The 288,358-nt window shown below is 50.3% G+C and overlaps 1 protein-coding gene across 1 annotated transcript; it reads left to right on the plus strand.

Moving 5' to 3' along the window:
• The first annotated feature begins 32,019 nt into the window (after positions 1–32,019).
• KIF18B (kinesin family member 18B) lies at positions 32,020–225,674 on the plus strand. The gene is made up of 16 exons (XM_075328348.1): positions 32,020–32,095; positions 33,031–33,381; positions 53,330–53,487; positions 55,014–55,118; positions 55,863–55,973; positions 77,188–77,385; positions 104,940–105,116; positions 107,201–107,275; positions 107,370–107,479; positions 152,853–152,979; positions 177,582–177,667; positions 192,430–192,641; positions 207,719–208,304; positions 209,580–209,675; positions 216,675–216,778; positions 224,518–225,674. Exons 2-16 carry the CDS (start codon positions 33,060–33,062, stop codon positions 224,643–224,645), a joined length of 2,595 nt encoding a protein of 864 aa, XP_075184463.1. The 5' UTR covers positions 32,020–32,095; positions 33,031–33,059; the 3' UTR covers positions 224,646–225,674.
• Positions 225,675–288,358: the final 62,684 nt, after the last annotated feature.

Consider the following 288,358-nt stretch of genomic DNA (forward strand, 5'->3'; position numbering starts at 1 on the left):
CACCAATAATAGATCACCTCCATCCAATATTCTCAAGGTTTGTGATGTATTAGAAAGGTTGAATAATTCAAGGAATACCTAGCTTTCACTCATCAACCTTCAAACTCCCAACATACGTAGACTCTTTGAATACGTCAAGTTCTTGCATTGGATAATGCTGACGTAATGCTCAACCTTCAAGCTTAGCAAAAAACATATCAGGGCTTATAAGGAAAACTCAATAATTCAATCATATACCAGGGGCTGCTGATAAGTCTTTGGCTTTACCCAGAAAGAAACAAGATAGGATGATGAAACGTTACAATTATTCCACATACTCTCCACTGAAGTCAACACACTTCTTACATCGGTACTCCAAGTTCTGTAGGCCTAGCAAAAAGAAGGATTTCGGTTGTGCCACAAACCAGGCATCCGTAGCAGCCATGGCATCAGAAATGGTGTGAAAGTTGGTACCCTTGAGGTGTTTCTTCAGGTTTGGAAACAGATGATAGTCGGAGGGAGCTAGATCTGGTGAATAAGGTGGGTGATCAACCAGCTGGAAGCCCAGCTCTGCCAGTTTTGCCGTGGTCGCTTGTGCAGTGTAAGCGGAGGAGTTGTCTTGCAGGAACAAGATTCTTTTGTACAGCTTGCTGTGCCTTTTTGCCTTCAGAGCTGCCTTCAATTGGTCCAAAAGTTCAATGTAATATCTTGCATTGATGGTGGAACCCTTTTGAAGGTAGTTCACTAGCAGCACACCCTCCTTATCCCAGAACACAGACGCCATCACCTTAGTGGCTGATTCTTGCACCCTGAACTTTTTTGGACGAGGAGAACCACTGTGCCTCCATTCTTTTGACTGCTCCTTGTTTTCAGGGTCATACTAATAAACCCAGGTCTCATTCATAGTGACCAGTCAATACAGGAAGTTCTTATCAGTCCGGAAATGCTGACAAATGAACCGGGAAGTTTTCACTAGCATGCTTCTCTGATCTGTTGTCAGACATTTGGGGACCCACTTTGCAGATCACTTCTTCATGTCCAAATGTTCATGGATAATGACACAAACACGTTCACGAGAAATCCCCATGATGTCTGCTATTGCTTTAGCTGAAATTCGTGGATTCTCCAGTATGAGGTTGTGCACAGCATCGACGATCGCCGGAACAACAACCACTCTCGGTCGTCCATGACGTTCCTCATCATTGGTGCTAAAGTGGCCTGTTTTAAATTTGGCAACCCAGTTCTTACCTGTAGAATATGAAGGTCATTGATCCCCCAATGTCTGCGACATATCACGATGAATATCCTTCGCGGACGTTTCTTGCAGAAACAAGAATTTTTTCGAACACTTAGCCAAGTTAAAGATAAACAAGTCCCCAGGTCCAGATGATTTACACCCTAGAGTCTTGAAAGAGATAGCTGAGGAAATATTAGTACCGCTGTCATGCACCGACCTGCGGGATCGCCCCCTACTGGGCAAGGTAGGCAGGTTCCGTACGGTCTTCCCATGCCGCTGTTGTTCCTTCCATACAGGGTACTCACTCGGATTGCAGTCCTGGATCTTCCTCCAGCTCTCTGTGGCCTGCTCATTCAGAAACATGAATGCACTGAACAGGTCTTCGATGACCTTCTTTAGGCAATGCCCGCCGCATCCTGTTGTGATTTAAAGGGCCAGTACTCCTTAACCTGGAAGTGCTTCTCAGCCTATCACAGAGAGGCACTGGATATATAAGGCATCCTCCCCTCTGAGAGGTGCCTGAGCAACGCCTTCCTGTCCCTTAGTGTGACGTTGCTTCCGTCAGGTCCCTGTCCCCTGCTTTGTTTTTTAACCTTGCTCCTGTTCCAAATCTCTTTACCTTGCCTCCACTCAGAGCTGCCAGCTGTACCTGTCTCCTGCTCCAGCCTATGCCTGGGTTCCTGCGCTCCACAGAGTCCATACCTGTCCGGCTGTGACTTCTCTGCTTCAGCCCGCTGGATCTGATCAAGCACCACCAGAGGAGGTTCTAACCGAGTCACCTGTGTCATCATCCTTCCTTCTACTGGATTAAGGCCTGGCTTTGTCATACTATCTACCTCCAACTGGACCGGACTTCCCTGGTGCTCAGGTCGCACCTGCTGTGCAGGTACTCAGCCATATCTATGGGTATTCTGACTAGTCCTGTACAGTCTGTATATGCACTTTGGACTCGACCATAGAACCCTGTGTTGTTTGGCGCTGGTCGCGCTCTAGTCATTAACGTCCTTTCCTTAATGCAAGCTTTGCCCGAGTCCATCTCTGGGGTCAGCTGCCACAGTCCTCTGTAGTCCTGTAGGTTCACTACCGCGCTCCCCTGTGGGTAGTGCAACAACCGCTTGCCATAATCTTTAATAAGTCATGGAAAGCAGAAGTGGTCCCTCTAGATCAGAAAAGGGCAAATGTGTTCCTATCTACAAAAAGGGGAAAAGGAGGATCCCGGGAATTACAGGCCGGTAAGCCTGACCTCCATATCAGGAAAAAGGAGGATCCAGGGGATTACAGGCCAGTAAACCTGACCTCCATAGCAGAAAAAATCGTCAAGCAAATTGTCAAAGAACATTTACTTACGAACCTGGATGGGAAGGCATTAATTAACCAGAGCCATCACGGCTTTATGGCCAATAAATCTTGTCAAACCAACCTGACCAAAAAAGTGTTTGCCAGGTCCGGACCTAAGTGTGAATGACTATGTGTGGTTGTCTACCAGGAACACAAAGTTGAAGATTCCTACCTGGAAGCTGGGACCTAGGTTTATTGGTCCCTATAAAATAGCCACCATCCTTAACCCAGAAGCATTTTGTTTGAAGTTACCTCAGGTCCCTTTGGAGCCATCCCCCTTGCCGCCAGCCCCAGTCATGGTTTTTGGTAATCTGGAGTCTCAAATAGCCAAGATTGCTGATTCTCGTTTTTTACGTAATTCTTTTCCATACTTCAATAGAGGATGTGGGACCCAGCATCGGATGTGAATGTCAAAAGATTGGTTCATTTATTTCTTGCTACCCATCGAGACAGACCTGATCCTGAGTGTACGGAGACCACTCATAGAAGGGGGGGTACTGTCACGGGTGTGTCACGGGTGACAGACAGTCCTGTGGTATCCAGCAATAGAAAGTCACAGCATTTGGCTGTGCAAAATGCTCTTTGACTTTATACTATTCCTGCTGTGAGTATTCAGTGTACTAGGTAGCTTTCCTGCTGGGTTTTCTTTACTTTCCCACTAGTACCCTGCAGCGCTCCTCTTCCCTTCAGCTGCTAGTCATCTGTAGTTCACCTTGGGTTTAAATACACTCATTCTTGTGCAGGTGATATTCAGTTCCTTCACAAGCTCTGGATGCAAGCAGGCATCTTGCACTCATCTGTAGGATCGTTGCTGATCTTTGCTGAGCGTCTTCCTGAGGCATCTGGAGATAGGTTGTTCATGCTCTTTCCTTATGTGTGTGCTCCCTGTGTCTACTTTAGTGTTTACTGGGGTTGACTAAGAGCTCATCCCACCTGTTCCCTACCTAGGACCCAGCTCTAGGGTCATCCTAGGGTCAGGTATCTGGCTTGGCACACAGGTGCGGAGCCTATCTTGGGTGATGACGAAACCCTGGGGCCAGCGGTAGGTTTGGTCAGGGGTCACCATCTGCCATTTACTAGAAGCAAGGTTTGCCTTCCCTTTCACTATTTGCTTGTTATTCCCCCATACCTAGCGTGACACCCTAAAACCAAGACAAATAATTGTATTTCTAAGGGAAGGGGTTAGGGGTTCTGTCACTATGGCTCAAGAAGAGCCTTTTGCTTCCAGATGCTTTGGAATCCACATCTCTTTTCCCCAGAAGGGGTAAGAGGGTAGCCAGTAGTGCCAGAGTCGAGCCTTGTTCTCCAAGACGCTCCCATATCCATGTCTCTTCTCCTCGTAGAGATTTCCTATCATTGGTTTACTTCCTATCATTGGTCTAATGGTAGGCTTCTTGCTTGGGATATGAGATGTTGTGGGATCGAATCCTGGTGAATACCCAAGGACTGTGTATGGCTGTATCCAATGGCCCATGATGACTATCTTACTATGTAGAGGAGGGTGGTGGGCAGTTTGCCACCAGTGCCCGAGTAGAGCCTTGTGCTCTCACATGCTTGAAGAGACTCAGCTGGGGAAAAGTCAACTCAGTTAACGTAATCGTCCATCTCAGCTCATTACCTTTGAGGCTTGGGGCCTTGCTGCTAGAGTCCAGTCACCTGAACCCTCCTGTCTGAGGTCACTCTATTATAAGGTCGGTCTCTACGTTCAATGTTGTCCTCTATTCATAATCTCGATCATAACCCCAGGATCTCACTTCGTACTCCTTTCTCTTTTTCTCTTTCCACAGGTCACCTTCTATATACTTCCTTGACGACCTACAGACTATACATCCATTTCTGCTCTACACTGGGTCTTCACTAAATTTCCAAAAGGAAACTGTCTCTTTCCCTATCAGCTAACCCCTCCCACTGTGGGCTAGTCCCAACACTTAACTATTTCTTGGCCTACACTCTGGCAACATTATTTACAAAGACACAGGACACAAGTCACATAACGCTACATGACAATACCGTGTATGATTGGTGTCTTCAGGAAATGGAAGACAACAGTAAAGGGGGCTTTACACGCTACGATATCGTTAATGTTTTATCATCGGGGTCACATTGTTAGTGACGCACATCCGGCGTCATTAACAATATCGCAGCGTGTAATACTTACCAGCGACCTTAAAAATGGTGAAAATCGTTCACCATGGAGAGGTCGTCCCAAACTCAAAAATCGGTAAGGGTTGTTTAGCGTTGTAGTTCATCGATCATGCGGCAGCACACATCGCTATGTGTGACACCGCATGAGCGAGGAACGTCTCCTTACCTGCCGCCGGCCGCAATGCAGAAGGAAGAGGTGGGCGGGATGTTTACATCACGCTCAGCTCCGCCCCTCCGCTTTCATTGGCCGGCCGCTTAGTGACGTTGCGGTGACGTCGCTGTGATGCCGAATGTCCCTCCCCCTTGAAGGAGGGATTGTTCGACAGTCACAGCGACGACGCCGACCAGGTATGTGTGACGCTGCGTAGCGATAATGTTCGCTACGGCAGCGATCACAAATAATCGCATGCGCGACGGGGGCGGGTACTTACACGCTCGCTATCGCTAGAAATTGCTAGCGATATCGCTACCGTGTAAAGCCCCCTTAACAGTCCACCTACTTACCCCACTGATCTCTGCACCAAACCATGGATAGTGCTTGTTGCTGGATCATGAAGCTTAGGAATTGAGTGGCAGAACAGTTGTGAAGGGGTCTGGATGTAAATCGGCACAAACACCTCGACATCTTGGCACGACGGTATGCATTACCAAGTTTCCACTGTAGCACCTCTGCCAAGAAATTGCAGTTTCCCTAAAAACAAAATATTATAAAGATCTTTTCCACTTTTTTGGTAACTGTGTTAAAGCTGTAGTTCTCTAAAGCAACGCTACATTGATAATGATCTACTCATGACATGGTAATGTATGCTGATTTAATGTGCGGGTCAATAAATATGTCAGGAGTCCATTCTCCAGGCATTACACACGTTCTTATGGAAAATATTCATGAGACGGTTACGCCGTTTGGGTTTTCTGGAAACAATTTACCGTTACATTTTCTCGTTTTAATTCGGGGGCATTCAGATGGACAATTAAACTCACATTGGAGGATGGGTGATATATAGGAAGAAAGGATTCAGGGGGGAAAAAAGCCTTCTGTAATCGAGACCCTGTAGATGTAAACTAATCACTAACATGTTTTTCTTGTATTAATGATAGAACAGGAATAAATTAGGATAAATGTATATTCAATGAAACTCATTAAAAGATTGTTTGGTCCTTCAAAGAGATACTGATTACCTATTCTATGGAAAGGTCATAAATATCAGTTGGTATCCGACACCCGATCGATCACCTATTAACAATTCCCAAGGCTGCCGGAAGTACACAGTATGTGGGGTTCGGAACACCACATCTCTATACACTCCATAGTGGCTGTTATTGGGTGCCGCAGCTCACTTCCCATTAAAGTAAATATCATAGTTCTGGTCAAATTAATTCCCCCATGACAGATATATATGCCATTGAGCAAGTCAAGGTTTTTGGACCTGGCTCAGAAGCTGATCCTGCTCTACATGTGGCAGATGCCAGCTAAGTTATATAACAGGCAACTGTGTCTAACAGCCACAGCCAGAGATCCGTCCGCTGCTGTTAGACATTTAGATGCCTCTCTCCGAGATTTAAATGGCATGATGGAGGGTGTTAGTGGCTTCCATTGGTTTTCTGTGACGCAATCACCAATGGGTTACCATGAAAGGTAAAGGCCCCTGTTCCTGCAATCTTGGTACTCTTCTACATGGAAGACTGAGATTTACACTATATACCAGTACTTCTATACTATGCTACTGCAGAATATATTATTATTATTTATTATTATAGCGCCATTTATTCCATGGCACTTTACAAGTGAAAAGGGTATACACAAAAACAAGTACAACAATTATTAACAGTACAAAACAGACTGGTACAGGAGGAGAGAGGACCGTGCCCACGTGGAGGAGAGAGAACCCTGCCCACGAGGTGGAGAGATTACCCTGCCCACAAGGAGGAGAGCGGACCCTGCCCACGAGGAGGAGAAAGGACCCTGCCCACGAGGAGAGAGGACCCTGCCCACAAGGAGGAGAGAGGACCCTGCCCACGAGGAGGAGAAAGGACCCTGCCCACGAGGAGAGAGGACCCTGCTCACAAGGAGGAGAGAGGACCCTGCCCACGAGGAGGAGAGAGGACCCTGCCCATGAGGAGGAGAGAGGACCATGTTCACGAGGAGGAGAAAGGACCCTGCCCACGAGGTGGAGAGATTACCCTGCCCACAAGGAGGAGAGCGGACCCTGCCCACGAGGAGGAGAAAGGACCCTGCCCACGAGGAGAGAGGACCCTGCCCACAAGGAGGAGAGAGGACCCTGCCCACGAGGAGGAGAAAGGACCCTGCCCACGAGGAGAGAGGACCCTGCCCACAAGGAGGAGAGAGGACCCTGCCCACGAGGAGGAGAGAGGACCCTGCCCATGAGGAGGAGAGAGGACCATGTCCACGAGGAGGAGAAAGGACCCTGCCCACGAGGAGGAGAGAAGACCCTGCCCACAAGGAGGAGAAAGGACCCTGCCCGCAAGGAGGAGAGAAGACCCTGCCCACGAGGAGGAAAGAGGACCCTGCCCACGAGGGATCACAGTATACAGGGAACGGGTGAGGGTATAGTAGGTGAGGACAAAGCTGGTTGTGCAGTGGTATACTGGTCTGAGGGTTATTGTAGGTTGTAGGCTTGTCAGAAGACGTGGGTCTTCAGGTTCCTTTTGAAGGTTTCCACGGTAGGAGAGAGTCTGATATGCTGGGGTAGAGCATTCCAGAATATGGGGGAGGCATGGGAGAAATCTTATATGCGATTGTGGGAAGAGGGGATAAGAGAGGAGTAGAGAAGGAGATCTTGTGAGGATCTGAGGTTACGTGAAGGAAGGTACCGGACTATAGGGAGTAACAATTGAAAAGAGAACATCCAGCTCCACAGAAGGAGAAAAATATTTGAAAAAGCCATAGCTTATTGAATAATCATATCCTACTCATTTTTTTACTTTATGTATATGCTCGATAATGTATACATACAGTCATATGAAAAAGTTTGGGCACCCCTATTAATGTTAACCTTTTTTCTTTATAACAATTTGGGTTTTTGCAGCAGCTATTTCAGTTTCATATATCTAATAACTGATGGACTGAGTAATATTTCTGGATTGAAATGAGTTTTATTGTACAGAAAATGTGCAATCCGCATTTAAACAAAATTTGACTCGTGCAAAAGTATGGGCACCTCAACATAAAAGTGACATTAATATTTTGTAGATCCTCCTTTTGCAAAAATCACAGCCTCTAGTCGCTTCCTGTAGCTTTTAACGAGATCCTGGATGAAGGTATATTTGACCATTCCTGTTTACAAAACAATTCCAGTTCAGTTAAGTTTGATGGTCGCCGAGCATGGACAGCCGCTTCACATCATCCCACAGATGTTCAATGATATTCAGGTCTGGGGACTGGGATGGCCATTCCAGAACATTGTAATTGTTCCTCTGCATGAATGCCTGAGTAGATTTGGAGCGGTGTTTTGGATCATTGTCTTGCTGAAATATCCATCCCCTGCGTAACTTCAACTTCGTCACTGATTCTTGCACATTATTGTCAAGAATCTGCTGATACTGCGTTGAATCCATGCGACCCTCAACTTTTACAAGATTCCCGGTGCCGGCATTGGCCACACAGCCCCAAAGCATGATGGAACCTCCACCGAATTTTACTGTGGGCAGCAAGTGCTTTTCTTGGAATGCCGTGTTTTTTTGCCTCCATGCATAACGCCTTTTTGTATGACCAAACAACTCAATCTTTGTTTCATCAGTCCACAGGAGCTTCTTCCAAAATGTAACTGGCTTGTCCAAATGTGCTTTTGCATACCTCAGGCGACTGTTTGTGGCGTGCTTGCAGAAACGGCTTCTTTCGCATCACTCTCCCATACAGCTTCTCCTTGTGCAACGTGCGCTGTGTTGTTGACCGATGCACAGTGACACCATCTGCAGCAAGATGATGCTGCAGGTCTTTGGAGGTGGTCTGTGGATTGTCCTTGACTGTTCTCACCATTCTTCTTCTCTGCCTTTCTGATATTTTTCTTGGCCTGCCACTTCTGGGCTTAACAAGAACTGTACCTGTGTTCTTCCATTTCCTTACTATGTTCCTCACAGTGGAAACTGACAGTGTAAATCTCTGAGACAACTTTTTGTATCCTTCCCCTGAACAACTATGTTGAATAATCTTTGTTTTCAGATCATTTGAGAGTTGTTTTGAGGAGCCCATGATGCCACTCTTCATAGGAGATTCAAATAGGAGAACAACTTGCAAGTGGCCACCTTAAATACCTTTTCTCATGATTGGATACACCTGCCTATGAAGTTCAAAGCTCAACGAAGTTACAAAACCAATTTAGTGCTTTAGTAAGTCAGTAAAAAGTAGTTAGGAGTATTCAAATCAAGAAATTGATAAAGGTGCCCATACTTTTGCACCGGTCAAATTTTGTCTAAATGCGGATTGCACATTTTCTGTTAGTACAATAAACCTCATTTCAATCCAGAAATATTACTCAGTCCATCAGTTATTAGATATATGAAACTGAAATAGCTGCTGCAAAAACCCAAATTGTTATAAAGAAAAAAGGTTAACATTAATAGGGGTGCCCAAACTTTTTCATATGACTGTAAGATTAAAAAAAGTGCAGCAGCAAAAAGCAATGCAAAAGACACCAAAAAAACGCTTCAGGTTTCCGGAGAATGCCTAAAACGTCTTTCTCTACCAAAACTCGGTATGATATATTTCTTCCAAATACCATGGAATGGTCCATATTTTTGTTAATAATGAATTAAATTGTATGTCGGAAATAATAAAAATGAAATTGGATATAAGTAAATTCTGATCCATGCAAAAGAAAGTAAAAAAACAAACACCAATGTTTAAAAAAACAAACAAACAACAATCAGATAAATGATGAAAAGGTTAACGTGGTCGGGATTTAACCGAGTATAACCCTGATGAATCTGATGCCCCAGATTTTCACAGGTAGACTAATAAAATCCTATCTGTGTCCTTTGGCTGGGAGAGCTGCCCTTTTAGTCGTATTCATCTCTTTTTTGTTCCTGTCCTTTTTTCTGTGTTACTGTCTATGAGAGGAGACTTCTTATCGAGATCATCATAGCTCTCATCACAGCTACTTAAGGGTAAACTAAATCCTGGCGCTGGAGATACAAATTGTCATCAGCGGAGCGGCCATTAACATTAATGAGCAAATTCCCAGGTAACAGAGACGGCATCTTATCTGCTGCTCTCTACAAACCTCCAGACCAAGATTGAAATCAAATCTCGTGGCCAAGAATGCGATCAGACATCATTCAGCGCTCACTGATATCGCTAGCAGACAATTTGATGTTAGATCTTTTGGCTAGCAGGTTTGGGAAAAGTTAAACTTTGCTTTGAGTGTAGAGTATAAATTTTGATACAATATAACTATAAAAAACAGGACTTAAAGGTTTTTTTTCAATTTTTACAAATGCATATTCTCAGATAGTGCTTGTAAAAACAAGCAACTTTTCAATTTACTCCCTGTTAAAATTTTCGACCGTTTGTGAGATATCAACATTTTTCTTTTGTTTACAGTTGGTTGCCTTGGAGACCGATCACTGCTGCTAAACATAATTGTAGACATAGTGCTTACAAGCTCTTTTCTAAAACTTGCAAGTATCGTTTTGAAGTTGAGCAAGATCACTGGAGCGCTCTGCTACCTCCTAATATCTCCTAGTCCTGAACGCAGAGTTCACAAGGTAGACAACAGCAGCGGTCGGTCTCCATGACAATAATCTGGAAACAAAAGAAAAGTGTTAATATCTCATGAACGGTTTGAAATTTTAACAAGGAGTAAATTGCAAAATTGTTTGTTTTTAGAAGATCTATCTAACAATACCCATTTTTGAAAATGGGATTAACCCTTTAAAAGGGGTATTATAACATACCAAAATATATGATATGAATATATGATAGGAAGAGTCCTGTAAGTGGAACTTGGATTAGGAGAATGGACACGCCCTTCTTCCCTAATCAGGGCTTCATAGTGGTGATCATCTTAGGTCTCTATAAATTACAATGGAGGCAGTAAGACTCATATGGTGTGCATCTTTTTACCTACCAACCTAAATAGAAGGGGCCAAGGTGGTCAGTAAGTAAACCCACAACCTCTTTGTTACAGGGGTGGTTTCAAAAGAACCTATTACCACTTTTGATCCCTATAAACTATTCCCAATATAATGTACAGTACAAGGGCGGACATATCATTTGTGCAGCCTGGGCAGCCAAACAGGGGCCCAAGGGGTAAGGGGCCCAAGGGGTAAGTGGCCCAGTTTCCCTTTCAAATCAGCAAACAGGTCCTCTCACGGACACATAGAGGGGCCCCTATGCTGTTCTTGCACAGGGGACCTCTTTCATCTGTGTCCACCAGTGCACAGTATGTCAGGAAAAGACTTTTAAATGCATACGACCACATGCAGACTAGACGTGCACAGTCTAGCTCAATACAGGAGACTTGAGCAAGACAGGACATGTCTAGCTAGAATGTGGCTACACATATGCTTATTGCATAATAGGGGTCACTTGATCACCCATTCCTGGGGAATCCTGAGAGCGAGCACTGTGTGCACTGTAAGGATTTACAAATCACATAGAGTGACTGAACACTTTAACTCCAAGCCTGGACAACCCTTTTTACAACTTTAGCCTAATTCATGCGTTTATGGGCTGGACAAGTGACTATACCTATAAAACATGACCTGTTCTAACCAGTCACCTATTGGATCAATGATGTCAAGGATAAGCAGGGGATTAAAGGGGTATTCTCAAATTTGAAAGTTATCCCCTATACATGACTCAGATCACCCCTGTTCCCAAGAGTGATGGATGATCATACGTACTGTCTATCCATTCATTCTTTTGGGAGTGACGAAAACCAGCCAAAAGCAGCTGTCGGCTATTTCTGGGGATCACATTAAGATTGAATTCAGCAGCAATGCGCATAATTGACCTCCAATCTTCAGAGCCCCAGTTCTCAGGAACGATGGGCGTGCTAAGGACAGGAAATAACTTTCAAACCTGAGATAACCCCTTTAAAATTTTGCTTTAAACATGGACTAAATGAAATCCTCACAGCAGGGAGTTCGGAGACCAGAACACCTTCACTGTTCCAAGATATCGTCACGGGTGTCTCTAGGGTGACATACAGTCATGTCTTGTGCTGCTGATCATCAGTATTCTATTGGTGGTTAAATACTCTCTTCTTCCCTGGTCTGGTGCTGCTGGTGATATTATTCAGTTCATTCTAGCTCTGGTTGCAAGCAGGTGGCTTGTACTCCTCTGTGGTGTTGTTGCTGAAAATCTTGCTGAACTTCTACCTTTGTCATCTGTAGATAAGTAGTTCATGCTTTTCCCCATGTGTGTCCTCCTTGTGTCTTCCTTTAGTGTTTAGTGAGGTTGATGGAGAGCTCATCCCATCCATTCCATATTTAGAGCCCAGCTGTCATGATTCACTTATGGCTCTCTTCTATGCGGAGCCATTGTGTCCTAGGTGTTTTCTTGTTGTCTCTTTTCCCCGGGTTTAGGCTCGGTGAGAGGGGCTTATTCAGTCCTGGCTCGTTCTAGGTGATCGCTTTGCCTTAACTTGGAGCTGTCTCACCCGGAACGCCGCCAGTAATAGTTCCTGCTCTTTAGTGTACACTTCTGGTTTTTGTGAGTTGTTCTGCGTCCCATTCCCTGACCTCCATCCCGTCCGTATTGGCTGTACTCCCTGTCTCACTGATCCTCAACCTGTTTTGTGATCCCGCTCTCTTCTCTGTACCTTGTGTCCTCTCGGCTTCCGACCCCGCCTTGTTCTCTAACCACGGCTCTGCTTCCCTTTTGTACTTGATGCTACTTCCTGGCTAACTGATCACTGGATTGCACATGACCTTGGCTTCTCTTGCTCCTTTGTACTGACATGACCTCCCGGCTTCTGACACTCGGCTTGATTGACTTCTCTGCAGACCGTCCCCACCTTGGTACTAGTGACCCCTAGCGGGCAAGCGCCTCACTACACCTACGAATGCTACATCATTACAGTGTACCTGCGCCCCCTGGTGGTGAGCGTTACACCAGCACTAGGGATACCTAGGGTCAGGTATCCAGCTCGGCGCATAGGTGCAGAACCTATCTAGGGTGGTGATGGACCCCAAGGACCAGCACTAGGGATACCTAGGGTCAGGTATCCAGCTCAGCGCATAGGTGTGGAACCTATCTAGGGTGGTGCGGGACCCCAGGGACCAGCACTAGGGATACCTAGGGTCAGGTATCCTGCTTGGCGCATAGGTGTGGAACCTATCTAGGGTGGTGAGGGACCCCAGGGACCAGCACTAGGGATACCTAGGGTCAGGTATCCGGCTCAGCGTATAGGTGTGGAACCTATCTAGTGTGGTGAGGGACCCCAGGGACCAGCACTAGGGATGCCTAGGGTCAGGTATCCGGCTCGGCGCATAGGTGTGGAACCTATCTAGGGTGGTGAGGGACTCCAGGTACCAGCAGTAGGGATGCCTAGGGTCAGGTATCCGGCTCAACGTATAGGTGTGGAACCTATCTAGGGTGGTGAGGGACCCCAGGGACCAGCACTAGGGATGCCTAGGGTCAGGTATCCTGCTTGGCGCATAGGTGTGGAACCTATCTAGGGTGGTGAGGGACCCCAAGGACCAGCACTAGGGAAGCCTAGGGTCAGGTATCCGGCTCGGCGCATAGGTGTGGAACCTATCTAGGGTGGTGAGGGACTCCAGGTACCAGCAGTAGGGATGCCTAGGGTCAGGTATCCGGCTCAACGTATAGGGGTGGAACCTATCTAGGGTGGTGAGGGACCCCAGGGACCAGCACTAGGGATACCTAGGGTCAGGTATCCGGCTCAGCGTATAGGTGTGGAACCTATCTAGTGTGGTGAGGGACCCCAGGGACCAGCACTAGGGATGCCTAGGGTCAGGTATCCGGCTCGGCGCATAGGTGTGGAACCTATCTAGGGTGGTGAGGGACTCCAGGTACCAGCAGTAGGGATGCCTAGGGTCAGGTATCCGGCTCAACGTATAGGTGTGGAACCTATCTAGGGTGGTGAGGGACCCCAGGGACCAGCACTAGGGATGCCTAGGGTCAGGTATCCTGCTTGGCGCATAGGTGTGGAACCTATCTAGGGTGGTGAGGGACCCCAAGGACCAGCACTAGGGAAGCCTAGGGTCAGGTATCCGGCTCGGCGCATAGGTGTGGAACCTATCTAGGGTGGTGAGGGACTCCAGGTACCAGCAGTAGGGATGCCTAGGGTCAGGTATCCGGCTCAACGTATAGGTGTGGAACCTATCTAGGGTGGTGAGGGACCCCAGGGACCAGCACTAGGGATGCCTAGGGTCAGGTATCCTGCTTGGCGCATAGGTGTGGAACCTATCTAGGGTGGTGAGGGACCCCAGGAACCAGCACTAGGGATGCCTAGGGTCAGGTATCCTGCTTGGCGCATAGGTGTGGAACTTATCTAGGGTGGTGAGGGACCCCAGGAACCAGCACTAGGGATGCCTAGGGTCAGGTATCCTGCTTGGCGCATAGGTGTGGAAGGAACCTATCTAGGGTGGTGAGGGACACCAGTCACCAGCAGTAGGTTTGGTCAGGGGTCACCATCTTCCCCTTCCCTAGACGCAGGGGTCCCCTTCCCTCACCTTTCGCTGCTCGCTTGGTTCTTCCCCGTTCCTAGTGTGACAGATTATATGATGCATTTTCTTTCCAAACACCCAACGGAATAGGAACGTTGAGGATGATTCAGACATTGTGATGAACATTTGACTTCCAGGGAGTCCTGGAAAACATTATGAGCTGTGTTGTACTGTGATGACACCGGCAGCTTTATTTATTAAGAGGGAATGCAAATGTGTCTAAAACTGTGTTCTGTGGGAGACGAGGAATAGATTAGGCAGGTTACAAGCCAAAATCTAACATGAGGACACCATAACCTGCTCGTCTACTTGGGAATCTTCCATGAGATTCTCTGTAAAAATTAGGAATTGGCAAAATTAACTGTTCATCAAAGGGGAAACTTCATGGTTCACTTCTTAGCAAAGTCCACATCACAATACCTCCCGAGTGTCTCTCCCTACTTTGGTGGGACATTCCCATTTTTGACATGTCCCATCTGATATATTGTTTCAAAACCAATTCAGAAAACTAATAGAAAATATACATTTTACTCTTCTTTTTACCACTGAAATTGCTGTATAAAGGCTCTAAAGATGGCCATACACATCAACCTTTTTTTATCGTGGGCCAATTTGCCATACTGAACTACTTCCTAGTGCTGTAAAAAAATTAAAAGGGTTATTTTCATTTTTATAGATGGATATTTTTGCATAGTGCTCGTAAAAACAAGCGCATTTGCAATTTACTGCTTATTAAAATTTGCATCCGTTCTTCAGATATTAACATATTTGTTTTCAGCACGTTGCCTAGGAGACCGACCACTGCTGCTGTGTAGCTTGTCAGCACTGCGCTGTTTGTTTACAGCAAGTTGCCTAGGAGACGGATCACTGCTGCTGTGTAGCTTGTCAGCATTGCGCTGAAGCTGCTAGAGTAAGGAGGTAACCGCTCATTCCAGCGATCCCGCTTCAAAACCATGCTTACAAGCTCAATTGAAAAGAGTTTGTAAGCACTGTGCATGTTCTGCTGTCTAGCAGCAGAGGTCGGTCTCCGAGGCAACGAGCGGTAAACAAAAGAAAAATGTTAATATCTCAAGCATGGATGAATATTTTTAAAAGCAGTAAATTGCAAAATTACTTGTATGTACAAGCACAATCTGAATATAGCCATTTATGAATTTGGAATTAACCCCTTTAAGAGGTATTAGAGCACATCAAAGGTACATGCCATAAATATCTGGTAGGTAGAAACCTGAAAGTATTATTATTAATATTTATTTGTAGAGCACTAGTGATTCCATGGTGTGGTATATGAGAAGAGGTTACATACAAAATACAGATATAAACTACAGTAGACAAACTATCAGTCTTTGGTGGTCACCGGAAATGGTTCTCACTTCCCAGGTGTGCCCTGTCAGGTTTAATAAGTGGGATTTCTTGCCTTATAAATGGGGTTGTGACCATCAGTTGTGTTGTGCAGAAGTCTGGTGGATACACGGCTGATAGTCCTACTGAATAGACTGTGAGAATTTGTATTATGGCAAGAAAAAAACAGCTAAGTAAAGAAAAACGAGTGGCCATCATTACTTTAAGAAATGAAGGTCAGTCAAGTCAGAAAAATTGGGAAAACTTTGAAAGTGTGCCCAAGTGCAGTGTCAAAAACCATCAAATGCTACAAAGAAAGGGGACCGCCCCAGGAAAGGAAGACCAAGAGTCATCTCTGCTGCGGAGGATAAGTTTATCTGAGTCACCAGCCTTGGAAATCGCAGGTTAACAGCAGCTCAGATTAGAGACCAAGTCAATGCCACACAGAGTTCTAGCAGCAGACACATCTCTAGAACAACTGTTAAGAGGAGACTTTGTGCAGCAGGCCTTCATGGTAAAATAGCTGATAGGAAACCACTGCTAAGGACAGGCAACAAGCAGAAGAGACTTGTTTGGGCTAAAGAACACAAGGAATGGACATTATACCAGTGGAAATCTGTGCTTTGGTCTGATGAGTCCAAATTTGAGATCTTTGGATCCAAGCCCTGTGTCTTTGTGCGACGCAGAAAAGGTGAACGGGTGGACTCTACATGGCTGGTTCCCACCGTGAAGCATGGAGGAGGAGGTGTGATGGTGTGGGGGTGCTTGTGCTTTGCTGGTGACACTGTTGGGGATTTATTCAAAATCGAAGGCATACTGAACCAGCATGGCTACCACAGCATCTTGCAGTGGCGTGCTATTCCATCCGGTTTGCATTTAGTTGGACCATCATATATTTTTCAACAGGACAATGATCCCAAACACACCTCCAGGCTGTGTAAGGGCTATGTGACTAAGAAGGAGAGTGATGGGGTGCTACGCTAGATGACCTGGTCTCCACAGTCACCAGACCTGAACCCAATCGAGATGGTTTGGGGTGAGCTGGACCGCAGAGTGAAAGCAAAAGGGCCAACAAGTGCTAAGCATCTCTGGGAACTCCTTCAAGACTGTTGGAAAACCATTTCCGGTGACTACCTCTTGAAGCTCATCAAGAGAATGCCAAGAGTGTGTAAAGCAGTAATCAAAGCAAAAGATGGCTACTTTGAAGAACCTAGAATATAAGACATATTTTCAGTTGTTTCACACTTTTTTAAGTATTTCATTCCACATGTGTTAATTCATGGTTTTGATGCCTTCAATGTGAATCTACAATTTTCAGAGTCATGAAAATAAAGAAAACTATTTGAATTAGAAGGTGTGTCCAAACTTTTGGTCTGTACTGTATATATACAGTACGTATATATTTATATATAAAAATAAATATATATAGTATTTATTACAAAATTAACAGAAAACAGATGTGAACGGTTCTCATTATTTCTCTTAATGCAGCATTACAAACATCCGCAGATCTGGACGGGACATGCCAATATCTTCCTCCGTCTTTGACAGCCGAGACTCACATCAAAGCTGAGCTCCACCTATTAATTTGGCAATCATCAGGGTGCCGTTGGCAAAACATGAGTCCGATTGTTCTAATATAAAGAGAGCCTTCCAGGTGATAGAAATCAAGCAGCTTAATAAATACCGCCATCATGTAATAGGTCGCAATACTAATAAAAGTCAATAAAAATCAGGATAATTGAATACATAACAAATCTTAAAAATTCCCATATGGATCATCAGTCTGTTTGTTTGTGAAGTGATACACGTGCTGGGGATGTGTTTGGGTCACTTCAAAAGTGCAATAAATAAGATGTTAAAAGGAGGATTTTGAAAGCATTGCTGTCTGTCATGGCGGCGACAGTCTGTCGAAACTCCAGATTCTTGTACTCTCTGTCTTGTCTTCTAACTCTCTGAAGTCTGTGGCCAGTGCAGGGAGGCCCGAGCATTGACTAGCAGACTTGTAGTTCCTAGGGAGTCTAGCAAGAGTTAATCTCTGCTAGTCTGGTTGTTAATCTCCTTTAGTCACATGCTATGAGAGAACCAGTCAGATTCACTCCTCCTATGTATCCTGGCTGGACTGTTCTTATAGTGCCAGCTATAGCTTGTCTATCCTGGTTTGGAGAGATGGATTTATCCAGGCTTACTGGTCATTGTGGGTTATATTGTTGTAGGCAGTTTTGGTGTTAACCCTTTTTGTATTTGTGTTGCTGTCTTGCTTAGATTTCTTTTCACTTTAGTTTCTTAGTGTTAATTCCTAAGAGTGACTGAGCTCCTGTTATCCTGGTCTGTTTATATGTGTTTTCCCTTACACTCCTACTCGATCCATCCCTGGGGGGGGGAGGGGACGGATTAGCTTTATTTCTGAGTACAGAAAGCCACGAGTCTCAGGCATCTCCACCATTAGGGGTAACCCTGAGGGCAGGGGTAGCTTAGGGTCCCCTAGTGTGAGGGACATTATAGGAGCCCCTTGACCCTAGTCACATCGTGACAATATTCAAAAGTTTGAAAAGTTGGAGAAAACGTTTGTGGAGGACGGCTTCAGTCAGTCAATTTGACTTTGCCAATATTAACTACCCTTCGAAACACAAAAAAAGGTTTTGGGGTTGCTGTTAAGAAATATTTATTGTGTCGTGCATTGTTTAAGAACTGGCAAACAGTTGCCTGCAGCGGAGTCGTCATCTCCTGTCACCAAAACTTACGATCCGATGCAAACGTACAGTGTCCCACTATATCCATTAGTCCCATAGACAATGAACAGAACGGAGATCAAGCATGTGCACCCCTGCTCCTTTCTATAGGGGACTGTGGTTCCCAGGATTCAGAGCCCTGATAACGGTAGATCCAGAGGTCGGACTCCCAGCGATCAGTAAGTTCCGTATCTCCTACCCCTCAGAGAAGGGATTACTTAAAAGTTTGCAAAATACAGTAAGCCTTTAATACAAATTTGACTAAGCAGCCTTTATGCCTTATTAAGATAAATGAATATACAGTAGATAATAGACAAGGGATAAATGTAATATTTGTACATTCGGTTAATCAAGACTATAGATAACAGGTATCACCAATGTTACCTTAACCTCGGTCTCTCTGTTCAGTGTCACCCTCGCTCTTGTCACAGTACACCTTATATAAAAAGTTCAATATGTCCACACATGGCTTAGGCTACTTTCACACATCAGTTTTTTGCCATCAGGTTCAATCCGGAAAAAAACGGGTAAAACGGATCCGGTACCGCATCCGTTTTTTCCCCATAGACTTGCATTGTTACCGGATTGTACCGGATGGCTTTGCGTTGCATCCGTTTTTTTCCGGATGCGGCAAAATTAGTTAAAGCGGCGGCCGGAGGCAACGTAGCTTGCAACGTTTTTTTGTCCGGCAAAAAAACCGCATCGCGCCGGATCCGGCGCGATACGGCGTGTTTTACAATAGAAGCCTATGGACGCCGGATCCGGCGTAATGCGGTAAAAAACGGATGCGGCCGCCGGATCCGTTTTTCTAAACTGAGCATGCTCCAATGTAATTAACAAAACGGATCCAGCCAAAAAACGGACGAAAAGGATGCAAAAACGGATGCAAACCGTATCCACCGGATCCGTTTTTTAACGGATCCGGCATAACGGATCCGTTAAAAAACGGATCCGGTGGATACGGTTTTCACTTTTTTTTCAGGATCCGTTGGATCAGGAAAAAAAAGGACTGTGCCTGAATACAGAAAACTGATGTGTGAAAGTAACCTTAACGGAACTGACCCAACCCGTGACGCCATACGTCATGGCAGGAAGCAACGGTCCACAGGAGTGGTCCTCCGTTACAATCAGATTGTCTACTGGGCCTGGTTCAGATCTGGTCAAAGTCTTCTACTGGCATTGATCACGGTCTTCTACTGGCATTGATCACGGTCTTCTACTGGCATTGATCACGGTCTTCTACTGGCATTGAACACGGTCTTCCACTGGCATTGATTACGGTCTTCTACTGGCATTGATCGCGGTCTTTTACATGGATTGATCACGGTCTTCTACTGGCATTGAACACGGTCTTCTACTGGCATTGACTACGGTCTTCTACTGGCATTGAACACGGTCTTCTACTGGCATTGATTACGGTCTTCTACTGGCATTGATCGCGGTCTTTTACATGCATTGATCACGGTCTTCTATTGGCATTGATCATGGTCTTCTACTGGCATTGATCATGGTCTTCTACTGGCATTGATCACGGTCTTTTACTGGCATTGATCATGGTCTTCTACTGGCATTAATCACGGTCTTCTACTGGCATTGATCACGGTCTTCTATTGGCATTGATCACGGTTTTCTACTGGCATTAATCACGGTCTTCTACTGGCATTAATCACGGTCTTCTACTGGCATTGATCACGGTCTTCTATTGGCATTGATCACGGTTTTCTACTGGCATTGATCACGGTCTTTTACTGGCATTGATCACGGTCTTCTACTGGCATTGATCACGGTCTCTTACTGGCATTGATCACGGTCTTCTATTGGCATTGATCACGGTCTCTTACTGGCATTGATCACGGTCTTCTACTGGCATTGATCACGGTCTCTTACTGGCATTGATCACGGTCTCTTACTGGCATTGATCACGGTCTTCTACTGGCATTGATCACGGTCTTCTACTGGCATTGATCACGGTCTCTTACTGGCATTGATCACGGTCTTCTACTGGCATTGATAACGGTCTTCTACTGGCATTGATCACGGTCTTCTACTGGCATTGATCACGGTCTTCTACTGGCATTGATCACGGTCTCTTACTGGCATTGATCACGGTCTCTTACTGGCATTGATCACGGTCTTCTACTGGCATTGATCACGGTCTTCTACTGGCATTGATCACGGTCTCTTACTGGCATTGATCACGGTCTTCTACTGGCATTGATAACGGTCTTCTACTGGCATTGATTACAATCTTCTACTGGCATTGATCACGGTCTTCTACTGGCATTGATCACGGTCTTTTACTGGCATTGATCACGGTCTTTTACTGGCATTGATCACGGTCTTCTATTGGCATTGATCACGGTCTTCTACTGGCATTGATCACGGTCTTCTACTGGCATTGATTACAATCTTCTACTGGCATTGATCACGGTCTTCTACTGGCATTGATCACGGTCTTTTACTGGCATTGATCACGGTCTTTTACTGGCATTGATCACGGTCTTTTACTGGCATTGATCACGGTCTTCTACTGGCATTGATCACGGTCTTCTACTGGCATTGATCACGGTCTTCTACTGGCATTGATCACGGTCTTCTATTGGCATTGATCACGGTCTTCTACTGGCATTGATCACGGTCTTCTACTGGCATTGATTACAATCTTCTACTGGCATTGATCACAGTCTTCTATTGGCATTGATCATGTTTTTTTACTGGCATTGATCACGATTTTCTACTGGCATTGATCATGGTCCTCTACTGACATTGATCACAGTCTTCTACTGGCATTCATCACAGTGAAGAAAAAACTAAAAAGCCAACAAGACTCAAAAATGGCATGTATTATAAGATGTGCACTGCACTAAAAATTCTACTATTTTAAAATTTAAGATTTTTGCCAAAGAAATTTGCAATTTTTTGAGCTATCCCGCCACGTCACGGCAAATATATTTGGAGAGAGTAGGACTGCCCCAAAGAGATTTGCCATAACATGGCGGGGTAGCTCAACAAATTGCAATTTTTTTGCCAAAAATCTCAAATTTTTAAAATAACACAGCTTGAATTTTAGTGCAGTGCACATTTTGTAATACATACCATTTTGAGTCGAGCTGGTTCTCTTGTTTTTCTTTGTTGAATTGGTTGGTGGCTGACCCCCACCATGTACCGCAATTCGGTTCGTTTTCCACCTGTCTTGATTTTGGCAATTGGTGGCTGTTCACATTTAGCTATCAAGCCTTGTCCACAGGCTATTTATTTCATGCAGCATTTGCTTGGGCCTGTCCCGCCCACAGCCATGATTCAGTCATGGGTACGGGATTGAAAAGCACCAGGTAAGTGCTGCTATAAACAGTTCTACTTTTTCATATGTGAGGCCGTATAGCACATTTTAAATATATTTTAGAGTAGGACTGCCCCAAAGAGATTTGCCGTGATGTGGCGGGGTAGCTCAACAAATTGCAATTTGTTTGCCACAAATCTCAAATTTTTAAAATAGCACAGCTTGGAATTTTAGCGCAGTGCACATTTTGTAATACATGCCATTTTGAGTCGAGATGTCATTCTTTTTTTCTTCGTTGATCACAGTCTTTTTCTGGCATTGATCACAGTCTTCTACTGGCGTCGATCACGGTCTTCTACTGGCGTTGATTACAGTCTTCTACTGGTGTCGATCACGGTCTTCTACTGGCGTCGATCACGGTCTTCTACTGGCGTTGATTACAGTCTTCTACTGGTGTCGATCACGGTCTTCTACTGGCGTAGATCACGGTCTTCTACTGGCGTAGATCACAGTCTCCTACTGGCGTTGATCACAGTCTCCTACTGGCGTTGATCACGGTCTTTTACTGGTGCAGTTCATGTTCTTCTACTGATGTTCATCATGGTCTTCTAATGGCACTGGTGACAGTGTTCTCCTTGCTCAGATCACTTACAGGTACTTATACTACAGTGGGGGACCACAAACTTTCTCCACTGTTCACATGTCCACTTCCCTTTAAGTCTTGGCACTAACTCCTCCCCTCCTTTACCGTCTCAGGGTTTTATATTTAGTGACTGCGCCACAGCTGTCACCTGAATCGGCGTCCCCTTCAAACTCTTCCCTTGAGGAAACACATTTTTCATTCTTTAATTCCTGATTGGCCTATCTGACCAGCAGATGGCGATATTCACTCCCAAATAATAATTAATAATAATTTTATTCATTTATATACTGTGAGATGTTGGCTTTGTGCAACTTCTGTTCACCATCACCTTATATCCGTGACTGGTGTGCAGAGCCAAACCAATAGGATGAAATTAATTCTGCTCAATATTAATATTAAAAAATTATCATTATTATTTTATATAAATATTACTTGTATCACTAAATATAGGGCAGAATTAAGTATGCTGACATCCCCCTATATAGAGTGTGAGCACACACACACCTACATATATATATATATCATGAGCCCTCACACATCCCCTACATACAGTATGATCCTCCACATAGCCCCTTATATACAGTAGGAGCCCCCACATAGCCTCCTATATACATACTATAAACTCCCATATAGTCTCCTATGTACAGTATGAACCCCCCACATAGCCTCTTATATACAGTATGAGCCCCCATATAGCCCCTATATACAGTATAAGCCCGCACATACAGTATAAGCCCACACATAGTCTCCTATATACAGTATGAGCACCCCACATAGCCTCCCATATACAGTATGAGCCCCCCACATATACTGTCAATAGAAAGGCTAAGCCCCCACATAGTCCCTATATACAGTATGAGCCCCCACATAGCCCCTACATACAGTATGAGCCCCCACATTTTCCCTATATATAGTATGAGTCCCCACATAGCTCATATATACAATATGAGCCCTCACATAGCCTATTATATACTGTATGAGCCTCCACATAGCCCCTATGTACAGTATAAGCCCCCACAAAGCCCCTATGTATAGTTTGAGCCTCCACATAGCCCCTATGTACAGTATGAGCCCTCACATAGCCCCTATATACAGTATAGGTCCCCATAGAGCCCCTAAATATAAAATGTGCTTTAATGTTAAATGGGTTTCAAAATTGTATCGCTTAATATTGAGCAAAATTTCACAATTCTATGAAAAATTAAGTATGCTGACATTCCCTTATATACAGTATGACCCTTCACACAGCCCCCTATATAATAATAAAAATAATATTAGGTCGTATGAGACCCATGTAGTCCTTCTATATACAGTGTGAGCCCCATCTAGCCCCTTTATATACACTGTGAACCCCAACATAGCCTCCAATATACTTTTTGAGCATCCACAAAGCCCCTAAATAGAATATGAGCCTCCTATATAAAGTGTGAGACCCACATAGCCTCCTATATACCGCATGAACCACCACATAACCTCATATATACATTTCTAAGCCTAGCATAGCCCTATATATACAGTATGAGCCCCCACATAGCCTCCTACATACATACAAACATCGCATACACATGAAAAAAAACCACCCCCATTCCCTGACCTCGGGTGCACTGACGGTCCGCACAGTACACGGGTCCACTATTTTCAGCCCTTCGGCTGTCTCGGTCAGACAAGTGCTGTCTGAATCAATTGGTGTCATTGCGACTCTCATCGCTGGCTCCTGTCTGCGGCCACCACGCAGTATTGTCCTGCAGACAGGAGCCAAAGATGTGAGACTGCAATGATACTATGTAAAGGCGGCAGCCATGAGTGGAGGTGCAGAGCCGCTGATTGAGTTTGTGGCGCCCCTGAGGTTTCAGTCGCCACAGGGTACTGCACCTCTTTTAAGGTGCAGTATTCATCTCTGTTAAGGAGGGGGTTAATCACTAGTGTCTCCACATTTCACCTTACATACAGTCTAGGTGCCTTCTCACTGGGAACTGGAATAGGGTAGATAGGGGGTGGGCATCACGATGCATGGGACTTTCCCGGTCACTAGCACAACCACCTGGGGGGTAGCACCACTTGGGTTAGAAGTAGGAGCAACCTGGACACATTCTTCAGTCAAGTCAAGTTGGGACTACACTTCTGGCGACACGACACCACTCTTCTTTTTTTTCTTCTCGGGGCCTGAGGCTTGGAGCGGGACGCTGAGCCCGGGTTCCTCACTTCTGGAGAGGCATCCCTTAGGAAAGGACACTTTCAAGCACCAGTGGCTACCTCTAACTTATCCGGGATCAGCTGGGGCCCATCATGGCAGAGACCGGTACCCTGAGGCTGCATTGGAACTGTGAGTAAAGTACCTGGAACCGCAGCAGCTGACTCAACCTCTTATGACCGGCGCCACGCGCTTGGGCGCCAAAGGCCGTTCAGTCCCTCGTCATCTTCCCCGGGGCCCATTCCACCTGTGGGGAGCAGGACTATCTGTGCTGCGACACCATCCGCCCCGGAGGACATCACCCACAGCGGTGGCTAATCCCTGGCCGCATACCACAGGTGGCGTCACGAGACAAACTACCCCCATCATCCCATCCACCATCCTCCATTCCCCTTTTATTGTACACCTCGGGGCCTCCTGTGACATCCCAGACCCGACATCACCGGCCCTGTGATGAGTAAAGTTAAACCCTTGCCCTGTGGGTGCTACAAGTTCCTTGCCATCAATCAAAATATGAAAATCAATAGCTCCGCATAGGCAGTGCAGTCACGCTCACAGCGTCATGGCCATCTGTTATCACTGGCTCCTGTCTGCAGCAAAGTACCGAGCGGCAGCCGCAGACAGGAGCCAATTTTGCACCACAAACTCAACAGTAGAGCATTCATGGCCATTTTGATGGCATCAATCTAATATATAAAGCTGAGTGTGTGTATGTGTGTATGTCCGCTAAAGGAATCTGCACCGTCGCATTTACAATCATGAAATTTTGTACAGATACTCCATGTGACTCAGGGAACGTCATACACTATGTTTTGATGGGAAAATTTAACCCCATGCTTTACAGTTACTCTCCAAAAAACCTCCATTAAAGTCAATAGATCTGCGAGCTAAAGGTTATTAATAGGAGCTGTGACTGGTTTCTATAGGAACAAAATAAACTGTTAGTATAAGAAACTTATGTGTGAGGTAATAAGATGTCGGTGGAGAGACGGATAGAGAGAGACAGACAATATTATGGGGAGATAAGGTATGCACACCAGTGACTATGTAAGGGGAATACATGAAATAGCAGAAACTGCTGTGTGAATACTGACATGAAAAATCCAATAGCTATATGTAAGAGTGAAAATGTGAAAAATGGAATCTGCATTACTGCCATGAACATATGAATCAAGAGAAATTTAGCTACTGAATTGATCAATGCAATAGAGCCCCAACACTACGCCAAAGTATTTCTCTACGTTGGGGTCCCTAGCTTGTGTGTGTCCTCTCATGCAGTTAAAAAACTTACCGTGTATGGAAAGCTGAGACCCAGGCTATTTACGCGTATGATATGGATTGGCAATAGGTGTGGTTGGGGAGGGTTCACAAACGAAAAACTACTAACAATAAGGAATAACGTTTGGAACTCCATTCTAAGTCTGAACTGGGTGCAAAAACCTAAAAAAAACTGCATGAGAGGACACACACAAGCTAGGGACCCCAACGTAGAGAAATACTTTGGCGTAGTGTTGGGGCTCTATTGCATTGATCAATTCAGTAGCTACATTTCTCTTGATTCATATGTTCATGGCAGTAATGCAGATTCCATTTTTCACATTTTCACTCTTACATATAGCTATTGGATTTTTCAAGTCAGTATTCACACAGCAGTTTCTGCTATTTCATGTATTCCCCTTCCATAGTCACTGGTGTGCATACCTTATCTCCCCATAGTGATGTTTTTTTAGGTTTTTGCACCCAGTTCGGACTTAGAATGGTGTTCCAAACGTTATTCCTTATTGTTTATAGAGACAGACAGACAGACAGACACGGGGAAAGAGACAGACAGACAGACAGACAGACACGGGGAAAGAGACAGACAGACAGACAGACAGACACGGGGAAAGAGACAGACAGACAGACAGACAGACACGGGGAAAGAGACAGACAGACAGACAGACAGACACGGGGAAAGAGACAGACAGACAGACAGACAGACACGGGGAAAGAGACAGACAGACAGACAGACACGGGGAAAGAGACAGACAGACAGACAGACACGGGGAAAGAGACAGACAGACAGACAGACACGGGGAAAGAGACAGACAGACAGACAGACAGACACGGGGAAAGAGACAGACAGACAGACAGACAGACACGGGGAAAGAGACAGACAGACAGACAGACAGACACGGGGAAAGAGACAGACAGACAGACAGACAGACACGGGGAAAGAGACAGACAGACAGACAGACAGACACGGGGAAAGAGACAGACAGACAGACAGACAGACACGGGGAAAGAGACAGACAGACAGACAGACACGGGGAAAGAGACAGACAGACAGACAGACAGACACGGGGAAAGAGACAGACAGACAGACAGACAGACACGGGGAAAGAGACAGACAGACAGACAGACAGACACGGGGAAAGAGACAGACAGACAGACAGACAGACACGGGGAAAGAGACAGACAGACAGACAGACAGACACGGGGAAAGAGACAGACAGACAGACAGACAGACAGAGGGAAAGAGACAGACAGACAGACAGACAGACACGGGGAAAGAGACAGACAGACAGACAGACAGACACGGGGAAAGAGACAGACAGACAGACAGACAGACAGACACGGGGAAAGAGACAGACAGACAGACAGACAGACAGACACGGGGAAAGAGACAGACAGACAGACAGACAGACACGGGGAAAGAGACAGACAGACAGACAGACACGGGGAAAGAGACAGACAGACAGACAGACACGGGGAAAGAGACAGACAGACAGACAGACAGACACGGGGAAAGAGACAGACAGACAGACAGAGGGAAAGAGACAGACAGACAGACAGACAGACACGGGGAAAGAGACAGACAGACAGACAGAGGGAAAGAGACAGACAGACAGACAGACAGACACGGGGAAAGAGACAGACAGACAGACAGAGGGAAAGAGACAGACAGACAGACAGACAGACACGGGGAAAGAGACAGACAGACAGACAGACAGACACGGGGAAAGAGACAGACAGACAGACAGACAGACAGACACGGGGAAAGAGACAGACAGACAGACAGACAGACAGACACGGGGAAAGAGACAGACAGACAGACAGACAGACAGACACGGGGAAAGAGACAGACAGACAGACAGACAGACAGACACGGGGAAAGAGACAGACAGACAGACAGACACGGGGAAAGAGACAGACAGACAGACAGACAGACACGGGGAAAGAGACAGACAGACAGACAGACAGACACGGGGAAAGAGACAGACAGACAGACAGACAGACACGGGGAAAGAGACAGACAGACAGACAGACAGACACGGGGAAAGAGACAGACAGACAGACAGACAGACACGGGGAAAGAGACAGACAGACAGACAGACAGACACGGGGAAAGAGACAGACAGACAGACAGACAGACACGGGGAAAGAGACAGACAGACAGACAGACAGACACGGGGAAAGAGACAGACAGACAGACAGACAGACACGGGGAAAGAGACAGACAGACAGACAGACAGACACGGGGAAAGAGACAGACAGACAGACAGACAGACACGGGGAAAGAGACAGACAGACAGACAGACAGACACGGGGAAAGAGACAGACAGACAGACAGACAGACACGGGGAAAGAGACAGACAGACAGACAGACAGACAGAGGGAAAGAGACAGACAGACAGACAGACAGACACGGGGAAAGAGACAGAGACAGACACGGGGAAAGAGACAGACAGACAGACAGACAGACACGGGGAAAGAGACAGACAGACAGACAGACAGACAGACACGGGGAAAGAGACAGACAGACAGACAGACAGACACGGGGAAAGAGACAGACAGACAGACAGACAGACACGGGGAAAGAGACAGACAGACAGACAGACACGGGGAAAGAGACAGACAGACAGACAGAGGGAAAGAGACAGACAGACAGACAGACAGACACGGGGAAAGAGACAGACAGACAGACAGACAGACAGACACGGGGAAAGAGACAGACAGACAGACAGACAGACACGGGGAAAGAGACAGACAGACAGACAGACAGACAGACACGGGGAAAGAGACAGACAGACAGACAGACAGACAGACACGGGGAAAGAGACAGACAGACAGACAGACAGACAGACACGGGGAAAGAGACAGACAGACAGACAGACAGACAGACACGGGGAAAGAGACAGACAGACAGACAGACAGACACGGGGAAAGAGACAGACAGACAGACAGACAGACAGACACGGGGAAAGAGACAGACAGACAGACAGACAGACACGGGGAAAGAGACAGACAGACAGACAGACAGACACGGGGAAAGAGACAGACAGACAGACAGACAGACACGGGGAAAGAGACAGACAGACAGACAGACAGACACGGGGAAAGAGACAGACAGACAGACAGACAGACACGGGGAAAGAGACAGACAGACAGACAGACAGACACGGGGAAAGAGACAGACAGACAGACAGACAGACACGGGGAAAGAGACAGACAGACAGACAGACAGACAGACACGGGGAAAGAGACAGACAGACAGACAGACAGACAGACACGGGGAAAGAGACAGACAGACAGACAGACAGACAGACACGGGGAAAGAGACAGACAGACAGACAGACAGACAGACACGGGGAAAGAGACAGACAGACAGACAGACAGACACGGGGAAAGAGACAGACAGACAGACAGACAGACAGACACGGGGAAAGAGACAGACAGACAGACAGACACGGGGAAAGAGACAGACAGACAGACAGACAGACACGGGGAAAGAGACAGACAGCTTTTTACCTTTTTGCAAAAATGTATACACTAAGTACCCTGTTATTAAGCACTTGCAATTTATTTATTTATATTCAGGGTATTTTTCATACAATTTTTCTCCTTGGTTTTTTCTAGTCTTAAGGCTGCAATTCACATGCTTAATGTTGCATGTTTACTGAACATTGTTTCAGCTCAGGTTTTTGTGTTTTTTGTATGTTTTCTTGCTTGGTTGCAAGTTGGGGGCGCAGCCCTCCTAGTACTGAGACTGAACAGCTGATTGCGTCTCACTTTGCTGTGTATTTTATCTGGGACACAGCTAACCACTTGCCACCATCCATATTGGAGTTCTGACATGACACAAGTCAGGTATTGATAATGTTTTTAACTTCAGTAGGTTAGGGACTGTCTCAGATGGGTACACCGTGACGAGGTGAGACAGCTTTTTACCTTTTTGCAAAAATGTATACACTAAGTACCCTGTTATTAAGCACTTGCAATTTATTTATTTATATTCAGGGTATTTTTCATACAATTTTTCTCCTTGGTTTTTTCTAGTCTTAAGGCTGCAATTCACATGCTTAATGTTGCATGTTTACTGAACATTGTTTCAGCTCAGGTTTTTGTGTTTTTTGTATGTTTTCTTGCTTGGTTGCAAGTTGGGGGCGCAGCCCTCCTAGTACTGAGACTGAACAGCTGATTGCGTCTCACTTTGCTGTGTATTTTATCTGGGACACAGCTAACCACTTGCCACCATCCATATTGGAGTTCTGACATGACACAAGTCAGGTATTGATAATGTTTTTAACTTCAGTAGGTTAGGGACTGTCTCAGATGGGTACACCGTGACGAGGTGAGACAGCTTTTTACCTTTTTGCAAAAATGTATACACTAAGTACCCTGTTATTAAGCACTTGCAATTTATTTATTTATATTCAGGGTATTTTTCATACAATTTTTCTCCTTGGTTTTTTCTAGTCTTAAGGCTGCAATTCACATGCTTAATGTTGCATGTTTACTGAACATTGTTTCAGCTCAGGTTTTTGTGTTTTTTGTATGTTTTCTTGCTTGGTTGCAAGTTGGGGGCGCAGCCCTCCTAGTACTGAGACTGAACAGCTGATTGCGTCTCACTTTGCTGTGTATTTTATCTGGGACACAGCTAACCACTTGCCACCATCCATATTGGAGTTCTGACATGACACAAGTCAGGTATTGATAATGTTTTTAACTTCAGTAGGTTAGGGACTGTCTCAGATGGGTACACCGTGACGAGGTGAGACAGCTTTTTACCTTTTTGCAAAAATGTATACACTAAGTACCCTGTTATTAAGCACTTGCAATTTATTTATTTATATTCAGGGTATTTTTCATACAATTTTTCTCCTTGGTTTTTTCTAGACAGACACGGGGAAAGAGACAGACAGACAGACACGGGGAAAGAGACAGACAGACACGGGAAAAGAGACAGACAGACACGGGAAAAGAGACAGACACGGGGAAAGAGATTGAAAGACACAGAGATAAAGAGAGACAGACACATAGATAGAGACAGACACAGACAGACACAGAGTGTAATACTTATATATGTTCTGAGGATTTCGATAGCGTAGGGCAATGACAATCAGAGACGAGTTCCGGGTACAAGATGTTTTATAATATGTAACCACGGTAGATACACAACGGAAAACACAGCAGTACAAATACACAAAATACCTTTCCGAAACGGAGCGAAGGGAATTCCCGGGGCCACGCACCGGACTCCCCCAGGGAGACCACCAGAGCGAACCCCTATACAGGGACTGTCCGGCAATCACCCCGGAAGGCCTAAATGCGTTGCAGCCGGGACACAAGGGGCAAGCGGTAAAAGTCCAGGAGTGTCCGTACGGAATGATTGTCCAGAGTGGTTACGAACCAGAGAGAACCGGGCAGAGTGCTGACCGAAGATGGCAGACGGAATCCGGGCACAGCTTGAGAAACCGGGTAAGGTCCAGAGTCGGTCGGTCGGTAGTCTTTAGGAGGATCCAAAGGCAAACAGGATTAGCAGCAGCAAAGCAGGAGCACACAGCAAGCAGTATACTCAGGCACTGGACTAGGCTTAGAGGCGGCCTTTTAAGCAGCTGGACAGGAAGTAGGGCAACAGAACAGTAAACTCCATGTTAACTGAGGGCAAGCTCATTCAAAAGAGAACTGGAAAACCTGGAAACCTGACACAGAGATACTAGACAGACATGGATAGAGACAGACACACAGAGACAGACAGAGACAGACGGGGAGACAGACAGAGATGGGAGAGACAGTTACTATCCCGGGCAACGCTTGTACTACAGCTAGTGACTTATAAAGGAGGGTGGAGGTGGGGGAAGGGCAGTATTGAAGGGGAAATACTTATTTTTTTGTTTCTAAAGTTCTTAAATGTAAATTAACCAGAACCCTATCAGGTTTTCCAACTATTTAAATAACATCTGCATTGATTCTTCTTTAACATATTGCAACCACATGAGCGGCAAACAAATGACAGAGATAAGAAATGCTAGTTTGACGCAACAAGACTACAACTCCCAGTTCGCACCGCGAGTCTCCATGACGTCATATCCTCACCAATCATAGCGGAGGACTGATCGTCCAATGGGAGTTCGCGGAAGGAAGAGCCCGCTTGATTTGAACTTTAATGTGCCGGAAGCGTGGAGGATGGGGGCGTGGCCGGCGCTGCTGCTTGGAAACCATTCTGGGCTGGCCGTGCTACGGAGGATTTGATGGGGAGCGGAGCCGTTATCACCCGCTGTATTTAGACCAGGTGAGCAGTCACGTGGGCACTGCAGGTGGTCACATGATGCTGGGGTCTGTGGTCACTCAGCGGCGCAGCCGGACAGCAGTGAGTGCGCCCTCCAAGACTATGGCGCCTGTGCCCGGCGGTGCCAGCTGATTCCACCTATGGCTCTGCTCTCTATACAAGTCAGTGGTCACCTCAAGACTCTCCAGAGGCGTCTATTGACTTCTATGGAGCACCGCCTTTAAGAGCTCAATATTGGTATATGACCATTGCTTTCTATGGAGGAGAGTGTGTGTCCTCCTGGCCTATCTGGAAACCTCCCATAGGGGTCAATGGTGCCTGAAAACACAAGGATCCTTATACCAAATGGCTATTGTTCATTACTGGTAAAAGAAATCAATGTAAGAATACCAATAAAAGGGACCTGTCCACCTTTGTTTTGGCTCCTAAAGATTCCTCTTACTATTAGACCCACCCCCCACAAATTAGATCAGACCCTGTACAGCAGAATCACCCCTCTGTTTTACATAAGCTTTAAAATTTGGCACCTAGCCCCAGATACCAAGCACCCCTCGTTTAGACCGGGGCTACGCAGTGACTTTGGGTGTTTAGGATGTAGACATCCCCTTTAATGAATGGTGACATGGCTGCTTGTCATCGGTAAATGAGCACTAGCCGCCAACTTTAGGGTTTTATGATCTTATACGGTCAAGGCGCCTTTCAGAAATAAAATGCCACTCGTAGTGCATCACATTCAAATGTATTTGGTCACCTTAAAGGGGTTGTCTGAAAATGTTCACCATTTCTCCGCTTTCCGCAAGTGGCTCTTGAAGGTTGACAGTCCGGCCCTCCGCTGTGTGCACATAGCCTCTGTGTGATGTCATCCAGGGTCCTGGATGTGAGTTAGAGGGCAGTATAATATGGAGGACAACTTGTGACCCTTTCTGTCATCCCCTCAGGACCATCTGACTCCAGTTCCTGTATCACCATGGGCGCTCCTGTGGCCGCTGAAGAAGGGAACGTCTCAGTGGTGGTCCGAGTCCGCCCCCCAAACTCAAGGGAGCAAGACGGAAACCAGAATTCCGTGGTGCAAGTCGTGGATCACAACATCCTGATATTCGACCCCGATGAGCCGGATACGTCGGGCGTCTTCTCCAACCTCCGAGGGCACGATGGAGCGAAGCGCAAAGGAAAGGACCTGAAATTCATATTCGACCGGGTCTTCGATGAGCAAAGCCGCCAACAAGACGTGTTTGAGCACACGACCAAGCAGGTCCTGGACGGAGTCCTGAACGGCTACAACTGCTCGGGTGAGAAATCACATGACTATTTATTTATTTACCCCTTTGCATCTTAATAATAATAATAATAATCTTTATTTCTATAGCGCCAACATATTCCGCAGCGCTTTACAAATCAGGAGGATCATATACAAACAAATAACAGTTATTGTATTTCTATATTTAGAGGAAAAAGAAAAAACACAACCCTGCTCGTGAGAGCTTACAATCTACAATGAGATGGGGGGAGGGGCAAGGTTCAAGTGTTTATTTACAATGACAATCCAGCCATCTCACAGACATGGGGGATAGATAATGGTTTCCTCGACCAGTGGGCCAGAGCCTTGAGATGCCTTTGGGTGCCATGGAGTTTGATGTGGAGTTATGTTGTGAGAAGTTGTAGAGGGACTATGTAAATCGAATCTGATTAGGGATAGGCCGCCCTAAAAAGATGCGTCTTTAGGGTGCGTCTGAAGCTGAGTAAGTTGGGAATTGTCCTAACTTCTTGGGGTAGAGCGTTCCAGAGGGTTGGTGCAGCTCGGAAGAAGTCTTGGATCCGGGAGTGGGAGGTTCGAATTAGTGTGGATGTTAGTCGAAAGTCGCTTGCAGAGCGTAGAGAACGGGTGGGGTGATAGACAGAGAGGAGGGCGGAGATGTAGGGGGGTGCTGCACTGTGGAGAGCTTTGTGGGTGAGAACAAGCAGTTTGAATTGGATCCTGTGATATATGGGCAGCCAGTGTAATGACTGGCACAGAGCAGAGGCATCCGAGTAGCGGTTAGCCAGATAGGTGACCCTGGCTGCTGCATTAAGGATGGACAGTAGAGGAGAGAGTCTAGTTGGGGGGGAGACCAATTAATGGAGAGTTACAGTAGTCAAGGCGAGAGTGGATCAGGGCCACGGTGAGGGTTTTTGTCGTTTCCATAGTGAGAAAGGGGCGGATTCTAGAGATGTTCTTGAGGTGCAAGTGGCAGGAGCGGGTAAGAGATTGTATGTGGGAGGTGAAGGAGAGATCGGTGTCAAGTATAACCCCCAGGCAGCGGGCTTTCGGCCTAGGACTTATCGTTGTGCCACACACAGAGAGGGAGATGTCAGGTTTAGGAAGGTTGGGAGATGGAGGGCAAAGAAGAAGTTCAGTTTTGGAAAGGTTAAGTTTCAGATAGAGAGCAGACATGACATTGCAAACTGCGGTCAGGCAGTCACTGGTGTTCTGTAGTTACAGCGGGGGTGAGCTCAGGGGATGAGGTGTATAGCTGTGTGTCATCAGCATAAAGATGGTACTGGAAGCCAAATCTGCTGATGGTCATTCCAATTGGGCAGTGTAGAGGGAGAAAAGAAGAGGGCCAAGGACTGAACCTTGAGGGACCCCAACAGTGAGAGGAAGAGGAGAAGATGTGGAGCCAGCAAATGATACACTGAATGAGCGGCCAGAAAGAAAGGAAGAGAACCAGGAGAGCACAGTGTCCTTTAGGCCGATAGAATGGAGCATAGAGAGAAGGAGATGGTGGTCAACAGTGTCGAAGGCGGCAGAGAGGTCAAGAAGGATAAGCAGAGAGCGGTCACCGTTACGTTTTGCTGTCAATAGGTCATTGGTCACTTTGACAAGGGCAGTTTCTGTTGAGTGTAAGGGGTGGAAGCCAGACTGTAAAGGATCTAGAAGCGAGTGATTGGAAAGGTAGCAGGTAAGGCGGGAGTAGACCAGGCGCTCCAAGAGTTTAGAGAAGAAGGGGAGATTGGAGACTGGTCTGTTTGAGGGAGCAGGGGAAGATACCCGAAGAGAGAGAGTGAAGATTTTAGTTAGGTGAGTGGTGACAACCGGAGAGAGGGACTGGAGTAGAGGTGTGAGGGAAAGGGATCAGTAGGGCAAGTGGTAGGACGAGAGGAGGATAGGAGCCTGGACACTTCCTCCTCTGTGACTGGGTCAAATGTGGAAAGTGAGCTGGATGGGATATGGGGAGGGATGGGATTCACAGGGCTTGGTGGCTGGGAGCTGATCTCTTGGCGGATGTTTTCTATTTTCTCTGTAAAATACGAGGCCAGGTCGTCAGCATGAAGGGCTGTGACAGGGGTCTGTGCTTTGGGACTGAGGAGGGAGTGAAAGGTGTCAAAGAGCTTTTTTGGATTGTCGGCTAGTGAGGAGATAAGGGTGGTGAAGTAGGTCTGTTTGGCGAGGTGAAGGGAATAGTTGTAGGTCCTTAACATGAATTTGTAGTGGATGAAGTTTTCTGGTGTGCGGGTTTTCCTCCATAGGCGTTCGGCGCTCCTGGAGCATCGCTGAAGAAGAGTTTGGGATGTGAGCCAGGGCTGTTTTACTCTGTGTTTGGCCTTTCTGAAGGTGAGGGGCGCTACTTGGTCTAGTGTAGTCCTGAGTGTGTCATTGTAGTGCTGTACAGCCAGATCAGGACAGGAAAGTGAGGAGATAGGGGACAGTGATGCGTGGAAAGAGTCTGAAAGTGAGAGTCTATGGCCTGTAGGTTTCTGAATGTGTGATAGGTGGGAGTGTGCTGGGGCGGACGAGGGTTTGTGAGCTTGAAGGAGAGGATGTTGTGGTCAGAGAGGGGAAGAGGTGAGTTGTCAAAGTCAGAGATTGAGCAGAGGCGGATAAAGACCAGGTCAAGAGTGTTACCATCTTCATGTGTCTCAGAGGATGAGAGTTGTGAGAGGCCAAGGGAGGTGGTGAGAGATAGAAGCTGGGATGCAGATGGGGAGGAGGGGCTGTTTATGGGGATGTTAAAGTCTCCTAGGATGAGGGTTGGTAATTCTGAGGACATGAAGTGCGGCAGCCAGGCTGAAAAGTGGTCAAGGAACTGGGTGGGTGAGCCTGGTGGACGGTATAGGACAGCTACTCTGAGGGAGAGGGGATGGAAGAGCCTGATGGTGTGGACCTCAAAGGATGGGAATGAGAGTATATCTCTAGAGCAGGGGTGGGGAACCTCCGGCCCGCGGGCCGCATGCGGCCCGCCGTGACCTTTTATGTGGCCCCCGTGCAGATTCCCGGGGGAGGCAGTGCTCGTGCTGTCACCGCGGTCTTGCTGCCGCCGGCCCTTTAAATCCCCACATTGCTGTTTGTGCTGCAATGTGTTCTCCCGTAGGCCAGTGCCAATTGTGGGCGGGTCCACAGCAGCCTCACAGCTTCCAGCCTTGTGTGTCCGCCCCCTGCCCTCCGGAGATCAGTGCCTGCCTTCTCCTTCTGATGCAGTGTGTCCGGCTCCTGCACTCCGGTGATGTGAATGCAATGCTGCTGTGAGTCCAGCGCCGACCCTCTGCTGCTATGTGCCCTGCCCAATGCTTTGTGCCTCCCCACACCAGTTCTGTAAACCTTCTCCCCCAGAGTTGCATGAAACTCAGCGCAGTGTGCCCCCCAATGTCCTGTGTGCACCCCTCCCCCAGTCCTGTGTGCAGCCCATCACCCAGTAGTCCTGTTTGCACCCCCCCAATCCTGTGTGCACCACTCCCCCAGTCCTGTGTGCAGCCTCCCAATGTCCTGTATGCACCCCCACACAATCCTATGTGCAGCCCATCACCCAGTCCTGTGTGCACCCCCCCAGTCCTGTGTGCACCCCCCCAGTCCTGTGTGCAGCCCCCCCAGCCCCCCCCCCAGTGATGTCTGTGCCTCCCCCCCCAGTGATGTCTGTGCCTCCCCCCCCCAGTGATGTCTGTGCCTCCCCCCCCCAGTGATGTCTGTGCCTCCCCCCCCCAGTGATGTCTGTGCCTCCCCCCCCAGTGATGTCTGTGCCGCCTCCCCCCCCCAGTGATGTCTGTGCCTCCCCCCCCAGTGATGTCTGTGCCGCCTCCCCCCCCCCAGTGATGTCTGTGCCTCCCCCCCCCCCCCCCCAGTGATGTCTGTGCCGCCTCCCCCCCCCCCCAGTGATGTCTGTGCCTCCCCCCCCAGTGATCAGTGATGTCTGTGCCTCCCACCCCCCCAGTGATGTCTGTGCCTCCCCCCCCCCCCCCAGTGATGTCTGTGCCTCCCCCCCCCCCCAGTGATGTCTGTGCCTCCCCCCCCCCAGTGATGTCTGTGCCTCCCCCCCCCCAGTGATGTCTGTGCCTCCCCCCCCAGTGATGTCTGTGCCTCCCCCCCAGTGATGTCTGTGCCGCCTCCCCCCCCCCAGTGATGTCTGTGCCTCCCCCCCCAGTGATGTCTGTGCCTCCCACCCCCCCAGTGATGTCTGTGCCTCCCACCCCCCCAGTGATGTCTGTGCCTCCCCCCCCCCCCCCCAGTGATGTCTGTGCCTGACCCCCCCCCCCCCCCCAGTGATGTCTGTGCCTTCCCCCCCCCCCCCCCAGTGATGTCTGTGCCCCCAGCCCCACGTGTGGTGTCTGTGCCCCCAGCCCCCAGTTAATCAATTGCTTCACCCAATATAGCAGGGTCATTTAAACATTAATAATTTTGTGCGGCCCCTGAAGATTGGTAGAAATTTCCAAATGGCCCCCGACAGAAAAAAGGTTCCCCACCCCTGCTCTAGAGGGATCTTAAAAACATAAAGGAAGACACTGTACAGGCAGCATTGTTTACCGTTTCCGGACTCTGCTCGGCGCCCCCTCCTTGTTTGTAATGCCGCCCCTCCACCTATGGATGACGTCTTCTACGTCATCCACCACAACGGAGGGGCCATGTTACAAGGCAGAGAGGGGGCGCTGAGGTTCGGAGACGCCCTCTGGTCCCCATTAGAATGCAGTGCAAGTCGACGTGAATGCTTTTATTTATTTTATTTACAGTATTTGGCGCTATTTGGACTTGTTAAAAATGTATTAAAAGGCCAGAGAATGTGGTGTGGTGGCAACGGCTTTGATATGGAAATCCTGAGGATAGATCCCATTCTCCGACTTAAAGGGGTTGTCCAACATCTTATCAATAACTGGTCCCCTCCCGGTAAAATATTAAAAGCTCTATTCCCCGCCAGTGCTGTACCAGTGCCAGCTACATTCTCCGACTTAAAGGGAACCTGTCATCAGAAATTTAGCTTTAAACCTAAAAGTTTCCCCCTCTGCAGCTCGTGGGCTGCATTCTAACAAGGTTCCTGTACTTTTTGTGCCCCCTTTGAAACCAAATGAAACACTTTATAAAGTTGTACCTTTTTGTCTGCCATTCTTGTAAATTATCCATGGGGGCGGGCTCTCTTGCGTCCGTTGCTGTCCCTCCTGCAGATGCCGTCCCCCATTGCTCCATTTCATATCTCAAGATGCCGCCCACTGCACCCGAGGTCCCGTGCACGCGAGGACCGCTGGTGACGTGGTCGCAGGCACGAGATTATAGACGGCGCTGTGATTGCATCGCAAGTGCCCGCCCATAATCTCGTGACCGCGATCTCCCCTCTGCCTCCAGTGTTCTGCGCTGGAAGATGGCCCGACGTCGCCTCCTTCCCATCCTGCCCTGCAGCAGGAAATAGATGGGAGGAGCGGAGCAGCACAGCACAGGTTACAAAAAACAAAAAAAAAACAAAACGTTTAGTGCTTTTCACTTTTCAGAAGACAATGTGTGTCTTTGTTTGATTTTACATGTTTTTTTACTGTGTATGTGGCTCAGATCCTCTCCGCGTCTCCTCGTAACCCGTGCTGTGCTGCTCCGCTCCTCCCATCTATTTTCTGCTGCAGGGCAGGATGGGAAGGAGGTGACGTCAGGCCATCTTCCAGCGCTTGCACAGAACGCTGGAGGCAGAGGGGAGATCGCGGTCACGAGATTATGGGCGGGCACTTGCGATGCAATCACAGCTCTGCCCATAATCTCGTGCCTGTGACCACGTCACCAGCGGTCCTTGCGTGCACGGGACCTCGGGCGCAGTGGGCGGCGTCTTGAGATATGAAATGGAGCATTGGGGGACGGCATCAATCTGCAGGAGGGACAGCAACGGACACCAGACAGCCCGCTCCCATGGATAATTTACAAGAATGGCAGACAAAAAGGTACAACTTTATAAAGTGTTTAATTTGGTTTCATAGGGGGCACAAAAAGTACAGGAACCTTGCTAGAATGCAGCCCAGGAGCTGCAGAGGGGGAAACTTTTAGGTTTAAAGCTAAATTTCTGATGACAGGTTCCCTTTAAAGGGGTTATCCAATGTCTTCTCAATCACTGGTTCCACCCTAGTAAAATAACAGCTCTACTCGCCTCCGATGAGGGTGAGTCACCAAGGCCTCTCCTCACATAACAATCCGTGCGGCCAATCAGCGCTCTTCCCTCCGATACCAGTGCCGTTCAAGCATTTTCTGACTTAAATCCAACATCTTTTCAATCCCTGTTTTACCCCAAGTATAATCACAACACCTCTACTCCCCTCTGATGCTGGCGGGTCCCCAAGGGCTCTCATGACGTAACTATTCCTGCTGCCAAACAGCGCTCTTTCCTCTTGCAGACAAATTAGACATCGATAGGAAGTGAGAGGACATCCGCACCTTCATTTCCTCTGTATGTCAGCAATGTTTGAAGGAGAGCAAAGCCAGCGCTGATTGGTTGGAAGGATTGCTATGTCATGTGAGCCCTTGGAGACCCACTGGATCAGTGGCGGTATCGTAGGTGGGTAGATGTTGGGGTTTTTTTTTTTTACGTGGGGGGAGAAACAGTGATTGAGAAGTGGATGTCTGAGTAGTGGACAGCCCCTTTTTAAAGAGGTGGTTCACTACTCTGCAATAGTGACCACATCTCTGCCCAACTGATAGGGGAGGCTTTTTCTAAATACCTTGTTCAGCCAATTCTGCCACTGAGCGGGGCGCTATTGCGGTCCACTCATCCCCATGAAGTGACCCCTGGGCTCCGAGACCTTTGCGATCTGGTGATGTCACAACAACGTCCAGTTGACCCGACATCACTGAGCTTGGCCCCAGTCCTCCTGAGTGACTGAGCTGTGGTCGGTGTTTCGCTGCTTGTTACATCCCAGCATCGCTCCTGGGCTGTGACGCTAGGATGTGATCAGCAGTGAAACACCGCCCACAGCCCAGTCACTCAGGAACATTTGGTTAGGGACCTCATAAATAAGAGATTACCGTGAAGTGGTTATGGGGCAGTAATGAATTGAACAATACATTAGCTAAATATCTTTTTTTTTTTCCAAATAATCCTCAGCAGTTATACAATGTCACATTTCAATTTTTCATAAAGCTAATTGTATTTTCTTTGTCGCTCCATTGGGAGACCCAGACAATTGGGTGTATAGCTTCTGCCTCCGGAGGCCACACAAAGTATTACACTTTAAAAAGTGTAACCCCTCCCCTCTGCCTATACACCCTCCCGTGGATCACGGGCTCCTCAGTTTTATGCTTTGTGTGGAAGGAGGCACACATCCACTCATGCATTCTCAACCCTTCACAGGCCCCGGCCCCTGTTGGCTCGTCGCCTCCAGGCCCCTCTCGGTCCGCGCCACAGCGCGCTCATAGGTTGGCCCCACAGTCTCAGGCGGAGGACTCCTGCCCGGACCACAGTCCCCGACCGGCTAAGCGGTCTCGCTGGGACTCTTCCCCGGCTTCCTCTCCCAGCTTGAGGACTCTCGGGAGGACGAGGCGGATGTCGCAGCTCAGGGCTCTGACCCTGACTTTGCCCTTAACCTTGATACACCTGAGGGGGACGCCTTAGTAAATGATCTTATCTCGTCCATCAACCAGGTGTTAGATCTCTCTCCCCCGCCTCCTCCTGTAGAGGAGTCGGCGTCTCAGCAGGAGAAACACCAGGTTCCCCAAACGTACACGCAATACGTTTTTTGATCACTCTAACTTCAGGGTTGCTGTCCAGAAGCCCAGAGCGGTCCCGGACAAGTGCTTTACTAAGCGCCTCAACTGACACGCGTTACCCCTTCCCATCGGAAGTTGTTAAGGGTTGGGCTCACTGTCCCAAGGTGGATCCTCCAGTCTCAAGATTGGCGGCTAGATCCGTGGTGTCGGTTGCAGATGGCTCATCGCTAAAAGATGCCACTGACAGACAGATTGAGCTCCTGGTGAAGTCCATCTATGAGGCCACGGGCGCCTCTTTTGCCCCGGCCTTTGCAGCCGTGTGGGCACTACAAGCTATCTCGGCTTGTCTGGCTGCGATTAATGCAGTCACACGTAATTCTGCTCCGCAAGTTGCGTCTTTGACCTCTCAGGCGTCAGCCTTTTCATCCTACGCCATGAACGCCGTCCTGGACTCTGCTAGCCGTACAGCTGTAGCATTCGCTAACTCTGTTGCAGTCCGCAGGGCCATGTGGCTGCGCGAATGGAAGGCAGATTCGGCTTCCAAGAGGTTCTTAACCGGTTTGTTTCTGGCGACCGTTTATTTGGCGAACGATTGGATGAGATTATTAAGGAATCCAAAGGAAAGGATTCCTCCTTACCCCAGGCCAAACCTAAGAGACCTCAACAGAGAAAGGTTCAATCGAGATTTCGGTCCTTTCGTCCCTCCGCCAAGTCCCAATCCTCTTCGTCCAACAGGCCGGAGAAAGGCCAGAGGAACTCCTATGCGTGGCGATCCAAGTCTCGCCCACAAAAGGCCGCAGGAGGCACTACCTCCAAGACGGCTTCCTCATGACTCTCGGCCTCCCCTGACCGCATCCTCGGTCGGTGGCAGGCTCTCCCGCTTTGGAGACGCCTGGTGGCCACATGTTCAAGACCGATGGGTGAGAGACATTCTGTCTCATGGTTACAGGATAGAGTTCAGCTCTCGTCCTGCGGCTCGCTTCTTCAGAACCTCCCCACCCCCCGCACAGGCCGACGCACTTTTTCAGGCAGTAGCCGCTCTAAAGATGGAAGGAGTTGTTATCCCCGTTCCCCTTCAGGAACGTGGTCGCGGATTTTACTCCAACTTGTTCGTGGTGCCAAAAAAGGACGGGTCATTCCGTCCTGTTCTGGACCTCAAGCTGCTCAACAGATATGTGAGAACCAGACGGTTCCGTATGGAATCTCTCCGCTCGGTCATCGCCTTAATGTCACAAGGAGACTTCCTAGCATCGATCGACATCAAGGATGCTTATCTCCATGTACCGATCGCACCCGAGCATCAACGTTTCCTGCGTTTCGCCATCGGGGACGAACACCTTCAGTTCGTGGCATTGCCTTTCGGCTTGGCGACAGCACCATGGGTTTTCACCAAAGTCATGGCATCCGTTGTGGCAGTCCTGCATTCTCAGGGCCACTCGGTGATTCCCTACTTGGACGATCTCCTAGTCAGGGCCCCGTCTCGGGTGGCGTGTCAACAAAGTCTATCTGTCGCTCTGGCGACTCTCCAGCGGTTCTGGTGGATCATCAACTTCCCGAAATCCAAGTTGACACCGACCCAATCACTGACGTACCTTGGGATGGAGTTTCATACCCAGCAAGCGTTAGTCAAGCTACCGCGGGACAAACAGCTTTCTCTGCAGGCGGGGGTGCAATCTCTTCTTCGGAGTCAGTCACACCCCTTAAGGCGCCTCATGCACTTCCTGGGGAAGATGGTGGCAGCTATAGAGGCAGTCCCGTTCGCGCAATTCCATCTTCGGCCACTCCAATGGGACATTCTCCGCAAATGGGACAGGAGTTCGGCTTCCCTCGACAGGAACGTCTCTCTTTCCCTTGCAACCAAGACGTCACTTCAGTGGTGGCTCCTTCCCAACTCTCTGTCGCAGGGAAAATCCTTCCTACCCCCAACCTGGGCTGTAGTCACCACGGACGCGAGCCTGTCAGGGTGGGGAGCGGTTTTTCTCCACCACAGGGCTCAGGGAACCTGAACTCCGATAGAGTCATCCCTTCAGATCAATATTCTGAAAATAAGGGCAGTGTATCTAGCCCTATTGGCTTTTCATCGATGGCTGGAGGGCAGGCAGATCCGTATCCAGTCGGACAACGCCACTGCCGTCGCATACATCAACCACCAAGGCGGCACTCGCAGTCGTCAAGCCTTCCAGGAAGTCCGACGGATTCTGCAGTGGGTGGAAGCCACAGCTTCCACCATCTCCGCAGTTCACATCCCGGGCGTAGAGAACTGGGAAGCAGATTTTCTCAGTTGTCAGGGCATGGACGCGGGGGAATGGTCTCTGCACCCAGACGTGTTTCGAGAGATCTGTCGCCGCTGGGGAACGCCGGACGTCGATCTCATGGCGTCTCGGCACAACAACAAAGTCCCGGCATTCATGGCACGGTCTCAGGATCACAAAGCTCTGGCGGCGGACGCGTTAGTTCAGGATTGGTCGCAGTTTCGACTGCCTTATGTGTTTCCTCCTCTGGCGATGCTGCCCAGAGTGTTACGCAAGATCAGGTCCGACTGCCGTCGCGCTATTCTCGTCGCTCCAGACTGGCCGAGGCGGTCGTGGTATCCGGATCTGTGGCATCTCACGGTGGGTCAACCGTGGGCGCTTCCAGACCGCCCAGACTTGCTGTCACAAGGCCCGTTTTTCCATCTGAATTCTGTGGCCCTCAACCTGACTGTGTGGCCATTGAGTCCTGGCTCCTAGCGTCTTCAGGGTTATCTCAGGATGTCATTGCCACCATGAGACAAGCCAGGAAGCCAACGTCCGCCAAGATCTATTACAGGTCTTGGCAAATCTTCTTATCTTGGTGCTCTGATAACGGTTTTTCTCCCTGGCCGTTTGCCTTACCCACTTTTCTTTCATTCCTTCAATCCGGAATGGACAAGGGTTTGTCACTTGGCTCTCTCAAGGGCCAAGTATCGGCGCTCTCCGTGTTTTTTCAAAAGCGCCTAGCCAGGCTTCCGCAGGTCCGCACGTTCCTGCAGGGAGTTTGCCACATAGTCCCACTTTACAAGCGTCCGCTGGAACCCTGGGATCTTAACAGGGTGCTAACGGCTCTTCAGAAACCACCTTTCGAGCCGCTGCGGGATGTCTCTCTATCACGTCTTTCGCAGAAGGTGGCATTTCTAGTGGCAGTTACATCGCTCCGTAGAGTGTCGGAGCTGGCAGCGCTGTCATGCAAAGCCCCCTTCCTGGTGTTTCACCAGGATAAGGTGGTTCTGCGTCCGGTCCCGGAATTTCTCCCTAAGGTGGTATCCCCTTTTCATCTCAATCAGGATATCTCCTTGCCTTCATTTTGCCCTAATCCAATTCACCAGTGTGAAAAGGATTTACACTCTTTGGATCTTGTGAGAGCACTCCGGCTCTACGTGTCTCGCACGGCGCCCCTGCGTCGTTCAGATGCGCTCTTTGTCCTTGTCGCTGGCCAGCGTAAGGGCTCTCAGGCCTCCAAGTCAACCTTGGCTCGGTGGATCAAGGAACCAATTCTCGAAGCCTACCGTTCTTCTGGGCTTCCGCTTCCTTCAGGGCTAAAAGCCCATTCTACCAGAGCCGTGGGTGCGTCCTGGGCATTGCGGCACCGGGCTACGGCTCAGCAGGTGTGTCAGGCGGCTACCTGGTCTAGTCTGCACACTTTCACGAAACACTATCAGGTGCATACCTATGCTTCGGCAGACGCCAGTCTAGGTAGGCGAGTCCTTCAGGCGGCGGTTGCCCACCTGTAAGAGGGGGCCGTTTTTTCGGCTCTTTGTTATTGAGGTATTCTTCTACCCACCCAGGGACTGCTCTTGGACGTCCCAATTGTCTGGGTCTCCCAATGGAGCGACAAAGAAGAAGGGAATTTTGTTTACTTAGCGTAAATTCCTTTTCTTCTAGCTCCTATTGGGAGGACCCAGCACCCGCCCCTGTACCCTTCGGGCTGTTTGTTCTTTTGTGTACACATGTTGTTCATGTTGAATTGTTCTTTTGGTTCATGGTTTTCAGTTCTCCGAACATCCTTCGGATTGAATTTACCCTAGACCAATTATAAGTTTTCTCCTTCCTGCTTTTGCACCAAAACTGAGGAGCCCGTGGTCCACGGGAGGGTGTATAGGCAGAGGGGAGGGGTTACACTTTTTAAAGTGTAATACTTTGTGCGGCCTCCGGAGGCAGAAGCTATACACCCAATTGTCTGGGTCTCCCAATAGGAGCTAGAAGAAAAGGAATTTACGGTAAGTAAGCAAAATTCCCTTCTTTCATTCCTTATGTATCATAGAGCAGTTATGCTTGTTCATATTTCTCTGAATTTGGTGTGCAGCTTTCACTTCCTATAGACAGTCACTCAGGACTGTGGCCGGCCTTGGTGTTGTCGGGTCAATTGGAAGTTGACGTGACATCACCGCATCTCGTCACAGAGCCCGGGGGGAGGTCACTTTATGGGGATGAGCGGACTGCAGTAGCGCCGCTCAGAGGCAGAATTGGCTGAACAAGGTATTTAGAAAAAGCCTTCCCTATCAGTTTTACAAAGATGTGGTCACTATTGCAGAGTAGTGAACCACCCCTTTAACATAAAGGCAAATGGATGGAGATGCAAGATGAAATAATGCACCATCTTCTGCTAAAAGTTGCATTCACTTTGTGACTGCAGACTTCTGAGTCCTTACAGCGCGTGCACCGCACACTGTCAGGATTCTCATGTATTGCTGACGAGACAAAGAGGTCATGCAGCTATGACATTTGCATACTTTCTTCGGCGCTCTATTGGGAGACCCAGACGATTGGGTGTATAGCTACTGCCTCCGGAGGCCACACAAAGCATTACACTAAAAAGTGTAAGGCCCCTCCCCTTCTGGCTATACACCCCCAGTGGGATCACTGGCTCACCAGTTTTCTGCTTTGTGCGAAGGAGGTCAGACATCCACGCATAGCTCCACTGTTTAGTCAGCAGTAGCTGCTGACTATATCGGATGGAAGAAAAGAGGGCCCATATAGGGCCCCCAGCATGCTCCCTTCTCACCCCGCTTGTGGTTTGTAAGGTTGAGGTACCTATTGCTGGTACGGCGGCTGGAGCCCACATGCTGTTTTCCTTCCACATCCCCCTGAGGGGCTCTGAGGAAGTGGGATCTTACCGGCCCCAAAGCCCTGAGGCCGGGCTCCATCCACAGACCCATTGAACCTGCTGGATACGGAGCTGGGTACCGTTCAGGGACATGGCCCTGCACCATTCAGGTACTCTGTGTCCCCGTACACACAGGCACAGCACACTCCAGACTTGCTGGGTGTGCTAGTGCGCCGGGGACAGTAAAGGGTTACAGTCACTGCAGCCTAGCTGAGTGACTTTATGTATGGGGAACTACCGCGCCGGACGCTCCGAGAGCGGCGGCGCGGCTGGGACTTGTAGTGCGCCGGGGACTTAGCGCCGACCGCGCTTTTACGGCGGCGGCGCTTATAAATCCAGTCCCCGGCTTTTGCGGCCTAGCTCCGCTTCGTTCCCGCCCCCACCCTGTCAATCAGCAGCGCCGAGGGCTGGAGCCTTATTTACATGTTCCAGCCCTCTCACTGGACACTGTGGGACGCCGGTTTCCCGCTCTGACTTGGGGGCACGCCCACGGCCCGCCCCTACTCACACGAGCTGGAGAAGGACGCCGGCAGCCATTCCTGCAGTCCGAGCTGAGAGATCGGACTCTGGGCAACCAGGCACAGGACTAGGGCGACCACACACCCGCTTATAGGCGGGCGGTAAGCGGCACCTGAAGTGCTGACCCCACTAAATACCGCAGTTGTCCATTTGTATTTTTATGCTTATACTGCATAGGTCGCTATTTTTGGCTATATGCCCTCTTAGATGGCGACACATCAGCAGCAGGAAAGCGGGGGGTGCTAAGGCACAGGCTTTCTATGCTGCTTGTATTGCATGTACTGAAGTGTTCATGTGTATTTATGCTTGTATGCTATACACTGCACTGTACGGTCGCTAGTCTGGGCTATTTTCGCCTAGAATGACTAGACTACAGCAGCAGAAAAGCAGGGGTGCTGAGGCACAGGTTTTTTCTATGCTGCTTGTATTGCAGGGGTTGCAGTGTTCATTTGTACTTATGCTTGTATGCTATACATTGCACTGTATGGTCGATATTCTGGCCTATATTCCCCTAGATGGCTAGTCTACAGCAGCAGAAAAGCAGGGGTGCCAAGGCACAGGCTTTCTATGCTGCTTGTATTGCATGTGCTGCAGTGTTCATTGTACTTTATGCTTGTATGCTATACATTGCATTGTACGGTCGCCATTCTTGGCTCTATGTCTTAGATGGCTAGTCGGCAGCAGCATATAAGCAACACAGGCTTTCGATGCTGTTTTTACTGCATGTGACACTGTTCCACGGCACTGAACCCCATTGTGTGCAATGCTCCCCTGGAGCACTTGGTCAGCCGGGGTCTCTACTAGACGTGGCCAAAGGAACCACCTGTCAACCCTGTCCAAGGACAGGGATGGAGTTGCATTGGGATAGAGACTTGCAGTCCGGACAGGCCATGGGCAAATCATTGCTCCCTGGCCACCCTCATTGGGAATAAAATCGGTTCCCCGGGGGGGGTCCCAGGAGGCTCTCTGTATGATGAGGCAGACGTAGCTCATCAGGACTTTGATCCTGACGACGCTCTCAATCCGGATACACCGGATGGTGACGCCATAAGGAATGATCCTATAGCGTCCATCAATGGAATGTTGGATCTTTCTCCCTCAGCTCCCCCAGCGGAGGAGTCAGCTTCACAGCAGGAGAAGTCCCATTTCAGTAGCTCAAACGTATTTTGAGTTTTTTTCTGGCCACGCTGACTTCAGAGAAGCAGTCCAGGAACACCACGCTTACCAGATAAGCGTTTTCTCCAAACGTATTAAGGATACACGTTATCCTTTTCCCCCTGACGTGGTCAAGCGCGGGACCCAGGGTCCAAAGGTGGATTCTCCAATCTCCAGGCTTGCGGCTAGAGCTATAGTTGCAGTGGAGATGGGACTTCACTTAAAGATGCCAGACAGATGGACTCTGGTTGAAATCTGTCTATGAGGCTATCGGCGTGTCGGTTGCTCCGGCATTTACAGCCGTATGGGCACCCTAAGCTTTTCAGCTGTCCTTGCACAGCTGGTCTTGAGCATATGTACATTTGTGCCGCAGGGGCGTCCGTATCCTCGCAATGTCTGCATTGCGACTTACCCTATTAATGCTGTCCTGGAAGGACAGTCGAGGTTTCGGTCCTTCCCAAGCTCGGGCAGGTCCCAATTGTCCTCGTCCAAAAGAGCTGAAAATCCTCAGAGGGGCTCAGTTTCCGGGGGCTCAATCACGCCCAAGGAAGGCAGCCGGAGGAACCGCTCCAAGGCGGTCTCCTCATGGCTCTCATCTCTCCGCATCCGCGGTTGATGGCAGACTCGCTCGCCTTTGGCGACATTTAGCTGCCACAGGTCACAGACCGGTGGGTGAGGGACATTGTGCCCACGTGCACAGGACAGAGTTCTGTTCTCGTCCTCCGACTCGATTCTTCAGAACGTCCCCACCTCCCCACCGAGCCGATGCTCTTCTGCAGGCAGAAGGAGTGGTAATCCCTGTTCCTCTTCAGGAACAAGACACGGTTTTCCTCCAATCTGGTTGTGGTGCCAAAAAAGGATGGCTCTTTCCGTTCCGTTCTGGACCTGAAACTGCTCAACAATCACGTGGAGGCCAGGCGGTTCGGATGAAACCCTCCGCTCCGTCATTGCCTCAATGTCTCAAGGATATTTCCTAGCATCAATAGACATCAAAGATGCTTATCTCCACGTGCCGATTGCTACAGAGCACCAATGTTTTCTACGTTTCGTGATGGGAGACGACCATCTTCAGTTCGTAGCTCTGCCATTCGGTCTGGCGACAACCCCACGGGTGTTCACCAAGGTCATGGCGGCAGTGGTAGCAGTCTTGCACTCACAGGGACACTCTGTGATCCCTTACTTGGACGATCTACTTGTCAAGGCACCCTCTCAAGAGGCATGCCAATTCAGCCTGAATGTTGCGCTGGAGACTCTCCAGACATTCGGGTGGATCATCGACTTCTCAAAGTCAAACCTGTCACCGACCCAATCACTAACGTCTCTTGGTATGGAGTTTCATACTCTCTCAGCGATAGTGAAGCTTCCGCTGGACAAGCAGCGGTCACTACAGACTGGGGTGCAGACTCTCCGTCAAGGTCAGTCGCACTCCTTAAGACGCCTCATGCACTTCCTCGGGAAGATGATGGCGGCAATGGAGGCGGTTCCGTTTGCGCAGTTTCATCTGCGTCCTCTTATTGGGACATTCTCCGCCAATGGGACGGGAAGTCAACATCCCTGAACAGGAAAGTCTCCTTTTCACAGAAGGACTCTCTGCAATGGTGGCTTCTGCCCACCTCATTATCACAGGGAAGATCCTTCCTACCACCGTCTTGGGCGGTAGTCACGACAGGCGCGAGTCTGTCAGGGTGGGGAGCAGTTTTTTCTCCACCACAGGGCTCAGGGTACGTGGACTCAGCAGGAGTCCACCCTTCAGATCCATGTTCTGGAAATCAGAGCAGTGTATCTTGCCCTACTAGCCTTCCAGCAGTGGCTGGAAGGAAAGCAGATCCGAATTCAGTCGGACAACTCCACAGCGGTGGCATACATCAATCACCAAGGAGGGACACGCAGTCGGCAAGCCTTCCAGGAAGTCCGGCGGATTCTGACGTGGGTGGAAGCCACGGCCTCCACCGTATCCGCAGTTCACGTCCCCGGCGTAGAAAACTGGGAAGCAGACTTCCTCAGCCGCCAGGGCATGGACGCAGGGGAATGGTCCCTTCGCCCGGACGTGTTTCAGGAAATCTGCAGCCGCTGGGGAAGGCCGGACGTCGACCTAATGGCGTCCAGGCACAACAACAAGGTCCCAACCTTCATAGCACGGTCTCGCGATCACAGAACTCTGGCGGCAGACGCCTTAGTGCAAGATCGGTCGCAGTTCCGGCTCCCTTATGTGTTTCCACCTCTGGCACTCTTGCCCAGAGTGCTACGCAAGATCAGATCCGACTGCAGCCGCGTCATACTCGTCGCCCCAGACTGGCCAAGGAGGGCGTGGTATCCGGATCTGTGGCATCTCACGGTCGGCCAACCGTCGGCACTACCAGACCGACCAGACTTACTGTCCCAAGGGCCGTTTTTCCATCGGAATTCTGCGGCCCTGAACCTGACTGTGTGGCCATTGAGTCCTGGATCCTAGGGTCTTCAGGATTATCACAAGGGGTCGTTGCCACCATGAGACAGGCTAGGAAGCCCCACGTCCGCTAAGATCTACCACAGAACGTGGAGGATATTCTTATCCTGGTGCTCTGCTCAGGGAGTGTCTCCCTGGCCTTTTGCATTGCCTACCTTTTTTTCTTTCCTGCAATCTGGGTTAGAAAAAGGTTTGTCGCTCGGCTCCCTTAAAGGGCAAGTCTCGGCGCTATCCGTCTTTTTTTTTCAAAAGCGTCTAGCACGACTTCCTAAGGTGCGCACGTTCCTGCAGGGGGTTTGTCATATTGTACCCCCGTACAAGCGGCCGTTAGATCCATGGGATCTGAACAGGGTACTAGTTGCCCTCCAGAAGCCGCCCTTCGAGCCTCTGAGGGAGGTTTCACTTTCTAGACTATCACAGAAAGTGGCTTTTCTGGTAGCGATCACATCTCTTCGGAGAGTGTCTGAGCTAGCAGCGCTGTCATCCAAGGCTCCTTTCCTGGTCTTCCACCAGGACAAGGTAGTGCTGCGCCCCATTCAGGAGTTTCTCCCGAAGGTGGTATCCTCTTTTCATCTTAATCAGGATATCTCTTTGCCTTCGTTTTATCCTCATGCAGTTCATCGGTATGAGAAGGATTTACATTTGTTAGATCTGGTGAGAGCACTCAGAATCTACATTTCCCGCACGGCGCCCTTGCGCCGTTCGGATGCACTCTTTGTCCTTGTCGCTGGTAAGCGCAAAGGGTCGCAGGCTTCTAAGGCCACCCTGGCTCGATGGATCAAAGAACCAATTCTTGAAGCCTACCGTTCTGCTGGGCTTCCGGTTCCATCAGGGCTGAAGGCCCATTCTACCAGAGCCGTGGGTGCATCCTGGGCATTACGACACCAGGCTACGGCTCAACAGGTGTGCCAGGCAGCTACCTGGTCGAGTCTGCACACTTTCACCAAACATTATCAGGTGCATACCTATGCTTCGGCGGACGCCAGCCTAGGTAGAAGAGTCCTGCAGGCGGCAGTTGCCTCCATATAGGGGAGGGCTGTCTTGCAGCTCTGACATGAGGTATTTCTTTACCCACCCAGGGACAGCTTTTGGACGTCCCAATCGTCTGGGTCTCCCAATAGAGCGCCGAAGAAGAAGGGAATTTTGTTACTTACCGTAAATTCCTTTTCTTCTAGCTCTTATTGGGAGACCCAGCACCCGCCCTGTTGTCCTTCGGGATTTTTGGTTTTTTTTCGGGTACACATGTTGTTCATGTTGAACGGTTTTTCAGTTCTCCGATGTTACTCGGAGTGAATTTGTTTAACCAAGTTATTGGCTTTCCTCCTTCTTGCTTTTGCACTAAAACTGGTGAGCCAGTGATCCCACTGGGGGTGTATAGCCAGAAGGGGAGGGGCCTTACACTTTTTAGTGTAATGCTTTGTGTGGCCTCCGGAGGCAGTAGCTATACACCCAATCGTCTGGGTCTCCCAATAAGAGCTAGAAGAAAAGGAATTTACGGTAAGTAACAAAATTCCCTTCTTTTCCCAAGTTCCCACCTAACATGCACTGCCTTGCTCCATACAAGTAAATTAAGTGAGGAAGAGAATGCAGATTTTTAGCAGAAGACCAGACAGCCCCTTAAAAAAAACCCCAAAACACCAGGCCCGTCTTTAATCCGTTATACCGTAACGGACACTTTTTGCACCACTTCATATTATTCGTGCACAGGGATGCACAAGCCAGTTGTCGCCTTTAGAGTGAACTCCAATTTTGTCTCTAGCTTTTCCAACGCCGCGGTCCACACTGATGACTCTTTGTAAGTGGCTTTATATTTGGCACTTGGACTACTACAAAACAAAAATCACTCATGCTAAAATAAAACAGCAATAAATGTGAAAAAAAGGGCAAGTTCTCAAGGTTCTCCTCCCGATGCCAACATTGGGTGCATGGTAAGGTGGATTATTGGTGCCCGCAGCACCCCTCTCCTGCCAGACACCAGCCTCATGTGTTTGCTAATCTTGTGTACATCGGGGAGCCGCCTCGCCCCTGTTATTAGGCCATTTACTGCGACTCGGCGTGCAGGAACGGGTATTGAATTCATGTAAGCAATAATCCACAACAATGGATTTATTTTGAGCCGCCGGCCGTATAACGATCGCGCCTGCTTGTTCTCAGCTACGCTTCATTAGCGCCAGAGTCGGTAATCCCAGCCGTCTGTTATTCATTGCGTCTCGTCTGTTTGTACGTGGCGGCGTCTGCTGCGCACGAGATGCTTTTGTAATCGCTTGTAGACAAGGTGGCCGGAGACTGGAAGAGGACACCATTGTTTATAGCCTTGTCAGGAGAGGTGTTTAAAGAGTCACGGTCGTCAGTGTCGGGTTATCGGATCCCACCATTGTGTGGCCTTCATGAGATGTTCCCAAATTTAGTCATCGGTATTGATATGATTGCAGCGTGTAAGAGATTATTTTACCGTAATCTCCATGAAAAGGGTTAATTCAGGCAGAAAGTCTACAAAGGTGAGTTCTGACTCCATTGGGTTCAACTGTTTTAAAGGGTTAGTTCTATCTTCATATTTGGATAGTTTACGTAAAAAAAAAGCACGTTTGCAATTTACTGCTTATTAAAATTTGCAGCCGTTCTTGAGATATTAACACTTTTTGTTTTGTTTACAACTTGTTGCCTTGGAAACCGACCACCGCCGCAGTCTTGTTTATAAACACTGCACTGTAGCGTGACGCACTCCAGTAATCCCTGGCCAGCTTCAGGCCTGTGCTTACAAGCTCAGCTGAAAAGAGATTGTAAACACGGCGCATATTCCACTGCATAGCAGCGGTGGTCGGTCTCCAAGGCAACGGACTGTAAACAGAAGTGTTAATATCTCAAGAACGGCTGACAATTTTAATCAGCTATAAATTGCAAAATGACTTGTGTTTACATGCACCATCCGAAAACACACAGTACTGCTTTCTTCTTTTCCCCCTCCTTTTCTTGCAGTCCATAATGGGGCATTCATCCAAATCACAATAAAATGTCAATGACTCCATTACCTACCTGCAGGTGATCAATTTATTTCATGCCTCATCTTTTTCTATTTTAGTTTTTGCTTATGGAGCCACAGGAGCAGGGAAGACTCATACGATGCTGGGAAGTGAAGCCGACCCCGGAGTCATGTATCTCACCATGATCGAACTGTATCAGCGGATAGAAGCCATCAAGGAGGAGAAGTCGTGTGAGGTGCTGATCTCCTACCTGGAGGTAATGGACCCTGCGGGCGCAAGGAAATGGTCTGCAAAACTGTTTAACACATTCTTTCCTCCCCCCCCACACCCCCAGCTAATTTCTGTTTCCTCACATTCCTTTTATCCTTCCTTTCTCCCAAATGTTATAGCTTTATTTATTTATTTATTTTCTGGGCCAAGTTGTAGTTTTTAATAACCCTATTTATTTTACCATATAATGTAATTTCAAGACGCCTCCTGTGTGGAGACACTAGTCGCCTGCATTGCTCAGGTGGGATTTTGGCCATTCTTCTTCACAAACACTCCTCACATCCTGCAGGTCCCGGATTCTTCTATGAACTCTGAGCTTTAGTTTCTTCCATACATTTTCTATTGGATTCAGCTCCGGTGATCGGCTCGGCCATTCTAGAAGCTTTGTTTTCTTTAGGGCCCCATCACACACCGAGATAAATCTTTGGCAGATCTGTGGTTGCAGTGAAATCATGGACATATTGTTCCATTTGTACACAGCCACAAACCTGGCACTGATTGTCCACAATTTCACTGCAACCACAGATCTGCCGCTGATTTATCTCTGTGTGTGACAGGGCCTTTTCTCAGAAACCAATTGAGACTTTCCTTGGCTGTGTGTTTGGGATCATTGTCTTGCCGAAATGTCCACCCTCGTTTCATCTTCATCATCCGGGTAGATGACAGCCGATTTTATCAAGAATGTCTACGTACATTGGTCCATTCATCCTTCCTTCAAACATAGGAAGTTTGCAACTGCCAGATGCTGAAAAATAGCCCCACACCATGATGTTCCCACCACCACACTTCACTGTTGCTGGTGTTTTTTGGGTGATTTTGCCTTTTGACCTCCAACAGGATGTGTATTATGGCATCCAAAGAGTTCAATGTTGATCTCCTCTGACCAGACTATATTCTCCATTATTTCACAGACTTGCCTAAATGCTCTTGAACCTGCTTTTTGTTCAGCAATGGAGTCTTGCCTTGTGAGCATTCATACAGGCCATGGAGGGGGTGTGCATTACTTATTGTGTTAGTTGTGGTTTTTTTTTATAACAAGACAATGACCAAGTGCTGTATTTACAGCAGTGGCCCTGCGCGTTAACCACTTACTATTGTACAGTTACGGCTCAGGATCTCCTTTTGAAATCTAGCAGGAGCAGGTCCTGTCCTCGGCTGTCGGATACAGTTAGGGATCCTGGTGATAAGACAGAAGCAGTTTATTACCGCTTCTGTCTTCTATTTCGCCAGCTATAGAGCACTGGATAATGGTTCTGTGGCATGTGCTGGTCACTGGCCGGTACATAGCAGTCCTAGCAGGTCAGATCCGCTCTGCTAGTGGTGTGTGAGGGATGATGAGCCTATGGATGTCGGGAAAGAGGTTAAAGGGATTGTCCGGGATTCATAAACAAAACACATTAAGGCATAATTTAGTTAGTCTTTAGGATTCTGAACCCGCATATACTTCCTTAAATGTCTTGTCACCCTTACTATTCCAGAACTGAGCTTTATTTTTTCTCTCTGGTTTTTCAGGTCTACAATGAACAGATCCAAGACCTGCTGGAACCCAAAGGGTTTTTGGCAATCAGAGAGGATCCTCAGAAAGGCGTTGTAGTTCATGGTCTCTCCTTTCATCAGGTAAGTGATCATGCGTCCATCTCCAAAGTTCAAGCCTGGCACAGTTCCCCTCCCCCCCCTGAACTAATAAATTACAGATTTAGTCTACGGCAACTAAAGAAAATATGTAAAAAGTAGTTGAAAAAAATTCACTGCACTTTTGTCCCAATCCCAAACAGAAAAAAAGTCTATCTGGTATTGCTGCATCCACAAAAGTTTGCCTTATCATTTGTATAAAATCACTTAAAGGGATTGTCCACTACTTGGACAACCCCCTTTGTTATTCCACGTTTTCCCCCGGTAAAATCATAAAGACTATACTCTCCTCCCATACCGGTGCCATTTCAGCGGTGCGGTGGCTCTCGTGGGGTTATGACATCACGCTAGTCCCACATCCAATCAGCGCCCACTTCTGTGTCCCCGCCTTTGGACCAATGAACAATCAGCAGGAAGTGAGCTCAGCGGCTGTGCGCACTTCCTGTTGCTTCACTCATTTGGTCCATAGGTGGGAGAGATTCACTCATTTACGGCACTCTCCCCCTCCCCAAAAAAATGCGATAAAACACCCCTGGTCATTATATTACTGGACCAAAATCCTTTTATCTAATATTGCCCAGAGCAAACTGTGATCCATCCCTTTGTCTGTTGGAGGTGATATTTGGCACATCTTGGATTCCTGCCAATTAAGTAGACTGTAATGTCCCCCAACATCTTTCCAAATATAAACAGATCCTTTAATAGGTTTGTTTCCTTTTATATCCAAAGCCCAAATCTGCAGAGCAGCTACTGCAAATGTTGGCTAACGGGAACCTGAACCGGACGCAGCATCCGACAGACGCGAACGCAACATCATCCCGGTCACACGCTGTTTTCCAGGTAAGATCACCTTTAAATTCACCTCACCTCTGTTATTTGCTCCATTCATTCTTTATGGGGCTGATGAGAACTGCGTTTGGCCTTTTCCGGCCGGCCTTTAGAGAATGACTGGCATCCGACCTGCTGTTCCAGATCGTAACGAGAATAAAAGTGCCCTGTCGGGGATGACCACTCCCTCCCTCCCCCCATTCTGCTGATCATTGCAGGTCCCAGCGGTCGGACCACAACTGATTAATAAGCTTTCACCTGTCACCTTGTTTGCACTGGACAACACCTTTTTAAGGAAATGGAAACTGTGCAGCGTAAAGTACATTTATCACTTATCCCTGCCCTATAGGACTTGATTGACATTCTCGAGGACAGGACTTAAAATGACAATCCCTGTCCTCCGTGCTGTCAATCCAGCCTGCTAGGGATTTAAAGGGAACCTGTCACCAGATTTGGCGACTATAAGCTGCGGCCACCACCACTGAGCTCTTATATACAGCATTCCAGAATACTGTATATAAGAGCCCATGCCGCGCTGTATAACGTAAAAAAACACTTAAGGGGTGGTCTGGTCCAATGAATGTCGCTGCTCTTCGGTCCGGCACCTCCTCTCTGCTTCGATCTCCGTCCTCCTTCTATCCAGCTCAGGCCGATATTGAGCTCCTGCGTCGCAGGCGCACTTTGATCTGCCCTACTCAGGGCAGATCAAAGTCCTGTAATGCGCAGGCGTGAGGAAAGGGTAAAGACCGCCTGCACATGTGCACTACAATACTTTAATGTGCCCTCCGCTGGGCAGATCAAAGTGTGCTTGCACAGGACCTCAAAGCCGGTCAGTGTGGATGACGTAGGACACGTCATGCACACCCTGTTCATTCAGAAGCGCGGTCACAGCGCACACAAGTACGTGCATCATCGCTGGTGAGGCTGAATTGACTAGCATGTTAGTACGCCCCGATCTTTAGAAATACTTTTGCTAAAGATCTCTTTATCTATGCTAGTGTATACAAGGACAGTTAGGCAGGGATTAGCAATATGTACCCAGAACTGCTCGTGGTTCTGGGTGCATATTGCACCTGACAGGTTCCCTTTAAGACAAACAGCTTGTAAGAGCTAACGGGGAGAAGCATTTCACAAGCAGGAGACAGGGTAGATGGTCAGATATTGCGTCTCATAGAATCCACTGATAGGCTGCAATAAATAGTATACATTGTGTCACAGAAGCAGTGAACACACAGTGGTATAGGTACATTTTTTAGACTTAAGGCTACATTCACATGTTGTGGCCACAGTCCGTTTTTGTTTTCCTATGACCTACAGGATGACATAAGCTATCACAACATGCTCGAAACAGCTGTCAAAGCTCTTCCCACGTAGTATATGTTCTCCATGCAATGCAGCTAAGAATATAATTTTGCCTAAGTACAAGAACAGTCTGCTTTCTGTCTATTATCTGTGAGTTTTGTATGCAGAATCCCCAGTATATCTTGTGAGTTACAGCTTTGGTCAGTCTCCACTGCCTTTTGCTTGTAAGAGCTGACCGGGAGAAACCTTTCACAAGCAGATGGCAAGGGAGAAGGTCAAAAGCTGCATCTCATAGGATCAACTGATATACTGCATCAAATTCCATGCCATGAGGCACAGAAGCAGTGAACACAAAGGTATATGTACTTTGTAAGGATATAATTTCATACAAGAGCAGGTTTTTAGCAGATATACTGGTGATTCTGCACATAACACTCACAAATTATATATTTCTTTGTCGCTCCATTGGGAGACCCAGACAATTGGGTGTATAGCTTCTGCCTCCGGAGGCCACACAAAGTATTACACTTAAAAGTGTAACCCCTCCCCTCTGCCTATACACCCTCCCGTGCCTCACGGGCTCCTCAGTTTTATGCTTTGTGTTGAAGGAGGCACACATGCACGCAAGCTCCACATTTTAGTCAGCAGCAGCTGCTGACTTTATCGGATGGAAGAAAAGAGGGCCCATATAACAGGGCTCCCGGCATGCTCCCTTCTCACCCCACTCTGGTCGGCGGTGCTGTTAAGGTTGAGGTACCCATTGCGGGTACAAAGGCTGGAGCCACATGCTGTTATCCTTCCCCATCCTTTCGGGGCTCTGGGTGAAGTGGGATCCTAACCGGTCACCATGCACTGGGACCGTGCTCCCTCCGCAGCCCCTGGGGGAATCTGCTGGACAGGAGACCGGGTATCGTCAGGGACAGGCCCTGCTCCTCTGAGGTACTCTGTGTCCCCTTGTGGACGGCGCATAGAGCGCCTGTGTAACGGACGCTGCAGCAGCTGCTGGGTGTTTTGTGTCGCTGGACTACCGCGCCGACCGCGCTTGTTTGCCGGCCGCGCTAATAAATTTAGTCCCCGGCTTTTGCGGCCTAGTACCGCAAACTCCCGCCCCCGGGCCTGCCAGTCAGGGGTAAGGGCGGGACGCTAGACTAGACGTCAGCGGTGAGGGCTGGAGCATACTGAGGTATCCTCCTCCCCCCTCACTATGCACTGCAGGGCACCAGATTCCCGCACTTTCTGAGGCATGCCCACGGCTCCCTCCTCCTCTCAGAACGCTGGCAGCCATTCCTATCAGCACTTCTGACTCTGGAGAACTTCAGAGGGGAGACAACAGCCGAGCTCCATAGCTCTGGGAGGCCCAGGCAGGGAATCTGGTGGTCACACAACCGCTGAGGGCGGTCGGTAAGCCGCACCTGTTACTAGGTGCTGGCCCCCCTGGGTGCCGAAGTGTATATTTATATACTTATATTGTATACATTTACTCTGTTCGGCCGCACTATTTGCTTTTGGCTATATACCCTCACTGATTGCTCTAAGAGGAGACAACAGCATGTCGTCCGCAAAAAGCAAGGGTGCCAAGGCACAGGCTTATTTTGCAACCTGTACCTCTTGTGCGGCTATGCTACCTGCAGGTTCCACCTACCCTCATTGTGTGCAATGCTCGGCCCCTGTGACACTCACTCAGCCGGAGCCTCAGCCACTAGTGGGACCCTCGGCCCAGGTAGAAACACCGGCTGCCACTGTCCAGGTGGCAGGGACAGAGTTTGCAGTGTTGGCTGACAAACTTTCTGAGTCAATTTCTCAATCCATGGCCCAGTCTATGGATAGATGGTCTGCTAAGATACTAGAAGCCTTGCAGTCCAGACCGGTAACACAGGCCCCGGGCACTGTTGAATCATTGCCCTCAGACCCCCCTCGGTCGGCGCAGCAAAGTGCTCCTGGGGCGACTCATAGGTCCCACGGTGAGGACTCCGACACGGACCGCAGTCCCAGACCGGCTAAGCGGGCTCGCTGGGAGCTTCCCTCGACTTCATCACACTGCTCAGGGTCTCAGCATGAGGACTCTCTGGAGGATGAAGCGGAGGTGGCAGATCAGGACTCTGATCATGACGCCGCTCTCAATCTTGATACACCTGAAGGGGACGCCATAGTAAACGACCTTATAGCGTCCATCAATCAGGTGTTAGAACTCCCTTCTCCAACTCCTCCGATTGAGGAGTCAGCTTCTCAGCAGGAGAAATTCCAATTTAGGTTTCCCAAACGTACACGGAGTGCGTTTCTCTATCACTCCAACTTCAGAGATACAGTCCAGAAACACCGAGCTTTTCCGGACAAGCGCTTTACCAAGCGCCTTAATGACACACGTTACCCCTTCCCCCTGACGTAGTTAAGGGTTGGGCTCAGTGTCCCAAGGTGGATCCTGCAATCTCTAGACTGGCGGCTAGATCCATAGTTGCAGTGGCAGATGGTTCATCACTCAAGGATGCCACTGACAGGCAGATAGAGCTCCTGATGAAATCCATCTATGAAGCTATAGGCGCGTCTTTTGCTCCGGCATTTGCAGCCGTCTGGGCACTCCAAGCTATATCAGCTTGTCAGGCTGAGATTAATGCAGTCACACGTGCCTCTACTCCACAGGTTGTGTCTTTAACCTCTCAGGCGTCGGCTTTTGCGTCCTACGCCATGAATGCTGTCCTGGACTCTGCGAGCCGTACGGCGGTAGCATCCGCCAATTCAGTGGCAGTCCGCAAGGCCATGTGGCTACGCGAATGGAAAGCAGACTGCTTCCAAGAAGTTCTTAACCGGTTTGCCATTTTCTGGCGACCGTCTGTTTGGCGAGCAATTGGATGAAATCATTAAACAATCCAAGGGAAAGGACTCGTCCTTACCCCAGTCCAAACCAAACAGACCTCAACAACGGAAGATACAATCGAGGTTTCGGTCCTTTCGGCCCTCAGCCAGGTCTCAATTCTCCTCGTCCAACAGGCCACAGAAGGGCCAGAGGAGCTCTGATTCATGGCGGTCTAAGTCACGTCCTAAAAAGACCGCCGGAGGAACCGCTCCCAAAGCGGCCTCCTCATGACTTTCGGCCTCCCCAAACCGCATCCTCGGTCGGTGGCAGGCTCTCCCGCTTTTGCGACGCCTGGTTGCCACATGTCCAAGACCGATGGGTGAGAGACATTCTGTCTCACGGTTACAGGATAGAGCTCAGCTCTCGTCCTCCGACTCGTTTCTTCAGAACATCTCCGCCCCCCGAGCGAGCCGATGCTCTTCTTCAGGCGGTGAGCACTCTGAAGGCAGAAGGAGTGGTGATCCCTGTTCCCCTTCAGGAATGGGGGCACGGTTTTTACTCCAACTTGTTTGTGGTGCCAAAAAAGGACGGATCTTTCCGTCCCGTTCTGGACCTCAAACTGCTCAACAGACATGTGAAAACCAGGCGGTTCCGGATGGAATCTCTCCGCTCCGTCATCGCCTCGATGTCCCAAGGAGACTTCCTAGCATCAATCGACATCAAGGATGCTTATCTCCACGTGCCGATCGCACCAGAGCATCAGCGCTTCCTGCGTTTCGCCATCGGGGACGAACACCTTCAGTTCGTAGCACTGCCTTTCGGCCTGGCGACAGCCCCACGGGTCTTCACCAAGATCATGGCAACAGTGGTAGCAGTCCTACACTCTCAGGGACACTCGGTGATCCCTTACTTAGACGATTTTCTTGTCAAGGCCCCCTCCCGGGTGGCATGCCAACACAGCCTGAACATTGCTCTGGAGACTCTCCAGAGATTCGGGTGGATCATCAACTTCCCAAAGTCAAAATTGACACCGACCCAATCACTTACATATCTCGGGATGGAGTTTCATACTCTCTCAGCGATAGTGAAACTTCCGCTGGACAAACAGCGTTCACTACAGACAGGGGTGCAAGCTCTCCTTCGAGCCCAGTCACACCCCTTGAGGCGCCTCATGCACTTCCTAGGGAAGATGGTGGCAGCAATGGAGGCAGTTCCATTTGCGCAGTTTCATCTGCGTCCACTCAAATGGGACATTCTCCGCAAATGGGACAGGAGGTCGACGTCCCTCGACAGGAACGTCTCTCTTTCACTGGCAGCCAAAACCTCTCTTCAGTGGTGGCTTCTTCCCACTTCTTTGTCGAAGGGGAAATCCTTCCTGCCCCCATCCTGGGCTGTGGTCACGATGGACGCGAGTCTGTCAGGGTGGGGAGCGGTCTTCCTCCACCACAGGGCTCAGGGTACCTGGACTCAGACAGAGTCCTCCCTTCAGATCAATGTTCTGGAAATAAGGGCAGTGTATCTAGCCCTAAAGGCGTTCCAGCCGTGGCTGGAAGGCAGACAGATCCGAATTCAGTCGGACAACGCCACGGCGGTGGCATACATCAACCACCAAGGCGGCACACGCAGTCGTCAAGCCTTCCAAGAGGTTCGGCGGATTCTGCTGTGGGTGGAAGCCACAGCCTCCACCATCTCCGCAGTTCACATCCCGGGCGTAGAAAACTGGGAAGCAGATTTCCTCAGTCGCCAGGGCATGGACGCAGGGGAATGGTCTCTTCACCCGGACGTGTTTCAAGAGATCTGTTGCCGCTGGGGAATGCCAGACGTCGACCTAATGGCGTCCCGGCACAACAACAAGGTCCCGGCATTCATGGCACGGTCTCAAGATCACAGAGCTCTGGCGGCGGACGCATTAGTTCAGGATTGGTCACAGTTTCGACTGCCTTATGTATTTCCTCCTCTGGCACTACTGCCCAGAGTGTTACGCAAGATCAGGTCCGACTGCCGCCGCGCCATCCTCATCGCCCCAGACTGGCCGAGGAGGTCGTGGTACCCGGATCTGTGGCATCTCACGGTGGGTCAACCGTGGGCACTACCAGACCGACCAGACTTGCTGTCTCAAGGGCCATTTTTCCATCTGAATTCTGCGGCCCTCAACCTGACTGTGTGGCCATTGAGTCCTGGATCCTAGCGTCTTCAGGGTTATCTCAAGAGGTCATTACCACTATGAGACAGGCCAGGAAACCAACGTCCGCCAAGATCTACCACAGGACGTGGAGGATCTTCCTATCCTGGTGCTCTGATCAGGGTTTTACTCCCTGGCCATTTGCCTTGCCCACTTTTCTGTCCTTCCTCCAATCCGGAATGGAAAAGGGTTTGTCTCTCGGCTCTCTTAAGGGACAAGTCTCGGCGCTCTCCGTGTTTTTTCAAAAGCGTCTAGCCAGGCTTCCGCAGGTACGCACGATCCTGCAGGGGGTTTGCCACATTGTCCCTCCTTACAAGCGTCCGCTAGAACCCTGGGATCTGAACAGGGTGCTAACGGCTCTTCAGAGACCACCTTTCGAGCCAATGAGGGATGTTCCTCTTTTACGCCTTTCGCAGAAGGTGGTCTTCCTAGTGGCAGTCACATCACTTCGGAGAGTGTCTGAGCTAGCTGCACTGTCATGCAAAGCCCCCTTCCTGGTGTTTCACCAGGATAAGGTGGTCCTGCGTCCGGTTCCGGAATTTCTCCCTAAGGTGGTATCCCCTTTTCATCTCAATCAGGATATCTCCTTACCTTCTTTTTGCCCTCATCCAGTTCACCAATGTGAAAAGGATTTGCACTTGTTAGATCTTGTGAGAGCACTCAGACTCTACATTTCTCGTACGGCGCCCCTGCGCCGTTCGGATGCGCTCTTTGTCCTTGTCGCTGGCCAGCGTAAAGGGTCGCAGGCTTCCAAGTCAACCTTGGCTCGGTGGATCAAGGAACCGATTCTTGAAGCCTACCGTTCTTCTGGGCTTCCGGTTCCTTCAGGGCTGAAAGCCCATTCTACCAGAGCCGTGGGTGCGTCCTGGGCATTGCGGCACCAGGCTACGGCTCAGCAGGTGTGTCAGGCGGCTACCTGGTCGAGTCTGCACACTTTCACGAAACACGATCAGGTGCATACCTACGCTTCGGCAGATGCCAGCCTAGGTAGGCGAATCCTTCAGGCGGCGGTTGCCCACCTGTAGGAAGGGGCCGTTTTACGGCTCTTTTATCGAGGTATTCTTTTACCCACCCAGGGACTGCTTTTGGACGTCCCAATTGTCTGGGTCTCCCAATGGAGCGACAAAGAAGAAGGGAATTTTGTTTACTTACCGTAAATTCCTTTTCTTCTAGCTCCTATTGGGAGACCCAGCACCCGCCCCTGTTCCCTTCGGGCTGTTGTTTTTTTTTGTGTACACATGTTGTTCATGTTCATTGTTCTTTGGTTCATGGTTTTCAGTTCTCCGAACATCCTTCGGATTGAATTTACCTTAGACCAATTTATAAGTTTCCTCCTTCCTGCTTTGGCACCAAAACTGATGGGCCCGTGATGCACGGGAGGGTGTATAGCAGAGGGGAGGGGTTACACTTTTTAAAGTGTAATACTTTGTGTGGCCTCCGGAGGCAGAAGCTATACACCCAATTGTCTGGGTCTCCCAATAGGAGCTAGAAGAAAAGGAATTTACGGTAAGTAAACAAAATTCCCTTCATTTGTGAGTGTTATGTGCAGAATCCGCAGTGTGTCTTAGTTTCAGCCCCTCTCCCTTGCCTTTTGCTTGCAAGAGCTGACAGGGAGAAACCTTTCTTTATCGTTCCTATGGGAGACCCAGACCATGGGTGTTTAGCTTCTGCCTCCGGAGGACACACAAAGTACTACACTAAAAAGTGTAGCTCCTCCCTCTGAGCTTATACACCCCCTGGAGAACCAGTCCTAGCCAGTTTATCGCTTTGTGTTCAGGAGGCATACATCCACACATGCATTCTCATCTGATTTGTTTGATTTTTGGAAAGAGTTTGAAGAAAAGTGGGTCCAAGTCTGGACTCCCGGCATGTCCCTTCTCACCCCACTGTGTCGGCGGTGTTGTTAAGGTTGATTTCCAAGGCTGGAGCCTTACATGCCGCGCTCCTTCACCATCCCTCCTGGGCTCTGGCTTGAAGTGGGAGCCAGCACGGTCTCCATGCCTGGCAGGAGTCCGGTCTCCATCCACAGCCCCTTGAGGATCCTGTTGGACCGGAGCACTCATCCCCAGGGACCTGGCCCTGCGTCTCAGCAGCTAAGTACTTGAGACGTTTATGTGTTGGGGGTCCCGGTTCTTTATTGTATGGGGAGAGTATGCTGTATATGATTATTTTGCCTTTTCCGGCGGGTTCTCTAGCTTTTGCCTGAGAACCGCGCCGATGGTGCCTGCTTGTCGGCCTCGCCGCTTAAATTTAGGCCCCGGCTTCGCCGGAGACCTTGTTTCGTTTTCCTGCACTCGCATGTCACTCATGCAGAGGGACAGGCTCGGCTCCTCCCGGCGGCCGTTCTACACAGGGGAGGGACACTCCCCACTGCTGGGGCGTCCCTCCTCCCCTGCAGGTCTCTATAGCCCTCCAGTTCCCGCTCTCCTATAGGAACGCCCCCTAGTCCCGCCCCCTCTCTTCGCTCCGGCGGCCATTTCTCACGCAGAGTTCACTCTGCTCTGGGACATTCTGCACTCTGCATCCCTGCTGTGGTGCTGTGCACTGGGGGACCGGGCTTCGGGATCTGGAGGGCACACAACACCGCGCCCAGCGGTCTGGTAAGCCACAGCCGGTCTCCGGTTGTGGACCTCTGTATATTCTCCCTGGGGTTCATTCTCTGCAAAGCCCCCACTCCAGCAGCATGTCTCACACAAGGAGCAAGGCTCCAAAGCTTTATTCTGCATGCACTGCATGTAAGCTCCTGCTGCCTGAGCCGAGCACCTGTCCACATTGTGATGTTTGCTCTAACTTGGCGGTGCCTCAGCCTGGAGTCTCACCCCCAGTGGTCTCTCAGGCTGCTTCTGCACCTGTGGCTGAACCCCCGGCCTGGGTAGAGTCCTTTTCTAGGTCCATATCCCAGTCATTTGCTGAGTCCATGGGACTTTTGTCCAGGACTTTGATGAATATGCATCAGCCCTCCTCACAGGGTGCCTCTAATACTCTTGACAGAGAACTCCTATCCTCTGACCTCCGTCCATCAGAGCTCACAGAGGATTCATCATCAGGTCCCAGACCCCGTCCTAAGAGAAGGCGCAGGGTTTCCTCCCCCCTCCTCATCCCACGGCTCTGTCTCAAGAGCTGACTCTCAAGATGAGGAGGATGCCCTCACTGGGGGCTCGGAGGCTATGTATCCCATCAATTTCTCTGAGGGTGACTCAGATCTTAGTGACTTGATTGCTTCTATTAATTCTGTGCCGGATCTCAGTCCGCCAGTCTCAGAGGAGCAACCCTCTTTGGCAGAAAAACATCAGTTTACCTCGCCTAAGAGAGTGAAGAGTGTGTTCTTTAACCACTCCAGTTTTCAGACCGCTGTGACCAAGCCCAGGGCCTGTCCTGACAAACGCTTTCCAAAGCGTGGTTCTGATGACCGGTTTCCATTTCCACCTGAGGTGGTCAAGGAGTGGTCTCACTCCCCAAAGGTAGACCCTCCGGTGTCTAGGCTCTCAGCCCGGACCGTTGTGTCGGTGGCTGACGGCACCTCACTTAAGGATTCCACTGACCGTCAGATTGACCTTCTGGCCAAATCTGTGTATGAAGCGGCGGGGGCCGCGTTTTCCCCGACTTTTGCAGCAGTGTGGGCTCTCAAAGCCATCTCTGCTTCTCTAGAGGAGATGCATTCCCTCACCAAGGAATCTATGCCCGAGATGGTTACCTTAACCTCTCAGGCTTCAGCTTTTTCATCTTATGCCATGTCTGCCATGCTGGTGACTGCTCACCGCACTGCGGTGGCTTCAGCTAATTCCCTTGTTATCCGCAGGATCTTGTGGCTTCGAGAGTGGAAGGCAGATTCTTCTTCCAAGAAGTTTCTTGCTGGGCTCCCTTTTGCTGGTTCTCGGCTGTTTGGTGAACAGCTGGATGAAATCATTAAGGAAGCTACTGGCGGGAAGAGTACTTCCATGCCACAAACCAAGACCAGGAAACCCGCCCAGGGTAGGAATCAATCGAGGTTTCGTTCCTTTCGTTCCTCCAACTGGTCATCCTCTAAGCCTTCCGCCTCTTCCGCTAACTCAGCTAAGGATCAAAAATCCAACTGGCGCACAAAAGCGCGTCCACAGAAGACCGCAGGAGGTCCTGCCACTAAGGCAGCCTCCTCATGACTCTCTGCCCGCTCCAGCCACGTCCTTAGTCGGCAGTGGCAGGCTGTCCCACTTTGGCGACGCTTGGTTAAAGCAAATCTCCGATCAGTGGGTGAGAGACATCATATCTCACGGCTACAGGATAGAATTCTCTTCCAGCCCGCCAAACAGATTTTTTCTCCCAACTCCCCCCTGCTCCAAGGCCGCCGCCTTCTCACAGGCCGTGGCATCCTTGCAGGCCAACGGTGTGACTGTACCAGTTCCTGCTCGAGAACGGTTCAGAGGTTTTTACTTAAACCTCTTCCTAGTTCCAAAAAAGGACGGTACCTTCCGGCCCATCCTGGATCTCAAGCTTCTCAACAAGCATGTCCGAGTGCGGCATTTTCGCATGGAATCTCTGCGATCAGTCATTGCCTCTATGACCCAAGGGGATTTCCTGGCGTCCTTCGACATCAGAGATGCCTATCTACATGTGCCAATCGCAGTGTCACACCAGCGTTGGTTACGTTTTGCGATAGGAGAGGATCATTTCCAATTCGTGGCTCTCCCCTTCGGGTTGGTCATGGCGGCAGTGATTGCGGTCCTGCACCTCCAGGGGTTGGCAGTGCTTCCTTATCTGGACGACCTTCTGGTCAAGGCTCCATCCAGCGCAGACTGTCAGCAGAGTGTCTCACTCACTCTCGCCACTCTAGCCCAATTAGGGTGGCTTGTCAATCTTCCCAAGTCCACCCTGACTCCGACCCAGAGTCTCACGTACCTAGGGATGCAGTTCGAGACTTTGCCGGCACTTGTGAAGCTGCCCTTAGTCAAACAGCAGTCTCTCCGGCTAGCGGTGCGCTCTCTGCTGCGGCCCCGCCATTATACCCTCAGGCGCCTGATGCAGGTGCTGGGTCAAATGGTGGCGTCCATGGAGGCGGTTCCCTTTGCCCAGTTCCATCTGCGCCCCCTGCAGCTGGACATTCTCCGCTGTTGGGGCAAGCGGCCTTCCTCCTTACACAGGTTAGTGACTCTGTCGCCACGGACCAGGAGCTCTCTTCAGTGGTGGCTTCGACCCCTCTCCCTGTCCCAAGGGCGCTCCTTTCTGACTCCGTCCTGGGTGATTCTCACCACGGATGCCAGCCTATCCGGCTGGGGAGCGGTATGCCTCCACCACCGAGCGCAGGGCACTTTGACTCCGTCCGAGTCAGCCTTTTCAATCAATGTGCTGGAAACCAGAGCTGTGCTTCTAGCTCTCCTAGCCTTTCACCACCTGTTGGCGGGCAGGCACATTCGAGTCCAGTCAGACAACGCGACAGCAGTTGCCTACATCAATCACCAAGGCGGGACACGCAGCCGCCTGGCAATGTTGGAGGTCCAACGCATTCTTCAATGGGCGGAGGACTCCAAGTCCACCATATCCGCAGTCCACATCCCAGGCGTAGAAAACTGGGAGGCAGATTATCTCAGCCGTCAATCCGTGGACGGTGGCGAGTGGTCCCTGCACCCGGCAGTGTTTCAGTCAATCTGCCGCAAGTGGGGCACTCCGGACGTGGACCTAATGGCATCCCGTCACAACAACAAGGTTCCGGTTTACGTGGCTCGCTCCCACGATCCTCAGGCCTTCGCCGCGGACGCTCTGGTTCAGGATTGGTCCCAGTTTCGTCTGTCCTACGTGTTTCCCCCTCTAGCTCTCTTGCCCAGAGTCCTGCGCAAGATCAGAATGGAGGGCCGTCGAGTCATCCTCATTGCACCGGACTGGCCCAGGCGAGCTTGGTATCCGGACCTGCTCCAACTGTCCGTAGAGATGCCGTGGCATCTTCCGGATCGCCCAGACCTACTCTCGCAAAGGTCCGTTTTTCCGCCAGAATTCTGCGGCACTCAATTTGACGGCGTGGCTCTTGAGTCCTGGATTTTGACGGCTTCTAGTATTCCTCCTGAAGTCAGCTCCACTATGACTCTGGCCCGTAAGTCTTCCTCCGTCAAGATCTATCACAGGACTTGGAAAATTTTCCTGTCCTGGTGTCGCTCTTCCGGCCATCCTCCTTGGCCATTTTCGTTGCCGACCCTTCTGTCTTTTTTACAGTCCGGTCTGCAGCTAGGACTGTCCCTCAACTCTCTCAAGGGACAATTCTCATCTCTATCAGTGCTGTTCCAGCGGCGTCTCGCCCGGCTGGCTCAGGTCCGCACCTTCATGCAGGGCGCGTCTCACATCATTCCGCCTTACCGGCGGCCCTTGGATCCCTGGGACCTGAACTTGGTCCTCACGGTATTGCAGAAACCTCCTTTTGAGCCCCTTAGGGAGGTTTCTTTGTATCGTCTTTCTCAAAGGATGGCCTTTCTAGTTGCCATAACTTCTCTCAGGAGAGTCTCTGATTTGGCTGCGCTCTCCTCGGAGTCACCTTTTTTGGTTTTTCACCAGGACAAGGTAGTTCTCCGTCCGACTCCGGACTTTCTTCCTAAGGTGGTCTCTTCCTTCCACCTTAACCAGGACATTTCCTTGCCTTCCTTCTGTCCGGCCCCTGTTCATCGCTTTGAGAAAGCGCTGCATTCTCTGGATCTGGTGCGTGCTCTCCGGATTTATGTGTCTCGCACCGCTGCGCTTAGGCGGTGCACCTCTCAAGCTTTTCAAAGCACACTCGACCAGAGCTGTCGGTGCCTTTTGGGCTTTCAGGCACCAGGCTACGGCTCAACAAGTCTGTCAGGCTGCCACTTGGACTAGCCTGCATACCTTTTCAAAGCACTACCAAGTGCATGCTCATGCTTCGGCAGATGCGAGCTTGGGCAGACGCATCCTTCAGGCGGCTGTCGCCCACTTGTGAAGTTAGGCTCCGCCTACTTCTTAGTTTTTCTGTTTATTCCCACCCAGGGACAGCTTTGGAACGTCCCATGGTCTGGGTCTCCCATAGGAACAATAAAGAAAAAGAGAATTTTGTTTACTTACCGTAAATTCTTTTTCTTATAGTTCCGTATTGGGAGACCCAGCTCCCTCCCTGTTGCCTGTTGGCAATTTTCTTGTTCCGTGTGTTATCATCACCGGCTGTTGTCGTGGACAGTCTCCCCGGTTGTTCCGGTTTTTGCTCGGTTCTACTTGTGGGTGGCTATTCTCCTTCAGCTTTTGCACTAAACTGGCTAGATCTGGTTCTCCAGGGGGTGTATAAGCTCAGAGGGAGGAGCTACACTTTTAAGTGTAGTACTTTGTGTGTCCTCTGGAGGCAGAAGCTAAACACCCATGGTCTGGGTCTCCCAATACGGAACTATAAGAAAAAGAATTTACGGTAAGTAACAAAATTCTCTTTTCTTTGTCGCTCCATTGGGAGACCCAGACAATTGGGTGTATAGCTTCTGCCTCCGGAGGCCACACAAAGTATTACACTCAAAAGTGTAACCCCTCCCCTCTGCCTATACACCCTCCCGTGCCTCACGGGCTCCTCAGTTTTATGCTTTGTGTGGAAGGAGGCACACATCCACTCACACATCTCCATTTTAGTCAGCAGCAGCTGCTGATTGTATCGGTTGGAAGAAAAGAGGGCCCCCACGGGGCCCCCGGCATGCTCCCTTCTCACCCCACTAAGTCGGCGGTGCTGTTAAGCTTGAGGTACCCATTGCGGGTACGACGGCCGGAGCCTCATGCCGTGTTTCCTTCTCCATCCCTTAGGGCTCTGGTAGAAGTGGGATCCGAAGCGGTCATCCAGGTTCTGGGAACGTGCTCCCTCCGCAGCCCCTGAGGGAATCTGCTGGACAGGAGCTTATCTATCATCAGGGACAGGGCCCTGCATCCACGAGGTACTCTGTGTCCCCATGGGGAATGTGTATGGAGCGCCTGGTTCCCGGACGCCGCAACTGGCTGCTGAATTGTGAAGACCGGGGACTACCGCGCCGACCGCGCCTGCTTGTCGGCCGCGGTATTAAATTTAGTCCCCGGCTTCATCGCGGCCTAGTGGCAAAACTCCCGCCCCCGGGCCTGTCTATCAGAGATAGGGGCGGGACAGCCGACCTGACGTCGGATGTGAGGACCGGGGCATCCTGTATGCTCCCTCCCCCCTCACTGATCACTGTGGGGACCCCAGATTCCCGCACTTTTCCTAACGCCGCCCACGGCTTCACTCCTCCCCTGAGAGCTCCGGCAGCCATTTTTCGGACATTCTGCCGGTGGAGAATCACAGAGAACAGCTCTGCAGCTCTGGGAGACCTAGGCAGGGAATTTGGAGCACACACACCCCGCTTTTTAGCGGTCGGTAAGCCGAACCGGTCACTCGGTGTTGGTCCACCTGGGCGCCGGTATAGATACGTGTATATATATACTTATTTCTGTTCGGCCGGGCTGTATACCCTTTTCTCTATATACCCTCAGTGATCACGCTCCTAGGACACTACAGCATGTCGTCCACACGGAGCAAGGGCACTAAAGCACAGGGTTTTTTTGCGACATGTACCTCTTGTAGGGCTATGTTACCTGCGGGTTCCACCTACCCTCATTGTGAGCAATGCTCAGCCCCTGTTACGCTTGCTCAGCCGGAGCCTCGGTCACTAGTGGGCCCCTCGGCTCAGGCAGACCCCCCTGCTTCCACTTTACAGGTGGCAGCGACAGAGTTTGCAGTTTTTGCTGAAAAGCTCTCAGAGTCACTCTCACAATCCATGGCTCAGTCTATGGACAAATGGTCTGCCAAGTTGCTGGAAGCCCTGCAGTCCAGACCGGTCCTTACACAGGCCCCGGACCCTGTTAGATCGGCGCCTCCAGGTCCCTCTCGGTCCACCCCGGCAGGGGTGGGCCCTAGGTCTCACGTGGAGGACTCCTCCACGGACCACAGTCCCAGACCAGCTAAGCGGGCTCGCTTGGAATCTTCCCCGACTTCCTCACGCTGCTCGGGTTCCCAGCTGGAGGACTCTCTGGAGGACGAGGCGGAGGTTGCAGCTCGGGGCTCGGACCCTGATGTTGCTCTCAATCTTGATACACCTGAAGGGGACGCCTTAGTAGATGATCTTATCTCGTCCATCAATCAGGTGTTGGATCTATCTCCCCCGCCTCCACCTATAGAGGAGTCGGCCTCTCAGCAGGAGAAACACCAGTTTCGGTTTCCCAAACGTACACGGAGTGCATTTTTTGATCACTCTAACTTCAGGGATGCCATCCAGAAGCCCAGAACTGTTCCGGACAAGCGCTTTACTAAGCGCCTTACTGACACACGTTACTCCTTCCCCGCTGACGTAGTTAAGGGTTGGGCTCACTGTCCCAAGGTGGATCCCCCAGTCTCCAGATTGGCGGCTAGATCTGTGGTTGCGGTTGCAGATGGCTCATCACTAAAAGATGCCACTGACAGGCAGATAGAGCTCCTGGTGAACTCCATCTATGAGGCCACGGGAGCGTCCTTTGCCCCGGCTTTTGCAGCCGTGTGGGCACTTCAAGCTATCTCAGCTTGTCTGGCTGAGATTAATGCGGTCACACGTACGTCTGCCCCGCAGGTTGCATCTTTAACCTCGCAGGCGTCGGCGTTTTCTTCCTACGCCATGAACGCAGTTCTAGACTCAACTAGCGGTACAGCGGTGGCATCCGCTAATTCTGTTGCAGTCCGCAGGGCCATGTGGCTGCGAGAATGGAAGGCAGACTCGGCTTCCAAAAGGTTCTTAACCGGTTTGCCGTTTTCTGGCGAGAGATTGTTTGGCGAACGATTGGACGAGATTATTAAGGAATCCAAGGGAAAGGACTCCTCCTTACCCCAGTCAAAACCCAAGAGACCTCAGCAACGAAAAATACAATCGAGGTTTCGGTCCTTTCGTCCCTCCGCCAAGCCACAGTCCTCTTCGTCCAATAGACAGGACAAAGGCCAGAGGAACTCCTATGCGTGGCGGTCTAAGTCACGCCCCCAAAAGACCGCCGGAGGCACTGCCCCCAAGGCGGCCTCCTCATGACTCATGGCATCCCCGAACCACATCCTCGGTCGGTGGCAGGCTCTCCCGCTTTCGCGACGCCTGGTGGCCACATGTTCAAGACCGATGGGTGAGAGACATTCTGTCTCACGGTTACAGGATAGAGTTCAGCTCTCGTCCCCCGACTCGTTTCTTCCGAACCTCTCCGCCCCCCGCGCGGGCCGATGCACTTTTTCAGGCGGTGGACGCTCTGAAGACAGAAGGAGTTGTGATCCCTGTTCCCCCCAGGAACATGGTCGCGGCTTTTACTCCAACTTGTTCGTGGTGCCAAAGAAGGACTGTTCATTCCGTCCTGTTCTGGACCTCAAACTACTCAACAGACATGTGAGCACCAGACGGTTTCGGATGGAATCTCTCCGCTCGGTCATCGCATCGATGTCACAAGGAGACTTCCTAGCATCGATCGACATCAAGGATGCTTATCTCCATGTGGGTGAGAGACATCCTGTCTCACGGTTACAGGATAGAGTTCAGCTCTCGTCCTCCGACTCGTTTCTTCAGAACCTCCCCGCCCCCCGCGCGAGCAGACGCACTTTTTCAAGCGGTGGACGCTCTGAAAAAAGAAGGCGTTGTGACCCCCGTTCCCACTCAGGAACAGGGTCGCGGTTTTTACTCCAACTTATTCGTGGTGCCAAAGAAAGACGGATCATTCCGTCCCGTTCTGGACCTCAAATTGCTCAACAAACACGTGAGCACCAGACGATTCCGGATGGAATCTCTCGAGGAGACTTCCTCGCATCGATCGACATCAAGGATGCTTATCTCCATGTGCCGATCGCACCAGAACATCAACGCTTTTTGCGTTTCGCCATCGGGGACGAACACCTTCAGTTCGTGGCATTGCCCTTCGGCCTGGCGACAGCCCCACGGGTTTTCACCAAAGTCATGGCATCCGTTGTGGCGGTCCTGCATTCTCAGGGCCACTCGGTGATTCCCTACTTAGACGATCTCCTAGTCAGGGCACCGTCTCGGGTGGCGTGTCAACAAAGTCTATCCGTCGCTCTGGCGACTCTCCAGCGGTTCGGGTGGATCATCAACTTCCCGAAATCCAAGTTGATACCGACCCAATCACTGACTTACCTCGGGATGGAGTTTCATACCCAGTCAGCGGTAGTCAAGCTACCACTGGACAAACAGCTTTCTCTGCAAGCAGGGGTGCAATCTCTTCTTCAGAGTCAGTCACACCCATTGAGGCGCCTCATGCACTTCCTAGGGAAGATGGTGGCAGCGATGGAGGCAGTGCCCTTCGCGCAATTTCATCTACGCCCACTCCAATGGGACATTCTCCACAAGTGGGACAAGAGATCGACTTCCCTCGACAAGAATGTCTCTCTTTCCCTGGCAACCAAGACGTCTCTTCAGTGGTGGCTTCTTCCCACTTCTCTATCGCAGGAAAAATCCTTCCTGCCCCCAACCTGGGCTGTGGTCACCACGGACGCGAGCCTGTCAGGGTGGGGAGTAGTGTTTCTCCACCACAGGGCTCAGGGGACCTGGACTCCGAAGGAGTCTTCCCTTCAGATCAATATTCTGGAGATAAGGGCAGTGTATCTAGCCCTATTGGCGTTCCATCAGTGGCTGGAGGGCAGGCAGATCCGTATCCAGTCGGACAACGCCACTGCAGTCGCCTACATCAATCACCAGGGCGGCACTCGCAGTCGTCAAGCCTTCCAGGAAGTACGGCGAATTCTGCAGTGGGTGGAAGCCACAGCATCCACCATCTCCGCAGTTCACATACCGGGAGTAGAAAACTGGGAAGCAGATTTTCTCAGTCGTCAGGGCATGGACGCGGGGGAATGGTCTCTGCACCCAGAAGTGTTTCGAGAGATCTGTCGCCGCTGGGGAACGCCGGACGTCGATCTCATGGCGTCACGGCACAACAACAAGGTCCCAGCATTCATGGCACGATCTCAAGATCACAGAGCTCTGGCGGCGGACGCATTAGTACAGGATTGGTCGCAGTTTCAACTGCCTTATGTGTTTCCTCCTCTGGCGATGCTACCCAGAGTATTACGCAAGATCAGGTCCGACTGCCGCCGCGCCATTCTCGTCGCTCCAGACTGGCCGAGAAGGTCGTGGTACCCGGATCTGTGGCATCTCACGGTGGGTCAACCGTGGGCCCTTCCAGAACGCACAGACTTGCTGTCACAAGGGCCGTTTTTCCATCTGAATTCTGCGGCCCTCAACCTGACGGTGTGGCCATTGAGTCCTGGCTCCTAGCATCGTCAGGGTTATCTCAGGATGTCATTGCCACTATGAGACAGGCCAGGAAACCGACGTCCGCCAAGATCTATTACAGGACTTGGCGGATATTCTTGTCCTGGTGCTCTGTGAATGGGTTTACTCCCTGGCCTTTTGCCTTACCCATTTTTCTTTCCTTCCTTCAATCTGGAATGGACAAAGGTTTGTCACTAAGCTCTCTCAAGGGACAAGTATCGGCGCTCTCCGTATTTTTTCAAAGGCACCTGGCCAGGCTCCCGCAGGTCCGCACGTTCCTGCAAGGAGTATGCCACATAGTCCCACCTTACAAGCGCCCACTAGAGCCCTGGGACCTTAACAGGGTGCTAACGGCTCTTCAGAAACCACCTTTCGAGCCGCTGCGAGATGTCTCCTTATCACGTCTTTCGCAGAAGGTAGCATTTCTAGTGGCAGTCACATCACTCCGAAGAGTGTCGGATCTTGCAGCGCTGTCATGCAAAGCCCCCTGCCTGGTTTTTCACCAGGATAAGGTGGTTCTGCGTCCTGTTCCGGAATTTCTCCCTAAGGTGGTATCTCCTTTTCATCTCAATCAGGATATCACCTTACCTTCCTTTTGCCCTAATCCAGTTCACCGATGTGAAAAGGATTTGCACTCATTAGATCTAGTGAGAGCACTCCGGTACTACGTGTCTCTCACAGCGCCCCTGCGCCGTTCAGATACACTCTTTGTCCTTGTCGCTGGCCAGCGTAAGGGCTCGCAGGCTTCCAAGTCAACCTTGGCTCGGTGGATCAAGGAACCGATTCTTGAAGCTTACCGTTCTTCAGGGCTTCCGCTTCCTTCGGGGCTGAAAGCCCATTCTACCAGAGCCGTGGGTGCGTCCTGGGCATTGCGGCACCGGGCGACGGCTCAGCAGGTGTGTCAGGCAGCTACCTGGTCTAGCCTGCACACTTTCACGAAACACTATCAGGTGCATACCTATGCTTCGGCAGATGCCAGTCTAGGTAGGCGAGTCCTTCAGGCGGCGGTTGCCCACCTGTAAGAGGGAGCCGTGTCGGCTCTATTTATCGATGTATTCTTTTTCCCACCCAGGGACTGCTTTTGGACGTCCCAATTGTCTGGGTCTCCCAATGGAGCGACAAAGAAGAAGGGAATTTTGTTTACTTACCGTAAATTCCTTTTCTTCTAGCTCCTATTGGGAGACCCAGCACCCGCCCCTGTTCCTTTCGGGCTGGTTGTTCTTTTGTGTACACATGTTGTTCATGTTGAATTGTTCTTTTGGTTCATGGTTTTCAGTTCTCCGAACATCCTTCGGATTGAATTTACCCTAGACCAATTTATAAGTTTCCTCCTTCCTGCTTTTGCACCAAAACTGAGGAGCCCGTGATGCACGGGAGGGTGTATAGGCAGAGGGGAGGGGTTACACTTTTTAAAGTGTAATACTTTGTGTGGCCTCCGGAGGCAGAAGCTATACACCCAATTGTCTGGGTCTCCCAATAGGAGCTAGAAGAAAAGGAATTTACGGTAAGTAAACAAAATTCCCTTCTTTGTTTTCCTATGACCTACAGGATGACATAAGCTATCACAACATGCTCGAAACAGCTGTCAAAGCTCTTCCCACGTAATATATGTTCTCCATGCAATGCAGCTAAGAATATAATTTTGCCTAAGTACAAGAACAGTCGGTTTTCTGTCTATTATCTGTGAGTTTTGTATGCAGAATCCCCAGTATATCTTGTGAGTTACAGCTTTGGTCAGTCTCCACTGCCTTTTGCTTGTAAGAGCTGACCGGGAGAAACCTTGTAAGAGCTGACAGGGAGAAACCTTTCACAAGCAGATGGCAAGGGAGAAGGTCAAAAGCTGCATCTCATAGGATCAACTGATATACTGCATCAAATCCCATGCCATGAGGCATAGAAGCAGTGAACACCAAGGTATATGTATTTTGTAAGGATATAATTTCATACAAGAGCAGGTTTTTAGCAGATATACTGGTGATTCTGCACATAACACTCACAAATTCTATATATTTGTGAGTGTTCTGTGCAGAATCCGCAGTGTGCCTTAGTTTCAGCCACTCTCCCTTGCCTTCTGCTTGCAAGAGCTGACAGGGAGAAACCTTTTGCAAGCAGAAGGCAGGGGAGAAGGTCAGAAGCTGCATCTCATAGGATCCACTGATATCCTGGAATAACAGTATACAATGTTGTGTGTTGAGACATCAGCTCCTTTTCACTGATTCATCACTAGCTGATATTGGATAGGTATTTGCAAAGCCAAAAATATCTTGAAAACCATAATTTGCATTAGGGGAACCACATCAGTGGGGAAAAATTAACTAACATGCCAGATAACTAAGAATTGGAACTGGTAACTGAGAAATAGTTCTGCATGTTTAAAGGGGTTTTTTACTATGAGGTTGGTGATCTATACTAAGGAGCTGATCTCCAGTACCGGGTGATGGACGGACTGGTGGTCCACATTGTACACTGGTTACATAACTGTCCCCAGCTGGTAACTGGTACTGGTGGGGGTGTTGGCTGTAAGACCCCCGTCAATATGATATTGATGACCTGTGTAGGATTGGTCATCAATATCGGTGTAGCGGAAAACCCCTTTAACTCTTCTGATGCGTTTTTGGCAGATAAATGCTCAACAGCTGTAAAAGGTATCAACCAACATTTCCAGTTTACACAATGCCTAACCAGTGACCCCTCATCTTGTCTGTTCTCTTATAGATTTATGTCAAGCAGCAAAACCGTACAGCCAGTATCAACCAGGACATTCGCGTGGCAAAAATGAGCCTAATTGATTTAGCCGGGTCCGAGCGAGCATCGTCCACGAACGCCAAAGGCGAGCGTCAGAGGGAGGGCGCCAACATCAATCGTTCCCTGTTGGCGCTCATAAATGTTATTAACGCGTTGGCCGATGCCAAGGTACCCGCCGTCCTTTGATCTCGCCTGCCTTTGGTGCTCGGCACTGATCGTTTTCATATGAGCGCGATGCCTGATTAGTATCTTGTTGTGTTCAGAGCCTCATGACAAAGCCCCCAGCGTCTGCTGTGTATTAATATAATCTGCAGTTCCTGGGCACAAAGCATACACAGAGTAATCTGTTCCTTGCACAGACCGATCGGACACTTGGCGCAGATTCACTGTGTTTATGTTGAGATGTTCCACGACTAAAGGGACGTCGTCACATCTGTAACACATGGTTCTTGTTTGTCACTTTGTATTTCCTTCAGGACTGTAGAACTCCCAGGAACTGTGTCTGATAACAGAAAGTAGTAGATAGGGATGTTAAACCGCGCCACTGACTCAGCCGATCCAGGAGATTAATGGATAGGTGTTGCTTTAATTCATTACACAGATCAGGTCAACGCGTTTCGGGAGTCGCAGCTCCCTTCATCAGGACAGTCTGGCAAGCAAAACACATCTCAGTTGAGATCTTGAGATGTGTTTTGCTTGCCAGACTGTCCTGATGAAGGGAGCTGCGACTCCCGAAACGCGTTGACCTGATCTGTGTAATGAATTAAAGCAACACCTATCCATTAATCTCCTGGATCGGCTGAGTCAGTGGCGCGGTTTAACATCCCTATCTACTACTTTCTGTTATCTGCTACTCCTGGGTCCGCTGCCGTGGCTTGGATACTTTTATATGCTGTTATAGGCGTTGTGACTTTCACAACCCCTATAGGTGAGTAAGACCACCCTCCTTGATTTTCCCCAATTGTCTGGGGTAAGACCCTATTGCGCTTTCTTTCCACAGTGTTTTTCAGGAACTGTGTCTGGAGATTCCCCATATTGACTGATTCTATAAATACGTCTTGTTTCTTCTTTCTCCAAATTTTTTCGATGATTATAGGGGTTCTGCTACCAATAATGTTAGATAAATCTATAATTGGTGGAGAACGAACACTGGGATCCCCACCAGTCTTAACAATGAGGGTCACGTGTTCTCCATTTGAATGGAGTAGTATTGACCACCATTATCACTCCCACAGACCCATAAAAAAAATAATGGAGGGGTGGTCAGGCATGTGCATTCACTTGGGATTTTACGACCCCCAACAATCATACATTTTATCACTAGGATTGGTGCAAATCCATCAGCTATGACCGGAGCCATTAGAGCCACCTCTTAGCTGACAGCATCCGTGGCTCTTCTGTTGATTAGCCGGATTGGCGCACAGGCCGGCTAATGAAAAGAGCCGTGGATACCACAGGACACAGATTATTGTCATTAGTCGATGGACTGTGTCTTGCAAATCGTTTGCTGCCAACTATATCACCTAATCAGTGGGTGAGTATTATATGTTGCTCATGTACCCTTTTAAAGGGAACCTGTCAAGTCCTGTATGCACCCACAACCAAGAGCAGTTCTGGGTGCATATTGATAATCCCTGTATCTAGTAGCATATATAAAGAGATCTTTAGAAAAAGTATTTCTAAAGATCCTTTATGATATGCTAATGAGGCCAGGAACGAGTCGCAAGGGCGTTTAGTTCCCTTGGCTAGTGGGCCCCCATAGCATGTAAGCACGTCCCTGTGGGCTAATGAATGCACAGCGTCAGAGGCTTGATCGCATTCACTGTTCTACTGCTACTGCACCTGACGCTGGATTTCGGCTCAGTTAACATGATCTTGGACATTTGGTCATGCGCACTACACCTGGCTTCACAGTGCGCATGACCGAAAGTCCGGGATCATGCGCACTGAGCTGAAATCCAGCGTCGGGCGAGGTGGCAGCAGAGGTGAGAGTGACCATGTCTCTGATGCTGCACATTCATTAGCATGTTAGCACGCCCACAGGGGAGTGTTTACATGCTAAGGGGGCCAACTAGCCAAGGGAACTAACGCCCTTGTGACTAGTCCCTTCGCTTATTTTCTTATAAAGGATCTTTAGAAATACTTTTTCTATGAATCTCTTTATTTATGCTAGTGTATACAGGGACGATTAGGCAGGGATTAGCAATATACATCCAGAACTGCTTGTGGTCCAGGATGCAAATTGCACCTGACAGGTTCCCTTTAAACACATTTTCGCACCACATTGGTAATGCCATATTGCTAAGATATGCGATCACTTATGATGCCTTCAGATGTGTCGATTTCGGCTCATCAATTTAATGAGCACCGATCAATTATATAAACGTCGTTTGGTGCTCGTTTACATAGGCTGATAATTATATGGACAGAATGATCGCTAGCACAATTGATCTGTCTGTATACAGCATCATATTGTCATAAGCATGTACGTTGTTCACACCAGGCACAAATCGATGCTTTTCTATGTCATGCCCAGTGTGTGGTGTGTCTGTGTGCGGTATTGTAGAAAATTCCTTGCATCAAGAGAGGTGGGACACTCCCCCTAGTTAGGAATCTATTGTAGCATTTCTTCGGCGCTCCATTGGGAGACCCAGACGATTGGGTGTATAGCTACTGCCTCCGGAGGCCACACAAAGCATTACACTAAAAAGTGTAAGGCCCCTCCCCTTCTGGCTATACACCCCCCGTGGGATCACGGGCTGCTCAGTTTTCAAGCTTTGTGCGAAGGAGGTCAGACATCCACGCATAGCTCCACTGTTTAGTCAGCAGTAGCTGCTGACTATATCGGATGGAAGAAAAGAGGGCCCATACTAGGGCCCCCAGCATGCTCCCTTCTCACCCCACTCTTGGCGGTGTTTGTTAAGGTTGAGGTACCCATTGCGGGTACGGAGGCTGAGGCCCACATGCTGCTTTCCTTCCCCATCCCCATGAAGGGCTCTGGGTGAAGTGGGATCCTACCGGCCTCCAGGCTCTGAGGCCGGGCTCCATCCACAGACCCGGAGATCCGGCTGGAATGGAGCTGAGTATCGTCAGGGACAAGGCCCTGCAACATTCAGGTACTCTGTGTCCCCGTACAGACAGGCACAGACACACTCCAGCGTTGCTGGGTGTGCTAGTGCGCCGGGGACAGTAGCGCTGCGCGCTTGGGCTATACTCACTGCAGCTTAGCTGAGTGAGTTTATGTGTGGGTAACTACCGCGCCGGCCGCTGCTGGAAACAGCGGCGCGGCTGAGACTTGTGGTGCGCCGGGGACTTCCGCGCCGACCGTGCTTTTACGACGGCAGCGCTTATAAATCTAGTCCCCGGCTTGTGCGGCCTAGTTACGTTTCGTTCCCGCCCCCAGCCCTGTCAGTCAGGGAAGGGGCGAGACGCTGTACGATGTTCAGCGCCGAGGGCTGGAGTCTTATTTACATACTCCAGCCCTCTCACTGGGCACAGTGGGACGCCAGTTTCCCGCACTTTGTCTGTACATGCCCACGGCCCGCCCCTCTTCACAGGACGCTGGCAGCCATTCCTGCATGCAGTCTGGGCTGGAGAACGGACATAGCCTCTGGGAGACCCAGACAGGGGATTCTGGCGACCACACACCCGCTTTTAAGCGGGCGGTAAGCGGCACCTAGGTGCTGACCCCACTAGTGCCACAGTGTTTTTTTGTGTACTTTTGTTTGTACCTATATTGCACTGTACGGTCGCTTCTTGGCTAATACCCCTATATTGCTCTGAGGAGACAACAGCATGTCATCCGCAAAACGCAAGGGTGCCAAGGCACAGGCTTTATATGATGCTTGTACCGCATGTGGGGCTGATCTACCGGCAGGTTCCACTGACCCCCATTGTGTGCAGTGTTCGGTCCCTGTGCCACTTCGTCAGCCGGAGTCTATGCTAGTAGTGGCCCAGGCAGAGACGCCTGTGAACCCTGTCCCGGTGACGGGGACAGAGTTTGCAGTTTTTGCTGATAAGATGTCTGTGACTATGACAAAAATTCTAGAAACTTTGCAGTCCAGGCCGGTCACTCAGACCATGGGCACTGTTGATTCAATGCTTCCCGGTCCCCCTCAGTTGGAACTAATCAGTGCTCCAAGGGGGTCCCAGGCATCCCAGGCTGAAGGCTCTGACACGGACGACAGTCCCAGGCAGCCTAAGCGGGCTCGCTGGGAGAGACCCTCGACGTCATCACGCTGGTCAGGGTCTCAGCGAGAGGATTCTCTGTATGATGAGGCAGAGGTAGATGATCAGGAGTCTAATCCTGAGACTACTCTCAATCTGGATACTCCTGATGGTGACGCCATGGTAAATGATCTTATAGCGGCCATCAATAGACTGCTGGATATTTCTCCCCCAGCCCCTTCAGCGGAGGAGGCAGATGCACAGCAGGAGAAATTCCATTTTAGGTATCCCAAGCGTAAATTGAGTACCTTTTTGGACCACTCTGACTTCAGAGAAGCAGTCCAGAAACACCATGCTTATCCAGATAAGCGTTTCTCCAAACGTCTTAAGGATACACGTTATCCTTTTCCCCCTGACGTAGTCAAACGCTGGACCCAGTGCCCAAAGGTGGACCCCCCAATCTCCAGACTTGCGGCTAGATCCATAGTTGCAGTGGAAGATGGGGCTTCACTTAAAGATGCCACTGACAGACAGATGGACCTTTGGTTGAAATCTGTCTATGAAGCTATCGGCGCGTCGTTTGCTCCAGCATTCGCAGCCGTGTGGGCACTCCAAGCTATTTCAGCTGGTCTTGCGCAGGTGGACTCTGTCATACGTCCATCAGTGCCGCAAGTGGCGTCCTTAACCTCGCAAATGTCTGCATTTGCGACTTACGCTATCAATGCTGTCCTGGACTCTACGAGCCGTACGTCAGTGGCGTCCGCCAACTCTGTGGTTTTACGCAGAGCCTTGTGGTTAAAGGAATGGAAAGCAGATTCTGCTTCCAAAAAATGCTTAACCAGTTTGCCATTATCTGGAGACAGACTGTTTGGTGAGCAATTGGCTGAAATCATTAAACAGTCCAAGGGTAAGGATTCTTCCTTACCCCAGCCCAGATCAAGCAAACCTCAACAGAGGAGGGGACAGTCGAGGTTTCGGTCCTTTCGAGGCTCGGGCAGGTCCCAATTCTCCTCGTCCAAAAGGACTCAGAAGGAACAGAGGAGCTCAGATTCCTGGCGGGCTCAATCACGCCCAAAGAAGGCAGCCGGAGGAACCGCTACCAAGGCGGCTGCCTCATGACTTTCGGCCTTCTCTCTCCACCTCCTCGGTCGGTGGCAGGCTCTCCCGCTTTCGCGACATTTGGCTGCCACAGGTCAAGGACCGGTGGGTAACAGACCTTTTGTCTCACGGGTACAGGATAGAGTTCACTTCTCGTCCTCCGCCTCGATTCTTCAGAACTTCCCCACATCCCGACCGAGCCGATGCTCTGCTGCACGCGGTGTGCTCTCTAAGAGCAGAAGGAGTGGTGATCCCTGTTCCTCTTCAGGAACAAGGTCAAGGTTTTTACTCCAATCTGTTTGTGGTGCCAAAAAAGGACGGCTCTTTCCGTCCCGTTCTGGACCTAAAACTGCTCAACAAGCACGTGAAAACCAGGCGGTTCCGGATGGAATCCCTCCGCTCCGTCATTGCCTCGATGTCTCAAGGAGATTTCCTAGCATCAATAGACATCAAAGATGCTTATCTCCACGTACCGATTGCTCCAGAGCACCAGCGTTATCTACGCTTCGTTATAGAAGACGACCATCTTCAGTTCGTAGCCCTGCCATTTGGTCTGGCGACAGCCCCTCGGGTCTTCACCAAGGTCATGGCAGCAGTGGTAGCAGTCTTGCACTCTCAGGGACACTCGGTGATCCCTTACTTGGACGATCTACTTGTCAAGGCACCCTCTCAAGAGGCATGCCAACACAGCCTGAAAGTTGCGCTGGAGACCCTCCAGAATTTCGGGTGGATCATCAACTTTTCAAAGTCATATCTGACACCGACCCAATCACTAACATATCTTGGCATGGAGTTTCATACTCTCTCAGCAGTAGTGAAGCTTCCGCTGGACAAGCAGCGTTCACTACGGACAGGGGTACAATCTCTCCTTCAAGGCCAGTCGCACCCCTTAAGAAGCCTCATGCACTTCCTGGGGAAGATGGTGGCAGCAATGGAAGCAGTCCCGTTTGCGCAGTTTCATCTGCGTCCACTTCAATGGGACATTCTCCGCCAATGGGACGGGAAGTCGACGTCCTTAGACAGGGACGTCTCCCTTTCCCAGACGACCAAGGACTCTCTTCAGTGGTGGCTTCTTCCCACCTCATTGTCAAAGGGGAAGTCCTTCCTACCCCCATCCTGGGCGGTGGTCACGACGGACGCGAGTCTGTCAGGGTGGGGAGCAGTCTTTCTCCGCCACAGGGCTCAGGGTACGTGGACTCAGCAGGAGTCCACCCTTCAGATCAATGTTCTGGAAATCAGGGCAGTGTATCTTGCCCTACAAGCCTTCCAGCAGTGGCTGGAAGGAAAGCAGATCCGAATTCAATCGGACAACTCCACAGCGGTGGCATACATCAATCACCAAGGCGGGACACGCAGTCGGCAAGCCTTCCAGGAAGTCCGGCGGATTCTGATGTGGGTGGATGACAGAGCATCCACCATATCCGCAGTTCACATCCCGGGCGTAGAAAACTGGGAGGCAGACTTCCTCAGTCGCCAGGGTATGGACGCAGGGGAATGGTCCCTTCACCCGGACGTGTTTCAGGAAATCTGTCGCCGCTGGGGAATACCGGACGTCGACCTAATGGCGTCTCGGCACAACAACAAGGTCCCGGCCTTCATGGCGCGGTCTCGCGATCAAAGAGCTCTGGCGGCAGACGCCTTAGTGCAGGATTGGTCGCAGTTCCAGCTCCCTTATGTGTTTCCTCCTCTGGCACTGTTGCCCAGAGTGCTACGCAAGATCAGGTCCGATTGCCGCCGCGTCATACTCGTCGCCCCAGACTGGCCGAGGAGGTCGTGGTACCCGGATCTGTGGCATCTCACGGTCGGCCAACCGTGGGCGCTACCAGACCGGCCAGACTTACTGTCACAAGGGCCGTTTTCTTCGGCGCTCTATTGGGAGACCCAGACGATTGGGTGTATAGCACTGCCTCCGGAGGCCACACAAAGCAATTACACTTAAAAGTGTAAGGCCCCTCCCCTTCTGGCTATACACCCCCAGTGGGATCACTGGCTCACCAGTTTTCGGCTTTGTGCGAAGGAGGTCAGACATCCACGCATAGCTCCACTGTTTAGTCAGCAGTAGCTGCTGACTATATCGGATGGAAGAAAAGAGGGCCCATATGGGGCCCCCAGCATGCTCCCTTCTCACCCCACTGGTGGTTTGTAAGGTTGAGGTACCTATTGCTGGTACGGCGGCTGGAGCCCACATGCTGTTTTCCTTCCCCATCCCCCTGAGGGGCTCTGAGGAAGTGGGATCTTACCGGCCCCAAAGCCCTGAGGCCGGGCTCCATCCACAGACCCATTGAACCTGCTGGATGTGGAGCGGGAGTGCCGTTCAGGGACATGGCCCTGCACCATTCAGGTACTCTGTGTCCCCGTACACACAGGCACAGCACACTCCAGACTTGCTGGGTGTGCTAGTGCGCCGGGGACAGTAAAGGGTTACAGTCACTGCAGCCTAGCTGAGTGACTTTATTTATTGGGAACTACCGCGCCGGACGCTCCGTGAGCGGCGGCGCGGCTGGGACTTGTAGTGCGCCGGGGACTTAGCGCCGACCGCGCTTTTACGGCGGCGGCGCTCATAAATCCAGTCCCCGGCTTTTGCGGCCTAACTCAGCTTCGTTCCCGCCCCCACCCTGTCAATCAGGGTAGGGGAGAGACGCTGTACACTCAGCAGCGCCGAGGGCTGGAGCCTTATTTACATGCTCCAGCCCTCTCACTAGACACTGTGGGACGCCAGGTTTCCCGCTCTGACTCGGGGCACGCCCACGGCCCGCCCCTACTCACACGAGCTGGGGAAGGACGCCGGCAGCCATTCCTGCAGCCCGAGCTGGGAGAACGGACTCTGGGCAACCAACAGGAATGGGGCGACCACACACCCGCTTATAGGCGGGCGGTAAGCGGCACCTGGGGTGCTGACACTAAATACCGCAGTTTTGTCTATTTGTATTTAAGTACACTGCATAGGTCGCTATTTCGGGCTATATGCCCTCTTAGATGGCGACACATCAGCAGCAGGAAAGCATGGGTGCTACGGCACAGGCTTTCTATGCTGCTTGTATTGCACGTACTGAAGTGTTCAGGTGTATTTATGCTTGTATGCTGTACACTGCACTGTACGGTCACTAGTCTTGGCTATATTCGCCATAGAATGGCTAGACTACAGCAGCAGAAAAGCAAGGGTGCTGAGGCACAGGTTTTTTTCTATGCTGCTTGTATTGCAGGGGTTGCAGTGTTCATTTGTACTTATGCTTGTATGCTATACATTGCACTGTATGGTCGCTATTCTGGGCTCTATTCCCCTAGATGGCTAGTCTACAGCAGCAGAAAAGCAGGCTTTCTATGCTGCTTGTATTGCATGTGCTGCAGTGTTCATTTGTACTTTATGCTTGTATGATATACATTGCACTGTACGGTCGCCATTCTTGGCTCTATAAGTCGGCAGCAGCATATAAGCAACACAGGCTTTCGATGCTGTTTTTGCTGCATGTGATACTGTTCCACGGCACTGCTCCCCATTGGGTGCAATGCTCCCCTGTAGCACTTGGTCAGCCGGGGTCTCTACTTGACGTGGCCAAAAGAACCACCTCTCAACCCTGTCCAAGGACAGGGACGGAGTTGCAATGGGATAGAGACTTGCAGTCCGGACAGGCCATGGGCAATCTGGATCATTGCTCCCTGGCCACCCTCACTTGGATTAAAAATCGGTGCTCCGGGGGGGTCCCAGGAGGCTCTCTGTATGATGAGGTAGACGTAGCTCATCAGGACTTTGATCCTGACACCGCTCTCACTCCGGATACACCGGATGGTGACGCCATAAGGAATGATCCTATAGCGTCCATCAATGGAATGTTGGATCTTTTCTCCCTCAGCTCCCCCAGCGGAGGAGTCAGCTTCACAGCAGGAGAAGTCCCATTTCAAACTCAAACGTATATTGAGTAGTGTTCTGGCCACGCTGACTTCAGAGAAGCAGTCCAGAAACACCACGCTTACCAGATAAGCGTTTTCTCCAAACGTATTAAGGATACACGTTATCACTTTCCCCCTGACGTGGTCAGGCGTTGGACCCAGGGTCCAAAGGTGGATTCTCCAATCTCCAGGCTTGCGGCTAGAGCCACAGTTGCAGTGGAGATGGGACTTCACTTACAGATGCCATTGACAGACAGATGGACTCTGGTTGAAATCTGTCTGTGAGGCTATCGGCGTGTCGGTTGCTCCGGCATTCACAGCCGTATGGGCACCCTAAGCTTTTCAGCTGTTCTTGTGCAGCTGGTCTTGAGCACAAGTACATCTGTGCCGCAGGGGCGTCCGTAACCTCGCAATGTCTGCATTGCGACTTACCCTATTAATGCTGTCCTGGAAGGACAGCCGAGGTTTCGGTCCTTCCCAGGCTCGGGCAGGTCCCAATTGTCCTCGTCCAAAAGGGCTGAAAAGCCTCAGAGGGGCTCAGCTGCCGGCCGGGCTCAATCACGCCCAAGGAAGGCAGCCGGAGGAACCGCTACCAAGGCGGTCTCCTCATGACTCTCAGCTCTCTCATCTTTCCGCATCCGCGGTTGATGGCAGACTCGCTCGCCTTTGGCGACATTTAGCTGCCACAGGTCACAGACCGGTGGGTGAGGGACAGTGTGCCCACGTGCACAGGACAGAGTTCTGTTCTCGTCCTCCGACTCGATTCTTCAGAACGTCCCCACATCCCCACCGAGCAGATGCTCTTCTGCAGGCAGAAGGAGTGGTAATCCCGGTTCCTCTTCAGGAACAAGACACGGTTTTCCTCCAATCTGGTTGTGGTGCCAAACAAGGATGGCTCTTTCCTTTCCGTTCTGGACCTAAAACTGCTCAACAAGCACGTGGAGGCCAGGCGGTTCCGGATGATACCCTCCGCTCCGTCATTGCCTCAATGTCTCAAGGAAAGTTCCTAGCATCAATAGACATCTAAGATGCTTATCTCCACGTGCCGATTGCTACAGAGCACCAATGTTTTTCTACATTTCGTGATAGGAAACGACCAGCTTCAGTTCGTAGCTCTGCCATTCGGGCTGGCGACAGCCCCACGGGGGTTCGCCAAGGTCATGACGGCAATGGTAGCAGTCTTGCACTCACAGGGACACTCTGTGATCCCTTACTTGGACGATATACTTGTCAAGGCACCCTCGCAACAGGCATGCCAACTCAGCCTGAATGTTGCGCTGGAGACTCTCCAGACATTCGGGTGGATCATCAACTTCTCAAAGTCAAACCTGTCACGACCCAATCACTAACGTATCTTGGCATGGAGTTTCATACCCTCTCAGCGGTAGTGAAGCTTCCGCTGGACAAGCAGCGGTCACTACAGACTGGGGTGCAGACTCTCCTTAAAGGTCAGTCGCACTTCTTAAGACGCCTCATGCACTTCCTCGGGAAGATAGTGGCGGCAATGGAGGCGGTTCCCTTTGCGCAGTTTCATCTGCGTTCACTTCAATGGGACATTCTCCGCCAATGAGACGGGAAGTCAACATCCCTGTACAGGAAAGTATCCCTTTCACAGACGGCAAGGACTCCCTGCAATGGTGGCTTCTTCCCACCTCATTATCACAGGGAAGATCCTTCCTACCACCGTCTTGGGCGGTGGTCACGACAGACGCGAGTCTGTCAGGGTGGGGAGCAGTTTTTCTCCACCACAGGGCTCAGGGTCCGTGGACTCAGCAGGAGTCCACCCTTCAGATCAATGTTCTGGTAATCAGAGCAGTGTATCTTGCCCTACTAGCCTTCCAGCAGTGGCTGGAAAGAAAGCAGATCCGAATTCAATCGGACAAGTCCACAGCGGTGGCATACATCAATCACCAAGGGGGGACACGCAGTCGGCAAGCCTTCCAGGAAGTCCGGCGGATTCTGATGTGGGTGGATGCCACGGCCTCCACCATATCCGCAGTTCACATCCCCGGCGTAAAAAACTGGGAAGCAGACTTCCTCAGTCGCCAGGGCATGGACGCAGGGGAATGGTCCCTTCACCCGGACGTGTTTCAGGAAATCTGTCGCCGCTGGGGAAGGCCGGACGTCGACCTAATGGCGCCCCGGCACAACAACAAGGTCCCAACCTTCATGGCACGGTCTCGCGATCAAAGAGCGCTGGCGGCAGACGCCCTAGCGCAAGATTGGTCGCAGTTCCGGCTCCCTTATGTGTTTCCACCTCTGGCACCCTTGCCTAGAGTGCTACGCAAGATCAGATCCGATTGCAGCCGCGTCATACTCGTCGCCCCAGACTGGCCGAGGAGGGCGTGGTATCCGGATCTGTGGCAGCTCACGGTCGGCCAACCGTGGGCACTACCAGACCGACCAGACTTGCTGTCCCAAGGGCCGTTTTTTCCATCGGAATTCCGCGGCCCTGAATCTGACTGTGTGGCCATTGAGTCCTGGATCCTAGCGTCTTCAGGATTATTCCACGGGGTCGTTGCCACCATGAGACAGGCTAGGAAGCCCACGTCCGCTAAGAACCACAGAACGTGGAGGATATTCTTATCCTGGTGCTCTGCTCAGGGAGTGTCTCCCTGGCCATTTGCATTGCCTACCTTTCTTTCTTTCCTGCTATCTGGGTTAGAAAAAGGTTTGGCGCTCGGCTCCCTTAAAGGTCAGGTATCGGCGCTATTCGTCTTTTTTCAAGAGGCGTTTGGCACGCCTTCCTATGGTGCGCACGTTCCTACAGGGGGTTTGCCATATCGTTCCCCCGTGCAAGCGGCCGTTAGATCCATGGGATCTGAACAGGGTACTATGCCCTCCAGAAGCCGCCCTTCGAGCCTCTGAGGGAGGTTTCACTTTCTAGACTATCCCAGAACGGGGCTTTTCTGGTAGCGATCACATCTCTTCGGAGAGTGTCTGAGCTGGCAGCGCTGTCATCCAAGACTTCCTTCCTGGTCTTCCACCAGGACAAGGTAGTGCTGCGCCCCATTCAGGAGTTTCTCCCGAAGGTGGTATCCTCTTTTCATCTTAATCAGGATATCTCTTTGCCTTCGTTTTGTCCTCATGCAGTTCATCGGTATGAGAAGGATTTACATTTGTTAGATCTGGTGAGAGCACTCAGAATCTACATTTCCCGCACGGCGCCCTTGCGCCGTTCGGATGCACTTTTTGTCCTTGTCGCTGGTAAGCGCAAAGGGTCGCAGGCTTCTAAGGCCACCCTGGCTCGATGGATCAAGGAACCAATTCTTGAAGCCTACCGTTCTGCTGGGCTTCCGGTTCCATCAGGGCTGAAGGCCCATTCTACCAGAGCCGTGGGTGCATCCTGGGCATTACGACACCAGGCTACGGCTCAACAGGTGTGCCAGGCAGCTACCTGGTCGAGTCTGCACACTTTCACCAAACATTATCAGGTGCATACCTATGCTTCGGCGGACGCCAGCCTAGGTAGAAGAGTCCTACAGGCGGCGGTTGCCTCCTCGTAGGGAAGGGCTGTTTTTGCAGCTCTAACATGAGGTATTAATTTACCCACCCAGGGACTGCTTTTGGACGTCCCAATCGTCTGGGTCTCCTTTTCTTCTAGCTCTTATTGGGAGACCCAGCACCCGCCCCGTTGTCCTTCGGGATTTTTGGTTTGTTTGCGGGTACACATGTTGTTCATGTTGAACGGTTTTCAGTTCTCCGATGTTACTCGGAGTGAATTTGTTTAAACCAGTTATTGGCTTTCCTCCTTCTTGCTTTTGCACTAAAACTGGTGAGCCAGTGATCCCACTGGGGGTGTATAGCCAGAAGGGGAGGGGCCTTACACTTTTTAGTGTAATTGCTTTGTGTGGCCTCCGGAGGCAGTGCTATACACCCAATCGTCTGGGTCTCCCAATAAGAGCTAGAAGAAAAGGAATTTACGGTAAGTAACAAAATTCCCTTCTTTCCATCTGAATTCTACGGCCCTGAACCTGACTGTGTGGCCATTGAGTCCTGGATCTTAGCGTCTTCAGGATTATCTCAAGGGGTCGTTGCCACCATGAGACAGGCCAGGAAACCCACGTCTGCTAAGATCTACCACAGGACGTGGAAGATTTTCTTATCCTGGTGCTCTGCTCAGGGAGTGTCTCCCTGGCCATTTGCATTGCCTACTTTTCTTTCCTTCCTGCAATCTGGGTTGGAAAAAGGCTTGTCGCTCGGCTCCCTTAAAGGGCAAGTCTCAGCGCTATCTGTATTTTTTCAGAAGCGTCTAGCACGGCTTCCTTAGGTACGCACGTTCCTGCAGGGGGTTTGTCACATCGTCCCTCCGTACAAACGGCCGTTAGACCCATGGGATCTGAACAAGGTTCTAGTTGCTCTCCAGAAGCCGCCCTTCGAGCCACTCAGGGAGGTGTCACTTTCTCGACTCTCACAGAAAGTGGCCTTTCTGGTAGCGGTCACGTCTCTTCGGAGGGTGTCCGAGCTGGCAGCACTGTCATCCAAAGCTCCCTTCCTGGTGTTTCACCAGGACAAGGTAGTGCTGCGCCCGATTCAGGAGTTTCTCCCTAAGGTGGTATCCCCCTTTCATCTCAATCAGGATATCTCCTTACCTTCCTTTTATCCTCATCCAGTTCATCGGTATGAAAAGGATTTGCATTTGTTAGATCTGGTGAGAGCACTCAGAATCTACATTTCCCGCACGGCGCCCCTGCGCCGCTCGGATGCACTCTTTGTCCTTGTCGCTGGTCAGCGCAAAGGGTCGCAGGCTTCCAAATCCACCCTGGCTCGATGGATCAAGGAACCAATACTTGAAGCCTACCGTTCTGCCGGGCTTCCGGTTCCCTCGGGGCTGAAGGCCCATTCTACCAGAGCCGTGGGTGCGTCCTGGGCATTACGGCACCAGGCTACGGCTCAACAGGTGTGCCGGGCAGCTACCTGGTCGAGTCTGCACACTTTCACCAAACATTATCAGGTGCATACCTACGCTTCGGCGGACGCCAGCCTAGGTAGAAGAGTCCTGCAGGCGGCGGTTGCCTCCTCGTAGGGAAGGGCTGTTTTGCAGCTCTAACATGAGGTATTAATTTACCCACCCAGGGACTGCTTTTGGACGTCCCAATCGTCTGGGTCTCCCAATGGAGCGCCGAAGAAGAAGGGAATTTTGTTACTTACCGTAAATTCCTTTTCTTCTAGCTCCAATTGGGAGACCCAGCACCCGCCCTGTTTCCTTCGGGATTTTTGGTTTTTCGGGTACACATGTTGTTCATGTTGAACGGTTTCAGTTCTCCGATGTTACTTCGGGTTGAATGTGTTTAAACCAGTTATTGGCTTTCCTCCTTCTTGCTTTAGCACTAAAACTGAGCAGCCCGTGATCCCACGGGGGGTGTATAGCCAGAAGGGGAGGGGCCTTACACTTTTTAGTGTAATGCTTTGTGTGGCCTCCGGAGGCAGTAGCTATACACCCAATCGTCTGGGTCTCCCAATTGGAGCTAGAAGAAAAGGAATTTACGGTAAGTAACAAAATTCCCTTCTTTATGATTAAAATGCCCCTTGGAAACTAAATGTCTGGGTGGTCCACACTATACTCTGCAGTGACATTTTGAAATGTCACTGCAGAGTATAGCAGATACACAAGATTGGGGAGACAGCTGCCAGACACAGCCAGACTCCACAAAGAAAACATAGAGCGCGTATATTACATTCTGTCTTTTCCAATCAATGTATATGCAGTGCATGAGAAGTGTTCTGTATATGGTATAGGAAGTGCTAATGGAATTTTTTCCTCCAGGCACAAAGAAAACATCACTGCATAATGTAGCAGATACATGACATTGAGGAGACAGCTGCCAGACACAGCTAGACTCCCCATAGAAAATATAGAGCGGGTATATTACAATCTGCCTTTCCAATCAATGTATACACAGTGCTTAAGAAGTGTGGTGTATACGGAATAGGAAGTGCTAATGGGATTTTCTCCTCCGGGCACAGAGATCATGTAATTGCTGGGTGTAGGGAGAGGGCTCAAGTTCTAGTAGACCCGGTCATCTCTGCTATACAGTAAAGAGGTTGAATTTTTCCCTGTAACTAGGTCCAATATATCAGCCCTAGTTACAGGGGGAAATCGGATACATTTCCTTTTATTTTCTCATCAATATTGGCAAAATAAAATAGGAGAGTATGAAAATAACAACAATTGGGCCCCAATTATCAAGTATACAATAATATATTTCTTCATCGTTCCTTATGGGAGACCCAGACCATGGGTGTATAGCTTCTGCCTCCGGAGGACACACAAAGTACTGCACTAAAAAGTGTAGCTCCTCCCTCCTAGCATATACACCCCCTGGATAACCAAATATAGCCAGTTCAATGCTTTGTGTTCAGGAGGCATACATCCACACATGCATTCTCATCTGATTTTGATTTTAAAGAGTTTGAAGAAAAGCGGGTCCAAGCCTGGACCCCCGGCATGTCCCTTCTCACCCCACTGTGTCGGCGGTGTTGTTAAGGTTGATTTCAAGGCTGGAGCCTTACATGCCGCGCTCCTTCACCATCCCTCGGGCTCTGGCTTGAAGTGGGAGCCAGCACGGTTCTCACTGCTTTGCAGGAGACCGGTCTCCATCAGCAGCCCTTTCAGGACCCTGCCGGACGGAGCACTCATCCCTCAGGGACCTGGCCCTGCGTCTCACAAGCTAAGTATTGAGACGTTATTGTCAGGGGGGTCCCTTGCACTTTAATGTTGGGGAGAGTGTGTTATGTAACCTTTGTGACATTTCCGGCCGGTTCACCGGTTTTCACCAGAGAACCGCGCCGAGGGTGCCTGCGCGCCGGCCGCATTGTAAAATTTAGGCCCCGGCTTCGGCTGCGGCCTACTTTCGTTTCTTTTTCGCTCCATTGGGAGACCCAGACAATTGGGTGTATAGCTTCTGCCTCCGGAGGCCACACAAAGTATTACACTTAAAAGTGTAAAGCCCCTCCCCTTCTGCCTATACACCCCCCGTGCATCACGGGCTCCTCAGTTTTTATGCTTTGTGCGAAGGAGGCACACATGGACGCATAGCTCCACATCTTAGTCAGCAGCAGCTGCTGACTATGTCGGATGGAAGAAAAGAGGGCCCATAACAGGGCCCCCAGCATGCTCCCTTCTCACCCCACTCTTTGTCGGCGGTGTTGTTAAGGTTGAGGTACCCATTGCGGGTACAGAGGCTGGAGCCCACATGCTGTTTTCCTTCCCCATCCCTTAATGGGCTCTGGGTGAAGTGGGATCCTAATCGGTCTCCAGGCACATGAGACCGTGCTCCCTCCGCAGCCCCTGGGGAATCTGCTGACAGGAGCCGAGTATCGACAGGGACAAGGCCCTGCTACTGTGAGGTACTCGGTGTCCCCGTGGGGACCGCGCATAGAGCGCTGATGCCACACACACTGCAGCTCTGCTGGGTGTGTTAGTGCGCCGGGGACTACCGCGCCGGCCGCGCTGTGAGGTACTCTGTGTCCCCGGGGGAACCGCGCATGGAGCGCTGGTGGCCATATACACTTCAGCACTGCTGGGTGTGTTTGTGCGCCGGGGACTACCGCGCCAACCGCGCTTATATGCCGGCCGCGCTTATTACTTTAGTCCCCGGCTTTTGCGGCCTAGTATCGCATATTCCCGCCCCCAGGCCTGCCAGTCAGGGGAAGGGCGGGACGCTGCACAGGACGTTAGTGCTGAGGGTTGGAGCATACTTTGTATCCTCCTCCCCCCTCATACAGCACACTGGGGCTCCAGATTCCCGCACTTTCTAGGGCACGCCCACGGCCCCCTCCTCTCCACAGAACGCCGGCAGCCATTCCTGTCAGCACTTCTAACGCTGGAGAGGAGAGACAACACGGCTCTGGGAGGCCCATGCAGGGATTCTGGTGATCACACAACCGCTTTGAGCGGTCGGTAAGCAGCACCTGAGGTGCTGGCCCCACTGAGTGCAGAAGTGTACATATATATATATATGCTTATATGCTATACATTTACACTGTACTGTCGCACTGTTGATTTTTGGCTATATACCCTCCTGGATTGTACTCAGAGGAGACAACAGCATGTCGTCTGCAAATAGCAAGGGTGCCAAAGCACAGGCTTACTTTGCAACCTGTACCTCATGTGCGGCCATACTACCGGCAGGTTCCACGGACCCTCATTGTGTGCAATGCTCGGCCCCTGTGGCACTTACTCAGCCAGAGCCTCTGCTACTGGTGGCCCAGGTGAAACCACCTGCTACCACTGTCCAGGTGACAGGGACGGAGTTTGCAGTATTTGCTGACAAACTGTCTGAGACTATGGATAAATGGTCTGCTAGGATACTAGAAGCCTTACAGTCCAGACCGGTGACTCAGGTCCCGGGCACTGTTCAATCATTGACCCCAGGCCCCCCTCAATTGGAGCTGCATAGTGCTCCTGGGGTGACCCATGGGTCCCAGGGTGAGGTCTCTGACATGGACCGCAGTCCCAGGCCGCCTAAACGGTCTCGCTGGGAAATTCCCTCGACTTCATCACACTGCTCAGGGTCTCAGCAGGAGGACTCTCCGGATGATGAAGCGGAGGTAGCAGATAAGGATTCTGATCCTGAGACCGCGCTCAACCTGGATACACCTGATGGTGACGCCATAGTGAATGACCTTATAGCAACCATCAATCAGGTGTTGGATATTTCTCCACCAGCTCCTACAATTGAGGAGTCAGCTTCTCAGCAGGAGAAATTCCGTTTTAGGTTTCCCAAGCGTACAATGAGTATGTTCCTGGATCACTCCGATTTCAGAGAGGCAGTCCAGAAACACCGAGCTTGTCCAGATAAGCGTTTTTCCAAGCGCCTTAAGGATACACGTTATCCCTTCCCCCCTGACGTTGTCAAGGGCTGGGCTCAGTGTCCCAAGGTGGATCCTCCAGTCTCCAGACTGGCGGCTAGATCCATAGTTGCAGTGGAAGATGGGGCTTCACTCAAAGATGCCACTGACAGACAGATGGAGCTATGGTTGAAATCCATCTATGAGGCTATCGGCGCGTCCTTTGCTCCGGCATTCGCAGCCGTATGGGCGCTCCAAGCTATCTCAGCTTGTCACTCGCAGATTAATGCAGTCACACGTGCCTCTGCTCCGCAGGTGGTGTCATTAACCTCTCAGGCGTCGGCGTTTGCGTCCTACGCCATTAACGCTGTCCTGGACTCTACGAGCCGTATGGCGGTAGCATCCGCCAATTCGGTGGCAGTCTGCAGGGCCATGTGGCTACGTGAATGGAAGGCAGACTCTGCTTCCAAAAAGTTCCTGACCGGGTTGCCATTTTCAGGCGACCGCCTGTTTGGTGAGCGATTGGATGAAATCATTAAACAATCCAAGGGAAAGGATTCATCCTTACCCCAGTCCAAACCAAACAGACCTCAACCACGGAAGGTACAATCCAGGTTTCGGTCCTTTCGGCCCGCGGGCAGGTCTCAGTTCGCCTCGTCCAAAAGGCCTCAAAAGGATCAGAGGAACTCCGATTCATGGCGGTCCAAGTCACGTCCTAAAAAGACCGCCGGAGGAACCGCTCCCAAGGCGGCCTCCTCATGACTTTCGGCCTCCTCACTCCGCATCCTCGGTCGGTGGCAGGCTTTCCGGCTTTTGCGACGCCTGGCTGCCACAGGTAAAAGACCGATGGGTGAGAGACATTCTATCCCACGGTTACAGGATAGAGCTCAGCTCTCGTCCTCCGACTCGTTTTTTCAGAACATCCCCGCCCCCTGAGAGAGCCGATGCTCTTCTTCAGGCGGTGTGCACTCTGAAGGCGGAAGGGGTGGTGATCCCTGTGCCTCTTCAGCAACAGGGTCACGGTTTTTACTCCAACTTGTTTGTGGTACCGAAAAAGGACGGATCCTTCCCTCCTGTTCTGGACCTAAAACTGCTCAACAAACACGTAAAAACCAGGCGGTTCCGGATGGAATCTCTCCGCTCCGTCATCGCCTCAATGTCCCAAGGAGATTTCCTAGCATCAATCGACATCAAAGATGCTTATCTCCACGTACCAATTGCACCAGAGCATCAGCGCTTCCTGCGTTTCGCCATAGGAGACGAACATCTTCAGTTCGTGGCACTACCTTTCGGCCTGGCGACAGCCCCACGGGTCTTCACCAAGGTCATGGCAGCAGTGGTAGCAGTCCTACACTCTCAGGGACACTCGGTGATCCCTTACTTAGACGATCTGCTTGTCAAGGCACCCACTCAAGTGGCATGCCAACACAGCCTGAACATTGCTCTGGAGACTCTCCAGAGTTTCGGGTGGATCATCAATTTTCCACAAATCTGACACCGGCCCAATCTCTGACATATCTTGGCATGGAGTTTCATACTCTTCCAGCGATAGTGAAGCTTCCGCTGGACAAACAGCGTTCACTACAGACAGGGGTGCGATCTCTCCTTCAAGGCCAGTCACACCCCCTGAGGCGCCTCATGCACTTCCTAGGGAAGATGGTAGCAGCAATGGAGGCAGTTCCTTTTGCGCAGTTTCATCTGCGTCCTCTTCAATGGGACATTCTCCGAAAATGGGACAGGAAGTCGACGTCCCTCGACAGGAATGTCTCCCTTTCACGGGCAGCCAAGGCTTCCCTTCAGTGGTGGCTTCTCCCCACTTCTCTGTCGGGGGGGAAATCCTTCCTTCCCCCATCATGGGCTGTGGTCACGACGGACGCGAGCCTGTCAGGGTGGGGAGCGGTTTTTCTCCACCACAGGGCTCAGGGAACCTGGACTCCGACAGAGTCTTCCCTTCAGATCAATGTTCTGGAGATAAGGGCAGTGTATCTTGCCCTAAAGGCGTTCCAGCCGTGGCTGGAAGGCCAGTAAATCCGAATTCAGTCGGACAACTCCACAGCGGTGGCATACATCAACCACCAAGGGGGAACACGCAGTCGGCAAGCCTTCCAGGAAGTCCGGCGGATTCTTATGTGGGTGGAAGCCACGGCCTCCACCATATCCGCAGTTCACATCCCGGGCGTAGAAAACTGGGAAGCAGACTTTCTCAGTCGCCAGGGCATGGACGCAGGGGAATGGTCCCTTCACCCGGACGTGTTTCAGGAGATCTGTTGCCGCTGGGGGATGCCGGACGTCGACCTAATGGCGTCACGGCACAACAACAAGGTCCCAACATTCATGGCACGGTCTCAAGATCACAGAGCTCTGGCGGCAGACGCCTTAGTTCAGGATTGGTCGCAGTTTCAGCTCCCTTATGTGTTTCCTCCTCTGGCACTGTTGCCCAGAGTGTTACGCAAGATCAGGTCCGACTGTCGCCGCGCCATCCTCGTCGCTCCAGACTGGCCAAGGAGGTCGTGGTACCCAGATCTGTGGCATCTCACGGTGGGTCAACCGTGGCCACTACCAGACCGACCAGACTTGCTGTCTCAAGGGCCGTTTTTCCATCTGAATTCTGCGGCCCTCAACCTGACTGTGTGGCCATTGAGTCCTGGATCCTAGCGTCTTCAGGGTTATCTCAAGAGGTCATTGCCACTATGAGACAGGCTAGGAAACCAACGTCCGCCAAGATCTACCACAGGACGTGGAGGATATTCCTATCTTGGTGCTCTGATCAGGGTTTTTCTCCCTGGCCATTTGCCTTGCCCACTTTTCTTTCCTTCCTTCAATCAGGATTGGAAAAAGGGTTGTCGCTCGGCTCTCTTAAGGGACAAGTCTCAGCGCTCTCTGTGTTTTTTCAGAAGCGCCTGGCCAGACTTCCACAGGTACGCACGTTCCTGCAGGGGGTTTGTCACATAGTCCCTCCTTACAAGCGGCCGTTAGAACCCTGGGATCTGAACAGGGTACTGATGGCTCTTCAGAAACCACCTTTCGAGCCAATGAAGGATATTTCTCTTTCACGCCTTTCACAGAAAGTGGTTTTCCTAGTAGCAGTCACATCACTTCGGAGAGTGTCTGAGCTAGCTGCACTGTCATGCAAAGCCCCTTTCCTGGTGTTTCACCAGGACAAGGTGGTTCTGCGTCCGGTTCCGGAATTTCTACCTAAGGTGGTATCCCCCTTTCATCTCAATCAGGATATCTCCTTACCCTCTTTTTGTCCTCATCCAGTTCACCAGTGTGAAAAGGATCTGCACTTGTTAGATCTGGTGAGAGCACTCAGACTCTACATTTCTCGTACGGCGCCCCTGCGCCGTTCGGATGCACTCTTTGTCCTTGTCGCTGGCCAGCGTAAAGTGTCACAGGCTTCGAAATCAACCCTGGCTCGGTGGATCAAGGAACCAATTCTCGAAGCTTATCGATCTTCTGGGCTTCCGGTTCCCTCTGGGCTGAAAGCCCATTCTACCAGAGCCGTGGGTGCGTCCTGGGCTTTGCGGCACCAGGCTACGGCTCAGCAGGTGTGTCAGGCGGCTACCTGGTCGAGCCTGCACACTTTCACGAAACACTATCAGGTGCATACCTATGCTTCGGCGGATGCCAGCCTAGGTAGGCAAGTCCTTCAGGCGGCGGTTGCCCACCTGTAGGAAAGGGCCGTGGTACGGCTCTATTACGAGGTATTATTTTACCCACCCAGGGACTGCTTTTGGACGTCCCAATTGTCTGGGTCTCCCAATGGAGCGAAAAAGAAGAAGGGAATTTTGTTTACTTACCGTAAATTCCTTTTCTTCTAGCTCCAATTGGGAGACCCAGCACCCGCCCCTGTTCCCTTCGGGCTGTTGTTCTTTGTCTACACATGTTGTTCATGTTGAATGGTTTCAGTTCTCCGAAATTCCTTCGGATTGAATTTACTTTAAACCAATTTATAACTTTTACTCCTTCTTGCTTTTGCACCAAAACTGAGGAGCCCGTGATGCACGGGGGGGTGTATAGGCAGAAGGGGAGGGGCTTTACACTTTTAAGTGTAATACTTTGTGTGGCCTCCGGAGGCAGAAGCTATACACCCAATTGTCTGGGTCTCCCAATTGGAGCTAGAAGAAAAGGAATTTACGGTAAGTAAACAAAATTCCCTTCTTTTCACTGCCCCTGCATGTCAGTCATGCAGAGGGACAGTGCGGCGCCGCCCACCGGCCGTTCAGCACAGGGGAGGACACTCCTCTCTGAGGAGATGTTTCCCTCCCCTGTATATCTCCTTGGCCCTCCGGTTCCCGCTCTTGGACTAGGCCCCGCCCCCCCTCCTCACTCCGGCGCCTTTTTATCAGCGTTCTCACACTGATCGGCGCTGGCTGCTGTATCTCTGCAACCTGTCTGGGGGTCCGAGCTGTGGGATCAGGAGGGCACACAAAACGGTCTGGTAAGCCACAACCTCTGGTTGTGGACCTTCTTATACACTCTCTGGGGGTCATTCTGAAGGAGTGTGTTCTTTACTGCAGAGCCTCCACCTCAGCAGCATGTCTCACACTAGGAGCAAGGCTGCAAGGCTGTACTCAATATGCACTGCATGTAAGCTCGTACTGCCTGAACCGAGCACATATCCTCATTGTGATGCCTGCTCTAACATGGTGGTGCCTCAGCCTGGAGTCTCCCCAGTGGTCCCTCCGGCTGCTCCGGCCCCGGTGGCTGAACCCCCGGCTTGGGTAGAATTGTTTTCTAAGTCTATCTCCCAGTCCTTTGCCGACTCCATGGGACAGCTGTCCCGGACTCTGCTGAGCATGCATCAGCCCCCTTCTCAGGGCGCCTCTGCTGCTTCGGCTCGCTCTGCAGAGCTCACAGAGGATTCTTCATCTGCTCCCAGACCCCGTCCTCCTAAAAGGAGACGCAGGGTCCCCTCTCCTTCCTCGTCCCACGGCTCCGATTCACGAGCCGACTCGCAGGACGAGGAGGATGTCTTTACTGGGGGCTTGGACGCTACCTCCATGTGCCCCATTGATCTGACCGAGGGTGATGCAGATGTGAGTGATTTGATTGCGTCCATTAATTCTGTACTGGACCTCAATCCGCCTGTATCAGAGGAGCAACCCTCTCTGGCAGAAAAGCACCAGTTTACCTTGCCTAAGAGAACAAGGAGTGTGTTCTTTAACCACTCCAGTTTTCAAGCCACTGTGTCCAAGCCCAGAGCCTGTCCTGACAAACGCTTCCCAAAGCGTGGTTCTGATGACCGTTTTCCTTTTCCACCAGAGGTGGTCAAGGAGTGGGCTCACTCACCAAAGGTAGACCCTCCGGTGTCTAGACTCTCAGCCCGGCCAGTTGTATCTGTGGCTGATGGCACCTCACTTAAGGATCCCACTGACCGCCAGGTTGACCTCCTGGCCAAGTCTGTCTATAAGGCGGCAGGGGCCTCGTTCTCCCCGTCCTTTGCAGCAGTGTGGGCTCTCAAAGCCATCTCTGCTTCCCTAGAGGAGATGCATTCCCTCACTAGGGACTCTATGCCTGAATTGGTTACCTTAACTTCCCAGGCTTCAGCCTTTTCAGCCTACGCCATGTCTGCCATGCTGGAGGCCTCTTACCGCACTGCGGTGGCCTCCGCTAATTCCCTTGCTATCCGCAGGATCTTGTGGCTTCGACAGTGGAAGGCAGATGCTTCCTCAAAGAAGTACCTTGCTGGGCTCCCATTTGCTGGGTCCAGGCTGTTCGGTGAACAACTGGATGAAATAATTAAGGAGGCTACTGGCGGGAAGAGTACTTCCTTGCCACAAACCAAAACCAGGAAACCTGTCCAGGGCAGGAATCAGTCGAGGTTTCGTTCCTTTCGTTCCTCCAACTGGTCGTCCTCTAAGCCCTCGGCCTCGTCCACTAACTCAGCCAAGGACCAGAAGCCCACCTGGCGCAAGAGGCCGCGTCCACAAAAGTCCGCAGGAGCTGCTGCCACCAAGGCAGCCTCCTCTTGACTATCTGGCCGAGCCAGCAACGTCCTTGGTCGGTGGCAGGCTCTCCCACTTTGGCGACGTGTGGTTTCAACACGTCTCCGATCATTGGGTGCGGGATATCATCACCCACGGCTACAGGATAGAGTTCTCTTCCAGCCCGCCAAACAGATTTTTTCTGTCAACCCCCCCCTGCTCCAAGGCCGCCGCCTTCTCTCAGGCCGTGGCATCCTTGCAGGCCAACGGAGTAATTGTACCGGTTCCCGCCAGGGAACGGTTCAGAGGTTTTTACTCAAATCTCTTCCTAGTCCCCAAAAAGGACGGTTCCTTCCGGCCCATCCTGGATCTCAAGCTTCTCAATAAGCATGTTCAGGTGCGGCACTTTCGCATGGAGTCTCTGCGATCAGTCATTGCCTCAATGACCCAAGGAGATTTCCTGGCATCCATCGACATCAGAGATGCCTATCTGCATGTGCCAATTGCAGTTTCACACCAGCGTTGGCTACGTTTTGCAATCGGAGAGGAACATTTCCAATTCGTGGCTCTCCCCTTCGGGTTAGCCACGGCCCCTCGAGTATTTACCAAGGTCATGGCAGCAGTGGTTGCGGTTCTGCACCTCCAGGGGTTGGCAGTGATTCCTTACCTGGACGACCTTCTTGTCAAGGCTTCATCCAGTGCAGACTGTCAGCGGAGTGTCTCGCTCACTCTCGCCACTCTTGTTCAATTCGGGTGGCTTGTCAATCTGCCAAAGTCCATTCTGGCCCCGACCCAAAAACTCACGTACCTAGGGATGCAATTCGAGACTCTGCCGGCACTTGTCAAGCTGCCCTTAGTCAAACAGCAGTCCCTCCATCTGGCGGTGCGCTCTCTGTTGAGGCCCCGCCGTCATTCCATCAGGCACCTCATGCAGGTGCTGGGTCAGATGGTGGCGTCAATGGAAGCGGTTCCCTTTGCCCAGTTCCATCTGCGTCCTCTGCAGCTGGACATTCTCCGCTGTTGGGATAAGCGGACTTCTTCCTTGCACAGGTTGCTGGCTCTGTCGCCACAGACCAGGAGCTCTCTTCAGTGGTGGCTTCGGCCCCTCTCTCTGTCTCAGGGACGCTCCTTCCTGACTCCGTCCTGGGTGATCCTCACCACGGACGCCAGTCTCTCCGGCTGGGGAGCAGTATTTCTCCACCACCGAGCACAGGGCACTTGGACGCCGTCCGAATCAGCCCTCTCGATCAATGTGCTGGAAATCAGAGCTGTGCTCTTAGCTCTCGTAGCCTTTCACCACCTGTTGGCGGGCAAGCACATTCGAGTCCAGTCAGACAACGCGACAGCAGTTGCCTACATCAATCACCAGGGCGGGACTCGCAGCCGCCTGGCAATGTTGGAGGTTCAACGCATCCTTCAGTGGACGGAGGACTCCAAGTCCACCATATCCGCAGTCCACATCCCAGGCGTAGAAAACTGGGAGGCAGATTATCTCAGCCGTCAAACCGTGGACAACGGCGAGTGGGCTCTGCATCCGGCAGTGTTCCGGTCGATCTGCCGCAAGTGGGGCACTCCGGAAGTGGATCTAATGGCATCCCGGCACAACAACAAGGTCCCGGTTTACGTGGCTCGCTCCCACGATCCTCAGGCCTTTGCAGCGGACGCGCTGGTTCAGGATTGGTCCCAGTTCCGTCTGTCTTACATGTTTCCCCCTCTAGCTCCCTTGCCCAGAGTCCTGCGCAAGATCAGAATGGAGGGCCGTCGGGTCATACTCATTGCTCCAGACTGGCCCAGGCGAGCTTGGTACCCAGACCTGCTCCGTCTGTCCGTAGAGGTGCCGTGGCATCTCCCGGACCGCCCAGACCTTCTCTCACAAGGTCCGTTTTTCCGCCAGAATTCTGCAGCTCTCAGATTGACGGCGTGGCTCTTGAGTCCTGGAACCTGACGGCTTCCGGCATTCCTCCCGAAGTCATCTCCACTATGACTCAGGCTCGGAAGTCTTCCTCGGCCAAAATTTACCACAGGACTTGGAGAATTTTCCTGTCCTGGTGTCGTTCTTCCGGCCATGCCCCTTGGCCTTTTTCCCTGCCGACCCTTCTGTCCTTCCTGCAGTCTGGTCTGCAGCTAGGACTATCCCTCAATTCCCTCAAGGGACAGGTCTCGGCTCTGTCAGTGTTGTTCCAGCGGCGTATCGCCCGGCTGGCTCAGGTGCGCACCTTCATGCAGGGCGCATCTCACATCATTCCGCCTTACCGGCGGCCTCTGGATCCCTGGGACCTTAATCTGGTCCTCACGGCCTTGCAGAAACCCCCTTTTGAGCCACTTAGGGAGGTTTCTTTGTCTCGTCTTTCACAGAAAGTGGTCTTTCTAGTGGCCATAACTTCCCTCAGGAGTGTCTCTGATTTGGCTGCGCTCTCTTCGGAGTCACCTTTTTTGGTTTTTCATCAAGACAAGGTGGTTCTCCGTCCGACTCCGGACTTTCTTCCTAAGGTGGTATCTCCTTTCCACCTTAACCAGGATATTTTTCTGCCTTCCTTTTGTCCGGCTCCTGTTCATCGCTTTGAAAAAGCGTTGCATACTCTTTATCTGGTGCGGGCGCTCCGGATCTATGTGTCTCGTACCGCTGCTCTTAGGCGGTGCACCTCTCTTTTTGTGCTGACCACTGGTCGGCGTAAGGGCCTCTCGGCTTCTAAGCCGACCCTAGCTCGTTGGATTAGGTCAGCCATTTCCGATGCCTACCAGTGTACTCAGGTGCCTCCCCCGCCGGGGATCAAGGCACACTCGACCAGAGCTGTCGGTGCCTCTTGGGCTTTCAGGCACCAGGCTACGGCTCAGCAGGTCTGTCAGGCTGCCACTTGGTCCAGTCTGCATACCTTTTCGAAGCACTACCAAGTGCATGCTCATGCTTCGGCAGATGCGAGCTTGGGCAGACGCATCCTTCAGGCGGCTGTCGCCCATTTGTGAAGTTAGGTTTTGCCTACTTCTCAGTTTTCTGTTTATTCCCACCCATGGACTGCTTTGAGACGTCCCATGGTCTGGGTCTCCCATAAGGAACGATGAAGAAAAAGAGAATTTTGTTTACTTACCGTAAATTCTTTTTCTTATAGTTCCGTATTGGGAGACGCAGCACCCTCCCTGTTGCCTGTTGGCAGTTTTCTTGTTCCGTGTGTTTTCACCGGCTGTTGTTGTAGACAGAGGTTCCGGTTGTTCCGGGTTTTGCTCTATCTCGACTTGTGGGTGGCTATTCTCCTTCAGCTTTTGCACTAAACTGGCTATATTTGGTTATCCAGGGGGTGTATATGCTAGGAGGGAGGAGCTACACTTTTTAGTGTAGTACTTTGTGTGTCCTCCGGAGGCAGAAGCTATACACCCATGGTCTGGGTCTCCCATGTCGGAACTATAAGAAAAAGAATTTACGGTAAGTAAACAAAATTCTCTTTAGTCATTATTTGAATATCAGAATTAGAAAGTTTCACAGTTCTTTTAAACCGCATGGGTGAGGAATGGGAGAAAATGGCCTTGTCTTGAACTGGTTAAAGTAGCTCCCACACTTCCCCTGATCTGTCTTTTTTAGTAAATTCTTCTATTCTGCATGAAAAGACAATTCTGGAGCAGCTTCTCCTATAACTGTGTGTTGTACGGTTCCTCTGTTATCCTTTGTTAGGAATCTATGAATAAATTGACAACTGGGTGTTACCTTTCTAGTATTTAGGGGGCGTGTCTTTACGCATCCTGGTTGGTCAGCACTGATTGGACATTGTCAGACTGTGGACACGCCCCTAGCTGATGTCATTCTTCCCCAGTTCCATCTTTACTGACATGTCATTGTCTAATTCACTTCTGTCGTAGAATAAGAAGGCTCACATCCCCTACAGGGACAGCAAACTCACCCGGCTCCTGAAAGACTCCATTGGAGGCAACTGCAGGACGGTCATGATTGCAGCAATCAGCCCTTCATGTCTAAGTTATGATGACACCTATAACACTCTAAAGTATGCCAATCGGGCCAAAGAAATAAAGCTATCGGTAGGTGCATGTTCTATTTATTGAATGCTTGAAGGGAAAGGGAAGATGGTGACCCCTGACCAATGCTACTGCTGGTCCCTGGGGTCCCTCACCACCCTAGATAGGTTCTGCACCTGTGCGCCGAGCCAGATACCTGACCCTAGTTATCCCTAGTGCTGCACCCTAATTAGGGAATGGATGGGATGAGCTCCTCGTCAACCCCACTAAACAACTATAGAGGACACACAGGGGGAAACGCTTGAACTACTTATCATTAGATAACTCAGGTAGACGTTCAGCAGAGTTTTCAGCAATGATATCACAGAGGAGTACAAGCCTCCTGGTTGCAACCTAGGCTTGAAGGAATAGAAAAATATCACCAGCACCAGTCCAAAAGAAGGAAGGGGTATATAACCAGCAAGATGATGCTGATGGTTAGTAGCTGGGTGGAAATCTAGCTGCAGCTGGGTCTAAAAGGGGGAAAGATGAATCCAGCAGGAAAGCTACCTATACCAATGAATACTGACAGCAGGAACAATGGAAAGTTGGAGTATTCTACGCAGCCAAACACTGTGCCCTTCTATGGCCAGAAACCACATGACTATCTGTCATCCTTGAAACAGATGAAAGGAGATGGAGAGCTTTCAGCATTACACCAAAAAGTGATGCCTCATCATAGGGTTGTACAGGAAATTCTGTCCAGTTTAGTAGTAGTTCTAATTTTTTTGGTCATAACATAGACCTTAAAGAAAATCTATCACAAGTTGAAAAATGGCAATTTTTTTGCTCTTAATTTACTGCCCCTGCTCCACTGAGTAATCTGCTTTTTGTTTTTCATAAATCCGCCATACGGTTCTGGAGATATGAGCCTTTTTATTTACTAATTCTTATATGTGCTGCTCAGGGGTGTGGCTCACAGGATCTGCAGAGGCGTGTCATTAGGCTGCTTTGCATAATTTTCGCCATGCCCATAAACGTTTAAGGCCCATATCTCTGGATCCGTAAGGTGGATTTCTGAAAAACAAAAAGCAGAATACTGAGGGGAGAAGCGGGAATAAAATAAGTCCCTTTTAATGTGGCAGTAAGTCCTTTTTCTATACACTGAATTTAGAAAATAAAGGACTTATATTCTAAAGACTCTTTTTAAACCACCCCAAGGTGCACTATAAAATAAAAATAGTATACTTGCATTTCAGATCGGCACCCATTTTGCGATGCTGGCTCGGTGTTCCCTGGATGTTACACATTATGTCCTTTGACCGCTGTAGCTAATAATCGTCCACTGTTCGGCTGCAGCCTTTCCATATTTCATCACAGCATCAAATAGTGGACAATCCTTTTTAATCTTCTGCTAATCAATTCACTCTTCAGCTGGTGGCTTACTAAAACCATCTCTGTCAAGGGGCGTGGCTTTGCAATATTGTACTGAAAAGGGGGGAGGCTCCTGCTGCAGCTAGTTATTTTACAGCCACATATGAGGAGGAGGAGCTGGGGAAATAAATGCGCTTTTGAGACATAGAAGATTTATTTCAGATTTCTCAGACTTTATTGTAGTAGGAAACAAACAAGGATCAAAGTAAATGAGAAGATTAAGAGAGAAAGTCGCGTAATATTTTACATTTTTGTGTTTTCTGCGTTTTAGTATTCCACATAAAAGCAGCTTAATTAAAATTTTGATTGAAAAAATAATCCCAACTATCAGAGAGAGATGTAATTTCCCTTCTTAATAAGATTTTATTAAAGGGTTTTACTCTCCTGATGAAAAGTTTGAAACCACTTATCCATGCGGATTTTATAGGGCTCCAGCAGGGGGTATTTTTTTTTAAATGTTGTTATTCCAATATATATATATATATATATATATATATATATATATATATATATATATATATATATATATATATATATATATATATATATATATATATATATATATATAATTGTAAAATCCCAGATTTACCTTTTTATTTTTTTCATTGTATTACCTATTATTATTTATTATTATTATTATTATTATTATTAATAATAATAATAATAATAATAATAATAATATAATATTATATTATCTATTTATTTTTTATAATTTTTTTTTGTTTTGTTTATAGCTGAAGAGCAACGTCATCAATTTGGACTGTCATATCAGCAAATATGCCGCCGTGTGCGAGGAGCTGAAAGCTGAGGTGGGTTGGTGGTGGGGTGCCTGAATACCAGCCTGGTGCCGGTAAATTGGGCATGATCCAATTTACCGTCACATTTTGTCTTTGCTTCGAATAGGTGGCTGAACTAAAGGCCAAGCTGCGCTCCTATGAAATGAAGGAGTCTAACCAGGACGCTACCGAGGCGTCGTCTCTGTGCCACAGCCCTGTGCAGAGGAAAACCCCAAGGTAACCTAACCACATACATGCCTGAGAGCAATACTATGCAAATTATTTTGCAAAGTTATCCAAAATATAATAGAATACGTAATATCTGCAGGAAAAAAATAAGATTCAAAGGTGTGTGAACTTTTGCCAATTTTTTTTTTTTTTTTTTTTCTTTCGATGCATCCAAAATAGCTAATATGCTAATAGATTTAAAGGATTTGTCTGCACCCCCAAATTTTTTTTTATTTTTTTTTAAATATAGGCTAATCTGTACAATATTGCTCAGAGAAAGAAAAAAGTAAAAAGTATTAGCAGTTGGAAATCCGGCCAATTTTTCTTTATCGTTCCTTTGGGAGACCCAGACCATGGGTGTTTAGCTTCTGCCTCCGGAGGACACACAAAGTACTACACTAAAAAGTGTAGCTCCTCCCTCTGAGCTTATACACCCCCTGGTGAGCAGACCCAGCCAGTTTATCGCTTTGTGTTCAGAAGGCATACATCCACACATGCATTCTCATATGATTTTTCCCTTTTGGAATGAGTTTGAAGAACTGTGGGTCCACGTCTGGACCCCCGGCATGTCCCTTCTCACCCCACTGTGTCGGCGGTGTTGTAAGGTTAATTTACAAGGCTGCAGCCTTACATGCCGCGCTCCTTCACCATCCCTCCTGGGCTCTGGCTTGAAGTGGGAGCCAGCACGGTCTCCATGCCTGGCAGGAGACCGGTCTCCATCCGCAGCCCTTCTGGACCCTGCTGGACTGGAGCACTCGTCCCCAGGGACATGGCCCTGCGTCTCAGCAGCTAAGTACCTGAGACGTTTATATTTGGGGGTCCCTGTGCTTTATTGTTGGGGGAGAGTGTGCTTATTGTATTTTCTGACATTTCCAGCGGGTTCTCTAGCTGTCACCCGAGAACCGCGCCGATGGTGCCTGCGCGTCGGCCTCGCCGCTCAAATTTAGGCCCCGGCTTCGCCGGAGGCCTAGTTTCGTTTAACTGCCCTAGCATGTCACTCATGCAGAGGGACAGCGCGGCTCCTCCCGGCGGCCGTTCTGCACAGGGGAGGGACACTCCCCACTGCTGTGCGTGTCTCCTCCCCTGTAGGTCTCTATGGCTCTCCAGATCCCGCTCTTCATGCAAGTCCCGCCCCCTCTCTTCGCTACGGCGGCCATTTTCTCAGAGTTCTCTCAGCGTTGGTCTGCGTTCTGCATCCCTGCTGAGGTGCTGTGTTTGGGGGTCCGGGCTTCGGGATCTGGAGGGCACACAACACCGCTCTGCACAGCACGGCGGTCTGGTAAGCCACAACCAGCTCTGGTTGTGGACCTCTGTATATACTCTCTGGGGTTCATTCTCTGGCAGAGCCCCCACTCCAGCAGCATGTCTCACACGAGGAGCAAGGCTCCAAAGCTTTACTCTGTATGCGCTGCATGTAAGCTCCTACTGCCTGAACCGAGCACCTATCCACATTGTGATGCCTGCTCTACCTTGGCGGTGCCACAGCCTGGAGTCTCTCCCCCAGTGGTCTCTCCGGCTGCTCCGGCTCCTGTGGCTGAGCCCCCGGCCTGGGTAGAATCCTTTTCTAGGTCTATCTCCCAGTCTTTTGCTGAGTCCATGGGACTTCTGTCCAGGACTTTGCTGAATATGCATCAGCCCCCCTCACAGGGTGCCTCTGCTGCTAGGGCTCTCTCAGGACCGGAGCTCACAGAGTATTCATCATCAGGTCCCAGACCCCATCCTCCTAAAAAGAGACGTAGGGTCCCCTCTCCCTCCTCCTCCCGCGGCTCTGATTCAAGAGCGGACTCGCAGGATGAGGAGGATGCCTTTACAGGGGGCTCGGAGGCTAACTCCATGTACCCCATTGATCTGTCCGAAAGTGACTCAGATCTTAGTGACTTGATTGCTTCCATTAATTCTGTTCTGGATCTTAATCCGCCAGTATCAGAGGAGCAACCCTCTCTGGCAGAAAAGTACCAGTTTACCTCGCCTAAGAGGGCAAAGAGTGTGTTCTTTAACCACTCCAGTTTTCAGGCCGCTGTGTCCAAGCCCAGGGCCTGTCCTGACAAACGCTTCCCGAAGCGTAGTTCTGATGACCGTTTTCCCTTCCCACCTGAGGTGGTCAAGGAGTGGGCTCAGTCCCCAAAGGTAGACCCCCCGGTGTCTAGGCTCTCAGCCCGGACTGTTGTGTCGGTGGCTGATGGCACCTCCCTTAAGGATTCCACTGACCGCCAGATTGACCTTCTGGCCAAATCCGTATATGAAGCGGCGGGGGCCTCGTTTTCCCCGACTTTTGCAGCAGTGTGGGCTCTCAAAGCCATCTCTGCTTCTCTAGAGGAGATGCATTCCCTCTCCAGGGAATCTATGCCCGAGATGGTTACCTTGACTTCCCAAGCTTCAGCTTTTTCATCCTATGCCATGTCTGCCATGCTGGAGGCTTCTCACCGCACTGCGGTGGCTTCGGCTAATTCCCTCGCTATCCGCAGGATCTTGTGGCTTCGAGAGTGGAAGGCAGATGCTTCTTCAAAGAAGTACCTTGCTGGGCTCCCTTTTGCTGGGTCCCGGCTGTTCGGAGAACAGCTGGATGAAATTATTAAGGAAGCTACTGGCGGGAAGAGTACTTCCATGCCACAGACCAAAGCCAGGAAACCTGCCCAGGGTAGGAATCAGTCGAGGTTTCGCTCCTTTCGTTCCTCCAACTGGTCGTCCTCTAAGCCTTCGGCCTCGTCCACTAACTCAGCCAAGGATCAGAAATCCAACTGGCGCCCAAAAGCGCGTCCACAGAAGACGGCAGGAGGTGCTGCCACTAAGGCAGCCTCCTCGTGACTATCTGCCCGCTCCAGCAACGTCCTTGGTCGGTGGCAGGCTCTCCCACTTTGGCGACGCTTGGTTTCAACACGTCTCCGATCAGTGGGTGAGAGACATCATATCTCACGGCTACAGGATAGAATTTTCTTCCAGTCCGCCAAACAGATTTTTTCTCTCAACCCCCCCCCCCCTGCTCCAAGGCCGCCGCCTTCTCACAGGCCGTGGCATCCTTGCAGGCCAACGGAGTAATTGTACCGGTGCCCGCCCTGGAACGGTTCAGAGGTTTCTACTCAAATCTCTTCCTAGTCCCCAAAAAGGACGGTACTTTCCGGCCCATCGTGGATCTCAAGCTTCTCAACAAGCATGTCCGGGTGCGGCATTTTCGCATGGAGTCTCTGCGATCAGTCATTGCCTCTATGACCCAAGGGGAATTCCTGGCGTCCATCGACATCAGAGATGCCTATCTGCATGTGCCAATCGCAGTGTCACATCAGCGTTGGTTACGTTTTGCGATAGGAGAGGATCATTTCCAATTCGTGGCTCTCCCCTTCGGGTTAGCCACGGCCCCTCGGGTATTCACCAAGGTCATGGCGGCAGTGATTGCGGTCCTGCACCTCCAGGGGTTAGCAGTGCTTCCTTATCTGGACGACCTTCTGGTCAAGGGTCCATCCAGCGCAGACTGTCAGCGGAGTGTTTTGCTCACTCTCGCCACCCTAGCCCAATTCGGGTGAATTGTCAATCTTCCCAAATCCACTCTGACTCCGACCCAGAGTCTCCCGTACCTAGGGATGCAGTTCGAGACTTTTCCGGCACTTGTGAAGTTGCCCTTAATCAAACAGCAGTCTCTCCGGCTAGCGGTGCGCTCTCTCCTGAGGCCCCGCCGTTATTCCCTCAGGCGCCTGATGCAGGTGCTGGGTCAAATGGTGGCTTCCATGGAGGCGGTTCCCTTTGCCCAGTTCCATCTGCGTCCTCTGCAGCTGGACATTCTCCGCTGTTGGGACAAGCGGCCTTCCTCCTTACAGAGGTTAGTGGCTCTGTCGCCACGGACCAGAAGCTCTCTTCAGTGGTGGCTTCGACCCCTCTCCCTGTCCCAAGGGCGCTCCTTCCTGGCTCCGTCCTGGGTGATTCTCACCACGGTTGCCAGCCTATCCGGCTGGGGAGCGGTACATCTCCACCACAGAGCTCAGGGCACTTGTACTCCGTCCGAGTCAGCCCTCTCGATCAATGTGCTGGAAACCAGAGCTGTGCTTCTAGCTCTCCTAGCCTTTCACCACCTATTGGCGGGCAGGCACATTCGAGTCCAGTCAGACAACGCGACAGCGGTTGCCTACATCAATCACCAAGGCGGGACACGCAGCCGCCTGGCAATGTTGGAGGTCCAACGCATTCTTCAATGGGCGGAGGACTCCAAGTCCACCATATCCGCAGTCCACATCCCTGGCGTAGAAAACTGGGAGGCAGATTATCTCAGCCGTCAATCCGTGGACGGTGGCGAGTGGTCTCTGCACCCGGCAGTGTTTCAGTCAATCTGCCGCAAGTGGGGCACACCGGACGTGGACCTAATGGCATCCCGTCACAACAACAAGGTTCCGCTTTACGTGGCCCGCTCCCACGATCCTCAGGCCTTCGCCGCGGACGCTCTGGTTCAAGACTGGTCCCAGTTTCGTCTGTCCTACGTGTTTCCTCCTCTAGCTCTCTTGCCCAAAGTCCTGCGCAAGATCAGAATGGAGGGCCGTCGAGTCATCCTCATTGCACCGGACTGGCCCAGGCGAGCTTGGTATCCGGACCTGCTCCAACTGTCCGTGGAGATGCCGTGGCATCTTCCGGACCGTCCAGACCTGCTCTCGCAAGGTCCGTTTTTCCGCCCGAATTCTGCGGCACTCAAATTGACGGCGTGGCTCTTGAGTCCTGGATTTTGACGGCTTCTGGTATTTCTCCTGAAGTCATCTCCACTATGACTCGGGCCCGTAAGTCTTCCTCCGTCAAGATCTATCACAGGACTTGGAAAATTTTCCTGTCCTGGTGTCGCTGTTCCGGCCATTCTCCTTGGCCATTCTCGTTGCTGACCCGTCTGTCTTTTTTACAGTCCGGTCTGCAGCTAGGACTGTCCCTCAACTCTCTCAAGGGACAAGTCTCAGCTCTATCAGTGCTGTTCCAGCGGCGTCTCGCCTGGCTGGCTCAGATCTTTCATGAAAGGTGCGTCTCACATCATTCCGCCTTATCGGCGGCCCTTGGATCCCTGGGACCTTAACTTGGTCCTCACGGTATTGCAGAAACCCCCCTTTGAGCCTCTTAGGGAGGTTTCTTTGTATCGTCTTTCTCAAAAGGTGGCCTTTCTAGTTGCCATAACTTCTCTCAGGAGAGTCTCTGATTTAGCTGCGCTCTCCTCGGAGTCACCTTTTTTGGTTTTTCACCAAGACAAGGTAGTTCTCGGTCCGACCCCGGACTTTCTTCCTAAGGTGGTCTCTCCCTTCCACCTTAACCAGGATATTTCCTTGCCTTCCTTCTGTCCGGCCCCTGTTCATCGCTTTGAGAAAGCGCTGCATACTCTAGATCTGGTGCGTGCTCTCTGGATTTATGTGGCTCGCACCACTGCGCTTAGGCGGTGCACCTCTCTTTTTGTGCTAACCACAGGGCGGCGCAAGGGTCTCTCTGCTTCTAAGCCGACCTTGGCCCGTTGGATCAGATCGACCATTTCGGACGCCTACCAGAGTACTCAGGTGCCTCCCCCGCCGGGGATCAAAGCACACTCGACCAGAGCTGTCGGTGCCTCTTGGGCTTTTAGGCACCAGGCTACGGCTCAACAAGTCTGTCAGGCTGCCACTTGGACTAGCCTGCATACCTTTTCGAAGCACTACCAAGTGCATGCTCATGCTTCGGCAGATGCGAGCTTGGGCAGACGCATCCTTCAGGCGGCTGTCGCCCACTTGTGAAGTTAAGCTCCGCCTACTTCTTAGTTTTTTCTGTTTATTCCCACCCAGGGACAGCTTTGGAACGTCCCATGGTCTGGGTCTCCCAAAGGAACGATAAAGAAAAAGAGAATTTTGTTACTTACCGTAAATTCTTTTTCTTATAGTTCCGTATTGGGAGACCCAGCTCCCTCCCTGTTGCCTGTTGGCAATTTTCTTGTTCCGTGTGTTATCACCGGCTTTTGTCGTGGACAGAGTCTCCGGTTGTTCCGGTTCTTACTCGGTTCTACTTGTGGGTGGCTATTCTCCTTCAGCTTTTGCACTAAACTGGCTAGGACTGGCTACCAGGGGGTGTATAAGCTCAGAGGGAGGAGCTACACGTTTGAGTGTAGTACTTTGTGTGTCCTCCGGAGGCAGAAGCTAAACACCCATGGTCTGGGTCTCCCAATACGGAACTATAAGAAAAAGAATTTACGGTAAGTAACAAAATTCTCTTTTTTATAATACTCAGTGGGGCAGTCCAGTCCGATGGATGTCACTGCTCTCCGGTCTGGCGCTTCCTTTCCCCGGTGTGGTGCCTCCTCACTACAGCGATCGCCGTCCTCCTTCTGAGTCCATGTGCATGACGCGTCCTATGTCATCCACCCTGGCTGGCGTTGAGGTCCTGCGCAGGCGCACTTTGATCTGCCCTACTCAGAGCGCATGCGGTCTGTAACCTTTACTCGCGTCTGTACATTACAGTACTTTGATCTGCTCTTAGAAGGGCAGATCAAAGTGCGCCTGCGCAGGACCATGTTGGCCTGTGTAGATGACGTAACGCGTCATCCACAGAGGGGCTGGGTAGAAGGAGGATGGAGATCGCAGCAGAGAGGAGGCGCCAGGCTGGAGAGCAGCAACGCCCAATGGACCAGACCACCCCCTAGGAGAGTATTATAAAGGTATTTTAACGTTATACAGTTCGACCTGGGCGCTTATATACAGTATTCTGGAATGCTCTATATAAGGCTATGTGCGCACGTTGCGTAAATACATGCAGTTACGCTGCGCTTTGTAGCGCAGCGTAACTGAATGCGTCCTGCGTCCCCTGCACAGTCTATGGAGATTGTGCAGGGGCCGTGCGCACGTGGCGTCTTAGAGCGCAGCGCTTCGGCTGCTACCCGAAGCGCTGCGTTCTAAGAAGTGACATGTCACTTCTTCCGTGCGCTTTGCCGGCAGCTCCTGCTCTGTCTATGGCAGGAGCTGCAGGCAGAGCGCATGGAATCTGCTTTTTCTTCGGCGCTCCATTGGGAGACCCAGACGATTGGGTGTATAGCTACTGCCTCCGGAGGCCACACAAAGCATTACACTAAAAAGTGTAAGGCCCCTCCCCTTCTGGCTATACACCCCCCGTGGGATCACGGGCTGCTCAGTTTTCAAGCTTTGTGCGAAGGAGGTCAGACATCCACGCATAGCTCCACGGTTTAGTCAGCAGTAGCTGCTGACTATGTCGGATGGAAGAAAAGAGGGCCCATACTAGGGCCCCCAGCATGCTCCCTTCTCACCCCACTCTTGTCGGCGGTGTTTGTCAAGGTTGAGGTACCCATTGCGGGTACGGAGGCTGAGGCCCACATGCTGCTGTCCTTCCCCATCCCCATGAAAAGGGCTCTGGGTGAAGTGGGATCTTACCGGCCTCCAGGCTCTGAGGCCGGGCTCCGTCCACAGACCCGGAGATCCTGCTGGATACGGAGCTGAGTACCGTCAGGGACAAGGCCCTGCAACATTCAGGTACTCTGTGTCCCCTGCAGACAGGCACAGACACACTCCAGCGTTGCTGGGTGTTCTAGTGCGCCGGGGACAGTAGCGCTGTGCGCTGGGGCTATACTCACTGCAGCTTAGCTGAGTGAGTTTATGTGTGGGGAACTGCCGCGCCGGCCGCTCCTGGAGACTGCGGCGCGGCTGAGACTTGTAGTGCGCCGGGGACTTTGCGCTGCTGTGCTTTTATGACGGCAGCGCTTATAAATCTAGTCCCCGGCTTTTGCGGCCTAGTTCCGTTTTCGTTCCCGCCCCCAGCCCTGTCAGTCAGGGAAGGGGCGAGACGCTGTCCAATGGTCAGCGCAGAGGGCTGGAGTCTTATTTACATACTCCACCCCTCTCACTCGGCACAGTGGGACGCCAGTTTCCCGCTCTTGTCTGCAGCACGCCCACGGCCCGCCCCTCTTCACAGGACGCCGGCAGCCATTCCTGCATGCAGTCTGAGCTGGAGAACGGACGCAGCCCTGGGAGACCCAGACAGGGGATTCTGGCGACCACACACCCGCTGTTTAGCGGGCGGTAAGCAGCACCTACGTGCTGACCCCACTAGTGCCGCAGTGCTTGTTTGTGTACTTTTATTTGTACCATATATATATACATATTGCACTGTACGGTTGCTTCTTGGCTTTATACCCCTATTGCTCTGAGGAGACAACAGCATGTCATCCGCAAAAAGCAAGGGTGCCAAGGCACAGGCTTTATATGCTGCCTGTACCGCATGTGGGGCTGATCTACCTGCAGGTTCCACTGACCCCCATTGTGTGCAATGTTCGGTCCCTGTGCCACTTCGTCAGCCGGTGTCTATGCTTGTGGTGGCCCAGGCAGAGACGCCTGTGAACCCTGTCCCGGTGACGGGAACAGAGTTTGCAGTTTTTGCTGATAAGATGTCTGTCACTATGACGAAAATTCTAGAAACTTTGCAGTCCAGGCCGGTCATTCAGACCATGGACACTGGTGATTCAATGTTCCCCGGTCCCCCGCAGTTGGAACTAATCCGGGCCCCAAGGGGGTCCCAGGCATCACAGGCTGAAGGCTCTGACACGGACGACAGTCCCAGGCGGCCTAAGCGAGCCCGCTGGGAGAGACCCTCGACGTCCTCACACTGGTCAGGGTCTCAGCGAGAGGACTCTCTGTATGATGAGACAGAGGTAGAGGGTCAGGAGTCAAATCCTGAGACCGCTCTCAATTTAGATACTCCTGAGGGTGACGCCATGGTGAATGATCTGATAGCAGCCATCAATAGGCTGTTGGATATTTCTCCCCCAGCCCCTCTGGCGGAGGAGGCAGCTGCACAGCAGGAGAAATTCCATTTCAGATATCCCAAGCGTAAATTGAGTACTTTTTTGGACCACTCTGACTTCAGAGAAGCAATCCAGAAGCACCACGCTTATCCAGATAAGCGTTTCTCCAAACGTCTAAAGGATACACGTTATCCCTTTCCCGCTGACGTGGTCAAACGCTGGACCCAGTGTCCAAAGGTGGACCCCCCAATCTCCAGGCTTGCGGCTAGATCCATAGTTGCAGTGGAAGATGGGGCTTCACTTAAAGATGCCACTGACAGACAGATGGACCTTTGGTTGAAATCTGTCTATGAAGCTATCGGCGCGTCGTTTGCTCCTGCATTCGCAGCCGTGTGGGCACTCCAAGCGATTTCAGCTGGTCTTGCGCAGGTGGACTCTGTGATACGTCCATCTGTGCCGCAAGTGGCGTCCTTAACCTCGCAAATGTCTGCATTTGCGACTTACGCTATCAATGCTGTCCTGGACTCTACGAGCCGTACGTCAATGGCGTCCGCAAACTCGGTGGTTTTGCGCAGAGCCTTGTGGTTAAAGGAATGGAAAGCAGATTCTGCTTCCAAAAAATGCTTAACCAGTTTGCCGTTGTCTGGAGACAGACTGTTTGGTGAGCAATTGGCTGAAATCATTAAACAGTCCAAGGGTAAGGACTCTTCCTTACCCCAGCCCAGATCAAGCAAACCTCAGCAAAGGAGGGGACAGTCGAGGTTTCGGTCCTTTCGAGGCTCCGGCAGGTCCCAATTCTCCTCGTCCAAAAGGACTCAGAAGGATCAGAGGAGCTCAGATTCCTGGCGGGTTCAATCACGCCCAAAGAAGGCAGCCGGAGGAACCACCTCCAAGGCGGCTGCCTCATGACTCTCGGCCTCCTCTCTCCGCATCCTCGGTCGGTGGCAGGCTCTCCCGCTTTCGCGACATTTGGCTGCCACAGGTCAAAGACCGGTGGGTAACAGACATTTCTTCGGCGCTCCATTGGGAGACCCAGACGATTGGGTGTATAGCTACTGCCTCCGGAGGCCACACAAAGCATTACACTAAAAAGTGTAAGGCCCCTCCCCTTCTGGCTATACACCCCCCGTGGGATCACGGGCTGCTCTGTTTTCAAGCTTTGTGCGAAGGAGGTCAGACATCCACGCATAGCTCCACTGTTTAGTCAGCAGCAGCTGCTGACTATGTCGGATGGAAGAAAAGAGGGCCCATACTAGGGCCCCCAGCATGCTCCCTTCTCACCCCACTCTGTGTCGGCGGTGTTTGTTAAGGTTGAGGTACCCATTGCGGGTACGGAGGCTGGAGCCCACATGCTGCTTTCCTTCCCCATCCCCCTGAAGGGCTCTGGGGAAGTGGGATCTTACCGGCCTCCAGACTCTGAGGCCGGGCTCCATCCACAGACCCGGAGATCCTGCTGGATACGGAGCTGAGTGCCGTCAGGGACAAGGCCCTGCAACATTCAGGTACTCTGTGTCCCCGTACAGACAGGCACAGACACACGCCAGAGTTGCTGGGTGTGCTAGTGCGCCGGGGACAGTAGCGCTGCGCGCCTGGGTCTTATTCACTACAGCTTAGCTGAGTGACTTTCTGTGTTGGGAACTACCGCGCCGACCGCCCCTGGAGCGGCGGCGCGGCTGAGACTTGTAGTGCGCCGGGGACTCGCGCTGACCGTGCTTTTACGACGGCAGCGCTCATAAATCTAGTCCCCGGCTTTTGCGGCCTAGCTCCGTTTCGTTCCCGCCCCCAACCCTGTCAATCACGGAAGGGGAGAGACGCTGTACAATCAGTCAGCGCCGAGGGCTGGAGTCTTATTTACATACTCCAGCCCTCTCACTCGGCACAGTGGGACGCCAGTTTCCCGCTCTTGTCTGCAGCACGCCCACGGCCCGCCCCTCTTCACAGGACGCTGGCAGCCATTCCTGCATGCAGTCTGAGCTGGAGAACGGACATAGCCCTGGGAGACCCAGACAAGGGATTCTGGCGACCACACACCCGCTGTTAAGCGGGCGGTAAGCAGCACAAAAGTGCTGACCCCACTAGTGCCACAGTGTTATTTAGTGTACTTTTTGTCTGTACCTATATATTGCACTGTACGGTCGCTTCTTGGCTTATACCCCATTGCTCTGAGGAGACAACAGCATGTCATCCGCAAAAAGCAAGGGTGCCAAGGCACAGGCTTTATATGCTGCTTGTACCGCATGTGGGGCTGATCTACCGGCAGGTTCCACTGACCCCCATTGTGTGCAATGTTCGGTCCCTGTGCCACTTCGTCAGCCGGAGTCTATGGTGGTAGTGGCCCAGGCAGAGACGCCTGTGAACCCTGCCCCAGTGACGGGGACAGAGTTTGCAGTTTTTGCTGATAAGATGTCTGTGACTATGACAAAAATTCTTGAAACTTTGCAGTCCAGGCCAGTCACTCAGACCATGGACACAGTTGATGCAATGTTCCCCGGTCCCCCTCAGTTGGAACTAGTCCAGGCTACAAGGGGGTCTCAGGCATCACAGGCTGAAGGCTCTGACTCGGACGACAGTCCCAGGCAGCCTAAGCGAGCTCGCTGGGAAAGACCCTCGACGTCATCACACTGGTCAGGGTCTCAGCGAGAGGCTTCTCTGTATGATGAGGCAGAGGTAGCTGATCAGGAATCTAATCCTGAGACCGCTCTCAATCTGGATACTCCTGATGGTGACGCTATGGTAAATGATCTTATAGCGGCCATCAATAGACTGTTGGATATTTCTCCCCCAGCCCCTTCAGCAGAGGAGGCAGCTGCACAGCAGGAGAAATTCCATTTCAGGTATCCCAAGCGTAAATTGAGTACTTTTCTGGACCACTCTGACTTCAGAGAAGCAGTCCAGAAACACCATACTTATCCAGACAAGCGTTTCTCCAAACGTCTTAAGGATACACGTTATCCCTTTCCCCCTGACGTGGTCAAACGCTGGACCCAGTGTCCAAAAGTGGACCCCCCAATCTCCAGGCTTGCGGCTAGGTCCATAGTTGCAGTGGAAGATGGGGCTTCACTAAAAGATGCCAATGACAGACAGATGGACCTTTGGTTGAAATCTGTCTATGAAGCTATCGGCGCGTCGTTTGCTCCAGCATTCGCGGCCTTGTGGGCACTCCAAGCTATTTCAGCTGGTCTGGAGCAGGTGGACTCTTTCATACGTCCATCAGTGCCGCAAGTGGCGTCCTTAACCTCGCAAATGTCTGCGTTTGCGACTTACGCTATCAATGCGGTCCTAGACTCCACGAGCCGTACCTCAATGGCGTCCGCCAACTCTGTGGTTTTGCGCAGAGCCTTGTGGTTAAAGGAATGGAAAGCAGATTCTGCTTCCAAAAAATGCTTAACCAGTTTGCCATTATCTGGTGACAGACTGTTTGGTGAGCAATTGGCTGAAATCATTAAACAGTCCAAGGGTAAGGATTCTTCCTTACCCCAGCCCAGATCAAGCAAACCTCAACAGAGGAGAGGACAGTCGAGGTTTCGGTCCTTTCGAGGCTCGGGCAGGGCCCAATTCTCCTCGTCCAAGGGGACTCAGAAGGAGCAGAGGAGCTCAGATTCCTGGCGGGCTCACTCACGCCCAAAGAAAGCAACAGGAGGAACCGCTTCCAAAGCGGCTGCCTCATGACTTTCGGCCTCCTCCCTCCGCATCATCGGTCGGTGGCAGACTCTCCCGCTTTTGCGACATTTGGCTGCCACAGGTCAAGGACCGGTGGGTAACAGACGTTTTGTCTCACGGGTACAGGATAGAGTTCAGTTCTCGTCCTCCGCCTCGGTTCTTCAGAACTTCCCCACATCCCGACCGAACCGATGCCCTTCTGCAGGCGGTATGCTCTCTAAGGGCAGAAGGAGTGGTGATCCCTGTTCCTCTTCAGGAACGAGGTCAAGGTTTTTACTCCAATCTGTTTGTGGTGCCAAAAAAGGACGGCTCGTTCCGTCCTGTTCTGGACCTAAAACTGCTCAACAAGCACGTAAAAACCAGGCGGTTCCGGATGGAATCCCTCCGCTCCGTCATTGCCTCAATGTCTCAAGGAGATTTTCTAGCATCAATAGACATCAAAGATGCTTATCTCCACGTGCCGATTGCTCCAGAGCACCAGCGTTTTCTACGCTTCGTGATAGAAGACGACCATCTTCAGTTCGTAGCCCTGCCCTTCGGTCTGGCGACAGCCCCACGGGTTTTCACCAAGGTCATGGCAGCAGTGGTAGCAGTCTTGCACTCTCAGGGACACTCGGTGATCCCTTACTTAGACGATCTGCTTGTCAAGGCACCCTCTCAAGAGGCATGCCAACACAGCCTAAACGTTGCGCTGGAGACTCTCCAGACTTTTGGGTGGATCATCAACTTTTCAAAGTCAAACCTGTCACCGACCCAATCACTGACATACCTTGGCATGGAGTTTCATACTCTCTCAGCGGTAGTGAAGCTTCCGCTGGACAAGCAGCGGTCACTACAGACAGGGGTGCAGTTTCTCCTTCAAGGTCAATCGCACCCCTTAAGACGCCTCATGCACTTCCTGGGGAAGATGGTGGCAGCAATGGAAGCAGTCCCGTTTGCCCAGTTTCATCTGCGCCCACTTCAATGGGACATTCTCCGCCAATGGGACGGGAGGTCGACGTCCTTAGACAAGAAAGTCCTCCTCTCCCAGACGGCCAAGGACTCGCTTCAGTGGTGGCTTCTTCCCACCTCATTATCACAGGGAAGGTCCTTCCTACCCCCTTCCTGGGAGGTGGTCACGACAGACGCGAGTCTGTCAGGGTGGGGAGCAGTTTTTCTCCACCACAGGGCTCAGGGTACGTGGACTCAGCAGGAGTCCACTCTTCAGATCAATGTTCTGGAAATCAGGGCAGTGTATCTGGCCCTACTGGCCTTCCAACAGTGGCTGGAAGGAAAGCAGATCCGAATTCAGTCGGACAACTCAACAGCGGTGGCATACATCAACCACCAAGGCGGGACACGCAGTCGGCAAGCCTTCCAGGAAGTCCGGCGGATTCTGCTGTGGGTGGAAGCCACGGCCTCCACCATATCCGCAGTTCACATCCCGGGCGTAGAAAACTGGGAAGCAGACTTTCTCAGTCGCCAGGGTATGGATGCAGGGGAATGGTCCCTTCACCCGGACGTGTTTCAGGAAATCTGTCGCCGCTGGGGAATGCCGGACGTCGACCTAATGGCGTCTCGGCACAACAACAAGGTTCCGGCCTTCATGGCGCGGTCTCGCGATTAAAGAGCTCTGGCGGCAGACGCCTTAGTGCAGGATTGGTCGCAGTTCCAGCTGCCCTATGTGTTTCCACCTCTGGCACTCTTGCCCAGAGTGCTACGCAAGATCAGGTCCGATTGCCGCCGCGTCATACTCGTCGCCCCAGACTGGCCGAGAAGGTCGTGGTACCCGGATCTGTGGCATCTCACGGTCGGACAACCGTGGGCGCTGCCAGATCGACCAGATTTGCTGTCACAAGGGCCGTTTTTCCATCTGAATTCTTCGGCCCTGAACCTGACTGTGTGGCCATTGAGTCCTGGATCCTAGCGTCTTCAGGATTATCTCAAGGTGTTGTTGCCACCATGAGACAAGCTAGGAAGCCCACGTCTGCTAAGATCTACCACAGAACGTGGAAGATATTCTTATCCTGGTGCTCTGCTCAGGGAGTGTCCCCCTGGCCATTTGCATTGCCTACGTTTCTTTCCTTCCTGCAGTCTGGGTTGGAAAAAGGTTTGTCGCTCGGCTCCCTTAAAGGGCAAGTCTCAGCGCTATCTGTATTTTTTCAAAAGCGTCTAGCACGACTTCCTCAGGTACGCACGTTCCTGCAGGGGGTTCGTCACATCGTCCCTCCGTACAAACGGCCGTTAGACCCATGGGATCTGAACAGGGTACTAGTTGCTCTCCAGAAGCCGCCCTTCGAGCCTCTGAGGGATGTTTCACTTTCTCGACTCTCACAGAAAGTGGCCTTTCTTCAGCGCTCTATTGGGAGACCCAGACGATTGGGGTATAGCTACTGCCCTCCGGAGGCCACACAAAGCACTACACTAAAAAGTGCAAGGCCCCTCCCCTTCTGGCTATACCCCCCCGTGGTATCACGGGTACTCCAGTTTTCAAGCTTTGTGCGAAGGAGGTCAGACATTCCATGCATAGCTCCACAGATTTTAGTCAGCAGTAGCTGCTGACTATTTCGGATGGAAGAAAAGAGGGCCCATATAGGGCCCCCAGCATGCTCCCTTCTCACCCGTAGATGGTGTTGTAAGGTTGAGGTACCTATTGCTGGTACAGGGGCTGGAGCCCCACATGCTGTTTTCCTTCCACATCCCCTTGTAGGGCTCTGTGGAAGTGGGATCCTGCCGGCCTCAAAGCTCTGACGCCGGGCTCCATCCACAGACCCATAGCACCTGGTGGATGCCGAGCAGGAGTACCATCAGGGACAAGGCCCTGCATCATACAGGTACTCTGTGTCCCCGGCAGGCACAGACACACTCCGGGCTGGCTGGGTGTTGTAGTGCGCCGGGGACCGTAACGCTAGAGCTAGTGTTCCTACAGTTTAACTGGGGGGCTTTTTTCTGTATTGTGGGAACGCAGCGCCGACCCCCGCTGGACCGGCGGCGCTGCTGTGACTTTTAGTTCGCCGGGGACACGCCGACCGCGCTTTTACGGCGGTGGCGTTTATAAATCGAGTCCCCGGCTTTTGCGGCCTAGGACGCCGGCAGCTCCGATTCGTTCCCGCCCCCACCCTGTCAATCAGGGTAGGGGAGAGACGCTGTTTCACGGCAGCGACGAGGGCTGGAGCCTGATTTACATGCTCCAGCCCTCTCACTAGGCACAGAGGGAAGCAGGCTTCCCGCTCTTAGCCAGGAACGCCCAGGGCCCGCCCCCCCTCCTCTCTCAGGACGCCGGCAGCCATTACATGCATGTCTGGCTGGAGGAAGGACGCAGGGCTCTGGGAGACCTGGACTAGGGGGCTTTGGAGATCACACACCCGCTCTTAAGCGGGCGGTAAGCGGCTTTTCAGCTGGCCCCTCTAGTGCCTCAGTGTGTATTAGTGTACTGTGTCACTGGACATATATATATATATATTTCCTTATTGCTTGCACTGTGAGGTCGCTTCCTGGCTGTATACCCAGATCGCTCTGAGGAGGCAGCAACATGTCATCCACAAAACGCAAGGCTGCCAAGGCTAGGGCTGTGTACACTGCGTGTGCTGCATGTGGGGCTGCTCTACCAGCAGGCTCCAAGGACCCCCATTGTGTGCAATGCTCAGATCCGGTGCTGCTTCGCCAGCCGGAGTCAGGAGAGATAGTGACCCAGGCTGAGACGCCTGTAAGTCCTGCCCCTGTGTCAGGGACAGACTTTGCAGTTTTTGCTGATAATATGTCTGTGACTATGGCAAAAATCCTTGAAACTTTGCAATCCATGCCTGGGGCTCAGTCTATGGACACGGCGAGGTCTCTGTCCTCTAATCCCCCTCAGTTGGATTTAATCCAGACTGCAAGGGGGTCCCCGGCTTCACAGGCTGAGTATTTTGACTCAGATGATAGCCCCAGCCACCCTAAGCGGGCTCGCTGGGAAAGACCCTCAACGTCATCACACTGCTCAGGGTCTCAGCGCAATCAGTCGCTCTGTGATGCGTCTGATGAGAGTGATCAGGAGTCTTATCCTGGAACCCCTCTCAATCTGGATACCCCGGATGGGGACGCCATGGTAAACGATCTTATCTCAGCCATCAATAGGCTGTTAGATATTTCTCCCCCAGCCCCTTCTGCAGAGGAGGCAGCTGCAGAGCAGGAGAAGTTTCGTTTTCTCTATCCCAAGCGTAAATTAAGTGCTTTCTTGGATCACTCTGACTTCAGAGAGTCAATCCAGAAACACGACGCTCATCCAGAAAGGCGTTTCTCTAAACGTTCTAAGGATACACGTTTTCCTTTCCCCCCTGATGTGGTCAAGCGCTGGACCCAGTGTCCTAAAGTTGACCCCCCGATTTCCAAACTTGCAGCTAGATCCATAGTTGCAGTGGAGGATGGCGCTTCACTTAAGGATGCCAATGACAGACAGATGGACCTCTGGTTAAAATCTGTCTATGAAGCTATCGGCGCGTCGTTTGCTCCGGCATTCGCAGCCGTATGGGCACTCCAAGCTATTTCAGCAGGGTTAGCAAAAGTGGATGCTATCTTACATCCAGCGGTGCCGCAAGTGGCGTCCCTTACCTCGCAGATGTCCGCGTTTGCGTCTTACGCTATCAATGCGGTACTAGAATCTACCAGCCGCACCTCAATGGCGTCCGCCAATTCGGTAGTTTTGCGCAGAGCCTTGTGGTTAAAGGACTGGAAAGCAGATGCTGGTTCCAAAAAATGTTTAACCAGCCTGCCTTTATCTAGAGATAGACTGTTTGGCGAGCCATTGGCTGACATCATTAAACAGTCCAAGGGTAAAGACTCTTCTTTGCCCCAGCCCAGATCAAGCAAACCTCAGCAGAAAAAATGGCAGCAGAGGTTTCAGTCCTTTCGAGGTTCGGGCAAGACACAATTCTCCTCGTCCAAAGGGACTCAGAGGACGCAAAGAAGCTCAGATTCCTGGCGGGCTCACGCGCGCCCCAAGAAAGCAAATGGAGGAACCGCTTCCAAAGCGGCTACCTCATGACTTCCAGCTCCCCCCCTCCGCATCTCCGGTCGGGGGCAGGCTCTCCCGCTTTTCCGACATTTGGATGTCACAGGTCAAAGACCGGTGGGTGACAGACATTTTGTCTCGCGGGTACAGAATCGAGTTCAGTTCTCGTCCTCCAGCTCGGTTCTTCAGAACCTCACCACATCCAGACCGAGCAGATGCCCTGCTGCAGGCGGTGGACTCCCTAAGAGCGGAAGGAGTAGTGGTTCCTGTACCGCCTCAGGAACAAGGGAGAGGGTTTTACTCCAATCTCTTTGTGGTTCCAAAAAAGGACGGCTCGTTCCGTCCTGTTCTGGATCTAAAGCTGCTCAACAAACATGTGCACGCCAGGCGGTTCCGGATGGAAACCCTCCGCTCTGTCGTGGCCTCAATGTCTCAAGGAGACTTCCTTGCCTCAATAGACATCAAAGATGCTTATCTCCATGTGCCAATTGCTACAGAACATCAACGTTTTCTACGTTTTGTGATAGGAAACGAACATCTTCAGTTCGTAGCTCTGCCATTCGGTCTGGCGACAGCCCCACGGGTTTTCTTCAGCGCTCTATTGGGAGACCCAGACGATTGGGGTATAGCTACTGCCCTCTGGAGGCCACACAAAGCACTACATTAAAAGTGCAAGGCCCCTCCCCCTCTGGCTATACCCCCCCGTGGTATCACGGGTTCTCCAGTTTTAGCTTTGTGTGCGAAGGAGGTCAGACATTCCATGCATAGCTCCACAGATTTTAGTCAGCAGTAGCTGCTGACGGTTTCGGATGGAAGAAAAGAGGACACATATAGTGTCCCCAGCATGCTCCCTTCTCACCCCTGGATGGTGTTGTAAGGTTGAGGTACCTATTGCTGGTACAGGGCTGGAGCCTGACATGCTGTTTTCCTTCCACATCCCCTGGTAGGGCTCTGTGGAAGTGGGATCCTGCCGGCCTCTCAGCTCTGATGCCGGGCTCCATCCACAGACCCATTAGAACCTGATGGATTCGGAGCAGGAGTACGATCAGGGACAGGGCCCTGCATCTTACAGGTACTCTGTGTCCCCGGCAGGCACAGACACACTCCGGGCTGGCTGGGTGTTGTAGTGCGCCGGGGACCGCAATGTTGGAGTTAGTGTCCCTACAGATTACTGGGGGATGTTTTGTGTATGGGAACGCAGCGCCGACCCCCTCTGGACCGGGCGGCGCTGCTGTGACTTGTGGTGCGCCGGGGATCCGCCGTCCGCGCTTTTACGGCGGCGGCGGTTATAACTTTAGTCCCCGGCTTTTTGGGCCTAGGACGCCGGCAGCTCCGTTTCGTTCCCGCCCCCACCCTGTCATTCAGGGTAGGGGAGAGACGCTGTTCGCAAGCAGCGACGAGGGCTGGAGCCTGATTTACATGCTCCAGCCCTCACACTAGGCACAGAGGGAAGCAGGCTTCCCGCTCTTGGCCAGGAACGCCCAGGGCCCGCCCCCCTTCCTCTCTCGAGACGCCGGCAGCCATTACATGCATGCCTGGCTGGAGGAAGGACGCAAGGCTCTGGGAGACCTGGACTAGGGGCTATCTGGCGACCACACACCCGCTTTTTAAGCGGGCGGTAAGCGTTTTTTCTGTGCTGGTCCCTCTAGTGCCTCACTGTGTATCAGTGTACTGGATACAGTTATATAGATATTGTATTTCTTGCACTGTGAGGTGCGCTTCTGGCTGCATATCCCAGATCACTCTGTGGAAGCAGCAACATGTCATCCTCAAAACGCAAGGCGGCCAAGGCAAAAAGGGCTGTGTATACTGCGTGTGCTGCATGTGGGGCTAATCTACCAGCAGGCTCTGATGACCCCCATTGTGTGCAATGCTCCGACCCGGTGCTGCTTCGCCAGCCGGAGTCAGGAGAGGTAGCGACCCAGGCTGAGACGCTTGTAAGTTCTGCCCCGGTGACAGGGACGGACTTTGCAGTTTTTGCAGATAATATGTCTGTATCTATGGCAAAAATCCTTGAGACCTTGCAATCTATGCATGGGGCTCAGTCTCTGGGCACGGCGAGGCCTCTGTCCTCAGGTCCCCCTTACTTGGAATGTATCCAGCCCACAGGGGGGTCCCCGGCTTCACAGGCCGAGGATTATGACTCAGATGATGGCCCCAGCCACCCTAAGCGAGCTCGCTGGGAAAGACCCTCGACGTCTTCACACTGCTCAGGGTCTCAGCGCAATCAGTCTCCCTGTGATGTGTCTGATGAGAGTGATCAGGAATCCACTCCTGGAACCCCTCTCAACCTGGATACCCCGGATGGGGATGCCATGGTAGACGACCTTATCTCAGCCATCAATAGGCTGTTGGATATTTCTCCCCCAGCCCCTTCAGCAGAAGAGGCGGCTGCGGAGCAGGAAAAGTTTCGTTTCCTTTATCCCAAGCGTAAATTGAGTGCTTTGTTAGATCACTCTGACTTCAGAGAATCAATCCAGAAGCACGACGCTCACCCGGAAAGGCGTTTCTCTAAACGATCTAAAGATACGCGTTTCCCTTTCCCCCCTGAGGTGGTCAAGCGCTGGACACAGTGTCCAAAGGTGGACCCCCCGATTTCCAAACTTGCAGCTAGATCCATAGTTGCAGTGGAGGATGGCGCTTCACTTAAAGATGCCAATGACAGACAGATGGACCTTTGGTTAAAATCTGTCTATGAAGCTATAGGCGCGTCGTTTGCTCCGGCATTCGCAGCCGTCTGGGCACTCCAGGCTATTTCAGCTGGCTTAGCAAAAGTGGATGCTATCATGCATCCAGCAGTGCCGCAAGTGGCGCACCTTACCACGCAGATGTCGGCGTTTGCGTCTTACGCTATCAATGCGGTCCTAGAATCTACCAGTCGCACCTCAATGGCGTCCGCCAATTCGGTAGTTTTGCGCAGAGCCTTGTGGTTAAAGGACTGGAAAGCGGATGCTGGTTCCAAAAAATGTTTAACCAGTTTGCCTTTGTCTAGAGAGAGACTGTTTGGCGAGCCATTGGCTGACATCATTAAGCAGTCCAAGGGTAAAGACTCCTCTTTACCACAACCCAGAACACCCAAACCTCAGCAGAAAAAGTGGCAGCAGAGGTTTCAGTCCTTTCGAGGTTCGGGCAAGACACCATTTTCCTCGTCCAAAGGGACTCAGAGGACGCAAAGAAACTCAGATTCGTGGCGGACTCACACACGCCCCAAGAAAGCAAATGGAGGTACCGCTTCCAAAGCGGCTACCTCATGACTTCCAGCCCCCCCCCTCCGCATCGCCGGTCGGGGGCAGGCTCTCCCGCTTTTCCGGCATTTGGATGTCACAGGTCAAAGACCGGTGGGTGACGGACATTTTGTCTCGCGGGTACAGAATCGAGTTCAATTCTCGTCCTCCAGCTCGGTTCTTCAGAACCTCCCCACGGCCAGACCGAGCAGATGCTCTGCTGCAGGCGGTGGATTCCCTAAAAGCGGAAGGAGTGGTTATCCCAGTCCCTCCTCAGGAACAAGGGCAAGGGTTTTACTCCAATCTCTTTGTGGTTCCAAAAAAGGACGGCTCGTTCCGTCCTGTTCTGGACCTAAAACGGCTCAACAAGCATGTGCACGCCAGGAGGTTCCGGATGGAAACCCTCCGCTCTGTCATTGCCTCAATGTCCAGAGGAGACTTCCTTGCCTCAATAGACATCAGAGATGCTTATCTCCACGTGCCAATTGCTACAGAACATCAACGTTTTCTACGTTTTGTGATAGGAGACGACCATTTTCAGTTCGTAGCTCTTCCATTTGGTCTGGCGACAGCCCCACGGGTCTTCACCAAGGTCATGGCGGCGGTGGTAGCAGTCTTGCACTCTCAGGGACACTCGGTGATCCCTTACCTAGACGATTTATTGGTCAAAGCTCCCTCTCAGGAGGCATGCCAACTCAGCCTGAATGCTACGCTGGAGACTCTACAGTCTTTCGGATGGATCATCAACTTTCCAAAGTCGATCCTATCACCGACTCAGTCACTAACGTATCTTGGCATGGAGTTTCATACTCTAGCAGCGATAGTGAAGCTTCCGCTGGACAAGCAGCGGTCACTACAGACAGGGGTGCAATCTCTCCTGCAGGGCCAGTTGCATCCCTTGCGGCGCCTCATGCATTTCCTAGGGAAGATGGTGGCAGCCATGGAAGCAGTTCCCTTTGCGCAGTTTCATCTGCGCCCACTTCAATGGGACATTCTCCGCCAATGGGACGGGAAGTCAACGTCCCTGGACAGGAAAGTCTCGCTTTCCCAGACGGCCAAAGACTCTCTACAATGGTGGCTCCTTCCCACATCATTGTCTCAGGGAAGATCCTTCCTGCCCCCATCCTGGGCAGTAGTCACGACAGATGCGAGTCTGTCAGGGTGGGGAGCAGTATTTCTCCACCACAGGGCTCAGGGGACGTGGACTCCGCAGGAGTCCACCCTTCAGATCAATGTTCTGGAGATCAGAGCAGTGTATCTTGCTCTACTGGCCTTCCAACAGTGGCTGGAAGGAAAGCAGATCCGAATCCAATCGGACAACTCCACAGCGGTGGCATACATCAACCACCAAGGAGGGACGCGCAGTCGGCAAGCCTTCCAAGAAGTCCGGCGCATTCTAATGTGGGTGGAGGACAGAGCATCCACCATATCCGCGGTTCACATCCCAGGCGTAGAAAACTGGGAAGCAGACTTCCTCAGTCGCCAGGGCATGGACGCAGGGGAATGGTCCCTTCACCCGGAAGTATTTCAGGAAATCTGTCGCCGCTGGGGAGTGCCGGACGTCGACCTAATGGCGTCCCGGCACAACAACAAGGTCCCGGCATTCATGGCGAGGTCGCGCGATCAAAGAGCTCTGGCGGCAGACGCCTTGGTTCAAGATTGGTCGCAGTTTCAGCTCCCATACGTGTTTCCACCTCTGGCGCTCTTGTCCAGAGTGCTACGCAAGATCAGATCCGAGTGCAGCCGCGTCATACTCGTCGCTCCAGACTGGCCGAGGAGGTCGTGGTATCCGGATCTGTGGCATCTCACGATCGGTCGACCGTGGTCACTGCCAGACCGACCAGACTTACTGTCCCAAGGGCCGTTTTTCCATCAGAATTCTGCGGCCCTGAACCTGACTGTGTGGCCATTGAGTCCTGGATCCTAGCATCTGCTGGATTATCTCAGGGAGTCATTGCCACAATGAGACAAGCTAGAAAGTCGAATTCGGCTAAGATCTACCACAGAACGTGGAAGATTTTCTTGTCCTGGTGCTCTGCTCAGGGAGTGTCTCCCTGGCCATTTGCATTGCCCAAGTTTCTCTCCTTCCTGCAATCGGGGTTAGAAAAGGGCTTGTCGCTCAGCTCCCTTAAAGGGCAAGTTTCGGCACTATCCGTGTTTTTTCAGAAGCGTCTAGCACGTCTTCCTAAGGTGCGCACGTTCCTGCAGGGGGTCTGTCATATTGTGCCCCCGTACAAGCGACCGTTAGATCCATGGGATCTGAACAGGGTACTAGTTGCTCTCCAGAAGCCGCCCTTCGAGCCTCTGAAGGAAGTTTCCTTTTCTCGGCTGTCGCAGAAAGTGGCGTTTCTTGTTGCAATCACATCGCTTCGGCGAGTGTCTGAGCTGGCAGCTCTGTCATCTAAGGCTCCCTTCCTGGTGTTCCACCAGGACAAGGTTGTGCTGCGCCCCATTCCGGAGTTTCTCCCTAAGGTCGTATCCTCTTTTCATCTTAATCAGGATATTTCCTTGCCTTCTTTTTGCCCTCATCCGGTTCACCGGTATGAAAAGGCCTTACGTTTGCTAGATCTGGTGAGAGCACTCAGAATCTACATTTCCCGCACGGCGCCCATACGCCGTGCCGATGCACTTTTCGTCCTTGTCGCTGGTCCGCGCAAGGGGTTGCAGGCTTCTAAAGCCACCCTGGCTCGATGGATCAAAGAACCAATTCTAGAGGCCTACCGTTCTGCGGGGCTTCCGGTTCCTTCAGGGCTAAAAGCCCACTCCACCAGAGCCGTGGGTGCGTCCTGGGCATTACGTCACCAGGCTTCGGCTCAACAGGTGTGCCAGGCAGCTACCTGGTCCAGTCTGCACACTTTCACCAAGCATTATCAGGTGCATACCTATGCTTCGGCGGATGCCAGCTTAGGTAGAAGAGTCCTGCAGGCGGCAGTGACACCCCCGTAGGGGAGGGCTGTTTTGCAGCTCTAACATGAGGTATTTATTTACCCACCCAGGGACAGCTTTTGGACGTCCCAATCGTCTGGGTCTCCCAATAGAGCGCTGAAGAAGAAGGGAATTTTGTTACTTACCGTAAATTCCTTTTCTTCTAGCTCTTATTGGGAGACCCAGCACCCGCCCTGTTGTCCTTCGGGATGTTTTTTTGTTGTTTGCGGGTACACATGTTGTTCATGTTGAACGGTTTTTCAGTTCTCCGATGTTATTCGGAGTTAATTTGTTTAAACCAGTTATTGGCTTCCTCCTTCTTGCTTTGGCACTAAAACTGGAGAACCCGTGATACCACGGGGGGGTATAGCCAGAGGGGGAGGGGCCTTGCACTTTTAATGTAGTGCTTTGTGTGGCCTCCAGAGGGCAGTAGCTATACCCCAATCGTCTGGGTCTCCCAATAAGAGCTAGAAGAAAAGGAATTTACGGTAAGTAACAAAATTCCCTTCTTCACCAAGGTCATGGCGGCAGTGGTAGCGGTCTTGCACTCTCAGGGACACTCGGTGATCCCTTACCTAGACGATCTACTTGTCAAGGCACCCTCTCAAGAGGCATGCCAACTCAGTCTACATGCTACACTGGAGACTCTACAGACGTTCGGATGGATCATCAACTTTCCAAAGTCGAATCTGTCTCCGACACAGTCACTAACGTATCTTGGCATGGAGTTCCATACTCGAGCAGCGAGAGTGAAGCTTCCGCTGAACAAGCAGCGGTCACTACAGACAGGGGTGCAATCCCTCCTTCAGAGCCAGTCGCACCCCTTACGGCGCCTCATGCACTTCCTCGGGAAGATGGTGGCAGCCATGGAAGCAGTTCCCTTTGCGCAGTTTCATCTGCGCCCACTTCAATGGGACATTCTCCGCCAATGGGACGGGAAGTCAACGTCCCTGGACAGGAAAGTCTCTCTTTCCCAGACGGCCAAGGACTCTCTACAATGGTGGCTCCTTCCCACCTCATTGTCTCAGGGAAGATCCTTCCTGCCCCCATCCTGGGCAGTGGTCACGACAGATGCGAGTCTGTCAGGGTGGGGAGCAGTGTTTCTCCACCACAGGGCTCAGGGGACGTGGACTCCGCAGGAGTCCACCCTTCAGATCAATGTTCTGGAAATCAGAGCAGTGTATCTTGCCCTACTAGCCTTCCAGCAGTGGCTGGAAGGAAGGCAGATCCGAATTCAGTCGGACAACTCCACAGCGGTGGCATACATCAACCACCAAGGGGGGACACGCAGTCGGCAAGTCTTCCAGGAAGTCCGGCGGATTCTGATGTGGGTGGAAGCCACGGCCTCCACCATATCCGCAGTTCACATCCCCGGCGTAGAAAACTGGGAAGCAGACTTCCTCAGTCGCCAGGGCATGGACGCAGGGGAATGGTCCCTTCACCCGGACGTGTTTCAGGAAATCTGTCGCCGATGGGGAGTGCCGGACGTCGACCTAATGGCGTCCCGGCACAACAACAAGGTTCCGGCATTCATGGCGAGGTCGCGCGATCAAAGAGCTCTGGCGGCAGACGCATTGGTTCAAGATTGGTCGCAGTTCCGGCTCCCATACGTCTTTCCACCTCTGGCACTCTTGCCCAGAGTGTTACGCAAGATCAGATCCGATTGCAGCCGCGTCATACTCGTCGCCCCAGACTGGCCGAGGAGATCGTGGTATCCGGATCTGTGGCATCTCACGGTCGGTCGACCGTGGTCACTGCCAGACCGACCAGACTTACTGTCCCAAGGGCCGTTTTTCCATCAGAATTCTGCGGCCCTGAACCTGACTGTGTGGCCATTGAGTCCTGGATCCTAGCGTCTGCAGGATTATCTCAAGGAGTCGTAGCCACAATGAGACAAGCTAGGAAGTCAACGTCTGCTAAGATCTACCACAGAACGTGGAAGATTTTCTTATCTTGGTGCTCTGCACAGAGAGTATCCCCTTGGCCATTTGCATTGCCCACCTTTCTTTCCTTCCTGCAATCGGGGTTGGAAAAGGGCTTGTCGCTCAGCTCCCTTAAAGGGCAAGTCTCGGCACTGTCGGTGTTTTTTCAGAAGCGTCTAGCACGTCTTCCTAAGGTGCGCACGTTCCTACAGGGGGTCTGTCATATTGTGCCCCCGTACAAGCGGCCGTTAGATCCATGGGATCTGAACAGAGTACTTGTTGCTCTGCAAAAGCCGCCCTTCGAGCCTCTAAAGGACGTTTCCTTTTCTCGCCTGTCACAGAAAGTGGCGTTTCTTGTCGCGATCACATCGCTTCGGCGAGTGTCTGAGCTGGCAGCTTTGTCATCCAAGGCTCCTTTCCTGGTGTTCCACCAGGACAAGGTAGTGCTGCGCCCCATTCCGGAGTTTCTCCCTAAGGTCGTATCCTCGTTTCATCTTAATCAGGATATATCCTTGCCTTCCTTTTACCCTCATCCGGTTCACCGGTATGAAAAGGACTTACGTTTGCTAGATCTGGTGAGAGCACTCAGAATCTACATTTCCCGAACGGCGCCCATGCGCCGTTCCGATGCTCTTTTTGTCCTTGTCGCTGGTCCGCGCAAGGGATTGCAGGCTTCTAAAGCCACCCTGGCTCGATGGATCAATGAACCAATTCTAGAGGCCTACCGCTCTGCGGGGCTTCCGGTTCCTTCAGGGCTAAAAGCCCACTCAACCAGAGCCGTGGGTGCGTCCTGGGCATTACGACACCAGGCTTCGGCTCAACAGGTGTGCCAGGCAGCAACCTGGTCCAGTCTGCACACTTTCACCAAGCATTATCAGGTGCATACCTATGCTTCGGCGGATGCCAGCTTAGGTAGAAGAGTCCTGCAGGCGGCAGTGACATCCCCGTAGGGGAGGGCTGTTTTTTTTGCAGCTCTAACATGAGGTATTTCTTTACCCACCCAGGGACAGCTTTTGGACGTCCCAATCGTCTGGGTCTCCCAATAGAGCGCTGAAGAAGAAGGGAATTTTGTTACTTACCGTAAATTCCTTTTCTTCTAGCTCTTATTGGGAGACCCAGCACCCGCCCTGTTGTCCTTCGGGATTTTTTTGTGGTTTGCGGGTACACATGTTGTTCATGTTGAACGGTTTTTTCGGTTCTCCGATGTTTCTCGGAGTTAATTTGTTTAAACCAGTTATTGGCTTCCTCCTTCTTGCTTTGGCACTAAAACTGGAGTACCCGTGATACCACGGGGGGGTATAGCCAGAAGGGGAGGGGCCTTGCACTTTTTAGTGTAGTGCTTTGTGTGGCCTCCGGAGGGCAGTAGCTATACCCCAATCGTCTGGGTCTCCCAATAAGAGCTAGAAGAAAAGGAATTTACGGTAAGTAACAAAATTCCCTTCTTCTAGTAGCGGTCACGTCTCTTCGGAGGGTGTCCGAACTGGCAGCGCTGTCATCTAAAGCTCCCTTCCTGGTGTTTCACCAGGACAAGGTAGTGCTGCGCCCGATCCCGGAGTTTCTCCCTAAGGTGGTATCCTCCTTTCATCTCAATCAGGATATCTCCTTACCTTCTCTTTGTACTCATCCAGTTCATCGGTATGAAAAGGATTTACATTTGTTAGATCTGGTGAGAGCACTCAGAATCAACATTTCCCGCACGGCGCCCCTGCGCCGCTCGGACGCACTCTTTGTCATTGTCGCTGGTCAGCGCAAAGGGTCGCAGGCTTCCAAATCCACCCTGGCTCGATGGATCAAGGAACCAATCCTTGAAGCCTACCGTTCTGCCGGGCTTCCGGTTCCTTCAGGGCTGAAGGCCCATTCTACCAGGGCCGTGGGTGCGTCCTGGGCATTACGACACCAGGCTACGGCTCAACAGGTGTGCCAGGCAGCTACCTGGTCGAGTCTGCACACTTTCACCAAACATTATCAGGTGCATACCTATGCTTCGGCGGACGCCAGCCTAGGTAGAAGAGTCCTACAGGCGGCGGTTGCCTCCTCGTAGGGAAGGGCTGTTTTTGCAGCTCTAACATGAGGTATTAATTTACCCACCCAGGGACTGCTTTTGGACGTCCCAATCGTCTGGGTCTCCCAATGGAGCGCCGAAGAAGAAGGGAATTTTGTTACTTACCGTAAATTCCTTTTCTTCTAGCTCCAATTGGGAGACCCAGCACCCGCCCTGTTTCCTTCGGGATTTTTGGTTTTTTCGGGTACACATGTTGTTCATGTTGAACGGTTTTCAGTTCTCCGATGTTCTTCGGATTGAATTTGTTTAAACCAGTTATTGGCTTTCCTCCTTCTTGCTTTGGCACTAAAACTGAGCAGCCCGTGATCCCACGGGGGGTGTATAGCCAGAAGGGGAGGGGCCTTACACTTTTTAGTGTAATGCTTTGTGTGGCCTCCGGAGGCAGTAGCTATACACCCAATCGTCTGGGTCTCCCAATTGGAGCTAGAAGAAAAGGAATTTACGGTAAGTAACAAAATTCCCTTCTTTGTCCCACGGGTACAGGATCGAGTTCAGTTCTCGTCCTCCGCCTCGATTCTTCAGAACTTCCCCACATCCCGACCGAGCCGATGCTCTTCTGCAGGCGGTGTGCTCTCTAAGGGCAGAAGGAGTGGTGATCCCTGTTCCTATTCAGGAACGAGGCCAAGGTTTTTACTCCAATCTGTTTGTGGTGCCAAAAAAGGACGGCTCCTTCCGTCCCGTTCTGGACCTAAAACTGCTCAACAAGCACGTGAAAACCAGGCGGTTCCGGATGGAATCACTCCGCTCCGTCATTGCCTCCATGTCTCAAGGAGATTTCCTAGCATCAATAGACATCAAGGATGCTTATCTCCACGTGCCGATTGCTCCACAACACCAGCGTTTTCTACACTTCGTGTTAAAAGACGACCATCTGCAGTTCGTAGCACTGCCATTTGGTCTGGCGACAGCCCCACGGGTGTTCACCAAGGTCATGGCAGCAGTGGTAGCAGTCTTGCACTCCCAGGGACACTCGGTGATCCCTTACTTGGACGATCTACTGGTCAAGGCACCCTCTCAAGAGGCATGCCAACACAGCCTGAACGTTGCGCTGGAAACTCTCCAGACTTTCGGGTGGATCATCAACTTTTCAAAGTCAAATCTAACACCGACCCAGTCTCTAACGTATCTTGGCATGGAGTTTCATACTCTCTCAGCGGTAGTGAAGCTTCCGATGGACAAACAACGTTCACTACAGACAGGGGTGCAGTCTCTCCTTCAAGGCCAGTTGCACCCCTTAAGACGCCTCATGCACTTCCTGGGGAAGATGGTGGCGGCAATGGAGGCAGTCCCGTTTGCGCAGTTTCATCTGCGTCCACATCAATGGGACATTCTTCGCCAATGGGACGGGAAGTCAACGTCCTTAGACAGGAAAGTATCCCTTTCCCAGACAGCCAAGGACTCTCTTCAGTGGTGGCTTCTTCCCACCTCATTGTCACAGGGAAGGTCCTTCCTACCCCCATCCTGGGCTGTGGTCACGACAGACGCGAGTCTGTCAGGGTGGGGAGCAGTTTTTCTCCACCACAGGGCTCAGGGTACGTGGACTCAGCAGGAGTCCACCCTTCAGATCAATGTTCTGGAAATCAGGGCAGTGTATCTTGCCCTACAAGCCTTCCAGCAGTGGCTGGAAGGAAGGCAGATCCGAATTCAGTCGGACAACTCCACAGCGGTGGCATACATCAACCACCAAGGGGGGACACGCAGTCGGCAAGTCTTCCAGGAAGTCCGGCGGATTCTGATGTGGGTGGAGGACAGAGCATCCACCATATCCGCAGTTCACATCCCGGGCGTAGAAAACTGGGAAGCAGACTTCCTCAGTCGCCAGGGCATGGACGCAGGGGAATGGTCCCTTCACCCGGACGTGTTTCAGGAAATCTGTCGCCGCTGGGGAATGCCGGACGTCGACCTAATGGCGTCTCGGCACAACAACAAGGTTCCGACCGTCATGGCGCGGTCTCGCGATCAAAGAGCTCTGGCGGCAGACGCCTTAGTGCAGGATTGGTCGCAGTTCCAACTGCCCTATGTGTTTCCACCTCTGGCACTCTTGCCCAGAGTGCTACGCAAGATCAGGTCCGATTGCCGCCGCGTCATACTCGTCGCCCCAGACTGGCCGAGGAGGTCGTGGTACCCGGATCTGTGGCATCTCACGGTCGGACAACCGTGGGCGCTACCAGATCGACCAGACTTACTGTCACAAGGGCCGTTTTTCCATCTGAATTCTTCGGCCCTGAACCTGACTGTGTGGCCATTGAGTCCTGGATCCTAGCGTCTTCAGGATTATCTCAAGGTGTTGTTGCCACCATGTGACAAGCTAGGAAGCCCACGTCTGCTAAGATCTACCACAGAACGTGGAAGATATTCTTATCCTGGTGCTCTGCTCAGGGGGTGTCCCCCTGGCCATTTACATTGCCTACGTTTCTTTCCTTCCTGCAGTCTGGGTTGGAAAAAGGTTTGTCGCTCGGCTCCCTTAAAGGGCAAGTCTCAGCGCTATCTGTATTTTTTCAAAAGCGTCTAGCACGACTTCCTCAGGTACGCACGTTCCTGCAGGGGGTTCGTCACATCGTCCCTCCGTACAAACGGCCGTTAGACCCATGGGATCTGAACAGGGTACTAGTTGCTCTCCAGAAGCCGCCCTTCGAGCCTCTGAGGGATGTTTCACTTTCTCGACTCTCACAGAAAGTGGCCTTTCTGGTAGCGGTCACGTCTCTTCGGAGGGTGTCCGAACTGGCAGCGCTGTCATCTAAAGCCCCCTTCCTGGTGTTTCACCAGGACAAGGTAGTGCTGCGCCCGATCCCGGAGTTTCTACCTAAGGTGGTATCCTCCTTTCATCTCAATCAGGATATCTCCTTACCTTCTCTTTGTACTCATCCAGTTCATCGGTATGAAAAGGATTTGCATTTGTTAGATCTGGTGAGAGCACTCAGAATCTACATTTCTTCAGCGCTCCATTGGGAGACCCAGACGATTGGGTGTATAGCTACTGCCTCCGGAGGCCACACAAAGTATTACACTAAAAAGTGTAAGGCCCCTCCCCTTCTGGCTATACACCCCCCGTGGGATCACGGGCTGCTCAGTTTTCAAGCTTTGTGCGAAGGAGGTCAGACATCCACGCATAGCTCCACTGTTTAGTCAGCAGCAGCTGCTGACTATGTCGGATGGAAGAAAAGAGGGCCCATACTAGGGCCCCCAGCATGCTCCCTTCTCACCCCACTTTTGTCGGCGGTGTTTGTAAAGGTTGAGGTACCCATTGCGGGTACGGAGGCTGAGGCCCACATGCTGCTGTCCTTCCCCATCCCCACGAGGGCTCTGAGGGAAGTGGGATCTTACCGGCCTCCAGGCTCTGAGGCCGGGCTCCATCCACAGACCCGGAGATCCTGCTGGAATGGAGCGGAGTATCGTCAGGGACAAGGCCCTGCAACGTTAAGGTACTCTGTGTCCCCGTATGGATCACACGCAGACACACCGCAGCATTGCTGGGTGTGTTTGTGCGCCGGAGACAACAGCGCTGCGCGCTTGGGGCTATTACTCACAACAGCTCGGCTGTGTGAGTTTATGTATGGGGAACGGCCGCGCCGGCCGCCGCTGGCTGTTTTACACTGCGGCGCGGCTGGGACTTGTGGTGCGCCGGGGACTTCCGCGCTGACCGTGCTTATACGACGGCAGCGCTTATAAATCGAGTCCCCGGCTTTTGCGGCCTAGTTTCGTTCCCGCCCCCAGGCCTGACAGTCAGGGTAGGGGCGGGACGCTGTGCAATACATCAGCGCCGGGGTCTGGAGTCTACTTTACATTCTCCAGCCCCCTCACTGGCAACATTGGGACGCCAGTTTCCCGCTCTTGGCTGGGGCACGCCCACGGCACGCCCCTCTTCACAAGACGCCGGCAGCCATTCCTGCAGGCAGTCTGCGCTGAAGAAGGGAGCAAACGCTGGGGGACCTAGACAAGGAATGCGGCGACCGCACAACCGTTTTTTGAGGGCGGTAAGCAGCACCTAGGTGCTGACCCCACTAGTGCCACAGTGTTTTTTCTGCGCATTATGCTTGTACCTATGTTTGCACTGTACGGTCGCTTATTGGCAATACCCCCTAGATTGCTCTGAGGCAACAGCACAGGCCTTCTATGCTGCTTGTACCGCAAGTGAGGCAGATCTACCGGCAGTCTCCACTGTTCTCCATTGTGTGCAATGTTCGGTCACTGCCAGGGACAGCCACCTGTGAACACTGTCCAAGTGATGGGGACAGAGTTTGCAATTTTTGCTGATAAAATGTTTGTGACTATGACCAAACTTCTAGAAGCTTTGCAGTCCAGACCGGTGACTCAGACATAGGCACTTTCCATGGTGGCCCAGGAGAGCCACCTGTGTATACTGTCCAGGTGACGGGGACAGAGTTTGCAGTTTTTTGCTGATCAGATGCCTGTGACTGTGACCAAAACCATGGGCACTGTTGAATCAATGCTCCCCGGTCCCCCTCAGTTGGAACTAATCCGTGCTCCAAGGGGGTCCCATACATCCCGAGCTGAAGGCGCTGACACGGACGACAGTCCTAGACAGCCTAAGCGAGCTCGCGGGGAGAGACCCTCGACTTCACACGCTGGTCAGGGTCTCAGCGAGAGGATTCTCTGTATGAGGAGGCAGAAGTAGCTGATCAGGCCTCTAAGCCTGAGACCGCTCTCAATCTGGATGCTCCTGATGGTGACGCCATAGTGACTGTTCTCATAGCGTCCATCAATAGACTGTTGGTTATTTCTCCCTCAGCCCCTCCAGTGGAGGAGTCAGCTTTACAGGAGGAATTCCTTTTCAGGTATCCCAGGCGTAAATTGAGTACGTTTTTTGGACCACTCTGACTTCAGAGAAGCAGTCTAGAAACACCATGTTTATCCAGACAAGCGTTTCTCCAAACGTCTTAAGGATACAGGTTATCTCTTTCCCCCTGACGTGGTCAAGTGCTGGACCCAGTGTCCAAAGGTGGATCCCCCAATCTCCAGGCTTGCGGCTAGATCCATAGTTGCACTGGAAGATGGGACTTCACGTGAAAGTGCCAGACAGATGGACCTCTGTTGATATCTGTCTAGGAGGCTATCGGCGCGTCGTTTGCGCCGACATCCACAGCCGTATGGACACTCCAAGCTATTTCAGCTGGTTGTGCGCAGGTGGACACTGACACACGTACATCTGTGCCGCAAGTGGCGTCCTTAACCTCGCATATGCCTGCATTTGCGACTTACGCTATTAATGCTGTCCTGGACTCTACGAGCCGTACGTCAGTGGCGTCCGCCAGCTCCGTAAGTTTACGCAGAGCCTTGTGGTTAAGCGAATGGACGGCAGATTCTGCTTCCAAAAAAGTGCTTAACCAGTTTGCCATTATCTGGTGACCGACTGTTTGGTGAACGATTGGATGAAATCATTGAACAGTCCAGGGGTAAGGACTCTTCCTTACCCCAGCCCAGATCAAACAAACCCCAACAGAGAAAGGGACAGTCGACGTTTCGGTCCTTTCAAGGCTCGGGCAGGGCCCAATTTTCCTCGTCCAAAAGGACTCAAATGGATCAGGGGGGCTCAGATTCCCGGCGGGCTCAATCACGCCCAAAGATGGCAGCCGGAGGAACCGCTACCAAGGCGGTTTCCTCATGGTTTCAGCCTTCTCTCTCCGCATCCTCGGTCGGTGGCAGACTCTCCCCCTTGGCGACATTTGACTGCCACAGGTCAAAGACCGGTGGGTGAGAGACATTTTGTCTCACGGGTACAGGATAGAGCTCAGTTCTCGTCCTCCGGCTCGATTCTTCAGACCTTCCCCACCTCCCGGCCGTGCCGATGCTCTTCTGCAAGGGTGCTCCCTAAGGGCAGAAGGAGTGGTACTCCCTGTTCCAGGAACAAGGTCACGGTTTTTACTCCACTCCGTTTGTGGTGCCAAAAAAGGACGGCTCTTTCCGTTCCGTTCTGGACCTAAAACTGCTCAACAAGCACGTGAAAACCAGGCGGCTCCGGATGGAATCCCTCCGCTCCGTCATTACTTCAAGGTCTCAAGGAGATTTCCTAGCATCATTAGACATCAGGATGCTTATCTCCACGTGCCGATGACTCCAGAGCACCAGCGTTTTCTATGATTCGTTATAGAAGACGAGCATCTTCACTCAGAGTCACTCTGTGATTCCTTACTGGGACGATCTACTTGTCAAGGCACCCTCTCAAGGGGCATGCCAACACAGCCTGAACGTTGGCTAGAGACTCTCCAGAGTTTCGGGTGGATCATCAACTTTTCAAAGTTGAATCTGACACCGACCCAATCATCTGACATATCTTGGCAGGGAGTTCTTGCTCTCTCAGCGGTAGTGAAGCTTCCGCTGGACAAACAGTGTTCACTACAGACAGGGGTGCAGTCTCTCCTTCAAGGCACTCACACCCCTTAAGACGCCTCATGCACTTCCTAGGGAAGATGGTAGCAGCAATGGAGGCAGTCCTTTTCGCGCAGTTTCATCTGCGTTCACTTCAATGGGACATTCTCCGCCAATGGGACGGGAAGTCGACGTCCCTAGACAGGAACGTCTCCCTTTCTCAGACGGTCTAGGACTCTCTTCAGTGGTGGCTTCTTCCCACCTCATGGTCAAGGGAAGTCCATCCTACCCCCATCCTGGGTGGTGGTCACGACAGACGCGAGTCTGTCAGGGTGGGGAGCAGTTTTTTCTCCACCACAGGGCTCAGGGTACGTGGACTCAGCAGGAGTCCACCCTTCAGATCAATGTTCTGGAAATCAGGGCAGTGTATCTTGCCCTGCTAGCCTTCCAGTCGTGGCTGGAAGGCACACAGATCCGAATTCAGTCGGACAACTCCACAGCGGTGGCATACATCTACCACCTAGGCGGAACACGCAGTCGGCAAGCCTCCCAGGAAGTCCGGCGGAGTCTGATGTGGGTGGAAGACAGAGCATCCACCATATCCGCACATCCCAGGCGCAGAAAACTGGGAAGCAGACTTCCTCAGTCGCCAGGGTATGGACGCAGGGGAATGGTCTCTTCACCCGGACGGTTTTCAGGAAATCTGTCAACGCTGGGGGAGGCCGGACGTCGACCTAATAGCATCTCGGACAACAACAAGGTTCCGATTTTCATGGCGCGGTATCACGATCAAAGAGCTCTGGCGGCAGACGCCTTTGTTCAGAATTGGTCGCAGTTCCAGCTACCCTATGTGTTTCCCCCTCTGACACTGCTGCCCAGAGGGCTACGCAACATCAGGTCCGTTTGCCGCCGCGCCATCCTCGTCGCCACAGACTGGCCGAGGAGGTCGTGGTACCCGGATCTGCAGCATCTCATGGTCTGCCAACCGTGGGCACTACCAGACCGGCCAGACTTACTGTCCCAAGGGCCGTTTTTCCATCTGAATCCTACGGACCTGAACCTGACTGTATGGCCATTGAGTCCTGGATCCTAGCGTCTTCAGGATTATCTCAAGACGTCATTGCCACCATGAGACAGGCTAGGAAACCGACGCCTGCCAAAATCTACCACAGGATGTGGAAGATATTCTTCTCTTAGGCTCTGCTCAGGGAGTGTCTCCCTGGCCATTTGCATTCCCTACTTTTCCTTCCTTCCTACAATCTGGTTTGGAAAAAGGTTTGTCGCTCGGCTCCCTTAAAGGACAATTCTCAGCGCTATCTGTATTCTTCAGAAGCGCCTAGCACGACTTCCTCAGGTACACACGTTCCTGCAGGGGGTTTGTCACATTGTCCCTCTGTACAAACGGCCGTTAGACCCATGGGATCTGAACAGGGTACTAATTGCTCTCCAGAAGCCGCCCTTCGAGCCTCTGAGGGATGTTTCACTTTCTCGACTTTCACAGAAAGTGGCCTTTCTGGTAGCGGTCACGTCTCTTAGGAGAGTGTCCGAACTAGCAGCGCTGTCATCCAAAGCTCCCTTCCTGGTGCCTCACCAAGACAAGGTAGTGCTGCGCCCGATTCCGGAGTTTTCCCTCAGGTGGTATCCCCCTTTCATATCAATCAGGATATCTCCTTACCTTCCTTTTGCCTCATCCAGTTCATCGATATGAAATGGATTCGCATTTGTTGGATCTGGGGAGAGCACTCAGAATCTACATTTCCCGCACGGCGCCCCTGCGCCGCTCGGATGCACTCTTGTGCTTGTCGCTGGTCAGCGTAAAGAGTCGCAGGCTTCCAAATCCACCCTGGCTCGATGGATCAAGGAACCAATTCTTGAAGCCTACCGTTCTGCTGGGCTTCCGGTTCCATCGGGGCTGAAGGCCCATTCTACCAGAGCCGTGGGTGCGTCCTGGGCATTACGGCACCAGGCTACGGCTCAGCAGGTGTGCCAGGCAGCTACCTGGTCGAGTCTGCACACTTTCACCAAACATTATCAGGTGCATACCTACGCTTAGGCGAATGCCAGCCTAGGTAGAAGAGTCCTGCAGGCGGCGGTTGCCTCCTCGTAGGGAAGGGCTGTTTTGCAGCTCTAACATGAGGTATTAATTTACCCACCCAGGGACTGCTTTTGGACGTCCCAATCGTCTGGGTCTCCCAATGGAGCGCTGAAGAAGAAGGGAATTTTGTTACTTACCGTAAATTCCTTTTCTTCTAGCTCCAATTGGGAGACCCAGCACCCGCCCTGTTTCCTTCGGGATTTTTGGTTTGTTCGGGTACACATGTTGTTCATGTTGAACGGTTTCAGTTCTCCGTTGTTCCTTCGGATTGAATTTGTTTAAACCAGTTATTGGCTTTCCTCCTTCTTGCTTTAGCACTAAAACTGAGCAGCCCGTGATCCCACGGGGGGTGTATAGCCAGAAGGGGAGGGGCCTTACACTTTTTAGTGTAATACTTTGTGTGGCCTCCGGAGGCAGTAGCTATACACCCAATCGTCTGGGTCTCCCAATTGGAGCTAGAAGAAAAGGAATTTACGGTAAGTAACAAAATTCCCTTCTTCCCGCACGGCGCCCCTGCGCCGCTCGGATGCACTCTTTGTCCTTGTCGCCGGTCGGCGCAAAGGGTCGCAGGCTTCCAAATCCACCCTGGCTCGATGGATCAAGGAACCAATCCTTGAAGCCTACCGTTCTGCCGGGCTTCCGGTTCCTTCAGGGCTGAAGGCCCATTCTACCAGAGCCGTGGGTGCGTCTTGGGCATTACGACACCAGGCTACGGCTCAACAGGTGTGCCAGGCAGCTACCTGGTCGAGTCTGCACACTTTCACCAAACATTATCAGGTGCATACCTATGCTTCGGCGGACGCCAGCCTAGGTAGAAGAGTCCTGCAGGCGGCGGTTGCCTCCTCGTAGGGAAGGGCTGTTTTCCAGCTCTAACATGAGGTATTAATTTACCCACCCAGGGACTGCTTTTGGACGTCCCAATCGTCTGGGTCTCCCAATGGAGCGCCGAAGAAGAAGGGAATTTTGTTACTTACCGTAAATTCCTTTTCTTCTAGCTCCAATTGGGAGACCCAGCACCCGCCCTGTTTCCTTCGGGATTTTTGGTTTTTTCGGGTACACATGTTGTTCATGTTGAACGGTTTTCAGTTCTCCGATGTTTTTCGGATTGAATTTGTTTAAACCAGTTATTGGCTTTCCTCCTTCTTGCTTTCTTCAGCGCTCTATTGGGAGACCCAGACGATTGGGGTATAGCTACTGCCCTCCGGAGGCCACACAAAGCACTACACTAAAAAGTGCAAGGCCCCTCCCCTTCTGGCTATACCCCCCCGTGGTATCACGGGTTCTCCAGTTTTCAAGCTTTGTGCGAAGGAGGTCAGACATCCACGCATGGCTCCACAGATTTTAGTCAGCAGTAGCTGCTGACTATTTCGGATGGAAGAAAAGAGGGCCCATATAGGGCCCCCAGCATGCTCCCTTCTCACCCGTGGATGGTGTTGTAAGGTTGAGGTACCTATTGCTGGTACAGGGGCTGGAGCCCCACATGCTGTTTTCCTTCCACATCCCCTTGTAGGGCTCTGTGGAAGTGGGATCCTGCCGGCCTCTAAGCTCTGACGCCGGGCTCCATCCACAGACCCATAGCACCTGATGGATATGGAGCAGGAGTACAATCAGGGACAAGGCCCTGCATCATACAGGTACTCTGTGTCCCCGGCAGGCACAGGCACACTCCGGGCTGGCTGGGTGTTGTAGTGCGCCGGGGACCGTAACGATTGAGTTGGTGTTCCTGCAGTTTACTGGGGGACTTTTGTGTTGTGGGAACGCAGCGCCGACCCCCACTGGACCGGCGGCGCTGCTGTGACTTGTAGTGCGCCGGGGACACGCCGACCGCGCTTTTACGGCGGCGGCGTTTATAAATCCAGTCCCCGGCTTTTGCGGCCTAGCTCCGCTTCGTTCCCGCCCCCACCCTGTCAATCAGGGTAGGGGAGAGACGCTGTTTCGCAGCAGCGACGAGGGCTGGAGCCTGATTTACATGCTCCAGCCCTCTCACTAGGCACAGAGGGAAGCAGGCTTCCCGCTCTTAGCCAGGAACGCCCAGGGCCCGCCCCCCCTCCTCCCCCAGGACGCCGGCAGCCATTACATGCAGTCTGGCTAGAGGAAGGACGCAGGGCTCTGGGAGACCTGGACTAGGGGGCTTTTGGAGACCACACACCCGCTCTTAAGCGGGCGGTAAGCGGCATTTCAGCTGGCCCCTCTAGTGCCTCAGTGTGCATTGGTGTACTGTGTCACCAGATATATATATTTATTTATTTCTTGCACTGTGAGGTCGCTTCCTGGCTGGATACCCCAGATCGCTCTGAGGAGGCAGCAACATGTCATCCACAAAACGCAAGGCTGCCAAGGCTAGGGCTGTGTACACTGCGTGCGCTGCATGTGGGGCTGCTCTACCAGCAGGTTCCAAAGACCCCCATTGTGTGCAATGCTCAGATCCGGTGCTGCTTCGCCAGCCGGAGTCCGGAGGGGTAGTGACCCAGGCTGAGACGCTTGTAAGTCCTGCCCCGGTGTCAGGGACAGACTTTGCAGTTTTTGCTGAGGGAATGTCTGTGACTATGGCAAAAATCCTTGAAACTTTGCAATCCATGACTGGGGCTCAGTCTATGGACACGGCGAGATCTCTGTCCTCTAATCCCCCTCAGTTGGAATTAATCCAGACTGCAAGGGGGTCCCCGGCTTCCCAGGCTGAGTATTATGACTCAGATGATAGCCCCAGCCACCCTAAGCGAGCTCGCTGGGAAAGACCCTCAACGTCATCACACTGCTCAGGGTCTCAGCGCAATCAGTCGCCCTGTGATGCGTCTGAAGAGAGTGATCAGGAGTCTTATCCTGGAACCCCTCTCAATCTGGATACCCCGGATGGGGACGCCATGGTAAACGAGCTTATCTCAGCCATCAATAGACTGTTGGATATTTCTCCCCCAGCTCCTTCTGCAGAGGAGGCAGCTGCAGAGCAGGAGAAGTTTCGTTTCCTCTATCCCAAGCGTAAATTGAGTGCTTTCTTGGATCACTCTGACTTCAGAGAGTCAATCCAGAAACACGACGCTCATCCAGAAAGGCGTTTCTCTAAACGTTCTAAGGATACACGTTTTCCTTTCCCCCCTGATGTGGTCAAGCGCTGGACCCAGTGTCCAAAAGTAGACCCCCCGATTTCCAAACTTGCAGCTAGATCCATAGTTGCAGTGGAGGATGGCGCTTCACTTAAGGATGCCAATGACAGACAGATGGACCTTTGGTTAAAATCTGTCTATGAAGCTATCGGCGCGTCGTTTGCTCCAGCATTCGCAGCCGTATGGGCACTCCAAGCTATTTCAGCTGGTTTAGCAAAAGTGGATGCTATCATACATCCAGCGGTGCCGCAAGTGGCGTCCCTTACCTCGCAGATGTCTGCGTTTGCGTCTTACGCTATCAATGCGGTCCTAGAATCTACCAGCCGCACCTCAATGGCGTCCGCCAATTCGGTAGTTTTGCGCAGAGCCTTGTGGTTAAAGGACTGGAAAGCAGATGCTGGTTCCAAAAAATGTTTAACCAGCTTGCCTTTATCTAGAGATAGACTGTTTGGCGAGCCATTGGCTGACATCATTAAACAGTCCAAGGGTAAAGACTCTTCCTTACCCCAGCCCAGATCAAGCAAACCTCAGCAGAAAAAATGGCAGCAGAGGTTTCAGTCCTTTCGAGGTTCGGGCAAGACACAATTCTCCTCGTCCAAAGGGACTCAGAGGACGCAAAGAGTCTCAGATTCCTGGCGGGCTCACGCACGCCCCAAGAAAGCAAATGGAGGAACCGCTTCCAAAGCGGCTACCTCATGACTTCCAGCCCCCCCCTCCGCATCTCCGGTCGGGGGCAGGCTCTCCCGCTTTTCCGACATTTGGATGTCACAGGTCAAAGACCGGTGGGTGACAAACATTTTGTCTCGCGGGTACAGAATCGAGTTCAGTTCTCGTCCTCCAGCTCGGTTCTTCAGAACCTCCCCACATCCAGACCGAGCAGATGCCCTGCTGCAGGCGGTGGACTCCCTAAGAGCGGAAGGAGTAGTGGTTCCTGTACCGCCTCAGGAACAAGGGCGAGGGTTTTACTCCAATCTCTTTGTGGTTCCAAAAAAGGACGGCTCGTTCCGTCCTGTTCTGGATCTAAAGCTGCTCAACAAACATGTGCACGCCAGACGGTTCCGGATGGAAACCCTCCGCTCTGTCGTTGCCTCAATGTCTCAAGGAGACTTCCTTGCCTCAATAGACATCAAAGATGCTTATCTCCACGTGCCAATTGCTACAGAACATCAACGTTTTCTACGTTTTGTGATAGGAAACGACCATCTTCAGTTCGTAGCTCTGCCATTCGGTCTGGCGACAGCCCCCCGGGTCTTCACCAAGGTCATGGCGGCGGTGGTAGCAGTCTTGCACTCTCAGGGACACTCGGTGATCCCTTACCTAGACGATCTACTTGTCAAGGCACCCTCTCAAGAGGCATGCCAACTCAGTCTACATGCTACGCTGGAGACTCTACAGACGTTCGGATGGATCATCAACTTTCCAAAGTCGAATCTGTCACCGTCACAGTCGCTTCCTGCAGGGGGTCTGTCATATTGTGCCCCCGTACAAGCGGCCGTTAGATCCATGGGATCTGAACAGGGTTCTAGTTGCTCTCCAGAAGCCGCCTCTGAAGGAAGTTTCCTTTTCTCGCCTGTCACAGAAAGTGGCGTTTCTTGTTGCGATCACATCGCTTCGGCGAGTGTCGGAGCTGGCAGCTCTGTCATCCAAGGCTCCCTTCCTGGTGTTCCACCAGGACAAGGTAGTGCTGCGCCCCATTCCGGAGTTTCTCCCTAAGGTCGTCTCCTCGTTTCATCTTAATCAGGATATATCCTTGCCTTCCTTTTGTCCTCATCCGGTTCACCGGTATGAAAAGGACTTACGTTTGCTGGATCTGGTGAGAGCACTCAGAATCTACATTTCTCGCACGGCGCCCATGCGCCGTTCCGATGCACTTTTTGTCCTTGTCGCTGGTCCGCGCAAGGGGTTGCAGGCTTCTAAAGCCACCCTGGCTCGATGGATCAAAGAACCAATTCTAGAGGCCTACCGTTCTGCGGGGCTTCCGGTTCCTTCAGGGCTAAAAGCCCACTCAACCAGAGCCGTGGGTGCGTCCTGGGCATTACGACACCAGGCTTCGGCTCAACAGGTGTGCCAGGCAGCTACCTGGTCGAGTCTGCACACTTTCACCAAACATTATCAGGTGCATACCTATGCTTCGGCGGATGCCAGCTTAGGTAGAAGAGTCCTGCAGGCGGCAGTGACATCCCCGTAGGGGAGGGCTGTTTTGCAGCTCTAACATGAGGTATCTCTTTACCCACCCAGGGACAGCTTTTGGACGTCCCAATCGTCTGGGTCTCCCAATAGAGCGCTGAAGAAGAAGGGAATTTTGTTACTTACCGTAAATTCCTTTTCTTCTAGCTCTTATTGGGAGACCCAGCACCCGCCCTGTTGTCCTTCGGGATTTTTTTGTTGTTTGCGGGTACACATGTTGTTCATGTTGAACGGTTTTTCAGTTCTCCGACGTTATTCGGAGTTAATTTGTTTAAACCAGTTATTGGCTTCCTCCTTCTTGCTTTGGCACTAAAACTGGAGAACCCGTGATACCACGGGGGGGTATAGCCAGAAGGGGAGGGGCCTTGCACTTTTTAGTGTAGTGCTTTGTGTGGCCTCCGGAGGGCAGTAGCTATACCCCAATCGTCTGGGTCTCCCAATAAGAGCTAGAAGAAAAGGAATTTACGGTAAGTAACAAAATTCCCTTCTTTGCACTAAAACTGAGCAGCCCGTGATCCCACGGGGGGTGTATAGCCAGAAGGGGAGGGGCCTTACACTTTTTAGTGTAATGCTTTGTGTGGCCTCCGGAGGCAGTAGCTATACACCCAATCGTCTGGGTCTCCCAATTGGAGCTAGAAGAAAAGGAATTTACGGTAAGTAACAAAATTCCCTTCTTTTTTTTTTCTCTACGGACATTTTCTGCAGCGATTTGAAGCGCACGTGTGCTCTTCAGATCGCTGCAGAAATTTCTGCAGGGCTAGTACGTAACGTGCGCACATAGCCTAAGGGCTCACTGGTGGTGGCCGCAGCTTATAGTCGCCACATCTGCTGACAGGTTCCCTTTAAAAATGACACCTCTCTTGTAATAATCCGATGAGCCAGCGCTGAGAAATCAAGCTTTAAAGCCACATGTATAATTAGCCTGGAAGTGCCTGGGGGCGTGTCCTTGCACTTAAGAGCACAGTGACACGCCCCCAAGTGCACTTCCTGGCTAATTTGCATGCGGCTTCACAGCTTGTTTTCTCATAGTTGGCTCACCGGATTACTACAAGAGAGGCGTCATTTTTATTGTTGTGCTCGGATCTATACAGCCAGATAAAAACGTTTAGTCGGTAAATCATCCCTCTAAGTTCCCAATGGTTGTATTTATAGTGTAACTATGTTGCAGGTGACCACTGCAAACAATCGCTTCCTAGTCTCTGTGTAACCACAGCTTCAATATTAACTGAGCGTTTTCCCTTGCAGTCAGTAATCTGATGCGTCCCATAGATCACCCGGCCCCTTCCTATATGTCCTCCTGTCCGCAGTAGTTACATTCTCATTTATCTTGTCTGCCGCTCACATGTCCGTACTCCACGCGACGCTCTTCTCCCATCCACTGTTATTCTTAACGACAGGAACGTTCCACCCAGGGAATCTGGGATTATTTAGCCAAAATGTGTTACATATGCATCAGCTGCAGGGCTTCGGAAACATTTCTCCTTTAAGTTTCTGTTCGCTCCCTTTTATTTCTGGCCATTAACATCGAATCTGGAACAAGTAAAACAACAAAATAAAAGCGAAAAAATGTATAAAATGAAAATCAGGGGTAAGCAGGGGGCGCTGGGGAATGTGCTTTGTTCTCTTAGAAAAAAAAGCCAATCTAAAATGATTTTTCTTTCTATTTTCTTTCATGGAAAATAGATTCTTGGTCGGGGGATGTCGTTTTTGACGTTTCTTTCATAACGGCGGTTATTGAACAACTGCCTAATATTGTAGGACGATCAACCTATTACTGCACCCCTTACCCCCCCAACTCCTTACAGAGGCCATATTTATCTGTGGACGTTCCCTATTTCTACCATAGGGGTTGACGGAGAAGCATCTGGTCTCGGATTACTTATTGTGTCGTCTTCTGATGTGCAACTGTACATGAAGCATATCGGTCCGGATGTTTTTACTTTGAGTTTGACATTTTTATCAGGTGCGCGCCTGCTCCCCCCCATCCCCCACATACATTTTACTTGTAATATATCTATTCACTAGTTAAAAACATCTGTGGAAAGGATTAAAGCGACCATCCATCCCCAGATACAGGATTTTCCTATACGTTACTTTACCTGCTGTCCTTCTTTTGATCTCTGCTGCATCCATCTAAATTCTCTGTGCCCAAAATTAGGAGCACCGACTACACTCGCCCCTTCACTGGCGTTCGACCTCGGCACTATCGACGTTGCTGCTGGTTCATCCCATGGCAGGGAAGATGTTTTAACTTTCCAACTGCCGTGGCCATTTTGGACAACGAAAAAAGTGCCTCTGAATCTCAGAAATGTCACAACAAGGATCCAATAGAGGGGACCAAGTATGGTGTTTACCATACTGACATAATGGGGCCTCCTTGGTAATTGTGACTTGATGTAATTGAGGCAGATTGGTTATTTAGGCGTGAACCCGGACAGCCTGGATGCGAGTGATCACTGCCACTCATTGGGCACATGTCACAATGACTTTTGGAAAGTGGAGAACCGGGACTCCTAAGCTGTCCCTCAAGCTAGAGGACCCCATGCTATCCATAACATGTAGAAAAGGACAGCTCCTCCAGGGTGATTAATAAAGATTCATCTTTAATCCATATGCAAAGTTTCGACCAGTACAGCGGTCTTTTGCAAGCATGAAAAATCTCCGGGATACTTCTGATGGTGGAGAGACCTGAGTCTCCTTCCTGGCCCTGTTCCTGACTAGTCCTGATCTGATTTCCCCTCCTTCAAGGAGAGACGGGACAGGAGTGTGTTGAAATCACAGATAGACAGAGAAGTGAAAAAACAAAAACTCTGTCACACAGCACACACACAAATGTAAAGACAATAAGAGATTCAGGAGGATAAACAAGAGAAGGAAGGAAGCAACAAAACAAGGGTAAACTCCTTAACCGCTCCAAGCAATAGACACAAAAAATCTTTCTGCAGAGAGTCTGTGACGCCACATCTCACAGACCAACATAGAATAAACTTTAGCTGACATGGGTAAAAGGATTCCACCAGCATAAATAGGAGGGGGAGCAGATGTGATAAGTCTCCCCACAACATGTGATTTAAAGGAGCAAGCGGACGAGCAAAGATTAACACAGCAGGCCGATGCCCAGCAGAAAAACCATTGGGCGAAGTGTCAGAATCTGTAATCTGAACAGACTCCAGAGCCACCTTGACAGTCAGCGGAGTTTGTGCAAAACTGTGTGACAGTACAGTGCCTATTGAAGAGGAAAAAGTGCAAAGGTTGTTTCTTGGTGGTTATCTTTCTCCTACCTTTTGTCTAGTGGTGATTAAGAACAGGAACAAGCCCCTCCATACACATTAGATGACATTTGGCCGACCATCTGGGCGTCTCCTGACTGTCACTCAAGAGATGATGTCCGAGGAGAGAAGGAGCGGGCAGTTGGAGTTTCAACACTCGACTTGTTGTTTTTTTTTCTCTGGAAGGGTAAACTGCTTCCAGTCTTCTCCTCTAACCCCATTGAAAACACATGAACACTCACCCAAGCTGAGAGCTCGAGTGTATGGGGGAGTCGGGAGAGATAGCCGTCGGGCGTATGTTTGCTCGGCAGACCGACAATTTCATATATGACCAGTTTAACGCATCACTGCGGGACGAGACCATCAACAGTTTGTTTTAGGTATGGAGACAGGCCTCTGCATAGGAGCTGTGGACTCAAAATAGTAGTATGTTTTCATTTTGATCTCAGTACTAACATGACACTTTTTGTAATATACCTTATTAGAAAAATCGGCTACTTTCTGCTCCTGGACTGATCATTCATTCTAAATTCATGGGTAAAATCTGTAAAATTATGTATTCAGTGCAGTCAGATTCTTAAATTCCTGATATAGGAAGTGACAGTTGGTGCTCATAAGAGTCTACGGAGGGGGAGGAGCTAGAGACGGAGACAAACATTCCGCTGCCAGTTCCGTAACGGCAGTTACAATTTAAACCAAGCCAATTTGTAAACACTGTGACACTCTTCTGGGCTCCCATAATGCACTGCTTTCTGGTAAACAGGAACACTATATAATGTCATATAGCTCAACAGCGTATACATTTTTATATAGAATTTTTTTTTTCTGTATGGTCATCATGTAAGATCAGTTTTCTGACATTTTTGGATGATTATTATACTATATCATTACTATTTCCTTTTTTTTTTTCCAGTTTGGAAGCCCCTTTAGATACATCAAGTCCTGAGCATGTCTGGAAGAAGCGGCTGCAGCCCCTGAGCGAGCTGTCCTCAGAGCACTTACATTACAAGCGGCGGTACAAGGAGAAGAGAGAAAATCGGGTAAATGGAAATAAAATATCTAAATATTATGTGTTTCCCGCTCTGGGCGACCCCATTTTAATAGCTTCACTGCCCATCATAAAAAAATCCCCCTGTAGCCCCCCACAAATACTTCATAAAATCATAAAATCTCCCGCTATGTATGCTAATCCTTGAGTGAGGTGCAATGGGCGTCCTACTTTGCGGCTCCTGTCCCCCTCCTTTCGGCGATGATCGCCGTCCTTTGATGATTGACGTGAATGACACCTCCAACGCTATCTACTTAGCAGAGAAAAATTTCGCGTCTGCGTGTGCTGATTTTCGCACTTCACTCTGTCCTACTGCGGACAGAGCCAAAATATCAATGCGCACGCATGCACTGGCCACATTTTTCTTGCTTCCCATTACCAGAAGCGAGAGTTTGCTCCGCGATGTGGATGGGCAGCACGGTGGCTCAGTGGTCAGCACTGCAGTCTTGCAGCACTGGGGTCTTGGGTTCAAATCCCACCTAGGACAACATCTGCAAGGAGTTTGTATGTTCTCCCCGTGTTTGCGTGGGTTTCCTCCGGGGTCTCCGGTTTCCTCCCACACTCCAAAGACATACAGATATGGACTCTAGATTGTGAGCTCCAATGGGGACAGTGTTCCTGATGTATGTGAAGCGCTGCGGAATATGTTAGCGCTATATGAAAAAAAAATAATAAAGATGATGCAGGTGACATCATCCACATCGCCAGGCAAAATCTCGCACCTGCGCAGAGAACTGGTCGGCTCACGCCGGAGGCATCGTCCATATCAATCATCAAAGGAGGACAGCATAGAAGATATGAAGGTGGCAATGGATGGACTTTACAAAGATCTGAATGTTCATATATGCATTTAATTTTTTCTGTGGGGGAGGTCGATTTCTCTTACTAGATATGACTATATTTTTTTACACCTGTATTGTAATGTTAGGCTCCTCAGCTTTTTGTTTCCCAACACATGGCATACACATCGGATTGGTCCATAGAGCTGTAAAGACCCTATTGACAGCGGAGATCTCTAGAACACAGGACAGATTTTAAAGGGGGGGCTTCAGGGCTACACAAATAGGTTGCCTTTTCCATAACCCCTTTAAGGCTATGTGCGCACTAGGCGTTTTTACCCGCGGATTTACCTGCGGTTTTGCTGCGGAAATTTCTTGAGAAATGTTTGTAATCTTTCTGCAGACATTTCCCAGCAAAACCTATGGAAAAAAAAAATAGCTGTGCGCACACTGCGTTTTTTTTCTCAAGAAAATTCTTTGTGAAGATTTTCTTGAGAAAATTTCCTGAGAAAATGTGCCTGTCACTTCTTTTCCGCAGGTACCTGCGGAATACCCCCGGTATTTCACTCCATTCACTGTAATGTAATCGCGAAATACCGCGGGTATACCGCAGGTAGCAAATGATGTGCGGTATACCCCCGGTATAGCCGCGATTTACCTGCGGTAATGCTCATCGCTGCCTGCGGTTTTGCAGGAAGTGATGTCCTTATGACAGAAGAGGAAGCGGAGAAGAGTAAACACAGACGTCACACTCCCTGGACGCCGCACAGAAGCACTTCCGTGTGACCTCCGGCGGGTGCCTGTGCAGTCTGTGTCCCGCTCCGGCCCCGCGGCTGCCAGCACAGCAGTGTCAGTGTCTGCCCGCAGTGTCAGCAGCTTGTCACCCTGCAACGCAGGCAGACACTGACACACAGCAGTGCGTGCAGCCGCGGGGATGACGGGCCCTGCTGTCAGGAGGTGAGATGAGATCATTACCTGCGGTGACGATCTCCTGCCTCCTGACGTCACCGCTGTCACTGCCGTCTATGCCCGCGGCCCGAGACTGTCACTAGCGGTGACGTCACAGGCTCTCGCGATATTGCTGTGAACGCGGCGGGCATAGAAGGCAGTGACAGCGCTGATGGCAGGACTGCAGGAGATCATCACAACAGGTAATGATCTCATCTATCCTCCTGGCAGCAGCGCTCGTCATCCCCTGCAGTGACCTGGCCTATTGATGTTAGCTCAGGTCACTGCATTACTCTCCCAGCCAATGGGGAACATTCTGTTCTTCATTGACTGGGACAGTGACTATGGTATGGATCGTCGTGGGACCCCCCTCCTTATTGGATTACGCCGGACCCAGATTTCATTGTTCTTGTCAATAAATTGGTGAAAGGGAATGTGGGGAGTGTTTTTTCATATAAAACTTTCTTTATCGTTCCTATGGGAGACCCAGACCATGGGTGTATAGCTTCTGCCTCCGGAGGACACACAAAGTACTACACTAAAAGTGTAGCTCCTCCCTCTGAGCTTATACACCCCCTGGAGAACCAGATCTAGCCAGTTTATCGCTTTGTGTTCAGGAGGCATACATCCACACATACATTCTCATCTGATTTTTGATTTTTGGAAAGAGTTTGAAGAAAAGCGGGTCCAAGTCTGGACTCCCGGCATGTCCCTTCTCACCCCACTGTGTCGGCGGTGTTGTTAAGGTTGACTCCAAGGCTGGAGCCTTACATGCCGCGCTCCTTCACCATCCCTCCTGGGCTCTGGCTTGAAGTGGGAGCCAGCACGGTCTCCATGCTTGGCAGGAGACCGGTCTCCATCCGCAGCCCTTCAGGACCCTGCTGGACCGGAGCACTCATCCCCAGGGACCCTGCGTCTCAGCAAGCTAAGTACCTGAGACGTTTATATATTGGGGGTACCTGTACTTTAGTGTTGTGGGAGAGTGTGCTGATTGTGTTTTTATGACATTTCCGGCAGGTTCTCTGGCTGTCGCCTGAGAACCGCGCCGATGGTGCCTGCGCGTCGGCCGCGCCGCTCAAATTTAGGCCCCGGCTTCGCTGGAGGCCTAGTTTCGGTTTCACTGCCCTCGCATGTCACTCATGCAGAGGGACAGGCTCGGCTCCGCCCGGCGGCCATTCTGCACAGGGAAGGGACACTCCCCACTGCAGTGTGTCACCTCCCCTGTAGGTCTCTATGGCCCTCCAGATCCCGCTCCTCAGCAAGTCCCGCCCCCTCTCTTCGCTCCGGCGGCCATTTTCTCAGCGTTCTCTCTGCATTGCAGCGCTGGTCTGCAGCATCTCTGCTGAGTTGCTGTGCTTGGGGGTCCGGGCTTCGGGATCTGGAGGGCACACAACACCGCTCCAGCGGTCTGGTAAGCCACAACCGGCTCCGGTTGTGGACCTCTGATTATACTCTCTGGGGTTCATTCTCTGGCAGAGCCCCCACTCCAGCAGCATGTCTCACACGAGTAGCAAGGCTCCAAAGCTGTATTCAGTATGCACTGCATGTAAGCTCCTGCTGCCTGAACCGAGCATATTCCCACATTGTGATGCCTGCTCTAACCTGGCGGTGCCTCAGCCTGGAGTCTCACCCCCAGTGGTCTCTCAGGCTGCTCCTGCTCCTGTGGCTGAACCCCCGGCTTGGGTAGAATCATTTTCTAGGTATATCTCCCAGTCTTTTGCTGACTCCATGGGACTTCTGTCCAGGACTTTGCTGAACATGCATCAGCCCCTTTCACAGGGTGCCTCTGCTGCTAGGGGTCTCTCAGGACCGGAGCTCACAGAGGATTCATCATCTGGTCCCAGACCCCGTCCTCCTGAGAAGAGACGCAGGGTTCCCTCTCCTTCCTCGTCCCGCGGCTCTGATTCAGGAGCTGTCTCGCAGGACGAGGAGGATGCCTTTACGGGGGGCTCGGAGGTTAACTCCATGTACCCCATTGATCTGTCCGAAAGTGACTCAGATGTTAGTGATTTGATTGCGTCCATTAATTCTGTACTGGATCTCAATCCGCCAGTATCAGAGGAGCAACCCTCTCTGGCAGAAAAGCACCAGTTTACCTCGCCTAAGAGGTCAAAGAGTGTGTTCTTTAGCCACTCCAGTTTTCAGGCCGCTGTGACCAAGCCCAGGGCCTGTCCTGACAAACGCTTCCCAAAGCGTGGTTCTGATGACCGCTTTCCCTTTCCACCTGAGGTGGTCAAGGAGTGGGCTCATTCCCCAAAGGTAGACCCCCCCCCCGGTGTCTAGACTCTCAGTCCGGACCGTTGTATCGGTGGCTGATGGCACCTCTCTTAAGGATTCCACTGACCGCCAGATTGACCTTCTGGCCAAATCCGTATTTGAAGCGGCGGGGGCTTCGTTCTCCCCGACTTTTGCAGCAGTGTGGGCTCTCAAAGCCATCTCTGCTTCTCTAGAGGGGATGCATTCCCTGCCAGGGAATCTCTGCCCGAAATGGTTACCTTAACTTCCCAAGCTTCATATTTTTCATCCTATGCCATGTCTGCCATGCTGGAGGCTTCTCACCGCACTGCGGTGGCTTCGGCTAATCCCCTCGCTATCCGCAGGATCTTGTGGCTTCGAGAGTGGAAGGCAGATGCTTCTTCAAAGAAGTACCTTGCTGGACTCCCTTTTGCTGGTTCCCGGCTGTTCGGTGAACAGCTGGATGAAATTATTAAGGAAGCTACTGGCGGGAAGAGTACTTCCATGCCACAAACCAAAACCAGGAAACCTGTCCAGGGCAGGAATCAGTCGAGGTTTCGTTCCTCCAACTGGTCCTCCTCTAAGCCCTCAGCCTCGTCCACTAACTCAGCCAAGGACCAGAAATCCAACTGGCGCCCAAAAGCGCGTCCACAAAAGACCGCAGGAGGTGCTGCCGCCAAGGCAGCCTCCTCGTGACTATCTGTCCGCGCCAGCAACGTCTTTAGTCGGTGGCAGGCTCTCCCACTTTGGCGACGCGTGGTTTCAACACGTCTCCGATCAGTGGGTGAGGGATATCATCTCCCACGGCTACAGGATAGAATTCTCTTCCAGCCCGCCAAACAGATTTTTTCTGTCCACTCCCCCCTGCTCCAAGGCCGCCGCCTTCTCATAGGCAGTGGCATCCTTGCAGGCCAACGGAGTAATTGTACCGGTTCCCGCCCGAGAACGGTTCAGATGTTTCTACTCAAATCTCTTCCTAGTCCCCAAAAAGGACGGTTCCTTCCAGCCCATCCTGGATCTCAAGCTTCTCAACAAGCATGTTAGTCTCTGCGATCAGTCATTGCCTCAATGACCCAAGGGGATTTCCTGGCATCCATCGACATCAGAGATGCCTATCTGCATGTGCCAATTGCAGTTTCACACCAGCGTTGGCTACGTTTTGCAATCACAGAGGAACATTTCCAATTCGTGGCTCTCCCCTTCGGATTGGCCACAGCTCCTCGGGTATTCACCAAGGTCATGGCAGCAGTGATTGCGGTCCTGCACCTACAGGGCTTGGCAGTGATCCCTTACCTGGACGACCTTCTAGTCAATACAAAAAAAAGACAGTTTGCGCTCTGATAATGCTAAAGTATGGAAACCATGAATGTGTGAACATGGACCTGCATTACTGCTAAGGAAAATCTAAGAAAAATGAGATATTTAGCATATAAAAATGGCCATTTGTATATCTGCCCAGTTGCCCCTTCACGGCATATGTCGTAACTGGGTACCTAACGCTATTCTGAAGCCTCTCTCTGGGTTAAAAACCTCCTGTGTATGGGCACGTAGGAACCTGCTATATAGAATGAGATTACCTGTGGCAACTGGGGTTCTTGACCTTCTAGTCACGGCTTCATCCAGCGTGGACTGTCAGCGGAGTGTCTCGCTCACTCTCGCCACTCTCGCCCAATTCGGGTGGCTTGTCAATCTTCCCAAATCCACTCTGACTCCGACCCAGAGTCTCACGTACCTAGGGATGCAGTTCGAGACTTTGCCGGCACTTGTGAAGTTGTCCTTAGTCAAACAGCAGTCCCTCCAACTGGCGGTGCGCTCTCTGCTGAGGCCCCGCCGTTATTCCCTCAGGCGCCTGATGCAGGTGCTGGGTCAAATGGTGGCGTCAATGGAGGCTGTTCCCTTTGCCCAGTTCCATCTGCGTCCCCTGCAGCTGGACATTCTCCGCTGTTTGGACAAGCGGCCTTCCTCCTTGCACAGGTTAGTGGCTCTGTCGCCACAGACCAGGAGCTCTCTTCAGTGGTGGCTTCGGCCCCTCTCTCTGTCCCAGGGGCGCTCCTTTCTGGCCCCGTCCTGGGTGATCCTCACCACGGATGCCAGTCTATCCGGCTGGGGAGCGGTATGTCTCCACCACCGAGCGCAGGGCACTTGGACTCCGTCCGAGTCAGCCCTTTCGATCAATGTGCTGGAAACCAGAGCCGTGCTTCTGGCTCTCCTAGCTTTTCACCATCTGCTGGCGGGCAGGCACATCCGAGTCCAGTCGGACAACGCGACAGCGGTTGCCTACATCAATCACCAAGGCGGGACACGCAGCCGCCTGGCAATGTTGGAGGTACAACGCATCCTTCAATGGGCGGAGGACTCCAAGTCCACCATATCCGCAGTCCACATCCAAGGCGTGGAAAACTGGGAGGCAGATTATCTCAGCCGTCAAACCGTGGACAGTGGCGAGTGGTCCCTGCACCCGGCAGTTTTTCAGTCAATCTGCCGCAAATTGGGCACTCCGGACGTGGACCTAATAGCATCCCGTCACAACAACAAAGTTCCCGTTTACGTGGCTCGCTCCCACGATCCTCAGGCATTCGCCGCGGACGCTCTGGTTCAAGAATGGTCCCAGTTTCGTCTGTCGTACGTGTTTCCCCCTCTAGCTCTCTTGCCCAGAGTCCTGCGCAAGATCAGAATGGAGGGCCGTCGAGTCATCCTCATTGCTCCGGACTGGCCCAGGCGAGCTTGGTACCCAGACCTGCTCCTTCTGTCCGTAGAGGTGCCGTGGCATCTTCCGGACCGTCCAGACCTTCTCTCACAAGGTCCGTTTTTCCGCCTGAATTTTGCGGCTCTCAAATTGACGGCGTGGCTCTTGAGTCCTGGATCTTGACGGCTTCTGGTATCCCTCCTGAAGTCATCTCCACTATGACTCGGGCCCGTAAGTCTTCGTCCGCCAAGATCTATCACAGGACTTGGAAAATTTTCCTGTCCTGGTGTCGCTCTTCCGGCCATCCTCCTTGGCCATTTTCCTTGCCAACCCTTCTGTCCTTTCTACAGTCCGGTCTGCAGCTGGGACTGTCCCTCAACTCTCTCAAGGGACAAGTCTCAGCTCTGTCAGTGCTGTTCCAGCGGCGTCTCGCCCGGCTGGCTCAGGTCCGCACCTTCATGCAGGGCGCGTCTCAAATCATTCCGCCTTACCGGCGGCCCTTGGATCCCTGGGACCTCAATTTGGTTCTCACGGTTTTGCAGAAACGCCCCTTTGAACCTCTTAGGGAGGTTTCTTTGTTTCGTCTTTCACAGAAAGTGGTCTTTCTAGTGGCCATAACTTCCATCAGGAGAGTCTCCGATTTGGTTGCGCTCTCTTCGGAGTCACCTTTTTTGGTTTTTCATCAAGACAAGGTGGTTCTCCGTCCGACTCCGGACTTTCTTCCTAAGGTGGTCTCTCCTTTCCACCTTAACCAGGACATTACCCTACCTTCCTTTTGTCCGGCTCCTGTTCATCGCTTTGAAAAAGCGCTGCATACTCTGGATCTGGTGCGTGCTCTCCGGATCGATCTGTCTCGCACCGCTGCTCTTAGGCGGTGCACTTCTCTTTTTGTGCTAACCACAGGTCGGCGCAAGGGCCTCTCTGCTTCTAAGCCGACCTTAGCCCGTTGGACTAGGTCGACCATTTCGGACGCCTACCAGTGTTCTCAGGTGCCTCCCCCGCCGGGGATCAAGGCACACTCGACCAGAGCTGTCGGTGCCTCTTGGGCTTTCAGGCACCAGGCTACGGCTCAACAAGTCTGTCAGGCTGCCACTTGGACTAGCGTGCATACCTTTTCATAGCACTACCAAGTGCATGCTCATGCTTCGGCAGATGCGAGCTTGGGCAGACGTATCCTTCAGGCGGCTGTCGCCCATTTGGGAAGTTAGGTTCTGCCTACTTCTCAGTTTTCTGTTTATTTCCCACCCATGGACTGCTTTGAGACGTCCCATGGTCTGGGTCTCCCATAGGAACGATAAAGAAAAACATAATTTTGTTTACTTACCGTAAATTCTTTTTCTTATAGTTCCGTATTGGGAGACCCAGCACCCTCCCTGTTGCCTGTTGGCAATTTCTTGTTCCGCGTGTTTTCACCGGCTGTTGTTGTTGAGAGAGTCTCCTGTTGTTCCGGTTTTTGCTCTGTTTTTATTTGTGGGTGGCTATTCTCCTTCAGCTTTTGCACTAAACTGGCTAGATCTGGTTCTCCAGGAGGTGTATAAGCTCAGAGGGAGGAGCTCCACTTTTTAGTGTAGTACTTTGTGTGTCCTCCGGAGGCAGAAGCAATACACCCATGGTCTGGGTCTCCCAATACGGAACTATAAGAAAAAGAATTTACGGTAAGTAAACAAAATTCTCTTTTTTCATCTATCCATCTTTCCCTCTATCCATTATCTGTCTATCAATTTATCTATCTATTATCTATATTATTTATTACAGTTCAGCATAAAAAAAACGCAGGGACCAACACGCGGCAAAAGCGCATGCGTTTTTCCCGCGGTTTTGGGGCGTCTTTTACCGCAGGTGCGGTAATCTTCAACTCCCAGAAATTTCTCAAGAAATTTTCTTGAGAAAAATCACTTTTCTAGTACGCACATAGCCTTAAAGGGTTTTATCAAATGTGCCGTGAAGGATACCAATTACCGGTCCTTCTATAACAACACCCCTATCGATCGCTTGGAGGTACTACCATAACGGTGGCGGTGGATTTAACAATAAATATGGCAATTGCTTATTTTAGAGCAAATTTTGGAAAAGTGGGTGGAAATCGTGAGCGCACATATTTTTTGCACCTTGCAGTCCTTTCTCCGTAGTCTGGAATAGCCATATCCCGATGGTTATTTATGAGTGGACAGGAAGTACAGGTACAATATGGCTGACGTATGAGAAGACTTGGCGGCTGTGATTCCCCCTGACACTGTGATTTGTACATCTCGGCTTCAGTCTCTGCACTTTCTTTCAGACATGTCGGAATTTCTCCTGAATGTGTGGATACATTTATGTAGGGTGTGGGAGTCGTGGGCCTGCTCGGCACGGAAATCCTCCCCTGATTTATAGGGCACTGCAATCCCTTCTGTTCTCTCGGTGTGCCAGTCCACTTATCACCTGTCTAATTCTCCAGACAGGAGGTAATGATTTTCATATGATCCGATGTATTACAAATCACTACAGACAGCTCGACACCGCAGAAAGAAATGCAGCTTGTCTCCAACTGGGCAGATCTCCCTGGATTCTTCTTGGCTTAAATATTTCAGTAAGACGCGATAAAGAATTTTTTTCTTACTCTTTTAAAAAATAATAAAAAAAATAGTGATCGCCAAAAGTAAAAATCTTTTTCCTCTATTTTGCATTTATAAAAGGAAACAAAAAATCAAATTGTATAAATAAATAAATTGACACTATAAGACAATATTGCATTTGTGCAAATATGGTGTACCCTTATTATATACTAGCTGTACTACCCGGCTTCGCCCGGGTTAATAACTGTTGTTAACAAAATAGAATGATTAACATTCCCGGGATAGAATGTATAAATAGAATGTATTAGCTCCCGGGATAGTAACTGTCTCTCTGTTTCTCTCCCATTCTCTGTCTGTCTCCCCCTCTGTATATATCTCTGTCTTTCTCTCTATCTCTTTGTCTGTCTCTTTCCCTGTCTGTCTCAATCTCTTTCCCTGTCTGTCTATCTTTTTCCCTATCTTTCTATCTATCTCTGTCTCTTTCCCTGTCTGTCTCTTTCCCTCTTTCCCTCTGTCTCTTTCCCTGTGTCTGTCTTTCTGTCTCTTTACCTGTCTTTGTCTGTCTCTTACCCTGTCTGTCTCTTTCCCTTTCTTTCCCTGTCTGTCTGCTTCCCTGTGTCTCATTGTCTATGTCTCTCTTTCCCTGTCAGTCTGTCTCTTTGTCTGTCTCGTTGTGTCTGTCTCTTACCCTGTCTGTCTGTTTCTTACCCTGTCTGTGTCTGTCTCTTTCCCTGGCTGCATTGTGACACGCCAACTTTCCATATAAGGGCGTGGCTGCGCATTCTTCTGAAGTTCTGGCTGCACTGTGGCTCCCAGCTCCATTTGCTTTAATGGAGGCAGGTTTTTTGGCGAATAACTGTAAAGCGCGGGGTTAAAATTTCCCCTCAAAACATAGCCTATGACGCTCTCGGGGTCCAGACGTGTGAGTGTGCAAAATTTTGTGGCTGTAGCTGCGACAGTGCAGATGCCAATCCTGGACGCACACACGCACACGCACACGCACACGCACACACACACACACACACACACACACACAATCAGCTTTATATATTAGATTTTTCCAATAGCGGTCACCGATGGTGGATAGATGGCTTCCATCAACAAATCACGATGCCAAATACTCAACCCTTTGTCCCATAATGACAGATGTTAGAGAACAAGCAAACTGTATAAAAAAGAGAAGATAATCCGCTCATGCAGAATAAAGACGTCCCTCTATGCACGGAGAGTCTTGCAGCATGGCAAGTATCCAAGTAGGAAAAAAATCCTTAAATAGTTTATAGAAGAACCGTTAAAATCCAACCCAACATCTAAGAACTGCTGACGCGTTTCAGACTTCTTTACACATTGCTAGCATTGAGTAAAGATGTCTGAAGTGCATCTGCAGCTCCTAAAATCCAATCTAACATCTAAGAACCACCAATGCGTTTCAGACGTCTTTACGAATGCTAGCGTCGAGTAAAGACATCTAACATGCGTCTGCAGCTCTTGAAACACAATCCAACCCAACATCTATGAACCGCTAACACGTTTCAGACATCTTTACGCATTGCTATCGTCAAGTAAAGACATCTTAAATGTGTTTGCGGCTCTTAAAATCCAATCCAACATCTAAGAACCTCTAACGTGTTTTAGATGTCTTTACGCATTACTTGCAATGAGTCAAGATGTCTGAAATGCGCCTGCGGCTCTTAAAATTTAATCCAACGTCTAAGGACCGCTAATGTGTTTCAGCTGTCTTTACGTATTGCTAGCATTGAGTATAAGGTGTCTGAAACGTGTCTGAAGTTCTTAGGTGTTGGATTTTAATGGATCTTCAATAAACTATAAAGAACCACTGACACGTTTCAGATGTCTTTACGCATTACTTGCAATGAGTAAAGATGGCTGAAACGCGTGTGCAGTTAGGTGTTAAATTAAATGGACTTTTAATGTACTACAAAGCATCTCTTGACACGTTTCAAATGTCTTTGCGCTGTGCTAGCTTTGAGTAAAGATGTCTGTAACGCGTCTGCCGTTAGGTGTTGGATTGTATTTTAATGGCTCTTCAAAAACTACAAAGAACTGCTGACGCGTTTCAGATGTCTTTACATATTTGCAATGGGTAAAGATTTCTGAAACGCGTCTGCTGTTAGGTGTTGGCTTTAATGGACCTTTAATATACTACAAAGCATCTGACGTGTTTCAGACGTCTTTACTCTGTGCTAGCATTGAGTAAAGAGGTCTAAAATGTGTCTGTAGTTCTTAAGTGTTGGATTTTAATGGATCTGCAATAAACTATAAAGAACCACTGACGCGTTTCAGACATCTATACACATTGCTAGCTTCAAGTAAACATATCTGAAATGTGTCTACGGCTCTTAAAATCCAACCCAACGTCTAAGAACCGCAAACGCGTTTCAGAAGTCTTAACACATTGCTAGCGACAAGTAAAGATGTCTGAAACGCGTCTGTGCCTCTTAGGGCGGCACGGTGACTCAGTAGTTAGCACTGCAGTCTTGCAGCGTTTGGGTCCTGGGTTCAAATCCCACCAAGGACGACATCTGCAAGGAGTTTGTATGTTCTCCCCGTGTTTGCGTGGGTTTCCTCCGGGTTCTCCGGTTTCCTCCCACACTCCGTCTCAGCAGCTAAGTACCTGAGACGTTCATATGTTGGGGGTCTCTGTCCTTTATTGTATGGGGAGAGTGTGTTTGTTGTACTTGTTTTTGGCATTTCCGGCGGGTTCTCTGGCTTTCGCCCGAAACCGCGCCGATGGTGCCTGCGTGTCGGCCTCGCTGCTCAAATTTAGGCCCCGGCTTCGCCGGAGGCCTAGTTTCTGTGACCTGCCCTCGCATGTCACTCATGCAGAGGGACAGGCACGGCTCCTCCCGGCGGCCGTCCTGCACAGGGGAGGGACACTCCCCACTGCTTGTGAGTGACTCCTCCCCTGCAGGTCTCTATGGCCCTCCAGATCCCGCCTTCCTACAGGGACGCCCCCTGTCCCGCCCCCTCTCCTCGCTCCGGCGGCCATTTTCTTGGACACCGTTCACTCTGCGCTGGGCCATCCTGCACTCTGCATCCCTGCTGAGGCGCTGTGCATTGGGGGTCCGGGCTTCGGGATCTGAAGGGCACACAACACCGCTTCCAGCGGTCTGGTAAGCCACAGCCGGTCTCTGGCTGTGGACCTCTGTATATATATATGGGCGGCACAGTGGCTCAGTGGTTAGCACTGCAGCCTTGCAGCGCTGGGGTCCTAGGTTCAAATCCCACCAAGGACACTATCTGCAAGGAGTTTGTATGTTCTCCCCGTGTTTGCACAGGTTTCCTCCGGGTACTCTAGTTTCCTCCCACACTCCAACAACATGTATGCAAAGTATGTATGTATGGCGCTGTGGAATTAATAGCGCTATATAAGTGAATAAATATTATTTATTATTATTATTAGGTGTTGGATTGGATTTTAATAGACCTTCAATAAACTAAAAACTGCTGACGCGTTTCAGATTTCTTTACACATTGCTAGCATTGAATAAAGAGGTCTGAAATGCGTCTGAGGCTCTTAAAATCCAATCCAACATCTAACTGCAAACGCGTTTCTGAAATCTTTACACATTGCTAGCATTGAGTAAAGAGGTCTGAAACGCGTCTGCAGCTCTTAAAATCTAATCAAACATCTAAGAACCACAAACGCGTTTCAGAAGTCTTTACACATTGCTTGCATTGAATAAAGAGGTCTGAAACGCGTCTGTCTCAGGTGTTTGGATTTTAATGGACCTTCAATAAACTAAAAACAGCTGACACGTTTCAGACTTCTTTACGCATTGCTAGCATTGAATAAAGGTCTGAAACGCGTCTGTGGCTCTTAGGTGTTGGATTGGATTTTAACGGATTTTCAGTAAACTACAATTTTTAAGGATCTTTTTTTGGTGACAATCAAACTGCTGTAGGCACCTTACACCCTGATCTGGTAAAAATCGGGGGTTTTGGATAAAATTCATTGATTGGGTTTCCCTTGGATGAAGAAGACTCCTCGTAGAGCGCTAAAACCTGGGACGATCCTCCCCAGACTTGTATAACGGGTGCAAATAATGGAAAAAAACACTTCCTCTCAAGTTTTATTTACCTCCACCTAATTTCGTTATCAGAAGACCTGGTTGGAACTGAATCCGTCTATAGAGACGTCAACGTTTTTGCTTCTTTGCATAGGAGCAATATTATATAGGTTTAGATGTCTACATGACCATTATACATCACGTCGTGGATGCAAAAACCATTCAAGAGAGACATTCTTGGTGGTAGTGCACTTTCTGCAGAAGTAATTCCTCCGGCCGGGGCTCCAGAGATAATGTCCTGGCCACTTGTCTGTTCTCTGATCTCTTTAGCATCTGTTAGTTTGTGTTTTTCGGCTTTCTGAAGAATTTGGGTTCCAGGGGCCTCCTCTCTACCATGTAGGTTGAACAAGGTCACGCGCTGGGGTTACTCCTGCCCGGCCGCTGGCGCTTGGTCATCTCCTTTTTAACTCCTTAAGCTGAAGAAACTATACCTACGGTATATAGATCAACCTGATTCGTCCTATGTTGTGACATTTGCCAGAATTCCCATCAGCGATATGAGATATTAGGATAACTCAGGGGTGACGGAGGTAGTTACCCCTCTCCCCATAGTTTGATTTGTGCCTAATAACCACTATTATAACATTTTTGCATCACTTCCCTTCTATTGCCTCCTGGTTGCACTGTCTATTGCTGGCTGCAGAATGAGTTAACTGAGAATCATTCAGTGTGTTCGCTATGACGGTCCAATACGAGAAATTCTAACTCTTTTATCTGATAAAGCACAGACCTCATCAAAGTTGAATGTGCCAGGAAACAGAGAGCCTGTTAACAGAATTCACCGGCTATAGTTTGTTTTTTTTTTTTAAAGTAATAACCTGTCTTTTACTCGCCGTCCCAGAGTCCAGCATAGAGTTTTGCGCTTCTGCTTTTATGTCTGTTGTCTGCAGTGCTGATGTACTTAAGCAAGCATTGTTGACCTTAGGGAGATCAACATATCCACTGCGGAGACACCATCACGTGTTTCTCAACGCAGTGATTCTAGAGCATTGCCCCCTGGGAAGTATGCAAATAAGAAAGCCGCGGAGACACCATCACGTGTTTCTCAACGCTGGCAGGAAACTAGCCAGGTCTTTCACCGGGAAGGAACAACCACGGGAAGGGCAGTCTCCAGTCAAGGAGACCACCTATACCAAACATGGTATCCATCCACAGACAGCTGTTTCGGGGTATTTGCCCCTCATCAGTGTGGAGTAGGAATCTGGCTAGTGGGTGCATTGCCTAGTAAAAGACTACTTAAGCAAGCATTGTTGACCTTAGGGAGATCAACATATCCACTGCGGAGACACCATCACGTGTTTCTCAACGCAGTGATTCTAGAGCATTGCCCCCTGGGAAGTGGGGAAGTCACATCGACGGCACTGCAGGCAATTGTTGAGCTCCTCATGGCTCTTAAGAGGCTGGTGCTCTCACCTCAGGCAGTACCGCCGAGCCGGACCACATGGATCAGGGTTGTCCTTGTAGGACCAGTAGCTGTCACGGTTGTCTCTCTGTTGTAGATACTAGTTACAGGTTCTAGGCCAGAGTCTCTTTGCCTTGAGACTCTGCAGTTTAAATATATTCCTTTTCCTTTAGAGAGGAGAGGGTTAATGTCAGTATTCCTTGCCAGCGAGCATTCTCCTCACCTTTTCAGGTGTTTCCTGTTTGGTTCACTCCCAGTCCTTATAAACACTTTCTACTTCCTGTAGAGGGTGCCGGTTATTCTATCATTCATTTGGATGTGTGGCCTGGAGGTGGAAGGAGCTGGTGGAGCCCTCTCTGCAAGTTGCTGTGATGGCTGCAGCAGTCTGTTGTTGTGTTTTTCCCCTGTCTCTTTCCTTCCCTTGGTGTGTTATTAGTGCAGCGGTGGGGCTAGCGTCCCTCACCTGCCAACTCACTAGCCAGGGCTATTACTGGGTTTGCCAGGGAATCCGGTATCTTGTTCGGCGACAGGTGTGGAACCTGTATAGGGCCTGGCTAGAAGTGTAGGGTACAGGTGAGTGAAGGCAGTGTCCCATCTAACCCTCACTAGCACTAGGGCCCACCCTTGTTAAAGTATCCCCAGTGTACCCCTTGTGTTGTAGTGTGTTGCATCATGCGCCATACTTTCGGTATAGACTTATCATGGTGCAGGGAACACATACCTAGCTAATTTGCCCCATCTTCACCAACTCTCTACATCCTCCTGGGTAAATTGCCTCCATTATCGAACCGTTCCGCTCCCCCCTTAAAATATCTCGTGTTTAATAGTAAACACAGGCCCCCTTTTTTTGGATGAGGCTCTTAATTTCTTAACCAAATATTCCTAAATTTTATTATTAAAACATTTATGTCAATTCATAAATGAGAGAGAATGCAATTAATAAACCATAAAAAATGTATTATTGGCGGCGGTTCTGACGGATGTGCATGTTATTTAATCAGTCGGCACAGGCGGTGGGCGCTGGGATGCAGCTGGGACTAATAACTGGGTACCAGTGACCAGCATCATTACCAATGTGTTTCCCATTACTCCAGTTCTCCCAAGACATTTATCATCCATGCAATGTGCACTCGCCCTTATGCTACTAAATACAACCTTACCAGTTTCGTTACCCATCACTCATCCGTATTGGTGGATAAATAAGTGAACCCTACCTAACGCTAAGGCATCCAATGAGGTGGGAGTTATTTGGGGCCATCATCTGCCTTGCGTTAATATAAAGCCCGCTCCCTTAGTCATTTAGGGTCTGTACATATGTTCCATATGCACAACCTAATTGCTCATCTTGTAGTCTGAATTATAGGCTTTTTACTCTTTTTACAAGCCAACATATCCTGCTGTTTTGTGCATCCAGCTCCCCTGCAGAGTAGGGTTGTGCAGTGATTTAAAGGGGTTGGACTATATTTTTTTTAAAATAATTAACTATTTGTATTTGGGGGCTAAAAATCATTTTTGCAATTGAGTTTTTATAAAAAAAAAACAAAACAACTTCCCACCTCCTTATACTATTAAACAGAAATAGTGGAGCAGCGAGCCATCGGCTCCCTGCTGCACCACTTTTTTTTTTGTTTCTTAAATAATGAAATGTTTGTATTTGGGGCTAAAAATTATTATTGCAATTGGGTTTTTATTAAAAACCCAACTCTTCACCACCCAATACCATTAAACAGAATAGTGGAGGAGAGAGCCGTTGGCTCCCTGCTGCACCACACCTTTTTTTTTTTTGTCTATCTCTGGGGGGGGACATACTGATTATAGGGGCATCATAGTGTGTGTAGATGTGTTGTTGCAGGACTATCATACCCTATGTGGGGGTCCAATACTGTGTTGGGGGCTCTGGGGCCTCCATAATTTTATATATTATATATAATGGGCACTGTGGGTCCATCAGACTGTGTTGGGGGCACTTTCGGGGTATCACACTGTGGGAGTGATTATTCTGTATTTTGCTGGAGGTAACATGCTTGAGGGGGGACTGTGAGGAAAATTCACCATGGGGGTATCATGCAGTATGGGGGGGGGGGTCACTTTTTAGGGCAGCATACTCCTATAAGGTCCATTAGAGGGGTTATGTAGTGGGTGATTTTTATATACGCCACTGGCAGGGAGTTCGTTATTCTTTGAGATGTCTGTTTCTGAGCTCCTTTCTGCTGATTTTTTTTATCACAGACCACATCAAAGTTGAATGTGCAGGAAAATAAAGAGCCTGTGAGAGACAAACCGCACAAAATTTATTTTCTTCGGCGCTCCATTGGGAGACCCAGACGATTGTTTTCAAGATTGGGTGTATAGCACTGCCTCCGGAGGCCACACAAAGCATTACACTAAAAAGTGTAAGGCCCCTCCCCTTCTGGCTATACACCCCCCGTGGGATCACGGGCTGATCAGTTTTCAAGCTTTGTGCGAAGGAGGTCAGACATCCACGCATAGCTCCACTGTTTAGTCAGCAGCAGCTGCTGACTATATCGGATGGAAGAAAAGAGGGCCCATACTAGGGCCCCCAGCATGCTCCCTTCTCACCCCATTCCTATTGGCGGTGTTTGTTAAGGTTGAGGTACCCATTGTGGGTACGGAGGCTGGAGCCCACATGCTGCTTTCCTTCCCCATCCCCCTGAGGGGCTCTGAGGAAGTGGGATCTTACCGGCCCCCAAGCCCTGAGGCCGGTCTCCATCCACAGACCCGTAGAACCTGCTGGATACGGAGCTGGGTACCGTTCAGGGACAAGGCCCTGCAACATTCAGGTACTCTGTGTCCCCGTATGGACAGGCCGCGCACACTCCAGACTTGCTGGGTGTGCTAGTGCGCCGGGGACAGTAGCGCTGCGCGCTGGGGTTACAGTCACTGCAGTTTCTCTGAGGGACTTTATGTGTTGGGGACTGCCGCACCGGCCGCCCCTGGAGCGGCGGCGCGGCTGAGACTTGTGGTGCGCCGGGGACTTAGCGCCGACCGTGCTTTTACGACGGCGGCGCTTATAAATCTAGTCCCCGGCTTTTGCGGCCTAGCTCCGCTTCGTTCCCGCCCCCACCCTGTCAATCAGGGCAAGGGAGAGACGCTGTACGATAGTCAGCGCCGAGGGCTGGAGTCTCATTTACATACTCCAGCCCTCTCACTGTGCACAGTGGGACGCAGGTTTCCCGCACTTTGTCTGCACACGCCCAGGGCCCGCCCCTCTCCACAGGACGCCGGCAGCCATTCCTACATGCAGTCTGGCTGGAGAACGGACACAGGCTCTGGGAGACCCAGACAAGGGATTTCTGGCGACCACATACCCGCGTTAAGCGGGCGGTAAGCAGCACATTAGTGCTGGCCCCACTAGTGCCACAGTGTTATATTGGTGTATTTTTTTCTCTATACCATATATATATATATATATATATATATATATTGCACTGTAAGGTCGCTTCTTGGCTGTATACCCTATATTGCTCTGAGGAGACGACAACATGTCATCCGCAAAACGCAAGGGTGCCAAGACAAAGGCTGTATACGCTGCTTGTGCCGCTTGTGGGGCTGATCTACCGGCAGGTTCCAATGACCCCCATTGTGTGCAATGTTCGGTCCCTGTGCCACTTCGTCAGCCGGAGTCTATGGTGGTAGTGGCCCAGGCAGAGTCACCGGTGAACCCTGTCCCGGTGACGGGGACAGAGTTTGCAGTTTTTGCTGACAAGATGTCTGTCACTATGACAAAAATCCTAGAGACCTTGCAGGCCAGGCCAGTTACTCAGACCATGGACACTGCTGCGTCAATGTTCCCCGGTCCCCCTCAGTTGGAGTTAATCCGTGCTTCAAGGGGGTCCCAGGCATCTCAGGCTGAAGGCTCTGACTCAGATGACAGTCCCAGGCAGCCTAAGCGAGCTCGCTGGGAGAGACCCTCCACGTCATCACGCGGATCAGGGTCTCAGCGAGAAGAGTCTCTGCATGATGAGACAGAGGAGGGTGATCAGGAGTCTAATCCTGAGACCGCTCTCAATCTGGATACTCCTGATGGTGACGCCATGGTAAATGACCTTATAGCGGCCATCAATAGACTGTTGGATATTTCTCCCCCAGCCCCTTCAGCAGAAGAGGCAGCTGCACAGCAGGAGAAGTTCCATTTCAGGTATCCCAAGCGTATACTGAGTACTTTTCTGGACCACGCTGACTTCAGAGAATCAGTCCAGAAACATCATGCTTATCCAGACAAGCGTTTCTCCAAACGTCTTAAGGATACACGTTATCCCTTTCCCCCTGACGTGGTCAAACGCTGGACCCAGTGTCCAAAGGTGGATCCCCCAATCTCCAGGCTTGCGGCTAGATCCATAGTTGCAGTGGAGGATGGGGCTTCACTTAAAGATGCCAATGACAGACAGATGGACCTTTGGTTGAAATCTGTCTATGAAGCTATCGGCGCGTCGTTTGCTCCAGCATTCGCGGCCGTGTGGGCACTCCAAGCTATTTCAGCTGGTCTGGCACAGGTGGACTCTATCATACGTCCAGCAGTGCCGCAAGTGGAGTCCTTAACTTCGCAGATGTCTGCGTTTGCGACCTATGCTATCAACGCTATCCTGGACTCTACGAGCCGTACCTCAATGGCGTCTGCCAACTCGGTGGTTTTGCGCAGAGCCTTGTGGTTAAAAGAATGGAAAGCGGATTCTGCTTCCAAAAAATGTTTAACCAGCTTGCCACTATCTGTAGACAGACTGTTTGGTGAGCAATTGGCTGAAATCATTAAACAGTCCAAGGGTAAAGACTCCTCCTTACCCCAGCCCAGATCAAGCAAACCTCAACAAAGGAGGTGGCAGTCGAGGTTTCGGTCCTTTCGAGGCTCCGGCAAGGCCCAATTCTCCTCGTCCAAAGGGACTCAGAAGGAGCAAAGGGGCTCAGATTCCTGGCGGGCGCACTCACGCCCCAAGAAAGCAACCGGAGGAACCGCTTCCAAGGCGGCTGCCTCATGACTTTCGGCCTCCTCCCTCCGCATCCTCGGTCGGTGGCAGGCTCTCCCGCTTTTGCGACATTTGGCTGCCACAGGTCAAGGACCGGTGGGTAACAGACATTTTGTCTCACGGGTACAGGATAGAGTTCAGTTCTCGTCCTCCGCCTCGGTTCTTCAGAACTTCCCCACATCCCGACCGAGCCGATGCTCTTCTGCAGGCGGTGGGCTCACTAAGAGCAGAAGGAGTGGTGATCCCTGTTCCTCTTCAGGAACAAGGGCAAGGTTTTTACTCCAATCTCTTCGTGGTTCCAAAAAAGGACGGCTCGTTCCGTCCTGTTCTGGACCTAAAGCTGCTCAACAAGCATGTGAACGCCAGGCGGTTCCGGATGGAATCCCTCCGCTCCGTCATTGCCTCAATGTCTCAAGGAGATTTCCTTGCATCAATAGACATCAAAGATGCTTATCTCCACGTGCCGATTGCTACAGAGCACCAACGTTTTCTACGTTTTGTGAGAGGAGACGAACATCTCCAGTTCGTAGCTCTGCCATTTGGTCTGGCGACAGCCCCACGGGTTTTCACCAAGGTCACGGCGGCAGTGGTAGCAGTCTTGCACTCCCAGGGACACTCGGTGATCCCTTACTGGGACGATCTACTTGTCAAAGCACCCTCTCAAGAGGCATGCCAACACAGCCTGAATGTTGCGCTGGAGACTCTCCAGACTTTCGGGTGGATCATCAACTTTTCAAAGTCAAATCTGTCACCGACTCAATCACTCTCAGCGATAGTGAAGCTTCCGCTGGACAAGCAGCGGTCACTACAGACAGGGGTACAGTCTCTCCTTCATGGTCAGTCGCACTCCTTAAGGCGCCTCATGCACTTCCTAGGGAAGATGGTGGCAGCAATGGAGGCAGTCCCGTTTGCACAGTTTCATCTGCGCCCACTTCAATGGGACATTCTCCGCCAATGGGACGGGAAGTCAACTTCCCTGGACAGGAAAGTCTCCCTTTCCCAGACGGCCAAGGACTCTCTGCAATGGTGGCTTCTTCCCACCTCCTTATCACAGGGAAGATCATTCCTACCCCCATCCTGGGCAGTGGTCACGACAGACGCGAGTCTGTCAGGGTGGGGAGCAGTTTTTCTCCACCACAGGGCTCAAGGGACGTGGACTCAGCAGGAGTCCACCCTTCAGATCAATGTTCTGGAAATCAGGGCAGTGTACCTTGCCCTACTAGCCTTCCAGCAGTGGCTGGAAGGAAAGCAGATCCGAATTCAGTCGGACAACTCCACAGCGGTGGCATACATCAACCACCAAGGAGGGACACGCAGTCGGCAAGCCTTCCAGGAAGTCCGGCGGATTCTGTTGTGGGTGGAGGACAGAGCATCCACCATATCAGCGGTTCACATCCCGGGCGTAGAAAACTGGGAAGCAGACTTCCTCAGTCGCCAGGGTATGGACGCAGGGGAATGGTCCCTTCACCCGGACGTGTTTCAGGAAATCTGTCGCCGCTGGGGGGTGCCGGACGTCGACCTAATGGCGTCGCGGCACAACAACAAGGTCCCGACGTTCATGGCACGGTCTCGCGATCAAAGAGCTCTGGCGGCAGACGCCTTAGTGCAAGATTGGTCGCAGTTCCGGCTCCCTTATGTGTTCCCACCTCTGGCACTCTTGCCCAGAGTGCTACGCAAGATCAGATCCGATTGCAGCCGCGTCATACTCGTCGCCCCAGACTGGCCGAGGAGGTCGTGGTACCCGGATCTGTGGCATCTCACGGTCGGCCAACCGTGGACACTACCAGACCGACCAGACTTACTGTCCCAAGGGCCGTTTTTCCATCGGAATTCTGCGGCCCTGAACCTGACTGTGTGGCCATTGAGTCCTGGATCCTAGCGTCTTCAGGATTATCCCAAGGAGTCGTTGCCACCATGAGACAGGCTAGGAAGTCTACTTCTGCTAAGATCTACCACAGAACGTGGAGGATTTTCTTATCCTGGTGCTCTGCACAAGGAGTATCCCCCTGGCCATTCGCGTTACCTACTTTTCTTTCCTTCCTACAATCTGGGTTGGAAAAGGGCTTGTCGCTCGGCTCCCTTAAAGGGCAAGTCTCGGCACTATCCGTGTTTTTTCAGAAGCGTCTAGCACGACTTTCTGAGGTGCGCACGTTCCTGCAGGGGGTTTGTCATATCGTCCCTCCGTACAGGCGGCCGTTAGATCCATGGGATCTAAACAGGGTACTAGTTGCTCTCCAGAAGCCGCCCTTCGAGCCTCTGAGGGATGTTTCACTTTCTCGTCTCTCACAGAAAGTGGCCTTTCTGGTGGCGGTCACGTCTCTTCGGAGAGTGTCTGAGCTAGCAGCGCTGTCATCCAAGGCTCCCTTCCTAGTGTTCCACGAGGACAAGGTAGTGCTGCGCCCCATTCAGGAGTTTCTCCCTAAGGTGGTATCCTCTTTTCATCTTAATCAGGATATCTCCTTGCCTTCCTTTTGTCCTCATCCAGTTCTTCGGTATGAAAAGGATTTACATTTGTTAGATCTGGTGAGAGCACTCAGAATCTACATTTCCCGCACGGCGCCCCTGCGCCGCTCGGATGCACTCTTTGTCCTTGTCGCTGGTAAGCGCAAAGGATCGCAGGCTTCCAAAGCCACCCTGGCTCGATGGATCAAGGAACCAATTCTTGAAGCCTACCGTTCTGCGGGGCTTCCGGTTCCATCAGGGCTGAAGGCCCACTCTACCAGAGCCGTGGGTGCGTCCTGGGCATTACGACACCAGGCTACGGCTCAACAGGTGTGCCAGGCAGCTACCTGGTCGAGTCTGCACACTTTCACCAAACATTATCAGGTGCATACCTATGCTTCGGCGGACGCCAGCCTAGGTAGAAGAGTCCTGCAGGCGGCAGTTACCTCCCCGTAGGGGAAGGCTGTCTTTGCAGCTCTAACATGAGGTATTTCTTTACCCACCCAGGGACTGCTTTTGGACGTCCCAATCGTCTGGGTCTCCCAATGGAGCGCCGAAGAAGAAGGGAATTTTGTTACTTACCGTAAATTCCTTTTCTTCTAGCTCCTATTGGGAGACCCAGCACCCGCCCTGTTGTCCTTCGGGATTGTTGGGTTTTTTTCGGGTACACATGTTGTTCATGTTGAACGGTTTTCAGTTCTCCGATGTTACTTCGGAGTGAATTTGTTTAAACCAGTTATTGGCTTTCCTCCTTCTTGCTTTAGCACTAAAACTGATCAGCCCGTGATCCCACTGGGGGTGTATAGCCAGAAGGGGAGGGGCCTTACACTTTTTAGTGTAATGCTTTGTGTGGCCTCCGGAGGCAGTGCTATACACCCAATCTTGAAAACAATCGTCTGGGTCTCCCAATAGGAGCTAGAAGAAAAGGAATTTACGGTAAGTAACAAAATTCCCTTCTTTAGCATTTAAATAAAATAATAAATCAGAAATTTGTTCTCACTCTCTGGCAGGGAGTTTGTTAGGGTACTTCTCACATAGCGAGAGCACTGTTGAGTCACAGGTTTTTTGACATACCAGGGACCTCATCAGCAATGTCGCTGTGTGTGACACTAAGCAGTGACCTGGCCCCTGTTGTGAAATCGCTGATCATTACACACTGTTCTGGTTCATTTTTTGCTCGTTGGTCTCCCGCTGTGCAGCACACATCGGCGTGTTTTGACGGCGGCAGACCAACAAGCACCGACTCTATGTAAGCAGCGTACGCTGGTAACCAAGGTAAATATCTTGTAACCAAGAAAAGCGCTTTGCTTAATTACCCAATATTTACCCTGGTTACCAGTGTACACCGCTTAGCGCTGGCTCCCTGCACACGTAGCCAGGGTAAATATCTGGTAACAAAGCAAAGTGCTTTGCTTAGTAACCCAATGTGTACCCTGGCTACGTGTGCAGGGAGCCTGCCCTAAGCGGTGTATGCTGGTAACCAAGGTAAATATCGGGTAACCAAGCAAAGTGCTTTGCTTAGTTACCCAATATTTACTCTGGTTACCAAGCGCAGAGTTGCTGGTCACTGGTGAGATCTGCCTGATTGACAGCTCACCAGCGACCATGTAGCGACGCACCAGCGATCCTGACCAGGTCGTGTCGTGGTCGGAATCGCTGGTACGTTGTTTAGTGAGACGGTACCCTTACTCTTTTATCTCACTCCCTGAGCTCCTTTTTGCTGATTTTTGACCACAGACCACATCACCGTTGAATGTGCAGGAAAATAAAGAGCCTGTGAGAGACAAGCAGCACAAAAATTATTTTTAGCAATTAAATAAAATAATAAATCAGAAATTTGTTCTCATTGTCTGGCAGGGAGTTTTACTCTTTTATCTCACTTTCTGAGCTCCTTTCTGCTGATTTTTGACCACAGACCACATCACAGTTGAATGCGCAGGAAAATAAAGAGCCTGTGAGAGACAAACAGACCAAAAATTATTTTTAGCATTTAAGTAAAATAATAAATAGATAAATTGTTCTTAAAGGAGCTTTGAGCTCGGTCAGGTGGACTCGTGATGCTAAAATTTAGCTTTGGAAAAACGATCTACAGCTATCAATACAGTATATAGGATCTGGCACAGTGCGGCTGTTGGCATGTTGATGCCTCGGTACACTGGTATCTTGGGTTCAGATACAACCAAGGCATCATTTGTATGTTTTCTGCTTGTGAGTTATGCTATTTCTACAATGATTACTTCTCATTAGTCAGTCACATGACCATTGCAGCCAATCACTGGCCTCTGTAGTCACATGCAAATGTCATCGCTGATACCCTTGATTGGCAGCCGTGGTTATGTGACTGATAGGATATTATCACCCTAAAGACCACCAGGGTGTCTGGGGAGTCAACGGGTGAGCATTTGCTATCATTTATAACATATTTTGTATGAATCCGGAAAACCCCTTTAATGGTCATTATTTTGTCCTTTTAGGACTCTGGGTCTGAGAGCTTTGAAAGTGGATCTGGAGAGACCAATCTCAGCCTCCTGCTGGCCCCCCACCATCACAGCACAGAAAAGTAAGTGGTTTTGATGCATTGATAATATATTTTGCAGTGGTCACCCACAGTAAAATCTTGGAATTTGCAGCCACTAGTTTTGCTTTGTTAGCAAGGGCGGAATTTATGAAAATGCGAACAGACGTAAACAGGTGTAAACTGTGGCTTATCAGATATATCATCCAGAACTTTAGCCGGCAATCCCTGATCTTTTACATTGGAAGACATTGTGCATTTACATAGGATAGAACTGCTGTAATGTATGGGATTTTTTAATTGTCCTATTATTAAAGTATTCCCACATTGGTAAGTAGTGGCCTATCACTAATTTATGCCATCACTTAGGGGCACTTTGCACACTGCGACATCGCAAGCCGATGTTGCGATGCCGAGCGCGATAGTCCCCGCCCCCGTCGCAACTGCGATATCCTTGTGATAGCTGCCGTAGCGAACATTATCGCTACGGCAGCTTCACATGGACTCGCCTGCCCTGCGACCGTCGCTCTGGCCGGCGACCCGCCTCCTTATTAAAGGGGCGGGTCGTATGGCGTCACTGCGACGTCACACGGCAAGCGGCCAATAGGAGCGGAGGGGCGGAGATGAGCGGGATGTAAACATCCCGCCCACCTTCCTTCCGCATATCCTATGGAAGCCGCAGTGATGCTGGTAGGAGATGTTCCTCGCTCCTGCTGCTTCACATACAGCGATGTGTGCTGCTGCAGGAACGAGGAACAACATCGGACTGTCACGTCAGCGTAATTATGGATTACGCCGACGCTGCACCGATGATACGATTACGACGCTTTTGCGCTCGTTAATCGTATCATCGAGCCTTTACACACTACGATGTTGCATGCGATGCCAGAAGTGCGTCATTTTCATTTTGACCCCACCGACATCGCACGTGCGATGTCGTAGTGTGCAAAGTACCCCTTACAGGAGCTGCCCCCAGGAAGAAGTGGACAATTTTGTGCTTTTTCTTTTATTCCTGCTGCTCTCTTTAAATGTTGTTGTTGTTGTTGTGTTTTAGTTTTTTAATCTGCCATACGGGTCCAGAGATATGAGTTTTTCTTTTTAGTTAATGCTAATTGTTTGATCTTTACCAAGGTTGTTGCGCACACACACATGATCCTCTGGGTTGGCGTTGCGCGCTCACACACACGATCTTCTGGGGTGGCGTTGCGCACACACGATCTTCTGGGGCGGCGTTGCGCACACACGATCTTCTGGGGCGGCACTGCGCGCACACACGATCCTCTGGGGCGACACTGCGCGCACACACGATCTTCTGGGGCGGCGTTGCGCACACACGATCTTCTGGGGTGGCGTTGCGCGCACACGATCTTCTGGCGTGGCATTGCGCACATACGATCCTCTTGGGAGATGCTGCGCGCGCACGATCCTCTTGGAAGAAGCTGCGCGCGCACGATCCGCTTGGGAGACGCTGCGCGCGCACGATCCTCTTGGGAGACGCTGCGCGCGCACGATCCTCTTGGGAGACGCTGCGCGCGCACGATCCTCTTGGGAGACGCTGCGCGCGCACGATCCTCTTGGGAGACGCTGCGCGCGCACGATCCTCTTGGGAGACGCTGCGCGCGCACGATCCTCTTGGGAGACGCTGCGCGCGCACGATCCTCTTGGGAGACGCTGCGCGCGCACGATCCTCTTGGGAGACGCTGCGCGCGCACGATCCTCTTGGGAGACGCTGCGCGCGCACGATCCTCTTGGGAGACGCTGCGCGCGCACGATCCTCTTGGGAGACGCTGCGCGCGCACGATCCTCTTGGGAGACGCTGCGCGCGCGCGATCCTCTTGGGAGACGCTGCGCGCGCGCGATCCTCTTGGGAGACGCTGCGCGCGCGCGATCCTCTTGGGAGACGCTGCGCGCGCGCGATCCTCTTGGGAGACGCTGCGCGCGCGCGATCCTCTTGGGAGACGCTGCGCGCGCACGATCCTCTTGGGAGACGCTGCGCGCGCACGATCCTCTTGGGAGACGCTGCGCGCGCACGATCCTCTTGGGAGACGCTGCGCGCGCACGATCCTCTTGGGAGACGCTGCGCGCGCACGATCCTCTTGGGAGACGCTGCGCGCGCACGATCCTCTGGGGCGTGTCTTTAGGGTGTTCTGCATTATTACCCATTGAACCACACCTTTTTTTAAAGAACATAAATGATAACGAACTAAAAAGGACAATATTTCTTTATCGTTCCTATGGGAGACCCAGACCATGGGTGTATAGCTTCTGCCTCCGGAGGACACACAAAGTACTACACTCAAAAGTGTAGCTCCTCCCTCTGAGCTTATACACCCCCTGGAGAACCAGATCTAGCCAGTTTATCGCTTTGTGTCAGGAGGCATACATCCACACATGCATTCTCATCTGATTTTTGATTTTTGGGAAGAGTTTGAAGAAAAGCGGGTCCAAGCTGGACCCCCGGCATGTCCCTTCTCACCCCACTGTGTCGGCGGTGCTGTTAAGGTTGATTGCAAGGTTGGAGCCTTACATGCCGTGCTCCTTCACCATCCCTCCTGGGCTCTGGCTTGAAGTGGAAGCCAGCACGGTTCTCCATGCTTGGCAGGAGACCGGTCTGCATCCGCAGCCCTTCAGGATCCTGCTGGACCGGAGCACTCATCCCCAGGGATTTGGAACCCTGCGTCTCAGTAAGCTAAGTACCTGAGACGTTTATATATTGGGGGTCCCTGCACTTTATTGTTGGGGGAGAGTGTGCTGAGTGTATTTTGTGACATTTCCGGCGGGTTCTCTGGCTATCGCCGGAGAACCGCGCCAATGGTGCCTGCGCGCCGGCCGCACCGCTCAAATTTAGGCCCCGGCTTGGCCGGAGGCCTAGTTTCGGTTTCTCTGCCCTCGCATGTCATTCATGCAGAGGGACAGCGCGGCTCCGCCCAGCGGCCGTTCTGCATAGGGGAGAGACACTCCTCATTGAGTACATGTCTCCTCCCCTATAAGTCTCTATGGCCCTCCAGATCCCGCTCTCAGAGTAGGTCCCGCCCCCTCCCTTCGCTCCGGCGGCCATTTTCTCAGCGTTTTTCCCTGCGATCAGCTCTGGTCTGCAGCATCCCTGCTGAGGTGCTTGGGGGTCCGGGCTTTGGGATCTGGAGGGCACACAACACCGCTCCAGCGGTCTGGTAAGCCACAACCTCTGGTTGTGGACCTCTGTATATACTCTCTGGGGGTCATTCTGGCAGAGCCCCCACTCCAGCAGCATGTCACACACGAGGAGCAAGGCTCCAAAGCTGTTTTCTTCAGCGCTCTATTGGGAGACCCAGACGATTGGGGTATAGCTACTGCCCTCCGGAGGCCACACAAAGCACTACACCAAAAGTGCAAGGCCCCTCCCCTTCTGGCTATACCCCCCCGTGGTATCACGGGTACTCCAGTTTTAGCTTTGTGTGCGAAGGAGGTCAGACATTCCATGCATAGCTCCACAGATTTTAGTCAGCAGTAGCTGCTGACTATTTCGGATGGAAGAAAAGAGGGCCCATATAGGGCCCCCAGCATGCTCCCTTCTCACCCCTGGATGGTGTTGTAAGGTTGAGGTACCTATTGCTGGTACAGGGCTGGAGCCTCACATGCTGTTTTCCTTCCACATCCCCTTGGGGGCTCTGTGGAAGTGGGATCCTGCCGGCCTCAAAGCTCTGACGCCGGGCTCCATCCACAGACCCATAGCACCTGGTGGATGCCGAGCAGGAGTACCATCAGGGACCGGGCCCTGCATCATACAGGTACTCTGTGTCCCCGGCAGGCACAGACACACTCCGGGCTGGCTGGGTGTTGTAGTGCGCCGGGGACCGTACACTGAGCTGGTGTTCCTACAGTTATCTGGGGGACTTTGTGTTCTGGGAACGCAGCGCCGACCCTCACTGGACCGGGCGGCGCTGCTGTGACTTGTGGTGCGCCGGGGATACGCCGACCGCGCTTTTACGGCGGCGGCGTTTATAACTCTAGTCCCCGGCTTTTGGGCCTAGGACGCCGGCAGCTCCGATCGTTCCCGCCCCCACCCTGTCAATCAGGGTAGGGGAGAGACGCTGTTTCACGGCAGCGACGAGGGCTGGAGCCTGATTTACATGCTCCAGCCCTCTCACTAGGCACAGAGGGAAGCAGGCTTCCCGCTCTTGGTCAGGAACGCCCAGGGCCCGCCCCCCTTCCTCTCTCAGGACGCCGGCAGCCATTACATGCATGTCTGGCTGGAGGAAGGACGCAAGGCTCTGGGAGACCTAGACTGAGGGGCTTTGGGAGACCACACACCCGCTCTTAAGCGGGCGGTAAGCGGCTTTTCAGCTGGCCCCTCTAGTGCCTTACTGTGTATTAGTGTACTGTGTCACTGGACATAGATATTTATTGATTTCTTGCACTGTGAGGTCGCTTCCTGGCTGAATACCCCAGATCGCTCTGAGGAGGCAGCAACATGTCATCCACAAGACGCAAAGCTGCCAAGGCTAGGGCTGTGTGCACTGCGTGTGCTGCATGTGGGGCTGCTCTACAGCAGGCTCCAATGACCCCCATTGTGTGCAATGCTCAGATCCGGTGCTGCTTCGCCAGCCGGAGTCCGGAGAGGTAGTGACCCAGGCTGAGACGCTTGTAAGTCCTGCCCCGGTGTCAGGGACAGACTTTGCAGTTTTTGCGGATAATATGTCTGTGACTATGGCAAAAATCCTGGAAACTTTGCAATCCATGCCTGGGGCTCAGTCTATGGACACGGCGAGGTCTATGTCCTCTAATCCTCCGCAGTTGGATTTAATCCAGCCTGCAAGGGGGTCCCCGGCTTCTCAGGATGAGTATAATGACTCAGATGATTGCCCCAGCCACCCCAAGCGGGCTCGCTGGGAAAGACCCTCAACGTCATCACACTGCTCAGGGTCTCAGCGCAATCAGTCTCCCTGTGATGTGTCTGAAGAGAGTGATCAGGAGTCTAATCCTGGAACCCCTCTCAATCTGGATGCCCCGGATGGGGACGCCATGGTAAACGATCTTATCTCAGCCATCAATAGGCTGTTAGATATTTCTCCCCCAGCCCCTTCAGCAGAAGAGGCAGCGGCAGAGCAGGAGAAGTTTCGTTTCCTCTATCCCAAGCGTAAATTAAGTGCTCTGTTGGATCACTCTGACTTCAGAGAATCAATCCAGAAACACGACGCTCATCCAGAAAAGCGTTTCTCTAAACGTTCTAAGGATACACGTTATCCTTTCCCCCCTGATGTGGTCAAGCGCTGGACCCAGTGTCCAAAGGTGGACCCCCCGATTTCCAAGCTTGCAGCTAGATCCATAGTTGCAGTGGAGGATGGCGCTTCACTTAAGGATGCCAATGACAGACAGATGGACCTTTGGTTAAAATCTGTCTATGAAGCTATCGGCGCGTCGTTTGCTCCAGCATTCGCAGCCGTATGGGCACTCCAAGCTATTTCAGCTGGTTTAGCAAAAGTGGATGCTATCATACATCCAGCGGTGCCGCAAGTGGCGCACCTTACCTCGCAGATGTCTGCGTTTGCCTCTTACGCTATCAATGCGGTCCTAGAATCTACCAGCCGCACCTCAATGGCGTCTGCCAATTCGGTAGTTTTGCGCAGGGCATTGTGGTTAAAGGACTGGAAAGCAGATGCTGGTTCCAAAAAATGTTTAACCAGCTTGCCTTTATCTAGAGATAGACTGTTTGGCGAGCCATTGGCTGACATCATTAAGCAGTCCAAGGGTAAAGACTCTTCTTTACCCCAGCCCAGAACAAGCAAACCTCAGCAGAGAAAGTGGCAGCAGAAGTTTCAGTCCTTTCGAGGTTCGGGCAAAACACAATTCTCCTCGTCCAAAGGGACTCAGAGGACGCAAAGAAACTCAGATTCCTGGCGGGCTCACTCACGCCCCAAGAAAGCAAATGGAGGAACCGCTTCCAAAGCGGCTACCTCATGACTTCCAGTCCCCTCCCTCCGCATCTCCGGTCGGGGGCAGGCTCTCCCGCTTTTACGACACTTGGATGTCACAGGTCAAAGACCGGTGGGTGACAGACATTTTGTCTCGCGGGTACAGAATCGAGTTCAGTTCTCGTCCTCCAGCTCGGTTCTTCAGAACCTCCCCACATCCAGACCGTGTAGATGTCCTGCGGCAGGCGGTGGACTCCCTAAGAGCGGAAGGAGTAGTGGTTCCTGTACCGTCTCAGGAACAAGGGAGAGGGTTTTACTCCAATCTCTTTGTGGTGCCAAAAAAGGACGGCTCGTTCCGTCCTGTTCTGGACCTAAAACTGCTCAACAAACATGTGCACGCCAGACGGTTCCGGATGGAAACCCTCCGTTCTGTCATTGCCTCAATGTCTCAAGGAGACTTCCTTGCCTCAATAGACATCAAAGATGCTTATCTCCACGTGCCAATTGCTACAGAACATCAACGTTTTCTACGTTTTGTGATAGGAGACGACCATCTTCAGTTCGTAGCTCTGCCATTCGGTCTGGCGACAGCCCCCCGGGTCTTCACCAAGGTCATGGCGGCGGTGGTAGCAGTCTTGCACTCTCAGGGACACTCGGTGATCCCTTACCTAGACGATCTACTTGTCAAGGCACCCTCTCAAGAGGCATGCCAACTCAGTCTACAGGCTACGCTGGAGACTCTCCAGACTTTTGGATGGATCATCAACTTTCCAAAGTCAAATCTGTCACCGACACAGTCACTAACGTATCTTGGCATGGAGTTCCATACTCGAGCAGCGAGAGTGAAGCTTCCGCTAAACAAGCAGCGGTCCCTACAGACAGGGGTGCAATCTCTCCTTCAGGGCCAGTCGCACCCCTTACGGCGCCTCATGCACTTCCTAGGGAAGATGGTGGCAGCCATGGAAGCAGTTCCCTTTGCGCAGTTTCATCTGCGTCCACTTCAATGGGACATTCTCCGCCAATGGGACGGGAAGACGACTTCCCTAGACAGGAAAGTCTCTCTTTCCCAGACGGCCAAGGACTCTCTACAATGGTGGCTCCTTCCCACCTCATTGTCTCAGGGAAGATCCTTCCTGCCCCCATCCTGGGCAGTGGTCACGACAGATGCGAGTCTGTCGGGGTGGGGAGCAGTGTTTCTACACCACAGGGCTCAGGGGACGTGGACTCCGCAAGAGTCCACCCTTCAGATCAATGTTCTGGAAATCAGGGCAGTGTATCTTGCCCTACTAGCCTTTCAACAGTGGCTGGAAGGAAAGCAGATCCGAATCCAGTCGGACAACTCCACAGCGGTGGCATACATCAACCACCAAGGAGGGACGCGCAGCCGGCAAGCCTTTCAGGAAGTCCGGCGCATTCTGAATTGGGTGGAGGACACAGCATCCACCATCTCCGCGGTTCACATCCCAGGCGTAGAAAACTGGGAAGCAGACTTCCTCAGTCGCCAGGGTATGGACGCAGGGGAATGGTCCCTTCACCCGGACGTGTTTCAAGAAATCTGTCGCCGCTGGGGGGTGCCGGACGTCGACCTAATGGCGTCTCGGCACAACAACAAGGTCCCGGCATTCATGGCGCGGTCGCGCGATCAAAGAGCCCTGGCGGCAGACGCCTTGGTGCAAGATTGGTCGCAGTTCCGCCTCCCATATGTATTCCCGCCTCTGGCACTCTTGCCCAGAGTATTACGCAAGATCAGATCCGATTGCAGCCGCATCATACTCGTCGCCCCAGACTGGCCGAGGAGATCGTGGTATCCGGATCTGTGGCATCTCACGGTCGGCCGACCGTGGTCACTTCCAGACCGTCCAGACCTGCTGTCTCAAGGGCCGTTTTTCCATCAGAATTCTGCGGCCCTGAACCTGACTGTGTGGCCATTGAGTCCTGGATCCTATCGTCAACAGGCTTATCCCAGGGAGTGGTAGCCACAATGAGACAAGCTAGGAAGTCAACTTCTGCTAAGATCTACCACAGAACGTGGAAGATTTTCTTAACCTGGTGCTCTGCTCAGGGAGTGTCTCCCTGGCCATTTGCATTGCCCACTTTTCTGTCTTTCCTGCAATCAGGGTTGGAAAAGGGCTTGTCGCTCAGCTCCCTTAAAGGGCAAGTCTCGGCACTATCCGTGTTTTTTTCAGAAGCGTCTAGCACGTCTTCCTAAGGTGCGCACGTTCCTGCAGGGGGTCTGTCATATTGTGCCCCCGTACAAGCGGCCGTTGGATCCATGGGATCTGAACAGAGTACTAGTTGCTCTCCAGAAGCCGCCTTTCGAGCCTCTCAAAGAAGTTTCTTTTTCTCGCCTGTCACAGAAAGTGGCGTTTCTTGTTGCGATCACATCGCTTCGGCGAGTGTCTGAGCTGGCAGCTCTGTCATCCAAGGCTCCCTTCTTGGTGTTCCACCAGGACAAGGTAGTGCTGCGCCCCATTCCGGAGTTTCTCCCTAAGGTCGTATCCTCGTTTCATCTTAATCAGGATATATCCTTGCCTTCCTTTTATCCTCATCCGGTTCACCGGTATGAAAAGGACTTGCGTTTGCTAGATCTGGTGAGAGCACTCAGGATCTACATTTCCCGCACGGCGCCCATGCGCCGTTCCGATGCACTTTTTGTCCTTGTCGCCGGTCCGCGCAAGGGGTTGCAGGCTTCTAAAGCCACCTTGGCTCGATGGATCAAAGAACCAATTATAGAGGCCTACCGTTCTGCTGGGCTTCCGGTTCCTTCAGGGCTAAAAGCCCACTCAACCAGAGCCGTGGGTGCGTCCTGGGCATTACGGCACCAGGCTTCGGCTCAACAGGTGTGTCAGGCAGCTACCTGGTCGAGTCTGCACACTTTCACCAAGCATTATCAGGTGCATACCTATGCTTCGGCGGATGCCAGCTTAGGTAGAAGAGTCCTGCAGGCGGCAGTGACATCCCCGTAGGGGGGGGCTGTTTTGCAGCTCTAACATGAGGTATTTCTTTACCCACCCAGGGACAGCTTTTGGACGTCCCAATCGTCTGGGTCTCCCAATAGAGCGCTGAAGAAGAAGGGAATTTTGTTACTTACCGTAAATTCCTTTTCTTCTAGCTCTTATTGGGAGACCCAGCACCCGCCCTGTTGTCCTTCGGGATTGTTTTTGCTGTTTGCGGGTACACATGTTGTTCATGTTGAACGGGTTTTTCAGTTCTCCGATGTTACTCGGAGTTAATTTGTTTAAACCAGTTGTTGGCTTCCTCCTTCTTGCTTTGGCACTAAAACTGGAGTACCCGTGATACCACGGGGGGGTATAGCCAGAAGGGGAGGGGCCTTGCACTTTTGGTGTAGTGCTTTGTGTGGCCTCCGGAGGGCAGTAGCTATACCCCAATCGTCTGGGTCTCCCAATAAGAGCTAGAAGAAAAGGAATTTACGGTAAGTAACAAAATTCCCTTCTTCAGTATGCACTGCATGTAAGCTCCTACTGCCGGAACCGAGCACCTATCCACATTGTGATGCCTGCTCTAACCTGACGATGCCTCAGCCTGGAATCGCTCCCCCAGGGGTCTCTCAGGCTGCTCCGGCTCCGGTGGCTGAACCCCCGGCTTGGGTAGAATCCTTAACCAGGTCTATCTCCCAGTCTTTTGCTGACTCCATGGGACATCTGTCCAGGACCTTGCTGAGCATGCATCAGCCCCCTTCACAGGGTGCCTCTGCTGCTAGGTCTCTCTCAGGACCGGAGCTCACAGAGGATTCATCATCTGGTCCCAGACCCCGTCCTTCAAAGAAGAGACGCAGGGCTCCCTCTCCTTCCTCGTCCCGCGGCTCGGTCTCAGAAGCTGACTCGCAGGACGAGGAGGATGCCTTTACTGGGGGCTCGAAGACTACCTCCATGTGCCCCATTGGTCTGTCCGAAAGTGATTCAGATGTTAGTGATTTGATTGCGTCCATTAATTCTGTACTGGATCTCAATCCGCCAGTGTCAGAGGAGCAACCCTCTCTGGCAGAAAAGCACCAGTTTACCTCGCCTAAGAGAGCAAAGAGTGTGTTCTTTAACCACTCCAGTTTTCAGGCCGCTGTGTCCAAGCCCAGGGCCTGCCCTGACAAACGCTTCCCAAAGCGTGGTTCTGATGACCGTTTTCCCTTTCAACCTGAGGTGGTCAAGGAGTGGGCTCATTCACCAAAGGTAGACCCCCCGGTGTCTAGACTCTCAGCCCGGACCGTTGTATCAGTGGCTGATGGCACCTCACTTAAGGATTCAACTGACCGCCAGGTTGACCTTCTGGCCAAATCTGTATATGAGGCTGCAGGGGCCTCGTTCTCCCCGACTTTTGCAGCAGTGTGGGCTCTCAAAGCCATCTCTGCTTCTCTAGAGGAGATGCATTCCCTCACCAGGGAATCTATGCCCGAAATGGTTGCCTTAACTGCTCAGGCTTCAGTTTTCTCATCCTATGCCATGTCTGCCATGCTGGAGGCTTCTCATCGCACTGCGGTGGCTTCGGCTAATTCCCTCGCTATCCGCAGGATCTTGTGGCTTCGAGAGTGGAAGGCAGATGCTTCTTCAAAGAAGTACCTTGCTGGACTCCCCTTTGCTGGGTCCCGGCTGTTCGGTGAACAGCTGGATGAAATTATTAAGGAAGCTACTGGCGGGAAGAGTACTTCCATGCCACAAACTAAAACCAGGAAACCTGTCCAGGGTAGGAATCAGTCGAGGTTTCGTTCCTTTCGTTCCTCTAACTGGTCGTCCTCTAAGCCCTCGGCCTCGTCCGCTAACTCAGCTAAGGACCAAAAATCCAACTGGCGCACAAAAGCGCGTCCACAGAAGACCGCAGGAGCGGCTGCCACTAAGGCAGCCTCCTCGTGACTATCTGTCCGTGCCAGCAACGTCCTTAGTCGGTGGCAGGCTCTCCCACTTTGGCGACGCGTGGTTTCAACACGTCTCCGATCAGTGGGTGCGGGATATCATCTCCCACGGCTACAGGATAGAATTCTCTTCCAGCCCGCCAAATAGATTTTTTCTGTCAACTCGCCCCTGCTCCAAGGCCGCCGCCTTCTCACAGGCCGTGGCATCCTTGCAGGCCAACGGAGTAATTGTACCGGTTCCCGCCCGGGAACGGTTCAGAGGTTTCTACTCAAATCTTTTCCTAGTCCCCAAAAAGGACGGGTCCTTCCGGCCCATCCTGGATCTCAAGCTTCTCAACAAGCATGTTCAGGTGCGGCATTTTCGCATTGGAGTCTCTGCGGTCAGTCATTGCCTCAATGACCCAAGGGGATTTCCTGGCATCCATCGACATCAGAGATGCCTATCTGCATGTGCCAATTGCAGTTTCTCACCAGCGTTGGCTGCATTTTGCAATCGGAGACGAACATTTCCAATTCGTGACTCTCCCCTTCGGTTAGCCACGGCCCCTCGGGTATTCACCAAGGTCATGGCAGCAGTGGTTGCGGTTCTGCACCTCCAGGGGTTGGCAGTGATTCCTTACCTGGACGACCTTCTTGTCAAGGCTTCATCCAGCGCAGACTGTCAGCGGAGTGTCTCGCTCACTCTCGCCACTCTAGCCCAATTCGGGTGGCTTGTCAATCTGCCAAAATCCACTCTGACTCCAACCCAGAGGCTCACGTACTTAGGGATGCAGTTCGAGACTCTGCCGGCTCTTGTGAAGTTGCCCTTAATCAAACAACAGTCCCTCCAACTGGCGGTGCGCTCTCTGCTGAGGCCCAGCCATTATTCCATCAGGCACCTGATGCAGGTGCTGGGTCAAATGGTGGCCTCCATGGAGGCGGTTCCCTTTGCCCAGTTCCATCTGCGTCCTCTGCAGCTGGACATTCTCCGCTGTTGGGACAAGCGGCCTTCCTCCTTGCACAGGTTAGTGGCTCTGTCGCCACAGACCAGGAGATCTCTTCAGTGGTGGCTTCGGCCCCTCTCTCTGTCTCAGGGGCGCTCCTTCCTGGTCCCGTCCTGGGTGATCCTCACCACGGATGACAGTCTATCCGGCTGGGGAGCGGTATGTCTCCACCACCGAGCGCAGGGCACTTGGACTCCGTCCGAGTCAGCCCTTTCGATCAATGTGCTGGAAACCAGAGCCGTGCTTCTGGCTCCCCTAGCTTTTCACCATCTGCTGGCGGGCAGGCACATCCGAGTCCAGTCGGACAACGCGACAGCGGTTGCCTACATCAATCACCAAGGCGGGACACGCAGCCGCCTGGCAATGTTGGAGGTACAACGCATCCTTCAATGGGCGGAGGACTCCAAGTCCACCATATCCGCAGTCCACATCCCAGGCGTGGAAAACTGGGAGGCAGATTATCTCAGCCGTCAAACCGTGGACGGCGGCGAGTGGTCCCTGCATCCGGCAGTGTTTCAGTCACACTGCCGCAAGTGGGGCACTCCGGACGTGGACCTAATGGCATCCCGTCACAACAACAAGGTTCCGGTTTACGTGGCTCGCTCCCACGATCCTCAGGCATTCGCCGCGGACGCTCTGGTTCAAGACTGGTCCTAGTTTCGTCTGTCCTACGTGTTTCCCCCTCTAGGGCTCTTGCCCAGAGTTCTGCGCAAGATCAGACTGGAGGGCCATCGAGTCCTTCTCATTGCTCCGGACTGGCCCAGGCGAGCTTGGTACCCAGACCTGCTCCATCTGTCCGTAGAGGTGCCGTGGTATCTTCCGGACCGTCCAGACCTGCTCTCGCAAGGTCCGTTTTTCCACCTGAATTCTGCGGCTCTCATATTGACGGCGTGGCTCTTGAGTCCTGGATCTTGACGGCTTCCGGTATCCCACCTGAGGTCATCTCCACTATGACTCGGGCCCGTAAGTCTTCCTCTGCCAAGATCTATCACAGGACTTGGAAGATTTTCCTGTCCTGGTGTCGCTCTTCCGGCCATTTTCCTTGCCGACCCTTCTGTCCTTTCTACAGTCCGGTCTGCAGCTGGGACTGTCCCTCAACTCTCTCAAGGGACAAGTCTCGGCTCTGTCAGTGCTGTTCCAGCGGCGTATCGCCCGGCTGGCTCAGATCCGCACCTTCTTGCAAGGCGCGTCTCACATCATTCCGCCTTACCGGCGGCCCTTGGATCCCTGGGACCTCAATTTTGGTTCTCACGGTTTTGCAGAAACCCCCCCCTTGAGCCTCTTAGGGAGGTTTCTTTGTTTCGTCTTTCACAGAAAGTGGTCTTTCTAGTGGCCATAACTTCCCTCAGGAGAGTCTCTGATTTGGCTGCGCTCTCTTCGGAGTCACCTTTTTTGGTTTTTCATCAAGACAAGGTGGTTCTCCGTCCGACTCCGGACTTTCTTCCTAAGGTGGTCTGTCCTTTCCACCTTAACCAGGACATTACCCTACCTTCCTTTTGTCCGGCTCCTGTTCATCGCTTTGAAAAAGCGCTGCATACTCTGGATCTGGTGCGTGCTCTCCGGATCTATTTGTCTCGCACCGCTGCTCTTAGGCGGTGCACCTCTCTTTTTGTGCTAACCACAGGTCGGCGCAAGGGCCTCTCTGCTTCTAAGCCGACCTTAGCCCGTTGGATTAGGTCGGCCATTTCGGTGTTCTCAGGTGCCTCCCCCGCCGGGGATCAAGGCACACTCGACCAGAGCTGTCGGTGCCTCTTGGGCTTTCAGGCACCAGGCTACGGCTCAGCAGGTCTGTCAGGCGGCCACTTGGACTAGCCTGCATACCTTTTCAAAGCACTATCAAGTGCATGCTCATGCTTCGGCAGATGCGAGCTTGGGCAGACGCATCCTTCAGGCGGCTGTCGCCCATTTGTGAAGTTAGGCTCCGCCTACTTTCTTAGTTTTTTTGTTTATTCCCACCCATGGACTGCTTTGAGACGTCCCATGGTCTGGGTCTCCCATAGGAACGATAAAGAAAAAGAGAATTTTGTTTACTTACCGTAAATTCTTTTTCTTATAGTTCCGTATTGGGAGACCCAGCACCCTCCCTGTTGGCACTTCTTGTTCCGCGTGTTATCACCGGCTGTTGTCGTAGACAGAGACTCCGGTTGTTCCGGTTCTTGCTCTGTTTTTACTTGTGGGTGGGTATTCTCCTTCAGCTTTTGCACTAAACTGGCTAGATCTGGTTCTCCAGGGGGTGTATAAGCTCAGAGGGAGGAGCTACACTTTTTAGTGTAGTACTTTGTGTGTCCTCCGGAGGCAGAAGCTAAACACCTATGGTCTGGGTCTCCCAATACGGAACTATAAGAAAAAGAATTTACGGTAAGTAAACAAAATTCTCTTTTTTTTTTTTTATAAAAAAAAAAGCGAGAATATTCAAAAGAGCAGCAGGAATAAATGAATAGGGGGGGAACCTGGACACTTTTGACCTGGTATGCCTTAAAGTGTATGTACCAAGATTGGAAGTGCTCTGTTAACAGAATAGTGAATAATTTCCGAATTGCAGAGAACCCCACTAATCCACAGAATGGTGCTGTGCAAGCCCCATGTGAATTGAGGGTAGGTCATGCACACCTTACCCCATTCATTCTGTGCTGGAGAACCTCTATAGTCTTGGATCTGAGTTCCTGGTCAGTCAGATCTGCAAACTCCATGCCCAAAATTAATGTAGTCCCATGTTGTGAGGACCATCGAAGGCTTTCTGAGAGGTTTTCTCTCTTTTAATAAGTATAACGGACGAACTACAAGCGATGGAGAAGTATCCCGTATCTTATGGATAAAGACTAAATGTCCAAACGTGGTACAACCGCTTTATTATCGGTGCGTGCTTGACCTCTGGGAGCCCCGCCATTGCCTCCACTTTCGTCTTTCCCTTGCGCACTGATCGGTGGGAGTTCGCCCTCAGGACCCCGCTGATTATTGCATTGCATTCACAGTAGTGTTTTTAACATTGAACGTAATGTTTGGCCAATTTACCCAATAAGTAAGTTTACCGCAAGGTGTGAACATAACCGTAACGTTCTTGTTTGTTCCCAGACTGGTCGCCGCCCTCCTGAACATTGCGCGCAGGCAGCATGCCGTCCTGAAACGAGCCGACCTGCAGACCCCAGAAATGGAGGAGGAACTGCAAGCGCTGGAGCTGTTAATCGCGGGGGATCAAAGGGTCCCTGATTCGACGCCGACGGGGAGAGAGCCAAAATCTGACCTGTATGAAGAAGATGATAGTAAAAGCGTCAAACCAATCAAGGGTGAGTTGGGTGTGGAAGCAGATTGTGGGACATGCAATGAATGGATAAGCTCAAGGAAAGCCGCAGCAGAGTACAGGCTGCCACAAACAAATAACAAACATGGAGACTTTTCCGCCATGTGCCATGGATTTGCTATGGGTGTTTGACTTATGATTCAGCATTGCAGCCACTTAGTCCACCTGCAGTGGAGCTGTCACGCTAGGTATGGAGAAGTTCAAGTGACTAGCAAAAGGGAAGGCAAGGGAAACCCTGTCTCTAGGGAAAGGGAAGATGGTGACCCCTGACCGAACCTACTGCTGGTCCCTGGGGTCCATCACCACCCTAGATAGGTTCCACACCTATGCGCCGAGCCGTATACTTGACCCTAGGACCCTAAATAGGGAGTAGATGGGATCAGCTGTTTGTCAACCACACTAAAGAAGACACAATGTGGATACCCAGGGGGAAATGCATGAACTACTTATCCACAGATGATACAGGTAGAAGTTCAGCAAAGCTTTCTGCAACAATACCTCAGAGGAGTGCGAGCCACCTGCTTGCAACCAGAGCTTGTATGAACTGAAAATATCACCAGCACCAGACCAGGGAAGATGGGAGTATTTAAGCACCAAGAGAATACTGATGATCAGCAGCTGGGTGGAAAGCGAGCTTTGCTGGGTCCAAAAGGGGGAGAGATTAATCCAGCAGGAAAGCTACCTTTACCAATGAATACTGACAGCAGGGACAATAGAAAGTCAGGGAGGATTCCGCGCAGCCAAACGCTGTGACCTTCTATGGCCAGAAACCACATGACTATGTCACCCGAGACAGGAGGAGAACTAACAGCACAGCTCCAATCAGAAAACATCGTCTGTGTGCACTTTTTTGTGCCCAGGAGCTGTGCTGTGCAAAGACATGGGAAGGGCTGCCGTAACCTGCGCAGTGGTGGGAACCAGGGAAAACTGCAAAGGGTCCAGCGCCGAGGACCCTTTAAACTGGGGATCGGTGGAGAATATTAGTGTTATGGTTTCCGGAGGGAAAGAGCAGTCGAGCGGCTGGGACAGCAGGGAGCGATGCACATCGGGAGCCGTACACTGAGCCGTGAGATGACGGATATATATAGGAGATTAACTACCACTATTCCCGGGGCAGCTATAGATTACAGCTCTATGTGTGCTGGTTTTTGTGGTTGTTCCTCCTGCGGTTTCCCTTTTTGCAGAGGACGCTTCTGATGACACTTTTATTTTAGCTCTTGCTTTTCATTTATAACGCTCCATTTGCAGTGATGGCTGGAAAGCCGTAAAACAGTCGCTCTGCCTCCCCCCGTGGAGCAAAAACAAACTCCCTGGTCCTTACAGGTTTAGGTCTAGATGAGCTGAGGCATTCCAGGTCATGTGCAATAATTATTCATTACCGCCGATTAATGCCACGGAGCAGGGGGACTATGACGAGACGATGGGGTTTTCTGGGAATTCTTGTTTATGTACATATTGTGCTTCTTTACTTAGAGGGGTAGTAAATCACAGAATTTATGGGGGGAAATATGGAAATATTTTTAAAAAAAAAAAATGGAGACCTATCCGTCTACTAGCGGTCCTGTGGATCCCGCGTGGGCCGCTACGGATATACTGCCAACTCTGTTTTGGAAGCCACAGGACCGCTGAAGCCTGTGATTGGCTGCAGTGGTCAGGTGACTAGAGAGTGTCATCAGTTGTTTCACCAACTCTTCTAATCAACTGACCGCTGCAGCCAATCACAGGCTTCAGCGGTCCTGTCTCTTCTGAAACCGACTTGGCACTACTTTGGAGAGCCCTGTGCCGGATCCACAGGACTGTTGGTAGGTTAGTATGCCAAAGATTTTTTTTTATTATTATTTTAAAATTTCTGTGTCAAACAAACACTTTGAATGCTACCAACATCTTTATTCCTTAGAAGCCTGCATTGTAATGTTCCTCTGTTACTCTGCCTGGAAAAATATTAATGCATTAACAACTTGGAAATACCATTCCACTTCTCAGTAGGGGGACACTGCACAATCTGCCGCTGTCTACCCTGATTGGGCAGTGAGATATTGTTTGGACACACACAGTTGTCAGTTTAATTATTATTTCTTTGTCGCTCCATTGGGAGACCCAGACAATTGGGTGTATAGCTACTGCCTCCGGAGGCCACACAAAGTATTACACTTAAAAGTGTAAACCCCTCCCCTCTGCTATACACCCTCCCGTGCATCACGGGCTCCTCAGTTTTTATGCTTTGTGCGAAGGAGGCACACATGCACGCATAGCTCCACATCTTAGTCAGCAGCAGCTGCTGACTATGTCGGATGGAAGAAAAGAGGGCCCATATTAGGGCCCCCAGCATGCTCCCTTCTCACCCCACTCTGGTCGGCGGTGTTGTTAAGGTTGAGGTACCCATTGCAGGTACAGAGGCTGGAGCCCACATGCTGTTTTCCTTCCCCATCCCTTTAGGGCTCTGGGTGAAGTGGGATCCTAACCGGTCTCCAGGCACAGGGGACCGTGCTCCCTCCGCAGCCCCTGGGGAATCTGCTGGACAGGAGCCGGGTATCGTCAGGGACAAGGCCCTGCTACTGTGAGGTACTCTGTGTCCCCGTGGGGACCACGCATGGAGCGCTGGTGCCATATACACTGCAGCACTGCTGGGTGTGTTAGTGCGCCGGGGGACCACCGCGCCGACCGCGCTGTGAGGTACTCTGTGTCCCCGTGGGGACCGCGCATGGAGCGCTTGTGCCATACACACTGCAGCACTGCTGGGTGTGTTAGTGCGCCGGGGACTACCGCGCCGGCCGCGCTTATTTGCGGGCCGCGCTTATAAATTTAGTCCCCGGCTTTTGCGGCCTAGTATCGCATATTCCCGCCCACAGGCCTGCCAGTCAGGGGAAGGGCGGGACGCTGCACAGGACGTCAGCGCTGAGGGCTGGAGCATACTCTGTATCCTCCTCCCCCCTCACTCAGCACAGTGGGGCACTAGATTCCCGCACTTTCTAGGGCACGCCCACGGCCCCCTCCTCCCCACAGAGCGCCGGCAGCCATTACTGTCAGCTCTTCTGACGCTGGAGAGGAGAGACACCAGGGAGGCCCAGGCAGGGATTCTGGTGATCACACATATCTATATATATATGCTTCTGTGCTATACATGTATGGTCGCACTGTTGAATTTTGGCTACTCCAGGAGAAGCCTTACAGTCCTCCCGGGCACTGTTCAATCATTACCGCCCCCGGACCTGCCAGTCAGGGGGAAGGGCGGGACAGTCGGGCTGACGCCGACAGTGAGGGCCGGAGCACACTTCGCTGTCCTCCGCCCCCCTCACTATTCACGCTACGGCTCTGATCCCCGCAAGGTACTCAGTGTCCCCTTGGGGACGGTGCAGAGAGCACCTTCGCCTCAGACTTGGCGACTACCGCGCCGACCGCGCCTGCTGGCCGGCCGCGGTCTGTAACTTTAGCTCCCGGCTTTTGCGGCCTAGCGCCTTAAACTCCCGCCCCTGGCCCTGCCAGTCAGGGGGAAGGGCGGGACGGTCAGTCGGAGGCTAGCAGTGACGGCTGGAGCACACTTGACTGTTCTCCGCCTCCCTCACGTTTCACTCAGGGCACCAGATTCCCGCACTTTTGGGGTTACGCCCACGGCTCTCCCATCCACTGTACGCCGACAGCCATGTTTTCAGCAGCACATACTGCTTCAGGGTCGGTACACCAGGGGGCTTCTTCTCGATGCTGGGCCCCCTAGAGTGATGAACTGTATATGTGATGCACTGTATATATGGAATATAATGTTTGTATGCAGTTTCACAGTTCGGCGGTACATATGTATCCTCAGTGATCACTGTGAACATTGCTCGGGCCATGTGGCTCTCGCTCAGCCGGTGTCGGGGGCACTGTTGAGCTTCGCCGGCGTTCCCTGTCCAGGCGGCAGGGACAGAGTTACAGCTTGCTGAGAAACTCTCTGGGTCATTTTCACTATCCATGTCTCAGGCTATGGACAAATGGTCGGCTAAGAGACTAGGAGTTTGCAGTCCAGCCCGGCCCCTTACACAGGCCCCGGGCACTGCGGGATCGCCCCAGGCCTCTATCGGTCTGCGACGAAGCGTGTTCCTGGGGTGGCCTCTAGTTATTACGTGGTGAACTCCAGCACGAACCGCAGTCCCAGTCCGGCTAAGCAGCCTTGCTTGGAATCTTCCCCGACTTCTTCAAGGGTCTCAGCTTGAGGACCCTCTAGAGGTTGGGGCGGAGGTCGCAACCCAGGACTCTGTCCGGACGTGGCTCTCAAGGCTTCACAGATACTGTCCAGAAGCACAGAACGCCTTATAACACACGTTGTCCCTTCCCCTCTGACGTTGTTCAGGTTTGGGCTCAGTGTCATAAAGTGCCCTCCAGTCTCTTGACCGGGCGGTCATCCTGGACTTCGCAATTAGCGTCTTTGACGTCTCAGGCGGTGGTATTTTCATCCTCCGCCGTGCACAGAGAACCTTTTCTGCATGGCGGTCCAGGTCAGGGGAGTGGTCCCCACATGTCCAAGAACGATGTAGGAGACATTCTGTCTTACGGTCACAGGATAGAGCTCAGTTCTCGTCCTCCGACTCGTTGCTTCAGAGCATCTCCGTCCCCCGAACGAGCCGATACACGTTTCCAGGCGGTGAACACTCCGAAGGCAGGAGAAGTTGCGATCCTCGTTCCCATTCAAGAACGTAGTCGCGGCTTTTTACTCCAGCTTGTTCGTGGTACCAGATAGGACGGATCACTCCGCCCTGTTCTGGACTTCACACTGCTCAACGGACAGAGAACCTGACGGTTCCGGATGGAATCTCTCCGCTTGCCATCGCCTTTGATGGCCCAAGGAGGCTTCCTAGCATCAATCGACATCAGGGATGTTTATCTCCACGTGCCGATTGTACCAGAATATCAGCGCTTCCTGCGCTTCGCCATAGGGAACGAACACTTTCTGTTCGTGGCACTAACTGCCGGCCTGGTGACAGCCCTACGGGCCTTCACCAAGGTCATGACAACGGTGGTAGCGGTCCTACTCTCTCAGGCAATCGGCTGGTCAAGGCCCCCTCTCGGGTGGCATGCCAACACAGCCTGAACATTGCCCTAGAGACTCTCCAGAGATTCGGGTGGTTCATCAATTTTTCCTAAAGTCAAAATTGACACCGGCCCAATCACTGACATATCTCGGCATGGAGTTTCATACTCTCTCAGCGATAGTGAAGCTTCCGCTGGACAAACAGCGTTCACTACTGACAGGGGTGCAATCGTTCCTTCGAGCCCAGTCACACCCTTTGAGGCGCCTCATGCACTTCCTAGAGAAGTTGGTGGCAGCAATGGAGGCAGCTCCGTTTGCGCAGATTCATCTGCGCACACTTTATTGGGACTTTCTCCGCAAATGGGACAGCAAATCGACGTCCCTCGACAAGAACGTTGCTCCTTCTCGGGCAGCCATGGCCTCCCTTCAGTGGTGGCTTCTTTCCACTCTTGTCAAAGGAAAAATCCTTCCTGCCCACATCCTGGGCTGTGGTCACGGCGGACGCGAGTCTGTCAGGGAGTCTTCCTCCGCCACAGGGCTCAGGGTACATGGACTCAGCAGAGTCCTCCCTCCAGATCAATGTTCTGGAGGTAAGGGCAGTGTTCTAGCCCTAAAAGCGTTCCAGCCATGGCTGGAAGGCAGGCAGATCCGAATTCAGTCGGACAACGCCACGGCGGTGGCATACATCAACCACCAAGGCGGCACAAGCAGTCGGCAAGCCTTCCAGCAAGTCCGGCGGATTCTGCTGTGGGTGGAAGCCACAGCCTCCACCATCTCCGCAGTTCACATCCCGGGCGTAGAAAACTGGGAAGCAGACTTTCTCAGTCGCCAGGGCATGGACGCAGGGGAATGGTCTCTTCGACCGGACGTGTTTCAAGAGATTTGTTGCCGCTGGGGGAAGCCGGACGTCGACCTTTTGGCGTCCCGGCACAACAACAAGGTCCCGGCATTCATGGCACGTTCTCAAGATCACAGAGCTCTGGCGGCAGACGCATTAGTTCAGGATTGGTCGCAGTTTCCACTGCCTCACGTATTTCTCCTCTGGCACTGCTGCCCAGAGCGTTACGCAGGATCAGATCCGACTGCCGCCGCGACATCCTCGTCGCTCCAGACTGGCCGAGGAGGTCGTGGTACACGGATCTGTGGCATCTCACGGTAGGCCAACCGTGGACACTACCAGACCGGCCAGCCGTGCTGTCTCAAGGGTTGTTTTTCCATCTGAATGCTGCGGCTCTCAACCTGACTGCGTAGCCATTGAGTCCTGGATCCTAGCGTCTTCAGGGTTATCTCAAGAGGTCATTGCCACTATGAGACAAGCCAGGAAACCAACGTCCGCCAAGATCTACCACAGGACGTGGAAGATCTTCTTATCCTGGTGCTCTGATCAGAGTTTTACTCTCTGGCCATTCGCCTTGCCCACTTTCTGTCCTTCCTTCAATCCGGAATGGAAAAGGGGTTGTCTCTCGGTTCCCTCAAGGGACAAGTTTCGGCGCGTTCTGTGTTGTTTTCAAAAACGCCTAGCCAAACTCCCTCAGGTACACACGTTCCTGCAGGGGGTTTGCCACATAGTCCCTCCTTACAAGCGTCGGCTAGAACCCTGGGATCGGAACAGGGTGATACCGGCTCTTCAGAAACCACCCTTCGAGCCAATGATTGATATTCTTTTCCACGACTTTCGCAGACGGTGGTCTTCCTAGTGGCAGTCACGTCACTCCGCAGAGTGTCTGACATAGCAGCGCTGTCATGCAAAGCCCCCCTTCCTGGTGTTTCACCAGGACAAGGTGGTTCTGCGTCCGGTTCCGGAATTTCTCCCGAAGGTGGTATCCTCTGTTCATCTCAATCAGGATATCTTCTTACCTTCTTTTTGTTCTCATCCGGTTCACCAATGTGAAAAGGATTTGCACTTGTTAGGTCTGGTGAGAACACTCAGACTCTACATTTCTCGTACGGCGCCCCTGCGCCGCTCGGATGCGCTCTTTGTCCTTGTCGCTGGCCAGCGTAAAGGGTCGCAAGCTCCCAAGTCAACTTGGCTCGGTGGATCAAGGAACCAATTCTTGAAGCCTACCGTTCTGCTGGGCTTCCGGTTCCTTCAAGGCTGAAGGCCCATTCTGCCAGAGCCGTGGGTGCGTCCTGGGCGTTACTGCACCAGGCTACGGCTCAGCAGGGGTGTCAGGCGACTACCTGGTTGAGTCTGCACGCCTTCACGGAGCACTATCTAGTGCATACCTACGCTCGGCAGATGCCAGCTTAGGTAGGCGAGTCCTTCAGGCGGCGGTTGTCCACCTGTAGGAAGGAGCCGTTGTACGGCTCTTTTACCGAGGTATTCTTTTACCCACCCAGGGACTGCTTTTGGACGTCCCAATTGTTTGGGTCTCCCAATGGAGCGACAAAGAAGAAGGGAATTTTGTTTACTTACCGTAAATTCCTTTTCTTCTAGCTCCAATTGGGAGACCCAGCACCCGCCCCTGTTCCCTTCGGGCTATTATTTCTTGTGTACACATGTTGTGCAGATTGAATTGTTCTTGGTCATGGTTTCAGTTCTCCGAACATCCTTCGGATTGAATTTACCTTAGACCAATTTATAAGTTTCCTCCTTCCTGCTTTTGCACCAAAACTGAGGAGCCCGTGATGCACGGGAGGGTGTATAGCAGAGGGGAGGAGTTTACACTTTTAAGTGTAATACTTTGTGTGGCCTCCGGAGGCAGTAGCTATACACCCAATTGTCTGGGTCTCCCAATTGGAGCTAGAAGAAAAGGAATTTACGGTAAGTAAACAAAATTCCCTTCTTTTTAGTATTTTTTTTTTTTTTTATTGTCGTTCTTATAAATGTTAATTATTTTTATTAATATTATATTTTTATTTAGTATTTTATTTATTATAATTCATTTATATTTTGTTTTTTATTTTTAATATTTTATTATATAATGTTCATATATTTTGTAATACATTTTTATGTTTCTTATTTATTAGTATTTTTTATTATATTTTAAATAAAAATTATTATATATATTGTATTAATATTATAACATTTTTATTTTGTATTATATTTTATCAATATTACTTTTTATTTATTTTATTTATATTTTTTATTAATACTTTTTTAATTATATTTCTTTGTCGCTCCATTGGGAGACCCAGACAATTGGGTGTATAGCTTCTGCCTCCGGAGGCCACACAAAGTATTACACTCAAAAGTGTAACCCCTCCCCTCTGCCTATACACCCTCCCGTGCATCACGGGCTCCTCAGTTTTATACTTTGTGTGGAAGGAGGCACACATCCACTCACACATCTCCATTTTAGTCAGCAGCAGCTGCTGATTGTATCGGTTGGAAGAAAAGAGGGGCCCCCGGCATGCTCCCTTCTCACCCCACTAAGTCGGCGGTGCTGTTAAGGTTGAGGTACCCATTGCGGGTACGACGGCCGGAGCCTCATGCCGTGTTTCCTTCTCCATCCCTTAGGGCTCTGGTAGAAGTGGGATCCGAAGCGGTCATCCAGGTTCTGGGACCGTGCTCCCTCCGCAGCCCCTGAGGGAATCTGCTGGACAGGAGCTTATCTATCCTCAGGGACAGGGCCCTGCATCACAAGGTACTCTGTGTCCCCATGGGGACTGTGTATGGAGCGCCTGGTTCCCGGACGCCGCAACTGGCTGCTGAATTGTGAAGACCGGGGACTACCGCGCCGACCGCGCCTGCTTGTCGGCCGCGGTATTAAATTTAGTCCCCGGCTTCATCGCGGCCTAGTGGCAAAACTCCCGCCCCCGGGCCTGTCTATCAGAGATAGGGGCGGGACAGCCGACCTGACGTCGGATGTGAGGGCCGGGGCATCCTGTATGCTCCCTCCCCCCTCACTGATCACTGTGGGGACCCCAGATTCCCGCACTTTTCCTAACGCCGCCCACGGCTTCACTCCTCCCCTGAGAGCTCCGGCAGCCATTTTTCGGACATTCTGCCGGTGGAGAATCACAGAGAACAGCTCTGCAGCTCTGGGAGACCAAGGCAGGGAATCTGGAGCACACACACCCCGCTTTTTAGCGGTCGGTAAGCCACACCGGTCACTCGGTGTTGGTCCCCCTGGGTTGCCGGTATAGATACGTATGTATATACTTATTTCTGTTCGGCCGGGCTGTATACCCTTTTTTCTATATAACCTCAGTGATCACGCTCCTAGGACACAACAGCATATCGGCCACAAGGAGCAAGGGCACTAAAGCACAGGGTTATTTTGCGACATGTACCTCTTGTGGGGCTATGTTACCTGCGGGTTCCACCTACCCTCACTGTGAGCAATGCTCGGCCCCTGTTACGCTTGCTCAGCCGGAGCCTCGGTCACTTGTGGGCCCCTCGGCTCAGGCAGACCCCCCTGCTTCCACTGTCCAGGTGGCAGCGACAGAGTTTGCAGTTTTTGCTGAAAAGCTCTCAGAGTCACTCTCACAATCCATGGCTCAGTCTATGGACAAATGGTCTGCCAAGTTGCTAGAAGCCCTGCAGTCCAGACCGGTCCTTACACAGGCCCCGGACCCTGTTAGATCGGCGCCTCCAGGTCCCTCTCGGTCCACCCCGGCCGGGGTGGGCCTTAGGTCTCACGTGGAGGACTCCTCCACGGACCACAGTCCCAGACCAGCTAAGCGGGCTCGCTTGGAATCTTCCCCGACTTCCTCACGCTGCTCGGGTTCCCAGCTTGAGGACTCTCTGGAGGACGTGGCGGAGGTTGCAGCTCAGGGCTCGGACCCTGATGTTGCTCTCAATCTTGATACACCTGAAGGGGACGCCTTAGTAAATGATCTTATCTCGTCCATCAATCAGGTGTTGGATCTATCTCCCCCGCCTCCACCTATAGAGGAGTCGGCCTCTCAGCAGGAGAAACACCAGTTTCGGTTTCCCAAACGTACACGGAGTGCATTTTTTGATCACTCTAACTTCAGGGATGCTATCCAGAAGCCCAGAGCGGTTCCGGACAAGCGCTTTACTAAGCGCCTTACTGACACACGTTACCCCTTCCCCGCTGACGTAGTTAAGGGTTGGGCTCAATGTCCCAAGGTGGATCCCCCAGTCTCCAGATTGGCGGCTAGATCTGTGGTTTCGGTTGCAGATGGCTCATCACTAAAAGATGCCACTGACAGGCAGATAGAGCTCCTGGTGAACTCCATCTATGAGGCCACGGGAGCGTCTTTTGCCCCGGCTTTTGCAGCCGTGTGAGCACTCCAAGCTATCTCAGCTTGTCTGGCTGAGATTAATGCGGTCACACGTACGTCTGCCCCGCAGGTTGCATCTTTAACCTCTCAGGCGTCGGCGTTTTCTTCCTACGCCATGAACGCAGTCCTAGACTCTGCTAGCCGGACAGCGGTGGCATCCGCTAATTCTGTTGCAGTCCGCAGGGCCATGTGGCTGCGCGAATGGAAGGCAGACTCTGCTTCCAAGAGGTTCTTAACCGGTTTGCCGTTTTCTGGCGATAGATTGTTTGGCGAACGATTGGATGAGATTATTAAGGAATCCAAGGGAAAGGACTCCTCCTTACCCCAGTCCAAACCTAAGAGACCTCAGCAACGAAAAATTCAATCGAGGTTTCGGTCCTTTCGTCCCTCCGCCAAGCCACAGTCCTCTTCGTCCAATAGACAGGACAAAGGCCAGAGGAACTCCTATGCGTGGCGGTCTAAGTCACGCCCCCAAAAGGCCGCCGTAGGCACTGCCCCCAAGGCGGCCTCCTCATGACTCACGGCATCCCCGAACCGCATCCTCGGTCGGTGGCAGGCTCTCCCGCTTTCGCGACGCCTGGTGGCCACATGTTCAAGACCGATGGGTGAGAGACATCCTGTCTCACGGTTACAGGATAGAGTTCAGCTCTCGTCCTCCGACTCGTTTCTTCAGAACCTCCCCGCCCCCCGCGCGGGCAGACGCACTTTTTCAAGCAGTGGACGCTCTGAAAAAAGGAGTTGTGACCCCCGTTCCCACTCAGGAACAGGGTCGCGGTTTTTACTCCAACTTATTCGTGGTGCCAAAGAAAGACGGATCATTCCGTCCCGTTCTGGACCTCAAATTGCTCAACAAACACGTGAGCACCAGACGATTCCGGATGGAATCTCTCCGCTCGGTCATCGCCTCAATGTCACAAGGAGACTTCCTCGCATCGATCGACATCAAGGATGCTTATCTCCATGTGCCGATCGCACCAGAACATCAACGCTTCTTGCGTTTCGCCATTGGGGACGAACACCTTCAGTTCGTGGCATTGCCCTTCGGCCTGGCGACAGCCCCACGGGTTTTCACCAAAGTCATGGCATCCGTTGTGGCGGTCCTGCATTCTCAGGGGCACTCGGTGATTCCCTAATTAGACGATCTCCTAGTCAGGGCACCTTCTCGGGTGGCGTGTCAACACAGCCTTACCGTCGCTCTGGAGACCCTCCAGCAGTTCGGGTGGCTCATCAACTTCCCAAAATCCAAGTTGACACCGACCCAATCTCTAACTTATCTAGGGATGGAGTTTCATACACAGTCAGCGGTAGTCAAGCTACCGCTAGACAAACAGCTGTCACTGCAGGCAGGGGTGCAATCTCTGATTCAGACTCAGTCACACCCCTTGAGACGCCTCATGCACTTCCTGGGGAAGATGGTGGCAGCGATGGAAGCAGTGCCTTTCGCGCAATTCCATCTGCGCCCTCTCCAGTGGGACATTCTCCACAAATGGGACAGGAGGTCGAACTCTCTCGACAAGAACGTCTCTCTTTCCCTTGCAACCAAGACGTCTCTTCAGTGGTGGCTTCTTCCCACTTCTCTATCACAGGGAAAATCCTTCCTGCCCCCAACCTGGGCTGTGGTCACCACGGACGCGAGCCTGTCAGGGTGGGGAGCGGTGTTCCTCCATCACAGGGCTCAGGGAACCTGGACTCCGTTAGAGTCTTCCCTTCAGATCAATGTCCTGGAGATAAGGGCAGTGTATCTGACCCTATTGGCTTTCCAGCAGTTGCTGGAGGGCAGGCAGATCCGTATCCAGTCGGACAACGCCACTGCCGTCGCATACATCAACCACCAAGGCGGCACGCGGAGTCGTCAAGCCATCCAAGAAGTCCGGCGAATTCTGCAGTGGGTGGAAGCCACAGCATCCACCATCTCCGCAGTTCACATACCGGGCGTAGAAAACTGGGAAGCAGATTTTCTCAGTCGTCAGGGCATGGATGCGGGGGAATGGTCCCTGCACCCAGAAGTGTTTCGAGAGATCTGTCGCCGCTGGGGAACGCCGGACGTCGATCTCATGGCGTCACGGCACAACAACAAGGTCCCGGCCTTCATGGCACGGTCTCAAGATCACAGAGCGCTGGCGGCGGACGCATTAGTTCAGGATTGGTCGCAGTTTCGACTGCCTTATGTATTTCCTCCTCTGGCGATGCTGCCCAGAGTACTACGCAAGATCAGGTCCGACTGCCGTCGCGCCATTCTCGTCGCTCCAGACTGGCCGAGGCGGTCATGGTACCCGGATCTGTGGCATCTCACGGTGGGTCAGCCGTGGGCGCTGCCAGACCGCCCAGACTTGCTGTCGCAAGGGCCGTTTTTCCATCTGAATTCTGCGGCCCTCAACCTGACTGTGTGGCCATTGAGTCCTGGCTCCTAGCGTCCTCAGGGTTGTCTCAGGATGTCATTGCCACTATGAGACAGGCCAGGAAACCGACGTCCGCCAAGATCTATTACAGCATCCGGTCCACACTGACCCACCCGGAAACCGGCACAGTCCAGCGCTTGTCACAATAGCCCTGTCCCCCTGGCGTGTTCCCACAGGCACTACCTGATTAGACTTGCAGCTGTTCTGTCGCCCTGTACCAGGACATACGATTCTTCTCCTGATGCCACCGAAGTTTTGCCATTGTGGCTTTCCACATTAAATATCCTATTATCCCATGTGACAGAGAATAGTCATATTACCTTCTTTATTACCTGACCGGAAATACATGGTCTTTACCTCTTACTGATACTACAGTGAATGTGATTCCAACGCTGAGAAATCAGAATATAAATAGTATCCTGCCTCTCAAGGCTCTGCCAACAAGACGCGTCTTTTCTTGTGTAATGAGCGCGGCACATAACCTGAGTTATACGGTCACAAGTACCGAACCCTAGTGTTAGACGCGGTTGACTACTACACGTGTCATCCATTGGTGCATGTTCATTCTATTCTCTACAATTCTCTAGTCTGATAGATCCCTTGATAAAGGTCAGGTGTAGACCGAAACGTTGGGACAGACTTCATTCCTTTGTTTAATAAAAACGTATTCAGCACCACCCAAGACTTTATACATTTTTTCTAAGGAGTGCCGGAGTTACATGTATTTTTCTGCAGTTGTTGTTTTTTTTTTTTTTTTTTTTTTTTCTTCTCCAGAGCACCCAACTAAGATAGTGAGCCAGGCTTATTTTTTCTATTGGCGGATTTTCTTGTCTTGGTGTTCTGATAAAGGTTTTACCCCCTGGCCTTTTGCCTTACCCACTTTTCTTTCCTTCCTTCAATCCGGAATGGATAAGGGGTTGTCACTTAGTTCTCTCAAAGGACAAGTATCGGCACTCTCAATATTCTTTCAAAAGCGCCTGGCCAAGCTTCCGCAGGTCCGCACGTTCCTGCAGGGAGTTTGCCACATAGTCCCACCTTACAAGCGCCCGCTTGAACCCTGGGACCTGAACAGGGTGCTAACGGCTCTTCAGAAACCGCCTTTTGAGCTGCTGCGGGATGTCTCCTTATCACGTCTTTCGCAGAAAGTGGCATTTCTAGCAGCAGTTACTTCACTCCGTAGAGTGTCGGAGCTCGCAGCGCTGTCATGCAAAGCCCCCTTCCTGGTTTTTCACCAGGATAAGGTGGTTTTCCGTCCTGTTCCGGAATTTCTCCCTAAGGTGGTATCGCCTTTTCATCTCAATCAGGATATCACCTTACCTTCATTTTGCCCTAATCCAATTCACCGCTTTGAAAAGGATTTGCACTCATTAGATCTAGTGAGAGCACTCCGGCTCTACGTGTCTCGCACAGCGCTCCTGCGCCGTTCAGATGCGCTCTTTGTCCTTGTGGCTGGTCAGCGTAAGGGTTCGCAGGCTTCCAGGTCAACCTTGGCTCGGTGGATCAAGGAACCGATTCTTGAAGCTTACCGTTCTTCGGGGCTTCCGATTCCTTCGGGGCTGAAAGCCCATTCTACCAGAGCCGTGGGGGCGTCCTGGGCATTGCGGCACCAGGCAACGGCTCTACAAGTGTGTCAGGCAGCTACATGGTCTAGTATGCACACTTTCACAAAGCACTATCAAGTGCATGCCTATGCTTCGGCAGATGCCAGTCTAGGTAGGCAAGTCCTTCAGGCGGCGGTGGCCCACCTGTAAGAGGGAGTCGTGTCGGCTCTTGTTATCGAGGTATTCTTTTACCCACCCAGGGACTGCTTTTGGACGTCCCAATTGTCTGGGTCTCCCAATGGAGCGACAAAGAAGAAGGGAATTTTGTTTACTTACCGTAAATTCCTTTTCTTCTAGCTCCTATTGGGAGACCCAGCACCCGCCCCTGTTCCCTTCGGGCTAGTTGTTCTTTTGTGTACACATGTTGTTTCATGGTTTTCAGTTCTCCGAACATCCTTCGGATTGAATTTACCTTAAACCAATTTATAAGTTTCCTCCTTCCTGCTTTTGCACCAAAACTGAGGAGCCCGTGATGCACGGGAGGGTGTATAGGCAGAGGGGAGGGGTTACACTTTTTAAAGTGTAATACTTTGTGTGGCCTCCGGAGGCAGAAGCTATACACCCAATTGTCTGGGTCTCCCAATAGGAGCTAGAAGAAAAGGAATTTACGGTAAGTAAACAAAATTCCCTTCTTTATCAATATTACATATTTATATTATTTTATTATTTTATCGATATTATTTTTATTTTATTTATATTGAATTATTTATTATTATTATTATATTTTTACATTACATTTTATAAATATTACATTTTTTATTTATTATATTTTTATTAATTACATGTTTGTTTTTATGAATAATATTATAATATATTATAATTATTATTATATTTATTAATATATTTTTTTTGTGTGTGTTTTTAGATATTATTCCAGATATTAAGGTTGAGGAGCCAGTCCTACCTCCTAACCCCAGGAAAAGGCAGCCAACAAAACGTGGCCGTCAGGCGCTTCTTCCAGACACCAGCCCCACGCTTCGTAGCCCTGTGGTGCCAGTGAAAAGGAGAAGACAAGACACCCAGACCCCATCTAAATCCAGCCCAGTCCTTTCCAGAACCCCAGAGGTTCAGGTCAAAAGACTAAGAAAATCCTCTATCCCCAGCCGCCCAAACCTCCGATCCGGTGCCAGTCTGCCTCCTAATAAGACCACTGACCTACCTATTGCCAGACAGTCTCTCTGCACTCCAAAGCAGCCCTCCCAACCCACCCCTATCGCACTCTCCCAGCCCCTCACAAAGGGCCGGATACCGCTGGGGACGTCTGCCCTCCAGAACAGCGCCACAGTCCCCACACCGGCTCTTAACATCAGGGACATGAACACAACGTTTGACTTGTCTGAAGACACCTGGATGACGTCCGAGAGGGACAAAACCGTGACTTCTGGACCCTATGAACTTCCTGGCTGGGAAAATGTTGGACTATCACAAATTAATTGCACGTTTGTAAAAAGGTTGGTAACTGGTCAGAAATTAATTTTATTGGGGTGTGGGTACATAACACTGTACGTTGTGTCTGCACTCGTGCTAGACGGACTCATTGACTGCCACCTATGGATGCGGCACTTTGTTTGCATGCATTGCCCATGAAGCGCAATCTAACACTTCCATAACCATATAATCACCAAATGTGCCTTTAACCCTGTGCTATTGTAAATTTACAACATACGGTTAATACTACTGCAGTCTAACAGCAGTCAGAAGACAGAAGAGGTTTATTACCGCTTCTGTCTTCTCTTTTGATTAGTGTTGAGCGGACCCGGATCGGCAAAATCCGGATTCGCGCGGTTTCAGCGGCAGATCCGAGTCCAACCTGGATTTTTTTTTTTTTCTTTCTTTCTCTTTCTTTCTTTTCTTTTTTTTCTTTTCCTTTCCTTTCTTTTCCTTTCTTTCTTTTCCTTTTCTTTCTTTTCCTTTTCTTTCTTTTCCTTTTTCTTTCTTTTCCTTTTTCTTTCTTTTCCTTTTTCTTTCTTTTCCTTTTTCTTTCTTTTCCTTTTTCTTTCTTTTCCTTTTTCTTTCTTTTCCTTTTTTCTTTCCTTTCCTTTTTCTTTCCTTTCCTTTTGTCTTTCTTTTCCTTTTTTCTTTCCTTTCCTTTTTCTTTCCTTTCCTTTTTCTTTCCTTTCCTTTCCTTTTTCTTTCCTTTCCTTTTTCTTTCCTTTTCTTTTTCTTTCCTTTTCTTTTTTTTTCCTTTTTTTCTTTTTCTTTCCTTCTTCTTTTTCTTTCTTTCCTTTCTGGATCAGATCCGAACTTATTCAAACCCGCCGGCCCCGGATTATTGACAGTCCGCTCAACTCTACTTTTGATGACTACATAGTGAGCACTATGCAATGAACCTGAAGTATCAGCAGCGTCAATCCTTCTGTGTGGACCTGGTGATCTCATGATCAGGATGCACCACTCCTTGTCCCCAGCTCCCTGCTTTTACTGGGGGGCGGTGCGCTCCTGATGATTGACAGTTCAGATCAGTGGCATATGATGAACTGTGGGCTCCAATGCTTGTGAGCACAGACAATGCAACATCCAGCAATCTGGTCGGCTTCAGAGCAGCGATTGAAAGCTCTATAGCAAAGAGGTTGCTGTTGCAAGAATGGCCACTGCTGATATACGGCAGAGGTGGCTGGAAACCATGGCAACAAGCTGTACACAATACATTTTAAAGTCCTTCCAATCTTGAGAATAGAAAGAATTTGTAATAAAAAGGTAATAACGAAATTCTCCTTCACTTACAGCTCGGATATTCCTGTGTTTAGCACAAAGGGCCCCCCCTCTTCTTCATGTGCTTCAAGTATGAAGTCGTACTCTCAGAGAAGGAGGCGATCGATGAGGTGAGTAACGCATTACATGTGCCTGCAGTTAAAGGGAACCTGTCACCAGATTCTAAACTAAAACTAGCGTTTGTGTTGCAGTCTATAAAAGTGCACATTACACCCTGACCCCCACTGTAGGCCCCATAAATGCCTTTTATAAAATCCCCTGCCCTGTATGTAAATTGTCCGCTCTGATGGGCCTCCTAATCTGTGCCTGCTGTCCCTCCTTTTGCCCTCCTCCTGTGCATTGGATGCCATCCACGTAGGCAAGCAAATCTCGCGCCTGCGCAGGCATATTTCCGGCTCATGCAGGCGTACTTCGCTCTGCCCTATGGCGGGCAGTGCCGAAAACATAGGTTCGCCTGTGCAAACTGGTGAGATTTTGTCAGTCGATGTGGATGACGTCACCCGCTTCATCCACATCCCTGGGCAAAATCTTGCGACTGTGTAGAGAACACACTGGTTCGCGCAGGCGCATCTTTGTTTTCTTCAGCGCTCTATTGGGAGACCCAGACGATTGGGGTATAGCTACTGCCCTCTGGAGGCCACACAAAGCACTACATCAAAAGTGCAAGGCCCCTCCTCCTCTGGCTATACCCCCCCCCGTGGTATCACGGGTTCTCCAGTTTTAGCTTTGTGTGCGAAGGAGGTCAGACATTCCATGCATAGCTCCACAGATTTTAGTCAGCAGTAGCTGCTGACTATTTCGGATGGAAGAAAAGAGGACACATATAGTGTCCCCAGCATGCTCCCTTCTCACCCCTGGATGGTGTTGTAAGGTTGAGGTACCTATTGCTGGTACAGGGGCTGGAGCCCCACATGCTGCTTTCCTTCCACATCCCCTGGTAGGGCTCTGTGGAAGTGGGATCCTGCCGGCCTCTCAGCTCTGACGCCGGGCTCCATCCACAGACCCATTAGAACCTGATGGAGACGGAGCAGGAGTACGATCAGGGACAGGCCCTGCATCATACAGGTACTCTGTGTCCCCGGCAGGCACAGACACACTCCGGGCTGGCTGGGTGTTGTAGTGCGCCGGGGACCGCAACGTTGGAGTTGGTGTCCCTACAGATTACTGGGGGATTTTTTGTGTATGGGAACGCAGCGCCGACCCCCTCTGGACCGGGCGGCGCTGCTGTGACTTGTGGTGCGCCGGGGATCCGCCGTCCGCTCTTTTACGGCGGCGGCGGTTATAAATTGAGTCCCCGGCTTTTTGGGCCTAGGACGCCGGCAGCTCCGATTCGTTCCCGCCCCCACCCTGTCATTCAGGGTAGGGGAGAGACGCTGTTCGCTAGCAGCGACGAGGGCTGGAGCCTGATTTACATGCTCCAGCCCTCACACTAGGCACAGAGGGAAGCAGGCTTCCCGCTCTTAGCCAGGAACGCCCAGGGCCCGCCCCCCTTCTCTCTCAGGACGCCGGCAGCCATTACATGCAGTCTGGCTGGAGGAAGGACGCAAGGCTCTGGGAGACCTGGACTAGGGGCTATCTGGCGACCACACACCCGCTTTTTAAGCGGGCGGTAAGCGATTTTTCTGTGCTGGTCCCTCTAGTGCCTCACGGTGTATCGGTGTACTGTGTAGGATATAGAGATATTGTATTTCTTGCACTGTGAGGTCGCTTCTGGCTGCATCTCCCAGATCCCTCTGTGGAAGTAACAACATGCCATCCTCAAAACGCAAGGCTGCCAAGGCTAGGGCTGTGTATACTGCGTGTGCTGCATGTGGGGCTAATCTACCAGCAGGCTCCGATGACCCCCATTGTGTGCAATGCTCCGACCCGGTGCTGCTTCGCCAGCCGGAGTCAGGAGAGGTAGTGACCCAGGCTGAGACGCTTGTAAGTTCTGCCCCGGTGACAGGGACAGACTTTGCAGTTTTTGCTGATAATATGTCTGTGTCTATGGCAAAAATCCTTGAAACCTTGCAATCTATGCATGGGGCTCAGTCTTTGGGCACGGCGAGGCCTCTGTCCTCAGGTCCCCCTCACTTGGAATTAATCCAGCCCACAGGGGGGTCCCCGGCTTCACAGGCCGAGGATTATGACTCAGATGATAGCCCCAGCCACACTAAGCGAGCACGCTGGGAAAGACCCTCGACGTCATCACACTGCTCAGGGTCTCAGCGCAATCAGTCTCCCTGTGATGTGTCTGATGAGAGTGATCAGGAATCCATTCCTGGAACCCCTCTCAACCTGGATACCCCTGATGGGGATGCCATGGTAAACGACCTTATCTCAGCCATCAATAGGCTGTTGGATATTTCTCCCCCAGCCCCTTCAGCAGAAGAGGCGGCCGCGGAGCAGGAGAAGTTTCGTTTCCTTTATCCCAAGCGTAAATTGAGTGCTTTGTTGGATCACGCTGACTTCAGAGAATCAATCCAGAAGCACGACGCTCACCCAGAAAGGCGTTTCTCTAAACGATCTAAAGATACGCGTTTCCCTTTCCCCCCTGAGGTGGTCAAGCGCTGGACACAGTGTCCAAAGGTAGACCCCCCGATTTCCAAACTCGCAGCTAGGTCCATAGTTGCAGTGGAGGATGGCGCTTCACTTAAAGATGCCAATGACAGACAGATGGACCTTTGGTTAAAATCTGTCTATGAAGCTATCGGCGCGTCGTTTGCTCCGGCATTCGCAGCCGTATGGGCACTCCAGGCTATTTCAGCTGGCTTAGCAAAAGTGGATGCTATCATACATCCAGCAGTGCCGCAAGTGGCGCACCTTACCACGCAGATGTCGGCGTTTGCGTCTTACGCTATCAATGCGGTCCTAGAATCTACCAGTCGCACCTCAATGGCGTCTGCCAATTCGGTAGTTTTGCGCAGAGCCTTGTGGTTAAAGGACTGGAAAGCAGATGCTGGTTCCAAAAAATGTTTAACCAGCTTGCCTTTATCTAGAGATAGACTGTTTGGCGAGCCATTGGCTGATATCATTAAGCAGTCCAAGGATAAAGACTCCTCTTTACCACAACCCAGAACAACCAAACCTCAGCAGAAAAAGTGGCAGCAGAGGTTTCAGTCCTTTCGAGGTTCGGGCAAGACACCATTTACCTCGTCCAAAGGGACTCAGAGGACGCAAAGAAACTCAGATTCGTGGCGGGCTCACACGCGCCCCAAGAAAGCAAATGGAGGTACCGCTTCCAAAGCGGCTACCTCATGACTTCCAGCCCCCTCCCTCCGCATCGCCGGTCGGGGGCAGGCTCTCCCGCTTTTCCGGCATTTGGATGTCACAGGTCAAAGACCGGTGGGTGACGGACATTTTGTCTCGCGGGTACAGAATCGAGTTCAATTCTCGTCCTCCAGCTCGGTTCTTCAGAACCTCCCCACATCCAGGCCGAGCAGATGCTCTGCTGCAGGCGGTGGACTCCCTAAGAGCGGAAGGAGTGGTGATCCCAGTCCCTCCTCAGGAACAAGGGCAAGGGTTTTACTCCAATCTCTTTGTGGTTCCAAAAAAGGACGGCTCGTTCCGTCCTGTTCTGGACCTAAAACGGCTCAACAAACATGTGCACGCCAGGAAGTTCCGGATGGAAACCCTGCGTTCTGTCATTGCCTCAATGTCCAGAGGAGACTTCCTTGCCTCAATAGACATCAAAGATGCTTATCTCCACGTGCCAATTGCTACAGAACATCAACGTTTTCTACGTTTTGTGATAGGAGACGACCATTTTCAGTTCGTAGCTCTGCCATTTGGTCTGGCGACAGCCCCACGGGTCTTCACCAAGGTCATGGCGGCGGTGGTAGCAGTCTTGCACTCTCAGGGACACTCGGTGATCCCTTACCTAGACGATTTATTGGTCAAAGCTCCCTCTCAAGAGGCATGTCAGCACAGCCTGAATGCTACGCTGGAGACCCTACAGTCTTTCGGATGGATCATCAACTTTCCAAAGTCGATCCTATCACCGACTCAATCACTAACGTATCTTGGCATGGAGTTTCATACTCTAGCAGCGATAGTGAAGCTTCCGCTGAACAAGCAGCGGTCACTACAGACAGGGGTGCAATCTCTCCTGCAGGGCCAGTTGCATTCCTTGCGGCGCCTCATGCATTTCCTAGGGAAGATGGTGGCAGCCATGGAAGCAGTTCCCTTTGCGCAGTTTCATCTGCGCCCACTTCAATGGGACATTCTCCGCCAATGGGACGGGAAGTCAACGTCCCTGGACAGGAAAGTCTCGCTTTCCCAGACGGCCAAGGACTCCCTACAATGGTGGCTCCTTCCCACCTCATTGTCTCAGGGAAGATCCTTCCTGCCCCCATCCTGGGCAGTAGTCACGACAGATGCGAGTCTGTCAGGGTGGGGAGCAGTATTCCTCCACCACAGGGCTCAGGGGACGTGGACTCCGCAGGAGTCCACCCTTCAGATCAATGTTCTGGAGATCAGGGCAGTGTATCTGGCTCTACTGGCCTTCCAACAGTGGCTGGAAGGAAAGCAGATCCGAATCCAATCGGACAACTCCACAGCGGTGGCATACATCAACCACCAAGGAGGGACGCGCAGTCGGCAAGCCTTCCAAGAAGTCCGGCGCATTCTAATGTGGGTGGAGGACAGAGCATCCACCATATCCGCGGTTCACATCCCAGGCGTAGAAAACTGGGAAGCAGACTTCCTCAGTCGCCAGGGCATGGACGCAGGGGAATGGTCCCTTCACCCGGACGTGTTTCAGGAAATCTGTCGCCGCTGGGGAGTGCCGGACGTCGACCTAATGGCATCCCGGCACAACAACAAGGTCCCGGCATTCATGGCGAGGTCGCGCGATCAAAGAGCTCTGGCGGCAGACGCCTTGGTTCAAGATTGGTCGCAGTTTCAGCTCCCATACGTGTTTCCGCCTCTGGCGCTCTTGCCCAGAGTGCTACGCAAGATCAGATCCGAGTGCAGCCGCATCATACTCGTCGCTCCAGACTGGCCGAGGAGGTCGTGGTATCCGGATCTGTGGCATCTCACGATCGGTCGACCGTGGTCACTGCCAGACCGACCAGACTTACTGTCCCAAGGGCCGTTTTTCCATCAGAATTCTGCGGCCCTGAACCTGACTGTGTGGCCATTGAGTCCTGGATCCTAGCATCTGCAGGATTATCTCAAGGAGTCGTTGCCACAATGAGACAAGCTAGAAAGTCGAATTCGGCTAAGATCTACCACAGAACGTGGAAGATTTTCTTCTCCTGGTGCTCTGCTCAGGGAGTGTCTCCCTGGCCATTTGCATTGCCCAAGTTTCTTTCCTTCCTGCAATCGGGGTTAGAAAAGGGCTTGTCGCTCAGCTCCCTTAAAGGGCAAGTTTCGGCACTATCCGTGTTTTTTCAGAAGCGTCTAGCACGTCTTTCTAAGGTGCGCACGTTCCTGCAGGGGGTCTGTCATATTGTGCCCCCGTACAAGCGGCCGTTAGATCCATGGGATCTGAACAGGGTACTAGTTGCTCTCCAGAAGCCGCCCTTCGAGCCTCTGAAGGAAGTTTCCTTTTCTCGGCTGTCACAGAAAGTGGCGTTTCTTGTTGCGATCACATCGCTTCGGCGAGTGTCTGAGCTGGCAGCTCTGTCATCCAAGGCTCCCTTCCTGGTGTTCCACCAGGACAAGGTAGTGCTGCGCCCTATTCCGGAGTTTCTCCCTAAGGTCGTATCCTCTTTTCATCTTAATCAGGATATATCCTTGCCTTCTTTTTGTCCTCATCCGGTTCACCGGTATGAAAAGGACTTACGTTTGCTAGATCTGGTGAGAGCACTCAGAATCTACATTTCCCGCACGGCGCCCATGCGCCGTGCCGATGCACTTTTTGTCCTTGTCGCTGGTCCGCGCAAGGGGTTGCAGGCTTCTAAAGCCACCCTGGCTCGATGGATCAAAGAACCAATTCTAGAGGCCTACCGTTCTGCGGGGCTTCCGGTTCCTTCAGGGCTAAAAGCCCACTCAACCAGAGCCGTGGGTGCGTCCTGGGCATTACGTCACCAGGCTTCGGCTCAACAGGTGTGCCAGGCAGCTACCTGGTCCAGTCTGCACACTTTCACCAAGCATTATCAGGTGCATACCTATGCTTCGGCGGATGCCAGCTTAGGTAGAAGAGTCCTGCAGGCGGCAGTGACACCCCCGTAGGGGAGGGCTGTTTTGCAGCTCTAACATGAGGTATTTCTTTACCCACCCAGGGACAGCTTTTGGACGTCCCAATCGTCTGGGTCTCCCAATAGAGCGCTGAAGAAGAAGGGAATTTTGTTACTTACCGTAAATTCCTTTTCTTCTAGCTCTTATTGGGAGACCCAGCACCCGCCCTGTTGTCCTTCGGGATGTTTTTTTGTTGTTTGCGGGTACACATGTTGTTCATGTTGAACGGTTTTTCAGTTCTCCGATGTTATTCGGAGTTAATTTGTTTAAACCAGTTATTGGCTTCCTCCTTCTTGCTTTGGCACTAAAACTGGAGAACCCGTGATACCACGGGGGGGGGTATAGCCAGAGGAGGAGGGGCCTTGCACTTTTGATGTAGTGCTTTGTGTGGCCTCCAGAGGGCAGTAGCTATACCCCAATCGTCTGGGTCTCCCAATAAGAGCTAGAAGAAAAGGAATTTACGGTAAGTAACAAAATTCCCTTCTTCATCTCTGCCTGCAACGGGGCAAAGCAAAAGTGTGACGGCACGAGCCGGGAATATGGAAATTTTGCTCGCCTACGTGGGTGGCATCCAAGGCGTCATCCACTTCAATCGGCACTGGAGGGCGGCGAAAGGAGGGACAGAAGATGCAGATTAGGAGGCCCATCAGACCGAGCAATTTACAAACAGGGCGGGAGATTTTATAAAGGCATTTGTGGGTCTACGGGGGGGGGGGGGGGGTCAGGGGGTAACGTGCACATTTATAGAATGTAACACAGGCGCTGCTAGGTTTACTTTAGAACGCCAAATCTGGTGACAGGTTCCCTTAAATTTATTTGAGGGTTTGGAGACAGTCATTATTCCGCCATGACTTTCTCCATAATTGTGTAAATTCTGAAACCATACATACTGTCCGCCGGTCAGTAACTTGCCTCGTCCACACCTTCATGTGTATGTTCTCCCCCAGCACATCATCCGCACGTGTGGGCAGCGGAACCATCAGCCAAAGTCGTATTGCCAGGTTGCAGCTGAGCACCACCAAGCCGGTACAGCGGCCGCCGACTATAGCGGGTGAGTGGTTTTTGTTTTCTGATTTAAAGATTACCATATTCTATGGCACTATGGTCCTCTCGGCCGATCTTGTGGCTGCTCTGCTGGAGCATTCCTACGTCCCAGACTGGCTCCACTCCAAGCGACATGCTCCCCTGGTGATTTTGTGATCTTGTTTGTCACGTGATCACTGCAGCCGTCGGACAGAACCATGACCGCTGCAGCCCATCAGCGACTGCTGGTAGGTTATGTTTGTGCTGCAGCCCATCAATTGATGTTCATTGATCCATCAGACGGCTGCAGCCCTCTAGTGACATAATCAGTATCACAAGATCGGTGGGGGGCACAGCTTAGAGAGGAAGAGCGGCATAGATCTAAGAGGTAAGCATGCTTTCTTTATCGTTCCTTTGGGAGACCCAGACCTTGGGTGTTTAGCTTCTGCCTCCGGAGGACACACAAAGTACTACACTTAAAAGTGTAGCTCCTCCCTCTGAGCTTATACACCCCCTGGTGAGCCAGTCCCAGCCAGTTTATTGCTTTGTGTTCAGGAGGCATACATCCACACATGCATTCTCATATGATTTTTTGCTTTTTGGAAAGAGATTGAAGAAATGCGGGTCCACGTCTGGACTCCCGGCATGTCCCTTCTCACCCCACTGTGTCGGCGGTGTTGTAAGGTTGATTTCCAAGGCTGGAGCCTTACATGCTGTGCTCCTTCACCATCCCTCCTGGGCTCTGGATTGAAGTGGGAGCCAGCGCGGTCTTCATGCCTGGCAGGAGACCGGTCTCCGTCCACAGCCCCTTCAGGACTCTGCTGGACCGGAGCACTCATCCCCAGGGACCTGGCCCTGCGTCTCAGCATCTAAGTACCTGAGACGTTCATATGTTGGGGGTCTCTGTCCTTTATTGTATGGGGAGAGTGTGTTTGTTGTACTTGTTTTTGGCATTTCCGGCGGGTTCTCTGGCTTTCGCCCGAGAACCGCGCCGATGATGCCTGCGCGTCGGCCTCGCTGCTCAAATTTAGGCCCCGGCTTGGCCGGAGGCCTAGTTTCTGTGACCTGCCCTCGCATGTCACTCATGCAGAGGGACAGGCACGGCTCCGCCCGGCGGCCGTCCTACACAGGGGAGGGACACTCCCCACTGCTTGTGAGTGACTCCTCCCCTGCAGGTCTCTATGGCCCTCCAGATCCCGCCTTCCTACAGGGACGCCCCCTGTCCCGCCCCCTCTCCTCGCTCCGGCGGCCATTTTCTTGGACAGCGTTCACTCTGCGCTGGGCCATCCTGCACTCTGCATCCCTGCTGAGGTGCTGTGCATTGGGGGTCCGGGCTTCGGGATCTGAAGGGCACACAACACCGATTCCAGCGGTCTGGTAAGCCACAGCCGGTCTCTGGCTGTGGACCTCTGTATATACTCCCTGGGGTTCATTCTCTTGTAGAAGTTGTCCCCACTCCAGCAGCATGTCTCACACGAGGAGCAATGCTCCAAAGCTTTATACTGTATGCGCTGCATGTAAGCTCCTGCTGCCTGAACCGAGCACCTATCCACATTGTGATGTCTGCTCTATTTTGGAGGTGCCACAGCCTGGAGTCTCACCCCCAGTGGTCTCTCAGGCTGCTTCTGCACCTGTGGCTGAACCCCCAGCCTGGGTAGAGTCCTTTTCTAGGTCTATCTCACAGTCATTGGCTGAGTCCATGGGACTTCTGTCCAGGACTTTGATGAATATGCATCAGCCCCCTTCACAGGGTGCCTCTAATGCTCTTGCTAAGGGTCCTTTAGGATCCCTATCATCTGACCTCCGTCCACCGGAGCTCACAGAGGATTCATCATCAGGGCACAGACCCCGTCCTCCTAAGAGGCGCCGCAGGGTTTCCCCTCCCTCCTCATCCCGCGGTTCTGATTCAAGAGCTGACTCGCAAGATGAGGAGGATGCCTTTACAGGGGGCTCGGAGGCTAACTCCATGTGCCCCATTGATCTTTCCGAGGGTGACTCAGATCTTAGTGATTTGATTGCGTCCATTAATTCTGTACTGGATCTCAATCCGCCAGTATCAGAGGAGCAACCCTCTCTGGCAGAAAAGCACCAGTTTACCTCGCCTAAGAGAGTAAAGAGTGTGTTCTTTAACCACTCCAGTTTTCAGGCCGCTGTGACCAAACCCAGGGCCTGCCCTGACAAACGCTTCCCAAAGCGTGGTTCTGATGACAGTTTTCCCTTTCCACCTGAGGTGGTCAAGGAGTGGGTTCACTCCCCAAAGGTAGACCCTCCGGTGTCTAGGCTCTCAGCCCGGACCGTTGTGTCGGTGTCTGACGGCACCTCACATAAGGATTCCACTGACCGTCAGATTGACCTTCTGGCCAAATCCGTGTATGAAGCGGCGGGGGCCGCGTTTTCCCCAATTTTTGAAGCAGTGTGGGCTCTCAAAGCCATCTCTGCTTCTCTAGAGGAGATGCATTCCCTCACCAAGGAATCTATGCCCGAGATGGTTGCCTTAACTTCTCAGGCTTCAGCTTTTTCATCTTATGCCATGTCTGCAATGCTAGAGGCTGCTCACCGCACTGCGGTGGCTTCGGCTAATTCTCTCGTTATCCGCAGGATTTTGTGGCTTCGAGAGTGGAAGGCAGATGCTTCTTCCAAGAAGTACCTTGCTGGGCTCCCCTTTGCTGGTTCCCGGCTGTTCGGTGAACAGCTGGATGAAATTATTAAAGAAGCTACTGGCGGGAAGAGTACTTCCATGCCACAAACCAAGACCAGGAAACCTGCCCAGGGTAGGAATCAGTCGAGGTTTCGCTCCTTTCGTTCCTCCAACTGGTCGTCCTCTAAGCCCTCCGCCTCGTCCGCTAACTCCGCTAAGGACCAGAAATCCAACTGGCGCCCAAAAGCGCGTCCACAGAAGACCGCAGGAGGTCCTGCCACTAAGGCAGCCTCCTCGTGACTCTCTGCCCGCTCCAGCAACGTCCTTAGTCGGTGGCAGGCTCTCCCACTTTGGCGACGCTTGGTTTCAACAAGTCTCAGATCAGTGGGTGAGGGAGATCATCTCTCACGGCTACAGGATAGAATTCTCATCCAGCCCGCCAAACAGATTTTTTTCTCTCAACTCCCCCCTGCTCCAAGGCCGCCGCCTTCTCACAGGCCGTGGCAGCCTTGCAGGCCAACGGAGTAATTGTACCAGTTCCCGCCCGGGAACGGTTCAGAGGTTTTTACTCAAACCTCTTTTTAGTTCCCAAAAAGGACGGTACCTTCCGGCCCATCCTGGATCTCAAGCTTCTCAACAAGCATGTTCGGGTGCGGCACTTTCGCATTGAGTCTCTGCGATCAGTCATTGCCTCAATGACCCAAGGGGATTTCCTAGCGTCCATCGACATCAGAGATGCCTATCTACATGTGCCAATTGCAGTTTCACACCAGCGTTGGCTACGCTTTGCAATAGGAGAAGATAATTTCCAATTCGTGGCTCTCCCCTTCGGGTTAGCCACGGCCCCTCGGGTATTCACCAAGGTCATGGCAGCAGTGATTGCGGTTCTGTACCTCCAGGGGTTGGCAGTGCTTCCTTACCTGGACGACCTTCTAGTCAAGGCTCCATCCAACGTGGACTGTCAGCGGAGTGTCTCGCTCACTCTCGCCACTCTAGCCCAATTCGGGTGGCTTGTCAATCTTCCCAAATCCACTCTGACTCCGACCCAGAGTCTCACGTACCTAGGGATGCAGTTCGAGACTTTGCCGGCACTTGTGAAGTTGCCCTTAAACAAACAGCTGTCACTCCAGTTGGCGGTGCACTCTCTCCTGAGGCCACGCCGTTATTCCCTCAGGCGTCTGATGCAGGTGCTGGGTCAAATGGTGGCGTCCATGGAGGCTGTTCCCTTTTCCAAGTTCAATCTGCGCCCCCTGCAGCTGGACATTCTCCGCTGTTGGGACAAGCGGCCTTCCTCCTTACACAAGTTAGTGGCTCTGTCGCCACGGACCAGGAGCTCTCTTCAGTGGTGGCTTCTGCCCCTCTCCCTGTCCCAAGGGCGCTCCTTTCTGGCCCCGTCCTGGGTGATTCTCACCACGGATGCCAGTCTCTCCGGCTGGGGAGCGGTACATCTCCACCACAGAGCTCAGGGCACTTGGACTCCGTCCGAGTCAGCCCTTTCAATCAATGTGCTGGATACCAGAGCTGTGCTTCTAGCTCTCCTAGCATTTCACCACCTGCTCGCGGGCAGGCACATTCGAGTCCAGTCAGACAACGCGACAGCGGTTGCCTACATCAATCAACAAGGCGGGACACGCAGCCGCCTGGCAATGATGGAGGTACAACGCATCCTTCAATGGGCGGAAGACTCCAGGTCCACCATATCCGCAGTCCACATCCCAGGCGTGGACAATTGGGAGGCAGATTACCTCAGCCGTCAAAGCGTGGACGGTGGCGAGTGGTCCCTGCACCCGGCAGTATTTCAGTCGATCTGCCGCAAATGGGGCACTCCGGACGTGGACCTAATGGCATCCCGTCACAACAACAAAGTTCCTGTTTACGTGGCTCGCTCCCACGATCCTCAGGCCTTCGCCGCGGACGCTCTGGTTCAGGACTGGTCCCAGTTTCGTCTGTCCTACGTGTTTCCCCCTCTAGCTCTCTTGCCCAGAGTCCTGCGCAAGATCAGAATGGAGGGTCGTCGAGTCATCCTCATTGCACCGGACTGGCCCAGGCGAGCTTGGTATCCAGACCTGCTCCATCTGTCCGTAGAGTTGCCGTGGCATCTCCCGGACTGTCCAGACCTACTCTCGCAAGGTCCATTTTTCCGTCCGAATTCTGTGGCCCTCAAATTGACGGCGTGGCTCTTGAGTCCTGGATTTTGACGGCTTCTGGTATTCCCCCTGAAGTCATCTACAGTATGACTCGGGCTCGCAAGTCTTCCTCCGCTGAGATCTATCACAGGACTTGGAAAATTTTCCTGTCCTGGTGTCGGTCTACCGGCCATCCTCCTTGGCCATTCCCCTTGCCGACTCTTCTGTCTTTTCTACAGTCCGGTCTGCAGCTAGGACTGTCCCTCAACTCCCTCAAGGGACAAGTTTCGGCTCTGTGAGTTCTGTTCCAGCGGCGTCTCGCTCGGCTGGCTCAGGTCCGCACCTTCATGCAGGGCGCGTCTCACATCATTCCGCCTTACCGGCGGCCCTTGGACCCCTGGGACCTTAACTTGGTGCTCACGGCCTTACAGAAACCCCCCTTTGAGCCTCTTAGGGAGGTTTCTTTGTATCGTCTTTCACAGAAAGTGGCCTTTCTGGTTGCCATAACCTCTTTCAGGAGAGTCTCTGATTTGGCTGCGCTCTCCTCGGAGTCTCCTTTTTTAGTCTTTCATCAAGACAAGGTGGTTCTCCGTCCGACTCTGGACTTTCTTCCTAAGGTGGTCTCTCCCTTCCACCTTAACCAGGACATTACTTTACCTTCCTTCTGTCCGGCCCCTGGTCATCGCTTTGAAAAAGCTCTACATACTCTAGATCTGGTGCGTGCTCTCCGGATCTATGTGTCTCGCACCGCTGCGCTTAGGCGGTGCACCTCTCTTTTTGTGCTAACCACAGGTCGGCGCAAGGGCCTCCCTGCTTCTAAGCCGACCTTAGCCCGTTGGATTAGGTCGACCATTTCGGACGCCTACCAGAGTACGCAGGCGCCTCCCCCGCCAGGGATCAAAGCACACTCGACCAGAGCTGTCGGTGCCTCTTGGGCTTTTAGGCACCAACCTACGGCTCAACAAGTCTGTCAGGCTGCCACTTGGGCTAGCCTGCATACCTTCTCAATGCACTACCAAGTGCATGCTCATGCTTCGGCAGATGCGAGCTTGGGCAGACGCATCCTTCAGGCGGCGGTTGCCCATTTGTGAAGTTAGGTTTTGCCTACTTCTTAGTTTTTATGTTTATTTCCCACCCAGGGACTGCTTTGGAACGTCCCAAGGTCTGGGTCTCCCAAAGGAACGATAAAGAAAAAGAGAATTTTGTTTACTTACCGTAAATTCTTTTTCTTATAGTTCCGTCTTGGGAGACCCAGCACCCTCCCTGTTGCCTGTTGGCAATTTCCTTGTTCCGCGTGTTTTCACCGGCTGTTGTCGTGGACAGAGTCTCCGGTTGTTCCGGCTCTTGCTCTGTTCTACTTGTGGGTGGCTATTCTCCTTCAGCTTTTGCACTAAACTGGCTAGGACTGGCTACCAGGGGATGTATAAGCTCAGAGGGAGGAGCTACACTTTTAAGTGTAGTACTTTGTGTGTCCTCCGGAGGCAGAAGCTAAACACCTGAGGTCTGGGTCTCCCAAGATGGAACTATAAGAAAAAGAATTTACGGTAAGTAAACAAAATTCTCTTTTTTTTTCCTTATTCTACTTAGCACACTGGGGGCATTCAAATGGGGTGAACAGTGATCTTACATCTTGCTTAAAGGGGTTGTCCGCTACTTTTACTTTGATGGCCTATCCTTAGGGGCACTTTGCACGTTGCAACATCGCTAGCATCGGCTAGCGTTGCCGAGCGCGATAGTACCCGCCCCCATTGTACATGCGATATGTGGTTATTGCTGCCGTAGCGAACATTATCGCTACGGCAGCTTCACACGCACATACCTGCTCGGCAACGTCGCTGTGACTGCCGAACTATCCCTCAAGGGGGAGGTGCGATCGGTGTCACAGCGACGTCACCGCGACTGCACTAATCGGCCGGCCAATAGAAGCGGAGGGGCGGAGATAAGCGGGACATAACATCCCGCCCACCTTCTCCCTTCCGCATTGCCGCCGGGACGCAGGTAAGGAGATGTTCCTCGCTCCTGCGGGTTTACACACAGCGATGTGTGCTGCCGCAGGAGCGACAAACAACATCGTACCTGCGGTCGACCTGACATTATGAAAATGACCGACGCTACACAGATCACCGATTTTTGACGCTTTTGCGATCGTAGGATCGCATCTAGGATTTACACGTTGCGATGTTGCTACCCGTGCCGGATGTGCGTCACTAACGACGTGACCCCGACGATATTTCAGAAGCCATGTTGCAACGTGTAAAGCCCCCCCCAACCCCCCTTAAGTTAGGTCATCAATTTTCTGATCAGTCAGGGTCCAACACCCGGCACCCTCGCTGATCAGCTGTTCTCGGTTGCGGCAGAAGACAATTGGAAATGCTCAGTTCCGGAGCTGCTCCGTCTTCTGATAGTGGCCACGGCCGGGAACGGCATATCTGTCTCCTATTGATTAGAATGAGAGGCGGATATGCAGTTCAAGTTCCCTTGCATTAGTTTTGCACAGACGCCTTTTGCAGCTTCTCCCTCCTCTGTGTCATTCACTGAAATGAGAAGACACTAGGGGACAGTGATAGAAGCAGGGTGAGTAACCGCAGCGCCGGTGCACAGCTAACATCAGCGCCCTGATTGTCACTTACCCTGCTTTATCACCGTCCCGTTTCAGTGAACGAAGCAGTGGAGTCAGAAGCTGCAAGGCAGCATGGGCAGAAGCAGTGTGACTGAATTTATGGGAACAGGAGAAGTGTGGCGGTGGTGAAAGAAGCTGGGGTCACTTCTCCTTGCCTCTTATCAGCATCACCACTATTGATTTGTGATGTCATCAGGGGGCGACAGTGATGGAAGCTCTGGAAAAGTGACTGCAGCCCCAGCCTCTTAAGACATCCCATCTAAGACTCCCCTCAAACGAAACGTCATAGGAAGCAAAGTAAAAAAGGATTTACTGTATAGTAATTATAGTAGGGACTGTAAAATAATTTTTGCAACATTTCTAATTGTAACGTCTCCTCATAGAGAAAACATCCAGCAGCTCCCGGAGGCAAAATACGAAGACGACGGGTAAAGGGAATGTGGCCTTTGGCCGGTCATTAGGAGGCGCTCCGATGACTCGATTAATGCAGCTGACGGCAACCAGGACATGAAGACTTTAGGCTGTCAAAATACAAGACGTCTCATACACTCTTCTCTGCCTCATCCCTGCTTTTATTCTACAAGACCGACTTTCCAGCACTTGGGCGAATTTTACAGTTTGCTGCACTGTGTGTATGTGTGTATATATATTGTGTGTGTGTGTGTGTGTGTGTGTGTGTGTGTGTGTGTGTATATATATATATTATGTGTGTATGTGAGTGTGTGTCTAGGTTCAGTTTTAACTTGATGTGTAAAAAAATTTTAACCTTGCTTTTATGCCTCAAACTGCAACGGATGAGTTGTGCATCACTATACACTCCCCGGACAGATCAAACACACTCCTCTATGGATAATTTTTGGACAGTAGGGCAGTGTTTCTGGGAGAAATTCATCATATCCACAGCACTGATCTATGTTTTAATGGCGGTCGATGCTTGTTTTCATGTATCCGACCCCTGTAAAAGGGCAAATCGTATGGGGAAATGATCATTGCCAGGGTCGTTCATCTCCATACGATTGTCACTTATACAGGGAGATGTGCTGCCACAAAAAAAGATGGGATCAGCCAACATAGAAGCATGGGCTCATTTGTCGGCTGGCGACATTTCCACATGGGAAGTGATCAGGGACAAGTGTGCAGAACTGCTCCTAAGTGGAGTAATTGGATTGCAGTCTTAAGGCCACTTTACACGCGTCGATTTATCGTGCGTTCGCATGAGCGATCGTACCCGCCCCCATTGTTTGTGCGTTACGGCCAATTTTTTGCCCGTGTCGCACAAAGTCGGTAACCCCCGTCACATGCACTTACCTGCTGAGCGACCTCGCTGTTGGCGGTGAACATCCACTTCCTGAAGGGGGAGGGACGTTCGGCTTCACAGCGACCGGCCAATAGAAGCGGAGATGAGCGGGACCTAACATCCCGCCTACCTCCTTTCTTCCGCATTGCCGGAGGCCGCAGGTAAGCTGTGTTCATCCTTCCCGGGGTGTCACACGGAGCGATGTGTGCTGCCTCGGGAACAATGAACAACCGGACTGCAGAAGGACGATCGATTTTTTTTTTTTTTTTTTTTTTTTTTTTTTTTTTTTTTTTTTTTTTTAAAATGAGCGACGTGTCAACGAGCAACGATAAGGTAAGTATTTTTGCTCGTTCGCAGTCACTCGTAGCTGTCACACGCTACGATATGTCAAATGTGCGTCACTAACGACGTGACCCCCGACGACATATCGTTGGATATATCATAGCATGTAACGGGCCCTGTACTCTTTTCCTCTGTGGCTGCCGGTCATCACTTTTGCACCTTTCGTCCTGGGCATCTACTTTCGATCTCCATGTCATGTCTTGACTTCACCACAAAAGTGGCAGTCTCCTTCCACAAAGGAGCAGACGATGGCAGCACAAATCTGATTGCTCATCCCTATGCCTAATTAATGTGTGTAGTGATTGAACATTATGATGCATCAGGCACTGAAGATTACAACCTCTGCTGTGAGGAAGCAGCGCTGGTTATCTATTCCCATCCGTAATGGTCCAGTCACACTAAGCAACTTACCAGCGATCCCAACAACGATAGGGATCGCTGGTAAGTTGCTAGGAGGTTGCTGGTGAGATGTCACACTGCAACGCTCCAGCGATCCCACCAGCAACCTGACCTGGCAGGGATCGCTGGAGCGTGGCTACACAAGTTGCTGGTGAGCTCACCAGCAACCAGTGACAAGCCCCCAGCGCCGCGTGGAAGATGCTGCGCTTGGTAACTAAGGTAAATATCGGGTAACCAACCCGATATTTACCTTGGTTACCAGCGCACTGAGCTACACGTGCAGAGAGCAGGGAGCAGCGCACACTGAGCGCTGGCTCCCTGCTCTCCTAGTTACAGCACACATCAGGTTAATTACAGGATGTGTGCTGCAGCTACATGTGCACAGAGCAGGGAGCAGCGCACACTGCTTAGCGCTGGCTCCCTGCTCTCCTAGTTACAGCACACATGGGGTTAATTTCCCGATGTGTGCTGTAGCTACATGTGCACAGAGCAGGGAGCAGCGCACAATGCTTAGCACTGGCTCCTTGCTCTCCTAGTTACAGCACACATCGGGTTAATTAACCCGATGTGTGCTGCAGCTACATGTGCACACAGCAGGAGCCGGCAGCACAGGCAGTGAGAGCGGAGGAGGCTGGTATCAAAGGTAAATATCGGGTAACCAAGGACAGGGCTTCTTGGTTACCCGATGTTTACATTGGTTACCAGCCTCCACAGAAGCCGGCTCCTGCTGCCTGCACATTTAGTTGTTGCTGTCTCGCTGTCACACACAGCGATCTGTGCTTCACAGCGGGACAGCAACAACTAAATAATGGCCCAGGACATTCAGCAACAACCAACGACCTCACAGCAGGGGCCAGGTTGTTGCTGGATGTCACACACAGCAACATCGCTAGCAACATCACAAAAGTTGTTCGTTAGCAGCGATGTTGCTAGCGATGTTGCTTAGTGTGACGGGGCCTTTAGTCATGGCATGTATCCATAGGGGGATGTGTTTGATCCTTCCGGGTAGCATATAGCAGTGCACAACTCCCATCTGCTGCAAATAGTAGACTAGTGCTGTGCATATGATGAATTTCTCCTAGAAACGCTGCCCTATACAGTTATCCAAAAATTATTCGTAGGGGAATGTGTTTGACCAACCTGGAGGAGAATATAGTGGTGCACAACTCCCATTTGCTGCAGATCATAGATCAGTGCTGTGCATATGATGAATTTCTCTCTGAAATGCTGCCCTATACAGTTATCCAAAAATTATCCACTTAGGAATGTATTTTATCCATCCGGGAAACTCTGCCCTATACAAATTATCCATAAGGGAATGTGTTTGATCCTTTCAGAGACCATATGGCAATGCACACCTCTCATCTGCTGCAGATCCGTAGATCAGTGCTATGCAGATCATGAATTTCACTCAGAACAGTTGCCCTATACATTTATCCAAAAATTATCCATAGGGGAATGTGTTTCATCTGTCCGGGGACTGGATAGCAGTGCACAACTCCCATCTGCTGCAACAGATCATACATCAGTGCTGTGCATATGATGATTTTTTTTTTCTCGGAAATGCTGCAAAACACAGTTATCCAAAAATTATCCATAGGGCAATGTGTTTGATCCGCTCAGGAAGTGTATAGTGGTGCACAACTCCCATTTGTTGCACATCATAGATCAGTGCTGTGCATATGATGGATTTCTCGGAAACACTGCCCTATATAAATTATCCAAAAATTATCCATAAGGGAATATGTTTGATCCGTTCAGGAAGCGTATAGTGGTGCACAAATCCCATCTGCTGCAGATTGTAGATGAGTGTTGTGAATATGATGAATTTCTCTCGGAAACGCTGCCCTATACAGCTATCCAAAAATTATCCATGGGGTATTGTGATTAATCCATCCAGGGAGCGTATAGTGGTGCACAACTCCAATATGGTGCAGATCATAGATAGTGCTCTGTATATGAATTTCTCTCGGAAATGCTGCACTATACAATTATCCAAAAATTATCCATATGGGAATATGTTCATCAGTCAGGGGAGCGTATAGCATTGGTCTCATCTGCTGCAGATCATAGAGGAGTGCTGTGCATATGATGAATTTCTCTCGGAAATGCTGCCCTGTACAGTTACCCAAAAATTATCCATACGACAACAGAGCCCACAGTGATGGAGGTCTCATTCTGAGCTCTGGCAAGTACAACCTGGTGCAAAATAAGACACTGCATGTTTTTAAATGTTAATTTAAGGGGTTGTCCACTACTCAGGGAAAACCCCTTTAAGAAACCTACTAATGTTTTGTATTTTGAGCAATGGGGTATTTTATTTGAGCAATTTACATTCCATTATTTAAAGGGAATCAGTCAGCAGGATTTTGCTGCCCTATCTGAGGACCGCATGAAGTAGGGGCCCGAACCCAAATTCTAACACCGAGCCATTTCCTAGGCTTCTTGCTGTAGTTTTGATAAAACACTTTTTTATCTGAAGCTCTGCTAGTCTTCTCATTTTTTTTCTCCTGCTATGTAGGCCTGCAAATTCATGAGTGCCTGCTATATCTGCTCCTTACCACTGATTGGCAACTTTCTTTGACACCCTCTCTGAGGGCATAAAGTAGGGGCCTAGACCCAAATCCTAACACTGAGCCACTTCCTAGGCTTCTTGCTGTAGTTTTGATAAAACACTGTTTTATCTGCTGCAGCTCTGCTAGTCTTCTTAGTTTTGCTCCTGTTATGTAGGCCTCAATATTCATGAGTGCATGCAGTTTCTGCCCCTCGCCACTGGTTGGCAACTTTCTGCCTCTGCACAGTGCAGAACGCTGTTAATCATTGTTGCAAGCGAGATTATACAGAGACCATCACTGAGAAGACTAGCAGGTCTGCAATAAGATAAAACAGTGATTTTATCAAAACTACAGCAAGAAACCCAATAAGTGATACATTGCCGGAATTGGGGTCTCTGCCTCGATTTTAAGCTGCCCTCAGATTGTGAAATTGCCATTTACAGTGAATTTATTTTTATCATGATGGGTAGGGACATTGTTATATCCCTTAGGGGCATCCTCACTACCAACATCTGTAGATGGGGGCTTCTAGGGATGTTGACACTTTAATGTGTCCACAATTGGCCCTACCCAGCAAAATAAGGTGGACCATCCATGTTTTTATGCCTTTTACATTTAGAATCTACATAAGAGAAACCGTTCACATGATATATAATTTAATGTTATGTTTAGGAAAATTATGATTAGGACAAATATGATAAAATAAATGTAACTTTTTTTCCTATTCTTTTAATTCTCTGTGTATATTGCTGTGATCACATCTTTTTTTACCAGCAGCCACCACTAGAGGGAGCTCACTATACATGGAATTCAATGTATACGTTCTACCCAGTGAGCTCCCTCTGGTGGTGGCTGCTGGCAGCCATACTTGTATCATTATACAGTTATGCAAGAGGGTGGCTATAGCTATAAAGATATATTTTAAGATATAGTGACCTTAGTAAAGTTCCAGATTTATTCTTTTTAATAAATATTATTAAATTTGAGTCTCATAAGCTGTCATAAATGTATCTCTTCAACGGCCGAAACCCCCAAAAAAAGTGTTTACATGTGTAACCACTCTTTGGTGTTTGCTTTTTCCATGATTGACGTGGAGAGATGTGTGTGTATATTATTTTTGGGCATTACCGTCTCGTGCTTCACTTGCCCTAAATCCTCTTTGTAATCCAGCCTGTGATTTCTGTAAACTTTCCTATGTTCTGTCGGACCTGTAAATATTTAATTGTAGATCCCTCGTGGTTACCTTTTTTATAAATGTTGTCGCTTTCAATGTATATCTGATTGCTGCGCTTTGTGCATACGTTTGATGTATTTGCTTGGATAAATCTTATGCATATTTTACAATATTTACTACAATTTTTGTCATTTGTATATTTCCTGGAGAGTAAAGTCATTTATGAGGTCTTTTGTTATCTTCTACGCTAAAAAAAAATAGTTACGTGAGACTACATATCCCGTCCTCATCTGTCCATTGCAGTCACGCGGCTTCCAGATCACTAAATATATTGATGTCTCCACATACTACACATACAACTTTCACTATATATACCAGGGGGAACTAGCGAGAGTCAAAGCATGAAGCTTCTGGGCTCCTTTGATAATTTTGTAATGGGGAACCTTATCTACCATGTCAGACTAGCCTTTGGACATGCTGTGTTTTGGGATTACGAATGACATAAAGTATAAGTGATACATGTATGATTGGTGGGAGTCCGACCACAGATCACAGGATTAGTGTTTGTCACGTTGGTCTCTCTGCATATAGAGACCCGTGACAGGTCCCTGAACCTGAGTCTCATTTGGTTTGGGGACTCTTTAACATTACATGTTTCTTTCCTTTGGTGCTGAAAGGGGTAATGTCAGTTTACCTTTCCAGCAGCTTCTGATTCCTGGCCTCAAGTGCTTCTGGTTGGTGACCACTCCCTTCTCCTATAAATGGTCACATCTCCCAATAGAGGACACCAGTTATTCTGAATCCATTATGAAGGTAGGCCTGGAGGTGGAAGGAGCTGCTGGAGCCCTTGTTAGTGGTTCTGGTGTCTGACTGCAGCCGTGAAGTTGCACCTTATCCTTTGTTGTTTCCCCTGTCTTTTGTACCTTCCCTTCATGTTGTTCTAGTGCACCGGTGGGACTAGTAATCCTTACCGGCTAACTCACTAGCCAAGGTTATCGCAGGGCTTCAGGTATCCTGCTCGGCAACAGGTGCGGAACTTGTATAGGACTTGCTAGGAGTGCAGTGGCAGTTGAGTGTAGGAGGTGTCCCATCATCCCCATCATCTTCCGTTGTCAAAGTGCCCCCGGTGTATCCCTTGTTTTTTTGTGGTAAACCCCAAGCCCGTGCATGACAATGTTGGTATAACATTCCCTAAATCCAACTTGGACATTGCTGGGATTCAATTTAAGGATGGTGAGAATAGAGAAATACACCATCTTGTGATTTCCAACATAAATATAGGCACTGTGCATATAAATTTGTGATTAATACATTATAGCAGAATTATAGAGATGAACGGACCTGCGGAAGAACGTTTTGATCACGCTTTTGTTACCCCCAATGCGAGCCGAGCAAACGCTGCAAGCGGCTCACACCGGACCGAGCTCAGAGCGTACCTGAGCACCAAGCGTACCCGAGCACAGCAATGCTCACCCAAGTGGTTTGCATTCGCAAAGCACTCGTTCTACAAACTTTTTAAAAGTCTTGAGCTCGTACCGAACTTCAGGTTCACTCATCTCTGTTCATAGCTGCTTAACAAGTAAGGTCCTCTTTATGTCCACACTCCTGAACATTTCTCTGTTTCAATGTGTTCTTGTGTGATTTTACTGAAGACATTAAAGAGAACCTGTCACCAGGTTTTCCCCATATAATGTAGGGCCAGCATCTTTTACCCCTGTGTTGCAGCATTTTAGAATACTGTGTATACGGCCCCAATCCTCACTGTATAATGCAAAAAAAGACCTTTTATTATTCTCATCTGCAGTGCGGTCGGGTCTGATGGACGTCCTTGGTCTTGGTCCAGCACCTCCTATCTTCTTGCGATGGCAGTCCTCTTTCTCTGTTTAGTGTGGCTGATGTGTCCTATGTCATCCAGTGTCCCACATCCCGTTCCTGCACACATGCCCTTCTTACTGCCCTGCTGAGGGCAGAGCAAAGTACTGTAGAGCGAATGTGCAGGGAAAGGCCACAGAGAGCTGGCGCATGCGCACTACAATACATTGCTGTGCCCTCGGCAGGGCAGAAAGAAGGGCATGTGTGCAGGTACATGAGGTGGGACACAGGATGACGTAAGACCTGTGATCCACACATAGCAAGAAGGAGGATGGCGATTGCAAAAGGAGAGTAGGCGCCAGATCAAGACAAGCAACGCTCATCAACCTGGACTGCCCCATAGGGAAGAATGATAGGTCTTTTTGCATTATACAGTGAAGCTTGCAGACTTATATATAGTATTGCAGAATACCGTATATGAGGACTAAAAGTTGCTGGCCCTAATTCCTTTAACGTGCACATACATGATTGGTGTATACTCACAAATGCACTCTACATAGATATGAATGCATGAAATGAAAACTAGCATTTTGGAAAAAAAAAAAAGTTATAGCGCAGTTTGCACAGTATATGAGTCCACTAGTATACAGCGCATGCACAGTGCACGGATGATGTCTGTCAGCACACCTCGCGTCCATGCACTGGATATCGCAGAATTGGTCTCAGGGCTCCTCTAGTAATTTACAAACAGTGTGATGGTCAGATGTACAGTACTGTACCACTCACACGCAAACCTAATTTTTGGGATCAGGGGCGGTACCAGCAGCTGTACCCCCATTAGTCAAATATTAAGATGTCTACAAACGTGTCATTATCGTGCAACCGCTCCACTGACAACGGCTACATTTTATCTAAAAAATTCTAAAACCGTGTGCGTCATATGTCAGTTACTAAAGAATAGTCTAGCAGTATTCGGCGCATGCGCAGTGCACAGATTAAAGCAGTGCCAGTTGCTTCAAGAGTAGTTAAAAAAAAAAAAAATTTAAAGTCTGGAGTGTGACCGGTAATCATCCACTACTGATGCTGGACAAATTTAAATCTTCCATACAGTTCTAGAGATATGGACTTTTTTATTTAGTGCTAACAATTATGGTTTTTACCAATTGGATGTTGGTCACAGAGTAATTATGTAGAGCAGAATAAAGACGCTTCTGAGGATCCTTTTGAACCACACCCACTGGTAAAGACCATAAAAATTTGCACTTTAATGCTCGCAAGATTGTGAGCAGGGCATGGACTCACTGGCCCATAGCACACAGAAAACCTGGAGGGGTTGTCTATGATTTTTCACTAGTCTCTAAAGGTGAGGTGTTGCACTGCAGGTACTAACTAAGTACCACTCAGGAAGACTGGTGCTGCAACAGCTGGCGCTAAGACTATGGACACGGACAGTCACTGATATGGTAGGTGCAGCCAGGACGGCTGATGCAGCAGATTAGGCCAAAATAATATGATCCAGCAGCGGCCGGTATAGCAGGCTTGACCGATGGGGCATGATTCAGCAGCTGCTGGTATAGCAGGCTTGACCGATAGGGCATGATGCAGCAGCGGTCGGTATAGTAGGCCTGACCGATAGGGCATGATTCAGCAGCGGCCGGTATAGCAGGCTTGACCGATAGGGCATGATTCAGCAGCTGCTGGTATAGCAGGCTTGACCGATAGGGCATGATGCAGCAGCGGTCGGTATAGTAGGCCTGACCGATAGGGCATGATGCAGCAGCGGTCGGTATAGTAGGCCTGACCGATAGGGCATGATGCAGCAGCGGTCGGTATAGTAGGCCTGACCGACAGGGCATGATTCAGCAGCGGCCGGTATAGCAGGCTTGACCGATAGGGCATGATTCAGCAGCTGCTGGTATAGCAGGTTTGCCCGATTGAGTACAATGCAGCAGCAGCAGAAACATTAGGTACTAGAACACAGAACGGTATTAGCTATGTGGAACACAGCACTAAATAGCATCAGCACTTAGAGGCCTAAGATCTTGCAACGTATAGACTACATTGTGCAGGCACCTCCCTTAAGGGGAATGTCACTTAAATACCTGATGCCTTTCAGCCATGGGCTGAGAGTCGCTTCCGGGCCACGGCATACTGGCCCCTCAAAACAAGGTGTGAGTGCGCCCTAAGAGCACTCACAGGAGGACTATGCAGTGTGTGCAGGCCCTCACGAGGCGGTGGCAGGGACTGAGGCTGAAGCAGCCATCACTGAGAGGCCAGATAGGTGAGTGCCTAAGTCCCCACCGGGGTAGAGGATCAGAACAGTGCAGGGATGCCAGTAAGTGCTTAACAAGCACAAAGTATTCAGTTTTTGTCCTTTAAAAAGAAAAAAAACGGTACTAGAGATATGGATCTTTTTATATAGTGCTAATTTTGTGGGTCTTTACAAAAGGGTGTTGCTCACAGAGTAATTATGCAGCGCAGCCTAAGGACACACCCCCGAGGATCCTTTTCAACCACACCCACTTGTAAAGATCATTAAAAAATTAGTACACTATACAGTTTTTTTTTTTTTTGCTTGTTTCTTAAATCTGCCATATGGTTTCAGAGATATGGATCTTTTTATTTAGTGCTTATTTTTATGGTCTTTACAACAAGGGTGTTGCTCAATGAGCAATTATGCAAAGCAGCCTAAGGACACGCCCCGGAGGGTTCTTTTTGAACCACGCCCACTTGTAAAGACCATAAAAATTAGCACAGACTATTAATTTTTTGTTTGTTTTTGTTTAATCTACAATACGGTACCAGCAATATAGACCTTTTCATTTAGTGCTATTTTTTTTTTTTTTTTTTTTTTTTGTTTTTACAAAAAAAAGTGTTGCTCACAGAGTAATTATGCAGAGCAGCATAAGGACATACCCCCGAGGATCCTTTTGAACCACGCCTACTTGTAAAGACCATATTAGTACTAAAAAGACCCTTAAACCTACAGATGCTACCCTGAAAAAAAAATCAAACAAATTTATTGCAAAATGATCTTTTTTGTTAAAAATTGTTTAAAAAAATAGTACAGCAGAAGATGTGAAAGATACACCGATCAAATATGCCCCATGGCACTGTAAAGACATCAGTTTGTCAACATTCAATATCAAAAGTATATCATATATTAATAGTCATAGTGACAAACTGATGTATGACACCAAATCAATAAATTATGACAAAATATCCAATGTCAAAAAAGGTCACGAAATAGGGGATCATTCACAAAGAAATGACATAGGCTAATGGGGTAGCAACTGTAAAAGGATGGTATTACCTCTCTACTAACCAAAATTCCACAATGTCTGTCTGCTATCTCATCCTTCTTCTCTGCGCGATTCCTAAAGCTTAACATGGACAAAACAGAATTCATTGTCTTTCCTCCTCCTCACTCATCTCCTCCAACAAGCCTTTCCATCAAACTTGATGGTTGCTCACTCACCCCAGTCTCACAAGCTCGTTGCCTTGGAGTAACCCTCGACTCTGCTCTCTCCTTCAAGCCACACATCCAAGCCCCCTTCACCTCATGCAGATTACAACTCAAAAATATCTCCCGGATCCGTGCTTTCCTTAACCAAGAATCAGCAAAAACATTAGTGCATGCCCTCATCATCTCCCGCCTCGACTACTGCAACCTCCTGCTCTCTGACCTCCCTTCCAACACTCTCGCACCCCTCCAATCTATCCTAAACTGCGGCCCGCTTAATCCACCTCTCCCCTCGCTATTCCCCAGCCTCACCACTCTGCCAGTCCCTTCACTGGCTTCCCATCGCCCAATGACTCCAGTTCAAAACATTAACCATGACATACAAAGCCATGCACAACCTGTCTCCTCCCTACATCTGTGACTTAGTCTCCTGATACCTACCTGCACGCAACCTCAGATCCTCACAAGATCTCTGTCTTCACTCCTCTCATCTCTTCCCACAATCCCGTACAAGATTTCTCCCGTGCCTCCCCCATACTCTGGAATGCTCTACCACAGCATATCAGACTCTCCCCTACCGTGGAAAGCTTCAAGAGGAACTTCAAGACCCATCTCTTCCAACAAGCCTACAACCTACAATAGCCCTCAGTCCAGTAGACCACTGCGCAACCAGCTCTCTCCTCACCTATTGTTCCATCACCCATTCCCTGTAGACTGTGAGCCCTCGCGGGCAGGGTCCTCTCTCCTCCTATACCAGTCTGTCTTGTACTGTTAATGATTGTTGTACGTATACCCTGTTTCACTGTAAAGCGCCATGGAATAAATGGCGCTATAATAATAAATAATAATAATATTACATGGCAAATAGATACTTATAACAGTATAATAATGGCAAATATCAGGAAACTTATAATAAAGCCTGATATAGGAAAAATTGACATAAAGGTATCAAAAATGCCTGCTAGAAAAGTATCACAGTGCTACATATTAGAATAACCTTACCAATAACACCCTGACGCGTTTCGCCGTGGCTTTCTCCAAGGGCGTGTAAAATTAAAAAGACCCTTATCACTAGAACCATATTGTGGATTTTTTAAAAAAAAAAGCAAAAACTGGAATACAGCAGAGGGCATAAAATAAGAGCAAAAACTGTTTCCCTGTGATTCTTTTTGTTTTGTACAGTGAATATGGTTTGGTACATGAGACCCTCTGGCGTACAGGCAATGCCATTAAGAGGAAACATGTTGACATATCATTTATTGTCATATTTTCTCATGCAATTGCAATTTGTGTTTTGTATTATTATACTAATTATGGGGCACGCTGATATTCTTCGGAAGAGAATAGAGTGGAAATCCTTAGATGTTAGGGGAGAACATGTAACTTATTTCCCTTCATTTAATGCTAATGTTCTGGCTGGAAAATTGATTTTGTGAGTGCAGATATCAGCAGACTGCGGTGGAGCGGATTAGACCCACATGTGCTTCGGTTTTGCAGCCTCCAGTGGTGCAGTGATGGCCATGATCATAAAAACTATGCCATCTGGGCCCCGGAGACTACCAAACTTCTACCTCGTGAACGTCCACCCATTCATAACCCAAGTGTGATTTCTGCTTTATCAAAGCCATGCTGAAAGGGCCTGGTATGTGTGGGGACCGTTAAACGACGGCGCGTGTTGCTGTACTTTTTCCGAAAATCTAGCCCCTTCCTCCCTTACACAAAACAGATGTGGATCATTTTTTTCTTTTTTTTTTTGGCTATAAAAAGTTTTAAAACAAAATCAAATTGTTTGGAGGTTTTCGGGTCTTGTTTGTACGGTGTCTTTGTTCCCGGCCCTCGCTTATTATATTATTGGGGGATGTTCTGCCTGAATTCATAAGCCGGAATCTCATACATGTACCTGCATTATACAGCCCCTGTTTGAGGTCTGGTCGTTTCCTGAACAATAATTACCACTAGATTTTTTATTTTATCCTATAGATGACCTTGAAGGCCAAGATTTAAGGCACAATGCAGCCCACATTTATAAAAAAAAAAATATAATGCATTATTTGCATACATATATATTTTTTTAATTTATGTGTATAGAATATATATATATATTTTTGGATATAAATTATTTTTTTATGTATTTTATATATATATATATATATATAAATAAATTTTCTTTAAATTGCATATGTACATATATTCGTATTTATATTTCTTTTTATTTATATATTTTTATATATACTGCTCAAAAAATAAAAGGCGCAATTCTAAAAATAAAGCCTTCTTTACACGTTGCAATTTCGCATACGATATTGTATGCGATCGTACCCGCCCCCATCGTATGTGCGGCACGTTCAATTTGTTGAACGTGCCGCACAAACGATTAACCCCCGTCACACGTACTTACCTTCCATACGACCTCGATGTGGGCGGCGAACGTCCACTTCCTGGAGTGGGAGGGACGTTCGGCGTCACATCGACGTCATGCGGCAGCCGACCAATAGAAGCGGAGAGGCGGAGCTGAGCGGGACATAAACATCCCGCCCACCTCCTTCCTTCTGCATTGCCAGCTGGAGCCGCGGGATGCAGGTAAGATCTGTTCTATGGTCCCGGGGTGTCACACACTGCGATTTGTGCTGCCTCGGGAACATTGAACAACCCGACGTGCAATTCGTCAGGATTCATCAACGTGTATGCGATGAACGTTTTAACGTTCAATCGGACGTACCTGTTACACACTACAATGTACCTTACGATGTCGGATGTGCGTCACTTACGACGTGACCCCGCCGACACATCGTAAGATATATTGTAGCGTGTAAAGCGGACTTTAGGAGCGCTGATAGTGTAATACCCAATGGACAAGTACGGTATACCAGAAATATACACTCACCTGAATCAGTTGTGAAAGTCACAACCACTAGTACGCATGAGACAATGGCGTCTGCTGCAGCCCCACGTGGATGAACATTCAAAATGGAGTAGACAAGGGGTTAACACCGCGCATCAGCCAAAACAAAAAAAGATGTAGAAATGTTGATGATGATTAAACTTTCTTTTTATTTGATTTTTTTTTTCTTTCAGTAGGCGTTCCTCTTGTTTCACCAGATGTGTATATATATATATATATATATATCTGTCATCTTCATATATGCTATGCTTTTTGTTGATGCACTGGTCCTGAGGAAGAGTGTTTCACCTCGAAACGCGTAGACCTATCGAATAAAAAGAAAGGTTTAATCATCATCAACATTTCTACATCTTCTTTTGGCTGATGCGTGGCGTTAACCCCTTCTCTACTCCATTTTGTATGCAAAAAATAAAAGGAACACTTAAACAGCACAATGATATTTTAGTGTTCCCTCTATTTTTTGAGCAGTATATATATATATATATATATATATATATATATATATATATATAAAAAAAATCTTTTTTATTTAGTTTTTCTTCCTATCATATAGTCTAATTAACAAAAAAAACCTTTCAATTTTTACATTGGCCACAACAGCGCTAAATTTACGGTAACATCTAAATCCCAGTGTCTAGAGGGACCTCTGCTGACGTCATGCCCTTGTGACCAGGAGGGGTGGGGCCTCAAATAACATAGCTGATACCAGGAATCAGTGTAAGTTTTCTAACACCACGTGGGCATACAGTTGATTATAATAGAAGCGGGGGTCTGGGGGTAAGACCCCCAGATGGGGGTGTGCAGGCCTTGCATGATTATAGTGGACAGGAGGACCAACCAAGCCGGCCACACTCATTAAACAAACCAGCCACGCCCAAGGTCCTTCTTGCTACTGGGATTTAGCCACCAGCCTAAATTTACTCACACCCTAGCGTTTTTCTTGAAGCATCTACAGAGCTTGTGCAATTCATCTTTTGTGATTAGTGGATCCTGTATTATCAGCTGTGTTTAGAAGGCTTACGGTACGTGCCCAAGATCAGGACACACTTCATCCTGAACACGTCGGGTCCTGACCTGCGGGGCCATGAATCTCCTCCACAGGAGACTGCAGCTGGTCGTACCCATGATCAGGGTTTGGGGCGCTGCGATCTCTCGCTGTGTTCTCCCTACGGAGAACGTGGGTGTTCACCCTTAGGTTCTTGACAGCTTTCTGTCATGCCAGAGGGTACAGATGGTCAATGTGCAGCGCAACACAAGCATAACAACAGGAATGGTATAGCATGGAGGCCCTGGTGATAGGGAGATGGGACACCTTCTGCAACCCACCTGATTATGTACTCTACACTCCCTAACGTTGCTATTTGGGTCCTTGTCGCCGTCACATTCCTAGGCCCTCGCTTGCCCTGAACTCACCCCAGCTAATGAGAAGGCCTGCGAGAACACTAGTCTCACCACTGCAATAATACAACACAAGATAAGGGAGACAGAGGGAAAATAGACACAAAAAGGAAAACACTCCAAGCTCCTCCAATTCAGCTAAACACCACAGCTGCAATAGTCATGACTTCTCAGCTTCTTCCAGAGACTGGTTCCTTCCAACATGGTCAGCATAAAAAAAAGAATCTATAACCGGGGTCAGATGGTAAGACGTGACCTTTTATAGCAAATAGAGGTGGTCCCAAAAGAGCTCCACCTTAGATTAAGGCTACAAAGGACAGCCAGATAGGAAACCCTCCTTAACCCCTACAGCACCAAAAGAAAGTAGATTCACTGAAATACAGGTTGTCGACCAGCGCATAATACGGTGACTTTCTAGTCCCAAACTCACCAGAGGTCTCCCCAGAACAGGACACATTCTCTTCATTTTTGTGCTGTGCAGCATGTACAGTTTGCACTGGCGAGCAAGGCAACGTCCCATAGTAGAAGGCCAAGTGGCTACTATGAGTCTCCAGAGAATGGGTACTAGCCATGGTTGATTGTGAAAGCCTTTGCAGGTTCTACATGGTCAGCAAACCAGGGAGGAGGGTGAAAAATGTACCTAATGGTCATGCGGAGGGTGTGCATGTGCATTGAGACAAAAACATCAAGCCCTTCTGTTACGGGTGTCAATCTTTATACTATAATAAGAGGGGACGTTTTGACCTGAACTTTACATAGCTCAGTCCATTAAGTTTTCAGCATGTTATATATACTGTTATAGAAAGTGGTCAGTTCTCCAAGATGTTTGGAAGAACCTGCAAGTTTCTCCAAAAAACTGTGGGCAAGTGAACTTAAAAGAAATGATGCTGTTCTGAAGGTAAAAAAAGGGTGGTCACAGCAAATATTGATATAGTTTCTCTTTTCATTCACTTTATAGAAGTCTGAGAGAGGGAGTGGGCTCCTCTCATCCTTTCGGCACCCCCAAAACATAATCATGGGGGAGCTGAGGTTAGTCATGGCAGCCGGAGGTCAAAGCAGAGCTTTGCATCTGCCTGGTACGGTGGCCTGTTAGACCCAGCCAGAAGCATGGTCTAACAGGAGATTTCTCAGTGTCACACTGACAAGTGTAATGCATTGCAATGCTTGATCATAGCAATGCATTACACCAGCAATCAGTCTAATAAAAGTTCAAACTGCAGAGTTTGACACATCACACTATGGTTTCCCTGGTGCTTTTGCGTTGCACAGTCAGACTCGGGCGTTGACCAGTTGTGTGCTTACTAGTGATCAGTCTAGCAGGAGTTAGTTACTGCAAGCCTAAGGATTGCTGCTAGGGTCACAGGTTACAGAGGCCGATCACAGCCACCTCCGCCCTTTAAAAGATGGTGGTGTCTGTTCCCCCACGCCGATTATAGCTTAATTTGCATACTGGTCCTTGTGCTGTGCTGATCTTGTTCTGGGAATCTCCTGTGCGTCATTTGGTGCGTTGTGGAAATATACTAGTCTGTTTATTTCCTCCTGATCTTTATTTCCTCCTGAGCACATATTGTCTTACCTCTGTGTGTGTGCAGGGAGTTTGAGTTTCGGCTTTTTCCTGTCTGTTTATTTGTATGGGATAAACAACTCTGGTCCCGACCCTCCCCGGGGATGGGGGAGAGGGGGTATAGACCAGGGCTAGGGTTAGGAAGGCGGCCCAGACATCATCACCATTAGACGTATCTTTGGGAACAAGGGCAGTCAGGGCCAGTGTAGGTGCCCCTGTTCCAAGTAACCTCGTCACACCCCCGTGAGAAATGCATGCTTATTTTGCAAAACTTGACATCAGTTGAGTTATACCAGGAGCTAAATGATTTTGGAGGTGTTTTTGTATTTTTCTAAAGTAGAATAATAACCTCAAAACACGTCTAATGTGTAATAGTGATATAAGTGAGGGTCCAGGAACTAAGACATCTGCCAATTGCACGTTTATGTACTTGAAAATGTCACAAAAAGACCAACACTCTTTGTGTAAAACATCGTGATTACACAAAAATTTGCAAATTGTGCTTTTTTCAAAGACTAAATTTTGACGTTTCCTGCTACTGTCAGATCTCATTCTTGAGCGCCAAGGTGTAGACACCCTAAATGTTGGAGTTCCTGAATACTGGGTGTGATTTTCTCAAAGGTGAGGACTAATTGAATTAAATTACTGCCCTGCAGACCTCACACTCTCTTAAGCTCAAATTTGCTTCTACTTGCTAAGCAATGTGTTATAAACCCCTCTGGCAGTAAGGGGATTACCTGCAAAGTGTTATTTACAGAGTGAGTACATTTTTTTTTCTCCCCCCTTTATTTCAGCAAATGATTTCTAAAGGAATGTGTTAGTAGATTTTCCATCTTCTCCTGAAAACTAAAAGTCACGGCGTGCGTAATTACTTACATACTAGAAAGTACGCGATGGGGAATTAGGGAGACCCTTGTGCCATTGTCTTCATCATAACTCAATCTTTCTCTCTTCCCAATGTGTTGGAGATGCGAAAGAGAACAAATCGCCGTCTTAAAAATTTTTGGGAGATTTTCCAAAACCGTGTGAGCTGTGATTAACCGCTTTATTACCCCAAAAGCCACCGCACCAGGGCAGTCGGTTAGAGCGGGGTAAAGTGGCGGGACTGTCACATCTAATGGATATAACAATCCTGGGCAGCTGCCGGCTGCTATTTTTAGGCTGGGGGGGCCTATAATCATGGGTCTCCCCAGTCTGAAAATACCAACCCCCAGCTGCCGGGTTTTATCTTGGCTGGATATCAAAATTGAGGGGGACCCTATGACAATTTTATTTGTTTATTTTATACCACGATAGACTTGCAGACAAGGGTCTGTGATTCCAACTAATCACAGACGCTGCCTGGGGGTGGAATCTGACTGCAGCCAATCAGAGATAACAGTGGAAGGGGAAAGCAGAGAATATGTATGAGGGATAATCAGCGGCCCCAGAAGTACAGCCATGGGAGCAGTTACAGCTGCGCCGGAAACTTGGTAAATATGTCCTGCTTTATTTTCTTTTTTTTACAGCCCCCTACACCTTTAACCAAAACATAAGTTTGGCCTCCCATTCAATTTAATGGGTTCTGTATGTTCACCGATCTGTTCATTGAACAGCTTGGTGAACATCGGGAAGCTCGGTAAGGATTGGCAAACCAAACTTTGAAAGGTTCCTTCATCTCTATCTACATCTGTGGTACATCAACTGGTGAACTCTGTGGAAACCTCTATTTTGCTATTATGGAGGTAAAAATCTCCCCTCCATTTCACATAGGTTTACCAAAATTCAGGAAATCATGAGTATGGAGGATCTCCCTGCTACTCTAAAGAGCACTCATAAAAAGTTTCTTAAAGTGAACCTGTCACCAGGCCAAAAGTGACCTGTTTTATGCTCTTATGTTATTCCCGTTGGTCCCCTGAGAATTATTTTTTATTTATTTTTTTAAATCTGCCAGAGGTTCCTGTGAGAAATGCACCCGAGGAGCCGTGAGCCACGCCCCTGAGGAGCCATGAGCCACGCCCCTGAGGATCCGTGAGCCATGCCCCCGAGGATCCGTGAGCCACGCCCCCTAGGAAAGACTAACAATTACATGAAATAAAAATGCTTATATCTCTGGAATTGTATGATGGATTAAAAACAAAAAAAGAGAAAAAGTAAAACAACATATGCAGGGGAGCAGAGCAAATAAAATAACAACTGGCCATTTTTTTATCTGGTGGCCAGTCCATTTAAAGCACCAGTCCGGTGTTTTTTTTTTTTTTATCTCACTGTTGGAGTGGTGCTTTAAGTCTTAGTCCCCAATGTCATACTCCCCTTCTGGCAGGGTCATCTGTTTTCAGCGTTGCTCCCTTCGGTCTTGGGCACTTTGTGACCGTCCGGCAGCTCCAGTTTTTTATAGAGTACGCCAGAGGTCACAATTCAATACAAGTCTATGAGAGTCTCGTTCTGGCTCTCATAGAGATGTATCAGGAGTTGATAACGTAACTTTTGACTTACGGCCTGATGGTACAGAATCGGAGCGGCACTGAAAAAGTATGAAAACTCTAGAGGGTAAGTATAAGGGGTACTTTGCACACTACGACATTGCAGCTGCGATGTCGGTGGGGTCAAATCGAAAGTGACGCACATCCGGCGTCGCTGCCGATATCGTAGTGTGTAAAGCATTTTTGATACGATTAACGAGCGCAAAAGCGTCGTAATCGTATCATCTGTGTAGTGTCCGACATTTTCATAACTGGGCGGCAGCGACGGTACAATGTTGTTCCTCGTTCCCCTGCGGCAGCACACATCGCTGTGTGAGAAGCCGCAGGAGCGAGGAATATCTCCTACCTGCGTCACCACGGCTCACGCCGGCTATGCGGAAGGACGGAGGTGGGCGGGATGTTTACGTCCCACTCATCTCCGTCCCTCCGCTTTTATTGGCCGCCTGCCGTGTGACGTCGCTGTGACGCCGCACGACCCGCCCCCTTAGGAAGGAGGCGGGTCACTGGCCAGAGCAACGTTGCAGGGCAGATAAGTGCATGTGAAGCTGCCGTAGCGATAATGTTCGCTACGGCAGCGATCACAAGATATTGCTGCTGCAACGGGGGCGGGGACTATCGCGCTCGGCATCGCAAGCATCGGCTTGTGATGTCGTAGTGTGCAAAGTACCCCTAAGACTAGGGCAGGGGACTTAGATTTAAAGTACTACTCCAGCTCTGACCCCCCCCCCCCCCCACCAGAGTGGTGCTTTAGGCTCTGAAGTAGTATTGGTTTTAGCAAAAACAATTGATGGTTTCAATTAAATCTATGTATATTGCCCCTTAGGATCAGGTAAGATTTTTATCACTTTTAAGGTGGTTTGTCCGATGCCTTTTGGGATTTTTTAGATTTTTCTGGATCAATATGGAAAAAAATGGATTTGTATGTCATTGTTCCACCCATTTAAAAGCCTACAGCATGATTAAGACAGGTGGGGGTCTTGACACTTGGCAGACCCATCGATCCACTGTTGAGTGGAACTACAGCATGCTGTAGTGGCTTCCTTGCTGCATATAGTTGCTCCTTATCTTTTTAGGTATGTTGATGGGACAGAGCTGCAATAACCCACATAGCCGCCACTAAGTAGACAGCATGGAGTCAAGTACTGAAGAAGGCTGCAGAGCTCACACAACACTTCCCATCATTATACAGTTTTTCACCCCAGGGACTGCACTCTGAACCTTACAAAGCCAATGTAGACAATGGAAGAACTGTCAAAAATTAAAAGGAAGAGGGACTCCGATACACCCTGTGTTAGACATAAAGGAGGGCCTCATGCAAATTCTGTTAAAATTGTTATCAGTGGGACTCCAAGACTCATAAAGCCTATGCACTAAGTGCAAGGGCTGCCATAAATCAGAAGGAGGGACTGCAATACACTCTGGAAGACAAATAGCGGGTAGCCTTAGAATTTTTCCCCCCATTTTTAAGTAGTGGGACTGCTACATTGGTAAAGCCTTTGCACTTGTTGCAAAGGCTGAAGAATATTTACCCCTGGGGGGGGTATACATCTATATATGTATGAGAATTATAGAGGTAGGCCTCATTCACATCCTGAAAACATGATAAAGGAGGGCATCATATATACCCTGGAAAAATTAAGAGCAAGGGTTACATGATGACCCTCTAAAGATTTGAAGCAAGGGTTGGCTGATGATGCTCAAAACATTTCGAGCAAGGGTCGCCTGAAGACCCTCCAAAAATTTGGTGCAAGGGCCACATAATAACCCTGTTTATATGGTGGAGGAGGACAAGAAACATAATAAACGAAGAACCCTATACCCTTTTTGGGTGGGAAGGGAGGGGTACATGGGAATATACTAGAAAAAAGGAATACGTAACCCTTGGCCCGGGAACTTGCCAAGTCAGTGGTCCACAAATCCCCAAAAGAGCTTGGGAGGAGTGGAGAAACCTTGTGATTTTACAGTGGGGATTATGTTGTCATGGGTGTGTCATGGTTGACAGATAGTCCTGTGGTGTCCGGCTGATGAAGGTCGCAGCGTTTGGCTGTTCAAACTGGTCACTGACACTCTATTCTTCCTTCTGTGGTGGAAATAGAAACCTATGTATCTTCTCTGTTTGGGGTTAATCCTGTTCGTTTTAGGACCCTGTGGATATCCTCACCTCTCAGCTGTTAATCCTCATAACTACCCTTTGAGTTCTTAAATACCTGCATTTCCTCTTTGGTTTTTGCTGGTGATAGTTAAATTTCTATATGGTCATGAGTGCAAGCAGTCGGCTTGTAGTCATCTGGGGAAACATTGTTGTATGTTGTTCTACTTCTCCTTGAGTCATCCTGGAGATAGGTTGTTCGTATACTTTCCCCTCTGTCTGTTCTTTAGAACCTAATGGGGTTGACTAAGCGCCCATCCCATCCGTTCCTTACCTAGGGCTCAGATCCGGATCAACCAGGGCCAGGTATCCTGCTCGGCACATAGATGCCGTACCTTTCTAGGGTGGTCAGGGCAGCCAGGTCCCACCCGAAGGTTTGGTCAGGGGTCACCATCTTCCCTTTCCCTGGACACAGGGTTCCCCTTCTCTCCCTTTTCGCTGTTCGCTTGGTTTCTCCCCATACCTAGCGTGACATAAGTATTTTATATCATCAGTAATATGGTATTATTAATGCGTGAGTGTCAGTGATCCCTGCACTGTAATTCAGCTTCTGATTCACTGTGATGTACTTCCCGTCTTGTCATAATGACAGGCATGAGTCCTGGGGCTTCATTCTTTCCACCACCTAGAACATTTTTTGTGTGTGTTGCATGTGTAGCACATAACTTACATACTACGCCAGGAAGGCTGCACGCTCAGGATCCCCATACAATTGTGATATCTTCTGTATATGGACTGGTTCAAAAGAAAAACTATTCGAGATGACATGGGATGCGGATACTTAGCAGTAAAGATGTCACTCCTTACTGGCAATTTTGGTTTCCATATTTACTTCTCATACCATCTACAGACGTCTTTGTTTTGTATTCTATGGCCCCAATTTATCACTTGCATTTTTTTGTTACTTTTCTTTTTTTTTGTCTTTGTTGAGATTCTTTGCACCAAACTCTTTAAATTAAAGTTAAAAAAAATGTCTTTTTAAGTTGATAATTTTTTTTGCAAACTATTCTGCTAAAATGTTACACAAAATGTAAAAAATACCTAAAATTACTGTTGGGGGTGGGGGCATAGGCAGGGAAAAGAGTATATGTGGGGAAAAATATTTATATAAAAAAATTAGAGATTTGAAAACTTTAAAAGTTTTGCTATTGCTAAATCAGCCCCCCAAATTTTGGAAATTCCAAATGATGGACTTGAAAGAAAAAAAGATAAACAAACACATATAATATATACTTTATAAAAGGTGCAAATTATAAGAAAAATAAGGTGTACATGAAAAACAGACAAAAAAATACAAAAAAAAACTAGACAAAAAATGCAATAATGAGAACTATGTACCATAAATATAATTTCCTACAGCCAGATGTAGGTCGTGCATCAGGGTGGGATTGATTGTGTTGCATGTAAACCTACAACCTCTAGTGTCTAGTTGAAAACCTAGAATGTGAAGGGTCATACACTTTATATAACTAACAGATGATCAGTTGGTCAGACAATTTATTTCTCCCGACTCCCTCATTTATACATGAACACTCGAAGTTGCCTCATTTTTCATGATTACTTCTCCTTTATCGAGATAATCCATCCACCTCACAGGTGTGGCATATTAAGATGCTGATTAGACAGTACACAGGTGTGCCTTAGGCTGGCCAACATGATTATTGCACAGGGGAGCCTTAGTCCTGCCAGTATGATTATTGCACAGGGGTGCCTTAGTCCTGCCAGTATGATTATTGCACAGGTGTGCCTTAGGCTGGCCACAATATAAGGCCACTCTAAGATGTGTAGATTTATCACACAGCACAATTCCATGGATGTTGAAAATTTTGAGGGAGCGTGCAGTTAGCATGCTGACTGCAGGAATGTCCACCAGAGCTGTTGACTGGGAATTGAAGGTTCATTTCTCTACCATAAGCCATCTCCAAAGATGTTTTAGAGAATTTGGCATCCGGCCTTACAACCGCAGATCACGTGTAATCACACCAGCCCAGGACCTCCACATCCAGCATCTTCACCTCCAAGATCATCTGAGACCGGGAACATCTGACCAACCTCACAACCACAGATCACATGTGTGATGCCCTGGCAAAACCAGGTAGTCACACATAGGCCCCCGCATAACACCATCCCTCACCTAGGTAACATACAGCCGACCTGAAATCCTAGTCACCCCCCCTTAGGGCAAGACAGGCAAACCAGTGGGCGGGACTAGGTGGTTAGGGAACGCCCACCTAGGGGTCTAGACAGCCCGGGACGGGAAAACAAGCAGTTCTGAGTCAGATCAAGTTTGTAGTTCAAGTAGAGAGGAGTGGAGGCTGGAGCTAGGTGTAGCTCCAGCAGAGAAAGTTCAAGTTGAACGGTGCCAGGGTCGGAGCCCTGGTACCTTGGCTAGGTGGCAGATGGTGGTCTCCGTCAGCAGGAGACAGGAAGACGGCTTGGCAGATCCGAGGAGGACCGGAGAAAGGTTGGAGCCCACCGGTACCTACACCGGGGAACCGATCGGAAACCGTGCACAGAGGGGGTACTCGGACCCTGAAGCCAGGACCGAAACCAGCGGCCTAGCTAATTTACTGATTGAGGGCAGGATTACAGGTCCTGTCCCAATCAAAGTCCTGAAAGAAGATAACCACCCACAGAGAGGGATAGGGCAACCGCCAGGGCCCATAGATCCCACGGGTCATCGTACAAAAATCCGGGAGCAGACTCCTCAGTTCCAAACCAGGCACCCCATAACACACAAAACAGTGCAGAGGAAAGGGCAGCAACCACCATCCCGGGTGAGCGGACCAGAGTACAACCGGCCGCGGAGGCCAGCTACCAGCACCTTACCAAAAGACTCGTGTGATTCATTCAATTGTGAGTAACCAGCTATCTCCTGGTCCACCTGGGCGTGCAAGCCCCTGCCGTTGCCATACCCTGCATAGAGACATTGGGCTCCGGGGCAACCATCCCTACCCATGGCGGGATTAAGATTCGGCTGCCATTACACCTCCCCCGGGTATCCCACAACAGCAGCAGTGGTGTCCCACTTCACCACACACCATGGGTGCCGTCACAGACATTCTACAATCAACCCCGTACAAATACGTCCCCCCTTTTATTTGCAGTGACCGCGACAACCCCTCGAGCCGTACCGTAGGCCCCGGATCCGAGCAGCGCCGGCTGCTGGCATGGGGGCGGCACACCCCGTAACCACACCAGCCCAGGACCTGCACATCCAGCATCTTCACCTCCAAGATCGAGGAAGACTGGCCTCCCGGACAACTGTTACAACAATCGCTGCATAACCAAAGATTTTTTGCACAAACTGTCAGAAATTGTCTCAGGGAAGCTCATCTGCTGCTCGTAGTCCTCATCAGGGGTCTCCACCTGACTGCAGTGCGTTGTCGAAACCGACGTTAGTGGGAAAATGCTCACATTCGATGACATCTGGCACATTGGAGAGGTGTTCTCTTCATGGATGAATCCCGGTTTTTACTGTACTAGGTAGATGTTAGGCTGGCAATGGTGGTCACACCAGATACTGACTGGATTTTTGACCTCCTCAGACCACTCCAATACTGTAAAACTGCACATTTTAGAGTGGCCTTTTATTGTGGCCAGCCGAAGGCACACCTGTACAATAATCATGCTGTCTAATCAGCATCTTGATATGGAACACCTGTGAGGTGGATGGATTTTCTGCAGAAAGGGGATAAGTGTTCACTAACAAAGATTTAGACAAATTTATGAACAATATTTAAGAGAAAAAGGCCTTTTGTGGCCATAGAAAAAGTCTTAGATCTTTGCGTTCAGCTCATGAAAAATGGGAGCAAAAACAAAAGTGTTGGGTTTATATTTTTGCTCAAAGATGGCAAGCGATTAAAAAAAGTGACCCAACAATTCTTCAAGGTGTTTCCAGCCTGAAGACGCTCTGTATATTACAAAGCAAAACAGCAAGAACACTCAAAAGAAGCACGGACGCCTTTTTGAGCGTTTTCACTTTAAAAACTGCCAGCCATTTCTTCATTGAAAAAAAAGGCCACGGAAAATGATGAAAAAAACATTACTGGCCATAAAATATCAAAAAAGAGCTCAAGAAATTACCAAAATAAATAAAAACTAAAAAAAATGCTTCATGGAAAAAAAGGCGCCATTTTCTGAGACATTTTCCTCTAGAAAAGATCATCTGGATTGTCCGCCTGAAAAAGGCGTAGTGTGAAAATGTTGTTCATCTGGGTTTGAAGATGACTTTCATTAGTGTTTGGTGTAACGCTCACGGCTGGTGTAGAGGCAGTAAGTGGGATTAGTGGACCCACTGGACCACAGGGGAACCTGGGCTTACCCTTTAGTGGGAGCGACTTAACTAAGGCGCACTGGGAGGCGGACGCCAGGTACCACTTCCAGGGCAGTGACCGAGACTGTGGCAGCTGACTCCTAGGAGAGGAGATGGACTCAGGTACAGGCAGAATGACTGAGGCAGGCTGGTCAGGTGGGCACTGACAGGAATGGTGGGCACGGCAAGTACAGACAGGTTTGGGAAGGCAGACTCAGGTACAGGTTACTGACACAGGGGTAACGGGACCTGACAACTAGGCAGACAGACAGGACATTGACTAACTGGGAACATTGCGCGGGCACCTTCCCTAATGGAAGGGTGCCTCAAATAAATCGTGTCTCTCAGACGGAGGCTGAGAGGCATTTCCAGAAAATGGTGCACTGGCCCTTTAAGAGAAGAGTCGGTGTGCATGTGTCTTAGGTCCATGCCCGGGAAACCTGTGCAACATGTACAGGGCCCGGGAGAGGAAGGAGGCAGGAGAGCACATGGAAGGCCATGTAGCAACAGGGGAGAACTGGACCCGGCCGGGAGGGACGCTTGTGCTACAGTTGATTTTGAATATGAAGGACTGGAGAAAACGGGTTTAATGCCGCGCTAAAAACCACGAGCATGTATAAATCAAATTATTCTCTTTATTTAGATTTGGAATGATCTAAATAAAGAGAATAATTTGATTTATACATGCTCGTGGTTTTTAGCGCGGCATTAAACCCGTTTTCTCCAGTCCTTCATATTCAAAATTTGCTCTATAACGGGGCCGCTGCAGAACCACCTAAGCGCTCATCCACGCTAACAAAGGGGTTGTGACTGGCACAACCCGGCCAGGTGAGTGCACTGTCTTTATCCTCTTTCACTCTGTAAACCGGGTAAAACCCTATTGCGCCTTTTTTTCTCCCCCATTACAGCACTGTGCTACAGTTGGTCAGTTGTCATTTTTCACCAACAGTGGTTTTCAATGATGCGAAAATAAATAAATTACAAAGCTACTCCTATTCATTGCAATGTTAAAGGGAACTTGACATCTTCCACAGGCCCCCAAACTGCCATCATGAAAACAAAATCATAAACACAAATGCAGGCAAAAACATGTTTTTATGCTATTTTTTTCCTGCCAACAAACACGTTTTTGATTTTGAAATGTCTGCAGCAAATACTTAAAGAGGTCGTCCACTACTTTTACAATGATGGCTTATCCTTGGGATAGGTCATCAATGTCTGATTGGACAGGGCCCGCCGATCAGCTGTTCTCGGTGACGGAGGAGGCAGCAGATGGCCGTAAATGCACAGTTCCTGGAGCTGCCTATCTTCTGATAAAGGCCACGGCCGGGTACTGCACATCCACCTTCCATTGAAATCAATAAGAAGCAGATGTGCAGTACCCGGCTGCAGCCGCTATGAGAAGATGGGCGGCTGCGGGAACTGAGCATTCCTGGCCACCCTAAGATCATTTTTAAAAATTAGTCACTTCCAAAACTGAGCATTTCTGGCCACCCTAACAAAAGTTTTGAAAATGAGTCACTTCCGGAACTGAGCATTTCTGGCCACCCTAAGACAAGTTTTCAAAACGAGTCACTTCCGGAACTGAGCATTTCTGGCCACCCTAAGACAAGTTTTGAAAATGAGTCACTTCCGGAACTGAGCATTTCTGGTCCCCCTAACAAAAGTTTTGAAAGTGAGTCATTTCCGGAATTGAGCATTTCTGGCCACCCTAAGACAAGTTTTGAAAGTGAGTCACTTCTGGCCCTTAGACAATTTTTGAAAATGAGTCACTTCCGGAACTGAGCATTTCTGGCCCCTCAACAAATGTTTTGAAAATGAGTCACTTCCGGAACTGGGCATTTCTGGCCATCCTAAGACAAGTTTTGAAAGTGAGTCACTTCCGGAACGGAGCATTTCTGGCCACCCTAAGACAAGTTTTGAAAGTGAGTCACTTCCGGAACGGAGCATTTCTGGCCACCCTAAAGGGGGCTTTACACGGTAGCGATATCGCTAGCAATTTCTAGCGATATCGAGCGTGTAAGTACCCGCCCCCGTCGCACATGCGATTGTTTGTGATCGCTGCCGTAGCGAACATTATCGCTACGGTAGCGTCACACGTACTTACCTGGTCGGCGGCGTCGCTGTGACTGCCGAACAATCCCTCCCTCAAGGGGGAGGGATATTCGGCATCACAGCGACGTCACCGCAACGTCACTAAGCGGCCAGACAATCAAAGCGGAGGGGCAGAGATGAGCAGGACGTAACATCCCGCCCACCTCCTTCCTTCCGCATTGGGGCCGGCGGCAGGTAAGGAGACGTTCCTCGCTCCTGCGGTGTCACACATAGTGATGTGTGCTGCCGCATGAGCGATGAACAACATGGATAAACAACCCTTACCGATTTTTGAGTTTGGGACGACCTTTCCATGGTGAACGATTTTCACCATTTTTGAGGTCGCTTAAGGTCGCTGGTCAGTGTCACACGCTGCGATATCGTTAATGACGCCGGATGTGCGTCACTAACAACGTGACCCCGACGATAAAACATTAACGATATCGTAGCATGTAAAGCCCCCTTAAGACAAGTTTTGAAAATAAGTCACTTCTGAAACTGAGCATTTCTGGCCACCATAACAAAAGATTTGAAAATGAGTCACTTCCAGATCTGAGCATTTCTGGCCACCCTAAGACAAGTTTTGAAAATGAGTCACTTCCGGAACTGAGCATTTCTGGCCACCCTAAGACAAGTTTTGAAAATGAGTCACTTCCAGATCTGAGCATTTCTGGCCACCCTAAGACAAGTTTTGAAATTGAGTCACTTCCGGAACTGAGCATTTCTGGCCACCCTAAGACAAGTTTTGAAAATGAGTCACTTCCGGAACTGAGCATTTCTGGCCACCCTAAGACGAGTTTTGAAAGTGAGTTTCCTAAACCAAATAACTGAAGTAGGGGCGATTTTTTAATCAGTCTAATTGATGCCTGATACATATGGAATAAATAATTCATACAACTGTGAGAAACTTCGGCTCCGTGTCCACCTTTTAGTATATCAGATTAGGATATTAGCGGTCTGACTTTATCTCAAGTTTGTAGACTTAAGTCTCTCTTGCCCCACTGTCTTGTCTACTGATGAATGGCTACTAGGTATACAAATATTTAATATTGAGATGTCTGAGGTCAGAGACCTGTAGAGACAAGCTGATGGGTTACTAGGTTCACCTTCACGTAATATTTGTTTTCTTCATTTCCTTAAGAAGCTCCTAAGCTGTAATTGCGCTTGGTCTGATAAGCCTTGAGTGGCACGGCTGTGATGGACTCGCTGAGAATCGTTGACCCTTAGACCTCATTTGGCTGTAGGGTCCTGCTACTCATGGCTCAGATCTTGAGCCCCCTCCCGTCAGACACTGGTAAATGAGCAGGGCACGGAATTCATTATTTAAAAAGCTGTTGTATTATTCATAGCCATTGGTACTTAGGTATGGGGTCTCTGGTTTCCTTGTATGACTTGCCAGAAAAGGAGAAGTTTCATACCTGCCTTGGCCCGGAATGCCAAGCCGCTCTATAATTAATAGCATGTTTCGTTTTCGCTTCTAAAAAAAAATAAATCTGCTTTTCCTGGTCTACATGATGTCGGATGTGGTGTTTAGTCACGTTACTGAGACCTTTCGCCACACTGGCTCGAGGTGGATTTATGAACAGGAGTTGGGGGGGTCGGCTTTTACATCAAGTCACCTACAGACCATAGGGTCCATTATATGGCAATCCGGCTTAAGATGCAGGAGATGGTTTTGTCCATGACTTCTATCCATCCATAAGGGATGGAATACAAGACACATATGAGTGACTTTTCATTACAAGACATTATGGCAAAATACACAAAAGGTCTGCAGGGTCTTTTCCTTTTAGGACCCTGCGGATATCCTCACCTCTCAGCTGTTAATCCTCACCACTGCCCCTTGTGTCCTTAAATACCTGCATTTCCCCTTGGTGTTTGCTGGTGATAGAGTTAAATTTCTATATGGTCTTGAGTGCAAGAAGCCAGCTTGTAATCATCTGGAGAAACGTTGTTGTTGTTTCTCATCCTGGAGATGTTATTTGTTTACTTTCTGTTCCCTGTGTGTTCTTTAGGACTTATTGTGGTTGACTTTTTTTTTTTACAGTTTTTGTAGTAAAAATCCAGAGGTGGATACAAAATGGAATGAGAAAAGAAGGAAGAACTTTCGGTTTGTGCACACTATGGGCCAGATTCATCAAAACATTCACACCAGGATTCTGGTTTTAAAGCTTTGAAAAGTTGCAAAATTTAGGCGTAACTTAACTTTTTGCATTTACACACCAGGTTCTCCCGACTCTGAAAAAAATGTGTGGGATGGGGTGACACAGCTTGTCTAATTCATGACCTCAGAAATCTCACTTGACTGGAGTGAGACTTCTGACAGAGGTGCACACCGCTCGTCAAATGTTCCAGATTCACGAAAAGGTGTGCACCCCTTCATGAATCAGGAACACCTGACTCCACCCTGCCCCCTCATGAACACCAGTGTGAACAATGCCAGATCTGATTAATCAGGCCCTATGTCTTTTTTGGAACCCACTGTCACAGTTGTCTCTCTATTTTTGGAGACTTAAGTTGGTATCCCTCATTTCCATCTTGGTCTCTACATTTAAATGTTGTTTCGTGTCTCTTGGTGATCTGACAGATAATATCAGTTTTACTACTAGCAGCTTTTCCTGGCGTGCAGGTCAGCTGCAGCTGCTCTGTAGCCATGCTCTTTTGTGTTTAAGTAGCTAGGTTTCCAAGTGATCTTTTCTGATTATACAAAACCACTTGTATTCTGTCTGCCTTGGTGGAAGGAGCTAGTGTGGATTCGTCCTGAAATCATATCTTCTCCATTTTGGTTGTTTTTTCCCTGTTTGTCTCACCTACCCTTGTGTTGTATTAGTGCAGCGGTGGGTCTAGTGAACCTTACCTTCCCACTCACTAGCCAGGACTATAGTAGGGACTTTTCAGTGCTTTAGGTTCCTGTTCGGCAACAGGTGCGTAGCTTGTATAGGGTCTGACTAAGAGTGTCTGACTAAGTGGTCTGACTAAGTACAGCAGCAAGTAAGGACAGGAGATGTCCTATCTACCCTCTCACTAATGCAGACCCCACCATTGTTATTGTATTCCTGGTGTCCCCCTTGTTTGTGGTGTTGTTGTGGAGGGTTTTTGTTGAGCGGCAGACATCTCTTGGTCTGAACGAGCGGGCCATGTTTGAAAGCAAGACGCCCACCTGGAAAATTTCTAAAACACAAAGTATGAACATATGCTTAATAATGTCAAAATGACTTGCTGTACACATGTTCCATCTTTTATAACTTCTAACTGCTTCAGGCTTCGAAAACTATAAAGCGGCTAAAAAAGTGACCGATCCATTGTTATAGAGGCTTCCAAGTCGATGCAAAGTTACCACAAAAGATGTCCACAAAAACATCAGAAAAGACCTTTTAGGAAAAATACCGCCAGAGTATTCTACTTCAAAAACGATGGTGTCTAAAGGCGCTGTGTGCACGTAACTTTATACTTATACTGCCTGATGGATCCACTTGAAGCTTTGGTTTGAAAAAAACACATCAAAACTGTGTAGTATGAACTTCGACATTATAATAAATGGTGTAAGAATTGGGGATATATACATGATCTAATTGGCGCTAAATGTCTGTTGGGCACATGTTTGTGGTCTACAAATTATTCCTGATGATAGTGATGCAAAGAACGAATGTTGAAGTAGCCAAAAAGAGGGTTAGTGAGTTCTCCATCAGAGAAGGTGAGAAGAAACTCCTAAATAGTTTGGCTTGAGCAAATCCGCACCTCGTAGCAAAAAAGGAACTGTGTCGGGTGACCATACGAAAAGAGTAGACCCAAGTGACAAGAAATGTGTGTATACACCAGAGGGAAGCACGAAAAAAAACCTAATGGGTGGTGAGGAGTCACCTTGCCATTCAGAGAGAGACAAGCAGAAGGAAGCCACCAAAGCCAACCCGTGTCCTTTGTTAGGCATGACATGTTCTACTGTTGACTCATTCAAGCACTGAATCTTCCTACCTCCCATGGAAGAGGTGCCTGCCCAAAAAGTTTGAGTTATCTGCTGGTTTTATAGACGTGATTTTTACCACAGGACCAAACCTTTATACAACTTCTGACAGAGGGCAAGTCAGGTGGCGTGGCTAGTTAACACTAGAAGTCCCAGAGAGGGGTCATTTAACATTTCTACCTTTGGAACCCAGAGACGGGTCGAATGACCTGAAGGATTTTAAAGCTAACATCCTATAATCATCGTCTTTTGTTCTGTAATTAAGGCCATTACTGTCGCACCACAGGAGGTTGTTGTTTTCCATTGAATTTAGCCATTTAGTTTCTAGTTAGTTCTATTCAGTTTATCATCAGTCATTTGACCCTCTTTCGGGACTTCAGGGGGGAGCTCAAAATTTCTGGGACTTCTAGTGTTAAAGGGTCGATTTTGACATGTTGGATTCCTACTTCCAATAGTTGGCTCTGGAGTTCAAGATGTCTACCTCTCCAAAGACGCTATTCACATATTTAAAGTATCAGAGGAGCATTGAGTGGCCTATAAGTCTCCTTACGCCTACCTTGCACTCTCCACAAGGAAAAATGTTACTGTCATGATGTATGTAGTTTTCTCCATCCCATATTTTTGTATAAGATGCCATGTGATGTATTTTACCTTCTCACTGTATTTGCTGTAATACTATGTCTTGGGATGTAAGTGACCATACCTTCCCCCCAGCCTGTATCATATTGCAATCAGGCTTCAGCAGTAGCTATTGTCATTGATTTGGTGGGGGTTGCATATATATATTGTTCTTCTCAGCATGGGACTTCTCCAATCTACAACTTGGTAAACAGAACAGAGCCAGCAGTCTAAAGTCCATTCATGCATCAAATGGCCAGGGGGAGGTGTGCCCACCTAAGGGGCTGATCCCAGGAGAGAAGAACATGTTAGTTCAGTTAGTTGGATCTCGGCTGAAGACGTACTAGGATATATAGCTGAGGCTGGATCCTGGGGTCTGTGTGTGTGGACTGTTACAGACTGGAGTTCTGCGGCCATGTGGGATTGTGCTTTGTTGAGTGAAGGGTGAGGACCTGTGCTAAGGCCAGCTCCTTATCGCCCGTACATGGACGATTGGACTTTGAGGACTTTTGCATTCTCCTTGGCGCCCCCGGACCTATTTCCTTTGTGTGGACTCTAAAGAACCATTTTAATATTGCATGTTTTATGCTCCCTGCCTCATTAAATCTTCTTGGGTTGTTCCTTGGCCTGGCGTCCCTTACTGCTCTGTCGCATACCCTGTCACAGTTACCTCTTCTTCTGTTAAATCCTCACACCCAGCCAAATCTGATCTCCTGCTTTGCACTGATGAGGGGAAAACACCTCAAAACATGTGTCTGCAAATGGAGTGTCTGTTTTGGCTTTTTATCCTACGTTATGAGGCAAACCTCGCTAAAGGGTCAGTATTAACTTTTAGTATTGCCACATCCAATAGGTTTCATAGTGGTTAAGGTTGAAGGTACACTTAAGTCCATCGAGTTCAACCCATGACCTAACCTAACATGTAGGTGGCACTAGAGGTCTAGTCCCCTTCCTCTCTACATTGTATGGCCTTTTAGTCTCCTTACTAGGCGTTCCAGACATGGAGAAATGTTCCCCCTTAGAACTCCAGTCTGAAATGGATGATAACGGGACAATGGACTATTTCAACTGAGATATAAAAATTCTTTATATAAACATTCAACAATCAATTCCAGACCTCGTCCACCGTTCTCATATTGGTGACCCTGTAAGTGCACTTAGCTCAGCCATTTCGTGCACCCCCTTTTCTGGCCTCTAACTCTTTAATAAAGAAATTGAGCAACTTTGTGGAATGTATATATACTTATACTGGGTGTCTGGACATGTAATGAATCAGTAACCCTATAGTCAGTCACCCAGAGACACAGATATTTGGCACTTTTTAGCCAGGAGGTAAAGGATTTTTGCTTCTTTCATCTTCCTTACCAGAGAATATAGCTGTAAAACTTGGGTAAGGATATTGGTAAGTTGGTATATCATATCCAGTACTACATCTTTATGTGTATTTATGAATACTAGGTACTTTACTTCCAATGCAAAGAATAAATGGTCTTGATCAAAAACATTGTATTTATATATACACCTCCTATGCAGAACTATATGTCTCCATGGCTACAGACTACAAAAACAATGTGTAGTCAGATATTGAAAGTATATTATTTTCTTCCTATTTCTTTCTAGTCAACCATATGTACAGTACTTGCAAACGTTTTAGACAGGTGTGGGAATAGACCTTCTGTGTATGAGGCTTCATATAATCATAGACAGATTTGATAATACTGAAATCAGGGCGCTGTAGGGGCCAGATCATCACTTCCAGGGCTCTGAACGGGCTAGAACATCACTGCCAAGTCTCTGTGGGGTCCGGGTCATCACTTCCAGGGCTCTGTGGGGGCCGGATCATCAATCCCATGACTCTGTGGGGGCCAGATCATCACTCCCAGTGCTTTGAGAAGGCCGTATCATAACTTCCAGGGTTCTGTGGGGGCTGGATCATCACTTCCAGGGCTCTGTGGGGGCTGGATCATCACTTCCAGGGCTCTGTGGGGGCCGGATCATCACTTCCAGGGTTCTGTGGGGGCTGGATCATCACTTCCAGGGCTCTGTGGGAGCTGGATCACCACTCCCACGGCTCTGTGGTGGCCGGATCATCACTCCAAGGGATCCATGGAGGCTGTATCATCACTTCCAGAGCTCTGTGGGAGCCAGATCATCACTTTCAGGGCTCTATGAGGATAGATCATTACTTTCAGGGTTCTGTGGGGACCGGATCATCACTTCCAGGACTCCTAGTTCTTTTTTATGTTGAAGAAAACTTTTTATTACTTTGGATGAATGTTTGGGTTGTTGTCCTGCTGTTACGTACCAGTCTCCTCTTCAGGGCCAAGCTCTGCTTTCATCCCCTACAGCTGTAACGGGGGCAGGGGGCGCCTCAGGGGGTGTAGTCGGGTCCCCTCGCCTTGTGGGCCGCAGGCTGAACCCCGGCCCGGCCGTTACTTGCAAAACAGGTGTGTTGTTGGGGCAGAGTGTGGATGCATGGGGCCCATTCATGACAGCGTTCTTTCTGTGCTCTCCAGCTCCTTCTTCACTTTCAGGAAAGAGACAATTGCAGACAGCAGATAAACCAAACACCGATTTATTAAACAAAGCTTCCATCTTTTTGTTTGCAGCAGGCTTACTTTAGTAGGTTACAAGTTACAGGTCCTTTTCTACAAAAACTGTTTCCTTTTTCTCTACGGACACTTTCCTTTGCCTGCAGGGGACATACGTTAACCCCCTAGTAGCTGCGCTCTAACCCGGATTTACTGTAGCGCAGATCCAGCACACATTACCGGCTCTGGATAAGTTCTCACCTCTCCACTTCTTTGTCAGGGCACTAACCTTCGCCTGCAGGGGCCACTTGTTATCCCCCTGATAGCTGCACTCCACTCTAGTACACACCAGCGGCTCCGGACTAGTCCCAACTCTTCCACCGTTTCTTATGGGTTTCCTCTGCTTTCTAGCCAAGAGTACTCACTCAGGCTGACTGCCTCGTCTCACTCCCACACTCTGCCCCGTCACCTCAGACCGAGCTTGCTCGCCTCTCACATCTCACTGCACACTGGACTCTGCATTCAGAACCCTTCCTTCCCCACCTAGGCTGCCCTGCCCCTTCCTTCCCTGCCACTGTTACCAGGGGAACCACTGCTCTACACTGGCACCTAGTGGGGAAACAGTTTATGACAGGTAACATTTTACCATTAACATTTACAATTTGCCACCATACTACTGTGGCGTTTTCAGGGGGGAAAAACCGCTCCTTCACTACCAGGGGTCCGACTACCCCTTACACAGCCGCCGCCCTTTGTTGTGCTCCATGTTGGGTCTTATAAGTAGCTCAGTGTTCCCCAGTGACATCATCTCCAAAGGCCTTTTAAGGCCCAGTTGTACACACCCCTTTGTCTGACAATTGTGACTGTAATGTGTTCGGTTGGTGTAGGGGAGTTTGCCGCCATCCAGTGTTTTCTATTATTATGATCTCCTTCGACATATGTGATTTCTACAAATAGCACCTACTGCTCCTCAATACTTGCTGGTTAACTCATTGTTTGCAGTAAGCATTATTAACTTGCAGCCTCAAATCTGGAAGGACCCCCCACCTTGCTTCACTGCTGCCTGCAGACCCTCATTTTTGTACCGCTCTAGAGATGTTTGGAGAAAAACTGCCTTCTGTTACAGCCAAATATTACAAATTTTAAATCATCCTGTTTTTTTTCATGCAGTTGAGTCACTTGGTCTTGTTTCCATTTCCAATTTATGTGTTTTGGAAGCAATTTTTCCATGAAGCCAACTTCTGGCCAGGCTTCTTCAAACAATAGATGGGTTTAACTGGGTCCCACTGATTGCTACCATTTCTGAGATGATGGCATTGCTGGACATCTTTAAATTTAGAAGGTCAATAAGCATGGTGTAACTCAAGTTTTCATGGCCAACCACTGAGTCTACGATCTTCAATGTTGCCCATTTCTTAGTGTCTTCACTGCTGAGAAAAACAGGATGATACTTATCAAACTTGCAGTACCATCAGGTGAGTCATCTGATTGGATCCAAATTTATTCTGCCGCCAGACGACCACAAACATACTGCCAATGTAACTGAGAACTATCATATTTTTCATGTTATAAGATGCACTTTTGCTCCCAAAAATGGGCACTGTGCTGGCTGCGGGGTGCTGTGCTGACTGCGGTGGAGGCTGTGTGGAGCAGGGCGGTATAGCAGGTGAGATGCTCTGTCGGCGGTGCAGGCTTCAAATAACGGCACCAAGAGCTGGCGCTTGTGCAGATGGAGCTCTCGGCTCAAGAGCTGCGCTGACTCCGGGTACCATTTCTTTGAAGCCCGCACCGCCGACAGAGCATCTGTGACACCTGTGGCACCGCCCTGCTTCACACATCTAGCATGGAGCTGCAGCCAGCACAGCGCCAACTGCAGCCAGCATAGCCCCCACCGCAGCCAGCACAGCCCCCACCGCAGCCAGCACAGCAACCACCGCAGCCAGCACAGCCTCCACCGCAGCCAGAACAGCCCCAACTGCAGCCAGCATAGCCCCCACCGCAGCCAGCACAGCCCCCACCGCAGCCAGCACAGCTCCCACTGCAGCCAGCACAGCCCCCACCGCAGCCAGCACAGCCCCCACCGCAGCCAGCATAGCCCCCACCACAGACAGCACAGCCCCCACCGCAGCCAGCACAGCCCCCACCACAGCCAGCACAGCCCCCACCGCAGCCAGCACAGCCCCACCGCAGCACCTGCAGCCTCACCCTACTCCAGCACCGAACCTGCCTCCTGTGAACCCCACTCCACCACCTCTGCCGCCCCCCCCCCCCCCCTCTGGAAAGACACCACTGGAGTATAAGACGAACCGCTTTTTTTACCTTTTTTATCTCTGAATTTGGGGTACGTCTTATAAAACGAAAAATACGGTAACTTCAGTGTACAGAAGAACAAGGAGTCTTGGACGTGATTATATGTCCCAACAGAGCCCTGATTTGTACATAATCACAGACGGTCTGTGGGTTTTTCGGCACCCAGTTGACCACTGATCAAAAGTTCTAACATATTTTACTACAAGTCAAAAGTTTTCTAAAATTGCAGTAACACTTTACACCTGCAAAATAATATTTTACCTGAGTTAGCAGCACTTGTGGGTTCTGCACTGGTCTATCTACACTATGAACCTTCAGCCTAACCTCAGAGTTTAACCTGTATATATCATCCACAACTTATATTGAGTTATTAACTGAAACCAGACAAGGATTTCACTTACACTATACTAATTCTCTCCATACCGTAATTTATAGCCTAATAAACTGGAAAAAGAACTGATCAAAAGGTCACGGTAATAGTAATTATAATGCAATCCATCTACTCCACAGGATTACGGATTTATGGGTCATACCATTTTTAATCTGCATACTACTGCTGTCACGGCCGTCTCTCTGCATCTAGAGACTTGTGGCAGGATCTGGGCCAGAGTCTCTCTTTGCCATCTGAGACTCCTCACATTAAACGTATTCCCTTTCCTTTAGTGTGGAAAGGGTTAATGTCAGTTTTCCTTTCCAGCAGCTTCTGATTACTGGCCTCAGGGGTTTCCAGTTGGTGACCACTCCCTTTGTCTATATATGGTTATATCTCCCAGTAGAGAGGGCTGGTTATTCTGATTCATTCTGAAGCTAGGCCTCGAGGTGGAAGGAGCTGCTGGAGCCCTTGTTGTAGTGAAGAGGTGTAGGGTGCAGTCCTGGTGTCTGATTGCAGCCATGAAGTTGGGCTTATCCTTATTTGTTTGCCCTGTTTGTTGTACCTTCCCCTCCTATTGTATTAGTGCAGCAGTAGGACTAGCGATCCTCACCTGTCAGCTCACTATCCAGGGCTATTATAGGGTCTCTCAGGGCTTCAGGTATCCTGCTCGGTGAGAGGTGCAGAACCTGTATAGGACTGGCTAAGAATGCAGGAGGTGTCCCATCTTCTCCTTCCCTTGTGCTTGTGTGGCGCCCTGGACAAGCCAGGTCGTCACAGGTACTACACCAACACACCCTACACCCCGGCTAGGCACACCTAAGTCAAACACAAATCCTTGTTGCCTTCCTCCAGGGGCTGATGTCCACACCAGGGGGTGGGCCAGGCGGTTGGTCCCGCCCACTGAGGAGTTCACAGTCCTGGAGGCGGGAAAACGAGTCAGTTCAGTTTTGGAGAGGGAAGTGGTAGCAGAGGAGACTGACCGTGTCCGGGTGTGTGGCCCGAGCACTCAGCAAGGTTGGCAGACGGTGGTGACCGTCTGCAGGAGAGGCTGATTGAAGTGAACCGTACGGACCGGGGACGGGCGGTGGCCCGCCGGTACCGGATCGGGGAGTGGAGAGAAGCCAGCACCATTCGGCAGGGCCTACGGACCCCGACCAGGCTAGGAGTCGCCGTAAAACCGGTCAAATCTGTTAGCGAAGGGAACCTCCGGGGTTTCCCAGCAGCCAAGACCCGATTGAAGGCAACAGCTCACACCATAGAGGGAAACGTCAAAAGGAAACTGGAGAAACTGGAGAAAAAAACAGGTTTTTCGCCGCGCTTGAAGACCACAGACATTGGTGTCAAACAGAAGATTCTTTTTATTTCATTCCTACGCGTTTCGGAGACCCATTTCATTCCTACGCATTTCGGAGACCCGATCAGGTGAGTACACCACTTCTATATGTTTTTGCCCAATATATCGGGTAAGACCCTATTGCGCCTTTTCTCTCCTATATAGTTTTACATAGAGGGAAACACAGTCACCGCCAAGGCTACAGTTCCCAGGGCCAGAGCCTGCGTGCAAAAGGGGCTCCCTCAGCATCCATCCAAGCTGGGGAGCGGGTTACCGGTGGGAAGCCATTGGAACCGTAAACATAACACAGGTGCAGGGAAAGGCAGTCACCATCAACCTACCGGGAGGAGAACAACCGCAGCCGCCTGTGGGACCCGTCCATCCAGCCGTTTGTTTGACCAGAGACTCTGTGTGAATTACTGGCTGAGTGAGTACCACCGTGCCGTGCGGCACAGCGCTGCCCCCGCGACCCTGCACCTCACCAGGCCCCGTAACCCGCCTGCCATCCCTAAAACCCTCACCGGGCCCCGGGACAACCAACCCCCTACCCACGGCGGGGAGAAAACAACATCCAAGCTGCTCCCTGTCATCGCTCCCGGGATCCCCGTCCAGAGCAGCGGTGGTGTCACAACCTCACCACAACCATGGGTGGCGTCACGGACAATATCCCCCCAAACCACACACCAATTCCCCCTTTCACTCACGGGCGAGGAACGCCGCTCGAGACCCCGGGATCCGGCCCACTGCTCGAGCCACCGCCGAGCAGTAGCAGCAGCAGCAGCCGGACCCGAGCAGTGGGTGAGCACAGCGTCCCCTCCTCCGCCCACGACACTTGTTTAAGTGTCCCCGGTGTACGCCTTGTTTGTTGTTGGTGAACGCTTTGTTTGTTGTGTGTTTCGCCTCATGACGGACCTTCCCCAAGTCTGTGCATGACAACTACCCATAAAATTGTATCCACAGACACTCAGTGCTTCTTTAGTGTTTGGTTTGAGAAGAAAGGGCAGTCTACTGATCTTTGGCAGATGAGGATGCCATGCTAACCTGGCACACACTTATGTCACCATGTCTCCAGCCCTCATATGTTGGCTCAGGTGGTGGGTCCAGGCCTCATAGTTTGGCTCAGGCCGTGGATGCAACTTCATAGGTTGGCTCAGGTGGTAGGTCCAGGCCCCATAGGTTGGCTTAGGCAGTGGCTTCAGGCCTTATAGATTGGCTCAGGCGGTGAGTCCAGGCCTCATAGGTTGGCTTAGGGGGTGAGTCTAGGCCTCATTGGTTGGCTCAGGAGGTGGGTCAAGGCCTCATAGGTGGGCTCAAACAGTGGATCCAGCTTCATAGGGTGGCTCAGGCGGTGGGTCAAGGCCTCACAGGTTGGTTGAGGCAATGGGTCAAGGCCTCTTAGGTTGGCTCAGGTGGTGGGTCCAGGCCATATTGGTTGGCTCAGGCGATGGGTTCAGGCCTTATAGTTTAGCTCAGGCGATGGGTCTAGACCTAATTGGTTGGCTCAGGAGGTGGGTCCAGGCCTCATAGGTGGGCTCAGTCACTGCAAGAATATTCAGGTAGTTGTTGTCCTTGCTGCTACCGAGGACTACCCTTCTGCATCTAGTGACAAACTCAGCTATGCTAAATCGCTGGTACTCTGATGTTCTACTGGTCAGTTCTGCCTTGGACCTTACAGCTCTGGTACATTACTGGGACTTTTCTGAATTAACTGAGTTATATTACTGTGCTAGTTCTGCCTGGACTCTGTGACTAACTAAGCACTGCTGAGTCACCCATACCGTGTCACTACATTATTGAGTCCAACCTACTTCCCACTTAAAGGGGTTATCCGGCTTCTTTGACATTTTTTTTTTATTTCCCTATTGGGCTACATTGGGGCAGGTAAGTAGATAGAGACCACTGACCTGCCCTGCTGTCAGCCCCTCTCCCCCGGCTCAGAGCGGTCATGTGACCGCTCCTGCCGCGATTTTGCTGCTTCCGGTCATTTCATGTCAACATGGGCTGCCGTGGTGTCAGCTGCAGCACCGGGCCCCCTGCCCAGGATCGCACATTCAAATGTACCGGCATCACAGATCACCGATGCCGGTACATTTGAAAGTGCTGATGAGAAGCAGCGCAGCGCTGCTTCTTATCACTGTCCCTCCCGCTGTCTGTGTTCTCTTCAGCACAGTGGTGACGTCACTACTGTGCTGAAGAGAGCACAGACAGCGCACGAACGTGCAGGAGCGGCGGGGACCGAGGACAGGTGAGTATGTATTCCACATGTGTTCCCGATGGGGATGGGGATGGGGATGGGGGGGGTTGCAGAGCCATATGTGTGCGTGTGCAGAGCCATATGTGTGCGTGTGATGTGCAGAGCCATATGTGTGTGTGACGCCCTGGGCAAGCCAGGGGTCACAGGTCACAACACCACACGCACCCCACATTCCCTGCAGGTACATTCAAGCTAACCCAAAATCTTTGTTGCCTTCCTCCAGGGGCTGATGTCCACACCAGGGGGTGGGCCAGGCGGTTGGCTCCGCCCACCGAGGAGTTCACAGCCCTGGAGGCGGGAGAACCAGGCTGAACAGAGTGGAGTGAGGGAAGTGAAAGTAGAAGGAAGTGAAGTGGTAGAGGAGCTTAGGAGAGAAGCTGAAGTAAAGTGAAAGGAAACTGTTTGTAAAGCCTGAAGTTGGTCCGGGTGTGTGCCCCGGACAGTGACAGCAAGGTCAGCAGACGGCGGTGATAGGCTGCAGGGGGACTGCTCGGAGGTTTCTGGAAGGACCGCGGACGGTTGGTGACCCGGCGGTACCGGAGCAGTATACGAAGAACAGTCAGCACCAGGGCAGGGGCCTTTCGGATCCCGGCAAGGCTAGGAGTCGCCATAATTTGCCAAATCCGTCAGTGAAGGGGACGTCTGTCTCCTAACAACCAAGTCCCGATTGAAGGCAACAGCCCGACCATGAAGGGGAGACACCGCCACCGCCAGGGCACCAGTTTCCCAGAGCCAGTGCCTGCGGGCAAAGTAGGGCTCCTTCGGCCCAGCTTGAAGCCGAGGAGTGGGTAACCGGTGGGGACCCATCGCTACCAAAGAGACTTTCATAGGTGCAGGGAAGAGACCATCACCGCTAACTGCAGGGAACATCAGTACCGTGAACCGTCCGAGGGACCCGTCCAACCAGCCGTTTGTTTACCGAGAACTGTGTCGTATTTACTGGCTGAGTGAGTACCTCCGTGCCGTGCGGCACAGCGCTGCCCCTGCGCCCCTGCACCTCCACAGGCCCCAGACCCGCCTGTCCACCATTCCAACCCCATCATTGGGCCCCGGGAGCACCAAAACCCCTACCCACGGAGGGGCAAATCAACAACTGGCTACTCCGTACCATCACTCCCGGGCTCCCCAGACAGAGCAGCGGTGGTGTCCACTTAATCACCACAACCGTGGGTGGCGTCACGGACAATAAACTATCCCAAATCCCAATCCCCTTTCGCTCACGGGCGAGGAGCGCCGCTCGAGTCCCCGGGATCCGGCCCATCGCTCGAGCCACCGAGCAGCAGCAGGCCGCAGCAGCCGCGGCAGCCGGACCCGAGCAGAGGGAGAGCGCGGCGTCCCCTCCTCCGCCCGCGACAACTTGGCGTCACGAATAGGATCTTACCGCTCTGCCGTTGGGTAGAGGTGCGCCTTGTGACCGCCGGAGGTATCCGGCTGAAAAATTTCAGAAGTCGCCATCTTTGGCGCGAAAAGTTCCCGCTCGAGCGTCTTCTCGAGTAGCAGAGGCGCGAAGGCCAAAACCCCGCCCAAATAGAGGAGGGGCCGGAAAGAAGCTAAGGGGGACGAAATGGTGACTGGTCGCGTGTGATGTGGCTATAGAAGCAGGGACGCCAGGACCCTGTGGCATTCTCATTGCTAGTTCCTGGAAAGCACGACTGCAGAGATGTCCGCTCCAACAAACGGCAGCGAGATCCCCGTGCCTGGCACAGCGGCGTGGATAGAGAACCGGGCTACCCCGCTGAGTCATCGGTTGCAGGCCCGGGTGCAGCTCCTCCTGGAGGAGTGGGAGGCCGACATGGCGGACGTGGTGGCTGCTATGCGGAGATGTGAGGGGGAGGAAGATTTGGAGGAACGGGTAAGAGACCCACGTCCCTGTATTCCCGAGGGATCGGCCATCGCGGCTGAGGGGCCCGGCCTACGCCCGATCACCCTGCTGCCTCCCCCGCTCGCCGCTTTAGTCGCTGCCGCCCCGCCACTAGGCCCGCTACCTATCCAATCGGTAGCAGTACCCTGCCCGTCCGCCCAAGCGGACCGACCGGCTGCAGACGTCTGGGGCAACCCTGAACTGCTTCCCCAGAAGCCCCCGGAGCCTAGCCCCCTTGATGAAAATGTGTTGGAGGCTCCGGCAGTGATTGTGCCAGACCCCGAGCCCGGAACCGTGGCATGGCTGAAAGCTCGAGTGATTCAATTCCACCAACGTCAGCAGGATCAGATCTTCAGGATGATGGAGCAGTGGACCAACGAGGTAGAGATGCTGATTGCAACTGCCCCGGTGTACGGAGGGGGAATAGATGTAGCAGAACCGACTGGTGACCCACGTCCCTATGTCCTACCAGGACTGGCCGCTGCGGCTGAGGGGCCCGGCCTAGTCTCGACCTATGCATCATCCTTGCTGTTACTCCTGGAGCACCTCAGTGTAAACTTGCCTGACCTGCTGCCCCGTGCTGCTGCAGAGGGGTCTGATGTGCTGGATGCTGGAAGCCAGGAGGCTGCGGCAGCTGGCGGTAACCCGCCTGGCGCAGGAACAAGAGATGATGACTCCGGCCCCAGCCCCGGGTCCGCTGCTGAGTTTGAAGAGGCAAGTGAGCGTTCCCGTTATGTAGGAGACCCCGTGGTTTTTCATACCCCGCGTACCAGTGGAAATGGGTACCGGGTATCCCTGTCACAGCAGGCATGTCAGTGCATGTTTGATATGCTGGTGGCAGAGGATGGGTCCGCCTCAGCCGAAGAGTATGAGTAAGGGCAGCGGAGCACCGTTGCACCGTCCCCGTTGGGACCACCAGTGTGTTTTGAAAGTTCTGCTGATAATGATAAGTAAAATGAAACCGTGAAGTTCACCTGATTCACATGTGATTGAAACCGGCCGTTGCCGGCACCGTTGTCCCTGTGGGGACCGTTTGAAAAGTTTTGCATGAGGAACTGCTCATGGACAAGCCCGTGAACTTGCAGGGCAACCACAAACGTTAAGTGGCTTGTAAATAAGTTGTGTTACCGTTACTGTTTCCGCAATTGCCGCCTCCGGAGAGGCAGGTTGGAGGGAGGGCCCACAGCAGAGCAGGCTGGGGCCCAGCCACCACAGGAACCGGTGGCTACCCTCTGGAGGGGAAGGACAGATCCCGCTCGGGTAACTTGTGCTGGACTGGGGTCAAGGGGTGCTGCCTGTGCTTTAGGGGCAGCATCAGGGCCAGGTTGCTTGGGTGGGAGAGAGCGGAAACCGTAACCGTACACCGTTTGAAACCGTTTAAGAAATGTGCCTCCCGATGTGGGATGATGTCATAACTTGTAAATATGTTACCGTTTTCCTATCTTTTTCAGAAAAACAAAAGGAAAATAAAACCGGTGTTGGACGGACAGCCCGAGGACGGTCTGCGTTTTGCTAAGGGGGAATGTGACGCCCTTGGCAAGCCAGGGGTCACAGGTCACAACACCACACGCACCCCACATTCCCTGCAGGTACATTCAAGCTAACCCAAAATCCTTGTTGCCTTCCTCCAGGGGCTGATGTCCACACCAGGGGGTGGGCCAGGCGGTTGGCTCCGCCCACCGAGGAGTTCACAGCCCTGGAGGCGGGAGAACCAGGCTGAACAGAGTGGAGTGAGGGAAGTGAAAGTAGAAGGAAGTGAAGTGGTAGAGGAGCTTAGGAGAGAAGCTGAAGTAAAGTGAAAGGAAACTGTTTGTAAAGCCTGAAGTTGGTCCGGGTGTGTGCCCCGGACAGTGACAGCAAGGTCAGCAGACGGCGGTGATAGGCTGCAGGGGGACTGCTCGGAGGTTGCTGGAAGGACCGCGGACGGGTGGTGACCCGGCGGTACCGGAGCAGTATACGAAGAACAGTCAGCACCAGGGCAGGGGCCTTTCGGATCCCGGCAAGGCTAGGAGTCGCCATAATTTGCCAAATCCGTCAGTGAAGGGGACGTCTGTCTCCTAACAACCAAGTCCCGATTGAAGGCAACAGCCCGACCGTGAAGGGGAGACACCACCACCGCCAGGGCACCAGTTTCCCAGGGCCAGCGCCTGCGGGCAAAGTAGGGCTCCTTCGGCCCAGCTTGAAGCCGAGGAGTGGGTAACCGGTGGGGACCCATCGCTACCAAAGAGACTTTCATAGGTGCAGGGAAGAGACCGTCACCGCTAACTGCAGGGAACATCAGCACCGTGAACCGTCCGAGGGACCCGTCCAACCAGCCGTTTGTTTACCGAGAACTGTGTCGTGTTTACTGGCTGAGTGAGTACCTCCGTGCCGTGCGGCACAGTACTGTCCCTGCGCCCCTGCACCTCCACAGGCCCCAGACCCGCCTTTCCACCATTCCAACCCCATCATTGGGCCCCGGGAGCACCAAAACCCCTACCCACGGAGGGGCAAATCAACAACTGGCTGCTCCGTACCATCACTCCCGGGCTCCCCAGACAGAGCAGCGGTGGTGTCCACTTAATCACCACAGCCGTGGGTGGCGTCACGGACAATAAACTATCCCAAATCCCAATCCCCTTTCACTCACGGGCGAGGAGCGCCGCTCGAGTCCCCGGGATCCGGCCCATCGCTCGAGCCACCGAGCAGCAGCAGGCCGCAGCAGCCGCGGCAGCCGGACCCGAGCAGTGGGAGAGCGCGGCGTCCCCTCCGCCCGCGACATGTGCGTGTGCAGAGCCATGTGTGTGCGTGTACGGTGCAGAGCCATATGTGTGCGGTGCAGAGCCATATGTGTGCGTGTGCAGTGCAGAACCATATGTGTGCGTGTGCGGTGCAGAGCCATATGTGTGCGTGTGCAGAGCCATATGTGTGCGTGTGCGGTACAGAGCCATATGTGTGCGTGTGTGGTACAGAGCCATATGTGTACGTGTGCGGTGCAGAGCCATATGTGTGCGTGTGCAGAGCCATATGTGTGCGGGTGCGGTGCAGAGCTATATGTGTGCGTGTGCGGTACAGAGCCATATGTGTGCGGTGCAGAGCCATATGTGTGCGGGTGCGGTGCAGAGCCCGATGTGGGGCTGTTATTTGCAATGCTGTAGTGATACCAGGTCAGGTGCTAGGGAAGAATATACTGACAGGGAATGTGCAGGGGGCGGGCAGAGGGTGGGGCTGGACACTGGGGTGGGGCTGGACACTGGGGTGGGGCTGGACACTGGGGTGGGTGGTGACAGCTGTGACTGAGGTTTGGCACAGGAAGTGGTCATGTTTGCTGGATCTGAATGTAAACAAGAGCTGCAGAGAATAAAGGGATAATTCAAGAGGAACAAAAGTTAGAAAACAAAAAATAACAATGTAGGGGTGTTTTATATGACAACACAGCACAGATAAACTCAAACATTTTTGTTAAGCTAATGTCGGACAACTGCTTTAATTCTACTACATTTGTTGTCATTGCTTCAGCTCTGTTTTGTTAGATGCCTTGACTCCTATTTGGTTCCATTCTTGCTTCAACCTAACTAGTACATGCTGCATCACTACTGTTCTTCTGAAATAAGAGTTTCATGGATCTAACTCACCCATACACTTTTTATAATCTTTACTCTATTATTTTTTACATAAGTCAACAACATATATGGGTTCTCATAGGTGGGGCTATAGTTTGTGCTTGTGGTCTTTGTCTTTTTATTTGGGGAAGAACACTTCTTATTATGATGTTACACATCTGTCCCAGATTTGGTGGTGGCCCCTACTCCATGGCCATCTTCATCAGCTATGATGTTTTTTGGGATTTTACAGGTTGCCTAATGAACATTCAGTGACATCATCACTGAATACCTTTAATGGCTGACTCTCTCATCCATGTGTGTCTGCCTAATGAGTAAGTTAGTATTCAGTTACCTTAAGCTTTGGAGTAGCCTTCACTGCAAACTCCTGTTTTCAACAATCTGCATCTACTTCCTGGCTCAGACCTGTGGGTCAACACTTCATCTGCTGCAAGCATAAAGAACTCCTCTGTGGACTTGTTCATACCTGCAACATTCAACTGTATTTTCTCTTTAACCAAGTTTCCCTTCTTAGGGTATGTGCGCACTAGGCGTTTTTTTACGCTGCGTTTTTATGTGCGTTTTTGTCTAAAAAACGCACCCGCGGCTAAAAAAACGCGGCAAAAACGCATGCGTTTTTGCCGCGATTTGGTGCGTTTTTTGCTGCATTTTTGCTCACTGCGTTTTTAATCAGTGCACAATGCCATTAAAGATTGTTGATGAAAAAAAAAAAAAAAAAAAAGGTCTGATGTCATTTCCTTCTTCAAAATGTTCATTGTATGCAGGAGAGCAGACAGCTGCAGAACTAGTGTATGCAGGAGAGCAGACAGCAGCTGCAGAACTACAAGTCTCAGCATCCTCCATTCACTAGTGTATGGAGGAGAGCAGACAGCAGCTGCAGAACTACAAGTCTCAGCATCCTCCATTCACTAGTGTATGGAGGAGAGCAGACAGCAGCTGCAGAACTACAAGTCTCAGCATCCTCCATTCACTAGTGTATGGAGGAGAGCAGACAGCAGCTGCAGAACTACAAGTCTCAGCATCCTCCATTCACTAGTGTATGCAGGAGAGCAGACAGCAGCTGCAGAACTACAAGTCTCAGCATCCTCCATTCACTAGTGTATGGAGGAGAGCAGACAGCAGCTGCAGAACTACAAGTCTCAGCATCCTCCATTCACTAGTGTATGCAGGAGAGCAGACAGCAGCTGCAGAACTACAAGTCTCAGCATCCTCCATTCACTAGTGTATGCAGGAGAGCAGACAGCAGCTGCAGAACTACAAGTCTCAGCATCCTCCATTCACTAGTGTATGCAGGAGAGCAGACAGCAGCTGCAGAACTACAAGTCTCAGCATCCTCCATTCACTAGTGTATGCAGGAGAGCAGACAGCAGCTGCAGAACTACAAGTCTCAGCATCCTCCATCCAGGACTGTATGCAGTTTTTTGCCCAAAAAGAAAAAAAAAATGACGTGGGCTTCGCCATATTTTTGTATGCTAGCCGGGTACAGCAGGCAGGTACGGGCTGCCCCCAACCCCCAGCTGCCTATTTGTACCCGGCTGGGAACCAAAAATATAGAGAAGCCCTTTTTTTTTAATTATTTCATGAAATAATTAAAAAAAAAAATGACGTGGGCTTCGCCTAATTTTTGAGTCCAGCCGGGTACAACTAGGCAGCTGGGGATTGGAATCCACAGTGCAGGGTGCCCATGCTTTCTGGGCACCCCCACTGCGAATTGCAGTCCGCAGCCACCCCAGAAAATGGCGCTTTCATAGAAGCGCCATCTTCTGGCGCTGTATCCAACTCTTCCAGCTGCCCTGAAGCCGGGTGGCTAGCTGGGTAATAATGGGGTTAGGGCTAGCTGTATATTATCAGCTAGCCCTAAGCCCGAAATTCATGGTGTCACGCCAATATTAGACATGGCCACCATGAATTTCTAGTAATGATAAAAAAAAAACACAACAAACAGAAAAATATTTTTATTAGAAATAAAAAACAACACAATTAGTGACTCCATCTTTATTGAAATAAACCCCCCCTCCGCAGTAATCCTGGGTCAGGGTCCCGCGCCGTCCAATCCGGATCCAATATCATCTGATCGGTTTGCTGGAAGGCAAAGCGATCAGATGATGTGTCAGGTTCAAAAGCCTGAATCCCATCACACATCAGCTGATTGTATAAAAGCCGATTATACAATCAGCAGATGCATCAGTGCAAAAAAAAAAAAAAAATAATAATACTCACTTATGTGCTGAATACCGGCAGCTCCTGCAGCGATCGATTGGACAGGAGTCTGATCCTATACGATCGCTGCCGGAGCTGCCGGTAATCAGCTGATGAAGTCCCCTGACAGCAGGATCAGCTGATAGCCGGCCGGGCGCGAAAAAGCCGGCGACACCGCGATCAGCTGATGCGTCAGGTGACTGCATCAGGTGATCAGCGCCAGGTCCTGCAAGCAAGGTCCTGCCCCGGGGAGACTGCACACAGCCAGAGCGGCGGGACCGAGCCAGAGCGGCGGGACCGGGACAGGAGCTGGGAGCGGGCATGGTACCGGGACCCTGCAGACAGGTGAGTATATGACATTTTTTTTTTTCTACTGTTCACTTTGGTTTTCGCCGCTGCATCCACCTCCCGCCCAGACATGGCGCCGCACGGAGCTGACATGCACAGGACGGGAGGTGGAGGCAGCGGTGACGGTACCGGGAGGATTCATGCTTCTGTGTTTACCAACAGAAGGAATCCTCTTCCTGTACACGTCACTGTAGTACCCACCCCTTGCGTTTATAGCTGCGTTTTTAGTCATAGAAACGCGGCTATATGCGTTATTCATTGCGTTTTTAACATCTCATTGAATTCAATGAGTGAAAAACGCAGTGGAAAACGCAGAAATAATTGACATGCTGCGTTTTTGTGGTCACCACAAAAACGCAGCTAAAAAAAAACGCTGTGTGAGGACAGCACTTCTGAAAACCCATTGACATTGCTGGGGAAGCAATGTCACTGCGTTTTCAGCACAAAAACGCGGTAAAAAACGCCGCTAAAAACGCGGCAAAAACGCCTAGTGCGCACATAGCCTTATTCTGCTATCATTGGCAATCCATTGTGTGCTGATTAACCCTTTCTCTTCTGTTAACATAACAAACTTTCCTCTTGACTTGTTCATATTACATTATGCTGTAGCAATATCTGCATTGTGTATACTTCTTCCACCCCAATCTCTGTGTCTTCTGATATGTCCTGCTTCGCTGTCGTCAAGTCCTGCTGTCCCAGTACAGTGATGGAGTGAAGAGTGGGACGTAGGCCCACTGTTCCCAAAACCAGGATTACCCTGAGAGGGACATGACTAAGTGCCTATGTGGCGCCCCTGACCTGGTCAGGCACCACTGAGTACTGCACCCATGCTGGGGGCAGTGCAATACAGGTAATCCAGAAGGCTGACCGAGGTGTGACTACACAGGCGCATAGTGATCAGGTCTCACACATTGACCTTTGGGAGGACTCCTGAGAGCTTCCAGGAGGGGGAGTGCCTCCATGTTCACTCAAGGGGTTTGGTAGAGAGCCTGGTTGCTAGGTGGCGTAGGCAGGCACAAAGGGGAAAGAGGAAGAAGGAGGAGGAAGAGCAGTCTGAAGCAGAGAGTTGAGGAGTGAGGAGCATGGAAGTGGAGCTCAGACAGGAGCAGCAGTGCAGAACCCACGAGTGAGCCGGTTTAGTGTGCAGCTCAGGGAGAGCAGACGTAAGGAACAGACCCTGGGGCTGTTGCAATCTAACAGCGTCCGCGCAGTGACTACTGACGGGGGAGATCGGTCACCTAGTAGTGCCACCCGAAATCCACCCAAGGCTAAAGAGAGAGCAAACGGGTGGCAGAGTAAGGAGACTACTGGGGAGGTACAAGGCCCACAGGGGTAACAGGTCCCAGTGCAGAGATAGATCCAGCTTTCTTCTGCCAAACCTGCCTGAGAGGGCACTTCAAACCCCCAAGACAACACCACAGAGTCCGCAGCCACGTAGCAAAGAGAGGGCCCATAGTTCACAGGAGGCAAGCAGCCGGAGTGACCTGGTCCAGGCTACAAGCAAGCGGGCCGAAACGAGCGGAGCAGCAACTTTCCTGGGTGACCCCCGTAGGGACTGCATCACAAACAACAGAAGGGCTAAGGAAGGCGAGTCAGTAGCCACCCTCATAAGTCAATGAAGAAAAAACAAAAAGCCAGCACTAAATGTGCACTTCAGCACTAAACATTCCAAACTGTACTTATTATAAAAAATTTTGAGATTTTTGGCAAAAATTGCAATTTCTTGAGTTGCCTCGCCACGTCACGGCAAATCTCATTTGAAGCAGTCCTACACTAAAATATTTTTATAAAATGTGCCATACGGCCTCACAAATGAATAGTAGAACTGCTCTTAGCAGCACTCACCTGGTCTATTTCAATCCCGTACCCATGACTGAGTCATGGCTGTGGGCGGGACAGGTCCAAGCAAATGCTGCATGAAGTAAATAGCCTGTGGACAAAGCCTGATGACTTAATGTGAACAGTCACCAACCGCCAAAATCTAGACAGATGGAATACATCCCAAATTGGGGTGCATAGCAAGGTGGAGGTCAACCACCGACCAATTCAATGAAGAAAAAACAAAAAGCCAGCAGTAAATGTGCACTTCAACACTAAACATTCCAAACTGTACTTATTATAAAAATTTTTGAGACTTTTGGCAAGTCAGCCTGAAGGACGCCTGGTTCCAGCCTGGTTCATCCCAGCTACGCCCGGGTTACTCACCCTGCCATCAACAGTGAGTAAAACCCCTGAAAGACATTCTGCTTGTGTTGAGTTATTCTGCGCCTTGTGGTTCCACACACCTACACAGGGCCCTGGGGCTTGCCTCACTCTCGGGAGGCCACTACATCTGACTGCACCCACCATCAGCCCCAGGCACCCTTTAACTTGCAGTGGCGGTCCCCACTGACCGCAATTCCGAGAGTGGCGTCACGACAATTCTAAAAGAAGACATCTTACCTGTGGCCAGAACCGTCCTACCATGTGGAGTTCCTGAAGGTAATGCACCGACACAACCGCACCTGTGGAGCTTCACACCTACACAGTCTTCACCAGAGCCTCTGATGTGAGGATGGACTTGTCTGACAATAGGCACCACATGCCACTCCAGAGTAGCTCCTCATTGTGGCGCTCCACCAAGGGGGCTGGTCGGTACAAGGCAGGACGGTAGAAGGGATACACTGCCACTATGGAAGCAAGGGAAGGACAACCCTTTACACTTACTTAAAGCAACTCTGTGCTCCATGACGTTCCTAGATGTATTCTTTCACCCTGTGCAGCAATCACTTTCCTATCCTTGTCTTAAACTGAACACAACCCTGTCTAGTGCGCAGGGCAGCAGAAACACTAGTCCTGCTTTAGGTTAAAGACAGAGAGGAAAAGACAGATGGGGTAAAAGAAACAGGAAATGTATGAGACACACCAAGCTGTTGTGAATACATTTGGACTAGGTTCCAGTTTGGGGCTTCCTCTTGTGGTCAGTGCTGGTAGTGAAGTTTGCTTGCTGAATATAAACCAGACAGCTGGGGATGATTGGCAATCAGGATATTCTGACTGGGCGTATATAACTAAGTAGTGTTCTCTTGTTCCTGGCCAGTGCTACTGTTATGATTCAGTGACCGAGGAGGATCCAAAAAAGGACAAAAAACTAGGAAACCCATAAAGTTACCAGAGTGGTTGGAATCTCAGCGAACTGCAGACCTAACACTAACACACAACTAGAAGTAGCCATGGGACATGCCTACGATGGCCTGGTTGCCTCAACACAGCTGGGGAACTAATTATTCCTACAGCGAGAAATACAGGAAAGGCTAATCTGCCTCGGAGCAGTCCCCAAAGATATAGATAGCCCCCCACATATAAAGATTATGGTGATGTAGAAAAACATAATACACAGGTAGAAAACAGATTCAGCAAAGATGAGGCCCAAACTATCTAAATAGGAAAGGACAGAAAAGAGCACTGTCTGCAGCCATGCAATACCCTAGAAAAAGAACCAACATGCCTGATATGGAAAAAAAAAAAACAGAACCCACACGGGCTCTCTCCCACTATATCAGTACTCTGGTGTTACTGGGATCCAAACAAAACACTAATATAGGGGAGGGACTGAAATTAGTACCAAGCATGACAAAACAAAATACATAGCAGAATATGGAGCAAGGTACACAGACATCACCAGCAGGGAATGATCCAACTCCACCCAGAACTCCACACAGGCAAAATAGGAAATAAGCCTTAGTACCTAAACAGAAAAACAACAAGAAGCTGGAAACCACCAGCAGAGGTACAAAGACAAAACTTATCTGAAAGGAGTTCTGGTAGACACAGAAGGAAGGACTGGTTCAGAATGTCTTTAGCACACAGGAAACAACATTGAGCACCAGGCAGGAACAAGAAAACACTACTCAGTTATATAGGCCCAGTCAGAACAACCTGATTGCCAATCATCCCCAGCTGTCTGGTTTATATTCAGCAAGCAAACTTCACTACCAGCACTGACCACAAGAGGGAGCCCCAAACTGGAACCTAGTCCAAATGTATTCACAACTCCAAGCTAAAGGAAGGAGTAAAGGGAATGGATAAGTGAGGAAAACTGAAACGGGATTAAAAGGAAGGGAAAACACCACACAACTTCCATGCAGCAATCTCCAGCTACGGCTCACAAAATTACTTCTTAGTCCACAGCTCACAAGTCCGCTACTGAGACCTAGGTACAGCAAAGCTATCACTGGCAACTCCCTGAGCTGAGATGAGAGTATTTATTGCAGAGGTGAATGGTAACTCAGAACAGCTGAGACTCATCTTTTCATCTTGAATTAGGAGACCAGATGAACTGCTTAACTATTGCAGCACCGAACCAAGGAGAATCAGCACAGCCAGTAGTTTAAACCCATTCAAGTGTGCGTGTAGACATATGCTGCCATCTCCTAACATATAAATTAGAGGAGACCACTCTCCATCATGGTAGGTGCCTTCAGCCTGAACTGCGGCTTAATTAATCCACCTCACCTTGTGAGCCGTAATATACAACCATTTGTTCCCATACTGCTTGCATTATTCTCAAGGTTACAAATCTTTTTTTTAATAAGGGAAGATGTGATTCCAACCAAAAATGTCACTGCCAGATGGACCTCAGATTTCTAGTTCTTCCAGATATCGACACATTGGTTTGAAGGACTAACAGCCAATCAGATTTCTTATAAGTTATTTAAGGAAGCAAAATGTTTGGCTGCCATGATTAATTCCATCCTTGGGATTGTCATTGGTACCATACAGGTTAAATATATCACCTTGAACACTTGGCACTATGTTGACGGCCCAACTCCACACTGGCGCGGATTCATTAAGGATAGCTCCATTACCTAATGAGATGGTCTTGGTTTGTTGCACACAAGGTCTATTCTTTAACAAGCCTACTTCTACATCAGGTCACTTGAGGTCTCTTAGGGCTTACCTTTCTAGGGCAATGGAAAAATCATCATTATTATTAATTTATTTTTACCAGCACTGCTTTTTTCAAATTGCCCTTGCCCATGCTATTTCGCTGTCACCTTAGCCCTGGTCGATGTAACCCAATAGATGCAGGTATACGTCAATGAAAGTAGGTAATATGTTAAATTATACCTGGGCCGACAGATATTTAACACCGGTGAAGATAAATGAACCCGACCTCCATCTGTCTGATCCCACCTCACCTTGGTGAAAGGTGTCGCGGGGCCATCTATTCAAGACAATACGACCAAATATGAGCACAGGCATCAACTGCAAACCCAAAACTATGTGTTAGACTGATAAGTGTAAACTTTGTATATCACACGGACATATTTTATGCTAATATCTATGCTTTATATGGAGGGGAAAAAAGTATCTACAAAACAAACATCTTAACAAATACTTGTCCTTGGATCTTAGCACTATGGTATAAAAAAACACTTACGGGTTTGCTCCTAGTAAAAAAAAAATAGTGCCTAATTGTGACCAAATTACCTTAAAGGGGTTGTCCGGAGTTTGTTTTTAAGCTATTTGTCACCGGTGTGTCACGAGTGACAAACAATCATGTGGTTTCGGGCCATAGAAGGTCAAAGCGTTTGGTTGTGCAGAATGATCCCTGACTTTCCATTGCTTCTGCTGTCCTGCTAGATTTATCTCTACCCTTTTGGACCCACCAGGAGCTCGCCTTACACCCAGCAGCTGACTATCAGCATTTTCTTGGTGCTTATATACCCCTTTCTTCCTTTGGACTGGTGCTGGTGATTTTTTTTAGTTAATTCAAGCCTTGGTTGCTAGCAAGTGGTTTGCACTCCTCTGTGGTATCGTTGCAGAAAGCTCTGCTCAACTTCTACCTGAGTCATCTGTAGATAAGTAGTTAATGCATTTTCCCTATGTGTCCTCCTTGTGTCATCTATAGTGTTTAGTGGGGTTGACGAACAGCTGATCCCATCCATTCCCTATTTAGGGCCCAGCACTAGGGATACCTAGGGTCTGGTATCCGGCTCGGCGCATAGGTGTTGAACCTATCTAGGGTAGGGAGGGACCCCAGGGACCAGCAGTAGGTTTGGTCAGGGGTCACCATCTTCCCTTTCCATAGACACTGGGTTTTCTTTCTCTTCCCTTTCACCATGCGTTTGGTACTTCCCCGTACCTAGTGTGTCACTATTTGGAAATAAAGAAGATGGATTTTAATTGTTGGTGAGTGCCACTGGATTTCTCTTTTATATAGACACCAAGAATTTCTTTAGACCAGCCTTTGCCTTCAAAGCAGCATCAATTCCTCTTTGTACGCTTGCACAATATTAAGGATTTTGTAAAATTACAGTTAGGTGTAAGAGTAACCAATTACACCAAAAAGGTGATAATCACTTTGATATATAGGTTGAAATGCAATAATTAACGGAAAGAAACTGAAACAGCTGTATAGGAGGCTTAAATGTGGGTGAGGAACAGCCAAACTCCTATAAAGGTGAGATTGTGGAAAACAATGTCATGTCACAGGTCAAATACCATTGCAAGACACAGGGTAGTTATACTGCATCGGCGAGGTCTCTCCCAAGCAAAGATTTCAAAGCAGACTGAGGTTTCAAAAAGTGCTGTTTAAGCTCTTTTTAAGACCAATCAAGAAACAGGCGATGTTGAGAACTATAGACATAATGGTCAGCCAAGGAAACTTAGCAGACAAAAGACACATCATGCTTTCTTCCATTCAAATTCGAAAGATATTCAGTAGTGCCATCAACTCAGAACTGGCAGCAACCCATGGAATCCAGCTACACCCATCTGCTGTTCAGAGAAGTCTGTCCGGAATTAGTCTTGGTGGATTAAAATGCTTATCTTCAATATGTAAGCAAGGCCCATCAATACCTCTATACACAAAATCCTAGGAATTGCAGTACACTGACCAGGTGGATAGCACTGTTGCTTTGTAGTTTTTGGGTGCTGCTGAATAAGATGGTTCTATATAAATAAGTAAAATAAATACACCAAGGTACAGAAAAAATGGCAGCAGGTGCTCTGGACTGATGAGTAAAAATGTGAAATATTTAACTCTAACCAAAGTCAGTTTGTTTGCTGACAATAGTTTCTGGAGGAGCAGTCAAGCATGGTGGTAGGTCATTTTAAGGTTAAGGGTGTATTTCAGCAAATGTAATTGAAAATTTGGGTAGGATTAATAAAGTCCTAAATACTAAGATATACAGGAAGAAATTTATGCTATCATGCAAAACCATCAGGGAGGCATCTGATTGGCTCCAAATTTATTCTGCAGCTGGACAATGACCCCAAACATACAGCCAAAGTCATTAAGAAATATCTACAATGTCAAGAAGAACAAGGAGTCCTGGAAGTGTTGATCCAGCCCCCACAGAGCCCTGGAAGTGATGATCCGGCCCCCACAGAGCCCTGGAAGTGATGATCCGGCCCCCACAGAGCCCTGGAAGTGATGATCCGGCCCCCACAGAGCCCTGGAAGTGATGATCCGGCCTCCACAGAGCCCTGGAAGTGATGATCCGGCCTCCACAGAGCCCTGGAAGTGATGATCCAGCCCCCACAGAGCCCTGGAAGTGATGATCCGGCCCCCACAGAGCCCTGGAAGTGATGATCCGGCCCCCACAGAGCCCTGGAAGTGATGATCCGGCCTCCACAGAGCCCTGGAAGTGATGATCCTATAATCACAGAGCCCTGGAAGTGATGATCTGGCCTTCACAGGGCCATGGAAGTGCCTGGAAGTGATTATCTGGTCCCCACAGAGCCAAGGAAGTGATGATCCAGCCCCCACAGAGCCCTGGAGATTATAATCTGACCCCCATAGAGCCCTGGAAGGGATGATCCATGCCCCACAAAGCCCTGTAAGTGATGATCCGGCATCACAGAGCCCTGGAAGTGATGATCTGGCCCCCACAGAGCCATGGAAGTGCCTGGAAGTGATTATCTGGTCCCCACAGAGCCCTGGAAGTGATGATCCAGCCCACCACAGAGCCCTGGTCTCACATCATCAAGTCAGTCTGAGATCACATGAAGAGACAGAAGGATTTGCATAAGCTTCAAACAGAGAAGATCTGGGGTCAGTTCTCCAAGATGTTGAGAACAACCTCCTGCCAAGATCCTTCACTAACTGTTTGCAAGTATATGAAGAAGAACTGATGCTACTTTGAAGGCAAAGGACGGTCAGACACCAAATATTGATTTGATTTAGATTTCTCTTTTGTTTATTCACTTTGCATTTTGTTATTTTTTAAAAAAAACTATTAACACTCCTACTGTCAAAGACATTCTTGCTTTGCCACATTTTTTCTACGTCTGCCTAAAAGTTTTGCACAGTACTATATTTATAGTAGTCTGAATCCAAATTCCCTGCATTAAATGATCAAATTCTGTACTTATTGTAATTTACTGTAGTTATGTAATTATGGAATATTGCAATAAGTTTCATAATATAATTGAGAAGAGGGTTCTAAACAGTTAATGATTGATCTGTCACAGGAGTGTCATGGGTGACAGACAGTCATGTGGTTTCTGACCACAGAAGGTCACAGCGTTTGGCTGAGCAAAATACTCCATGACTTTCTATTGTTCCTATTGTTAGTATTCATTGTACCAGGTAGCTTTCCTGATGCATTTGCATCTCTTTCCCTTTAGGACCCAGTAGAGCTCTCCTTCCATCCAGCTGCTGATTATCAGTATTCCACTTGTGCTTAAATACTCCCATCTTCCTGGACTGGTGCTGGTGATATTCTTCAGTTTATTCAAGCCCTGGGTGCAAGCAGGTGGCTTGTATTCCTCTGTGGTGTTGTTGCTGTTACTTTGCTGAACTTCTACCTGAGTCATCTGTAGATAAGTAGTTCATGCATTTCCCCTGTGTGTCCTCCTTGTGTCTTCTATAGTGTTTATTGGGGTTGACAAAGAGCTCATCCCATCTGTTTCCTATTTAAGGTCCCAGCACTAGAGATACCTAGGGTCAGGTATCCTGCTCGGCGCATAGGTGCAGAACCTATCTAGGGTGGTGTGGGACCCCAGGAACCAGCAGTAGAGATATCTAGGGTCAGGTATCCTGCTCGGCGCATAGGTGCAGAACCTATCTAGGGTGGTGAGGGACCCCAGGGACCAGCAGTAGAGATATCTAGGGTCAGGTATCCTGCTCGGCGCATAGGTGCAGAACCTATCTAGGGTGGTGTGGGACCCCAGGAACCAGCAGTAGGGATATCTAGTGTCAATCTTCCTTCTCGGCGCATAGGTGCGGAACCTATCTAGGGTGGTGAGGGACCCCAGGGACCAGCAGTAGAGATATCTAGGGTCAGGTATCCTGCTCGGCGCATAGGTGCAGAACCTATCTAGGGTGGTGAGGGACCCCAGGGACCAGCAGTAGGGATATCTAGGGTCAGGTATCCTGCTCGGCGCATAGGTGCAGAACCTATCTAGGGTGGTGTGGGACCCCAGGGATCAGCAGTAGGTTTTGTCAGGGGTCACCATCTTCCCCTTCTCTAGACACAGGATTTCCTTTCCCTTCTCTTTCACCGGTTGCTTGGTACTTCCCTTACCTAGTGTGACATGATCTTAATATCGGTGAGCTAAACCTTGGAATATTTGACAATATCAGATTGCTTAAAAACAGACTGCCAGGAACCCCACCCATCAGCTGATCATAGAGAGAGAGCTGCAGTACCATTCACGGCCACTAGGAAATATTCGGAGCAGTTCCAGATCTGGTTTGTCAAGCTGGTCTGCATTGGTTTCTGTTGTTACCCCAAAACTGTGCACCCCAAAGCCTTTCCCACACTCTTCTCCTTGAGCTTTTTTAAAATTTAATTCATATAAGTCATATTGATTTGTGGTTCTAAGTAAATATTTTGTGACTTCACTTCCTTGGCAATAAAGCTAAGATCTTGCATTATTACATCTATGTGTTAGAAAACATTTTGGGGGAAAAAGTTCACGAAATTTTTGCCAGCAAATATGTAATTTGCCCGTAAAGAAATGAATGAATTGTGAAGCAGTAAAAAACGATGGTAAAAACAATCAGCAGTAAATCACTTAACAGCTACTTATCATGTCATTCACAGGCTACTTACTAATGTCATCATTTATTAATGAAGTGCCAACATGTTATCCAGGACTGTAGGGTGTGAGTGCAGATTGTCTAATATCCCGTATACCTGGATCTAGATTGTGAGTCATAGTAATTGCGTGGAATTTTAATCAGTAAATTATCGGTCCAAATGCCCTTTTCATATGTCATAGATGCCACTACTTATGTATACACTTAAAGGATCCATAGAGAGATCAGGCCCTTAGGTTTCTATGGACAGACAACTATGAGCAGTGGCAAACGATGTGATCTCCCTATAGATCCTTTAGTAGTGGACATAAGTAGTGGCATAAGATTAGACTTCACCATTCAGATTTCTATTTGGGGTGTAACTAAAGGTACCATATGTTAGTCACCACCTGTCCTGGCTCAGGCACTGGTTCTTGGTTCCTTCTGCTTAGGCCATATCCCTTTGCAATCGTCACCGAAGGACAAGATCTAATCAGACAGTTAATGACAGAACAGGGGCCCCTAGGCTGGCCCTCAGACTTGAGACCCTGCACTGTCCCTTATCTCAGAGGTAAGCTTGATGGTAGCCAGGTCTGAGCCCCCATCGTGACCCCGACTCCTGTGCAAACCCTGACCTTACTCCTCCTCTCACCCACTCCTGGGGCAGGCTGGAAGCACAGCAACAAAACCCCACAGAAACAACACGGACAGGGGAGAACAAAAAACATACATACTGCACCCATACAAAATAAAGACTGTACATGTACAGGGGAATAAAGAAAAAGGACGTAAACGCGTAACAGGGGAACTTACACACCACTCAAAATAGCAACTGCAGATCACCACAAAGACCAGAATCGCTGGAGCTATGCTGAAGCTATAATCGGCACTGAATAGCAACGTCCAGAATCTTATATAGGAAGGAGACAGCTGTGATTGGTAATTAGCAACCTGAGCTCCTAGCAGTGTTCTCCAGGTCAACAGAAATTAACTCCTGCAGGACTGAGGAACAGAGAACATGAAACAGCCGACGCCCAGCTCTGGCTGAACAACTAGGAGACATCAAGTTGCCTATCAGGCTCTGCAGTGTTAACAAAGCCTGACACCGCCAAAACACCTAATGAGTCTGGACCTAAAAACTGCATGGCATGGTACTGTCTGAGTATTCAGTAAGCATAGCATTGTGCTACTGTGTAATTTGGAAGTTTGTCTCACCATCCACTTCACTCAGATGGCTAATTATCTCATCACAAAACTCCTGCTTATTTATCAACTATCTGCATTTACTTCCTGGCTTAGACCTATGGTTAACTATTTATCTGCTGTAAGATTAAGAAAATCTTCTTTGCAATACTGGTTCTTTTCACGCTACAAGTCTGCTGCAACAGTGTGTAATCTTCTCTGCAAGTATTTAATTTTTCTGTTCATCACTGCTGCCTTGCAGTTAACCATTCGTCTGCTGATTGCATATGTCTTTGCCATTGATCATCTGTCTGCTTTGTTATTTACCATTTGTCTGCTGCAAGCATTGAATTGACTATACATCTTAAGTTCCTAAATATATCCATGTGTCTTCTGGTGTTTATGGCTAAGATTGTGTACTTTCTGTCCTGTATACTCAACTGTATATTCCAGTAGATTTCCCAATAGACAAGTTAGACATTGCAGAAATCTATGGAGGGCTAGGTGGGGCACATTATTCTGTATGGAGGGCTATGTGGGGCTCATTATTCTGTATGAAGGGCTATGTGGGCCCATTATTCTGTATGGAGGACTATGTGGAGCCCATTATTCTGTATGGAGGGCTATGTGGAGCCCATTATTCTGTATGGAGGGCTAGGTGGGGCACATTATTCTGTATGGAGGGCTATGTGGGGCCCATTATTCTGTATAGAGGGCTATGTGGGCCCATTATTCTGTATGGAGGACTATGTGGGGCTCATTATTCTGCATGGAAGGCTATGTGGGCCCATTATTCTATATGGAGGGCTATGTGGGGACCATTATTCTTTATGGAGGGCTATGTGGGGCCCATTATTCTGCATGGAGGGTTATGTGGGGCCCATTATTTTGTATGGAGGGCTATGTGGGGCCCATTATTCTGTATGGAGGACTATGTGGGGCCCATTATTCTGTATGGAGGGCTATGTGGGGCCCATTATTCTGTATGGAGGACTAAGTGGGGCACATTATTCTGTATGGAGGGCTATGTGGGGCTCATTATTAATGTATGGAAGGCTATGTGGGGCCCATTATTCTTTATGGAGGGCTATGTGGGGCCCATTATTCTGCATGGAGGGCTATGTGGGGCCCATTATTCTGTATGGAGAGCTATGTGGGACACATTATTCTATATGGAGGGCTATGTGGGCATTATTCTGTATGGAGGGCTATGTGGGCATTATTCTGTATGGAGGACTATGTGGCACCCATTATTCTGTATGGAGGGCAATGTGGTGCCCATTATTCTGTATGGAGGGCAATGTGGTGCCCATTATTCTGTATGGAGGACTATGTGAGGCCCCTTATTCTGTATGGAGGGCTATATGAGGTCCATTATTCTGTATGGAGGGCTATGTGGGGCCCATTATTCTGTATGGAGAGCTATGTGGGCCCATTATTCTGTATGGAGAGCTATGTGGGCCCATTATTCTGTATGGAGAGCTATATGGGACCCATTATTCTGTATGGAGGGCTATGTGTGGCCCATTATTCTGTATGGAGGACTATGTGGGGCCCATTATTCTGTATGGAGGGCTATGTGTGGCCCATTATTCTGTATGGAAGGCTATGTGTGGCCCATTATTCTGTATGGAGGGCTATGTGTGGCCCATTATTCTGTATGGAGGACTATGTGGGGCCCATTATTCTGTATGGAGGGCTATGTGTGGCCCATTATTCTGTATGGAGGGCTATGTGTGGCCCATTATTCTGTATGGAAGGCTATATGGGACCCATTATTCTGTATGGAGGGCTATGTGGGGCACATTATTCTGTATGGAAGGTTATGTGGGGCCTGTTATTCTGTATGGAGGGCTATGTGGGACCCTCGCAACTCTGTTGACCTGCGACTTTGTCCAAGTTCTTAATTTTTACCCTATGTGTATATGAGTTTGACACCCCTGCTCTAAATGGAGCCAATAGAAGCTTTGAAGATCTCATATTGGAAAAGAAAACTTCATGACCAGGGTGATTCATAGTATATACACATTGTTTAGCATTAAGAATTCCAAGGAAACAGCAACTTTACGAGGGTATCAGATTAGCTTTGTCAATGCAGTATGCCCCCGGGGTCTGTTTTAATAGGTGAAGGGTGGAGGCAGAAAACAGAAATGTCAAGAGATTGTATGGCAAGGTTGGATTTCTTATGTAAGTGCTGAAAGTGTGAAAGATGCTGTATGGACAATACACTAAAGAGCTTAGTATACAAAAACTTGGGTCAGTCTCTCATTTTAAAACTTCGGCTTAAATCTTAACGAGGATTAGAATAAAAGGTTTAATATACAAGTTTAAAATATTTTCCTCCCAGAAATAGCACTGCTCTTTTCAACTGGCCATGTCTGGTATTACAACTCATTCCTATTCACATGAATAGAAGTTTAAGGGAATGTGTAATCAGAAATTAGGATTTAGTGTTAAAAAAAAATTTAAAATCTTGCAAATTTTCACTATGGCCACTGGGGCTTTTTTATGATTCTAACTTCCTGTTGTTTCAGGAAATGCACATGTACATTAGGAGCAATGAACAGACTCCGCCTCTATCTTTTGTATTAAGTGGCTAATGAGCATGTGCAAAGGTCATTGTGAAGGGAGGAGGAGAAGGGGGGGCGGTGACATCAACTATTGTGAATGGTGGATTAGCTGTGTATATAGGTGTTACCTGTCCATTGTAACCCTGCCTCTTTTAATAAGAAGGCTGCTGAAAATTCTTATCAAACAATAAGTCATTTTTGAGGACTAAGGTGCAAAAGCAAAAAAGGACTTTGGGCTATAGTTGTGCCATTTTTTATTTTGCCTCCCAGACCCTTTAAGTAAAAAAAATATTTTTTTTTTGTCCTACATTTTTAGTAAAGTTTGTTACTTTTAGGACAATTTAAATTTTTGTTGGTAAAATTATCTGAATACAAAAAAATGAAAAAAAAAAATAAAAATATTTTTTTATATCTATATAATGGTTAATAAAAATTATTATTTGTGGGTTAGGTGAGTGGTGACAGGATATGCAATAAATGCCTGATAGGTGGGTGTCAAACTGCTTTAATTACTCTCATGTACTAGAATCCCCACTTGGATTTAGGAAAGGATAAGTCTCCAAGACTACAAGTGGTTTTGGGTGCAAGCCTGTGGATACAGGATTATATCCTACCATATTTCCCTGAAAATAAGCCCTAGCATGATTTTTCATGAAATATAAGCCCTACTCCAATATTCAGGTCCCCATAGACTTATATGGGGATTGCTGTCCAGGCAATTATTTGAGATTAATGACGTTTTGTTTTTTTTAAATCCGGTTGAACAAGCCAATCTCAAATATCTGTGGCTTTGCCCAACTCTAATGCTCAGCTGACCCATCACTGCAATCATCTGTACTCTTAATGAGGTAGAAGCCGGAGTTTGGAGGCCACATATAGAATTTTTTTTACAGTGATGAAACCAAATCCACTAATAACGTGATTTGTAAATTTTTACTTTCCATGCTGAATAAAATTATATATATATATATATATATATATATATATATATACATATACATACACACACACAGTATGTATGTATATTATGTATGTATACACAAAGTGCCCTTGTTTCGCTGAAGGCAAAAGCAATACTCCGTGAAAGATAGTTTTCTCCTAAAAAGTCTCTAAATTGTCCTCAAGTCTACTTTATATATATATA

The sequence above is a fragment of the Anomaloglossus baeobatrachus genome, chromosome 11 (assembly GCF_048569485.1).
Source record: "Anomaloglossus baeobatrachus isolate aAnoBae1 chromosome 11, aAnoBae1.hap1, whole genome shotgun sequence".
Lineage (NCBI taxonomy): Eukaryota > Metazoa > Chordata > Amphibia > Anura > Aromobatidae > Anomaloglossus > Anomaloglossus baeobatrachus.

Bases quoted from the DNA above. Each gene is read 5' to 3' on its own strand.
- KIF18B (XM_075328348.1), top strand. From the start codon at position 33,060: ATGGGCGCTCCTGTGGCCGCTGAAGAAGGGAACGTCTCAGTGGTGGTC. The intron at 33,382-53,329 runs GTGAGAAATCAC...TTTCTATTTTAG, and splicing joins GAACGGCTACAACTGCTCGG to TTTTTGCTTATGGAGCCACA. The intron at 105,117-107,200 runs GTAGGTGCATGT...TTTTGTTTATAG, and splicing joins CCAAAGAAATAAAGCTATCG to CTGAAGAGCAACGTCATCAA.